Genomic DNA, 288,358 nt, shown 5'->3' with positions numbered 1-288,358 from the left:
TCACTAGGAGTGAGATATGAGAGGAGCTGCATGCATCCTGAAATTTAACTGCAGGAAAATTCAGGTTAGAAAAAATACTGCATAATTTTACAGCTGTGGATTTCTGGTGAATTTCTTTTTTTTTTTTTTTTTTTACCAAATAAATATGTGTGTTTATTTCTTCATAGTAGAAAAAACTTAAAATTGAATGTTCAAAGAAATGAAAATACATTTAAAAAACATGTGAAATAACTAGGAAATGTCAGTAGTTTAGAACATGGCATTCATTTCATAATCTCACTTTTTGTATTCAAACCCCCGTCTCCAGAGTCTCCTGCATTGGCAGGTGAATTCTTTACCACTGAGTCACCTGGGAAGCCACATCCCATGCTCATCCCATTCCAGCACTGAGCATCTCAGCCAGACTCTGTTCAAATCACTGTTAATGAAGGCATTCTTCTATCTTCAAGTCACCCCTCTCTCCTGTGACATATGTTGATATAGAGATTCATTGACTTTCTTTTGCTATTACCTACTAAAATGTTTGGATAATTGTCAACTGCTACAGGTCCCCCTTATACATGATTTGTTGCTACATGATAATAATAGCTGGGGCTTCCCAAGTGGTGCTAGTGGTAGAAAACGCACCAGCAATGCAGGAGACATAATGAGACGTGGGCTCAATCCCTGGCTAGGGAAGATCCCCTGGAGTAGGAAATGGCAACCCACTCCAGTATTCTTGCCTGGAGAATTCCATGGACAGAGGAGCCTGGCGGACTACAATCCACAGGGTCGCAAAGAGTCAGACACAACCAAAGCAACTTAGCACACATGCACATACAATAAAAATAGTTAATTTAGTTGAGCAATTATTACATTGCCAAGTACTGCTGCTAAGTCCTGAAGGCTTAAATTGTCCTGTGTTGTCTTCACAATGGCTGAGAGGTTTATATGATTATTAGATCCATTTTATAGATGAGTCTAGAGATGTTAAGACCCTTGCCTAAAGTTATAGAACTGGTAAACAGCAGAGCCAAGACCTGAATCTAAATTAGTCCATCCCCTGAGGTAGACACTGTTTCCTATGCTCATGTATGGAACTTACACAGTTAAGGCAGCATTTGAGATCATTTTTAGGTAGTATCATTTTTGGATTCAGTTAATTAGTACCAATATTATTCTTCCCATCTGTCAGTTTTCTGTTTATCTCTCAGCCTTTTAGCCAAATCCCAAAAGTGGTTTTAAATTCCCCTAGATAAACTTTGAGATCAGAAACAACTTAACCCTGTACAGATAGTTTCATTTTTAGAGAGTTGAAAGAAAAAGTATAAATAAAGAAACTGGAAAATTGGAGCATTAAAGTATTTGGGCAAATATGCCATCACAATAGTTAGTTTTTAAAAAATAAACTCATCATTTTGGTTTTATATGAACATTATCGACTTAAGTATGTTTTTGCCTTCGTTTAAATTATGCACATTAACATAAATACACAGAGCAAAGGGAAGTAAGTAATTTGCATTTTATAAATGCAATTAGCATTAATAGGATGTATGCACTCTGAAATTCGAGATGATATAGTTGCATTAATTCTCTTCCCCTGATAGATTTAAATGATTCCAGAATATATTCCTTTCTAATTAGATTGTTCTAACAAGGATAACTCAGTTTGATGAGCATTTAGAGTTCAATAGAATAGAACTTCTAGAATTTTAACAACATAATGAGGTATTTTTTGGTTTTCTGTATATCAAGCTTTAAAAAATATCCTTAGAATTATTCCTACAATATTTGTTTTCTTCTACTTAGAAATTTTGTCCTGAAAAAAGTGAATTTTTTAACACACCAAAGTGCAGCCTGTACCAAAGGAACAACTACGTAATTGTGTGATTTTTCAAATAGGTTTTATGTTCTTATGTAAGAAAAAATCCATTTAAAGAAAAAAAAAACCGTAATATCTAACTCAATGTGAACACTGAGCAGACTATAATAATACTTTAAAAAACGACAGTAAATCCTAGCAAATACTTTTAATCACCCAAAATATGTGTTGTATTTCTTAATGTGTTGTATTCATTTGTGTTCTATTATAGCTTATTTTATTTAATAGTTTTGAAGTTTACAGAGTGTTTTGATTTTAACACACTATGGTCTTTTAACTGATTGATTAAAGTCATTAATTGATTAATTGATTGATTAATTAATTGATTAATCCCCCCTCTAAGAAACACAGTAGCTATATCACCAAAGCTATTAAGTCTTTAGATATTAAGGTTTAAGACAGCACTCACTTATATTTATAGAATGTCATTTACAATGGAATTTATTTTATGTTTTGCTTGAAGAATGGAATTTTTTAATTCCATTGCCCAGAGAACCTCCATTTAGCCATCTCTGAGGTTATATCACCCACCCAACCCCCCAGCCTCACCCTTTTTTTTTTAAAGTTTTTTGGAATGGACACTCAAAAAACTTTGCCTGTAACCTAACATCAACCTTTTATTGTAGAAATAGTTTAATTCTGCAAATAATGACTTGCAGTCAGTTAACCTCAAAAATCAACCTCACTTTCACTGGAAAGTTTTCCAAGAAATAGGTATAGTGAGAAATATATTTGTTATACACATATGGTGTTTTCATATAAATTCTCAAAGAATTGTAGCCCTAAATCATGTGACGTTGGCTGTATTTCCTGCTTGCTTTCCTGCTTTATTGATTTTTCTTGTTTTTCTCTTTCTAGCCTATTTCTGAGTTAGGCTCCATAATGCTACACAAATCAGTAAAATATCCTTGGACTTTTCATGAAGACATACTATTTTGACTCGTCCTGGGTGGCTTCTTCTGAGGCCTCTCTCCATGGCTTGCAGGTGGCCATCTTCTGTTCCCTCCCTCTGCACATGGCTGGCTGGCTGTGCACACAGGCCCCTGGTGTCTGTGCGTTCTCACCTCAGACTGATTTAGGGACCGTCCATTCAACCTCATTTAACCTCACTTATGTCTTTGACTGTGTCTCCAAACAGTCACATTCTAAGCAGGGGAATTCAATATATGAATTTGGCAGGGAGATGGAGGGGAGTACACAGTTCAGTTCATAACATGACTAAGCTACTTTTCTGCCACATAATCTACCTTCCCTTACTCCAGTCGTCTTCCCGAAGGAGTGATTTTCATTACACATTTCTGCTTCTTGGTCCTTGGTCTGGCCTGTGAAATATAAGCAGAACTTTTTTTGTTGCTCTTGGAGTATGGTTGCTTTACGGCTCTTCCTAGGTGGCACAGTGGTAAAGAATCTGCCTGCCAGTGCCGGAGGCACAGGGGACACGGGTTCGATCCCTGGGTTGAGAAGATCCCCTGGAGAAGGAAATGGCAACCCACTCCAGTATTCTTGCCTGGGAAATCCCATGGACAGAGGAGCCTGGCAGGCTACAGTCTATGAAGTCACAAAGAGTCAGACATGACTGAGCGACTGAACTACACACACATAGTTGATTTACACTGCTGAGTCAGCTTCTGCTGTATAGCAAAGTGAGTCAGCCCTATGAATTCATAAACATATCCCCTCTTTTACTGATTCCTTCCCATTTAGGTCACCACAGAACACTGAGCAGAGTTCCCTGTGCTATCCAGTTGGTTCTCATTTGTTATCTATTTTATACATAGTAGTGTATATATAAGGAGAAGGCGATGGCTCCCCGCTCCAGTGCTCTTGCCTGGAAAATCCCATGGACGGAGGAGCCTGGTAGGCTGCAGTCCATGGGGTCTCAAAGAGTCTGACACGACTGAGCAAATTCACTTTTCGCTTGCATGCATTGGAGAAGGAAATGGCAACCCACTCCAGTGTTCTTGCCTGGAGAATCCCAGGGACGAGGGAGCCTGGTGGGCTGCCGTCTATGGGGTCGCACAGAGTCAGACACAACTGAAGCGACTCAGCAGCAGCAGCAGCAGTGTATATATCAGTATCAATCTCTCATTTCATCCCACCTCCCCTCTTCCCCCTTTGCTGTCCATATGCTTGTTCTCTATATCCATGTCTCTATTTCTGCCTTGCAAGATCATTTATATTAATTTTTTAGATTCCACATATATGCATTAATATATGATTATTTTTTCCTTCTGATGTACTTCACTTGGTATGACAGTCACTAGGTCCATCTATGTCTCTGCAAATGAACCAGTTTTGTTGTTCTTTATGGCTGAGTAATATTCCATTGTATATATGCACCATGTTTTCTTTATCTATTCCTATCAATGGACATGTAGGTAGCTGGAGATTTTAAATTACATATTCCATTTCCTCATTTGTTAAGTACAACTCAGGTTCTCTATTTATTTATAACCTAAGAGAAAAATTGGGTACCTGATCTCTCATTTTGTTTATGAGTAGTTTTGAAAATGAGAAATTAAATTATTTTATTGATTACTAAAGTGGGTATATGAAATTTTATGAATAATATATTTCTTCTTAAATCCAGGAACCATGTGCTTTCAACCTAATTCTAAAACCTTATTTTTCAAGACATGTAAAGAAAAAATTTTACAGCTTCTGCTTGTGATTTCTTAATTAAAAATTAATATAATTAAGAATAACAAATACCAGCATGCCCATCTTTGTTCCTTTAATCATATGCTTGAACCACTACAGAATATTCAAGGCTATTTGTATATTCAAGGCCCCTTTCAACTGTATTAGATGTACTTAATCTAAATTACAGTGTATATACTCAATAAAATATTATGTAGTCATTAAAAAGGTGCTTATAAGGCATTTATAATGACTGGAAAATTGATGCTGTGGTAGAGTAATGCATAGTATACAAAATAGTAACAAACTTGTCTGCACTGAAATTCTTAGGAATAGGAGAAAATTGAAAAAAAATCCAAGAAACATAATTTTTAGTTGCAGTGTCAATATATGATAGAATGAGTTTTTTCTCCTTTTTGACTTTCTTTTGGGTTCCAAAGTTTGTATCTTGAGCACATATTACTTTAAGCAATGCCTCGATAAATTAAAATAGTACCGATACAAAACATAGAATTTCAAATCATATAAAAATATCAAGGAAAAAATCATTTTAAATTACAAACACTCACAGATTATAAACCACCTTAAACATTTGTAGAGCATATGAAATATATTTCTATTTATATGTACTGAACAGGAGAAAAGAAAGAGGAAAATTAAAAAAAATGTGTTAATACCATATGCTCTTTTTAAATTAAAACCTGTTAACTTTTACTGTTAATTGTGGTTCACAAAAGAAAATCTGGAATAAAACTTAATACATTTCAAAATTTCAGATAAATGTTTTTAAGTAATATAAATTATTATTTCCCTAGGAAAAAAAATCCCCTGAATTTAAGAATAGAGGAACTGTGACTTCCCTGGTGGTCCAGTGGTTGAAACTGCATGCTGACAATGCAGGGCACACAAATTCAATCCCTAGTCTGGGAACTAAGATCCCATATGCTTCATGGTACAGCCAAAAAAATAAAATTTGTTTAGTTAATTTAAAACAGTATAAAATTATTTAAAAAAAGAATAAAGGAAACCATTATGATTTTTAACTACATGCTGTTTCTCTACTATAAAAGATGAGATGATTAACACTGTCATATGTTCTTTTTCCTTTCCTCTCCCACTATCCTATCAGATTATATTACACTATGTCTACTTTAGTGAGATTTTTAATATTTATGTTTGGTTTGTTGTTTGTAGCTGCTCAGTTGTATCTGACTCTTTACAATCCCACACACTGTAGCCTACCAGGCTCCTCTGTCCATGGGATTATCCTGGCAAGAATGCTGGAGTGGATTGCCATTTACTTCTCCAGGGGATCTTCCCAACCCTGGGATAGAACCCACATCTCCTGCTTGGCAGACAGATTCTCTACCACTGAGTCATCTGGAAAGCCCTAATGTTTGGTTGTTGTTCAGTCACTAAGTTGTGTCTGACTCTTTGGGACTCCATGGACTGTAGCATGCCAGGTTTCCCTGTCCCTCACCATCTGGAGTTTGCTCAAGTTCATATCCATTGAATCAGTGATGCTATCCAACCATCTCATCCTTTGCCACTCTCTTCCCCTTTTGCCTTCAATCTTTCCCAGCATCAGGGTCTTTCCAATGAGCTTCACCTTCAGTATCAGTTCTTCCAATGAGTATTCATGGTTGATTTCCCTTAGGATTGACTAGTTTTATCTCTGTGCAGTTCAAGGGATTCTCAAGAGTCTGTTGCAGAATCAGTTTGGGTTCAATTAAGTTCAGTTCAGGTGCTCAGTCGTGTCTGACTGTTTGCAACCCCATGGACTGCAGCACACCAGGCCTCCCTGTCCATCACCAATTCCCGGACCCTACTGAAACTCATGTCCATTAGTCGGTGATGCCATCCAACCATCTCATCCTCTATTGTCCCCTTCTCCTCCCGCCTTCAATCATTCCCAGCATCAAGGTCTTGTCAAAAGAGTCAGTTCTTCACACCAGGTGGCCAAAATATTGGAGTTTCAGCTTTAACATCAATCTTTCCAATGAATATTCAGGACTGATTTCCTTTAGGGTGGACTGGTTGGATCTCCTTGCAGTCCAAGGGACTCTCAAGAGTCTTCTCGAACACCACAGTTCAAAAGCATCAAATCTTTGGTGCTCAGCTTTCTTCACAGTCCAACTCTCACATCCATACATGACCACTGGAAAAACCATAGCCTTGACTAGACGGACCTTTGTTGGCAAAGTAATGTCTCTGCTTTTTGATATGCTGTCTAGGTTGGTCATAGCATTTCTTCCAAGGAGCAAGTGTCTTAATTTCATGGCCACAGTCACCACCTGCAGTGATTTTGGAGCCCCCCAAAATAAAGTCTGTCACTGTTTCCCCATCTGTTTGCCACTGATGCTACCAGATGCCATGATCTTAGTTTTCTGAATGTTGAGCTTTAAGCCAACTTTTTCACTCTCCTCTTTCACTTTCATCAAGAAACTCTTCAGTTCCTCTTCACTTTCTGCCATAAGGGTGGTGTCATCTGCATATCTGAGGTTATTGATATTTCTCCTGGTAATCTTGATTCCAGCTTGTGCTTCTTCCAGCCCAGTGTTTCTCATGATGTATTCTGCATAGAAGTTAAATAAGCAGGGTGACAATATACAGCCTTGATGTACTCCTTTCCCAATTTGGAAACATCCTGTTGTTCCATGTCCATTTCTAACTATTGCTTCCTGACCTGCATACAAATTTCTCAAGAGGCAGGTCAGGTGGTCTGGTATTCCCATCTCTTTCAGAATTTTCCACAGTTTGTGGTAATCCACACAGTCAAAGGCTTTGGCATAGTCAATAAAGCAGAAATAGATATATTTCTGGAACTCTCTTGCTTTTTCGATAATCCAACAGATGTTGGCAATTTGATCTCTGGTTCCTCTGCCTTTTCTAAAACCTGCTTGAACATCTGGAAGTTCACAGTTCACATACTGTTGAAGTCAGGCTTGGAGAATTTTGAGCATTATTTTACTAGTGTGTAAAGATGAGTGTGTGAGATGAGTGCAGTTGTGTAGTAGTTTAAGCATTCTTTGGCATTGTTTTTCTTTGGGATTGGAATGAAAACTGACCTTTACCAGTCCTGTGGCCACTGCTGAGTTTTTCAAATTTGCTGCCTATTGAGTGCAGCACTTTCACGGCATCATCTTTTAGGATTTGAAATAGCTCAACTATTGAGGTGATGGAATTCCATCACCTCCACTAGCTTTGTTCATAGTGATGCTTCCTAAGGCCCGCTTGACTTCACATTCCAGGATGTCTGGCTCTAGGTGAGTGATCATATCATCATGATTATCTGGGTCATGAAGATCGTTTTTGTACAGTTCTTCTGTGTATTCTTGCCACCTCCTCCTAATATCTTCTGCTTCTGCTATGTCCATACCATTCCTGTCTTTTATTGAGCTCATCTTTGCATGAAATGTTCCCTTGGTATCTCAAATTTTCTTGAAGAGATCTCTAGTCTTTCCCATTCTACCAGTTTGGGTACCCAACCCCAAATTTTCAAATTGTTCATTTGCTTTTGACTTAAGTGCATTCAGTGTTTTCCAGCAGCTCTTTGCCACACACTTTTCATTTCTGGATTCTATTGGCTGGGATTTTTAAATCTCATGTCGTTTTTTTTGTTGTTGATGTTGTTGTTTTATTTTAAGAGGGCTTGTATCTGATCTTAAGGGACCTGCAATCTTTATGTTCAAGGAAATCTGCCTCCTACATTCATACTTATTCTAGAGTCAGGCTTTCTTTCCTTAGTAGACTTTACTTTCTTTCTTTCTTGCAGTGAATGTTGCTATGAAAAAATCTAAGCCCAGTCTGATTTTCACTGCTTATAGTTGACATGTTTTTATTTCCTAAGATCCTGAAGAACTCTTTCATTATCAGAGACATTCAATTATTTAATAGGATATACATCAATGACAATATATGAATGATACCATTTAGAATTTATTTTGTTTATTTGATATGAATGATGCCATTTAGAATTTTAGAATCTGTTTTTTTCTTATTTCAGGAAAATAATGCTGTATTATATCTGATTACTTTTGCATTACATTTTTTAGAGTCAATGCATCAGGAACCCAATTTTTCTTTGTTTCCCTATTTTTGGCCATGTCTTATCTGTTCTTTGTCATAAGCTTTTGTTTTATTCAATTTATATTCTTTAAAGATTTTCTACTACATAAAACACTACCAGATAGGAAATGTCTCTATTGTTTGGTCCATCTTTTATACCATGGTCCTTTTTATTCCCCTTTTCTTTCTAATTCTTGATTCTGTAGGATGTTTACATAGTTACCATGTTATCTTACACATTTTATTCATGATTACATAAAGCAGGCCTGTGCAGACTTTTTGCTCTAATATATTAAACTATCTCTGACATTCTTTACATTAATTAGAGAATTATGTATCATCTTCTACGTATTATTATTTGAAAACTAGGTGGTATTTCATCCACTTTTTCATAGTACAATTATTTATCAGGCCTTTGGCTCATACTCTGTCAACAGTCGTCTTATCCCCTTCCAGTCTTCTCATCTGTCCTCCCCTCATTAATTTAAGGCCACCAATACAATGCTGCCACCTTCAGTCCCAGGCAAAATACAACTGGAAATTATAAATTGATGCTTTCCCTAAAGCTTCTCTTGTGGCTCAGCTGGTAAAGAATCCAAGTGCAATGCAAGAGACCTGGGTTCAATCCCTGGGTTGGGAAGATCACCTGGAGAAGGGAAAGGCTACCCACTCCAGTATTCTGGCCTGGAGAATTCCATGGACTGTATAGTCCATGGGGTAGCAAAAGGAAATGTATATTTCCTAGTGGAGTATAAATCTAAGTCAGGTACAAAAATAGTATTATTAGAGTTCACAATGGTTCCAATTCCTAACTATTTTTCTAGCCTTTGGAATTTAGTATGTACTTTGTATGGTCCTTGAAAAGTGGTTAATTCACTATTTTCTCACACTGATTCTTCTCTTGTTCTGACCTAGGCACTGGCCCACAGAGGGTAACACATGTGACTCCAGGTGACCTATGTATGCTCTCTTTTGTCCATGGATTCCCAAATGTTTATTTGTGTATTTTAGCAAACTGCTACTCCATGCCCTAGGAATATCAGGCATGTGGACAGAGACAACAGCCACTTATGATCTTGTGTTGATCTAATGTGCCTCCTTAGAATATAATCGTCTCCACTTTTCCAAATTCTTCTTATAATTTGCATCTGAAGTCAAATCCCCAATCTGTTCTAAGCCTATTTCCCCAGGAAACATAATATCACATTAAGCTCTTCTTATCAGAAATGAATATAGTCCAGTACTTAATTGTTCTCTAGTTGCTTCATTTGTGCTCATTTATATTTATGATTATTTTATAAAGCCACTGAAGTAAAGGCTTCTTTAGTTCCCCACATTTTCTGGAAAAAGAGAGAACACACAATAAATACTCAATAACCCCACACCTGTTATTTATGTGAGATACATCTCAGTCAAATGAGATCTAGCGCATCTACCTTTCTCATTCCCTGCTAGGAATGAGATAGATGAAATGTAATATTAACTGTGAGCACCTTGCTCCTCACAAAAATAATTAGGCAATATACTATATTATTCTTAGTACATACAAACCAGTTGCTTAATGTAGGCAGTTTTTACTCTGCAATAGAGTACAATCCTGAAAATGACTGTGTGAGCTGAAACCATACAAAATAATCTTAAAAATCTTTGGGAAAATGTATGATTATTTAAAGACCATTAAAATTTTCTTTCAAAATATCAAGAATTCTGTTAGTTATAAACATATGGGGAATTGAAAACTAGTAAAAGAAGTGTGTAGTTTATACAGTGTAGTATAACTTACTACATTAGAACATTGAGAAGTGTTTTACTTCTTTGCAAAAAAAAATTTATCAAGAAGAATTTGAATAATGCTTGCTCTCTTCTCACAGGTAGTTTATGGCTGGAATGAGCAACTTTTGTGAGGCTTAAAGAATCATAATGTTCCATCTAAGTTCAGGTCAGCTAAATTACTTACCTTTTATACTTTCAGTATCAGAAACTATCTCTCAGAGTACCCTGAAAGTGAAGATTTTTGAGAGCATCACTTCCTCTAGGACACTTCTATCCTTTTTGTCACAACTACATTCCTCATTTGTGTCTATAAGTTTACCTTCACCAGGTTCTTCTGGCTCAACATCTAGAGTCTTTCAAATGGCTGCAGTGTCAACATTCCCAGCTATTATAACTCCATTTCTGTCTGATGGGACTCTCACTTTCAGTGTTATCACTTTTGTTTTCTTTGCTGTGCATTCATCTTTACTGGCTAATTCCCTCTTTCAACTGTTGTTTTCATAAAATGTCACATAGGTTTTTTCCTGGGGAACAAGGAAGCACTGTAACTACACGCTTTGCTGTCTATGCAGAAATTGAGTAATAAATGCACAGTGATCCATTACACACAACTTTTTAGAAATGGAATGTGATTGGTAATTGACCATAATGTGCCTCTATTATTTATGTGGTGATTTGTGGACTGAAGAGCTGGCAGTTATTTTCATCCATTATACTATTATTTATAGTTAATAGGTAGAGTAACTGAAACTTGAACTGAGTTGCTAGGGGATTAGTGTCACTTAACTAAAATGTGGTAACTGAAAGTTGTGCATATCCAGACTATACAAAGTAAGATTGCCTATACTTGGTTTTAATATTTTTTTAGATTGATCATTTTATAATTTCTAAGAATAATCCTCTCTTCCTATTCTATAGCTATTGATGATTAATATATTATTAGTTTATTTTTATTGATTTTTAGGATTTTTTTTCTACATTCCTTATTTCAAAATTTGAAGTTCATAGCAGTGCAAATATACCTGCAGTTCATTAAGTATGCTTCTTACTCAATAACAGGAATGTATCCCAGTACTCTATATATTTTCCTAGGAATTTGGTCTTGCAATCTTTTGAAAATAATTGAAGCATGATTCACACAGTCATGAAACATGTAAACTTATCTGAAGAGTCAGGAATGTATATGCTGAAAACCTTCAGTTTTTCTTTGTTTTTATTTTTTAATATGTTTATTTATTTTAATTGAAGGCTAATTGTTTTACAATATTGTATTGGTTTTGCCATACAGTGACATGAATCTGCCATGGGTGTACAGGTGGTCCCCATCCTGAACTCCCCTCCCACCTCCCTCCCCATCCCATCCCTCTGGGTCATCCTAGTGCACCAGCCCCGAGCACCCTGTCTCATGCATCGAATCTGGACTGGTGATTCGTTTTACATATGATAATATACGTGTTTCAATTTCATTCTCCCAAATCATCCCACCCTCGCCCTCTCCCACAGAGTCTAAAAGACTGTTCGATATATCTGTGTCTCTTTTGCTATCTTTCATAAAGGGTTATTGTTACCATCTTTCTAAATTCCAATATATGCTTTAGTATATTGTACTGGTGTTTTTCTTTCTGGCTTACTTCACTCTGTATAATGGGCTCCAGTTTCATCCACCTCATTAGAACTGATTCAAATGAATTCTTTTTAATGGCCATGTAATATTCCATAGTGTATATGTACCACAGCTTTCTTATCCATTCATCTACTGATGGACATCTAGGTTGCTTCCATGTCCTGGCTATTATAAATAGTGCTGCGATGAACATTGGGGTACACGTGTCTCTTTCAATTCTGGTTTCCTCAGTGTGTATGCCCAGTAGTGGGATTGCTGGGTCATATGGCAGCTCTATTTCCAGTTTTTCAAGGAATCTCCACACTGTTCTCCATAGTGGCTGTACTAGATTGCGTTCCCACCAACAGTGTAAGAGGATTCCCTTTTCTCCACACCCTCTCCAGCATTTATTGCTTGTAGACTTTTGGATAGCAGCCATTCTGACTGGCATGAAATGGTACCTCATTGTGGTTTTGATGTGCATTTCTCTGATAATGAGTGATGTTGAGCACCTTTTCATGTGTTTGTTAGCCATCTGTAGTCTTCTTTGGAGAAATGTCTGTTTAGTTCTTTGGCCCACTTTTTGATTGGGTCTTTTATTTTTCTAGAATTGAGCTGCAGGAGTTGCTTGTATATTTTTGATATTTATTCTTTGTCAGTTGCTTCATTCGCTATTATTTTCTCCCATTCTGAAGGCTGTCTTTTCACATTGCTTATAGTTTCCTTTGTTGTGCAGAAGCTTTTAATTTTAATTAGATCCCATTTGTTTATTTTTGCTTTTATTTCCAATATTCTGGGAGGTGGGTCATAGAGGATCCTGCCATGATTTATGTCGGAGACTGTTTTGCCTATGTTCTCCTCTAGGAGTTTTATAGTTTCTGGTCTTACATTTAGATCTTTAATCCATTTTGAGTTTATTTTTGTGTATGGTGTTAAAGTGTTCTAGTCTCATTCTTTTACAAGTGGTTGACCAGTTTTCTCAGCACCACTTGTTAGAGAGATTGTCTTTTCTCCATTGTATATTCTTGCCTCCCTTGTCAAAGATAAGGTGTCCATAGATGCGTGAATTTATCCCTGGACTTTCTATTTTGTTCCATTGATCTATATTTCTGTCTTTGTGCCAGTACCATACTGTCTTGATGACTGTGGCTTTGTAGTAGAGTCTGAAGTCAGGCAGGTTGATTCCTCCAGTTCCACTCTTCTTTCTCAAGATTGCTTTGGCTATTTGAGGTTTTTTGTATTTCCACACAAATTGTGAAATTATTTGTTCTAGTTCTGTGAAGAATACCATTGGTAGCTTGACAGGGATTGCATTGAATCTATAGATTGCTTTGGGTAGTATACTCATTTTCACTATATTGATTCTTCTGATCCATGAACACGGTATATTTCTCCGTCTATTTGTGTCCTCTTTGATTTCTTTCACCAGTGTTTTATAGTTTTCTATATATATAGGTCTTTTGTTTCTTTAGGTAGATATATTCCTAAGTATCTTATTCTTTTCGTTGCAATGGTGAATGGAACTGTTTCCTTAATTTCTCTGTTTTCTCATTGTTAGTGTATAGGAATGCAAGGGATTTCTGTGTGTTGATTTTATATCCTGGAACTTTACTGTATTCATTGATTAGCTCTAGTAATTTTTCTGGTGGAGTCTTTAGGGTTTTCTATGTAGAGGATCATATCACTGCAAACAGTGAGAGTTTTACTTCTTCTTTTCCAATCTGGATTCCTTTTATTTCTTTTTCTGCTCTGATTTCTGTGGCCAAAACTTCCAAAACTATGTTGAATAGTAGTGGTAAGAGTGGGCACCCTTGCCTTGTTCCTGACTTTAGGGGAAATGCTTTCAATTTTTCACCATTGAGGATAATGTTTGCTGTGGGTTTGTCATATATAGCTTTTATTATGTTGAGGTATGTTCCTTCTATTCCTGCTTTCTGTAGGGTTTTTATCATAAATGGATGTTGAGTTTTGTCAAAGACTTTCTCTGCATCTATTGAAATAATCATACATTTTTTATTTTTCAATTTGTTAAAGTGGTGTATTACATTGATTGATTTGTGGATATTAAAGAATCCTTGCATCCCTGGGATAAAGCCCACTTGGTTATGTGTATGGTCTTTTCAATATGTTGTTGGATTCTATTTGCTAGAATTTTGTTAAGGATTTTTGCATCTATGTTCATCAGTGATATTGGCCTGTAGTTTTCTTTTTGTGTGTGTGGCATCTTTGTCATGAAAACCTTCAGTTTTTATGTGCTATCTATTATTAATTTCCTTTCTTCTCTGGCAGAGCAATAAAATTCTATTTTTTTTCTTCATTGTCTATTATGTTTGAGGAATAGTTTCCTGATTCAATCATTTGTTTAATTTTATTTTTGTATTTTAATCCTCTCAGCTAGTTTCATATTTTTCTTCTTTCAATGACCTAACCTAATTTCTACTACTTGGATTTTTTCTAGTTAACCTGGAAATATTAACTTTAAATATACTATGCTATTGTTTTCCAAAGCTTTTGAATATCTTCAGAACAAAATGATTTGCTGTGTTATTTATTCCTTTTAATATGTTAGTAGTCATACCAAAGTTTGAAAACCTTATTATTCTCTATTTCAATTAATTCTTTCTCTAGCATTCATTTTGATATAGTCACTGATACTGGCTAGAGTCTGTCCCAAATTTCTTTATTGATTGACCAAAGGAATAATTAACTTATTCCCTTATTTTACTCAAATATTTACTTTCTCTTGGTAGGTTCTCTTCTCTTTACTGAAATGCTAAACATTTAAAGAAAATATTAACACCCAATAAAACACAATTTCTTTTTAGTTTCTTAATATTTTAGCTCAGCACTTAAATTATAAGTGCCATGCCACCTAATTTGTTATTCTAATATTAGCACAAATTACTTCATAAGCTAAAACACTTATTTCCCTAAATAAATTCCATCTCCCTACTTTTGTATACAAAACATTTCTAAGCTACCCTATTTTTTTTCCTGAATTCTATCTTCCATGTTACATATTTCCAAACCTCACATATTTTTGGCAACGTTGCCTTAAAATTTCAAAGCACGCATTACCTAACTTATTATCTAATCTTCGTTTATTGTTCTTGTCACTAGACTAGTCAATATACTAATAAGATATTTTCTACTAAAAAGAAGATGGGCAGTATGCAGTTGTTGAGAACACATTCATCTAGTCTAGTTGTTGAGAACACACTACTATCTCTAGTCTAAGCAGTGTGGCCTCTAGACAATCAGGTTTTCTGAGCATCATCTTATTATCTATATAATGATGTGCACTTGGGAAGGGAAGATTTAAAGTAGACAACTTATATGTTTCTTTAACTTTGTGTGTGCTCAGTCATATCTAACTCTTTAAGACCCCATGGACTGTAGCCTGCAAGGCTCCCCTGTTCATGTAATTCACCAGGCAAGAATACTGGAGTGGATTGCCGTGCCCTTCTGCAGGGGATCTTTCTGACCTGGGGATAGAACCTGCATTTCTTGCATTTCTGGCATTGGCAGGCCAATTCTTTACCACTGCACCACTGAAAGTTAGTTTGACTCTATGTCCCATCCTAATTGAAGTTTCTTTTCCTCTCTCACTTAAAATTTTCCCCCAATATCAGTTCTGAATATATGCATTTATCTCTAAAATATTTCTATCATTATGGTAACTTCTTCAAGCTATGTAAGTATGCTCATTTTGAGGCTCCTCCCCTCCCATAGTTTCAATTATTATTTCTAAGACACCTAGCTATTTAAAAGGTATTATATCAGAATCTATTTTATCCCCCCCAAATCAGACATATAAGGTGGTTAAGAATAATTATACTATGATTAGCTGATTTTATTTATAAAGCATTATTGTTCTGTTGAAGCTGATGCAGTGAAAAGTGTGTTATCTTTTGTGTTGCTTTACTAAGACATTATATCAGTTCAGTTCAGTTCAGTTACTCAGTCATGTCGGATGCCATGATCTTAGTATTTCGCAAAATGGAAAGACATTCACCAAAAGAGTCTGATGCAGGAGATATTTTTCTCATAATTTCATTAGCTAGATCTGTATTTCACAACAGAATTAGTCTCTGGGGAGTCCAGTGCCTACCTAAGACAAGACCGGATTTCTAGTGGAGAGAATTACAGACCTCCTCCACAACCACTGAATTCTCTCTCTGCCTCACAAACTCTGCTAAATATGTTTGACTATCCTTAGCAAGTGACTCCCTAACCTTCCTGTGCTATATTCTGTCTAGCTGACTCACAGTCAGAGGCTGGAGATACTGAAGCTGAGCATCCTCTGAGAGTCTTAGACGTCTTTAGCCACTACTCAACAACCCTAGACATTAGCTAAAGAGAACAGAGCCAACAAACAAGGCTATGTTCTGAGTAGTTCGCATGTATGAGCCATTCTAAATTATTTTCTTTTTATATTTATATTTTTTATATTCTTTTTATATTTATTTTTAATATTCTTTAGTGCAGCTAGTTCTACCTGACTACATAGATTTTGCTCAAATAACTATGCTGCTTCAGACTTTCAGATTTTTGCACATGGTTCACACTTCCTGAAATGCCTTTACCCCTAAACTACTGTATTCCTTAATTTATTTGTGAAACATATATTGCATACTTACCACATGGAAGGCTATCACCATCTCACCATCTAGGAGCTCATCGGTCTATTGTTCATGTAGGAGCTGTGGGAACACCAAGGAGGGGCATGTGAATTCTGTTTGGGCAAAGTGATGACCTGAAGGACCATAAGATTTAGCAGTAACTTAAATGCCCACACTTTGAAATCTTCCCTGACTGACCACCCCTCATGTCAATAATATGAGTATGACAGTTAACATTATTAGCTTCTCAATATTAATATTCTTTCCATTTTATCATTTGAAGGCCCTATATGCAATAAAGTCTCCTTTACACAGTTGCAAAGAATTTAACAACTGAAGCAACTTAGTACACATGCACACAGTTTCAGAAGGCAGGATGAAGGCCAGTGGGAGGAAGATCACCAGCTTCCAACTTGTCTTCACCTTAAAGATGAAATATTCTAGTGTTAAGTGCTGCCCTCCAGCTGGGGGGCATGAAGACTTGAGATGGTAGAAGCCCTGTTTCTAGAAGCATTTAAACAGAAACTGGGTGGTCCTAAGAACATCATAAATAATGCATTGGGTAGGAAATTTGATGTCATAATTTGCAGATTACTTCAGGCATAAATTATATAAATTTTAAAATATATCACTTAATTATAATATTTATGAAGTTTTATCCTCATGGATACAGGTAAAATATTCAAAATGTACAAACATAAAAAAATAATGGAGTTGATTTTTTAGTGATAATGATTTCCTCTCCACACCAATTCCTATCTGTTGTTTTGTTGTTCAATTACTAAGTCATGTCCAACTCTGCAACCTAATGGACTACAGCCTGTCAAGCTCCCCTGTCCTTCACTATCTCTCAAAGTTTGCTCATGTTCATGTCTATTGAGTTGGTGATGCTATCTAACCATCTCCTCTGCCACCCCTTTCTCTTTTTGTCTTCAGTGTTTCCCAGCATTAGAGTCTTTTCCAGTGAGTCAGATCTTCAAATCAAGTGGCCAAAGTATTGGAACTTCAGCTTCAGTATCAGTGCTTCCAATGACTATTCAGGACTGATTTCCATTATGATTGACTGGTTTGATCTTCTTGCAGTCCAAGGGATTCTTAAGAGTATTCTCCAGCACGACAATTCAAAAGCATCAATTCTTGGGCACTCAGCCTTCTTTAGGGTCCAGCTGTCAGATGTGTACATGACAACTGGATAAACCATACTTTTGACTATCTGGACCTTTGTTGACAAAGTGGTATCTGTGCTTTTTAATATGCTGTCTAGGTTTGGACCTTCAGAAACTGGGCCTGGAGGTCAGCAAGGTGTTTTCCTTGTTGGTTCATTGTTGCTGCCCAATTGCTCTCCCTCCTCTTGCCTAACCTCTGCCCCGTCAGTCTCAAATCTCGTTACCACCAGTAATTTCCATCACTGCTTTTGTCTTGATGCTTAAATTCCTGATTCAGTGTCAGTCTCTCCAATGTCAAGCCAACCTCCTTCTCCCTTTTTCCCTTTCTCTTTCTCTCTTTTTCATATCTGAAAATTTTAAACATTTTTATTTTTTGATATATTTTTCTTTCCAAGCTGTACTTTCTACATAATAAAATGCAGGTTAATGTGTGCAATTAAGTGAGTTTTGTCAGAGCCATGATACATCCATGTTACTATCACCAAATCAGATATAGAACTTTTATATCATCCTACAAATTTCTCTGCGCCTTCATACAAACAAACTATGAGGCTTCTCTCACATTTTGTTTTCCCTTTTGAGCCTCTGCTTAACCCCTCTTCTTGGACTTAAAATACCATCTCTCTGTTACTTAATTAAATTTATGAAATCACTCTTAGGATGTAAATAAAATATGTACCACCGCCTCTGTGTGTCCTTGCCTGAAGGCAAATCATGGCCAATTGTTCTCTTCTTGGTGCACACGTGGCACTTTGCTTATACTTTGCTTCAGCAATTAGCAAACCTCGCCACCTTTATTATGCTCAGTAGGTCTTCAGTGATTGGAAAGCAGGAGAATGTCCTATTCATCTTGGAATCACTAGTGTCTTGAAAACAGTAGTTGCTTAATCTGGAATGGTGGGAGGTTTTCTTTTTGTCTTTTCAGGTTGGTCACAATTATTGGGAGCAGGGAGGAAGAAGCCAGATTGACTGTGGTAGTGATCCTCAACCTGACAAAATACTCCCTTAGTCATCTGAAGTGTTGATGAGTCTGCAAATCAATCTCTTCCTATTCCTCTCCTGTTCCTCCAGCAAATGGCAGCAATGACAGAGAAGGCTTGTTGAATGCTTACTATATATGTAACAGAATGCTGGTTGCTTTACTTGTTTCTAGTGCTTTTTTAAAAAACAATAAATAGAAGGGAGCCAAGATGGCGGAGGAGTAGGATGGGGAGACCACTTTCTCTCCTACAAATTCATCAAAAGAATATCTGAACGCAGAGCAAACTTCACAAAACAACTTCTGATCGCTAGCTGAGGTCATCAGGCGCCCAGAAAAGCAGCCCATTGTCTTCGCAAGGAGGTAGGACAAAATATAAAAGATAAAAAGTGAGACAAAAGAGCTAAGGACGGAGATCCGTCCGGGGAAGCGAGTCTTTAGAGGACGTTTCCAGACACGGGGAAACCCTCACACTGGCGGGCCTAGGGGAAGCGTTTGAATCTAGGAGGGCAACCTGACTGGGAGGGAAACAATAAATAAAACCCACAGATTACGTGCCCAAAAGCAACTCTCAGCAGAAAAGTGCCCCAGACACCCGCATCCGCCACCAGCAAGTGGGGGCGGCATGGAGAGGAGCGGGCCGCATTGCTTGGGGTAGGGTCCGGGCCTGAGTGTCCTGAGGACAATCGGAGGGAGCTTTTGTGAGTTGCCAACTTGAACTGTGGGAGAGCAGGGAAGAGAGAGAAAATTAACCGGCCGAACTCGCTGCCGGCCGTTCGCGGAACGGGGGAACTGAGAGAGTCCAGAGAGGGGCTCGTAGACTGCGGACCGGCCCGGACCCACTGGAGGCGGGAGCAGGTCGCGGCGAGTCGCGGCGAGACACAGCGCGCAGGCAGCCGACCGGCGCGGGCGGGGACTAGGGCTGGGGGCAGAGGGCAGAAGGCGCACGCACCCGACTGGCGCCGGCAGAAACCGAGATTGGGTCCGCGGAAGGTAGTGGGCGCGCCGCACCTGGAAAGAGTGCGCCTGTCAAGAGTCCTGGCTGCCTGGACCGCTCTGACGGGGAAGGCACAAGAGCGGACTCAGCCTTTTGTTCCGCGCTTTTGTGGAACACCCGAGGGCTGCAGCTGCGCACAGCGCGCGGCGTGCTCCATATAGAGTAGCCGGGATCCTGAGCAGTGAAGACCGAGAAAGCAGCGCCAGCCTCTCCCGGCAGCGCCAGCCCATCCCCGCAGCATCAGCCCCTCCCAGCAGCGCGGCGGAACTAGCTACCTGAATAAGAGTCCACCTCCGCCCGCCTGTGTCAGGGCTGAAATGAGGCTCTGAAGAAACCGGCAAACAGAAGCCGAATAAACAAAGGGAACCGCTTCAGGAGAGAGCGGTGCAACAGATTAAAATCCCTGTAGAAAACACCGATTACACCGGAAGAGGCCTGGAGATATCGAGAAGTGTAAGCTGGAACGAGGAGATATCTGAAACTGAGCCGAACCGACACTGACCGCAACAGCTCCAGAGAAATTCCTAGCTATATTTTTACTTTTTTTTTTTTTTAAATTAAAAAAAAAAAATTTTTTTTATTTTTTATTTTTTCTCTTTTATTTTCCTTTAAAATTCCCTATTACTCCCCCATCACTCCTTAACTTTCATTTTCATAGATTTTTACGATTTTTTTAATTAGGGAAAATTCTTTTTTTTTTTTTCTCCTTTTTCTCTTCTATTTTCTATTTTTCTTTTTTCTCTTATTTCTTTTAAAGTGCTCTAGTACTCCTCTACTACTCCTGAATTTTCATTTTCAATACACTACAACCTTACCAAAAAAAAAAAAAAGAAGCCCTATTTTTTAAACTGAACTTCATATATATTTAAAAAAATTTTTTTTGGTGTGTGTTTTGGTTTTTGTTTTTAATATAGTATTTTTAAGAGTCTAATCTCTACTCTAGATTTTTAATTTTTGTTTTTCAATATATGATATAAATTGTGAACATTTAAGAATCCAATATTCAGTTCCCATTTTTATTCAGGAGTGTGTTGATTATTCTCTCCCAATCTTGACTCTCTGTTTTCTACCTCAGAATACCTCTATTTCCTCCTTTTCCCTTTTCTTCCCAATCCAATTCTGTGAATCTTGGTGGGTGTCTGGGCTACGGAGAACACTCTGGGAACAGACAACTGCGTAGATCTGTCTCTCTCCTCTTGAGTCCCCCTTTTTCTCCTCCTGCTCAACACTATCTCCCTCCTCCCTCTCCTCTTCTTCATGTAACTCTGTGAACCTCTCTGGGTGTCCCTAACGGGGGAGAATCTTTTCGCCATTAACCTAGAAGTTTTATTATCAGTGCTGTGTAGTTGGAGAAGTCCTGAGACTATAGGAAGAATAAAACTGAAATCCAGAGGCAGGAGACTTAAGCCCAAAACCTGAGAACACCAGAAAACTCCTGACTACATGGAACTTTAAGTAATAAGTGACCGTCCAAAAGCCTCCATACCTACACTGAAACCAACCACCACCCAAGAGCCAATAAGTTTTAGAGCAAGACATACCAAGCAAATTCTCCAGCAACGCAGGAACATAGCCCTAAACGTCAACATACAGGCTGCCCAAGGTGACACCTAACACATAGACCCATCTCAAAACTCATTACTGAGCACTCCATTGCTCTCCAGAGAGAAGAAATCAAGTTCCACGCACCAGAACACCGATGCAAACTTTCCTAACCAGGAAACCTTGACAAGCCAGTCATCTAACCCCACCCACTGGGAAAAACCTCCACAATAAAAAGGAACCAGAGGCCTCCAGAATACAAAAAGCCCAGTCCAGACACAGCAATCTAAACAAGATGAAAAGGCAGAGAAATACCCAACAGGTAAAGGAACATGAAAAATGCCCACCAAGTCAAACAAAAGAGGAGGAGATAGGGAATCTACCTGAAAAAGAATTTAGAATAATGATAATAAAAATGATCCAAAATCTTGAAAACAAAATGGAGTTACAGATAAATAGCCTGGAGACAAAGATTGAAAAGATGCAAGAAATGTTTAATAAAGACCTAGAAGAAATAAAAAAGAGTCAATTAAAAATGAATAATGCAATGAATGAGATCAAAAACACTCTGGAGGGAACCAAGAGTAGAATAACGGAGGCAGGAGATAGGATAAGTGAGGTAGAAGATAAAATAGTGGAAATAAATGAAACAGAGAGGAAAAAAGAAAAAAGGATCAAAAGAAATGAGGACAACCTCAGGGACCTCTGAGACAATGTGAAACGCCCCAACATTCGAATCATAGGAATCCCAGAAGAAGAAGACAAAAAGAAAGGCCATGAGAAAATACTCGAGGAGATAATAGCGGAAAACTTCCCTAAAATGGGGAAGGAAATAGCCACCCAAGTCCAAGAAACCCAGAGAGTCCCAAACAGGATAAACCCAAGGCGAAACACCCCAAGACACATATTAATCAAATTAACAAAGATCAAACACAAAGAACAAATATTAAAAGCAGCAAGGGAGAAACAACAAATAACACACAAAGGGATTCCCATAAGGATAACAGCTGATCTATCAATAGAAACCCTCCAGGCCAGAAGGGAATGGCAAGACATACTGAAAGTAATGAAAGAGAATAACCTACAACCTAGATTACTGTACCCAGCAAGGATCTCATTCAGATATGAAGGAGAATTCAAAAGCTTTACAGACAAGCAAAAGCTGAGAGAATTCAGCACCACCAAACCAGCTCTTCAACAAATGCTAAAGGATCTTCTCTAGATAGGAAATGCAAAAAGGTTGTATAAACGTGAACCCAAAACAACAAAGTAAATGGCAACGGGACCACACCTATCAATAATTACCTTAAATGTAAATGGGTTGAATGCCCCAACCAAAAGACAAAGATTGGCTGAATGGATACAAAAGCAAGACCCCTATATATGCTGTCTACAAGAGACCCACCTCAAAGCAAGAGACACATACAGACTAAAAGTGAAGGGCTGGAAAAAAATATTCCACGCAAACGGAGACCAAAAGAAAGCAGGAGTCGCAATACTCATATCAGATAAAATAGACTTTCAAATAAAGGCTGTGAAAAGAGACAAAGAAGGACACTACATAATGATCAAAGGATTAATGCAAGAAGAAGATATAACAATTATAAATTTATATGCACCCAACATAGGAGCACCGCAATATGTACGGCAAACGCTAACAAGTATGAAAGAGGAAATTAATAGTAACACAATAATAGTGGGAGACTTTAATACCCCACTCACAACTATGGATAGATCAACTAAACAGAAAATTAACAAGGAAACACAAACTTTAAATGACACAATGGACCAGCTAGACCTAATTGATATCTATAGGACATTTCACCCCAAAACAATCAACTTCACCTTTTTCTCAAGTGCACACGGAACATTCTCCAGAATAGATCACATCCTGGGCCATAAATCTGGTCTTGGAAAATTCAAAAAAATTGAAATCATTCCAGTCATCTTTTCTGACCACAGTGCAGTAAGATTAGATCTCAATTACAGGAAAAAAATTGTTAAAAATTCACACATATGGAGACTAAATAACACTCTTCTGAATAACCAACAAATCATAGAAGAAATCAAAAAAGAAATCAAAATATGCATAGAAATGAATGAAAATGAAAACACAACAACCCAAAACCTATGGGATACTGTAAAAGCAGTGCTAAGGGGAAGGTTCATAGCATTACAGGCTTACATCAAGAAACAAGAAAAAAGCCAAATAAATAACCTAACTCTACACCTAAAGCAATTAGAGAAGGAAGAAATGAAGAACCCCAGGGTTAGCAGAAGGAAAGAAATCTTAAAAATTAGGGCAGAAATAAATGCAAAAGAAACTAAAGAGACCATAGCAAAAATCAACAAAGCTAAAAGCTGGTTTTTTGAAAAAAATAAACAAAATTGACAAACCATTAGCAAGACTCATTAAGAAACAAAGAGAGAAGAACCAAATTAACAAAATTAGAAATGAAAATGGAGAGATCACAACAGACAACACTGAAATACAAAGGATCATAAGAGACTACTACCAGCAGCTCTATGCCAATAAAATGGACAACTTGGATGAAATGGACAAATTCTTAGAAAAGTATAACCTTCCAAAACTGAACCAGGAAGAAATAGAAGATCTTAACAGACCCATCACAAGCAAGGAAATCGAAACTGTAATCAGAAATCTTCCAGCAAACAAAAGCCCAGGACCAGATGGCTTCACAGCTGAATTCTACCAAAAATTTAGAGAAGAGCTAACACCTATCTTACTCAAACTCTTCCAGAAAATTGCAGAGGAAGGTAAACTTTCAAACTCATTCTATGAGGCCACCATCACCCTAATTCCAAAACCAGACAAAGATGCCACAAAAAAAGAAAACTACAGGCCAATATCACTGATGAACATAGATGCAAAAATCCTTAACAAAATTCTAGCAGACAGAATCCAACAACATATTAAAAAAATCATACACCACGACCAAGTGGGCTTTATCCCAGGAATGCAAGGATTCTTCAATATCCGCAAATCAATCAATGTAATACACCACATTAACAAATTGAAAGATAAAAACCATATGATTATCTCAATAGATGCAGAGAAAGCCTTTGACAAAATTCAACACCCATTCATGATTAAAACTCTCCAGAAAGCAGGAATAGAACGAACATACCTCAACATAATAAAAGCTATATATGACAAACCCACAGCAAGTATCACCCTCAATGGTGAAAAATTGAAAGCATTTCCCCTGAAATCAGGAACAAGACAAGGATGCCCACTCTCACCAATGCTATTCAACATAGTGTTGGAAGTTTTGGCCACAGCAATCAGAGCAGAAAAAGAAGTAAAAGGAATCCAGATAGGAAAAGAAGAAGTGAAACTCTCACTGTTTGCAGATGACATGATCCTCTACATAGAAAACCCTAAAGACTCTTCCAGAAAATTACTAGAGCTAATCAATGAATATAGTAAAGTTGCAGGATATAAAATTAACACACAAAAATCCCTTGCATTCCTATATACTAACAATGAAAAAACAGAAAGAGAAATTAAGGAAACAATACCATTCACCATTGCAACAAAAAGAATAAAATACTTAGGAGTATATCTACCTAAAGAAACAAAAGACCTATACATAGAAAACTATAAAACACTGATGAAAGAAATCAAAGAGGACACAAACAGATGGAGAAACATACCATGCTTATGGATTGGAAGAATCAATATTGTCAAAATGGCTATTCTACCCAAAGCAATCTATAGATTCAATGCAATCCCTATCAAGCTACCAACGGTATTTTTCACAGAACCAGACCAAAGAATTTCACAATTTGTATGGAAATACAAAAAACCTCGAAAAGCCAAAGTCATCTTGAGAAAGAAGAATGGAACTGGAGGAATCAACCTGCCTGACTTCAGACTCTACTACAAAGCCACAGTCATCAAGACAGTATGGTACTGGCACAAAGAGAGAAATATAGATCAATGGAACAGAATAGAAAGCCCAGAGATAAATCCACGAACTTATGGACACCTTATCTTTGACAAAGGAGGCAAGGATATACAATGGAAAAAAGACAACCTCTTTAACAAGTGGTGCTGGGAAAGCTGGTCAACCACTTGTAAAAGAATGAAACTAGAACACTTTCTAACACCATACACAAAAATAAACTCAAAATGGATTAAAGATCTAAATGTAAGACCAGAAACTATAAAACTCCTAGAGGAGAACATAGGCAAAACACTCTCCGACATTAACCACAGCAAGATCCTCTATGACCCACCTCCCAGAATATTGGAAATAAAAGCAAAACTAAACAAATGGGACCTAATGAAACTTAAAAGCTTTTGCACTACAAAGGAAACTATAAGTAAGGTGAAAAGACAGCCCTCAGATTGGGAGAAAATAATAGCAAATGAAGCAACAGACAAAGGATTAATCTCAAAAATATACAAGCAACTCCTGCAGCTCAATTCCAGAAAAATAAATGACCCAATCAAAAAATGGGCCAAAGAACTAAACAGACATTTCTCCAAAGAAGACATACAGATGGCTAACAAACACATGAAAAGGTGCTCAACATCACTCATTATCAGAGAAATGCAAATCAAAACCACAATGAGGTACCATTACACGCCAGTCAGGATGGCTGCTATCCAAAAGTCTACAAGCAATAAATGCTGGAGAGGGTGTGGAGAAAAGGGAACCCTCTTACACTGTTGGTGGGAATGCAAACTAGTACAGCCGCTATGGAAAACAGTGTGGAGATTTCTTAAAAAACTGGAAATAGAACTGCCATATGATCCAGCAATCCCACTTCTGGGCATACACACTGAGGAAACCAGATCTGAAAGAGACACGTGCACCCCAATGTTCATCACAGCACTGTTTATAATAGCCAGGACATGGAAGCAACCTAGATGCCCATCAGCAGATGAATGGATAAGGAAGCTGTGGTACATATACACCATGGAATATTACTCAGCCATTAAAAAGAATTCATTTGAACCAGTTCTAATGAGATGGATGAAACTGGAGCCCATTATACAGAGTGAAGTAAGCCAGAAAGATAAAGAACATTACAGCATACTAACACATATATATGGAATTTAGAAAGATGGTAATGACAACCCTATATGCAAAACAGAAAAAGAGACACAGAAGTACAGAACAGACTTTTGAACTCTGTGGGAGAAGGTGAGGGTGGGATGTTTTGAAAGAACAGCATGTATATTATTTATGGTGAAACAGGTCACCAGCCCAGGTGGGATGCATGAGAGAAGTGCTCGAGCCTGGTGCACTGGGAAGACCCAGAGGAATCGGGTGGAGAGGGAGTTGGGAGGGGGGATTGGGATGGGGAATACGTGTAAATCTATTGCTGATTCATGTCAATGTATGACAAAACCCACTGAAAAAATTAATAAATTAAAAAAAAATTTTTTTAAAACTAATAAAAATTAAAAAAAAATAAAGTTGAGAGCTGAATTGTAAAAAAAAAAAAACAAAAAAAAAACAAAAAAAAAACAATAAATAAAAAGGGAATCACTTTTTTGTTGTTTTTTTAGTTTGGCCAAGCCTGTGGCCTGTGGGATCTTAGTTCCCTGACCAGGGACTGAACCTGCATCCCCTGCATTGGAAGGTGAGTGTTAACCACTAAACCACAAGAGTAGACCCTCCAGAGCTCTTTTGAAGTTTTTATTTCTGTCAAAGTCATTCTGGTACAAAGTCAAAAAGCAAATTGTATTTCAAAAAACATACTTATTAACAGGAGACTCTTACCCTACCTGTCCTCCCTTTCCTCCAGTATCGATTCCTAGAAGTACCTCTTATCACTTTTACTCAGTTCCTTCTTGTGTTTACCTCCATATTTCCAAACAATTATGTTCATAATTCCATTTCTTGATTTTTCAATTTTAGTTAGTAGTCATGTATTGGTTTCATGTATTATGAATATTTAACTTTTTCATGCCATCATTTCTTATATCTTATCAACATCCATCCTCTCAATGTAGTTACATCACAATTTCTAGTTAAACTGCAGTTTTGATGATCTTGACAGTGAAAACAAGGTTCACATTGAAGCCAAATAATAAACTATGATTGTGTCTTCCTTACACTATTTTTTGCTGGGATCTATATATTCATTATTTCTTCACTTGCTCTGTTTTATTTTTAATATATACATTGCTATTTTCCCCTAATTGCCTCAACTAATTTGACAAATACCTAAGCAGTATTTATTCTATAAGTCAAATATATCATATAATATATTGCTCCTTTAACCCTTCTCAGCACTGAGACCTCTTCCCAGAATTCCACTCTTCTGCTATTGGAACTGGATTGGAACCTCCAATAGAGCTCCTTCACTAGAGCAACCTTCACTAGAGCAACCTTCACTAGAGCTCCTTTATGGGATCACCGTTTCCTGGATCCTACTTTTTTTTTTTTAATCTGTCTCTTCTTTATCCTACATTTTGCAGACCACAGCTTTCAATACCTTCCCAAGATACAGTTTTTAGTTCTTATATTTTTAAAGGTATCTTCATTCTATTTTTCATCTGGTCAGTAATTTAGCTAGGTTTAGAAACCTCAGGATTTTGAATCTATTTCTCCATTGATTTCCAGTTTGTTAGAGACATTTGGTACCATTTTGAGATTGATTCTTGCACAAGAGCCATTTTTCTTTCTGGATACTTCTAGGGTCTTCCTTTCATGCCGTATTGTCTGTAGTTTCACTGTAATATGCCTTGACATGGGTTTTTTAAAATTTACTATGCTGTGGCCTCAGAGAGAGTTTTAAATCTTGGAATTCATATGCTGCACCTCATTTGACCGGATACACACGATTTGTCATTTTTGAGTGTATGAAAGACTTAAGAATTGTTGAGTGCATGATCTTATCACTGTAAAAATTACATAACTAAAATCATCTAAGACAGAAAAGAGGAATGGGAGTTTTTGTTTTTTTTTTTTTTTGCACAACTGCTTATCTTAACCAGCCTCTTATTTTCATTTTCAATTGGCTCATGTGCAAACATGTGGCCACATAGTTTCTATTTTCTCATCTAATTTAAGATTTTAAAAGAAACTTGAAGAGCTTAAGCTATTTCTCAACACTCTCATATTCTTTCTTGACCTCAGTTTCTACATCAGTATAATCTTCTACTGCAATAAAATTCTGTGGGATAAATATCAAAGATAAACACAACCCTTGAATTTATCAATATTAATCCAGTTGTTGTAGGCTGAATAATGGCCCTCTAAAGATGTCATATCCTAAACTCCAGAATCTGTGAATAGGTTAACTTACCTGGGAAAGACTTTGCTGACATAATTAAGTTCAGGATCTGAAGATGGGAGGATACTCTGAATGATCTTGATGGGTTCAACATTATCACAGGGTCCTTACAAGGGGAAGGCAGGAGGGCCAAGGGGCGATGGGGAGATGTGTTGGTGGAATCAGAGGTCTGAGAGAGAAGGAGATTTGAATATGCTGTGTTGCTGGCTTTGAAGATGAAGGACAACCTCTAGAAGCTGGAAAAGGAAACATTCTCCCCCTAGAGACTCTAGGAGGAACTAGTGTGTGTGTGCTCAACTGTGTCCAACTCCTTTGTGGACCAAGGACTGAAGCCCATTAGGCTCCTCTGTCCGTGGGATTCTCCAGGCAAGAAGACTATTGTGGGTTGCCGTGACCTCCTCCAGGGGATCTTCCCTGCTCAGGGATTGAACCTGCTTCCAGCACCAATAAGCAGGTTCTTTGTCACTAGTGCCACCTGGGAAACCTGGGAGGAACCAGCCATACTAGCAATTTTGTTTTAGCCCAGTGGACTCCAGACTTCCTGGAACTTTCACTTTCATCTCACAGTGAACTCAGGACTTCCTGGAACTATAAAATAATGACTTTGTATTGGTCTGAGCCACTAAAATTGTGATATTTTATTACAACAAAAATAGGAAATAATATGTCAGTTTACTAGCTCACTTTTCAAAATTATAATTAATCTGATTTTAACATATAATTATAGTACTTATTGACCGATTCTGTAACAATATCTTTTGGGAGATTGATACTGACCTTTCACTTTATAACCAAGAACCTCACATGCTTGGGTTATAGGGTCCACGAGGTATGGTTATAAAAAGAATTTCTGTAGAAGAGAGAACACAGTTCACTTCACCATTCACTGCTCTCTTCACGCTAGATTTCAGACAGACAAGCAATGTCTCCAGCAAAGGCGAATCTTTAATTCTACACAAAACTGATTAAACAGCATAGACATGGATTCAAATGCTGGTTCTGCTACTAGCCAGCTTTCTAAGTTTCCTTGATTGTAAAATAGTAGAGATCATTACAATTCCCAACTCACAGAAGTTTTGTGAAAATTAAATTAGTCCATATAAACTACTTAGCATAATGCCTGACACAAGGTAGGCATAAGCCCTCAACAAGGATAAATTATTGATAATAGTTATCATCATTAACACCAGTCTATTAAATTATTCAAAAGGATCCCTATTATGCCATATTGTTACTGCTCTTTCTTCAGGATTATGTCCCCTTTTGCCAAACCAAATTCCTCTATTAAAGATAAAATTTGAGCTACATTTTTTTTAATGTATTTTGATTGGAGGATAATTGCTTTAAAATGTTGTGTTGGTTTCTACCATACAACCATGTGAATCAATCATAAGTATACTTACATCCCTTCCCTCTGGGAAGGTCCCTTCCACCCCCCACCCCATCCCACCCTTCTAGGTTGTCACAGAGTACCAGGTCGTACTCCCCGTGTTATACGGCAGTTTCCCACTAGCTATCTGTTTTACATATGGCGGTGTATATGTTTCAATGCTACTCTCTCAGTTATTCCCACCCTCTCCTTCTCCCACTGTGTCCACACATCTGTTCTCTATGTCTGCATCTCTAGACCTGCCCCACAAATAGATTCATCAGTACCGTTTTTCTAGATTCCATGTATATGTGTTAATATACTTCATTACTGAAATTAATTTTTTCTTCTTTGTAATTCGTGTGTTTTCCATTTCAGAAGAGTTAGAGACTTCCTGAAGTTAGGTGTTAGTCACTCAGTCATGGCAGACTCTTTGCAACCCCATGGACTGTAGGCGGTCAATCTCCTCTGTCCATGGGATTTTCCAGGCAAGAATACTGGAGTGGGTAGCCATTCCCTTCTCCAGGAAATCTTCCTGACCCAGAGATCCAACCCAGGTCCCCTGAATTGCAGGTGGATTGTTTACTGTCTGAGCCACCAGAGAAGCCCCAGAGACTTCCTAAACAATACTATTTCAATGTGCATTAAACATTAAACAAAGTCTGAAAAATCTTATTGCCATAGGGTAAGAGTCAGGAGATCTGCTCACATGTAATGAAAATATAACAGACTGCCTTCCATCCACCTAGCCTACAAAGTACCCATCAGTTGGAATAAATCATCTCAGTTATCAACCATGAGAACTGGCTTGCCTTTGCAGTTGTTTCCTGATATGAATCATGCCCTTTGCCACAGCTACTTTTTTGTGATAAAATATTTTAGGAATATTTCTTCCAAAGAAGACATCCATGTCAGTAAGTGAAACTGCCCTGTCAGTTCAAAAGAAAGGAAGGAAGAGAGGAGGGAGGGAGGGGGTCAGGAAGGAAGGGAGGAACGACAGGGGGGATCAGAACGCTATTCTGATATTCTTGAGAGCCAGGGAATTGATCTGCTATCATGGCATTGTACCAAGTCTAGTTTTCTGACATATTTTTAGGTTTGCACTTAATGCATTATACCAAGGCTATTTCTTTATCCATCGATGTGAGCATTAATTGCTATTGCATAATTTTAGCAACATTATTATTCCTGATTGCATGTTCCATTGCCACACTAGTCATTCCTTCTCATTCTGGGGCTGCCTTTACCACAGAATTTCCCAGACTTGTCTGTCCTAAGGATTATCAACTAAAAATAGAGATACCCAGGCCTCTCCTATGGAGAATCTGATTTAGTTGGTCTGAAAGAGGGACCAGAAAAACATATTTTTAATTGATGAATCCTATGGCAAATTGAAAACACTGCTTTTTACTACTTTATATTTGTAAAGTTACAGTGTTTTGTTTTTCAGGGTTTTTTTGTTTTTGTTTTGTGCATTTTTTTCCCCTTTAAACTCTCAAAAGAAGCAAGGATTGAAAGTAAACACATGAAAAGATTTGATAGGCTTCCATGGTTGAGGGTGAAACATTCCTTTCTTGTACTTAATTGCAGATGTCCGTAACATCCTAAGGAACATATTCTTAACTAATCTGGTCACACAAACAATAGGACACAGTGAAGAAGTAAAAAACGATTTTAAAATAATCAATTTACCAACTTGTGGTCCTTGTCCACAATAAACTGGTATACTAGGGTTTGCAGTGGCTTCTAGTTGAGAGATACTGCACCAAAAATTGTAAAAATGCCTTGAGTGAAGAGTGGGTAAAAAAGAGACTAATTCCCACTTCACATCAGAACACATAATGTATTGTTTAAACTATAGAAGAACTTGGCATCTGCATTCATTACATGGACAGAAAGAATAATGTAAGCTTTAGCTTACTATTTAAAACATGGTTTCTCCTATTGCTAATTTTGACTCCCTGGCCTCAAGGTCCTTTTTAATTGGGAGGAGGAAGTGTTTATTGGTTGCTATTTTTGTTGTTTACCAAAATTCTCTTCATAGAGATTTGTATAGTTGAAAGTGGAATATTTGTTGAAAATCAGACAGATGGTGATCTGGAAAAAATGGGAAAATATCCATTTTCCTTGTAGCTTTTAGATTCTAGCTACTTTTTATAGTTATAGAAAATTAAGAGTTTGTGCCCTTTCTGAGTTTTATCAAATTTTTCAAAAGTTAACTAAAGTTCTTTTGAAGATTCAATTCAAAGGAATCTATAAGAACAAAGAACAAAGAAAATAAGATGTAAATGAGGATGATTTCTGTAACTTCCCATATTCTAATTCAAGAATTATTTCACAAGCACTAAGTACTAAGAATCTGATAGGTACTGGAGATTTCACTAATAAAAGTTTTTGAACTCTTGTAGTTAATACTGGGAGTGGGGAGCAGAGAGAGACACACACAGAATTATAATTAAGCGAAAAACATGCATAGGGAACAAAGGTGAGAAATTGCCTAACCAAGGGGTAAAGCCAGACAGAAAGGAGGAAGGTAAACAAATCTTAACAGAAGAGGAAGAGAGTGAGCCAGAGTAATAAAAGATGAGCTGAAGCTTACTCTGGGGATTCTTTATTCATGGGACAGGTTTGAGAATATTCCAGTAACTGAAGTGAAGGACCCTATGGAGAAGAAAAGGGATGGATGATTGACAAGATCTCAAAGAGGGAAGGAAGGCATAGGATCTAAAGAGCAGAAGGTCAGATTAGCTAAAACTGGAGATGGAAGTCTCTTCCTTAAAGAACTGACAAAATGGTTGAATGGGATTAACTGAGATTATAAATAAATGTATAGTCCAAAGGCGAAAGTTGAGGAAGTTTAGGAATCTAGACTTCTTTTAAGTGAAATAAGGAAAAAAGACACTAGTAAAGACAACAAAAGTCAGTTTATTGATCTTACTATGCTACTCACTTCGTTGAGAGCTTTAAATTTATTTTTATTGAAGTAGAGTTGATTAACAATGTTGGCCAATCTCTCCTGTAAAGCAGAGTGACTCAGTTATACACATAGCTATCCATATATATTGGAGAAGGCAATGGCATCCCACTCCACTACTCTTGCCTGGAAAATCCTATGGACAGAGGGGCCCGCTAGGCTGCAGTCCATGGGGTCACTAAGAGTCGGACACGACTGAGCAACTTCACTTTCACTTTTCACTTTCATGCATTGGAGAAGGAAATGGCAACCCACTCCAGTGTTCTTGCCTGGAGAATCCCAGGAATGGGGGAGCCTGGTGGGCTGCCATCTATGAGGTGACACAGAGTTGGACACATCTGAAGTGACTTAGCAGCAGCAGCATCCATATGTATACATTCTTTTTATATTCTTTTCCATTATGGTTTATCCCAGGATATTGAATATAGTTGCCTGCGCTATACAATAGGACATCATTGTCTATCTATTCTATATGTAATAGTTTGCATCTACTAACTTCAGACTCTCAGCGCATCCCTCCCCCAACCCCTCCTCTTAGGAACTACAGGTCTGTTATCTGTGTCTATGAGTTTGGTTCACAGATATGTTAATTTGTGCCATAGTTTAGATTCTACATATAAGTGATGTCATATGATATACTTTTCTTTGTCTGTTTTACATCACTTAATTTGAGAATCTCTAGGTCCATTCATGTTGCTGCATATGGCATTCAGTTCAGTTCAGAGGCTCAGTCATGTCTGACTGTTTGCCACCCCGTGGACTGCAGCACGCCAGGCTTCCCCGTCCATCACTAACTCATGTTGAGTTTTAACCCAGTTTTTCAGTCTCCATTTTCACTTTCATCAAGAGGCTCTTAGTTCCTCTTTGCTTTCTGACATAGGGTGGTATCATCTGCGAATCTGAGATTATTGATATTTCTCCCTGCAATCTTGATTCCAGCTTTGCTTCATCCAGTCTGGCATTTCACACAATATACTCTGTAAATAAGTTATCAGAGTATAAGTAACTTCTACTCTGCATATGGCATTATGTCATTCTTTTTATGGCTGAGTAGTATTCCATCATAAATATATACCACATCTTTAGCCATTCATCTGTCAATGGGCATTTTATGTTTTCTCCATGTCTTGGCTATTGTGAATAGTGCTTCTATGAACACAGGAGTGTATGTACCTTTTTGCATTATAGTTTTGTCCAAATATATGGCCAGGAGTGGAATTACTGGATCATATGGTAATTCTAGTTTTAGTTTTTTGAGGAACTTGTGCCAACTGACATTCTCACCATCAGTTCAGAGGGTTGTTTTTTTCTCCATACCTGCTCCAGTATTTGCTATTTGTAGATATTTTAATGATGGCCATTTTGATTGGTGTGAGATAGTATCTCATAGTTTTGGTTTGCATTGCTCTAATAATTAGGGTGTGAGAGTTGGACTGTGAAGAAAGCTGAGCGCCGAAAAATTGATGCTTTTGAACTGTGGCGTTGGAGAAGACTCTTGAGAGTCCCGTGAACTGCAAGGAGATCCAACCAGTCCATCCTAAAGGAGATCAGTCCTGGGTGTTCATTGGAAGGACTGATGTTGAAGCTGAAACTCCAATCCTTTGGCCACCTCGTGCGAAGAGTTGACTTATTGGAAAAGACCCTGATGCTGGGAGGGATTGGGGGCAGGAGGAGAAGGGGACGACAGAGGATGAGATGGCAGGATGGCATCCCTGACTCGATGGACATGAGTTTGAGTAAACTCCAGGAGGTGGTGATGGACAGGGAGGCCTGGCGTGCTGCGATTCATGGGGTCGCAAAGAGTCAGACATGACTGAGCAACTGAACTGAACTGAACTGAATAATTAGTGGGCTTCCCTTGTAGCTCAAGTGGTAAAAAACCTGCCTGCTATGCAGGAGACCCAAGTTCGATTCCTGGGTTGGGAGGATCCCCTGGAGAAAGAAATGGCAACCTGCTCCAGTATTCTTGCCTAGAGAATACCACGGACAGAGCAGCCTTGACTGGCTATAGTCCATTGGATCACAAGAGAGTCAGACAGAACTTAGTGACTAAACCACCAATAATTAGTGACTTGAACATCTTTTCATGTACCTATTGGCCATTTATATTTATACATCTTCTTTGGAGAAATGTCTATTTAGGTCTTCTGCCAATTTTTTTTGATTGAGTATTATTTTATTTTATTTTTTATTATTGAGATGTACGTGCTGTTTGTATGTTTTGGAAATTAAGACCTTGTCGGTCACATTGGTTGCAAACAGTTTCTCCCATTAGGTAAGTTGTATTTTCATTTTGTTTATTGTTTCCTTTGCTGTGCAAAAACTTGTCAGTTTGATTGGGTCCCATTTGTTTATTTTTGTTTTTATCGCTGTTGCCTTGGGAGACTGGCCTAAGAAAATGTTGATATGATTTATGTCAGAGAATGTTTTACCTATGATCTCTTTTAGTAGTTTTACGGTATCTTGTCTTATGTTAAGTCTCTAATCCATTTTGACTTTATTTGTGTGCACAGTGTGAGGGTGTGTTCTAACTAACTTCATTGATTTACATACAGCTGTCCAACATTCCCGGCACCAGCTGCTAAAGAGACTGTCTCTTTCCCATTTTATATTAAATAAATACAGAGTTTTAAATGTGTTGCCTTAATTAATTCCTCTCAACAGAGTTAGTCCTGTGACTGATTCAATTATAGTAAATAAGAATTTGAAAACTGAAGAAATTATTTAACTGCCCCGGCTTGCACAAGTTTTGATTGATGAAGTTGTAGTCCAAGAAAAGAGCATTGGCTCAGAATGAGAGGGACAGTTAGGGAAAGCCATGAAAGATGCACATAAACTGTCTTGAGAATGGGAGAAGCAGCTAAAAGAAAAAAGAGAAAAGAATAGCTGAGGAACGTTGGGGGCCCAGGGAAGGATGAAATCCTTAGGTCTGCTAAAAATCAAGTTTCTTTACCAATGAAAGAGAAGAGAGTGGACATCGGAGAACATTAGTAACAGTTTTGTTTTCTTTTTTTAATGTCTTTACTTGTCAATAAATAGGTAGTAACACTCAATGTTAGGTTCCTTTTTTTTTTCTGATGCTCTGTGAAATTTGAAATTGTGATATAACAGTGCAAAAACATCAGATTAAGTACTATCAGAACGAACTTGTAGTCCTAACTTTGGATTTGTAATTTTTAATATTTCTGGGCTTCAACTCGTCTTTAAAACGCAAACCATCTTGAAGTTACATTCCATCCCTTTAAATTAACTGACCTGATCGTTTAGAAGTGAAATGAATGTGACTATATGGAGGGACTATATTCTTCTGTATTAGTTGATCAAAATATGCATATGTATATATATATTATTTTCTATTTATGATGGGTTTCCCTGACAGCTCAGGTGGTAAAGAATCTGCCTGCAATGCAAGAGACCTGGGTTTGATCCTGGGGTAGGGAAGATCCCCTGGAGAAGGGAATGGCAACCCACTCCAGCATTCTTGCCTGGAGAATTCCATGGACAGAGGCTACAGTCCATGGTGTCACAAGGACACAACTGAGTGACTAACACTTTCACTTGTCTATTTACATAATGCTAAATAGGAGATTTGAGAAATCATTGATAGTTCAAGCATGTCAAATAGTAATAAAACTAATCTTTTTGTTTTGTGAGTGCTTTGGGGTAACAAGATCTGATTAATATTCTGTCTTCTTAAATATCTAGTTTCCAGTTTAATTCAATAGTCAGATTTAAATCAGGCCTCAAGGCAAAGAGAACCTCCATGTCTAAAGTTACCAAAGTAATTGGAATAGAGTCCTATTTAGTAACATCTCAACAGTGATGAACAGCTTCAGGAAACTTGTAGGGTAAATTTCTGCTTGGCTTAAGTTATTTACTGCTGCTGCTGCTGCTAAGTCACGTCAGTCGTGTCCAACTCTGTGTGACCCCATAGACGGCAGCCCACCAGGCTCCCGTCCCTGGGACTCTCCAAGCAAGAATATTAGAGCATTATAACTCAGGTTCGGTTTGCTTTACCATGGGAGAACAACTAAACTCCTTAAGCTTATAAATAAAAATAAGTTTAAAATAGAATACATATGTTTTTTCAAGTGCACATGGAACATTTGCCAGATAGAGTATATTCTGAACCATAAATCATAACTCAGTAGATTTCAAAGGAGTCCAGACATACCAAATATATTCTCTATAAAAACAGAATTGAAGTAGAAATGAATAACAGAAATATATCTGGAAAATCCCCAAATATTTGGAGACTAATAACATACTTCTAAAGAACATATAGTTCAAAAAAGAAATTAAAATGGAAGTTAGTATTTTGAGCTGAATGAAAATGACAATACAGCATATAAAACATGTGGTCAGCTGCTAACACAATACTTAGGGAGAAATTTTGGGCCCTGAACACGTACGATAGAAAAAGAAAAATATTACTTAAAATCAAAGCCTTCAGCTTCATACCTTAAAAATCTAAAATGAAAAGAATTAATCCCAAATAAGCAGTGAGGATATTATTAGAGATCAAAGCAGAAAGCAAAGTAATAGAAAAAAGAAAAAAAAATTGCAGAAACCAAATGCTGGTTCTCTGTGAAGATCAATAAAATCGATAAACTTCTCAAAGACTGATCAGGGAGAGAAAAGATACACATTACCAATACCAGAAAGAAGACTGGTAACATCATTACAGAAATTACAGGTATTAAAGTGATACCTGGAGAATATTATATCCAAATATACACCAATAATTTCAGCAACTAGTAAGAAATAACAACTTACTTGAAAGATAATTGCCAACATTCACTCATGAAGAACTAAATAACCTAATAATTCTATATCTTTTTTAAAGAAATGAATTTGTGATTTAAAATCATCCTACATAAGAAACTCCAGGCTTCAGTGGTTCTACTGGTGAATTTAATGAAACATTTGAAGAAGAGATGACACCAGTTTCACACTAACCAACTTAATAAAGAAAATACAAGATTGTTCATTCTTGTATCATATTTCAAAGTTGTAAAAATATTTCTCCAGTCATTATCTCTCATATTCTAATCTCTCCTGATATCTGCTTATAGTTGAATCTTTCCAATGTATCAACAGGAGCATACCTGAATCTGTAATGACGCTATGCTTCTTACCAAAAAAATCTTTGCACGTCTTAGATTAGTGCTGCTTGACAGGCAAGTTATTGATTTAGGAAGAGATACCATCCACACTGTAAGTTCTGGATTTATGAGGCCTGAAGGAAAGATTACAACAAAGCAAGGTAGTTACAAAAGCAGGGATTGATGGACTCACTTTAGCATGGGTAGATGGTATGATCATCTATGTAGATCATCTTTGGTCCCAGAGGGATTCATTCTTGCCTGTAATTCTTCACCATTATACAGTTGGGGGCTCCTGTCAGAGTTGAGAAAAGGGATGACATCTCACTACTCAATAGCTCTGCTATAATGAGACTTAGATCACCTACTCTGAAAGGTAAAATAGAGTTTATAGTCATCAGAAACGTGTGCATCTTCCACCAGGTTCATCATCACGAAGACCCCATCTTCCAGGGATTAGAATGACACAAGTGTCATTTCAGTATTAAAATGAACCAAAACAAACAAGCCAACAAGAACAAAACTGAGAGATCGCAGATAATTAAGACCCTAAAATGTGAAACAAATTGAGCTGTCAGGTCAAGATTTGGGGGAGACAATCCTTCAGGGATAGCTTGTTTGTCGTCCTCTTCTGAGCAAAAGGAATTGACAACTATGTTGTAGACTTTGGAAGACAAACATAGTGTCTCCCATCAGGATTGAGGGCATATTTGCTTCTTGACCAAAATAATAATTTCTCTCTTTGGGACAAAGTTTTTGCAGATTTGCTCTCAGCCCATTGATAGATTGTTGGTTTCTTAAGCTTTGGGTCTCTGGGCAGTGTGTACAGGATTCACCTGGGATGCTCTATGTTTTGCCCTTGTGAGTCTTGCAGGATAAGGAGAAACTATAGAAACAGTAAGGTCATGCTGCCCATCGTGCCATAATTGATAAAGTCCTTTGTCTCTAACCCAGGAGTCTTGTGTCTTTTGCCGGCATCAGTGAAATTGTGGTAGCTTGCAAGTATGGTAAGAAAAAAAAAATTTTTTTCTGGACCCCTCACAGTTCGTGACAATGGTCTATTATGCATTTCTATTGGCCCTGCAAAAGGCAGCAACCAGGGGCTCCTATGAAGAGTCCTTTCTTAGAAAGAAGATGCTAAGCAGTATGAGCAGACCATGAGAGAGGCTTCCAGGACTCAAGGAAATATATTACTTACTAGATTACTGGTTTATTATAAAAGGATGTAACTCAGGAAGAGCCAGACAGAAGCGATGAATAGGGCAGGGTATAGAGAAATGGTCCAGAGTTTCTGTGGCCTCTCCAGGTGCCATTCTCCAGCACCTTGTGTGTCTGCCCACGCAGAAATTTTCTGAACCCTGTCCTTTATGGAGGTGTCATTACATAGGCATGATTGATTAAAATCACTGACCACTGACAACTGACTCAACCTTCAGCTCGTCCTCCTCTCCCCTCCCCAGGGGTCAGGTGGTAGGGCAGAAAGTTCCAACTTCCTAATCACGTGATTGGTTCTCCTGGCCACCAGTCCCCTTCTGTAGGTATTTTCCGAAAATCACTTCACTAACATAAGACACATTTATTACTCTCAAACACTTAGGAAATTCCAAAGGTTTTAGGAGCTTTGCACCAAGAACTGTGGTGTGTGTGCTCAGTCGCTAAGTTGTGTCTGACTCTTTGTGACCCCATAGACTGTAGCCCCCCAGGCTCTTCTGTCCATGGGATTTCCCAGGCCAGAGTACTGGAGCGGGTTGCCAGTTCTTCCTCCAGGGGATCTTCCCAACCCAGGGATCAAACCCATGTCTCCTGAATTGGCAGATGGATTCCTTACCACTGCACCACCTGGGAAGCCCAAGAACTGTGGCTAAAGACCAAATGTATGTGAGAAATATATTTTGATCATTTGACCACCTTTTCCCTCTTCCTTGAGTGGATGTCAAGCTTCCATCATCAGTTCCTCTTCCATCATCAGTTCCTCTTCCATCATCAGTTCCTCTTCCATTCCAGGCGGGGGAGTTTTCTTGTCCCTACACAGTCAAACTGAGATTGTCATGGAGCAATGGAAATGAGCAAAAAGGTGTAACATACACTAAAATATGGTAAATCATATCAGGTTTCAGTGTAATGCCACCTTTTTCTTATTTTCTTTGTTATTGTTTTCAGTGATCACAGAGGAGTGTGTCCTATGAATCATTAACTTCCTGAGCTCACTAGGAAGGATGTGGGGCTCATGTCCTCATTGTTTTCTTATTTTGGGAGCATGTCTCATGCTTCTGCTGCATGGTTTTGCTGCTGAGCAAGCCTGCTTGGTTTTGTGGTTAAGCAAACCTGCTTTCTTGTGTCATCATTAACTTATAGGGTCTTCCGTAATTTTTTTTCCATGTACTATCCCCTAGTGGAATTAACTATTTAGTTACCTACTTTGTCCCTGTCAAAACTGGAAGGATGAAGGAGATGAAGAAAAAATAGAGGGATCAGGAGGAGGAGGAAGTAGAGGAGAAAATCGAAGTGTCAACACAGTAGAAGGGGAAAAAAATGTGATGGATCCTTTTGTGCACTAATTTGGCTGGCCTATGGTGCCCAGATAGTTGGTCAAACATTATTCTAGATGTTTCTATGAAGGTGTCTTTTGGATGAAATCAACATTTAAATAAATGAACTTGGAGTAAAGAAGATTATGCTACATAGTGTGGGGTGGAGGTATAAATTGAACAAAGACTGATCTCCCCTGAGAAAGAAGGAATTCAACCAGCAGACTACTTTGGACTCACATTTCAGCTCTTCCCTGCATGTCCAACTACCATACTCCTCCTACCCAAATGATTTTGGGTTCATTAAGCCTCCACAATCACATGAACCAGTTCCTTAAAATAAATCCTCCTTTCTCTATGTGTGTTTATGCATGCACACACACACATAAATCTCTATACATATGTATATTGTGTGTGTGTGTGTGTGTGTGTGTGTGTGTGTGTGTATCCTTGGTTCTGTTTCTCTGGAGAACTGTAACATATGACCTAAGAAGTTTCTGCTCAGAGAGGATCCCTAGTAATCCTAAATGTTTAAAAAATTGTGAACTACCATATTCATGGATCTAATGAAAATATTACTAGAAAAATTAACACAGCCACTCAAATATTAAATAGAAGTTAGAAACTCACAAATTAATATCATAATATATAAAAACTTATTATGAGAATTAGATCCAAATAAACAGAGTTGATAGAGTTGTTAGCGAGCTATTTAAGTATTACTTGCTGTCTTGTCCAACTCTTTGTGACCCCATGAACTGTAGCCCACCAGGCTCCTCTGTCCATGGGATTCTCTAGGCAAGAATACTGGAGTTGCCATTTCCTTCTACAGGGGTTCTTCCCAACCCAGGAATTGAACCTGGCTCTCCTGCATTGCAGGCAGACTCTTTACCATCTGAGCCATCAGGGAAGCTTAAATAAAGATAGATTAAGTGTAAGTAACTTGATAGCTACAAATATAGTATAGTTGTTGTAATTCATAAAAGGAATAGTATATAATAAACAATAACTTGATAGTACTGGATTAAAAAATCTCAGGAAAGAATCATTTAAAAATGGTTATTAATGGGGAGATGGGGAGCTGGTGGTAGGAAGTAAAATTTCCATTTTCTTTGTCTTTGATCGAGAGAATCAAAAGGTACTATTTAATTTGTTGGACATAAATTAAGAATTATAGTTGATTATTTATTATTATTTAAAGATATGGAGACATATCTAATCTGAAACCAGATTATATTCAAAGTTTACAGAAGGTGCTTTATGAAGCTGTAGATCAGGGCCAAAGGAAGAATATGGCTAATTTTATATTTTTATTTTATATTTATCCATTTTTGGCTGCACTGGGTCTTGGTGTCTGCACGTGGGCTTTCTCCAGTCGCGGTGAGCGGGGGTTACGCTCTAGCTGCGGTATGCGAACTTCTCATTGTGGTGACTTCTCTTGTTGTGCAGCACGGGCTCGAGGGCATGTGGCCTTCAGTAGTTATGACATGCAGGCTCTAAAACACAGGCTCAGTAGTTGTAGTCCAAGGGGCCAGTTTCCACAAGGCATGTGGAATCTTCTCAGAGCAGGGATCGAAACCTTGTTCCCTGCATTGGCAGGCGAACTCTTCACCACTGGGCCACCAGGGAAGTCCTAAATATAACTAATTTCAAATTCAAGAATTTTATTGAGAATTTAGGTGCTACAGTAGATTAAATGGTTGTCAACTTGACCTTAGCCAGAAGGCTGAGAAGCAATGCCAAGATGCTTTTAATACTTGTAGAAAGAAGGCAACTTGTAAATGACTGTTACGGGTAGAGTGTGCTGTATCCCTGGGTCTATGCAGATTCCCTTCCAGTCTAAACAGCAAATGAGCTCTGGGAACAGAGTGGGAAGCATGTGTAGGTGGCAGAAATCACAGAAGCAAAATGCAACTCTAGTTGACTATGGCTATCAGGCAGGCTCTCTTTTCAATCTACCTGTTACCTGAGCCCATTTTTTCTTCTTTTTGTTTCACCATTTCCTGGTGCCTCCGTTTATCTTTCTGTCCCCCTTCCTCCTCCTGCTTCTCTTCTGCTCTCAGCTTCCTTCGTCCACTCCTTTGTGGACAGCTGTGCTTCTCTTATAGCAGAGAGGAATATGTGATGCTTTCATTCGAGCAGCCTAGAACTCCCTGCATGTGCCATCACTTCTCAGGTACTCATTAACAAAGACAGTTGCTTTCTGTTGGCGTTTATAATCGACACTATCAAACCTAGCTAGATTTAATGAAATGTCATTTGAATGTTTTACTCTATGTGGTGTTACTTAAGGAAGTGTTATGCTCCTGTAATTATGTAGATATTTAGATCTGCCTTGTTTTGCATGTTATGAATGATTACAGAGTCATTAGGTATATGCTGACAAAATAGGTGTTTTCTTTCACAGTAACATTCACATCTGTAGTAGTCATTTACTTTTATATTTAGGGTATTTTTTTCATAAAAATGTCAAGAGTAAGTTGAGCAAGAAAGTAATTATCTTACAAGGACACAAAAAAGTGTTCGTTACAAAGCATGCAAAAGAAAACATATCCCTTGGATGCTGTAATATTTTTAATTATCTTAACTACAGAGGTCCAGAGTAGAAGATTATAAATCTAAAAGGCAGACTCATCTTGTAATCACACTGAAGGCAAAACTCCACTCTCCATAGCATAGACCTTCACACCTCTTGAACATTCAAGGGATCTGACTGCTGTGTTTTGTTTAGATTCTTGGTGTGGAATAGCCTCCTCTATTTGTTTTCTAAACTATTTTTACACTTATTTTTATTTGGTGTTAATAATAATATTTTAATAGCCACTTTATCTTATTTTATAAAGACACATCAAGGTAATCACATCATTCATGATTCCTTTGGAATCAGGCTCTAAAATCACCTAAATCTGGCTTCAGAATGGCTCAGCCACTTACCTAATGTGTTAACTTACACTCTCTTACACTCTTATACTCCCTCAGCCTCAAATTCCTTTTCGATATAATGAGTTTAATAAAAGCTACCTTGCATGGGTGTGGTTAAGATAGAAAGATAATATGTAAACATTCTAGCTCAACCATGGCATGTAATGAATATTCCATAAACGATATTGTTATTTAATTTTGGTTGAAAAATCAATAGACCACAGACGTTGGGTTTATTTCTATAACCAAATTTTTTTCCATTGATAATCTGTATGTCTATCTATATGCCAAGACCATATTCTTGATTATTGTGGCTTTGTAGAAACTTTTGGAGTCAGGAAGTATGAGTCTGCTGACTTTGTTCTTTTTCAAAATTGCTTTGGCTATTTAGGGTCCTTTGCATTTCCATATTAATTTTAGGATGAGTCCATCAATTTCTACTTTAATGTTTTTTAAAGAACAGTTCCTTTTTAAAATCCAGCTCAGCCAGCTGCCAATCCTCAGTGAGATAGTTAGACATACTTACATTTTTTTCCCCCCTAATTGGCTCCACTGAGGAATGAAAATAAGACCTCTGGATAACAAACTAACTTAAGGGAAAGTGACTGATAATCTAGCTGTGTGTTTTACTCAAACTATGCTCCCTTATTTCAGCATCTTCCTGACTCTAGCAAAAGTCCAAATCTTATGTTTTCCTTGGTTCATTTTTAATTGTAGAATTTGAAAATGAAATTGGAGGCTGTTCTGTTAACATCAGCATAGAGCAAAATGCCAATGAAGTTTTTGTTAATCGAGTGCTTTCAAATATGAAAATTCATGTAGTTTATTATACAAGAGATGTACTATTCAAAAAATTTTACTATACCCTTGGAACTTTCCCAGAATTTCCTATTTTGTGAAATTATCCAACCTAAAAACTTTAGAGGACTTTGGAGAAATGTATAAAAAGGTCAAGTTAGTATAGATTTTTATAGTTACCTATTGTTAATGACTTTCTTGGTTGAGTTAACTGAGTTTGACTCATCCTCATCTCTCTTCCCAGAAATGTTTCATAGATTTTTAAGTCAGAGAAAGAAAAACAAAATCGTATATTAATGCATATATGTAGAATCTAGAAAAATGGTACAGATGAACCTACTTGCAAAGCAGAAATACAGACACAGACATAGAGAACAAGTGTGTGGACACCAAGGAGGGTGGTGGGGGTGGGATGAATTGGGATTGACATAAACACTCTGTTATGTATAAAATAGATGACTAATGAGAACCTGCTCTATAGCGGGGAACTCTAATCAATGCTCTGTGGTGACAAAGAGGTGATATATATATATATATGTATAGCTGATTCACTTTGCTCTACAGAAGAAACGAACACACTATTGTCAAGCAACTAAATGCCAATAAGAAATGTTTCACTGATTTTAGAATTGATACATATTTCCTGTATTCTCTTAATTTATTCAGCATATAGGGGCCATTAAAACAATTAGAGAGGAATGCATTGCCAACCAATATACAGAATCCATGATCTATTCCAACTTTTCAAAGCAAGTGATTGAAATGTTTCTAATGTTCTCACCTGACGTTAATGACCTGACAATTTCATTTTGTTTAGTAGCTTCCTTTGTTGAAGACTTGCTTCTCACTTTGATTACTTCAGGGCATTATTCATTTACAGTGCGTTGCACTTAGGCTGTATGTATTTCTCTTAATAAGTACATTGCTTCTTGGTACTCTGGCCGGTGATCCCCACTTCCCTGCAAATGGTTCAAGTTTCTATTACCATGCAGATTACTTTTCTTAATTAAAGTGGGTAGGTTTATAAATTAGAGCTGAAAGCATTTGGCTCCTCCATGAAACTCTCTGTTCTGCCATTCATTATGTCAAGCGTTGGCTCCCACAGTCACATTATCATTAACCAGAGCACAAAAATGCTTCTGATTTAGACAAGCTATATTTAGACAATGAATTCTATGAAATATAAAAGGTCATTCACTCTTCCCTCACTGTTTGTTGAGGAATAACAAGGATGAGTAATAGACAATCAGACAAAATATAAAAATGTGGGTTATCCATTACAAAGAATATATTTCTAAATGAATCTGTGGTTTTAACAGTAACATATAATGCTAGAATGTTCATATCATTTACATTTAATTTTAGGGAGAGAGATAATTCTATGCTTCTTTTAATCTGGTTATTTGAATTGTATCAGAGCTGGGGGAAAATCTTAATAAATGTGATTGAACTTTAAAGATATGAAGGTCTTTAAAGATCATCTAGTTCCCAGTATCAATGCTTAGGTTCCCTTTTGTCTGTGACCTGTCATTAATCAATACTCCCACTTTCCTTGGGAATCTGAACATCCTTCTAAGCAAAGAATTCTAGGGACCCTCACCAGGAGCTCAGAACTTTCTAGTTCTCATATTTACTATAATCTCAAATTATACACATTATGGTTTTACCTTTATAGTGTGTAATATTGAGAAAAAAGTAGAAAAATACAGAGAAAAAAAGAGAAGTGGAAAAAATTTTATCGGGCCTTTTTAAAATCTTTCTTCATTCTCTTAATGGAGGTAAGATATATACATGATATAATATATTCACATACCTATTTATATGATAACATCTTATTTTAATATAATATTACTTTACAGATGGTGGCTCAGATGGTAAAGAATCTTCCTGCAATGCGGGAAACCTGAGTTCGATCCCTGGGTTGGAAAAATCCCCTGGAGAAGGGAATAGCAACCCATTGCAGTGTTCTTGCCTGGTGAATTCCATGGACAGAAGAGCCTGGACGGCTACAGTCCATGGGGTCGCAAAGAGTCTGACACAACTTGAGCGACTAAGCACAACAAAAATATATTAATATATAGATATAATACATACAATATATAGAGAGAGAGAATATTATTACATAGAAGAATTATTATTATTTTTTTAATTAATTTATTTATTTTTTCAGTGGGTTTTGTCATACATTGACATGAATCAGCAATAGATTTACACGTATTCCCCATCCCGATCCCCCCTCCCCCCTCCCTCTCCACCCGATTCCTCTGGGTCTTCCCAGTGCACCAGGTTCGAGCACTTGTCTCATGCATCCCACCTGGGCTGGTGACCTGTTTCACCATAGATAATTTACTAATTGAATTATCATCAAGCCACTTCCTATGAAAAGATACCCTCCGTTTCTATAATATTTTTGCCTTTTCTCTTTTTTTTTTCAGAATTATAAGGAAACATGAAATAAGCCGCATATGTATAGGAACAGTTACTACTCATGGCAGTAAAGTAGAATTTTGAGAGAAAAATAAAGGGTTAAAGGTTAAAGGTTAAAAATAAATCACTAAAGGTTTATTCAAGGGTTCTTTTAGTAGGTACTCAAAAAAGTATTTAAAGTTAGCAATGCTGGGAGAGAAAGAATGGGAGTTTGCAATTAGCAGAGGCAAAGTATTATATATAGGATGGGTAAACAACAAGCTCCTACTGTATACCACAGGGAGAGTGAAAGTGAAAGGGTTAGTCACCCAGTCCTGTCTGACTCTGCAACCCCGGGGACAGTAGCCCACCAGGCTCCTCTGTCCAAGGAATTCTCCAGGCAAGAATACTTGAGTGGGTTGCCACGCCCTCCTCCAGGGACTGTATAAAACAGGGAACTATATTCAATAGCCTGTGACATGGAACTTCCTTGCACGTCCAGTGATTAAGGTTCCATGCTTCCACTGCAGGGGGCACATATTGGATCCCTGGCCAGGGAACTAAGACCCTGTATGTTGCATGGTATAACCCCAAATAAATAAATAATAAAACTAATCCTGTGACAAACTATAATGGAAAAGAATATATATATATATATATATATGGGTTTCCCTGGTAGCTCAGATAGTAAAGAATCTGACTGCAATGTGGGAGACCCAGGTTCAATCCTTGCGTCGGGAAGATCCCCTGGAGAAGGGAGTGGCTACTCATTCCAGTATTCTTTCCTGGAGAATTCCATGGACAGAGGAGCCTGGCAGGCTATAGTTCATAACTGAGTCACTCTGCTGTACAGAAGAAATTAATGCAACATTATAATCAACTATACTTCAATAAAACTTAAAGAAAAAAAATAAAGTTAGCAATGCTAATAATCCCTCCTCTTTTCACAAAACTAATTTTTGCATCTGAACATGAAGAATTGATTCTATTATAAAAAATAAAAATAGAATCAATATAAATTATTTTGTTCTCTCTTCTCTATTGGAAAATGCTTATTGAACAATGCCCATGACACTACAAGACTATCCTAAAATTGAATCAATAAATGAAATCTTTGTATGCAAATAAGACACAAAGTAGTATTTGCTTATACAACAAAACACCATTACAACAATGTTGTGTCATCCTGTATTTTGGCTCATTGACTTGGCTTCCTACTCACTCTCATACACACATCTACTGACATAAGATTTATCACTCATTTTTTAATTAAACTGTTGAAGCATGATGGAGGAGTCATGATTGTGAGAATAATGATTGCATTTTATTCTCTTATTTGGCTAGTTTTAGGATACTTTTAAAGCTTTTTTGGAGATAGAACCCTAATTGAAACTTACCGAAGACTGTAAAGACATTAGTATTTTTGGTATTAATCCTAGAAGCATATTTTATATAATCAGCATTTTTCATAGTTCATTCTTTCAACTAGTTTATTACTCATAAATTATAGAAACTTGAAGCTACAATAGACTCAGTGGTCTTATAGATGTAGAAAGTTCTACATCTACCATCAAAGACAAGTGGACACTTGCTCTATTTTAAAATATTTTTATGCATAGAAATTCTCTGAGTTCGTTGACTAGCCTGTTCAATATGGAGTGATAGTGTTGTTATGTGGTTGTAGGCAGTATACCTCTCAATATATTTAGAAGGAAAAACTGTATGTACTAATGAATAAAAGAATTCAAAGATTCTATAACCCTGGTATACCTAATGATTCAGACAGATTCCGAGATTTTTATAATACAGTTTACCTTTTCAACCTGCTCTGCTTTCATCTCCTAATTTTTCTTTAATCACATGATATCTATGCTAATCTCATTTTAGGTGAATTCAAATTCAACAAACACTCCCTCTTTGAAAGGTATTATGGAAACACTGAGAGAGGGAAAAAAACAAACAAATGAAGCATGGTCTCTGTCAATAAAGATTTTTGATTTTGTAAGTAGATGGACATGTTTAAATATCCTTAACACCATGAAGACTGCAATTAATGCTACAGTAAAATTGGATTTTACTTCCAACTGTACCACTTAACAACATTATGACCTTGAGTAAAATATTAAACCTTTGAAAGCCTTCATTTCCTCATTTGTCAATGAGATTCATGCAAGCCACTTGATATAGTGCCTGGTATAGTTCTGAAAAAATAGGTACTTACAGCTACTTGTTCTTTAAATGATATCAATCTGTATTTCTATCAAATCAGAAGAGTCTTATAGAAGGCCATGAAACAGCCATTCCTCTGTATTGAATGAAACCTCTGCATTATATGATAACAAACACAATTTTTATTGCATGTACCTGGAAATATAGAGATACAGAAATCATAAAGTAGATTCACAGGTTTATCACTCATAATTTTGCTCATACATTCATATTTCTCTCTACCTATTTAATTCTAGCTTGCAACCAACCTGCTATTGCTTCTACTCACAGGAAATTTTCCACAAATGCTACCACGTATATTATATATATTTTTAATTACAGTAAGGTTTTACTGTGCTAGGCCTAGGGGATGTAGAAATGAATAAATGAAAATTCCAGTTCTTACAGTCTTGTGGGGAGAGAAAAAAAAGTAAAACAATATTTATAATAAAATGATGAAAGTGATTACCAAAGCAGGACCTGAAGCAAGGGCGATGTGCAAGTCCTTTGTTTGGGAAGTAATCATAGGAGATGAGTAAAGGGTAGTTAGAGGAAGGAAACAGGGAAGAGAGAAATTCTTTACAAAGAAAGCGTTCTCCAGTTGGCCCCAACTCTTGGAGACTGGCACACCATCCCATTGGACCTTCTGAGGTACTTTGTGAATGTGTATCAAAACTGATGTCCCCTTTTGGCAGTTGACTCTTCTTCCTCATTGGTCAGTGGACTGACCAAGGCTAATCTAGGACTTTAATTCAACTTTCAAATTGTGTGTGGTGTGACTAGCTGATCTTGCAGGTAAGCCATGCCACTGGGGCAGGAAATGAGAAATAAGTTCTGTATTCCCACCTCCCTAGCCTGGGATTCCTTCCACAATACCATGCCAAAATGTTTTTGGAATCCATGCCTTGTTTCCTATAGAAGATTATTGTACCAAAGCTTCAAAGAAATCTTTCACCAGGTTTTAAGTCAGCTCCAAGAGGCTTTACCCACACATTGCATCCCAAGTCATGGGTGTTCGTGCATGCTTCAGTCATGTCCGACTCTGCAACGCTATGGGCTGTAGCCCACCAGATTCCTCTGTCCAAGGGGATTCTCCAGGCAAGAATACTGGAATGGGTTGCCACACCCTCCTGCAGGGTATCTTCCCAACCCAGGGATCAAACCTGCACCTATGTCTCCCGCATTGGCAGACAGGTTCTTTACCACTAGTGCCACCTGGGAAGCCCCAAGTCATGGGTAAATGCTCTTAAATCAATAAACACTCTATCAAGACTTTTTTCCTAGTTGTCTTGAGCCAACATACACAAGCTCCACTCTTACATGTGTTCCACGAATTCCTGGCTACCTACTAACCCAATGGCGAACACTTTGGGTGTGCCAGCTGTTTCCTCCCGAAACGGGCTGTTTCCTATTCTAGTTTTGCTTAGATTTGATCCAGGCTGGAGGCAGTGAGGAAGAAAGCATCATCTGAGAAGCTCTGGCTTCAGACAGAGTTTTTGTAAAGTCCCCAGGTAAACAGAAACTGCTTTCCTTTAGCAAGAGAATGACATCTGTCAACGTCAAGGGTTCTTCTAACGGCTTAAGATCCTCAAGCTTCCACACACATGCCTTATTTCAGGGTTTACGTGTAGGTCGTTTACTTGGGAAATGATTTCAGGTAGCAGGAGAGAGAGGTAGTGGGAGTGAAAGGGAAAGAGTAAAAAACAATACAGAGATGTGTCCCCCGAAGAGACTGATGCTCAATCCTCAATCCTTATGAATTTTATGACTCAGAACTATGTTCCAGGATGATGAAATAGGGAAACCATTTTCTATTGATTCTCGTCTCCCAGTTGTCCAGGGTTACTCCGTAGTATTAAGCCCCCTGGATCTGCGGGTATCTCTACCATAGTATCAGGCAGATGCTGAGGCAGGAAGTGCGAAGTATGTGAGACAGTCTGAGTTGAGGCATTGCCCGATGCATCTGTGTAAAGCCTGGAGGAAGTAGTCACTGAATGTATGGCTGAAGTGGGGGAGAGTGTGAAGAATGGAGTGGCACGCACACGCATAGATGTCTGAGTGTCTTGTAATAAAGGTGTGGGTTTATATTGACCATTTCCCTCTACATGATATATATTTGGCAGTATCACTTGTATTATTACTTACTCCTTTTGTAACTTTCATGAGTGCTTCTATTGCCTTCTGAAATACCTGTAAACTCTTTGACAGCCAAAACTTATTTTACTTATTTTAAATTTTAAGATCACCCATCAATGTGCCATGTTTCCTAGAGTTGCATGCTAAATACTTATTGATTACATAGTAAATGTATTTCCAACTTCTCACATATTGTTCTTCCCAGATAATTGACTTTTAAAAGCTGTTTTTTTAAGTATACTTCTTAATAGAGGAGTAAACTAACCCATAAGCCTAACACTTCAATAAAAATACTTTTTTCTTTGCCTATGTTAACTGCTGTGATCATACCACATACTTAGTTTTATACTCTTGAAAGTAGAAACAATTAAACAGGAGTTGATTGGCATTTTAAAAAATATTAAGCCTATTTACTATAAATGATCCCTTTAAATAAATCTACAACCATTCAGCCTTAATAATAGTGAACAGTTTGGGATAATAGACTTAAATCTCAGTGACCATATCTAACAGAAAGAAATAAGTTGTGACTTAATTCTTAAGATGTACGTTTGAATTTGGAATATACTGTGGACTTATAACAAAAATAACGTCTTACATTCAGGTAAACTCAGTGGTGTTTGCTTAACCTGATATTAAAATATTTTTTTTCCTTAAATTAAGAATAGACTTTGTGGAAGTGATATCCAGTATTAGTATTGGGAGGAAGTTTATTTGAGATTTAAAGTCACAGAGGGGGTAATCTGTGTTTAAATAATTGTGAGCATGTATGACTCTCTCTTGAGCGTCCCTTGGCTTGTAAGGAGATCAAACCGTCAATCGTAAAGGAAATCAGTCCTGAGTATTCACTGGAAGGACTGATGCTGAAGCTGAAGCTCGAATACTTTGGCCCCCTGATGCAAAGAGCAGACTCATTAGAAAAGACCCTGATTCTGGGAAAGATTGAAGGCAGGAGGAGAAGGGGACAACAGAGGATGAGATGGTTGGATGGCATCACTGACTTGATGGACATGAGTTTGAGCAAACTCCAGGAGCTGGTGACAAACAGGGAAGCCAAGTTCGCTGCAGTCCTTGGGGTCGGAAAGAGTTGGACACGGCTGAGTGACTGAACTGAACTGATGACTTCTCTGTTTCTTTTAATTTTTTGTAAGTAGATATAGATATGAAATGATTAGAGAGCATCACCGACTCAATGGACGTGAGTTTGAGTAAACTCCAGGAGATAATGAAAGACAGGGAAGCTTGGCATGCTACAGTTCATGGGGTCGCAGAGTTGGACACGACTTAACAACTGAACAACAATAGCTATCGACAGGCCTAATGAAGGGCTTATTTTTGGATACCCAGGTCTACGGCTAACTCTAAAACTGATAGAATGTGTCTTTGGACTTAGTAGAGTATAGGTTCTTCTGTCTGAGCATGAAGAGAATTCAGAGAGAGGCAGAGTGACAGATAAGAAGAGAGTTTCTTACAATATGATGTTTGTGAGAGATCCAAGCAGGTAGACAAGGGTGGAATTCCACCCCCAAGAACTTAGTGGGTAACAGTTTTATAATCAGAGGAAAAGTGTGGGGGAGGAGAAGACCCCTTCTTCCTCATCCTAGCATAGATGTCAAACTTGCATCATCAGTTCTTCCTCCACATCAAGAGAAATTTTCTTGTCCTACATGGTCAAGCTGGGACTCGTGGCACAGTGGAAATGAACAAAAACGTGGTACCATATACTAAGGTATGGTAAATCATCTCAGGTTTTGGCGTAATGTCACCTTTTGTTGTATTTTTGGTTTTTGTGTGTGCAGTGGAGCATATCCTGGGAATCATAAATGTACTAAGCTCACTGGGCAGGACATGGGTCTCATGCCAACACTGTTTTATTGCTTGGGACATGTCTCATGTTTCTGTTGCATGGTTTTGCTGCTAAGCCAGCCTGCTTGGTTTTATGGTTAAGCAAACCTACTTTCTTAAGTGATCACTAATTTACAGAGTCTTCAGTACTTTTTTCTCTACTGATAATCCCCTAGTAGGATTAACTATTTAATCACCTATTCTCTCCCTTTCCTCTGTCCCTATCTTTCCATAGTGAAACTCTTTTCTCTATCATTCTCTCATGAATGTACAGTGAGGTTTTCCAGAAATTATAAATCACATCATATATGTGATACCATGACAGATTAAATGAAGAAACAATATGAGAATATAGTTGTCATTTATGAAGCCTGACAGTAAGATTGGCAAAGCTGTAATAAAAGAGTTATTCTTTTCACTACTATTTTTTAAAATAAAAATGTTATTTATGTTAAGCAATTCACTTACTATTATTTTTAAATGAATTAATTTTTTTCTCAGTTTTAATTTAGAATGTGGCAAACATTGATCAATACAGCCCACATAAACAAATGCTCTTTGAGCCTGCAGTAGTTTTCGAGAAGTTTACCCTTTATGGTATACTGAGTTCAAAATGTTTGGGAACTGCTGCTATGTATTAATAATTGTCCAAAGATGGGACTAGGCAAAGAATTCAGAAAAAGAGTTCAAGGTGAACTAGAAGATTTTAGGCGGAAATATGTACTTGCATTGAGTCTTAAATGATAAAGGGGGATTTGAGCTCTGTAGAATATAAAGGGCCTTAAAGTCAGAGAACCAAAGGCAGAGGTGCAAACTGTGGAATGGGTGGGGGTGGAGAAACTGGATGTGTTTCACCCGTAAGGGGAAAGCAAGAAGTAGCAAAATAATGAGAAAGTAACAAGAGAGAAAAAGAAAAGACAAGGGCTGGAACACAGGACATGGGGAATTTAAATTTAATCATATTGGCTTTAGGGAGCCAGTGAAGGTTTTCAAGAACATTGTTGTTCAGTTGCCAAGTCCTGTTCTACCCTTTGAGACCCCAAGGACTGCAGCATGCCAGGCCTCCCTGTCCCTCTCCATTTCTCGGAGTTTGCCCAAGTTCATGTCCATTGAATCGGTGATGCCATCCAATCATCTCATCCTCTGCTGCTGTCTCCTTTTGCCATCAGTCCTTCCCAGCATCAGAGACTTTTTCAAGCATGAGGGTGACATATATGTTATTTTGCTTGGGGGCAGGGGGCGGGATTCGTTTTCAAAGTGAGTTAGATTCTATGTGGAGGGAAACTAGTGGAAATGCTGTCTTAGGAGTCAATGTATAAGCTGGTGAGGACCAGCGGTGGCGCTTCAGGGTTTGAAGCCTGAGTCATGGGTGACAGTGAAGTAGCATCAAGGAAAACAGAGCACAGTGGAGGGATTAGAAGGAAAAGGAAACATTAACGACGACAAATCACCACTGAAGTTGTTGGATTTTTTGGGATCATAACTACTAAATGATGTTTGATATAATTTAAATATTGTGTATTTTTATCATTAGAATTTTTAACTGTGCAAATTCATGAAGCACATGAAACATTTAAAACTGATGAATTCATTTCAATCATGCCAGGTGACTAAAAGTTTGCTATAATTTGCACAGTGATATCAACTGTTGATCTGTGTTATTTCATAATCAAGAAAATACAGTGCTTGTTGATTTAAAATGGTTTGTTCACGCATTATGACCCCTCTTCTAGGTGAAGCTTGAATGTTCCCGAAGCTTTTTTTATTCTGTCAGAAAGGCAATGTATGCCATTACTAAGTTACCTCCATTCAGCAATGCCTTCAGTATCACTGGACAAAATAAAGCCTGACTTAAAATGACTTATGTCTCATTCTTTAAAAGTTCCATATGCATTCCCCTCATCCTACGCTATGTTTGTTGTTCAGTCAGTAAGTCCTGTGGGACCCTTTGAGACCCCCCTGGACTGTAGCCCTCCAGGTTTCTCTGTCCATGGGGTTTCCCAGGCAAGAATGATGGAGTGGGTTACTATTTCCTTCTCCAGGAGATCTTTCTGGATCAGTGACTGAGTCTCCTACATTGGCAGGTGGACTCTTTACCACTAAGCCACCAAGGAAGCCCCCATCCTACCCTATACTCATTTATATATAATTTTAATGAATAAAATGATTTTTAGTAATAGTCAATGTGGATTAAACCTTGTTAACTAATAAGCTGGGGTACTTACATTTTGAGTTTCTTGGTTAGCCCTGGTTTTAGTCAAAAAAATATCCTTGGGCATATTTCTTAATTACTAATTTAGTCCCTAGAATATATGATGAACTCTTGCAGGCAATCAACTGAATCTGCCATAATATTCTACCAATAAAACTCAATGACTGATTATAATTTAGTTAAATACTTGATTTTGTTAATATGAAGAAAATTAAACTTACCTCAGTGGTGTTTAAAAAAAAAAAACACTGCTCCTTCTTTCTTTCCTTGAAAATGATAAGGTTAAAATGAACATTTATTCAGTGAAATAAAATTATTGGCATGTGGCGATTAGCATACAAGGTATCTTGTTTGGTGAGTTTAGGAAATAAATTAGGAAGAAAGCCATGTATTAATATCTGAAGATTCAGTGTATAGTGTATTCATTACATTTTGAAGTTCAATTTAACCTTTTATATATAATTCAAAAGAGGAGATAATTGAAAAGAAGTAAAAATAAGTTAAATTGGCCACTTGTATCCTAACAAATTGCAGCATTTTTAAACCCTGAGAACTACAAATCAGAATAACCCTGTTACATATTCTGCAGCAAACTCTCTTCTGTCCAGGCTCAGGAGATTTGTTTGGCATAATAAGGAGAGTGAAATTATCTCTTCTGCTCACCTGGCTTCATAGTTTCCTTTCCAATGTTTTCTTGGCTCTGCGGAACAGTTCTTCAATTATTTCAGAATCTCTGAGATGCTCTCTATGCACTCCTGCGAACCTCTTGGATTCGCTTCTTCTTTAAACAAATTGCTACCGATTGCATGAATTAAAGAGCTTCAATCATTGGTCCATATCTCTATCTTCCTTTTATATAATTTCATTAAGATGAACTGCATTGTTTTAGTGAGTCTGGAATATTTTGGGAGCATTCTGCCAAAAAGCAGAAAGCTTTGAATTTGGACCTCAGGGCATCTGGTATACAAGAATTCAAGAAAATAACGCCCTTCCTGTTGGTCCCCACAGTGGACCCACTAGTGACTAACCAAAGCACAGTTCTTTGAAATGATATTTCTTGGCCCCATCTTAGGCTCCACTGGCTGCTCCAGATACATAAAACATGCTGAACAAATAAGTGAAACGCCATTTGAGATAACCATTCTACATTAATGGAGGATATTTCTAAAAACATCCCAAAGACAAACATTAGGTTCTAAAATATAATTATATAAGTGCTTCCCTGGTGGCTCAGTGGTAAAGAATCCTCCTGCCAATGGAGGAGACGCAGGAGACATGGGTTTGATCCCTGGGTTGGGAAGATCCCCTGGAGGAGGAGATGGCAACCCTCTCCATTGGCTGTAAAATCCCCTGGACAGAGGTGTCTGGTGGGCTATAGTCCAAAGGGTCACAAAGAGTTGGACATGTCTTAGCGTCTGAGCATATACACACATTGCTCTTTAATAACTGTAATTCCATTTGGTGAATCTTTAACTAGATTATTTCTTAATATTTGTGTTTTAAATAAAAATTATATTTAGTTTGATGGATATTCTAGGGCAGATATTTAACAATAAGGAAAAGACCATATGCAAAGGATTTTTATAAATGTTACTGAATTATATGAATACAAGGGAATGTTTTAATGCTATGGGAAGTAGCACTAGACTGAAGTTTAACAATACCTATAAAAATAATCTAATTCCTGTTGATTACATGGACACAGTACTTCAAATAAAATTTTCAGTTACTAAGATACACTTTAAAAATAATTGAGTGTAATTTATGATCACATAAAAATCATTTTTATTCTAGAATACTTCTAAGAAACACTCATCATAGAAAACTTGTTTTAAATGGCCAAGTGTTTGAAAAATACTAAAATTACTTAGATATACTATTTGAAGTGAATATGTTTAGGAAAATGAGAACAGGCTGCTAGGATTAAATATTAATGCCTAATGTTTCTAGTCATTGGTTTTCAAACTGTTTCCTGCTGTTCTGTGTTTTCTTTTTACACTTTCCTCAATGTCAGGGACCCCCCAAGCTCTGGGATCTAATGCTTGATGATTCAAGGTGGAACTGATGTAATAATAATAAAAATAAAGTGCACAATAAATGTAATGCACAGGAATCATCCTGAAACCATTCCCCACTCTCCGTCCATGGAAAAATGATCTTCCATGAATCGGTCCCTGGTATCAAAAAAGTTGGGCACCACTGTCTAACACAGAGGGGCATCTGTGTAACACTTCTGGGGAAAAAACTTTCTAGTCTCCAGTATTGCAACATGGACAGTATTAGGAATATGGGACTGAAGTCTTTGGTCACAGCCTTGTTCCCTGGTAATCTATTCTCCACCCAACAGCTAGAAAGATGCTTTTTCACATCACTGATCGACTCCTCCCTCCAATGGAGACATGCTGGATATCTACCATGTTTCTTAGGCAAGGGTGATGCCTGTCCGCGTCTGGTAGAGTAGAGACTAAATATCTGGATTCTGTTAAATATTTACTGAGCACCTATGACCACAGTGGGAGATAACATATAGAATTTATAATGTTTTCAGTAGCCTTCTAAATTCTTGGCATGCAGTCACTTCTTTCATCTCCATTGTACCATTCTTAGCCTCATTTTACAAATGAAGAAACTGCGGCACAGAGAGGTGGGATAATCTGCCTAAAGTCACACAGCCAGCTAAGAAGCATAGGAAGTCGTCTAGCTCCAGCACCCAGCACCCAAACACTCCACTGTAATTGGAGCTGGGAGTACAAAGATAAATTAAAGATAGTCAGAGTGTTTTCTATTCAGCAGAGGGCAACATATTTTCCATGTAATGGTAAAAGATAATCATAGAGCTAGCAAATATTTATTAAGAATTTATAAATTCTGAGCTTTGTAATAATTCACTTATATGCATTGTTTGGGCTTGTCCGGTGGCTCAGCAGAAAAGAATTTGCCTGCAGTGCAGGAGATGCAGGAGAGGTGGGTTTGATTCCTGGGCCTGAAAGAACTCCTGGAAGGGGAAATGGCAACACACATCAATATTCTGGCCTAGAGAATCCCATGGATAGAGGAGCCTGGTGGGCTACAGTCCATGGGATTGCAAAGAGTGGGACACGACTGAGCATGCATGCATGCATGCTCATGCATTGTTTAGCGTCATAAGAATCCTATACTTTTTCAATTAGAAAATTAAGATCATTTTGCTCAAGATGAGAAAGAACAAATTAGATCCTGATTCCAGGTAGCTTGGATTCCTCTGGCTTAAACAGGCCTTAGTTTTTCCTCTGCTGAATATTAAAAAACTTTTTAGAACACACCAACCTTGGACAAGGTCACTTTGTGACTGTGACTGAGCAAGACAAAAATGAGCCCCTTTCATAATCTTGTCAGAACACAGCCAAAAAAAAAGAACACAGTACAAACCACAAAAATGACCAAACATGCCCCATCTCAGCTAATATCAGTGACTGCCCCCTCTCTGATCAATTTTATCTCGAACTCCACTTTGTTCCTGTAACCTTCTAGACAAAATTTTCCAGACACAATCTTTTCCCTGTTATCTCCTCCTAATCCAGAGCAAAATCATATTTTTAAAAATCCTTCAAAAAAATTAAAAACAAACCTAAATGCTATAGCAATTTTTTTTCTAACACTGTCTTACTGAGATTCCCCCCAGTTCCTCATGGTAATCTATCTACTCTGTTTGCAATGAACCAAAAAACTCAACTTGGTTCCACTTCAGGTGTGTTCTTTACCTGGAGGTTATTATCAAATTTAGGTCCCACTGAGGCTGGGCTGAGACTCTCATCCAGGACAGGGCACTAGATTCAGTAATAAGATGTACATTGGGGTCACTTTGAAATCTCTTCCTGCTCAAGTGTTTAAGATGTCACCCTGGCCACATATGGGAAGCTAATTTCACTCTGAACTAAGCTGTGATTATTATTTCATTGTGATTCTTTGGTATTGGAATTTTTTTGTTTTGTTTTTTGACTTAGAAATAAGTTTTCTGGTGGGTCAGACAGTGAAGAACCTGCTTGCAAGGCAGGAGACAAGGCTTTGATCCCTGGGTCAAGCAGATCCCCTGGAGAAGGGAATGGGAGCCCACTCCAATATTCTTGCCTGGAAAATGCCATGGACAGAGAAACCTGGTGGCCTACAGTCCATGGGGTCGCAAAGAGTCGGATACAACTGAGTGACTAACACTTCTTTCATTCTCTTGGGACTTTTTGGTTATATGAGCAGGTTTATGTTGTTTCTTAGTGAATTGTTTTTTGGCCTTGTTGTATTCATTTTTATGGCCTGCTTGTTTATTCTATAAGAAGAAAAGTCTATAAGGAGGGGTTGGACCTGATAAGTCTATCTTTCACCCAGTGCTGGGGAAGGAGTTCAGAAAGTGTCATCAGACCTAGTGTTCTTTGAGTAAAAATGCTATAGATCCACATTTCAAAAACTTATAAGAAGTTTCCCCTCAGTCTTGTGAGAAATAATTTATTTAGTTTCATCTGTCCCAGGTTGTTTGGTTCCTAATCAGGGCAAGTTTCAGAGGTACTGCTGCTGCTGCTAAGTCACTTCAGTCGTGTCCGACTCTGTGCGACCCCATAGACAGCAGCCCACCAGGCTCCCCCGTCCCTGGGATTCTCCAGGCGAGAACACTGGAGTGTGTTGCCATTTCCTTCTCCAATGCATGAAAGTGAAAAGTGAAAGTGAAGTTACTCAGTCATGTCCAACTCTTCGAGAGCCCATGGACTGTAGCCTACCAGGCTCCCCCCGTCCATGGGATTTTCCAGGCAAGAGCACTGGAGTGGGGTGCCATTTCCTTCTCCTTCAAAGGTACAAGGTTTCACCAACACCAATGGTACTGACCACTGGAATTTTTATGGGGCCATCTCTTGATCTAAACCTGCAACTCTTTCAAGCCAGACTCCCATTTCCTTTATGTTTTCTAAATATAAGGTAAAATATCTATATATCTATATATATAATGTAGACATACCCTCTGCCTAGTGAAAATTACTAGAGGCAATGTGAAACTGTAATGACTGCTGGGAGAATTGTGACATTAGCAAGATGTTCATTTGATAGCTCCCTTAGAACAAAAGGGGAAGAAACACTCATGGGGAGATTGTCTTGTCTACAGCAAAGAGATTATTTTATTCAATGTAGAAGACTCCTTTTTCATTTCTTCAGGGTTAAGAAATCCCTGGCTTTAAAAATGAGTGGCTTGATAAAATTGTCAACCACTCTTTCTCTCTTTTGTATGTATACATGTCAAAATGGGTTTTCTTGCATCTAAACTTTGTCACCTCTCTTTGCAAGAAACAGCTTTTTATAATGATATTAATTTAATATTTGTTGGAAATTGGCCCCTGCTTACTTATTTTTCTGCTTCTGTTCCTCGTTCTCTTTTTCTTATGCTTGGAAATCTTAAAGAGAAACAGATTACAAAAATCATTTTGCTGGTACAAATGCACTCTGGGGATATCTAGTGTAGACAAACACTAAAAGTTGTTTTAAAATAATTATTGTGTTATATTTGCTTTAAAAATTGTAGAGTTTGAAAATGAACATTTACTTAACAGCCTCAGTACTATAATTATGAGATAAAAATATATTAGTTCTAATATATGAAATAGCTTTTGGCATCATTTAACTAATCTGTTAAATTAGTTTATCATATAAAAATATTAGCACAATAGATTTATATAAACCAGGTTTTAATTTCACAGATTAAATTCCCTGAAATGACTTATGGTTTAAGTATATTATTATTGTTTTCTTAAAAAATTAAACATATATAAAAACACATATGTATGTGTACAATATATGCTGATAATAGTGGGTATCTTTTTAAATGTTTAATTTTATGAAATTTTTACAATGTTGCAATAATGAGGATTTAATATATTGTCTAAGATTATAGTCCAACTTTTCTTAACAAACTTTAAGATCTTTGACTATTCAAGAGAGTAGTGGCTACTATAATAGCCACTATACCTATTGAAATTTAAATTATTTAAAAATAAATAAATAAATATTCAGTTCCTTAATTGCACTAACTACAAGTCAAGTGCTCAGTAGTTACATATGGCCGGTGGCTACCATACAGTACAAATATAGGACATTTCCATAATTAGAGTTCCATTGATAGCACTGCCTTAGACAGTGATTAAGTGATTATGATTAAGCTAATAAGAAAATAATCTTTGGGTGCTGGGTAGTTTTTAAGTAAGATAGATAAAGAAACGCTGATTACTGAAAATGTTCTGCACTCAATTCTGATGTGCGGCAGGATTTTCCACCACACCAAGGAATTTTCAAATGCCAGCCAGTGTCCTACAGTTGAACTAAAAAAAAAGTTCGGGCACTATTAACTGTGTAGATAGGAGATGGCCTCAGATCCCACAGGTGAAGTCCTCATCCCTGCATGACTACACACCTCCCTTCCTCGGTCCTTACCCCTCCGACCTATCCCTTCTCAGACTCCAGGCATAAGCCCAGGTTAACATCTGTGCTTCTAAGTGAGTGAAAGTCACTCAGTCATGTCTGACTCTTTGTGACCCCAAGGATTATACAGTCCATGGAATTCTCCAGGCCAGAATACTGGAGTGGGAAGCCTTTCCCTTCTCCAGGGGATCTTCCCAATCCAGGGATCAAACCCAGGTCTCCCACATTGCAGGCGGATTCCTGACCAGCTGAGCCACAAGGGAAGCCCAAGAGTACCGGAGTGGGTAGCCTATCCCTTCTCCAGGGGATCTTCCTGACCCAGGAATTGAACTGGGGTGTCCTGCATTGCAGGCAGATTCTTTACTAAGTGATGGTCCATATATTGTAAGTTCTAATGATCTGAATTCTATTGATTTGCTAGAGTGTCTCATAGAATCAGGGAACCATTTTACTTATTAGGCTAATAAACATTACTTAATACTTATTAAGCATTTTACTTATTAGGTTTATTAGAAAAGGGTGTAACTTGGGAACAGTCACATGGAGGAGACGCATAGGGATAGGGATGAGCTAAGACAAGCAGAGCTCTCATGTCATCTCCAAGTGCATCATTCTCCCCAGATCTCCACATGTTCACCAACCCAGAAGCTCGACAAACTCTGGCTTTTATTAGGTAGGCATGGTTGATTAAATTACTGTCATCCAGGATTGATTTAACCTCCAGTCCCTTTCTCCCCTCCCCCACCAGAGGTCAGATGGAGAGACTGAAAGTTTCAACAAACTTCAACAAAGTATCTTCAATCCCCTCATGGGTTCTCCTGGCAACTAGCCCCATTCTTAGGTACTTTCCAGATCTCACCTTATCAATGTTTTAATACAAAAGACACTTCTCTTACTCTCATCACTTAGGAAGTTCCAAGGGTTTTAAGAACCCTGTGCCATTTACAGGAGGAAGGCCTAATATATATTTCTTACAAATCACAATATCACAATCAGTAAACATAATTTTAATTTATCCTTACTTCTTAGAATAGCTGAGATAGGCCAAATATGCAAATATCTGTGAATTATATATATGCATGTGTACATGTATGCATAGAGTGGTTTTGCTGCTTTACCATAAAACTAGTGCCTTAAGAAATAAGTGATTTTGAAGAAAAGATACCTAAACACTTCTTACTTTTCCATCTTCTAGTTTTCTCTTGTGTCTGGACGAAAGAAAAGTAGCTGCTTTAGTTGAAGAGGTATTTAATATAAATGGTTGACTATTCTAGGCACTCTGACTATAGAGTTAGACAAATATGTATACAAAAATAATGCACGCAATATTCTGTTTATTAGGAAAGTTATCATAGTTTTTCTAGAACATTTATATGATGCATACATTGTTTTACTTAATATACTGAAAGGTTATATTTTAAAACTACAGTTAAAAGGTTGAATTTACAGATTTATGCATTTTATACCTTAAGTACATATATAGGTAGCAAGATATGTTAGCAAATCATTTACCATATACATATTTCTTCCAGAATAATGTACAGAAGAGTTAAATAACTTTGAACTCTTCTGTAAAATTACCTGTTATTTTATGCCTAGATTAACAGTTCATTTTCATCACACATTTTTTTTTCCTCTTCTCAAATCATATTTTAAAAGATTACTTATTTTGAAAGAACAGTTAAGATGCCAGTAATCATTATGGTTTATTTTAGTGTGTTTTAACAAGACTATAATTTTTTATCCTTAATTATGACATAATTAATATTAATGTTTATCTTATATTTTCTGACAACTATATCAAATGCTAAATATGTGTTTTTATATAAGCAACTTACAAATATCTATGGAAGCAAAAGGAGACATTGACTACTGTTGGCTAGGAATCAGGAATCACAAAGAGGTGACATCTGAGTTGTTCACTGAAAGATGGGCAAGATTTTGAAGGGCAAGGAATATAGACAAGGTTATTATTGCAAAAGGATGCAACAGTGACAGAGTCAGGAATGTCCAGAATTTAGTCTTCAAAAATGCTTTGATAACATCCTTCTAAATATGGAAGACCAGATATCCTTTTGTGCATTTTGAAGCAAATATCTAAACATTTTCATCCTAAGTTTAAATAGTTGCAAAGAAGTCATTTACCACAAGTTTTAAATACTGACATCTAAAAATTAAAAATCACAGCATTCTTTTAAATATTTTTAAAGTATAGAAATAATGGTCATCATTATCCATTAAAAATTAGCAAAAAGGAACTATTTAATAGTCGAATACTTTATATTACATTTTTATCATTCTGAACTTGTATTTTCAGCCTGTCGCCCCCAAGGGATTTTAAATATATGCTTCTCATAAAATTCTTTATTAAAAAGTAAATTTTTGTATTGAGATATAATACACATAAATACATCATAAGTTTCTGGCTCAATAGATTTTTATGAAGAGCATGTATTCATGTAATAACCAGCATTCAGATCAAGAAATAGATCGTAGAATATTTTTAGTGTTGCAGAGTTTTCTCTTGGGCCCTCTTTCGCTGTCCTGACTTCCAATCTGGGGTAATAAATATAATAACCAACAACGGCCAGATCATATATAAAAATAGAGGTTGGATCCATAACCTGCAGCAGCTTGCCCAGGAAACCAACACCTTATCTATCATAACCCAATAAAGCAGGTTGCTTTAAGTTGGACTCGACTGCTTAGCTCTAATAACTATTGTGTTATATATTTAACAGTTGCTAAATATCAGATCTTTCAATGTCATATGTTTTTTTGCCTTTTTATGCTGTTCATGGGGTTCTCATGGCAAGAATAATGAAGTGGCTTGCCATTCCCTTCTCCAGTGAACCCCATTTTGTCAGAATTCTCCACCATGACCTGTCCATCTTGGGTGGCCCTACATGGCATGGCTCATAGTTTCATTGAGTTAGACAAGGCTGTGGTCCATGTGATCAGTTTGATTAGTTTTCTGTGACTGTGGTTTTCATTATGTCTGCCCTCTGAGGGATAAGGATAAGAGGCTTATGGAAGCTTTATCACAGTAATCCAAATCTACGCCCCAACCAGTAATGAAGAAGCTCAAGTTGAATGATTCTATGAATCTACAAGACCTTCTAGAACTAACACCCAAAAAAGATGTCCTTTTCATTATAGAGGACTAGAACGCAAAAATAGGAAGACAAGAGATATCTGGAGTAATAGACAAATTTGGCCTCAGGGTACAAAATGAAGCAGGGCAAAGGCTAACAGAGTTTTGCCAAGAGAACACACTGGTCATAACAAACACCCTCTTCCAGCAACACAAGAGAAGACTCTACACATGGACATCAACAGATGGTGAATATGGAAATCAGATTGATTATATTCTTCGCAGCCAAATATGGGGAAACTCTATACAGTCAGCAAAAACAAAACTGGGAGCTGACTGTGGCTAAAATCACGAACTCCTTATTGTCAAATTCAGACTTAAATTGAAGAAAGTAAGGAAAACCATGAGACCATTCAGGTATGACCTAAATCAAATCCCTTACACTTTTACAGTGGAAGTGACAAATAGATTCAAGAGATTAGATCTGATAGACAGAGTGCCTGAAGAACTATGGACGGAGGTTCATGACATTGTACAGGAGGCAGTGATCAAGACCATCCCCAAGAAAAAGAAATGCAAAAAGGCAAAATGGTTGTCTGAGGAGGTCTTAAAAATAACTGAGAGAAGAAGAGAAGCAAAAGGCAAGGAAGAAAAGGAAAGCTATACCCATTTGAATGCAGAATTCCAAAGAAAATCATGGAGAAATAAGAAAGCCTTCCTCACAATACAAAGGACTAGAGGAAAACAATAGAATGGGGAAAACTAGAGATCTCTTCAAGAAAATTAGTGATACCAAGGGAACTTTTCATGCAAAGATGGGCACAGAAATGGTATGGACCTAACAGAGAAGAAAATATTAAGAAGAGTTGGCAACAATACACAGAAGAACTATACAAAAGAGATCTTAATGACCAAGATAACCACAATGGTGTGATCACTCACCAAAGTCAGACATCCTGGAATGCAAAGTCAAGTGGGCCTTAGGAAGCATCACAAGAAACAAAGCTAGTTGGAGGTGATGGAATTCCAGTTGAGCTATTTCAAATCCTAAAAGATGATGCTGTGAAAGTGCTGCACTCAATATGCCAGCAAATTTGGAAGACTCAACAGAGGCCACAGGACAGAAAAAGGTCAGTTTTCATTCCAATCCCAAAGAAAGTCAACACCAAAGAATGTTTGAACTACCGCACAATTCCACTCTCTCACATGCTAGCAAAGTAGTGCTCAAAATTCTCCAAGCCAGGCTTCAACAGTATATGAACCGTGAACTTCCAGATGTTCAAGCTGGATTTAGAACAGGCAGAGGAACCAGAAATCAAATTGCCAAAATCCGTTGTATCATCGAAAAAGCAAGAGAGTTCCAGGAAAACATCTACTCCTGCTTTACTGACTACACCAAAGTCTTTGACTGTGTGGATCACAACAGACTATGGAAAAGTCTTCAAGACATGGGAATACCAGACCACCTGACCTGCCTCCTGAGAAACCTGTATGCAGGTCAGGAAGCAACAATTAGAACTGGACATGAAATAATAGACTGGTTCAAAATTGGGAAAAGAGTATGTCAAGGCTGTATATTATCACCCTGCTTATTTAACCTATATGCAGAGTATATCATGAGAAATGCTGGGCTGGTTGAAGCACAAGCTAGAATCAAGATTACCTGAAGAAATATCAATAACGTCAGATAAGCAGATGACACCACCCTTATGGCAGAAAGCGAAGAGGAACCAAAGAGCCTCTTGATGGAAGTGAAAGAGGAGAGTGAAAAAGCTGGCTTAAAACTCAACGTTCAAAAAATGAAGATCATGGCATCTGGTCCCATCACTTCATGGCAGATAGGTGGAAAAACAATGGAAACAGAGACTTTATGTTCTGGGGCTCCGAAATCACTGCAGATGGTTGACTGCAGCCATGAAATTAAAAGACGCTTGCTTCTTGGAAGAAAAGCTATGACCAATCTAGACAGCATATTAAAAAGCAGAGACACTACTTTGCCAACAAAGGTCTGTCTAGTCAGAGCTATGGTTTTTTCCAGTAGTTATGTATGGATTTGAGAGTTGGATCATAAAGAAAGCTGAGTGCTCAAGAATTGATGCTTTTGAATTGTGGTGTTGGAGAAGACTCCTCAGAGTCCCTTGGACTGCAAGGAGATCCAACCAGTCAATCCCAAAGGAAATCAGTCCTGAATATTCATTGGAAGGACCGATGCTGAAGCTGAAACTGCAATACTTTGGCCACCTGATGCAAAGAACTGACTCATTGGAAAAGACCCTGATGCTGGGAAGGATTGAAGGCAGGAGGAGAAGGGGATGACAGAGGGTGAGGTGGTTGGATGGCATCACCGACTCGATGGACATGAGTTTAATCAAGCTTCAGGAGCTGGTGAGGACAAGGAAACCTGGTGTGCTGCATTCCATGGGGTCGCAAAGAGCTGGACATGACTGAGTAACTGAACTGAACTCTTAGATCTCTTTTTAAAATGTATATTTATTTATCTTCTGTCCAGGTTTTAGTGGCAGCATCCAGGATCTCAGTTGCAGCAGGTGGGATCGTGTTCCCTGACTAGGGATCAAACCCAAGGCCCAAGTCCTCTGCATTGGGAGCATAGAGTGTTAGTCTCCGGATCACCGGGGAAGTTAACACTTAATTGTTTCTTAATGGCCTTACCTTTGGCTCAGCTGGTAAAGAATTCACCTGCATTGAGGGAGACCTGAGTTAGATCCCGGGTTGGGAAGATCCCCTGGAGCAAGGAAAGGCTACCCACTCCAGTATTCTGACCTGGAGACTTCCTTGGCATTGCAGAGTCAGACGTGACCAAGGGACTTTCACTTTTCAAGAACAAACCATGACTTCTCTAACAATTGATCCCAAATGGCCAGTACTTGATTAATAACTGACAGTCTCCCTAATTTTTGTCCATACCTCCAACTTAAGACTAACTACAGAAAGCCAAATATGCATCCCTAGGCAGTCACATAAGGGGTTCTCCTTTCTAGATAGCTTCCCTCATGTTTACAGCCTCCAGTCATTGCACACCTGAAGCCTTCCTCTCTTTCCACTGCTGTTTCCTACTTTCCTGCCTGCCTTTGAGTCTGTGCACAAGCTCAAGTGATGTCAGCTGAGTCACTTGATGTTGCAAGCACTGAATAAACAGCCTTTGCTTATTCTCATTTGGTTGATCTTGATCTTTATTTCTACAAACCCTAATATATTACTTTTGTGTGTGGGTCTTTATGTTGTAAAAGTCATTCCATATATTAATATGCATAAATGTCATTAGTTTGTTTTTACTGTTATATGGTCTTACTATATCACAGATTATTTCTCTGTTTTACTGTTGATGGATATTTGTTCTTTTTGCATCTTGGGCCTTTTTTGAATAAAGCAGCTATCCAAATTTGTGCACATCACTCAGTGAATATATGCTCATGTTGAACTTTGGGATCTCGGTTAGGTGTATTTAGCTTTAGAGGCTGCTGCTGCTAAGTCACTTCAGTCATGTCCGACTCTGTGCGGCCCCATAGACGGCAGCCCAGCAGGCTCCCCCGTCCCTGGGATTCTCCAGGCAAGAACACTGGAGTGGATTGCCATTTCCTTCTCCAAGGCATGAAAGTGAAAAGTGAAGTCGCTCAGTCGCTCAGTCGCGTCCGACTCTTAGCGACCCCATGGACCACAGCCTACCAGGGAATTTCCAGGCAAGAGTACTGGAGTGGGGCGCCATTGCCTTCTCCGTTAGCTTTAACAGATACTGCTAAACAGTTCTTCAAGTGGTTGAATCCATTTACTCTCCCACAGGCAGTATAATCTGATAGAATTTTATCCTAATATACCTTTTTTATGCTTGGAAGTCTTTTCTTGAATTTTTTATGCTGGAAAGTCATTCTTCTCTGCAAAAAGAGTTGTATAAATTGAAATTTGATTTAAACAAACTTCTGCGACCATAAGGCTATATTAAAATTTATGTTTTGTACTGTTATCATTAGTTATTAGTAGTACCCAATTTATCAAAATAACATGTGTGATGAATTTGAGAAAACTAATAAACATGAAAAGCAAAATGTATCGAGAAAACATTACCTATAGAGATAATGCACTTAAAAATTAGTTTATGCACCTGTGGACAAATAATCATTGTTAGAAGATAATATTCAGCATCACTGTTCTTATTAAATTTTTTTTTCATGTTAAGTGCTAAGAAACTATGTTCACAGCAAGTAGGAAGAGATACTGTTATAGGATACTCTGATCACAGTATCATTCAATTGTTTGAGCTATTTTTGAGTAAAAACGTCCCAAGGAGATCAGAGGGTTGCCGTGAGCTTGAAGGACCGGATCCTTACTAATTGCTCAGAGATCTTCTCCATCACCGAAGAAGGTAATTTTATTATGTGTGTCTCTGGTTCCAGGTAGAGCGCTGGATAAACAGGATCCTTGAACATCCCCGGGAGCAGGTGCTGGTGTCAGCATCAGGTCCGCCTAGGGTTCCCGTCGGCGAGGCAGCGAAGAGGACCACGCCCTCCGCCGCCGCTCGGGTCTCCGGCGGATCGCGGGCGGCGTGCGCCGCGCAGCGCGGCCCGCCTGTGGCCCCGCTCCCTGGCCACGCCCACTTCCTGCCCCATCCCGGGTCTTTCCAGGTCTCCTCTCCCGGTGAACCGGATGCGCCGTCAGTTTTCTCCTCAGCGTCCTCCGCTGGTTCCCCGCACCCCGGCGAGGCCGTAGGCATCCACGGGGGCACGGGCAGGGGGCTCCCGGAGGCTGGCCTGGCAGGTATAGGGCGCCGGTAGGAGCTGGGCGCGCACGGTTACCGCGCGTGGAGGAGACACTGCCCTGCGGCGATGGGTGCCAGGGGCGCTCCTTCACGCCGGAGGCAGGCGGGGCGGCGGCCGCGGTATCTCCCCACCGGGAGCTTTCCCTTCCTCCTCCTCCTGCTGCTCCTGTGCATCCAGCTCGGCGGAGGACAGAAGAAAAAGGAGGTAGGACGAATCCCGTGGGCATTCCTGGGAGGGCCGGGGCGGGTCCCGGCGGCGGAGCCGCGTTGCTAGGCAGATGGGCCGCCGGGCGTGGGCGATGGCTGTTTTTGGGGGTGCTGGCGGAGTCGGCGGGCAGGCCTTTGCGCATGTCCTTTGAGCCCCACAGTTTCAAAAGTGGGGTTGCCATGTCCTTCCTCAGAAAACAGCGCTAAGCCCCTCGCTCTTAGGTCACGGCGCGCTTTTGACCCTTAGTTGAGGGCTAAGCTTCAGGGCCCCTGAGTCAGTAAAAAGGGGTGTGTTGGATGTGAAAATACCGTTGAGGAGTAATTGAAGCCTGCGTGGAAGGAACGGTTTGTTCCTTGTGTTCATTATCCTGCGCCCTTCGTTATCCGTTTAGGAGGCAACAGAGCATATTGAGGCTTGTTTAAAGTTATTCTGTATTTTATCAAACCCTTATAAATCTGTATATTTTTCCTTAGGTTAAATTCACGGTATAATTGTGCCAGTACCCTCACATTATATAGGTTGCACACATTTGTTTGTGAAATTCAGATCACCTGACCACAGTCTTAGCCCTCTAATAACTGATAAGGGGCTTCTCTGGTGGCTCAGTGGTAAAGAATTCGCCTGTCAGTGCAGGAGCCAGAGGAGGCTTGGTTCGATCCCTGGGTCGGGAAGATTCTCTGGCGAAGGAAACGGCAATTCACTCCAGAATCTTGCTTGGGAAATCCCATGGACGGAGGAGCTTGGTGGGCTTCCGTCGTGAGGTGGCGACAAGACTGAGGAACACATCACACATGCAAAACTTTGATGAGGGCGAGATTTGAAGTAACTGACCGTATTTAAAGTAATTGTCGAGTTATTTGTAAATTTCAGTTGTCCTTGGATAACTTTTACCTTGGATGCTCGATCTAAAAGGATTAGAAAAAAATTACTTGGAAATGTGAGTAAGGTTTGTAATTCTACGTCATTTTAGTGAGAGCATCTCCTCATATTAATTCAAAATGGTTTTTCCCTGTTAAGTGTTATTTACATACACCTGGCTCTAATTCAGGTTTCAAATGTTACCGGCACTTTCTTGATAACTGGGTTGAGAGCGGGGAAAAAACAACCTCACACACAAAGTAATTCTGGTTCTCTTTACTCTTTGCTTGAAACAACTTTGGGTTAAAATATTTTCTCCCCTTTAACTTTTTTAATTTTAACATGAAAATAGGCCTTAGCGAAATTCTTGGCGGAGTTCTGGTAAGATTTTTGGTGAAGAACCACTGTTAACTTAAGAGTGTATTTACAAATATAACGATTTTTTCCCCCTACCGCCTGGTGTTTATATACATTCCTAGATTCTTAGATATCATAGTTTTTTGTGAGAAAAGGAGACTTGAAAAGTAGTTTTTGTGGGAATTACCAGAGCAGAGGGCAATTAAAACAAGTGAGGAACTCCAGGAAAATTCTTATGGTTTGTCTCCTAGAAAGATTTCTGTGACTGTGGTTACTTTCAATTGAAAGGAAAAAAAAGCCCAAAAGAAGTCTGAAAAGTGTATATCTTCAAAACATCTTAGCATCTCTAAGTATGACTACTTTAACATGTGACAACATGCATTAATTTAGTATAAGTGGCTTCCCTGGTGGCTTAGTCAATAAAGAGTCTGCCTGCAATGTGGGAGACCTGGGTTCGATCCCTGGGTTGGGAAGATCCCCTGGAGAAGGAAACGGCACCCCACTCTGGTATTACAGGGAGAATTCCATGGACAGAGGAGCCTGGTGGGCAACAGTCCATGGGGTCACAAAAAGTCGGACACGACTGAGTGACTAACTCTAACTTTCATAAATTATGATAACATCTGTTTCCATTAAATTATTTTTATAAAAGGTATTTTAAAAATGCAGTATTTTGGAGAAACTTGTTAAGAATTAAAAAAGGATGCCTGCCAAAACTTTTTCTTTCTCTTAAATAGAAGAGTCTAATACTGCTACATGGTGATATTGTAGAATATACATATTTAAGGAAAAGAGCAAAATAACAAATAGCTGAAATTTTAATGCTTTAGCAAATGAGCATGCATATTTCTGAAACATAGTCTAGTTCTCTTTCTGATGCTCAGTTACAAAACGATGGTCCTAAACAGACATTTCTCCAAAGAAAACATACAGATGGCTAACAAATACATGAAAAGATGCTTAATATCGCTCATCAGAGAAGTACAAATCAAAACCACAATGAGATATCACCTCACACCGGTCAGAATGTCCACCATCAAAGTCTACAAAACAGTAAATGCTGGAGAGGGTGTGGAGAAAAGCAAACCCTTTTGCACTGTCAGTGGGAATGTAAATTGATACAGCCACTAGGGAAGACAGTGTGGAGATTTCTTAAAAAGCTAGGAATAAAACCACCATATGACCAAGCAGTCTCACTCCTAGGCATGCATATACCCTGAGGAAACCGAAATTGAAGAAGACACATGTACCCCAATGTTCATTGCAGCACTATTTACAAAGCTACAGCATGGAAGCAACCTAGATGTCCACTGACAGATGAATGGATAAAGAAGTTGTGGTACATATACACAGTGGACTATTACTCAACCATAAAAAGGAACAACTTTGAGTCAGTTCTAGTGAGGTGGATGAACCTAGAGCCTTTTATACAGAGTGAAGTAAGCCAGAAAGAGAAAGATAAATATTATATACTAACGCATATATATAGAATCTAGAAAGATGGTCCTGAAGAATTTATTTGCAGAGCAGCAATGGAGAAACAGACATAAAGAATGGACTTATGGACGCGGGGAGAGGGGAGGGAGAGGGTGAGATGTATGGAAAGAGTAACATGGAAACTTACATTACCATGTGTAAAATAGATAGCCAATGGGAATTTGCTCTATGTCTCAGGGAACTCAAATCAGGGGGTCTGTATCAACCTAGAGGGGTGGGATGGGGAGGGAGGTTCTAAAGGGAGGCGCTACATGTATGCCTATGACTGATTCATGTTGAGGTTTGACAGAAAACAGGATTCTGTAAAGCAATTATCCTTCAATTAAAAAATAAATTATGGTCTCTTCAAATACTGAGAGAAAAACATTCTTTATTGGAAATACTGGAAAGTGATTAGTCTCAAGTGTTTTATTTTTCTAGGGCTATTGCAGTGTTGTTTTGACCATATGTGGTTGGTTGGTTGATTTTTGCTTAGATTAGAACCTGATGCCCAGTATGAGATTTGACACCATTGAACCAGAAAAATATAACAGTCGAAACTTAATTTACTACAATAAATACTACTAACATAAGTGCCAGAATATCTGAGTTGGCATGGATGGTGTTTTCTTTTGTGCTGGGGAATCCAAATGGAAACCTACAGTTGAACCTAGAATCAGAAACTGGACCTGGGTGATTTTAAGGAAGTCACATTTATGACAGTAATAGTTACCATTATAGGTTTTTTAATAGAATGGTGTGGTTACAATTCATACCCTAATTATTTGACATTAAATCACTTAACTTCCTGAATTTTAGTTATGTTTCTTAAAAACATAAGACATAATACCTACATTTCAGGGTTGTTGGGATTAAATAAGACTATATTTAAAGTGTTCAGTACAATGCACATAACAAATGATCAGTGATTTGGGTGCTGTAATTATGTGTCCTGATTTAAATGAAAGAATGATATAGACATAATGAAATCCTAAAATATGTAAAATATGTAAAATTGTTTTGCTAAGTTAACTGACTTTGTAATAACTAAATTATGGTTTATGGAATAAATTGTTACTTATTTTATTTTGAGACACTGGGAATTCCAAACTCTTACATTGTTTGAGAACTTCCCAAAAGGAGGTTTTTATATCATGGAAAAATCGGTGATATTTATGGCTATGTGTGTGTCTGTCTATATTTGTATATATCTATTTCTTCATGACGACGTTTTCACTCACTAAATATAGTTAGCTTTTCTATATTCTTTATTTAAGAATATAGTCGAGAAATAAGTGAATAAGTAAAGAAAGTCAGCTAGAGATTTTTATAGTCCATTTCCTTAGTTACATTGAGTACAGTCTTGTTAATTGATTTTTAAATCCTCGTGTTAAGTGGTATGGATTTGCGGGAGACTTTAGTTTCTTAGTAGTATATCATTTGCATTCTGGTGCCTCATGGGTTGCCATTATTTTGACAGTTTCTCTGCTTCTTACACTGTTTAATCAGCTTCATTTAGAATTGTTTCAATCTGTAATGACTTCTAATCATATAAAAAGAACTCAAATTCTGTAATGATTTCCAGTGGTCTTAGTGACTTTGCCACCATCAAAAGTAGCTGCCGTCAGCTCTTCATATCAGTGGATGATGTATCTGCAGACACAAAGGGCCAGCTGTCCCCCCACCATTTCGTAGGATAAAGGGCTTGAGTAGTTTCAGATTTTGGTATCTGCTGGATCCTGAAACTGATTTCCATCAGATCAGTTCAGTTCAGTCGCTCAGTCGTGTTGTGTCTGACTCTTTGTGACTCCTTGGACTGCCGCACGCCAGGCTTCTCTGTCCATCACCAACTCCTGGAGTTTGCTCAAACTCATGTCCATCGAGTCGGTGATGCCATCCAACCATCTCATGCTCTGTCGTCCCATTCTCCTCCTGCCCTCTATCTTTCCCAGCATCAGGGTCTTTCCATCAGATACTGAAGGACAACTATAATATATATTATACTTTCTGCAAAGAAAATGATTAGCTAACAGGCTGGAACATGTAGGTAACAATGAACATGCAATATGATGCATTGAGTGACTCATGTTTTTTAAGAGAAGTAACATTATTAGTTGCCTCTGAGATAATTTCTGTAAGCACATTTTATACTAAGATGTATGTACCCAGTATCCGGTTACGTTTTAGTGGTACAGCCCTGAAATACTTTACTGTCTTGGTAAATGGTAAGGAAAGGATGAAACTTAAGCCATGGATTTCGATTTTACCTTTAAGCAGAGAACTTAGGTGGAAGAAATACCTTGTAAACATATGAGCACAACTTTAAGAAATGTATAGTAATTATACATTGATATCTGTCCACATGTACAGCGGTCATGGTGATGTCAGATTATCGTGTCATGTAGATTAGATTTTGTGTACGGTAGCTCCTTGAAGAGTAATTGGAAATGACAAGTCTTACTTAGAATGGCAAAAACTGCTTGTCACTAACTGTGAATGTTTAGCCTGCTGCAGTTTCATGGGTAATGGCAGAAGGCACAGGACTCCTGGGTCACAGCTGGACAGTTTATTACTGCAGTAGAATTGCCAGAATATCAGCGTTTGTGCCAGTGACACAGGCCAGCTGACACCAGGAATGTAAACTCTGGAGCAGAAGAGAACCTTGAGCTTGTGGAACCAGATCTTTCATAATGGGCAGTAAACTTACTTGGCTTCAGCTCTAGAGGAAGACACCATCTTTATGTTGATCTCTTGGCCAGATTTCTGCAGCTTCTCAAATTGAGCATATCTAAAAGGAAACTGTCCATCCTGCCCTCTGGATGCAAGTTTTCTCATTGCTGTTAACAGTGCTCTTTTATGGGGAACACATTTTAACCTAATTTTTAAGTAATCACTTGGCATATATATATCTTGGTAGCTCTTATGTTTTTCACACTGTACATAAAGGCTGACTTTACATAATTTCTTGCAGAGTTGTGCATAGATTTAAGGAGACCATTTTGCAAAATACTACACATAGAGATGTAAAACACAGAAATACTTAGTTTGAATAGTAAAACTTCAAAATAGTATTAAGAATAATAGAGAGTATCTTTTTTTTGTTGTTGTTGTAGTAATAGGTATCAATCTACCTACCTGCCTGGTTGTCTCCTTCGGTTTAATGTCAAAAGGAAAAAGGTCAGTGTCAACAGTGAGCTTACATTACAGCATGTTTCACAAATCTGTGATGAAAAGTCCTAACTTAGAAGCATAGCATCCTGAAGCCATTAATGAACTGAAAAAAAGTTAAGAAAGAAAGGAAGTATTTTCTAATGTATTTATTGTTACTGCATTTTGTTGTTGTTGTTACTTTTTTTTTGGTTACTACATTTTTGGTTGCTTATGTGAAGATACCTATTAATATTTTGACATTTGAAAGTGAAAAAGGAAGTTTTCTTTCCCCTGAATGCTACTATGAGAGCTCAGCTACCTTTGATGAAAAGGGGGACACCACACTATAGGTAAATTGTGGTGTTGATTTTATTTAATGAAACTGTCATCTGTTTATTTTAGATATGTATTTTTAGAGGTGGCTTAATATTGTTATGAACATGATTTGACTCAGCTTTTGGAAAAATTGTGTCCTCTCTGCCTAGAAAGCAAGCAAACCATTAGAAAGTTGGTTCATAGGATTTTTGTGGTAAAACTTAAGGTACAAAATTGATTACAAATTTTAAACTCTGCTTACTACTCATATTAAATATTAAATTGAATGAGAAGCCTTCCTGTAATTTAGTGAATTTAACAAACTTTGGAATTAGAATTAAGGCTTAAATTGTATCAGGAAATGAAAAAAATGTCAGTGTAGAAGATGTAATGCCAGGCATTTCGCTTAAATCGTTTATAATCTTCGCAATATCTTGGTGGTTGTGACAGTTTTGTTTGGCTTACCTTTGTCTTTGTTAACAGTATTCCTTGGTTTGATTTAAGTAATAGGAGAAATTGCAGCTATCCCAAGCCCCAAGCAGTCATTTTCATTTGTCGCACGATTATCCAGTACCTTTCTGATTATTGGTTTAGGAGTGGGCACATGATACAATTATGTAGGGTTTTTGGAAGTTTCCTCCTTCTTTATAAAGGACCCAAGATTGGGGTGGGGTTAATTCTCTCTTCCTGTCTTTGGATGTGTGTATCAGGATGTGATGGTTGAGTTGTTGAACTCATCTTGAACCACGAAAATACAAGCCTGAGGTCAAAACCAGTAAGTTCTTGATGGCAGAGTAGAAAAGAGGAAAGAACAGGGGTACTTGATGGCATGACTTAACTAGCCTTGGAATTGCTTCAACTGTGGACTCCTTATTGAGTTAACAAGTTTTCTTATTGTTTGTGCTAAGTCACAAACTTGTCTGACTCTTTGCGACCCTATGGGCTGTAGCCTGCCAGGCTCTTCTGTCCATGGGATTCTTCAGGCAAAAGTACTGAACTGGGTTGCCATGCCCTCCTCCAGGGGATCTTTCCTAGAGGGATTGAAGCAGCTTCTCTTGTGTCTCCTGACTTGACAGGTGGGTTCATTACCACTGGCGTGCCTGGGAAGCCCATCTTATTGTTTACATTTCAAATTGAATTTTCTGATTTTTTGTATTTGAAAGCGTTCTACTGAGGAAGGTCATCTTGCATTAAGAATTTTATACGTGACTGTACAACTTGTAAGTTTACAGCCTTACTCCAAAGAACTCTTTCTACACTATGTTTTAGTCACCTAACAATTACTTTGCTATATGAGTTAGTTACTAAATATTAGTGAAGGACCATTAGATATATATATAGCCATTGTCAATCTTTGAATATCAGTGGTCAATATTAGAAGTTTGTGTTTGTCTTTGAAGTGAATATTCATGTATTCCTTTTATTGAAATAATTTCATTTTTATTGTATGAAATTCTCTTTCCAAAAATTATGTCCAAAAGATGGTAAGAAAAAAACTGGGCATAAGTTTGTTATGTGCCTTTAAAGCTATTAGCCCAAGAAGAGTAGAAGAGAGTGAGTATACCTGAGCTATATTTGCTGTATGCTGCTTTCTGTGTGAATGTTTTAAAAAATTTCTTATCCTTTTTGCTTTTGCATATGTGATAGGTTGATATGTATCTTAAACATATGTGAAATAAAATTCAGGAAGATTTGTAATTTTATTTTAAAAAAGATCATATTTTAATAAACTGTAAGTTAACGTTTGAGTTAAGATTAAGCAGAAAAACAGGGACCTTTCTCAAAGACCTGGTTTTGTGCAGTATTGATTGGTTGTTTTGTTTTTTTTTTTTTTACAGTGGAATCTTTCAAAGGGAATAAAAGATTTTTCTCATACTCATGAAAGTGGAGTGGCTTTGCTGTGTCCTGCTCTTCTTTCCTGTACTTTTTTTTTTTTTCTTTTGGAGCCTTTACGGGGAGAAAGAGTGACCGAGTCAAGGTGTAATAGAATCATACTGGCCCTGTCGTTCAGCTTGGCTTCCTACTGAGAGCTGCCTGAGTCATGGTCTTTGATGCCCAGTGGACTCCACATCATCAAGAGGATAGTCACTGGATGTGTGTGTGAGGGTGTGGGGGGCGAGGAGTGTTTAAACACTGCGCTGTAGAATGATAAAGCAGGAAAGTCTGATTTCAGGTTAGATAACAGCTGGGACTAGAAAGAGTTTTCCTGCCACCAGGGTTGTGTTTCCCTATCCCTATGCTCAGTTATGCCTTCCTTGTTTCTGCCTCTCCCCTCTTTTTTATTTTGATTACACTATTATCTCCTGATTAGTTATTTCGTAACTGATCTTTAATGAACTTTAATGATACTTAGAGTTGACCCCTTTGAGATCATAATTTATAAACTTAGGCCATCATTTTCTTTAGCAAGTTGTTTAAATAAAGGAACTTAGGTTAAGGGGATCCTAAAGTCACAAAAGACAGAACTCTGTAACCTATATGAATTCAGAAAGTATGAAAGTTTATTCTTCTTTCTTTCCCAAGTGGTGCCTCCTACAATCTCTAACATGAAGTAAAGCATCTTCACACATCTGTTTGCCAGAGTCCGAAATCAGGTCACGTTTTACTCGGTTTCAGACCTTTACTCGTGATTTTTTTGCCACCTCTTCCTTCACGCCAGCTGAAGATGTTCCCTGGGACTTTTCTAACCAGTGCTGTCTCAGAAGAGTACTGTTTTAAATGCCAGTAAAATGGACTCAATGTTCTTTTCATGCTGTTGAGTGCTTTTCCTGAGTGAGACTTTTTCTAACTCTCCTGTTTTAGATCTCGCCACTGGTACATGCTTCTCTCTCGGGTTAACTCAAACAGGTTACTCCTTCCTCTCCATTTAGAATCAGGAATTCCTACATTGTGCTTTCCAGGTGGCTCAGTGGGTAAAGAATATGCCTGCAATGCAGGAGACATGGGCTTGATCTCTGGGGTGGAAAGATTCCCTGAAGGAAGGCATGGCAACCCATTACAATATTCTTGCCTGGAGAATCCCCTGGGCAGAGGAGCCTGGCGGGCTGCAGTCGTGGTGGGGTCGCATGGTGTCTCAGAGTCGGACACGACTGAAGAAAAAGAGCACCCTGTGCTCACGTGGATGGTCTGTGTGCTTCTGTTTGGCTCTTGGTTGAATTACTGCCTGTTGTCTGCCATTCCTTTCATTCTGCAAGCCCTTTGAGAAGAAGGGTTGTAGGTTTATTTTTAAATTTCTATCTTCCATATTCAGGCATAGTGCCTTGTACTTGGTAAATGCTTAGTAAGGTTACTTTGGTCAAATTACTTAATCTCTCTAAGCTTCCATTTCTTTATATGAAAAGTAGAGATAGTCTGTTAGTCCCTGCTATAGAGTTGTGACCTTTCATGAGATAATCCTCTAAAGTATTTAGCATAGTGCCTGGAAGGTAAGTGCTTAATGAATTGCTAGCTTTGGTGCTTATATTAGTGAATGCATTCCCAGGATGTTCTGTGGTTGGTTTTATGTTTCCAAAGTGAATTTTCATGAGTTGCATAAATTGATTTGGCATTTCAAAAGAAACTTTTAAAGACATTTGATGTGCATAATTTTTCATGAATATTTTCTTATGTGACAGATTCTGCTACTAAATTGGGTGTTGAGAATGTCATCATTACTTTCTTTAATGCAGTAACCATTTTATCATGGTTACTTTTCCTATTTGACTTGTTACAGCATTTGATAAGTGTCTCAGTGTAGCCCTGTATATGTGTGTCCGTGTACGCACTCAGTTGTGTACAACTCTTGGCAAACCCACGGGCTGTAGCCTGCCAGGCTCCTCTGTCCATGAAATTGTCTAGGCAAGAGTACTGAAATGGGTTGCCATTTCCTACTTCAGGGGGTCTTCCTGGCCCAGGGATCGAACTTGCATCTCCTGCATTGGCAGTTGGATTCTTTACCACTGTGCCACTTGGGAAGCCCTGTTTGGCTGTAACATTTAGCATGCTTTGTACGTCTTAGAACTTGGAGGTCTTATTTTCCTCTCCAGGTTTTCTTCTGTTGCATTGAATATACTTTCTGTCCCCTTTTCTTTCTCTTCTCCTCCTGGAATTCCTATAATGCAAGCATTGTTCCTTTGATTGTGTCCCCTAATTCCTGTAGGCTTTCTTCAATCTTTTGTTTCTCTGACTGGATGATTTCAGTTGTCCTGATTCTTTCTTTTCTGTGGTTGAGTCTGGTTTTGAAACTCTATTGAGTTCTCCTGATCAGGTATTGTATTTTTGTACTCTGGGATTTCTGTTTTTTTATTTCTATTATTTTTTTGTTGTTGATCTTCTCATTTTGTTGAAGCATTGTGTTCCTAATCTCATTTGTCTGCATGTTCTTGTAGGTCAATAAACTTCTTTAAGAAGTTTGTCTGACAGTTCTTAGGTCTGCACGTTTTTAGTAACCGTTATCAAAGCATTATGAGTCTCCTTTGGTGGTGTCATATTTACCTGAATTTTTATGATCCTTGGTTCCTTACGTTGGTATCTGCACACGTGAGTAAATGCTCTCCTTTTCCAGACTTTGAATGCTTGCTCTGACAGAGATAGTGCTCCACCAGTCAGCTCAGTTTGGGTTTCTGGATTCCACAGCTCTTACAGAGGTACTTTTATTTTTCAGTGGATGCTGAATTTTTGTTGTTGAGGGGCGGGAACAATAAAAATGAAGGTCGTCTCATGCTGACATGATGCTGACGTCACTCTTCTTTCCTTCTTTTTTGAAAGTTCTATCAGCCTTGACTTGTGCGACTTGACTTTACACATGGCTTTGTAGCAGAATGACAGATAGCAGAGATTATTTGAATGCCACTATCACCTCTGTTTTTTTGCTATTGATTTTAGTTGTCACCTTTCTTTGGCCTTTAGTTGAAAATCTGTGACACTGTGTATAACTTGGTTTGGTCATTTGCTTTCTCATTGTCTTTTCTTCTTCTTTTACTGTTTGGTAGTCTTATAGAGTGGAATGAAAATGTGAAAAGCCCGTAATAGGAATTCTAGCTACATTGTTTATCTTTGCAAATTATTTAGACCACAGTTTCCTTCTTTATAAATTAGACCTTGAAGTTGGTTTGAAGAGGAAATGAAATGTGAACTTTACAAAAGGTTAAGGGTTTAATAAAAGTTAGTTCTAGAAAATGAATTGTGGGTTCCAGTTTCTTTGATATAAACTCTGTGCTCTTGGGCAAGGCACTTAACCTTTTGAAACATCAGTTCAGTTGTAAAATGAGAACATTGAAAAAGATCAGGATGTCTGAATCTAGGTTAAATAGGAAAAGCTTCCCATTGGCCCTCTGAAATTATAAACATTTTTCATTTATATCATAAATGGATTTTTCTGGCATGAGCATCTGTCCTGTTTATTAGATTTTTAAAGAGTTAAAAGCTATTGGATTAAACATTTGCTTAGATCCTTTTTAGATGGTAAAATTATATGAAATATGGTATTAGAATGATTTATGGTAGTTTTGCTAAATATCAAAAGTAATTTTGTCTTAGAGGTTGAATCTTAGTAAAAGTTCTGCTCTGATTTGAATACAGTGTCCTCATCATAAAGAGCCTTTACTAATACTAGTTTTCATCAGTTTGAGGTGTATGATCCATAGAGGATAACTAAAACTGATGGTGGCAGAGCTATTTAAGTTCTTTTTATTTGACTGTCAAATAGCAATTAGATTTACACTTGCCTTATCTTTTCCCATTTCAAATATATCATCTGCAAAGCCACAAATTAAAATAATAAGCTATTTCTGTACACCGCTCTAGTTTTCAATATGGCATAGTTACTATTTCTGTAGTAATTCATGGTAGAAACCTTAAAGAAGTAGTCAGTTTTCTGAGTACCATCATTAGCACCAGTCTCTAGGGTTAGAGAGATATATTAGCAGAACAGAAAGAACATACTTCATTATCTAAAAAGGAATTGGTGAGGGAAACAGTGGTGTTTTCCTTTGTAAAGTTAGGTTAGCTCTGTAGCGTTTTTACATAGATTATAGCCCATTTTTTTTTGTTTTTGCATTTTCACAGGATTCCTTCATGTCATTGATCCCAGGGAGCCTTTCTGTATTATTTTACTCATATCTTACCAAAATACAAACTTCTTTATTGTGGGGAGTTCCTAATCTTACTTGTCTATAAGTAATCATAATCATAACAGAAGTCCTAAGTAGAGGAGTCTTTTAAATTTTGTGATTGTCCTTTTGGCTGTTGATTTCTTAAATAATGTAATTTTTTTTTTTCACATTATGTCCTTTTGGATTATTTTAAATAGATATAATTGAAGTAAGTGATAGAAAATAAGTTGATTTGAGTGTCGTCTCCCTAAAAGATGGCACACATTACTGAGTAAAGGGCCATGTCACTGACATTTCTCTAAAATGCGATCTATTGTTCCTTTTTTTCCAACAAACATCTGTTGATGAATACTGCATGTCAGATATCATGTGGTATTTTGGAGGTAAAGTAGCGAATAAGATAGCCACTGTCCTGACATTTTCTATTGCTCCTAGCCTAGAAGGAGATTCAGACAGGAAAACAGTAACTTATAATGTGGTGTGGGAAATGAATAACCTGGAAACTGATGGTGCCATGGTGTTAGGTTAGCACATGGGGTCAGCTGAAAACTGAAGGTACACATTTGTTGTTCAGTCACTAAGTCATGTCCAAGTCTTTGTGACCCCACGGGCTGCAGCACACCAGGCTCTTCTGTCCTCCACAATCTCCCCGAGTTTGTTCAGAGTCATATGCATTGAGTCGATAATGCTGTCCAGCCATCTCATCCTCTGTTGCTCCCTTCTCCTTTTGCCCTCATTCTGTCCCAGCATCACGGTCTTTTCCAGTGAGTTGGCACTTTGCATCAGGTGGCCAAAGTACTGAAGCTTCAGCTTCAGTCCTTCCAATGAATATTCAGGGTTGATTTCCTTTAGGATGGAAGGTAGACATAGGAAATGATTTAATGAAGGAAGGAGTGTTCTAAGAAGAAGAACTAGTACTGTGAAGGTCCAGAAGTATGAAAAAGCACAACAAATTCAGGGAGGTCAGAGTAGGTCCACATGGCTTGGCTTAGAATGCAGACGGTGGGTGGGGTTGACAGGGCTTGAGCTGGAATGGAAGCTGGAGTCAAATCCCAAGGGCCCCTGTGAGCCTTGACCTTGAAGTCAGTGGGAGGGATTGAAAGGTTTATCTTGGAGTTGAGGATGAGGCTCACATTTTAGAGTGTTGTTCTGGCCATGCTGTGGTAATCGGCATAGATGGGAATGTGAAACTCAAGGACCAGCAGCAATCTGCTCAAGAGGCTCTGGCAGGAGTGGGCATGAGAGGTGGTGATGACTCGTTACAGGTTGTGGCAGTGAGAATACAGAGTGGTCACTGGATTTCTGAGCTCTGGGAGCCTGACTTGGCAGCTGTTGGTGATCGATTGCGTGTGGGATGAAGAAACTGGAGGCAAGAATAAAGACTCCTTTTCTTGGTAAAACAGAAATTCTATTTACCGAAATGGGAAACAAGAGAAAGATGAGATTTTGGAAGGAAGATAATGTTCCCTTCTAAGACTGTGTGCAGTACACGGGCGAAATCTAAACTGAGGTGTTTGAGAGGTGGTAGAATGTATGAATACAGACCTTTGATCTGGGCTGAAGATGAAATGGCTTTGGAAATCATTAGCATCAGTGGGACTTGAATGTTTGGTGGTGGTTAAAGATCACCCTGCCAGAGCACGTGGAGTGAGAACAGAGCAAAGGCAGACCCTCAGGGACACCAGTGCGTCACTGTCCTCCAGAAGGCAGACGAGACCACGGCTGCGCCACCAGGGAGCTAGGAAGAAACCCAGCAGAGGGGGGGCACGGAAGAAGAATGTTCCAGCAAGAGAGGGGTCAGCGGAGACGAATGGTGACAGGCTAAACAAAAACTAGTAAGAGTCCTTTGGATTTAGCCAGAGCCGTTTAACTGCAGTGCCAGGACGGCAACTGGAAGGGAGAGTGAGTCGCTGAGTGGGTCAAGAGGAAGCGGAGACAGCCAGCACCTCTGATCAGGCACTTCCTCTGGGGAAGGATGGAGAGTTAAGTGGGTGGGAGCTGGAGAAGAGGCTGACGTGAAGAGAGAAGGTAACCCATGCAGAGCTAGGTGGTGAGAGGGTGGGAGTGGGGAGTGGGAGCTGGAGACCGTCGGGTGGGGTTAGCTTCACACAGCACTGTGGGTTTTCTTCCATGCCCGTGATGGGATTGCAGTTTCCCACTCCTGTGAACTCGGGCTTGCCCACGTGACTGACTTCGGCTCGTGAGATGTGAGCAGATGTGTCATGTGTCCGTGACATGCAGAGGCTCCAAGAGTCACCACATGCTCCATCATTGTCTTTTTCCTTCTGGCAGGGGACTGGGAATGTTTGATGCGGTGGATACTCTTATCATCTGGGTCTTCATGTGAAGAGGGTGAGCATAGTCTCCCTGCTAGCCCATAAGTTGGCGAAATCCACCTTGATTTTTTTAAATGCTGAGATTGGAGCAGGTGGTGCTCTGTAATACAAGCTGTTTAGATTGTTACAAGGAGTATTGACCTCTCTTACCTGTTGATGAGAGAAGGGGGTGAAAGAAGGGGTACAGTTGCAGGCACATTGGTTCCTTTGGTGTCCTAGACTGTTTCCTCTATGAAATGGAAGGTGAACTGAAAAGGAGGAATAAATTGTCTAGGACAGTGACTAGTCTTAAGTAGCTAGAATAGGCATCAGGTAATTTGCCTAGAATTACCCACTTTACACAGAATAGGAAAACAAAGAAGCACTGTTAAATCATAGGAAGGGTCAGATAGTTTGAGAAATCATGAGTTTTGTATAATCCTTAATTGATTTTCTTTCCCTCTAGCTGACCTAGAAGGGAAACTGCAGGGACAAGAAGTGTAGGCAGTTGGATTGCTTCAGGATTGGAGGTTTCAGGTGGGAGATGGAAGGAGTGGCAAGCGGAGTTAATAGACATGCTGTGGAGTGGGTAACTTGGAAGATAAAAGACTGTCCATGCTGAGAGGGCAAAGAAGCAAGGCCCCAGTGATAGTGGAGGGTTGGAATGTTGTAGGGGAAACCAGAGTGAGGGAACTGGGAGAGTTGTTTTTTGTCATTAGTGGGTTATATCAGTTTATCATTGCAGAGGTGAAATAGTACCAGATAAGACCCTGCTCTTAAGGGCTGGACTTGAGGTTAGTTATTAGAAGTGATGAGGATAAGGAACTGAAAGGCTAGGAGGTAAGATTGTTTATGTGGACTTTATTCAATACTCAGAGTAAAAGAAAGATGAAGGGTAGTGGCTAAGAGTTCTGTAGATGACAGTGACTGAACAAGACAGAGAACTTGAGGTTTTGAAGGTCTGATTCATACAAGAGCACGGGTTTTTATGTGAGCACACAGCTTCCCTGGTGGCTCAGACGGTAAGGAATCTGTCTGCAATAAGGGAGACCTGGGTTTGAGCCGTGGGTTGGGAAGATCTTCTCCCCACCTGGAGGAGGGCATGGCAACCCATTTCAGTATTCTTGTCTGGAGAATCCCTAAGGACAGAAGAGCCTAGCAGGCTACAGTCCATGGGGTCGCAAAGTTAAGGACAGTGAAAGGTTTCCATATTAGTAGCTCTAGAGGATCTAGCACTGGAGAAGAAAATGGCAACCCACTCCAGTGTTCTTGCTTCGAGAATCCCAGGGATGGGGGAGCCCGATGAGCTGCCGTCTGTGGGGTCACAGAGAGTCGGACACGCCTGAAGTGACTTAGCAGCGGCGGCAGGGGATCTAGCTAAGAGACTAGGGGAATACTCACTGTAGTTACAAAAAATGTAAGGAATCAGTTGTGATCTTGAAATTTTTATGTAAGCATTTTCTTTGATTAGGTGGCAGTATTGCAGTTTTTTTTTTTTTTTTTTTTTTTTTTTTTTTTTTATTGCAGTTTTAAAATGAGAAATTGTTAGGCAGTTAACAGTAACCTCCATTTCCTCCATATCATACTTCCAAGGTCTGAAACCAATTTCCTGATGTTACAGCATTTTTATGTATCAGGTAAATTTTTTCATGCCTGCAGTATTTCATGGATGTATGGAATATTGCTTCTGCTTAAATGATCTTGTAGAAATCTGGCAACATTTGATCTTTTACAAATTGCGGCCTTTTGTGTAACAGTATTGACTCTAGCTAAATTTCTTACAGACTGTTTCAGCTCTGGATCATTTTATGAGATATAAGCCAATATGAATTCATACTCATTCATAGGTCTCTGATTTAAAATGCATCAATAATAATTGATTTCTGGATATAGATGATCAAAACGATTCATAAAAAGAGGTAAGAATTGATTTTAAGTCAGCTTTCAGACCTAAGAAAGAAATGAAAAAACAGCTGCAATGATAACTAAGCAGGAGTCTTCAGAGATTTTGGAGATAAAAACCATCCCCAGCATTTTGTTTCAACCAGGGTATCCTTACAGAATTATCATGGGGAGTTGAGTAGTGTGATGGTATAGCAGCCACTGTTTTTTCGTGTTTCTTTTCTTCTGAGATGTTATCATTTGTTGTTTGTATATAATGTGTCTCATTCCATTACTGAAATAATCTTAGGAAGTGTGCTATAATAATAGAGCTGCTTTGCAGTGTATCTTTCCATCACACTTATCTCCTCCTCTTAAGATGAATAGTCCCTAGGAGCATTCAGAAATGGGTTATAAATACAAAGGTGGTTTGTGACTGTATTAGTTTTCTATTGATGCATAGCAGATGACCACAGATTTAGTGAGTAAAACTGACACCCTTTTTTTTTTTTTCTCCCATAGTTTGTACAGGTAAGAGATGTGGATTCTCTGCTGAGAGGCTGCCAGGCTGACATTCAGGTGTGGCCAGGCTGTTTTCTCATCAGGAGCTCTAGAGCCTCTTCTTAACTCACTCAAGTTGTTGGTCGATTTCAGTTCTTGAAGTTGTAGAACCTGATTGTGTATTTTCTTGCTGGCTGTGTTCTCTCCACTGTTGGAGGCCACCCTCTGGTTCTTAGCCATGTGGCTCTCTTCCATGGGCAGTTTAAAACATGGCCATTTGCTTTCTTCCAGGCCAGTAGGCTCGCCTCTCTGACTCTTCACTTTCTTCTACAGTGCTCATCTAATTTGGTCAGGACCACTCAGTATAATCTCCCTTGTGAGTCACTCAGAATTAACTGACTTTACATCAGCACATGCTTGCTGTATAAGGTAATGTAATTACAGAAGTGCTAGTCCATCACATTCACAAGTCTTGTCCACACTCATGGGGAGGGAATTATATAAGGTTATGGGTCTCTGGGGATTATTTTAGAATTCTGCCTACTAAACTAGGTGAGCTTGCACTTTTAGATTTTTCTGTACTTTTAAGTGGTGGCTTACAAAATCAGCATAGACAGTTATGATAGTCAGTGTGTAGGACAACATTATTTAATTAAAGATTTTTAGTAAGGCTATAAAGTTGAAGTGATAAAATTGAAGTATCAGTTCAGTCAGATGAGCAGGAGTGCAGGAAGATGCACATGCATGTGTGTGTATATACATGTATTTTTTTTTAAATTCTCTTGCTTTTTCTGTGATCCAACAGATGTTGGCAATTTGGTCTCTGGTTCCTCTGCCTTTTCTAAATCCAGCTTGTACATCTGGAAGTTCTCAGTTCACGTACTATGGAAGCCTAGCTTGAAGAATTTTGAACATAAGCATACTAGCATGTGAAATGAGTGCAGTTTTATATATAGTTTGTGTATCTGTCAATAGAAGCCTCTCCTAGTTGCCATTTCTAAATGAAGATCAGTAGTGAACACAAAACAAAATTTGAAATAAGAAAAATGGGATTAATAGATTTATATTTTTATTGAAGGTGTCTTGGCTAAGACAGTGATGTGGCCATTGGAAATCTGTAGCAAGGGTTCTAGTTATAATTTTCTCTCTCTTCTCTTCCCTTCCTGCTCAACCCCATTCATAGCTCTTTAAACTCTTGACTCTGTTCTTCTGATTAAGTCACTATGACTTTTTGGGTCACAAAATTTTGTTAGTTAAAAAAATACATAGTTAAGCTAGATGCAAGATGCTTTTCAGCTTCCACATTTTATCATTCCTCTTAATGAAAGAACTGAAAATACTTCAGGGCAGTTGGGGAACCTAACAAAAAAGTTAATATTTCTCAGTTAAAAATTTTTTTTTTAATTAAAAAAATATTCCCTTGCTTAGCATTTCTTTGGTTGGCCACCATTGATTACTCTCATACAGCCCATTTTTAAAATCTTCTTTCAAATATTAGCATAATGTCCTTTATGTTATTCATCCTCAAATCTCCCATAGAACTTAGTTGAGTATCTTCCTCAGATCAGGTGCTCACTTGAGCAGCTGTTTCAGTGGTAGCAAGCTCTGAGCAGTAGCAAGCATTTCTTAGGTACACAGGCCTCTTAACTGAAGTTAAATAGTAATTGGAAGAGGCTACTCATCCTTACGGCAGAGAGCAAAGAGGAACTAGAGAGCCTCTTGATGAAAGTGAAAGAGGAGAGTGAAAAATTTGGCTTAAAACTCAACATTCAAGAAACTAAGATCATGGCATCCAGTCCCATCACTACATGGTAAATAGATGGGGAAACATTGGAAACAGTGAGAGGCTTTATTTTTTTGGTGCTCCAAAATCACTGCAGATGGTGACTGCAGCCATGAAATTAAAAGATGCTTGCTCCTTGAAAGAAAAGCTGTGACCAACCTAGACAGCATATTAAAAAGCAGAGACATTACTTTGCCAACAATGGTCCGTCTAGTCAAGGCTATGGTTTTTCCAGTGGTCGTGTATGGATGTGAGAGTTGGATCATAAAGAAAGCTGAGCACTGAAGAATTGATGCTTTTGAACTGTGGTGTTGGAGAAGACTCTTGAGAGACCCTTGGACTGCAAGGAGATCCAACCAGTCAATCCTAAAGGAAATTAGTTCTGAATATTCATTGGAAGGACTGATGCTGAAGCTGAAACTCTAATCCTTTGGCCACCTGATGCAAAGAACTGACTCATTAGAAAAGACCCTGATGCTGGGAAAGATTGAAGGCAGGAGGAGAAGAGGAAGACAGAGGATGAGATGGTTGGATGGCATCACCAAATCTATGGACAGGAGTTTGAGCAAGCTCTGAGTGTTGGTGATGGACAGGGAGGCCTGGCGTGCTGTAGTCCATGGTGTCGCAAAGAGTTGGACAAGCCTGAGGGACTGAACTGAACTGGAAGAGGCTATCTTATGAATCTAGTTAAGGATTAACACTATTTTATAGATGTGTAATTATATAAAATTAAAACTGTAAGAATTTATTCATTTGATCATATGCTTAACATTTAGCTATTAAATTGAAATTCATCATCTGTTAGAATGAACAATGAATGAATAAGTTCTCATATTTTTTGGTGTGATTTTTCTCAATAAAATTATACAATAGCATAATCAGACATCTTCAGTTAGTGCTTGACATTTGGAGCATGATTCTGGAGGTCAGTTTCATAAAAATATTTTCAGGTTTACCACTTTTCTCAAGGGTGAGTCTCAGTTCTTTGATACTCATATCAATCTCTTTTGAAGTACCTAATGTCATCCTCCTAGTTGGTTTTCTCTTTTCATATGTTAATCATTATAATTCTGACAGATACTCGTTTGTTAGTGGTTTTGTATATAATTTGAGCTGTTCTGCATCAGTTTTAAAAATTAACTTAATGAAATCCCTTGACGTTTGTCAGATTGCAGTCAAGTGTAATAACGGCCAAAAAACAATGTGACCTGGTGTGTTGGGATCAATGCTTGGTTGAAATCGGGAAGGCTATCTGCATAGGGATTGCATTTATAAATGGCTGACTCACCAGTGTGTATACCTTAGTAGATTGCTTTTGCTTTATGATGCACCTTGGTATGTTTGTGTGCACATATTGAGTAGTTAGGTAGGAAGAAGCCCCTGTGGCATACTCAGGACAGAAAACTGCTGTGAAATTGCTGAAATGGAGGGTTTGGATTGTAGATGTGGTGCCTTTTACTTTTGTCCCCTGCCGACTGTCGCTTCTTTCCCTTCTCTTTGTTTTCATCTTAGTTCCCTCTTTAAGGACCACGGAGGTACATATGTCACCAGGCTACCGTAGTCATACCGCTAACTCATTTGTCATATTTGGCATGGTGTTGGGCAGGTGCCCTAGAGCCATTCAGTGAGATTTTCTAAGTGGAACTAGTAGGTTGTCTTGCTGATTGGTACATGAAGTTGGAAGGATGGGATTTTAGGTTTTCTGTCATTTCTGGCATGAAGAACTCTGATGTACAGAAGCTAAGCAGATAAACAAAGAGATTTTCACAGATTCAGTAAATAAAATGCTAACTCAGTGCCAGTCTTTGTTCTAGGTGCCACCAATACAGAAATAAACATAACACATTAAAATTGTCCCCCTTCTGTGGCTGGAGGGAGTACTGATGATACAGTCAAGTCCTTGGATGTAGCCTTGCCTGAAACTGGAGTTATCTCCATCCTTCTTTGTTATATGTGCTTACACAGCCCCTTTTTGCCCAAGCTAGGCTGAATTAGGCTTGTGTCACTTTTTTTAAAGTTTATTTTCTTTTGGTTGAGTTGTGCAGCATGCAGGATCTTAGATCAAACCCATGCACCCTGCATTGGAAGAGCCAAGTGTTAACCAGCTGACTGCCAAGGAAGTCCCTACCCTTATGTCAGTTTTAATAGAAGTCACTTTTGTAAATGTGAAAGCCATGTATAATTTCTGCTTTCATTAAGAAGATGACAGATTTTAAAATATATTAATAAATTCCAGTCTGTGAATTTTGGTAAAACTTTTGTCACATATTTTTACACTTTTCCCCCAGTTTTCAATAAATGAAGATTACCTTATCCTTTCTTTTTCTTCTGTTCTGTTCCAGACTTTAATGTCATGGTTTTCTGGTAAAGCTCTCTGACTGACTACTTTCTTTAGTCATTCAGAAAGATGTAACTATTTGTTCAGTAATTATTTTCAATAGACCTGTTTAATGGCAGTACAGGTTTTTTTGGTAAATCATTTTTAAAGAGTACTGTATGATTACTTGCATATTGGATGTACAGATATTGAGAACTAGAAATAAAACTTCAATTTGTTAATTTCTTTTATTGCTATTATATATGATGAAGAATATGTGAGATGGGAGTTTGCACCCTTAAAATTGCTGAAATACTTTTGTCCTAAATGCTATTGTATTTCACACAAGTACTGTATGATGGGTAAGCAACTTAATTCTTTTAGTAATTAATCCTTTTAGGTAAGAGTACCTTCTTTATATAGTTTTTCTTGGTACCTATTGGAAAATGTATGGGCAATTTATTTTTATTCAAAATATATGCTCTTTAAGACTAATTGAGGTGAGAATCAGAGGAAGTTTTACCGTAGGAATTTGAGATAAATTATAGCATAATGGTAATGAAATAACATTATACATATGCATAATGTTAACTTTACCTCCCTTAGAATGTCTCTGTTATTATCCTGACATATGGACCAGGGCAAAGATAGTCACTTGTGGCCAGAGGAACCAGGTACTTAGAAATTGGATGATCATATAATTTACTGTCCAAACCATAATGCCTGAGAGTGAAAAAAGGTGCAATTGATGATTTTGGTGAGATAGCAGAAGTAGACTGGGACTGTCCCTGGGCTAACTAGGATATATGGTCACTCTCTCGAACTAGGATAGAAGGGTTTTAAAATGGATACAGAGTTAGTGTTTACTACATTGTCATTGATTAGAATTATTTTATAGGAATTTTGGTCAAAAAGTTCTTTCTCTCTGTATTTAAGCACTATGTTTACACTCTTGTGTATGATTTCATTATCCATTTTGTGCTGCACACGAGTTTTTCATGTTGCGCTGGTTCCTTTAGTGCTGCTTATTTCTCTAATTTTTAAACTCAAATTTAAAATTTTACCCTACTGTTTGTCTTTTTCTTCAATTAAGCAATTCATTTTCATTAAAAATAGAGGTTTATTTGTATCCATTAATTTATAAATAATGAACATTAAATTGTATGTACAAAATACTGGTGGAAATTTTTTCTTGAAAAGGCCCATAGAGGTAAAAATATACCCACATTATCATTACTCATTTATTGTTTCAGTTCAGTTCAGTCGCTTAGTCGTGTCCGACTCTTTGCGACCCCATGAACCGCAGCATGCCAGGTCTCCCTGTCCATCACCAATTCCCGGAGTTCACCCAAACCCTTGTCCTTCTCATCCTCTATCATCCCCTTCTCCTCCTGCCCTCAATCCTTCCCACCATCAGGGTCTTTTCAAATGAGTCAGCTCTTCGCATCAGGTGGCCAAAGTATTGGAGTTTGAGCTTCAACATCAGTCCTTCTAATGAACACTCAGGACTGATCTCCTTTAGGATGGACTGGTTGGATCTCCTTGCAGTCCAAGGGAATCTCAAGAGTCTTCTCCAACACCACAGTTCAAAAGCATCAATTCTTCCACAGTCAGCTTTCTTTATAGTCCAACTCTCATATCCATACATGACTATTGGAAAAACCATAGCCTTGACTAGACGGACCTTTGTTGCCAAAGTAATGTCTCTGGTTTTTAATATTCTGTCTAGGTTGGTCATAACTTTCCTTCCAAGGAGTAAGCGTCTTTTAATTTCATGGCTGCAGTCACCATCTGCAGTGATTTTGGAATCCAGAAAAATAAAGTCAGCCACTGTTTGTACTTTTTCCCCATCTATTTGCCATGAAGTGATGCCATGATCTTAGTTTTCTGAATGTTGAGCTTTAAGTCAACTTTTTCACTCTCCTCTTTCACTTTCATCAACAGGCTCTTTAGTTCTTTTTCACTTTCTGCCATAAGGGTGGTGTCATCTGCATATCTGAGGTTATTGATATTTCTCCAGGCAATCTTGATTCCAGCTTGTGCTTCCTCCAGCCCAACGTTTCTCATGATGTACTCTGCATATAAGTTAAATAAGCAGGCTGACAATATACAGCCTTGACCCACTTCTTTTCCTATTTGGAACCAGTCTGTTGTTCCATGTCCAGTTCTGACTGTTGCTTCCTGACGTGCATACGGATTTCTCAAGAAGCAGGTCAAGTGGTCAGGTATTCCCATCTCTTTCAGAATGTTCCACAGTTTATTATGATCCACACAGTCAAAGGTTTTGGCATAGTTAATAAAGCAGAAATAAATGTTTTTCTGGAACTCTCTCGCTTTTTCGATAATCCAGTGGATGTTGGCAATTTGATCTCTGGTTCCTCTGCCTTTTCTAAAACCAGCTTGAACATCTGGAAGTTCACTGTTCACGTATTGCTGAAGCCTGTCTTGGAAAATTTTAAGCATTACTTTACTAGTGTGTGAGATGAGTGCAATTGTGTGGTAGTTTGAGCATTCTTTAGTATTTCCTTTCTTTGGGATTGGAATGAAAACTGACCTTTTCCAGTTCTGTGACTTGTCAATAACATTGTAAAGTTGGTAATTTTCTCAGTACAATGAAACTCTGATTTTGCATTATATATCTTCCCTGTAACTTATTTATTTCACGAAACATGGTAGCACATATTTTAGTCTTTTCCTGGTGTTAAAACAGTATTTCTCTCTCTCTCTCTCTCTCTCTCACACACACACACACACACACACACACACACACCTACCTCTGTCTGATGAGACAATGATGCTCAGTGGAAATTGGTTAAAAGATTGTACTCTTTGATTTGAAATCTGTCACCTATATTTAAAACATATGCAACTATCAATACGTCAATTCAAATACACTTTTTTTTTCTCCTTCCTTTATTAATCTAAAGAAAACTCAGACTTTTCATTGAGCAGCCACTACTAGTAGTTTTGAACTTGGAAGAAGAAATTTGAAAATTATTTTAAAAACATAGTTGTTTAAATTTATTTAAAACAGATGCTAATATTTACATTTTGTGTTTCCACATAAATTTAATAAACCAATAACTATGACTGACTGCCATTTATTAAATACATACTATGTGCCATGTCTAAGTGTTTTGTATATACATTACCTCATTTAAGCACAGTAACAATGCTGCACAACTTTATTTTCTAGGTGAACTTAAGAGAGTTGAGATGATTTGCCCCCAGTAATGCAGCTGGCACTTGTACCAATATTCAAATAAAGAATTGACTTCTAAGCTGTTTCTTTTAATTAACTATTACTCTATCTCTGCTTTTCATACAGAGGCAGAAGAATGAATGCATATCTCCAGGGATCTGTAGGTGCAGCATCAAGCCACCTAATTGTTCAGATTGTCTTTGAGATCTTGTGTGTTGTATTAAAACATTCTGCAGACTTTGCTTTCTATCACATTATCTATTAGTTTTTTTTTTTAACTTTAAAAATGTAATTGTTTCTTTCGTGTACTCTCAGTTGTTGAATATGAGTTACTTCAGGATGGCATATTATGTTTTTCTTGGCAAACGATCAAGTCACCACTGGGGTGCTTAGGGCTATTCTGTTCGAGAACCAAGAGAACCAGAGCTGTATTGCCTTTCCTAGAAGCCACATCCAAAGCTATTACAACTTCAGTCATACAGGCTTGTGTATGTCAAGCAGTTAAATGGTCTAGACAGCGGTGTAGTGGCGCCTGCTAGGTTGCCCCAGCTGCTTGCCACACTCCCATAGATTGTCCTGGGAGGAGACGGGGAGCCCAGATGGGTTCAGGTAGTTTATTACTCCAGACACAGCAGACACTGTGACCCTCAGGTGTGAGTGGGCTGGCCTGTCCCTTCCGTCCCGTGGGGTGATGCAGAGCCAGGCCCTGGTGGATGTTGTGTGCTCGGCTCAGTGGCGCTGTGCCATAGTCGAGGATCCCTGAGTTTACGAAGCTTCCCATCTTTTAATGGGGGATCTAGCAAACCTTCTGTCCTTTGCCCTGGAGAGATATATCTTTATCATTCTGCTTAGGAAGCAAATCTCTCCCCTGACCCAGAGGGAAACTCAGTGTCTAGCTTCCCAGACTTTTTGCTTAACAAACAAAAGATGTCGTTGAAAAGATGGTCTGGAGGAAGAGCTTTCACAGGACAGGACATGGAGAAATTGGAGATTTGTCTCCCAAGTACATTCCATCTCGCGGCTTCTTAGAAATCCTGAATATAATGGATTAAAAAAAAAAAATCAAAACACTTTTCTTCACAGTACCAGGTAGAGAGTTGAAGAAGCTGGCTAAATGAATTCTTTCTCTAGGTAATTTTAGCTATTTCTGTTGCCATTTAGGGGTGATATTTTGTTCCTGGAAGTTTTTCCAGCCTTAAAAAAAATTTTTTTTTGACTGATTGATCTGGCGTAGATGGACTTAGAAAGGAAAGTTCAGTGTTCTGTTGTGAAGAGAGCCTCACAGGCAGTCTTGCTCTTTGTCTACATATTCATTTTTTGTGCACTCACTTGATAGCCCTTGTGCACATTCCACTCTCACCATCAGGGTCTGCAGAGATTTAACCTCCTGTACTCCTCATTGTTGCCACCAAAAGTAACAATTATGATTATAAGTATAAATGAATTTTGTGAGCCTGGGAAAATTGTGATGATTAGAAAATTGTCAAGAGGCATTGCCCTTCCTCTAGTACTCAGCTTCTTTTTTCTATGTTTTGTTGTCATCCTGCTCTCATTTCTTCCCTTGGTAGTTATTGTTCATCAGGTTCTCTCTCTGGCTCAGGCGCATTCTTAAAATTGGTGGTTCTTTTCCACTTTGAGCAGGTAGGTTAAGGTGGGCCTGGATAATCAATATGATTTAGTAGAGCATTCAGCTGCCTCTTAACCGCTTGAGAGTGCTTTACATGGTAATAATTTTTCTGGTAACTCTGCCTCACAGAGTTTATTTTAGAGTTTTCATTCACAGTTTTATTTGGTTTTTCTTTCTTTTTTTTTTTTTTAAATAAGAGCTAGAGCTCACTTTTTTTTTTTTTTAACTTTAATTTTTTTCTTTAATTACTGCACAGCATGTGGGATCTTAGTTTCCTAACCAGGGACTGAAGCTGAGTGTTAACCACTAGACCTCCAGAGAAATCTCAAGATCTCATTTTGTAACTAACATTGTCTCATTCATCCTGAGAATTTGGGCAGGTTTATGCCATCGAAGTAGTCACTTTTGGGATACTGTAACCAAGTAGCGTAGACTAAGTGGATTTTAAACAACAGAAATTTGTCAGTTCTGGAGGCTGAAAGTCAGATCAAGGTGTGACTGGGTTTCAGAAAACTGACTTATTGTATTTTCCATGGCAGAAAGAGGGTAAGAGTGTTCTCTGAGGTCCCTTGTGTTAGGACACTAATCCAGTTCATGAATGCTCCACCCTGATGACCTATTTATTTCTCAAAGACTCCACCTCCTAATACTACCACATTGGGGATTATAAATTCAGCATGCGAATTTGTGTGTGTGTGTGTGTGTAGGGGGTACAAATATTCAGTCCTTTAAAACCACCTTAGAGAAATAGATCAGTCACATATTATTTTCAGCTAGATGTTATACTTCATGTCAAAATGGGTTTTCATCTAGGTGTAAATTACTTGGGAAACATTTAGAGGGATCAACCATTTGGAACATAATCATGATTGGTTTCATCAGACAGTCCCTGAGATTCAATGGTTTGACTTATAATTTTTTAACTCTACAATGGAAAGTGGTATGCCCTAAGTAGTAACTGGACTTCGAATTTTGAGATTTGATCCTGGTCTGATGTTATGCAGTAGGTCACTCTCTGATGCTGGGCAGTGCTGTGAACCTTGCTCTCAGGAAGCTGCCTCAGACCTCAGGGTAAACAACTGGTACTCTTAGAACCATTCTGTACTCAAACGTTATGCCCAACTAGAGGCTAGTGTAAGTGTTCTGAGCACATTTAAGGTTGATGAGGCTAAGCTATGATACTTGGTAGTTTGGGTGTATTAAATGCATTTTTGACTTGTGATATTTTAAATTTGGGTTTGTTTATTAAAACATAGTCTCGTCATAAGTTGAGAAAGATCTGTATTTCCTGTTAAAAGTGTTCTTTCTTGCTATGGAACTAACTGTCCTAATGTTATTACATTTTAAGATTATTTTGAGGTAGGAAAAAAGTACATTAGCTTTTTTCTCCCCCAACAGAATGTTTAGTTTTAATTTTTTAAAAATTATTGTTTAGAAAATTTTTATGTTTACTGTAAGCTTACTCATCAAAAGCAATGAGTGATTTTTAAAATATACTATGTTGTCTTTTAAAATGCAATTAATTGTATAGGACATATTGCATCAATTGGATAATTTTTGTGGTTTACATGTATTTCATATATAAACATATACTCTGTATTAGGAAATAGGAATTTTTATCATTTGTTTACTTTGCATTTGATACTTAACACTTTTCTTTATTTTTCCCATTTATTTGTATTAGTTGGAGGCTAATTACTTTACAATATTGTAGTGGTTTTTGCCATACATTGACATGAATCAGCCATGGATTTACATGTATTCCCCATCCTTATCCCCCCTCCCACCTCCCTCCCCACCCCTTCCCTCTGGGTCTTCCCAGTGCACCAGCCCCGAGCACTTGTCTCATGCATCCAACCTGGGCTGGTGATCTGTTTCACCCTTGATAATATACATGTTTTGATACTTAACACTTTGTTTTAAAAAGGACTCAGGAGAATTCCTTGGTGGTTCAGTGGTTAGGACTTTGTGCCACTTTCACTGCCAAGCGGCATGCGTTCCATCCCTGGTCGGGGAACTAAGAGCCCTTGTGCTCTGTGGAGAAGCCAGAAAAACAAGTAGAAAAAGAACCAAGATTTCCTCATAGGTGGCCAGTGGGGTATTAAAAAATACCTATTGAACTGGAATAATTTGATTTTATTTTGCAATGATTATTCAAACTTGTTTTTTTTAAATGCCAACCATTGTTTCATGGCAACTAATTGAAACATTAAGAAGTTAAATATCTAACATAATATGTATATATATTGCTTTATTAATTTAGGGAATAATATTTTTTATCTCAAAAATTCCTTTGAGATATCCTTCTTTTACAAATATATGATTTATATTTTTGGTGGAAATGGTACATATCTTAGACTTTTTAAAAGATACTTTTATACCCAAGGTAAAAATGAACTTTAAAATAAAAGTGAGTCAGAAATTTTTAACATATATTAAATTTTTAACATATATTAAAAATGTATATTGTAATGGATATAATTGACTTAACTCCAGGATTCACTGTGTAAGATGGCAAATTTGCTTTTAAAAATGTCTAAACCAAAATATACCTTGTAATGTGGTCCTCAGGAAATAACACCATTACCACCACTCAGGCTATTTGTGTCAGATATGCTTGGGACAGCCCTGGATTACTCCTTCTGCCATGGTGTAACTCCTGTAAGCATATCCTTTCATTCCCAAATGTGTTACTGTTTTGATGCTCAACTATGTGGGCACCTAGCCGTATGTACCTTTACAAGTTATTCACGGTGCCTTTAACTTTACTCTCCTTGTTGTTGCTCGTTAGTGCTAAGTCATGTCCGACTCTTTGAGACCCCATGGACTGTAGCTTTGCCAGGCAACTGAATAAAATTACCAGTTTCAGATTTTGAAATTTGAGCTTAGATTTTTTTTCCTGTTGAAATTTACAAATTATGATTATAGTTTGGTTCTTTATTTGAACTTAGCACAAAGTTACCATTTTAATGGTTCTAAAAAATGTGTTGTTTTTTTTTTTTTAATTAAAGCAACATAATTGAGTTATATATGCAGAACTCTTGCTTGCTTAGCTTTTGAAAACAGGTATAAGTTTATCTGTTGATGAACCAGCATCCTTTTGCTAGGTAGTTGAGAAACCACTGCTTTTTCTATCAGGGTGTGAAAACGGAGCTAAATAAATTATCCTTTTTCTTGAATAATGAGACTTAAACCATTTCCTATATATTCTTTTGTTGTTGTTCCAACACCTTTCTTTTTTGTTATTTGTGTACCCACATTGGTTGAGGATATCTTCATGCTCTAAGGAAGAGCATTTTGACCACTTTAAGTATCCACAACTCTATTGCAATTGAATAATGAAAGATTAAAGAGAGTAAGGGCTCCCTTGGTGGCTCAACAGTAAAGAATCTGCCTGCCAACCCCAACTCTAGAAGATGCAGGTTTGATCCCTGGAAAAGGAAATGACAACCCACTCCATCATTCTTGCCTGGGAAGTCCCATGGGCAGACAAGCCTGACAGGCTACAGTCCATGGGGTTTCAGAGAGTCGGATATGACTTAACGACTAAACAGCAACAGCAAGGAGAGTAAAGTTAAAGGCACCGTGAATAACTTGTAAAGTACACGTGGCTAGGTGCCCACATAGTTGAGCATCAAAACTGTAACACATTTGGGAATGAAAGGAGACGCTTACAGTAGTTGCCCCATGGCAGTAGGAGTAATCCAGGGCTGTCCCAAGCACATCTGACACAAACAGCCTGAGTGGTGTTAATGGTGTTATTTCCTCAGGGCCACATTATGTGCTGATTTTGGTTTAGACATTTTTGAAAGCAAATTTGCCATCTTAACACGGTGGATCCTGGAGTTAACAGTCAAACTACTATTTTGTGTGATGTTAATCATGGCAGGGCAGCTTGTTCCTGCTTAGATTTTTAGGGGTGGAAAACATATTTTGAACTGTCTAATGTTCATTTGATTATGTTTAATAGTTTGTTCCAACAACACAAGAGAAGACTCTACACATGGCTGTCACCAGATGGTCAAAACCGAAATCAGATTGATTCTATTCTTTGCAGCCAAAGATGGAGAAGCTCTATAGAGTCAGCAAAAACAAGACCGGGAGCTGACTGTGGCTCAGATCATGAACTCCTTATTGCCAGATTCAGACTTAAATTGAAGAAAGTGGGGAAAACCAGTAGACCATTCAGGTATGACCTAAATCAAATACCTTAACGATTATACAGTGGAAGTGAGAAATAGATTCAAGGGATTAGATCTGATAGACAGAGTGCCTGATGAACTATGGATGAAGGTTCGTGACACTGTACAGGAGGCAGGGATCAAGACCAACCCTAAGAAAAAGAAATGCAAAAAGGCAAATGGTTGTCTGAGGAGGCCTTAACAAATGGCTGAGAAAAGAAGAGAAGCTAAAGGCAAAGGAGAAAAGGAAAGATATACCCGTTTGAATGCAGAGTTCCAAAGAATAGCTAGGAGAGATAAGAAAGCCTTCCTCAGTGATCAGTGCAAAGAAATAGGGGAAAACAGTAGAACGGGAAAGACTAGAGATCTCTTCAGGAAAATTAGAGATACCAAGGGAACATTTCATGCAAAGATGGGTGTAATAAAGGACAGAAATGGTAGGGACCTAACAGAAGCAGAAGATACTAAGAAGAGGTGGCAAGAATATACAGAAGAACTATACCAAGAAGATTTTCACGACCCAGATAATCACGATGGTGTGATCACTCAGCTAGAGCCAGACATCCTGGAATGCGAAGTCAAGTGGGCCTTAGGAAGCATCACTACAAACAAAGCTAGTGGAGGTGATGGAATTCCAGTTGAGCTATTTCAAATCCTAAAAGATGATGCTGTGAAAGTGCTGCACTCAATATGCCAGCAAATTTGGAAAACTCAGCAGTGGCCACAGGATTGGAAAAGGTCAGTTTTCATTCCAGTCCCAAAGAAAGGCAATCCCAAAGAGTGCTCAAACTATTGCACAATTGCACTTATCTCACACGCTAGTAAAGTAATGCTCAAAATTCTCCAAGCCAGGCTTCAACAATACGTGAACCTGGTTTTAGAAAAGACAGAGGAACCAGAGATCAAATTGCCAACATCCACTGGATCTTCGAAAACACAAGAGAGTTCCAGAAAAAAATTTATCCCTGCTTTATTGACTGTTCCAAAGCCTTTGACTATGTGGATTACCACAAACTGTGGAAAATTCTGAAAGACATGGGAATACCAGACCGCCTGACCTGCTTCTTGAGAAATCTGTATGCACGTCAGGAAGCAACAGTTAGAATTGGACATGGAACAACAGACTGGTTGCAAATAGGAAAAGGAGTAGGTCAAGGCTGTATATTGTCACCCTGCTTATTTAACTTATATGCAGAGTACATCATGAGAAACGTTGGGCTGGAGGAAGCACAAGCTGGAATCAAGATTGCCAGGAGAAATATCAATAAGCTCAGATATGCAGATGATACCACCCTTAGGGCAGAAAGTGAAGAAGAACTAAAGAGCCTCTTGATGAAAGTGAAAGAGGAGAGTGAAAAAGTTGGCTTAAAGCTCAACATTCAGAAAACTAAGATCATGGCATCCGGTCTCATCACTTCATGGCAAATAGATGGGGAAACAGTGGAAACAGTGGCTGACTTTTTAATTTTGGGCTCCAAAAATCACTGCAGATGGTGACTGTAGCCATGAAATTAAAAGGCAGTTACTCCTTGGAAGGAAAGTTATGACCAACCTAGACAGAATATTAAAAACCAGAGACATTACTTTGGCAACAAAGGTCCGTCTAGTCAAGGCTATGGTTTTTCCAGTGGTCATGTATGGATATGAGAGTTGGACCATAAAGAAAGCTGAGCACTGAAGAATTGATGCTTTTTGAACTGTGGTGTTGGAGAAGACTCTTGAGAGTCCCTTGGACTGCAAGGAGATCCAACCAGTCCATCCTAAAGGAGATCAGTCCTGAGTGTTCATTGGAAGGACTGAAGTTGAAGCTGAAGCTCCAATACTTTGGCCATCTGATGTGAAGAACTGACTCATTGGAAAAGACCCTAACACTGGGAAAGATTGAAGGCAGGAGGAGAAGGGGACGACAGAGGATGAGATGGTTGGATGGCATCAGCAACTCAAAGGCCATGAGTTGGGGTGAACTCGGGGAGTTGGTGATGGACAGGGAGGCCTGACATGCTGTGGTTCGTGGGGTTTCAAACAGATAGGACTGAGCAACTGAACTGAATAGTTTGTTTCTTTATTTGATAAATTATCTTCATTCTCCTTTTAATTCTTCAAACTTCTTTTTTCTTTGGAGCATATTTTTAAAGCCTGTGTACATCTTTGTCTATTAAGCCCAATATGTGGACCCTCTCAGAGGTGTTTTTTTCCACCTGCTTTTGATTTTTCTATGCAAGGGTTACACTTTTCTGTTTCTGTACATATTTTCTGGTTGAAAACTGTATGTTTTAGGTATTTTAGCAGCTCTGGATTCTGACTATCCCTATGTCCCCCAGCTTATTCTGTTCTTTTATTTATTTATTTTGCTTTTTTGTTTGGCTTGCCTGGCTTAATTCTCCCTGCAGTGTTCAAATTCTGATTTTAATGCTTGGTTTTGTTCCTCCTTACTTTTACAGTTAAGCCTGGCTACCCAGGAATTGTCTGTGATTGATTAGAGGTTGTGATTAAGAGTCCAGACCCAGTAAATCTTCCATCATTTGCCAGTGTATTTGTGTGTGGTTTGAGGAGTGTTTTCAAAATTAAGAAAGTTTTCACGTCCTCTTTGCATTTAGCCAGGGGTTAGCAGCTGGCAGGCTATTTTTCTAATAGTTCTGACCATGTGCAGTATAGCATGCAAGCCTGCCTTCCTTGTCTTACTGTGCTTCCCAGATACTGCGTCTTTTATAAATTAAAGGTTTGCGGCAGTGCTCTGTCAGGCAGGTCTATTGGTGTGATTTTTTCCAGCAGCATTTGTTTGCTCTGTATTGCTGTGTCAAATTTTGGTTAATTTTTGCACTATTTCAAACCCTCTGCTAGCAGAAAGAGTATGACCTGCTGAAGGCTTAGGTGATGGTTAGCATTTTTAAAGTTTCATTTATTTATTCAATTTATTTTTGGCAGTGTTGAGTCTTCCTTGCCGCTCAGGCCTTTCTCTAGTTGTGGCAAACGAGGGCTACTTTCTCGTTGAGATGTCTGGGCTTCTCATTATCGGGGCTTCTCTTGTTGCTGAGCACGGGCTGTGAGGTGTGTGGCTTTCAGTAGTTGTGGCACATGTACCCAGGAGTTTTGGCTTCTTGACTGTGGAGCAGAGGCTTAATAGTTGTGGCACGCAGGCTTATTTGAAATCTTTCTGGAGCAGGGCTCGAACCCATGTCTCCTGCATTTGCAGGCAGGTTCTTCATCACTGAGCACCAGAGAAACCCAATGGTTAGCATTTTTAGCAGTAACGTGTTTTTAAATTAAGGTGTGTATATTGTTATTCTTAGATATAATCCTGTTGCATACTGAATAAACTATAGTGTAAACATCAATGTTATATGAACTGGGAAACCAAAAAACGTGTGGGGCTCATTTTATTGTGAAACTCACTTCATTGCAATGGTCTGGAACCAAATGCACACTATTTCTGAGTTCTACCTGTACATATGCAGCTTTCCAGATTGTTCAAAGGTGAGTATAAGCTTAGCAGGGCTTTTTGGAGGGGGGGGCTACTTTTCCTGAATCTCTCTGTTAAATGTATGTCCAGTGTATTGTTTTTCTCTAACTGCTTGCTGACATAATCTCTGTCTTTTTACATAATACTTCCAGCTGTGTTGTGGAGCTGCCTGTTTTCACGTAGCGCTTCTCTCTTCCTGATGGGGTCTCTGTCGTGCGGTCTAGGAGCTGGGCATGGAGGGATGCAGCCTGTTTCTCCCTGAGTAACAGCCCAACCCACGAGGGGGAGTTAGAAGGGGAGGATAGTCCCTGGCACCCTCAGTTTTTCCGTCCAGTGTAGAATCTTCACCTTGTGCCCCGTGATCAGGGCTGGGTAAGGGAAAAGGGCCTTTTCCTTTTTTATTCTTGGATTTGTCTGCCCAGAATAGAACGTCTGTAAACAGCTGGGGTGGGAATGGGGACATGTCTAGCTCAGGTACCATAAACTCTGCTGTTCCTACCAGGATTCAGTAGATAATGCTGAATAAACCTTATTCAGTTTCCAGAGACTAATCATGGTTTTTGATCATTTTTATGAGTTTCCTTTGTTTTCTTTTCTTTTCTTTTTTTTTTTTTTTCATGCTAAGGAAGAGAGTGTGCCAAGCTCTTTTCACAGCTGTTCTGGAAATCCTGATTCTAGAAAGCATCCCGAGATACTTTATGCATCTGACAGATGGTGAAATTAATTCATGGGAGTCTTAGTGGCCAAATGGGGCTTCCCTGGTGGCTCATTGATAAAAAAGAATCTGCCTTCCAGTGCAGGAGACACAGGTTCAATCCCTAGATCGGGAAGGTGCCCTGGAGAAGGAAATGGCAACCCACTCGAGTATTCTTGCCTGGGAAATGCCATGGACAGAGGGGCCTGGCGGGCTATAGTCCATGGGGTTGCAAAGGAATCAGACATGGACATGACTTAGTGACTAATAACAAGTGACTAAATAATGCCATCAGCTAATTGGTGATGCATCTGTCCTTGTTTCCCCCTTGATTTTAGGTTCTACTCATTCTGTAATTCCCATGGTTTTTAAACTATTGTTAACATAATATCAAAATTCAGTTTTCAGGTAGAGTGGGATATCCTGAAAGCAAGCTAGCCAGAGTATGGTTTATGGAGCTCTGAAATCGTTCTCTGCAGTGAACACCAGGGTTGATCTGAGAGCCTGATTGATGTGCCCTTCTCTCTCACTGTTCCATGTGTATCTGTATTTTCTCCCAGGTGAGAGAAGTCAGGTCTTTTGTTTAAAATATGTATATATGGCAGTTGTGCAGCCCACTAAAATGGCCCAACTGAAGCTTGTAGTACTTATTAAAATTATTTTGTTTATTAATAAGTGGCAGAGCAATATTAAAAAAATTAAACCTGGGAAAACTAACATCCATAACCAGTACCCTCTTACAGTTGTCCATTTTTAACATTTTCTTTCTTGAGTTTATAGCATACACAATTATGTGGAAGTTATGATTTTTACCTTTTCTTGTAATTAAATGTAATAATATTTGAAAGACATTCAAGGTTATTCTTTCTCAGGATTGATTTGACTCTGTAGTTTTCTGTGGCTCCACATGAATTGTGGAGTTGTTTTTTTTATTTCTATCAAGAAAATGCCTTTGGGATTTTGATAGGGATTTCACTGAACCCATACATTCCTTTGAGTAGTATGGACATTTTAGCAATATTGTCCTCCAGGCCAAGAACATGAGATATCTTTTTGTTCGTTTCTTCTTAATTTCTTTACTCAATGTGTTATAGTTTTTGTTATACAAGTTTTTCACCTCCTTAGATAAGTTTATTTGTAAGTATTTTGGTTTTTTTGATACTACTGTAAATAGTATTGGCTTACTAATTTCCTTTTCGTATGGGTTCTTGTTAGTGTATAGAAATGCTTATTGTTGATGAGAAAGCAAAATGGTGCAGACACTATGAAAAAACAGTACGGAGGTTCCTAAAGAAATTAAGAATATAACTGGCATATGATCCAGCAATCTCATTTTTGGGATTTTCAGATCAGTTGAAATCATAATTTTGTAAGAGATCCACACTCCCTGTTCATTGCCACTCAGATACCAATAGCTAGTGTGTAGAATCAGCCTAAATATTCTTTGACAAATGAATGGATAAAATGTGGTGCATATAGTCAGCCTAAAAAAAAGGAAGAATATATGACATTGTGGATGACCCTTAAGGAGATTATGCTAAGTTAAATTCTAGTCATCAGAAGACAAATACTCCATGAATTCCTCTTATATGAGATATCCAAAATAGTCAAATTCATAGACCCAAAGAGAGAAATGGTACTTGTCTGGCCCTTGGGGGGAGAGGGAAAATGGGGAGTTACATTAGGCCTGAAGTTTCATTTAAGCTTAATGAATAAGCTCTAGAGATCTGTTATATGTTGTGCCTGTGGTCAATAATAATAGAATTAAAATTTTGTTAAGAGGGTAGATCTTAAGTGTTAAAACTGTAATAACATTTTAAAAATTACCCCCAAAAGATTATTCTAAGCACCAGTCTCTGTAAAGCAATTATCCTTCAATTAAAAATAAAGAAATTACAAAAAAATAAACACCAGTCTCAAACAACTATGAATGAAACAAAGTAGTGCATTAAGGTACATCCTGGGCTGTGCTTCCTCACATCCTTAAAATGGGTTTTATGATTTCCTAGTCAGGAATCAGTAAGTAATTGACTTGGTGAATAGCAGTTATCATATCTGGTATGAGGAGAGTCATTGCTGATTTGGTTTCCCTTTTCCTGTGACCTGCTCTGAATTCCATTCCATCCTGGGAAGTTGAGCAATTTTTTTTTTTCCCCCTGAATATGATTTAGAATTTCTCTAGAATTTTCTCTTTTTCCTTTTTTAAAATCTTGGCTTATCTGTTTATTTATTGAAGTATAGTTGACTTATAATATTGTGTTATTTTTGGGTGTATAGCAAAGTGATTCAGTTACATACATATATCTATATATTTCATATTATTCCCCATTATAGGTTCTTCAAGATATTGACTATATTTCCCTGTGCTATACAGTAAATCCTTTTTGCTCATCTATTTTATGTACCATTGTTTGTTAATCTCATACTCCTAATTTATCCCTCCCCTATCACTGTCCCCTCTGGGAACCATAAGTTTGTTTTCTGTCTGAGTCTGTTTTGTATATAGATTCATTTGTATTATTCTTTGGGTTTCATTCTCTTGTGGCTCAGTTGGTAAAGAATCCGCCTGCAATGTGGGAGACCTGGGTTCGATCCCTGGGTTAGGAAGATCCGATGGAGAAGGGAAAGGCTACCCACTCCAGTATTCTGGCCTAGAGAATTCCATGGGTTGTATAGTTCATGGGTCACAAAGAGTCACAAAGAGTTGGACACAACTGAGCGACTTTCACTTTCCAAGTGATACATAGTATTTGTCTTTGACTTCACTTAGTGTGATATTCTCTAGGTTCATCCATGTTGTTGCAAATGACAATATTTCATCCTTTTTCTCTCTATTTCTCTTGATTCTAATGCGTTTGTGGTCCTATAGTACTTTATGATTTTTGGCGAGTTTCTAAACTTCAATTTTTAGTAATTTGGTATTTAAGAAAGTAGAAGTGTTTTTTTTTTTTTAATTCAATGTTAGAGTAACTGTTCCTTCATGTGATTATACACACATATGAGATATATTAATAGTTCTTTATCCCTATGAAGATAATAAACCATGGATGGGTTAATTTTACTTGTCAAATATTTAACATAGTACAGCTAGGTGACAGACACTTTTTAAAGCACTTAATATAAACATAGTCCTCTGATTTTCTACTACTTGTAGTCCAGTAAATATTTAATATTTAATCACAATAATTATAGGATTCGGTACTATTTTAGATTATTTTCTATGTTGTGTTGTTTTTTGTTTAAGTCATAGTCACTTTGTAGTAACATGAAGAACTAATAAAGACTCGCTTTAGATTTGAAAGCTAGAGCCAGGACAGAGAAGATTGATGATGATAGTAAAGAGTGAGAGCCATGTTACATGGGGGAATATTGAAAGTAATTTGGCAAGTCTAGCTTAGAAAGATAAAGGCTGATAGTTATTCCCTTTGAATTTTTTAAAGTGTATCTTCTGTGGGTAAGACTTGTTCTGTGTAGCTAGCTCTAGAGGGCAAACTAGGTCCAATGGATGGATAAAACAGGGGTAAAGTATATGCACTTAGTGTAAGGGAAATTTAGAAACATTGTCACTGTTTTAAAATGAAATTGACTGCCTGGTAAGATAGCAAGCTCCTTTTTACTAAAGGTGTTCTCCTGTGGTGATCAGCTGTCTGGATACTGTATATGCCATTATTGTGTGGGAGTTTTAATGAAATTACATCTACTCCAGTGCCAATACTGTTCTTAGTAAAGGAGAATGTTAATAGGTTTTAAAAAGCATTAAAAAAACTTTTAATTGATGTAAAAGATCTTAATGGCCCAAATAATCATGATGGTGTGATCACTCACCTAGAGCCGGACATCCTGGAGTGCAAAGTCAAGTGGTCCTTAGGAAGCATCACTTCAAACAAAGCTAGTAGAAGTGATAGAATTCCAGTTGAGCTATATCAAACCCTAGAAGATGATGCTGTTAAAGTGCTACACTCAGTATGCTGGTAAATTTGGAAGACTCAGCATTGGCTGCAGGACTGGAGAAGGTCAGTTTTCATTCCAGTCCCAAAGAAGGGCAATACCAAAGAATGCTCAAGTTACCGGACAGTTGCACTCACTTCACATGCTAGCAAAGTCATGTTCAAAATCCTTAAAGCTAGGCTTCACAGTATGTGAACTGTGAACTTCCAGATGTTCAAGCTGGATTTAGAAGAGGCAGAGGAGCCAGAGATCAAATTACCAATATCCAATGGATCATAGAAAAAGCAAGAGAATTCCAGAAAAACATCTACTTCATGAACTACACTAAAGCTTTTGACTGTGTGGATCACAACAGACTGTGAAAAATTCTTAAAGAGATGGGAATACCAGACTGCCTTATCTGCCTCCTGAGAAACCTGTATGCAGGTCAAGAAGCAACAGTTAGAACCAGACTTGGAACAATGGACTGGTTCCAAATTGGGAAAGGAGTACATCAAGGCTGTATATTGTCACCCTACTTCTTTAACTTACATGCAGAGAACATCCTGCGAAATGCTGGGCTGGATGAAGCACAAGCTGCAATCAGGATTCCCAGTAGAAATATCAATAACCTCAGATACTGAGATGACACCACCCTTATGGCAGAAAGCAAAGAGGAACTAAAGAGCCTCTTGATGAAAGTGAAAGAGGAGAGTGAAAGAGTTGGCTTAAAACTCAACATTCAAAAAATGAAGATCATGGCATATGGTCTCATCACTTCATGGCAGATAGATGAGGAAACAGTGGAAACAGTGAGAGACTTTATTTTCTTGGGCTCCAAAATCACTGCAGATGGTGACTGCAGCCATGAAATTAAAAGATGTGTGCTCCTTAGAAGAAAAGCTATGATACACCTAGACAGCAAATTAAAAAGCATAAACATCACTTTGCTGACAAAGGTCCGTATAGTCAATGCAGTGGTTTTTCCAGTAGTCATGCATGGATGTGAGGGTTGGGCCATAAAGAAGCCTGAGCACTGAAGAATTGATGCTTTTGAACTGGGGTGTTGGAGAAGGCTCCCGAGAGTCCCTTGGACTACAAGGAGGTTGAAACAGTCAATCCTAAAGGAAATCAGTCCTGAATATTCTTGGAAGGACTGATACTGAAGCTGAAACTCCAATACTTTGACCACCTGATATGAAGAACTGACTCATTGGAAGACCCTGATGCTGGGAAAGATTGAAGGCAGGAGGAGAAGGGGCCGACAGAGGATGAGATAGTTGTGTGGCATCGCCTACTCAATGGACGTGACTTTGAGGAAACTCTGGGAGATGGTAAAGGACAGGGAAGCCTGGTGTCCATGGGCTTGCAAAGAGTCCAACAGACTGAGCAACTGAACAGCAGCATACATATAGAAAAGTACACCTGTCATAAAAGAACAGTGGATGAGTCATCACAATTTATCATTTCCATGTAACTGTTGCAGGAAAGAGAATGTGGGGCAGGAGAGCATTGTCACATCTGAAGTCACTTCTGATTCCCTGGGACATCCTCCAAGTGTGAGTTCTTGGATTTGTGTGGGACAGAATTCAAGAGTAGCCACAGTAAAGCGAAAGATGGGTTATTCATGGAGGAGATGCACTCCGTACACAGATTGTGGGCTGTCTCAGAAGGCAGGAGAGGCCCAAGAGGTCAAATTGGAATTTTAAAAATTATCTTTATTGGACAGCTTTTTTTTCAAATTATTTTTTAACTGAAGGATAATGGCTTTACAGGGTTTTGTTTTTTTCTGTCAAACCTCAAAATGAATTAGCCATAGGTGTACATATACTTCCTCCCTTTTGAACCTCCCTCCTGTATCCCTCCCCATCCCACCTCTCGGTTGATATGGAGCCCCTGTTTGAGTTTCCTGAGACATACAGCAAATTCCCATTGGCTATTTATTTATTTATGGTAATGTAAGTTTCCATGTTACTCTCTGAATACATCTCACTCTCTCCTCCCCACTCCCCATGTCCTTAAGTCTGTTCCCTGTGTCTGTTTCTCCATTGCTGCCCTGTAAATAAATTCTTCAGTACGAGTTATCTAGATTCCGTATATATGCATTAGAATATGATATTTATCTTTCTCTTTCTGACTTACTTCACTCTGTATAATAGGCTCTAGGTTCATCCACCTCATTAGAACTGACTCAAATGTGTTCCTTTTTATGGCTGAATAATATTCCATTGTGTATATGTACTGCAACTTCATTATCCATTCATCTGTCCATGGGAATCTAGGTTGCTTCCATGTTCTAGCTATTGTAAATAGTGCTGCAATGAACAATGGGATACACGTGTCAAAATTTTTCAGTTTTGGGGTATATTCCTAGGAGTGGGATTTCTGGATCATATGATGATTTTATTCCTAGTTTTATAAAGAATCTCCATACTGTCTCCTGTAGTGGCTGTATCAATTTACATTCCCAGCAACAGTGCAAGAGGGTTCCCTTTTCTCCACACCCTCTCTAGCATTTACTGTTTGTAGACTTTTTGATGATGACCATTCTGACTGGTGTGAGGTGATATCTCATTGTAGTTTTGATTTCCATTTCTCTAATAATGAGCGATGTTGAGCATCTTTTCATGTGTTTGTTAGCCATCTGTATGTCGTCTTTGGAGAAATGTCTGTTTAGGTTTTTTCCCCACTTTTTGGTTCAGTTCAGTTCAGTTGCTCAGTTGTGTCCAACTCTTTGCGACCCCATGAACCACAGCACGCCAGCCCTCCCTATCCATCACCAACTCCCGGAGTCTACCCAAACCCAAGTTCATCGAGTCGGTGATGCCATCCAACCATCTCATCCTCTGTTGTCCCCTTCTCCTCCTGCCCTCACTCTTTCCCAGCATCAGGGTCTTTTCAAATGAGTCAGCTCTTTGCATCAGGGTTGTTCATTTTTCTGGTATTGAATTGTATGAGCTGCTTATATATTTTGGAAATTAATCCTTTGTCAGTTGTTCCATTTGCTACTCTTTTCTCCCATTCTGCGAGTTGTCTTCACCTTGCCTATAGTTTCCTTTGCTGTGCAAAAGCTTTTAAGTTTAATCAGGTTCCACTTGTTTACTTTTGTTCTTATTTTCATTACTCTAGGAGGTGGATCATAGAGGATTTTGCTTTGATTTATGTTATCAATTATTCTGCCTGTGTTTTCCTTTAGGAGTTTTATAGTTTCTGGTTTTACATTTAGGTCTTTAATCCATTTTGAGTTTACCCTTGTGTATGGTGTTAGGAAGTGTTCTAATTTCATTCTTTTACATGTAGCTGTCCAGTTTTCCCAGCACCATTTATTGAAGAGACTGTCTTTGCCCCATTGTTTATTTTTGCCTCATTTGTCAAAAAAAAGGTACCCATAGGTGCATGGGCTTATTTCTGGGCTTTCTGTCTTGTTCCAGTGGTCTCTGTTTCTGTTTTTATGCCAGTACCATACTGTCTTGATGACTATAGCTTTGTTGTATAATCTGAAGTCAGGAAGATTGATTCCGCCAGCTCCATTCTTCTTTCTCAAGACTGCTTTGGCTATTCAGGGTCTTTTGTGTTTCCATATGAATTGTGAAATTTTTTATTCTAGTTCTGTCAAAAACTCCATTAGTAGTTTGATAGGGATCGTATCAAATCTGTAGATTGTGTTTGGTAGTATAGTGATTTTCACAGTATTGATTCTTCCTACCTAGGAATATGGAATATCTCTCCATCTATTATGTCATCTTTAATTTCTTTCATCAGTGTCTTATAATTTTCTGTGTACAGTTCTTTTGTCTCCCTAGATAAGTTTATTCCTAGATATTTAATTCTTTTTGTTGCAATGGTGAATGGGATTGTTTCCTTAATTTCTCTTTCTGATTTTTTCAGTTAGCATATAGAAATGCAAGTGATTTCTGTGTATTGATTTTGTATCCTGCAACTTTGCTAAATTCACTGATTAGTAATTTTCTGATACTATCTTTAGGGATTTCTATGTACAGTGTCATGGCATCTGCAAACAGTGAAAGCTTTACTTTTTCTTTTCCAATTTGGATTCTTTTTATTTCTTGTTCTTCTCTAATTGCTGTAGCTAGGATTTCCAAAACTATGTTGAATAATAGTGGTGAAAGTGAACACCCTTGTCTTGTTCCAGATCTTAGGAGGAATGCTTTCAGTTTTTCACCATTGAGAATAATGGTGAAAGGCTTGTTTGCTGTAGGCTTGAGGTAGGTTCCTTCTGTGCCCATTTTTTGAAGAGCTTTAATCATAAATGGGTACTGAATTTTTTCAAAGACTTTTTCTGCATCTATTGAGATTATCATAAAGTTTTTATCTTTTAATTTGTTAATATGGTATATCACATTGATTGATTTGTGTGTATTAAAGAATCCTTGTATGTTTTAAAGAATCCTGGGGTAAACCCAACTTGATCATGATGTATGAGCTTTTTGATGTGTTGCTGAGTTCTGCTTGATGAAATTTTGTTGAGGATTTTTGCATCTATGTTCATCAGTGATATTGTCCTAAGTTTTCTTTTTTTGTCTTGTCTTTGTCTGGGTGATATATGGCCTTGTGGAATGACTTTGGAAGTGTTCCTTCCTCTGCAATTTTTTGAAAGAGTTTTAGAAGGATAGACTTTAGCTTTTCTCTAAATGTTTGGCAGAATTCTCCTGTGAAGCCATCTGGTCCTGGGCTTTTGTTTTTGGGGAGATTTTTTTTTTTTTTATCACAACTTCAGTTTCAGTGCTTGTTATTGGGCTGTTCATAATTTCTATTTCTTTCTGGTTCAGTCTTGGAGGGTTGAACGTTTCTAGGAATCTGTCCATTTCTTCCAGGTTATCTATTTTATTGCCATATAGTTGTTCGTAATAGTCTCTTACAATACTTTGTATTTCTGCATTGTCTATTGTAATCTGTCCTTTTTCATTTCTAAGTTTGTTGATTTGATTCTTCTCTCATTTTTCTTGATGAGTCTGACTAAATGTCAATTTTATCTTCTTAAAGAACCAGCTTTTTGTTTTATTAATCTTAACTATTGTTTCTTTTATTTCTTTTTCATTTATTTCTGCTCTGATCTTAATGATTTCTTTTCTTCTACTAATTTTGTGGGGTTTTTTTGTCTTGTTCTAGTTGTTTTAGGTGTAGAGTTAGGTTGTCTATTTGATGTTTTTCTAGTTTCTTGAGGTAGGATTGTATTACTATAAACTTCCCTCTTAGAACTGCTTTTGCTGCATCCCATAGGTTTTGAGTTGTCATGTTTTCATTGTCATTTTTTTCTAGAAATTTTTTGATTTCCCTTTTGATTTCTTGAGTAACATATTGGACAAATCTTTTAAAAATATGTTAAATGGATCGTGATCCATGTATATATACATTCCAAGCCAAGAAAAAACAAAAAAACAGCCCTCTTAGTTGAGAAGAGGCTCCTCTAAAATGAGAATACACATTAGGAGAATGATGGGAAATGGGAGGAAGGAAGGGGAATATCACCTTAATAAACGGATGCACTGAATCAAATCTTAAGCTCGATGATGTAACTAGACTGCCTCCTACTAACAGGGCAATATTTTGCATGAAAATGTTAAAAATAGCTCTTCATGGGAAGTGTATGACTAGTATGTTTGTGGGAATCAGACTTTGATGCTTAATTGCTGTTAAACTTGTTTAATATTTCTTTAGTGTATTCTTCATTGTGAACCTCATGAACATATTATAGTTAATTTGAGTAAATGGAGCACAAATGTATAGATGTCTCAGTGAATGGTTATAAAATTGTTAATCTCAGCAGAGCATTGTCTTAATGGCCTGCTGATCAAGGAGAATGAGAGTATGTTTATATTCTATTGTAAAAGTGGGGAAAGATTCCAGTTACTAGTGATGGGGACATAAAGACTAAGAAAAACATGATTAAGTGCTAGGTAGATTCACTTTATGACCTTGTAAGAATAAGTCGATATCCCTGCATGCTGATTGACTTAATTTAGTCTTGACTCTTAAGCAGGAGCTAGACCAGTTGAGGAAGGCCTTAGGCTGCAGGTTGTTACGGAGTCAGAGAGAGAGAGAGAGAGAGAGAGAGAGTGTGGTGGTAATGTCAGGTGAATGGAGAATCCTGGGTGGTGAGAACAGGATTCATGAAGGTACAATCTGAAAATATACCAAGTTCAGTGAATTTCAAATGGTGGGGCCTTTTGCACATACAGAATTCGAGGTCTGTAGGAATTAACATGAAGTGAGTCTGGACTGGTATGAATGGAAACCAAGGCTTTAAGGTCCTGAAATGCTATTCAAAGCAATTGAAATTTGTATTGTAGGTGATGAGACCTTTAAATGGGGAATATCCAGAGATGAGAGACACTGCATATCTGCCATGTGAAAGATAACACAGTAATGTAGAAGGGATTTGAGGTTGGAGATGTTTTAAATGTAAGATTCTTGGAATAAAGGCCAATCCAGGTTATGAAAATGTTAATTTGGAAGCGTTAATGAACGGCTGCTGGTATTACTGAAAAAGGACTGGTGAGAAGGAGATGGTCAAACCTTTCAGAAGGTGGAATGGCTACTAGGATATGAGGAATGAAGGAGAATCGTGATTACCAAACGGATTCTGTGTCTCTGGCCTAGGAAACTGGTGAATTCACTGGTGTTAGGAACACGAGGTTCAACTTTAGACACATGGCAGTTGAGGTCCTTGGCTATTTCATTTAAGGTTCAGGAGAGCAGAGTAGCTTAGGCTCCATAATAAGTGTTAAAGCCATGAATGTAGATAAAATCGCCCAGATGAATTCACGTATCAGTACAATAGAATGAAGACAGTGGAAACAGAATTCTGGGAGGGAGGGAAGGAAAAAAAACACAGTAGTGAAGAAGACTGAGAAGTAGTGGTGAGGGGAGGCAGGAGGAGAACCAGGAATGTGTGGTGTCTCAAACTAGGAGAAACATCCAAGGAGAGGATGACTGAGGTTCCAGATAGCGTGTTCAAATAAGGTAAAGCCAGAAGAGTGTCCATCAGATGTGCTAGTTCATCTTTAGTTTGTCGGGAACTTTGAGTAATAACTATGATTGAATGGTGTGGGTTAAGAAGTGAATAGTATTGTTGTCGTTATTTTAAATGGGAGAGGCTAGAACTTGTCTGTAGGAAGAACCTTGGAAGGAGCCAGTAAAACAAGATGAAGATGTGAGAGTGGCGTAGTAGGGGTCTTAGGGTGATCAGATCTTGAAACACAGGTGATTGTTCTGTGGCTGTAGGTATTTTGACTCTTGATTTTTTTTTTTTTTTTAATGTGGACTATTGTTAAGAGACTTTATTAAAGTTGTTACACCACTAAGTGTTAGTCACTCAGTTGTGTTTGATTCTTTGCAAGCCCATGGATTGATTGTAGCCCGCCAGGCTCCTCTGTCCCTGGAGTTCTCCATACAAGAATATTGGAGTGGATTGCCATTTCCTTCTCCAAGGGATCTTCCCAACCTGGATCTCCTGCATTGCAGGCAGATTCTTTACCATCTGAGCCACTAGGGAAACCCTGTTACCAGTATTCTATTTTATGGTTTTTGTTTGTTTGTTTCTTGCCATGAGGCATGTGGGATCTTAGTTCCCCAACCAGGCCTTCAACCTACAGCCCCTGCATTGGAAGGCAAAGTCTTAACCACTGTACCACTCTAAGCCCCGATCCTTCCTTTTTAAAGTGTGGTTCATCAGCAAGTCAGATGGTGCCTTAGATAAGAGAGGGAGTGGGTCTTGGAATTTGCTGAGCCCCAGAGGCCAGGCCAGCCCTCCAGGGTCTAGAAAATGTTGTGACTCACAGGGGGAAACAAACGTTATTGTAAAAGGTAAAGGAAACTCAGAGCTGTATTTTTGTGCACAAACTGATGATGATATCAGTTTTTGGTCTGGGATTATAAGCGGGAGCCCTCAAAACTGTAATTTGAAGTCTCACCCTTGGGGTGTACACACCTCCAGACCCTTTTCCCAATTGAGACTCCAGATTGCTGTTACTCAGGACTTTCCAGTGCTGTTCAAGTCTAGATGTAGATTTGGCCCAAATAGGTGATGTATACGCAGTTACTTCTCTCTGTTGTTTCTGATACTTTTAATGAGTGTATATTGAAATTAAGTTAAATAATTCTCTATTAAATGTTGAAATTGTTTAATAATAAAATGTGGAATTAGCAGCACCAGCTTCACCTGGGAGCTTAAACTGTAGCATCTGAGACTCACATTACCAACATTTTCAGAATCTTCATTTTAGCATAATCCCGAGCATCTTAAGGGCACGATTCTATGCCCCTTAAAGTTTGACAGGAGCTTGAGATGAATAGGATACAATTAGAATGTGGGCTGACTTTAGTAAATTTTTAGATCAATTTGAAATGCAGGATAAAGTTTAGGAAGGAAGAATATAGTATGGAGCAGAGTTAATCTAATGTAAGATTAAAATAGGTAATTAAAAATTATATTTTTATTTAATGTTACATTTATCATGAGATAGAAAATAAGCCTTCTGTCTCATTGAGATTTTTAAGTAGTATGCTCGGTCAATAAGCTTAATGTTATTACAATCTTTATTTTTTTTTGGTCCTTTTCAGATTCTGTGTATAATGCCAAACTTGCCCTAGATGACTTGGAAATTTTGTGTAAATTTGAATTAAAAAGTTTTAAAATTGAGAGTGAAGTTGGAAAGGAATAATCTTTACAGCTTAGAAACAGAAGAAAAATACAGATTTGAGTGTTTTATTTGCCTCTTGGTAGGTCACTTATAACCACCATCATTTTTTTATCATCTTACAAGTGAGCAAATAGCCTTAGAGAACTTATGTAATGTAGTTACTGTTCCACTGTTAGTTCATGTTTGAGCCAGGGAATGGTTTAGAATCTTAAGATTCTGGAACCTCTCATGGAAAAGATGGGAGAAAAAAACTACTTCCATGTAGAAGTAGATGAGTATAAAATCTCACCATCTCTAGTAAGGTATAGGAAAGAACGAATAAACTTAAGCCTTCTTTGAGGTAAACTTGCTCATGTTGTTGGGATAGATTTCACTTTGTAGTATATCTCTTAATTTCTGATTACCACTTAATGTGTGAATTAGACCCCACTCTGTTAATGTTCTGTTAAAAGCTTCTGACTTAATACTTAAAATCAGCACATTTTTGCCAATGATAAATAAGTTTGTTTACTCCTTTAGCATAAAAATCCATGCTTTGAGATTTTACGAACTCTTGGAGAGCATTTTCTGCATCCTGCTGGTTGTGGAAGCGTTTTCCCTGCAAGAAGTTGTCAAAATGCTTGAAGAAATGGTAGTCATTTGGCGAGAGGTCAGGTGAATATGCAGATGAGGCAAAACATCATAGCCCTCTCTTTCAACTTTTGAAGCATTGATTGTGAGATGTGTGGTTGGGTGTTGTTACAGGGAAGAATTGGGCTCTTTCTGTTAACCAGTGCTGGCTGCAAGCATTGCATCTCAATGATTTACTGAGCATACTTCTCAGATGTAATGATTTCACCAGGATTCAGAAAGCTGTGATGGCTCAGCAGATCACAAAACAGTGACTATGACCCTTTTTTTTGGTGCAAGTTTGACTTTGGGAAGTGCTTTGGAGCTTTTTCTTGGTTCAGCCACTGAACTGGTCATCACTGGCTGTCATATAAAATCCATTTTTCATCCCATGTCACAGTCGGATCAAGAAATGATCTGTTGTTATGTAGAATAAGACAAGACAACACTTCAAAATGGCATTTTTTTTTTTTTTTTAATTTTCAGTCAGCCCATCAAAAAATGACGGCCCCCAGTTACCTTTTCACCGTTCAGTTTGCTTCAAATGCCAAACGACCCATTTAATGGTCAACTCTGACTTCTTGGGCAGCTTGTCTTGTAGTTGTGAAAGATGAGCTTCAATGATCCCCTGTTGGTCATGGTGAACTTCTGATGGCCAGCCATTCATTTTCAATGCTCTTGTCTCCACTGCAAGACTTCTTGAACCACCACTGTGCTGTCCGTTGTCAGCAGTTCCTGGGCCAGATGCCTTGTTGATGTTGAGTTGCCTCCACTGCTTTAGGACCTGTTTTGAACTTGTGTAAGAAAATCACTCGAATTTGCTTTTTGTCCAACATAATTCCCATAGCCTAAAATACATACAAAATAACCAGCAAGTAATAATTCATTAGCAAAAAACAGAAAGCAAGAAAAATGCATTAAAATGGTGTATAACATAATGACATTTATTTAAGAATGTATTCCAATATCAAATGGCAAAGTTCAACAGTGCAAAACTGTAGTTACTTTTGCACAACCTAAATAGCAACCCACTCCAGTATTCTTGCCTGGCGAATCCCATGGACAGAGGAGCCTGGCAGGCTACAGTCCTTGGGGTCACAAGAGTCGGACAGGACTTAGCGATTATACTACTACTACTAATTCCTCACTTAGTATATGAACTATGTGAACTAGATAGGGTAGAAAATGAGAGCTACATACCTTCCAGGTGGTAATTTAATGTGGTTTTTTTTTTTTTTCCAACTTTACCTTCACCCCAGTAGTAGTTGTACTTTGTTAGTTTTCACAGTTGTTTCCTTTAGACTATTTTGTTTCTTTGCCCATTACGGTGATACTGACTTGGGAAACACCCCCACACTCATTCTTTGGGGGACTTCCACTGCTTGATGATATGTGACTGATCTCTATGTCTTTCGTTGGTCAATTAAGGGTGTGAAAACTTACATACCCTCACCATTTCCAAAATATTTATAAATTATTCTTTTGCTTTCTCCTCTGTGAAGGTAAATCTTATTGATTCATCAAATGAACAAGTTTGAGATTTCCCCCCTACATTATTAATGAAATGCTTGTCATGATACCAAATTAAAAAGAATAATAAATTTTGCCCTTTGAATTGATTGTACATGTGTTCTGAGAGAACTGAAATTACACATTTTTGATTTGACGTGAGAAGAATTTATTGTCTTATAGTGGCAATGATATAGATAGGACAGAATCTTGAATTTTGTTTTAGAAACCCGACCTTGAAAAATGGCTTTGCCATTGACTGGCAATGAGATTTTAGAAAGTTGCTTTTCATGGTGCTGGGGAAACTGGATAGCTGCACATGAGAGAATGAAATCAGAGAATTTTATCATACCATAGGAAAAAAACTCAGCATGGATTAAAAACCTAAATGTAAGATTGGAAATCCTAAAGCAGCTGAAAGAAAACATAGAACACTCTTTGACGTAAATCGTAGCAATAATTTTTTGGATTTCTCTCCTCAGGCAAAGCAAACAAAAGCAAAAGTAAACACATGAGACTTAATTTAAAGCATTGGTACAGCAAAGGAAACATCATCAACAAAATGAAATGATAACCCAATGAAATGAGAGAAAATATTTTCAAATGATATGTTCTATAAGGGGTTAATATTCAAAGTGTATAAGCAGCTCAATATCAAAAGATAATATCAAAAGACTCAGTTTTTAATATGCCTCAATATTTATGAGTTTGGAGTGCAAAGAAAGATCAAGTTTGGAGCTGCAAACATTTTGGGATTTATTAGCATATAGATATTAATGTCTTCATTATGTATTAATGTGCTTTTAAACAATGTTTATCACTTATTAAAATAGTGTAAGCTACATTTTCACCAGACCAGTAGCATGGTCAGAGCGTTCTTACATACTTCCATAGAGATATTTAAATGAGTCATTAATAGTTGTGTATACATTGTCATCTCAGGTTCTTTATTTTTAATATTATTTAATATAAAAAACCATTTGAATTATGATTTGCCACCCGTTGTTCCCAAAGATTAATAATACATTTATAATTCCAATAGTCAGATTTTTAATTTAATTTTTTTTTTTACTGTAGCTCTGCTCTCCATACCTTCCTAGCTTCTTGCAGTCTTTTCCTCAGTTTCCACCATTGTATTGAAATGACTCGTTGAATTTCATTGTTTTTCTCCTTTCCGTATCCAGGATCCTTTTCATCCTTTCATTCTTTATGCCCTGTGCACTACTGGTTATCATTATTCAGTCCCTCCTTTTTTCTTCTCTTCCTTGCCTTTTAATTACTGCTTTTTTTTTTTCCTTTATTTCTTCATGAACAAAATGTTAACCAATCCCGAAGACCTAGTGAAAGCATTAAATTACTCTGTGAAGTTGCCCTTGACTTTTATAGCCAATATTGATCTCCTTTTCATTCAGTATCACTAACTTTGGCATATACTAATAATGCTACGTTATGAGATGTTTTATACATGTATGTTTTTTTCTCCCTAACTTGTATAATTCCTGAGGCCAGAAACTGTATCTAAATTTTTAACTTTCAGAATTTGGCATAGTATAGTATTGTGGCCTTTGAAGGTACTCACTGAAGAACTTACGATTTTTAAGGTGACTTTTGAAAATATAATGATCATTGATTATATGTTCATATCTTTTCCTATAATGATCAGAATCCTGGTGTCCCAGCCTGAGAGAACCCTTTTTAGATTCCCCAAAATCAAGGCATTTATTTATTTTTAGTCCTTTCATGCACTGAGGTAAGAGAAAGTCAAGAAATCAAAGTCCTAATAGCTGTGCTGGTATCCAGGGTCACTCTGTTGTGATACATTATTCTCGGAAGATATGGATGTTAACATGCTGTTTTGGGGCTAATGGTAATTACTTCAGAATCAAAGTTGATGTGTGTTTATCTACTAACATGTTAAAAGTAAGTTTGAGGGATGAAGGGAAACAAAACTGAAGACATTTTGTTCTTAATAATGAGCTTCATTTTATTTAATAGAACATAGAATTTTCTTATTTGGGATGGGCACAGAGACTTTGGGATTTATTGTAAGATCTCTTTATAAGAAGGGATTCCCTGGTGACTCAGATGGTAAAGAGTCTGCCCGCAGTGCGGGAGACCTCAATTCTATCCCTGGGTTGGGAAGATCCCCTGGAGAAGAAAATGGCAACCCACTCTAGTATTCTTGCCTGGAAAATCCCATGGACGGAGGAGCCTGGCAGGCTACAGTCTATAGGGTCGCAAAGAGTTGGGCCACAACTGAGCAACTTCACTTTCTTTCTTTCTATGTAAGAAACATCTTGGATGATTATATATCAGTACTTTAGAGATTGTTTCCAAACAGAAATCTGCTGTCATCCTTGTCTTTATGCCTCTGTATCTAATGTGTCTTTTATTCTCTATTTTTAAGATTTTCTCTCTATTACTGGCCTTAAGCAATTTGTGCTGTGCTTTGGTGCAGTTTTCTTTGTCTTTTTGTGCTTGGGATTTATTGCACTATCTAGATCTGCATGATTTCATCAAATCATGGGAAATTTCAGCCATTTGTTTCTTCAAGAATTTTTTTATCCTTAAAACTATAATTATATAATTATTAGGCCACTTAAAGTTGCCCAGCATCTCACTGATTTTCTGTGAAATCTTTGTTTCCTTTTGTCTTTCATTTTAGATAGTTTTATTGTTTCATCTTTAAGTTCAGTAATCTTGTGCATGTCTAATTTGCCACTAATCCAACCCATTTTTTTTTATCTCGTTGTAACTACTTATATTATAGTTCTCATCTCTAGAAGTTCAATTTGTATTTTTAAAATATTTTCATATCTAACATTTTGAACATACTGAATACATTGTGAAATGCTTTTGTGCTTATTTTAACATCTGTGTCAGTTCTGGGTCAGTTTTGATTAATTTCTCTCCTTATTATAGAATATATTTCCCTGCTTTTCTGCATGCCTAATAATACTCGATTGGATTCTAGACATTTAAAATTTTATCTTCTTGGATATTGGTTACTTCTGTGTTCCTATCAGTATCATTGAGCTTTGTTCTGGGATGCAGCTATTTTGGATCCTTCTGGGTTTTTGTTGTAAGATTTATTAGGCATACTTGAATGGCATTCAGCTTAGGGGTAATTGTTTCTCACTTCTAAGGCTAGAGCCTCTGTGCACCCACCCAGTACGTGGTGCATTAGGACTTTTTCAGTCTGACTGGTGGGAATAGGCACTATTCTGAGGCCTGTGTGCGTGCTCCATACTGTTTTCATTTTTCTATCAGATGCAAGTTTTGATCCGCAGTTTGCTGAATACTTAAGGGGGGCCATCTGTGGGTCCCCAAGGTTTCTCTTTGGGAGTCAGATGAACCGTGCCTGTGTTCCTCCTCTGTGTCTCATGGATCTCTTTCACGGCAGGGCAGTAGAGTAGTCATAGGGCTTACCCTGTTTCCTTGCTGTCTTTTAAGTCTCACTGTCTTATTTCTTGTTGTCCAGTGTCTTAAACATTGTTTCTTTCATATATGTGTTTGCCTTTGTTTCAGGTAGGTGAGTCAGTATAGTCCTTGTTGACTTATCTTGGCCAGAGATGGAAGTATCTGTTGTTGCTTTTTGGAAAGCATTGTGAGGTTGATAAGAGAAATTTTTAAAAGCTAGTTTTAAGCTGAGTGCAATTCAGTGTTGTAGTCGTTTTAGCTTTGTATTTCCCAAAAGGTATCTGAAAAATAAGTAAAGGTCTTTTCTAGTATGTGTGTTGAAATAAAAGTAGACTTAATTCTTTTATCCTCATAAGTTTTACTTTACCTATCTTTCCTCTCAGAATTAAAATGATGCTGTTAATAAGTTCAAGGTGTGCTTTAAGGGGTTAGTGATTTTGGTGAATGACTCTAATTTGACCAGTTGAATATTGAAGGTTTCAGAGTATATTTTTAATATATTTCTCCAGGTCTTCAGAATTTAGGTTCTGTGTAAAATAGTTCTAGGACGATAGTATTCCCTAGACTTACTTTGACAGTTTTCTCATCTCTCACCTAAAGTGATATAACATTGATTTTCTCAGAATGAGTTTACAAAAGGCATTAAAAACCTAAGTATTTCTTTTCATTTAACAGTCACATGTTTTACTGAGGGCGTATGATCTGTGAATAATGAGATAGTTTCTGGAATGAATGCCTTTTTAAAAGTTGACTTTATTTGCATAATTGCTTACAGAAAGAACAATAATATACCTTGTTTTTAAGAGTGTTTTGCTAAAGAAGTATTGATACTTCCATATGTCTTACAATAGTAATTGTAGGCTAATTTTGGAGTATACTGTTTATAAATTGTAACCTTAACTTTATGCACTCTACTATGGTAATGTCTTCATATGTTAGTTATAGTTACATTTCCCCTGTAAATTTCATTGACTTATAAAGAGGTTTTGAAAGTGGGATATAGAATATGGGCATTGGGAGCATTTACATTACTTTACATGAGTAGATAGAGTTTTCTGATTGGGATTCAATATAGTTTTGTTATGCATAGCTCTTTTTCTTCCTTCCCTAAGTGTTTCATGAAATGAATATCTTCTAATTATACTTATCACTTCAAGTAATAGAAAGTATTTTTAAATTTAACATAGTGAATTGGCCTACAGGTTGTGAGGGAGACTATGTGGTAGGTGACAGCACTGATAGTTAAAAGCTTGCTCGATTAGCAGCAGTTGAAAGTTAATAATTAGTTGTGGAAGGTTAGGAGAAACTGGATCAATTCAGCAGAAGTAAGAACTGTTGCCTGAGAATTACCACCAGAAGTAGATAAGAAGAAGTAAGAGGAAAAAGTCCAAAATGTAACAAAAAGTGACATATTGAGTTGAGGTAGCATCTTGTTCAAGGTCAGAATTAGGACAGTGGGAAGAGGGGCTAATTTAATAAGAGAGATTTGCTGCAGATTGTAATGGTGTTGATTTAAGCCTCTCTCATCTAGCCCGGGAGTTGTTTGTGTTGATATTGAGGGCTCAGTGGCCCTTGGAACCTAAAAGATCTGAACCAATATCATTTGTTTTTTCTGAGTATAATCTGGATAATTCTTTTTTTTTTTTTTTTTAAGATAAACTTTGTACTGTTCTTAGGCCAGTTAGGTGCTGGATTCATGAAACTTTAGTTACTAGTTTCGGTTTGTCTGTATGTTTGGTAATTTATTGAGTAAATTTATGTTTTTCTTTTTTCTTTCTTTGTCTTCAAATTATTCTCTTAGCACAATGAATTTTGAGTTAAATAAAATTCTTAGCTAATTATTTCTTTAAAGGATCAAGCTTTATAAAATTTTGACAACCTATCATGTAAAAAATTAATTTAAGAAGCCTAGCACATAGGAATATATATAATAAACTAAATATACATTTAAATTAGACTGATACCAGGTAGAAAAACCTCATGAATGTGTTTTTGGGAAGTGATGACCAGATATCTGTCATTGGAATTAAGGACACACACTGAAAGCATATGTGTAAGTCCTAACTTACTGCTCTCCAGCTATTTCTTTCATACTTTATCATTTGTCAGAAATAAGTATGACCTAGATTTTTAAACTAATTGACATTCTAATTTGATAATATGGGGGGGGACCTTTTGTTGGTACTGAGCATTGTTTTTTGGTAATAGTATATACTTTTAGTAATGCTTATTGATCAGCATTTATGTATTATTATGGACATGCACACATACAAGTGTGTGCGTGAAACACTGTGGTCGTTAGGAGGTGCTCTTCACTTCAGGTTGGTTTTACTAGGTTTAAGATATGTAATTGCTATGAGAATCTAGCTGTTTACGAACTTCAGGAGTTTCTGGTTGAATAACTGTGATTGAAAAAAGGATTTGGAGAGTATAATATAGATTGTAATTTTATATAATTCTTGTTATAATCTAGGGCCTCATCCCCTCCCCCAACACTCCACTCGGAGGTTTACTGGGAGTTTTTCTTTTGGCTTTTCTTGCTTTTATGTACTTAGGTTCATGATAATATCCCTTTTTATTGAAATTTTGATTTGAGTTAGATGACCTTTAAGTTTATTACAACATAGAGATAGAGGATATTTTGTTATAAATATTGCTGTATTTTATAGTTAATCAAAACTATCATGTTATGCTTTCCATTGCACATTGGACCATAAGTAAAAGTACTGCAGTAAGTTATTCCATCTTCTTTTATTTCTATATTTTAAAATAAGTTTGCAGCAGGGTTTATAAAGTCATTTAATTTAGAATTAAATAGTCTTCTTTTAGTCAGTATAGAAATGTAATTCAAAATTTTACTATTGATTTGATACTTAATCTATGCTGTATGATTTAGGACATTTTCTTATTATATGAAGAAATTAATATTTTCTGATTTTTTAGTATGACTTTTGTCTTAAAAGATGTATGGTTTTTGTGTCATAGGACAAGATTTCACATTTCTATATAGGATATGTATATTTTGCAAAAGTTTTTATTTTAAAAATTCTTTTGTAAGCATTTGAAGTACAAAATTCTAACCAGTTGTCTCAGTATGTTTGCTATTAGAAAACTACAGTTAGCTCATGGAAGAACATTTAACTGGCAGAGTGGGAGGGGAATACTGACATTTGCAATGAAAATAAAAGATGATATTGCACTCATAATAGTATTTAAGAAAAATATTGAATGATTGAATTAGGCGAAATCCTTGTATTTAAGGATAAGCTACAAGTTTGAGAAGAATTTAGGTAACCTTAGAGAACATAAAAAGAACAAACCTAGGTCTCCTGCATTGTAGGCAGGCACTTTACCGTCTGAGCCATCAGGGAAGTCCAATGTTAATTTGGAGAAGGAGAATTAGAGATAGCTAATGATTCTTATAGTTTATTTTGTATATAACTTTGTTTTCCTTAATTAACTTTTTTCATTTTTCTTCCTCTTAAGTTCGTTAGATATATAGAAGTTCTTATTTTGTTTGTTTTGTCTTAATGGGTTGCACAGGTTGAAGGGGCAGTTAGGTGAGAGGTATAAAAGCATACGTGAATACTTAAAATGACTCAGCAGCCATGAGAAACAAGGTATGGTGTATTGTTTTGCCATTTAAGAACTGAAATCACTTTCTTCAACCCTTTTAATGAATAGTTTCAGCTACTTGCTGTATAGATTCTAGGATGTTTTTTGAGTTTGTTAGCATTGTTGATTTTGCTAATAAAGGAATTGTACTCCTGGTAGATAGGATAAATGAAATATCAATATGAAATTGTTTCATAATAACAGAAATGACTAATCTGAATTTCTTAATAATTATCCATATTGAGAGTTTATGTGTACAGACACTGTATTAAATATCTTATGTGTTAGTGGGAATATCTTTTTCCTCATTTCAGCAGGGAAACCACAGGTTCACTGAAATCAAGGGAAGTACTTCCTACAAGTCCCTAACACTGCAGAATTCTGAATTACAAGTTAACTTTGTAAAATATTGTCGGTGGACTTGTTCTCATGGTATCCATGGGTAGCAGGTGTATAGTGGGTTCATAAACTGAAATAGATTATTTCAGAGAATGATTATTTTAATAAGCTGTATCTGTATTTTTCATTAATTATAAAGAAGCTATCTACTTTATATTTGTAAGCATATAAAACGCATTACCCCCTAAGAACAACACACGAACATTTCCCCAAACTCTTCTGTGAGCCGTGTACTCTCATAGTAGGGATGGAAGATCTTAAGTGCTAAGCCTTGTAGATTGAAGCCCTGTGGGGAGAGAGGCAAGCCCCCTGAGCCAGAAAGACCATAGTGCTGATCCTCCACCTAGTGGTGAGGCCCGGTAACACAGCGTGTAGAGCAAGGCAGAGATCCCATTCTGTGGAGAATTTTTTTTTTTTTTTTAATAAGCCCCAGGCCACACAACTCATCAGAGCTAGAATTTGTGTTGCTTCTGTAACAATTTGATTAAATTCAGTACTTTCTCTTTAAACATATTGTTGTTTAGTCGCCGAGTCGTGACTGACTCCTTGACCCCATGGACTGCAGCACGCTGGGCCTCCCTGTCCCTTACCATCTCCCAAAATTTGCCCAAGTTCAAGTTCAGCGCATCGGTGATGTCATCCACCATCTAATTATCCACTTTATAGAACCTGTGGCACTATATCCACTGCATACACACACACACACACACTATATATATATCCACTATAAAACCTATATAAAACCTGTAGCAGTGGGAGGGCATTGCTTTAATGTTAGCTTCAACCTAAATCTGAGGAGATTTTTCTGAAGGAAATAGGGAGGTGGTATTTTAAAGATAGTGGTGATCGTTTTCATGGAGTAGATGCTTCTGATGAAGAGATTGCCTGAACTTCGGAAGGGTGTCCTTTGAGACCCTGGGAATGACTTTTCTAGATTTGAAGATAAAAACATATTCATATTTCTGGTTCCAGGTCATATAAGTATGAATTTCTTTTAGGATTCATTTATGTTGTTCTCAATTGTGATGTACATTACACTAACTGAAACATTTGATTTTAATACATATATGAGCATAATGTTGGAGTTCTTACAGTTTACTGCACAGATGGATGTATGCTTTGGGCCATATAGCTCAGGTGGTGAAGAATCTGCCTGCAATGCAGGAGACCCTGGTTTGACTCTTGGGTCGGGAAGATCCCTTAGAGAAGGGAAAGGCTACCCACTCCAGTATTTTGGCCTGGAGGATTCCATGGACTGTATAGTTGGTGGGGTCGCAAAGAGTTGGACACAACTGAATGACTTTAATGCTTTGGGTCACTTTTTCTCTCTGAAAAATTTGTTTTTTTCAACACACTCTGTGACTACCTATAGCCTAGTAGGAATTGTTACAAATTCACTGCATTCTGTAGCTTGTTTCATACCAATGTTTATGAATATGTTTGCTTTGTTTGCAGATACTGTAAGAATTTATTCAGATGCTACTGTTATTTTTATTGTGATTTTTTAGTTTCCAGAATTAACTAAAATGCAGTATCAGTATTGGATTATATAGAACTACATTTACTAGTAAATAATTTTTTATTGCCTGCTGTTTACACATAACTACTTACTTTCTGTGGAGTCTATATAGAGTATATGATAAAATTTGATGTCTCTGGCAAAAAGTCTCCATTAAATGTACTTTAATACAGATATGATGAAAAATATTTAATATGTTTTATTTCCCTACAGTTTTTCAAATGATTGCATTTTTTACAGCTTCACATTTTACACTCACTTGTTAAAAGTATTGTTGAGCAGTTTCTAATGGTGGAATGAGGAGGTGATGCAGTGTCTGTGATATGCAGCGTGGAGTTTGTGGTCAGTCAGCACAAGTAACCATCTCTGTGTCTTGAGCAGATTGCCTCATCTTTGCAACAGTATGTGCGCATGCACACACACACACATATACATACATTTACACACACATATACATACATTTACACACACACACACAGACACACACACACAGTCTGTTAACTATAGTACCCAGAATGTAGCATGCATTCAATATCTGTTAGTATAGTGCCTAGAATATAGCATGCATTCAATCTCTGTTAGCTGTTTCTTTGTTGTTTTATACAAAGAAAAAAGACAGTGAAAGTGATCTGTAGAAAAATAAGAGTATTACCCCATACCATAAATAAAAATAACAAAAGTAAAGATTTAATGTTATCAGTTTAGGAGAATATTTTATGATGTCAAAGGAGAGAGAAGGTCTTTTTAAATAAGTTACAAAGTAGTGCAGATTATGATGGAAAAGATTGATTTTGACCACATTAAGGAACAGAAGGGTATGACAAAAGACATCATAAATAAAATTTTATGCCAAGTCCTAGATGATAGAAGATAGTTGTCACTCATGCAAATGATTAATAGTAATAACTATTACTAGTTAATTAACTTACTAGTTAATTACTAGTAAGGAACTGCTACAATTTGATAAGAAATGACAACTCAATTGAAAAATAGGTAAGTGATCTGAACAGGCAGTTCATAGAGGAAACCTGAGTGGTTAGTAAACATATTAAAATGCATGTGATACCATTGATCATCAGGGATATGGAAATTACAAGAAGATTGAGATGCTGTTGGTTCATTGGACTGAAAAATTTTTTTAAATATGCCAGTTTTAGTGTTGATAAAGATGTAGGAAAATAGGAACTCATACACTGTTGATGAGAATCTAAATTAGCATAATTAGTTTGGATATACCATTTGGCAATATCTTATAATTGGTTACTAACTTTTTTATGTGCTGTGGGCAGATTTAACAGTCTGGCAAAGCCTATGCACTTCTTTGCAGAATAATTTTTAAATGAATAATGTATGTAGAAGTACAAAGGATGATAACCTCATTGCAATATTGTTATCAAAATATAAATGTGATGCAATAAAGTTGTTTCTTTTTGAAGTCATAACAAGACTATAATGACAGGTCTGATAACTGTTGTGAGTTCTAACTATTGAGGAGTATTTCAGTATCTAGAGCCATGTGAGACAAATAGAATGGAAGAGAAGACCCCTGATTTTTATTGGTCACAGAGTCACAGATATTATTTATTCTCTGGTGTTTGTTATTTCCATTTATAATTGAAATGTTAATTTTAGTTAGAGATTTGTGAAAATGAAGATATATTTTTATCCCTTTTCAAGTTCACGGTCTCCCTTAATTCTAATTATGGAAGCAGCGAAGATCCAGTTTAAAAAGTCTTATGGAGAGAGTCTCAAAACTGTAAACGGTGCTTATTGTTCATAAGAATTTTAAAAATGCTTATAATTCTTATAAACACTCTACAGCAATGGAAATAAATGGATTATACCTATATATGTCAATATGCATAAATTTCTAAAACAAAACTTTCGCTTAAAAGTTTCAGTATGAAGTTAGAAGAGAACATTATGCCAATTAAAAAAACAAAACTATATTTTATATTGCTGATGATTTTATGTACCTGTTTTGGTGTGTGTCTCTATAGATATAAAGATAGATATAAAAGAAATAATACTTTTAACTAAATGGGAGAGAGGAGAATAAGATGTAATAAAAGTGTTCAGACACAGCTGTAATGTTGAAAACATTGAAATAGAAAAGAAGTGGTATAGAGATAGGTTAGTTGAAAGGGTACTAACTTCTTTCATTTGCTTCAGGTATGCATGGGTTACTCCTGTACATAATTGTATAGTTGGTATTTTGTGACTAACTCAAACATCTGTCTGCTTTTTGCTTTTCCATTGCATTGAACAGAAGGTTTGTTTGGGTTTATGGAAAAACCCAAATGAACCTTTTGGCCAACCTTGTACTTAGACTGTAAAAGTAAGCCTTTAAATAGCAATTGATGTTTATGGTAGCAGAATGAAAACTCAATTAACGTGGTTAGGACTGTTCCTCTGCAGTAACTTAATAGCCCTAAATTTGTCAATTTCTGGCATGTTTATCACCGGAAAAGTTCAAAATTGTATCTTACTAGACTCAGGAAAATGGTTTTATTTGTTGGGTTTATATTGGTTTCTTGTATCTCTTCTTTCTAATGGTTCACTAAATTAGATCTGAAATATCTGGGATTGCTTTCTTCAGTTTCTTAGTAAAGAGATACATAAAATCTTGGTTATTGAAGAAGAACTTTTCCTTACTCCAGGTCGTTTTCACTGAAATGATCTAAGTTGTTTATCAGTAAAAATGAATGTAGTGGTAACTGTTCAAGTTGGAATATATTGAAGTGTCTTCATTTTCTCAGATACCTGTCTGACCAGAAAGTAAAGATTAGATTGAAGTGAAATGAACAAAGCTTCAAAGAGAGCAGAGTCAGTCCACAGATAGGAAGGTTATATAGAAACATCAAAGACCCATAGTGTATCTGAGACAGTCCCTGGCTGTATTACATGTTTCTTCTTAGGAAAATCAGAATGTCTTGCCTTTTAACTATTCTTTTTTGGGTATCTCTTTCATTGTGTATTTTCAGTTGGCAGTAACCATTGTTTATAAAGTAACACAGGTGAGTATTTCAAATAACACAGAAATTTATAAAGTAGAATACATATACCCCTATAATCTTCTCCTCTAGAAATAAACCACTTGTCAGTTTGCTGTGTATCTTTTAAGATATTCAGCATGTACAGTGTGGCAGCAGTAAAGAATCTGCCTGCAATGTAGGAGACCTGGGTTTGATCCCTGGGTGGGGAGAATTCCCTGGAGAAGGGAGTGGCAGCCTGCTCCAGTATTCTTGCTTGAAGAATCCCATGGACAGAGGAGCCTGGTGGGCTACAGATCATGGGGTTGCAAAGAGTCAGACACAACTGAGTGACTAACGCCTCACTTTACTTCACAGTGTATAAAATAAGTTAGTGAGTAGGCACACGCTTATTTTTAAAATGTGAAATGGTTCTGTACATAGTGTTGTGATAAGTAAATCCAAAAGGATTATTTAAAGGTAAGTTGTGACTGTCCTTTTAGGTAAGTTTGTCTCATCTTGTTAATGACTGTGATAGTGTTTCATTTCATACTATTTTATGATCTTACTAATCTCCTTTTTATGGACACACATCTTATCTCCAAACACAACATGCGTATGTGAAATGGAAAAAAATGTTTCGTAACATTTTTACCAAACGAATAGTACCGCTAAACATATGGGACCTTATATAGACACTCCTAAGTTTTAATGATCAACTTTCATCTTGGGCTGCTGTCTCTTATCATAATAGCAAATGTTTTTGAAAGAGTAATTCTCCTGACCAAGGACTATGTTACTTATGAGAGAGCTACTTTATTCTGTTTCTGCATTTCCAGTAAGTTGTTCCATTGGCTATATGAGTATTCATCTAGGAGTCAAGTACCAGGCTGGTCACTGGGGAAATAATGAGACACAGTACTAGGCTTCATTTTAATAATTTAATGGTAGAAACTGGCAAGTAACTGATTGTTGTTCAGTTGTTAAGTTGTGTCCAACTCTTTGCTACCCCATGAACAGTAGTATGCCAGGCTTCTCTGTCTTCCATTATCTACTGGAGTTTGCTCAAATTCATGTCCATTGAGTTGGTGATGCTATTTAACCATCTCATCCTCTGCTGCCTCCTACTCCTTTTGCCTTCAATCTTTCCCAGCATCTCAGGGTGTTTTCCAATGAGTCGGCTCTTTGCATTAAGTGGCCAAAGAATTGGAGCTTCAGCTTTGGCATCATTCCTTCCAGTGAATATTTAGGGTTGATTTCCTTTAGCATTGACTGGTTTGATTTCCTTGCACTTCAAGGGACTCTCAAGAGTCTTCTTCAGCACTATAATTCGAAAAAAATCAATTCTTGGGTCCTCAGCCTTCTTTATGGTCCAGCTGTACATCTGTACAGACTACTGGAAAAATCATAGCTTTGACTGTATGGACTTTTGTTGGCAAAGTGATGTAGCTGGTAACAGGCAACTATCTAAGAAACTAGCATTAAGGTTATAAAATGACATTTGTAAGATAATACCCTATCACAAAAGGCCAAGTAGAAATGTTCACAGATGAGAGGAAAAAAAAAAAAATCCACTAAATTTAATCACCTAGAAACAACTGTCATTAATGTTAGGTGAATTTCATTTTCCTACAATATTTTATTTTGACTGTTTCAAAATGTACATAGAAGTTGAGAGAATTTTACAGTGAATACTCAGAAACACCACCACCTTCTTTGAATACAATCAGCATTATACTGTACTTGCTTTATTATGTGTCTCTTCTGTCATCACTGTTCACCTTTTTAAAGTAAGTTGCAGACATAAGTATTCTTCTTTCCTTCAACATGCACAGGTTACCTACTGCTTTAAATAATACTGTGTTTTACTTAAAAGTCTAATTTAACTATATACTGTAGAAAATGTAAAAAATTTTGTACACTCACATTCCCTCCTCTGTCTCCAAATGCTTGATAAATTACTTTTTCTAATTTTGGAACATAATGTAAGTGTTACAAGTCTTGAGCAACCATATAACCTTATCCAGACAAGGATACTTGTGGGAGAGAAAGGAGGTCATATTAGTGATTATGCAGGGACAGTGAATATAGTTTGGGTCCTCTGAGGCAAACAAAGATGATCAGACTATCTGTTGCTGGAGTTATTAGTCTCAATTTTATACTTAAATGTATTTGTATTTAATAAACACTATAGTCAACATTTAGTCTTTTACTGTAGCTTCTTTATTTATCAAGATCTTGATTTTGATTCACCTCTTGATTTTATCCATAGCTTCTCTTTTCCTGAGATCTTTATTTTCATTTTATGACCCTTGGATTTTATCCTTAAGTAGTTTCCCCACTTTCTTGACTGGGTCTAATTTGTACTGAATTCATTAATAATTTTTTGCTTGGTTTGTTACCCGACATTATTTTTGTGCTTTTAATAAACAATATACTTCAATATATTACTCTTGTTTTATTATCCCTATAATATAGGGATAAATGGAACAATAGTAGAGGCATCTCTTATCCAGAAGTGGGGGCACAGTGTAAGGTTAGAATATTGTCTCTAATATTATTCAGTGTTATCTACATGAAGTCCCAGGTAGGAAGTTTCTTTTGAGGTTTTAATGCCCCCAATTTTGAAATCTCTGTCAGTAATACAGATTTCAGATTTCAGTTAGTAGGTAGCTGTGATAATTTTTTTAATTTAATTTTTATTTCTTTTAACACCAAAAACGTTTTGTATTGGAGTGTAGCTGATTAACAGTGTTGTGACAGTTTCGGGTGAATGGTGAAGGGACTCAGTCATACATATATGTGTATGCATTATCCCTCAAACCCTCCTCCCATCCAGGCTGGCACATAACATTGAGCAGAGTTCCATGTGTCATACAGTAGGTTTTTAGTGGTTATCCATTTTAAATATAGCAGTGTGAACATGACCTTCCCAGTGTCCTTAACTATCCCTTCCCCTCTGACAACCATGGGTTGGTTATCTAAGTCTGCGAGTCTCTGTGTTTTGTAAGCTCATTTGTATCATTTGTTTTTAGATTCCACATATAAGAGAAGTCATGTGATACTTCTTCTCTGTCTGACTTAACTTCTCTCAATATGACACTCGTAGATCCATCCATGTTGTTTCAAATGGCCTTATTGGCCTTATTTCATTCTTCGTAATGGCTGAGTAATATAACATTGTGTATGTGTGTGTATATATATATATATATATGCGTGCACGCACACACACACACACCCACCCACCCACCCACCCACCCACCCCACATCTTCTTTATCCATTCCTCTGGCGATAGGCATTTAGGTTGTTCCCATGTCTTGGCTGTTATAAACAGTGCTGCGGTAAATATTGGGGTGTATGTATATTTTGGGGCCATGTTTTTCCTCTGGATATATGCTCAGGAATGGGATTGCAGGGTCTTATGGTAGCTCTATTTTTAGTTTTCTAAGGAACCTCCATACTGTTCTCCATAGTGGGTGTACCAATTTACATTCCCACCAACAGTGCAAGAGGGTTCGTTATCCCCCCACCCTCTCCAGCATTTGTTGTTTATCCACATTCTGACCAGTGTGAGGTGATATCTCATTGTAGTTTTGATTGACTTGCATTTCTCAATTAACTAGTGATGTTGAAGATCTTTTAAGGTGCCTATTGGCTATCTGTATGTTCTCTTTAGAGAAATGTCTGTTCAGGTCTTCTGCCCATGTATTTGAGTGGGTTGGTGGTTTTGATGCTATTAAGTGTCATAAGCTGTTTGTAAATTTTGGAGGCTAGTCCCTTATCAGGACATCATTTGCAAATATTTTCTCCTAATCTGTGAGCTGTCTTTTTGTTTTGTTTATTGTTTCCTTTGCTGTGCAAAAGCTTTTGAGTTTAAGTAGGTCCCATTTGTTTATTTTTGGCTTTATTTACATTATTCTGGGAGAGAATTAAAAAAGATGTTGCTGTGATTTATGTCAGAGAGTGTTCTGCCTATATTTTCCTAAGAGTTTTATAGCATCCAGTTTAACGTTTAGGTCTTTATCCACTTTGAGCTTATTTTTGTGTATGGTGTTAAGAAATGATCTAATTTCATCTTTTTACATGTGGCTGTCCAATTTTCCCAGCACCATTTGTTGAAGACACTGTCTTTCCAACATTGTGTAGTTTTGCCTCCTTTGTCATAGATTGATTGACTATAGATGTCTGGGCTTATTTCCAGGGTTTCTATCCTATTCCATTGACCTTTATTTCTGTTTTTTTTTTTTTTTTTTTGGTGCCAGTACCATACTGTTTTGATGACTGTAGCTTTGTAGTATAGTCTGAAGTCAGGGAGCCTGATTCCTCCAGCTCTGTTTTTCTTTCTCAAGATTGCTTTGGCTATTGGGGTCTTTTGTGCCTCCATACAAATTTTGAGAATTTTTTGTTCTAGTTCTGTGAAGATTGCCATTGGTAATTTGATAGGGATTGCACTGAATCTTTATATTGCTTTGGGTAGTATAGTCATTTTAACAATATTGATTCTTCCACAAACATGGTATATCCTTGGATAAACATGGTACATCCATCTGTTTATGTCTCCTTCAATTTCTTTCATCAACATCTTACAGTTTTTGAAGTGTAGGTCTTTTGTCTCCTTAGGTAGGTTTATCCCTAAGTATTTTATTCTTTTTGATGCAATGTTAAATGGAATTTTGTCTTAATTTCTCTTTCTGGTCATTCATTGTTAGTGTATAGAAATGCAACAGACTTCTGTGTATTAATTTTGTAACCTGAAACTTTCTCATATTCATTGATGAGCTCTAGTAGTTTTCTGGTGCATCTAGAATCTTCACTGTGTAGTATCATGTCATCTGGAAACAGTGACAGTTTAACTTCCTTCTTTTCTGGTTTGGATTCCCTGTACTTCCTTTTGTTCTCTGATTGCTGTAGCTAGGACTTCCAAAACTATGTTGAGTAAAAGTGGTGAGAGTGGACATCCTTGACTTGTTCTTGATCTTAGAGGAAATGCTTGCAGCTTTTCACCATTGAGTATGATGCCAGCTGTAGGTTTGTCATATATGACCTTTATTATGTTGAGGTACGTACCCTCTTGGAGAAGGAAATGGCAACCCACTCCAGTGTTCTTGCCTGGAGAATCCCAGGGACAGGGGAGCCTGGTGGCTGCCGTCTACAGAGTTGGGCACGACTGAAGTGACTTAGCATGCATGCATGCATTGGAGACGGAAATGGCAACTCACTCCAGTATTTGGTGGGTTGCTGTCGATGGGGTCACACAGAGTCAGACACGACTGAATCAACTTAGCAGCAGCAGCAGCAGCATGTACCCTCTTAGGCCCACTTTCTGGAGAGTTTTTATCATAAATAGGTTGCTGCATTTTGTCAAAAGCCTTCTTGGCATCTACTGAGATGATCATATGGTTTTTATTCTTCAATTTGTTGATAGAGTGTATCACATTGATTGATTGGTGGATATTGAAAGATCCTTGCATCCCAGGGGTAAATCCCACTTAATCATGGTGTATGACCTTTTTAATGTATTGTTGGACATGGATTGCTAGTATTTTGTTGAGTATTTTTGCATCTATGTTCATTAGTGATATTGACCTGTAATTTTCTTTTTTTGTGGACTCTCTGTCTGGTTTTGGTATCAGGGTGATGTTGGCCTCATAAAATGAGTTTGGAAGTTTTCCTTCCTTTGCAGTTTTTTGGAACAGTTTCAGAAGGAGAGGTGTTAACTCTTCTCTATATGATCAATAAAATTTGCCAGTGAAGCGTTAGGTCCTGAACTTTGGTTTGTTGGGAGTTTTTTAACCACGATTTCAATTTCAGTACTTGTAATCGATCTGTTTATAGTTTCTATTTTTGGTTCAGTCTAGATAGACTCTACCTTTCTAAGAAATTTTACATTTCTTCCAGGTTGTCCATTTTATTGACATACAATTGTTCATAGTAGTCTGTTAGGATTCTTGGTATTTCTGTTGAGTCGGTTGTAACTTCTTTTTCACTTCTAATTTTACTGATTTGAGTCCTCTCTCTTTCTTCTTGATGAGTAAGGTTTATCAATCTTGTTTATATTTTCACAGAGTCGACTTTTAGTTTCATTGATCTTTGCTATTGTTTTCTTTGTCTCTATTTCATTTATTTCTACTCTGATCTTTATGATTTCCTTCCTTCTACTAACTAGGTTTTGTTTGTTCTTTCTCTAGTTGTTTTAAGTGTAAAGTTAGATTGTTTATTTGAGATTTTTCTTGTTTATTGATGTTAGATTGTGTTGCTACAAACTTCCCTCTTAGAACTGCTTTTACTGCATCCCATAACTTTTGGGCCTTTTTTCTTTTCATTTGTCTCTAGGTAATTTTTAATTTCTTCTTTGATTTCTTCAGTGATCCAGTGGTTATTTATTAACATATTGTTTAGCTGCCACATGTTTGTGTTTCTAGAGTTTTTTCTTGTAGTTTATTTCTAATCTTGTTGTTTCTGACAGTGTGATCAGAAAAGATGCTTGATATGATTTCAATTTTCTTAAACTTATCAAGGCTCACCTTGTGGCCCAGCATGTGATCAATCCTGGAGAATGTTCCATGCACACTTGAGAAAAAGGTGCAGTCTGCTGCATTTGGATGGAGTGCTCCATAAATATTAGTTAAATCCAACTCATCTAAAGTGTCATTTAAGGCCTGTGTTTCCTCATTGATTTTTCTGTCTGGATGATGTGTCCATTGATGAAAGTAGGGTATTAAAATCCCCACTGTTATTGCATTACTGTCAATTTCTGCCTTTATGTTTGTTAGTTTTTACCTTATATATTGAGGTACTCTTATGTTGGGTATGTATATATTTATAATTGTTATATCATCTTTTATTGAACTCTTGATCATTATGTAGTGTCCTTCTTTGTCTCTTACAACAGTCTTTGTTTTAAAGTCTATTTTGTCTGATATGAGTATTGCTACTCCAGCTTTCTTCTGATTTCCATTTGTGTGAAATACCTTCTCCCATCCCCTTACTTTCAGTCTGAAGTGTCCATAGGTATGAAGTGGGTCTCTTGTAGACAACATATATCAGTCTTGTTTCTGTGTCAACCCAGCCAGTCTGTGTCTTTTGGTTGATAATTTAATCCATTTATAATTATTGATATGTATGATTCTGTCACCACTTTGTTAATTGTTTTGAGTTTATTTTTTTGTAGACCTTTTCTTTCTCTTGTGTTTTGTGTCTAGAGAAGTTCCTTTAGCATTTGCTATAAAGTTGGTTTAGTGGTGCTGAAGTCTCTTTACTTTTGCTTGCCTGGAAAGCTTTTGATTTCTCCATCAAATCTGAATGAGAGTCTTGCTAGGTAGAGTATTCTTGTTCGTAGGTTCTTCTCTTTTATCACTTGGAATATATCATGCTATTCCCTTCTGGCTTGTAGAGCTTCTGTTGAGAAATCGGCTATTAACCTTATGGATTGTCCCTTACTGTTATTTGTCTTTGTTCTCTTGTTGCTTTTAATAATTTATCTTTGTGTTTAATTTTTGTCAGTTCAATTACAATGTATCTCGGTGTGTTCCTCCTTAGGTTTATCCTGCCTGGCACTTTTCTGTGCTTCCTGGACATGGTTGACTATTTTCTTTCCCATGTTGGGAAAGTTTTCAGCTATTACCTCTTGAGATATGTTCTCAAGTCCTTTCTCTCTCTCTTCTCCTTCTGGGATCCCTATAATGCAAATATTGGTGCATTTAATGTTGTCCTAGAGGTCTGTTAGTATATCTTCATTTCTTTTCATTCTTTTTCTATGTTCTGTTTTGCAGCATTATTTTCCACCATTCTGTCTTCCAGGTCACTTATCTGTTCTGCCTCAATTACTGTGCTATTGATTCCTTCTAGTATATTGTTCATCTCTGTTCTTTAGTTCTTCAGGTCCTTGATAAACATTTCTTGCATGTTCTCAATCTTTACCTCCATTTATCCCCCAAGATCCTGAATTATCTTCACTATCATTCTGAATTCTTTTTCTGGGAGGTTGCCTATGTCACTTTAGTTGTTTTTCTGGGGCCAGTCCCTACCATCAGGAAGCTTCTACAAGCCTCTTATCCATCAGAGGGCAGACAGAATGAAAACCACAATCATAGAAAATTAACCAAACTGATTACATGGATCACAGCCTTGTCTAACTCAATGAAACTATGAGCCATGCCATGTAGGACCACTCAATACGGACATGTCATGGTGGAGAGTTCTGACAAAATGTTGTCCCGTGGATAAGGGAATGGCAAACCACGTTAGTACTCTTGCCTTGAGAACCTCATGAACAATATGAAAAAACAAAGAGATATGACACTGAACGATGAACTCCACAGGTTGGTAAATGCCCAGTATGCTACTGGAGGAGAGTGGAGAAATGGCTCCAGAAAGAATGAAGAGGCTGAGCCAAAGTGAACACAGTACCCAGTTGTGGGTGTGACTGGTGATGGAAGTAAAGTCTGATGCTATAAAAAACAGTATTGCATAGGAACCTTGAATGTTAGGTCCATGAATCAAGATAAACTGGAAGTGGTCAAAATGTTGATGTTCATTTTAGGAACTGTGATCTAAATTGACAGTTTAGAAATCAGTGAACTGTGGACCAGAATGGGCGAATTCAATTCAGATGACCATTACATATACTACTGTGGGCAAGAATCCCTTAGAAGAAATGGAGTAGCCCTCATAGTCAACAAAAGAGTCTGAAATACAGTACCTGGGTGCAATCTCAATACCGACAGAATGATCTCTGCTTGTTTCCAAAGCAAACCATTCAGTATCACAGTAATCCAAGTCTATGTCCAAACCACTAATGCTAAAGAAGCTGAAGTTGAATGGTCCTGTGAACACCTACACTACTTTCTTGAACTAACACCAAAAAGGATGTCCTTTTCATCATAGGGGACTGAAATGGAAAAGTAGGAAGTCAAGAGATACTTGGAGTAACAGGCAAGTTTGGCCTTGGAGTACAAAATGAAGGAGGGCAAAGGCTAACAGAGTTTTGCCAACAGAATACTCTGGTCATAGAAAACACCCTCTTCCAGCAACACAAGAGACGACTCTACACATGGACATCACCAGATGATCAATACCAAAATCAGATTGATTATATTCTTTGCTGCCAAAGATAGGGAAGCTCTATAAGTCAGCAAAGAAAAGACCAGGAGCTGATGGTGGCTCAGATCATGAACTCCTTCTTGCAAAATTCACTTAAATTGAAGAAAATAGGGAAAACCAATAGACCATTCAGGTATGACATAAATCCCTTATGATTATACAGTGGAAGTGAAAAGTAGATTCAAGGGATTAAATCTGATAGATCAAGAGCCTGAAGAACTATGGATGGAGGTTCATAACATTGTACAGGAGGCAGTGATCAAAACCATCACCAAGAAGAAGAAATGCAAAAAGGCAAAATGGTTGTCTGAGGAGGCCTTACAAATAGCTGAGAAAAGAGAAGCAAAAGGCAGAGGACAAAAGGAAAGATATATCCAACTGAATGCAGGGTTCCAAAGAATAGCAAGGAGAGATAAGAAAGCCTTCCTAAGTGATCAATGCAAAATATATAGGGAAAAATAGAATGGGAAAGACTAGAGATCTCTTCAGGAAAATTAGAGATACCAAGGGAACATTTCATGCAAAGATGGCACAATAAAGGACAGAATGGTATGGACCTAACAGAAGCAGAAGATGTTAAAAAGAGGTGGCAAAAATACACAGAACTATACAAAAAAGATCTTCATGGCCCAGATAACCATGATGGTGTGATCACTCACCTAGAGCCAGACATCCTGGAGTGTGAAGTCAAGCAGGCCTTAGGAAACATCACTACCAGCAAAGCTAGTGGAAGTGAAAAAATTCCAGCTGAGCTATTTCAAATCCTAAAAGATGATGCTTTGAAAGTGCTGCACTCAGTATGCCAGCAAGTTTGGAAAAGTCAGCAGTGGCTACAGGACTGGAAAAGCTCAGTTTTCATTCCAGTCTCAAACAGAGGCAATGCCAAAGAATGTTCACACTACTGCACAACTGCACTCATCTCACATGCTAGCAAAGTAGTGCTCAAAATTCTCCCTGCCAGGCTTGAATAGTAAGTGAACTGAGAATTTCTAGATGTTGAAGTTGGATTTAGAAAAGGAACCAGAGATCAAATTGTCAACATATGTTGGATCATCGAAAAAGCAACACAATTCCATAAAAACATCTACTTCTACTTCTGACTACATCAAACTTTTTGACTGTATGGGTCACAACAAACAGTGGGAAATTCTGAAAGAGATGGGAATACCAGACCACCTGACCTGCCTCCTGAGAAACCTATATGCAGGTCAAGAAGAAACAGAATCAGACGTGGAACAACACACTGGTTCCAAATAGGGAAAGGAGTATGTCAAAGTTGTATATTGTCATCTTGCTTATTTAACTTACATACAGAGTACATGATGTATAATCGTGGGCTGGATGAAGCACAAGCTAAAATCAAGGTGGCAGGGAGAAATATAAATAACCTCAGATATGCAGATGACACCACCCTTATGGCAGAAAGCAGACGAACTAAAGAGCCTCTTGATGAAAGTGAAGGAGAAGAGTGAAAACACTGGCTTAAAACTCAACTTCAAAAAGCTAACATCATGGTGTCCGGTCCCATCACTTCATGGCAGATATATGGGGAAACAATGGAAACAGTGATATACTTCATTTTCTTGGGCTCCAAAATCACTGCAGATGGTGACTGCAGCCGTGAAATTGAATGATGCTTGCTCCTTGGAAGAAAAGCTATGACCTACCTAGACAGCATATTAAAAATCAGAGATGTTACTTTGTTGACAGTGGTCCGTCTAGTCAAAGCTATGGTTTCTCCAGTAGTCATGTATGGATGGGAGAGTTGGACCATAAAGAAAGCTGAGTGCTGAAGAATTGATGCTTTTGAACTGTGGTGTTGGAGAAGACTCCTGCGAGTCCCTTGGACTGCAAGGAGTCCAACCAGTCCATCCTAAAGGAAATCAGTCCTGGGTGTTCATTGGAAGGACTGATGCTTGAAGCTGAAACTCCAATACTTTGGCCACCTCGTGAGAAGAGTTGACTCATTGGAAAAGACCCTGATGCCGGGAAACATTGAAGGTAGGAGGGGAGAAGGGGACGACGGAGGATGAGGTGGTTGGATGGCATCGTCAATTCGATGGACAGAGCTTGAGCAAGCCCCACAGGTTGTTGATGTACAGCAAAGCCTGGCTTGCTGTAGTCCATGGGGTTGCAAAGAGTCAGACAGGACTGAACAACTGATCTGATACTGTTACTGAACTGTCTTGTTCTTTCATCTGGGACATAATTCTGTTTCTCTTCATTTTGGGTATCTTTCTGTGATTGTGGTATTAATTCTGGAGGCTGGATTGTAGTTCTTATTCCTTCTGACTGCCTTCTGGGGGTTGAAGATAAGAGGCTTGTGGAAGCTTCCTGATGGGAACTCCTTCTCTGTTAGTTGTTTGGCCTGAGGCAGCCCAGTCCTGAAGTCTATAGGCTTCTATAATAGGGCTGTTGGTGACATTCAAGAGGACGTAAGTCAGGATGCATCTCCCAGGATGGCTGGTGCTAGCACCCCTGACTCTGCGGCAGACCACTGCCAACCCGCACTTTTGTAGGAGACCCTCACTCACTCACAGGTAGCTCTGGCTCAGTCTCCTGTGGGGTCACTGCTCCTTTCCCCTGGGTCCTGGTGTGCACAAGATTTTGTTTGTGCTCTCCAAGATTCTCTGTTTCTTCCCATCCTATGGAAGCTCTGTAATCAATCCCGCTCGCCTTCAAAATCAGATTCCGTGGGATTCCCAGTCCCTTGGCCGGATCTTGGGGTCTAGAACCTTCACAACAGTGTGAAAACTTCTTTGTTATTATTCTCCAGTTTGTGAGTTGCTCACTTGGTGGGTATCAGATTGGATTTTATTATAATTGTGCCCCTACTACTGTTTGGTTGTGGCTTGTCCTTTGTCCTTGAATGTGGGGTATCTTTTTTTGGGGGGGGGTTCCACTGACTTCCTGTCAATGGTTGTTCAACGGCTAGTTTGTGATAATTCTTGATAATGTACCTTTTATATGAAATAACCAAACCAGGTCGTCTGTTCTATCCAACAACTTGCTGCTGCTATTTGGAAGTAATTTGGTAGACCATATTTTTTGTAGGTTAGTGAAAAAGATATTGGAAAGCTTTAAAGCACATTGAAAATTTTGCTTTCCTCTCAGCTCACTTTCTTTGGATTCTGATAAGTTTTTCTTGCTATTAATAATTTTATTATCACAGATTTTACTGATTAGCTTGTGTGACTCAAGAATAATCCTGCTGAAAAATTCATCTAAGTTTGCAATTTATGAATAAAGTTTTTATTTTTTCATATTCTTTCAGTAAAGGCTTTCTTCAGTTGTAGCACATAGTATGTTGCTATTAATAGTGAAGAGTTATATACAACCACTTTAGAGCAGTGCAGATAACTTTATGATATAATGTATTATTATAGTAGGATATCTGGTATACTCAGTAGTACTGCTAATGCTGATCCTGCCTGGATCCTTCTCTAAAGGAGTAAGGTCAGATGGTCGTTTATAGTCTCTTCTTTGCTCATACATTTCTGATCTTTGTATCTGGTACCAATTTTAAAAGGGGATATTTATTTATACAAGAATAGATGTCCAACAGAAGAATATGGAGTTCAAAAAAGAAGGTGTCAGAAACGAAGGCAATGGTGTAATTGATATCGGGATGCTCATCTTGCCCATGTCATGATTGTTCCTTATTAAAATGACTTCATATTTTGATCCTTCAAGTGAAAACATCATACTCCCTATTTTAATGATGCTGGCTCCTGACAGGAGAGTATTGTACTTAATCACTTTTACAGTGAAAAACAGTCACAAAGACAACCCACATGAATTTAAGGAAACCTCCAAAAACCCAAAAAGGCTGTTTTTACTTTGCAGTAAGAAATAAAGCAGAATAACTTCCAGTGCTAAAAAAGACAGTTTTCCACGACTTTGTGATTTATCTGTAGATAGTAGGCATTTAGTTGTACTGTGAACTTTACCTTCTTTCTACTTAATGTTATAGAATTTTTTCGCTAGAGACCACATATGTAATTATTCTAGTCCCTAGTATTTTATTGTTTAAATATGCTCTTTATTTCCTGCCTTTTAAATTTTTTTAATGTTAATCACAATACTGTATTCAGATTTTTCCTTTGGGATTATTTTTAGAGGATGTTAAAGTAGATATGATCAACAAATTGTTATCAGTGTGATGTATTTTGTAGCAGTGGTTTTGTGTAGGGCCTTAACTTTTGCAGGATGAGGCATATTTCTGGGATACCTGAGTTTATATAATTCCATACATTCACAAATCTAGTGTTGTTACTATTAATACTACTAATATCAATTAAAAAATATTTCAAAACACCTAGTGATAGTTTTCTGCTGTTTTCTCTGATAAAATTAAGGTGTAATGAACAGCATTTAACATTAAGTATCTTAAAATTTATTACTGCCTTGGGATAGTTAATTTTCTCATGGGACAAAATATTTTTATATTTTTAATGTAAATTTTACCACAGTAATTAAGTTCTTATGATTTTGTCAATTATCAGTTCAATTCAGTTGCCCCGTCATGTACGACTCTTTGTGACCCCATGGACTGCAGCACACCAGGCTTCCCCATCCCATCTCCTGCGCCCAGAGCTTGCTCATCAGACTCATGTCCATCGAGTCAGTGATGCCATGCAACTGTCTCATCCTCTGTCGTCCCCTTCTCCTCCTGCCTTCAATCTTTTCCAGCATCAGGGTATTTATTTTCCAGTGAGTCAATTAATCTCATCAGGTGGCCAAAGTTATTGAATTTTAGTTTCAGAATCAGTCCTTCCTGTGAATATTCAGGACTGATTTCCTTTAGGATTGACTGATTTGATTTCCTTGCAGTCCAAGGACTCTCAAGAGCCTTCTCCAGCAACACAGTTCAAAAGCATCAATTCTTCAGCGCTCAGCTTTCTTTATGGTCGAACTCTCACATCCATACACGACTACTGGAAAAACCATAGCCTTGACTAGATGGACCTTTTTCAGCAAAGTAATGTCTCTGCTTTTTAATATGCTGTCTAGGTTGGTCGTAGCTTTTCTTCCAAGGAGCAAGTGTCTTTTAATTTCATGGCTGCAGTCACCATCTGCAGTGATTTTGGAGCCCAAGAAAATAACATCTGTCGCTGTTACCATTGTTTTCCCATCTATCTGCCATGAAGTGATGGGACCAGATGTCATGATGTTAGTTTTTTGAATGTTGAGTTCTAAGTCAGTGTTTTCACTCTCCTGCTTCACTTTCATCAAGAGGCTCTTTAGTTCCTCTTTGCTTTCTGCCATAAGGCTGGTATCATCTGCATATCTAAGGTTATTGATATTTCTCCCGGCAATCTTAATTCCAGCTTGTGCTTCATCTAGCCCTGCATTTTGCATTGGTATGTTGAAAAGCAGAGCCATTACTTTGTCAACAAAGGTCTGTCTAGTCAAGGCTATGGTTTTTCCAGTGGTCATGTATGGATGTGAGAGTTGGACTGTAAAGAAAACTGAGCTCCAAAAAATTGATGCTTTTGAACTGTGGTGTTGGAGAAGACTCTTGAGAGTCCCTTGGATTGCAAGGAGACCCAACCAGTCCATCCTAAAGGAGATCAGTCCTGGGTGTTCATTGGTGGGACTGATGTTGAAGCTGAAGCTCCAATATTTTGGCCACCTGATGCGAAGAGCTGACTCGTTTGAAAACACTGTGATGCTGGGAAGGATTGAGGGCAGGAGGAGAAGGGGACGATGGAGGATGAGATGGTTGGATGGCATCACCAACTCAATGGACATGGGTATGGGTGAACTCTGGGAGTTGGTGATGGACAGAGAGGCCTGGCGTGCTGTGGTTCATGGGGTTGCAACGAGTCAGACATGACTGAGCATATTCATATGCATATGCAAACTGAACTTTGCATATAAGTTAAATAAATAGGGTGACAGTATACAACCTTGATGTACTTCTTTCCCAATCTGGAACCAGTTTGTTGTTCCGTGTCCTGTTCTAAATGTTGCTTCTTGATCTGCATACAGATTTCTTAAGAGGCAGGTATTGTGGTCTGGGATTCCCATCTCTTGAATTTTTCAGTTTGTTGTGATCCACACAGTCAAAGGTTTGGGGTAGTCAGTGAAGGAAAAGTAGACATTTTTGTGGAATTCTCTTGCTTTTTCTATGATCCAGCGGATTTTTTTTTTTTTTTTTTTTTTTTTTTAAATTTCTGGTTCCTCTGCCTTTTCTAAATTCAGTTGGAACATCTGGGTGTTTATGGTTCACATACTGTTGAAGCCTGGCTTGGATAATTTTGAGCATTACTTTGCTTGCATGTGAGATGAGTCCAGTTCTGCAGTAGTTTCAACATTCTTTGACATTGCCTTTCTTTGGGATTGTAATGAAAACTGATCTTTTCCAGTCCTGTGACCACTGCTGACTTTTCCAAAGTTGCTGGCATATTGAGTGCAGTACTGTCACAGCATCATCTTTTAGGATTTGAAATAGCTTGACTAGAATTCCATCACCTCCACTAGCTTTGTCAATTATATATACTGTAAATATGAAAGTCAGCAGGCAAGTTGCTTCTTTTATAGTGCTCTTTCTTCTTTTGAAGTAGCGAGCAAATAGAGCAAAGAGTCTATGATTAAACTGAATTTTAGAAACCCTTGTTTTAAAAATTGCATTTGAATAGGCATAAATTTATATGAGTTAATAAATTAGTTAATATATGATCAGTTCCTAGATTACAGCTTAAAAATTTTACAGATTATCCACTCAGTAGATGAACAGTGTGTATAGAGCAAGCATCAGGACCAGTCAGAAGCTTGCCATGCTCAGGAGGCTTCGAGTGATACAGAACCATGGAATAGTGGGTCTTTTCCCAGGCAGGTTTTCTGGGAAGAGTTCAGGTCAAAGCCATTGCTTAAAAGACTTTTTTGCTTAAATTATTACTTAAAATATTTTTACTGATTCTCTAAGAAAAGTTTACTTAACTCAGTGTTAATTCACTTGAACCATTGTTTGAAGTTTTCTCCGTTGTAAAAAATAAAAAGGCAGGAACATTTGAACAAATGTTTTCCTAAATTATTTCTACATTTCTCATTCAGATCTGAATTTAATTAGATAAGTATTTTTGACACGTCGGACATAACAACTTATGTAACATGACTCTCTCCCCCATATAAGCTTGTAGCTGCTGTGGTATTGGCCATAGGTAGCCAATTCCCTTTTCTGTATTAACCCAGGTTCTCTTTAGGCTCTACGCTGAGATGCAGTTGTTCTGGGGTTCTCCAGTATTTCTTTCTTTAATTCTAAAGCATTTGATATCAAATACATAAGAGAACTCTCAGTATTGATAGCTTATGGTAAATCGTGTTGGATTCTTGATCTTCGAAGAAGATGATTTAGCTTCGGGACCAGGGACCAGGCTTGATCACTCAGGAGCTTTTGTGTAGCAGAGTTTTACTAAAAGTATGAAGAGGGTCAGAGAAAGCTTCTGACACAGACATAAGAAGGGGGACAGAGAGTGTCTCCCTTGCTAGTGTTAGCAATGGAGTTATAAACTTTTTAAATTAGTTATTACAGTAAATCAAAAAGATGTCTCAAAGGTGTAAAAATTTTACCAGACCCACTCCCACAATTTACATTTTAAGGTAACAGGATTAGAACTTAGAAAGTTTAGTTGCTCAGTCATGTTCGACTTTAGCAACCCTATAGACTATAGCCTGCCAGGCTCCTCTGTCCATGGGATTCTCCAGGCAAGAACACTGGAGAGGGTTGCCATTTCCTTCTCCAGGGGATCTTCCCAACCCAGGGATCGAACCCAGGTCTCCTGCATTGCAGTCACACTCTTTACTGACTGAGCTACAGGGGAAGCCCACCCCCATAATATATGTTTTAAGATAACAGGATTAGTCAGAAGATTTTTAGGAAGGAGAAACTGTCCTCAAGCAGGATACATTGTTGTTATATAATCCTTACTACAGAGTTTAAACAGTTGTATGTTGTGTAATCATCAGTTGCAGGCTTAAAGAAAAAAAATTTCTGAGACTAAGACTAAGGAATGTAGGAGAAAAAAAGAGAGTTTGTCCTTTCCTCCTCCTTGAGAATTCCAGACCCTTCTCTCGTCCTTGATGACCCCAGACCCCTTTCTACTCCTTGGGGACCCTGGACTTATCAACCTGTGTAGGAATTGACTCTCTCAGTGTGATTTACTTAATGTAATTTTGAATCTCTTACTTTTTCACCTTTTGAAGTAATGATGGTTGAGGGTTTCCTACAGTGTGTAGGTTATATTTCCTGCAGAGATAACATGATTGCCAAGTTCTTAAGTAACTCCTTTTTTGAATCTTTGCACTTTTTATGGCATGTGTACTGTGTCCTTTTTCTATTTTTGATTAAAACTGTCTGTTCTCTTGATTGTTTAGCTCATTGTGGTTTTCTGAGGGCCCTTAAGACTGTTGGTGATCTTTAGTGACTAGATGTAATGTACACGGGGTGGTATAAAGTGTTAAAGTTTGGCTTCTGGGAACATCCATTGCTGATTATATTTTATTCAAATCTGAGAGGAATGTTGTAATATTAAGAAAATTGAATAAAAGAGTTTGGGGATCAATTAAGTGTAGGAGTTGAAACTGATTTTCTCCCAAATGCTAAAATATGCATCCAGCTGCTTCTGTTTGCTTTATCATTTGGCTTTGATTGAACCTTTTGGATATTCAAGTTGTGAAAAGGAAAACTCTCTTTTCTTGTTAGAAAAGAGGAAATATGTAAATATTTTATATTCTAAAAAAAGAAACAACATAGAAGGACAGAGAGGTGGTGAAGTTTCTTTGTGTCACCAAGAGATACCTTCAACATGTACTTCTTATTCTCATTCCAAATTTATGTCCTGTGAATTGTTGTAAGCAGGTTATATCGTGGCTACTTGGAAGACAGTGGGTGCCTAAATGAATGCCATGTGGATGGAAATACTGTGTAGGTGACTGGGGCAAAGACATGTGAACAGCCATCTTTCTGGCAGATGTATATTTTTTTAAGACATGAGACCACATACATATCTTTAGTTTGGTGCATCTGGTCATCATTAAAATTTACCTAGGGACAATATGGTAAAAAAAAAAAGTATGGGTGTAAGAGTATTAAATTACTGAGATTTTATTTTTCCTGCTTGAGCTTCACTTTGGAACAATAAATTTCATTGAGCGGTGTTTAATGAAAGATGAATTGGTTAAAAAAAAACATGAATTGAGGAAAAGTTAAATAATGTCATATGTTGGGGACTGGCATATATAAATTATGCCAGTTAGTTTATTGATAGTGAATTGGCATGAAATTCAGTTTTCATAAAAACATTAAGTGAAAATAGAGAGTTGGGCACCTATTGTTAGAATGACTGAGTGTCTTAACTTTGTTAGGATGTGGGACCTGCCAGCCCATGCTTCTTACAGGGTAACAGGTAAGGACAGGGTTTTTTCCTTGAAGAGTCTTAAGTTTTAGGAATCTTTCTCCATTTGGAAATGGTAGGTGTATGGCATCTATGTCTACTTAAGATAACAGCAGCAGCAGATAAAACCCAACTGGTCACACATTCTTTACTGATAGAATCAGTCTGGATTTCAAAAGTTTGCATTGTACTGACTTTAAATTAGCCACTGCCAATCACTTAGTGCTCATGGAAATAAGATCTTTTGTGCCATCCTTTCCTGACTTGGCACTGAGCCATTTATTTAACAGCAAAGCCACAACCCGAGTATATAAAAAAAGTGTATTTTTTAATGCTAGAGCTTATTTGCCATAAAGCCTTGAGAGGAGACTCTGTCGTACTTTTTCGTTCTCTGTAAATTGAGCATAGTGCTTGTCATGTGATTGGTAATCCACAGTGCATGTTTATAAGCTTTAGCACGGTGTCTGTTATGTTGTAAGTACTCAGAAAACATTTGGTAACTGTGCTGTGCTGTACGCGCTCAGTCGTGACTTTGCCACCCCGTGGACTGCAGCCCGCCAGGCTCCTCTGTCCTTGGAATTTCCAGCCAAGAATACCGGAGTGGGTTGCCATTTCCTCTTCAGGGGATCTTACCAGCCCAGGGATCAAACCCATGTCTCTTGCATCTGCTACATTGACAGGTGGATTCTTTACCAATGTGCCTCTTGAAGATAGTAATAAGATAAAAAAAATTCCCATGGTAGGTATTCCTTCAGCAACCTAATCAATGTTGCTGATAGAAATTAACCCGAGGAGAAGGGGACAAAATTTGAGTGCCAGTACTTTGCAGGATGCTGTCCTAGGAGTTTTCCATACAGTAACTCGTAATTTTATCGATATCATTGTGAGGTTATTTTATAGATGAAGAAACTGAGATTCAGAGAAACAATTTGGTCAAGTTACATTGCATGTAAACATAGAATCATCATTTAAACTTGAGCCATCAAATTCTTTTTCTGTTTTTAAAATGAACATATGGTGCCCTCTCAATTTTGAAAGGTTGTGCTATTGTCCATGTTAGGGATGTTTTTATTCTCCTTTCATCACACAGAATTCCCTTGGGCCTGATTTTGCTTTAGGTTTCATCCTCCAGTGAAAATATGGAGTTAAGATTCATGAGCATCAGAGACCCAAAGGGACACACAATCAGAGAAGGTGGTGAAGTCTTCAGAGTAGTCCTGGATAAGAGAAACTGTATCATGAAGAAAAGGAACTAACAAAGAGAGTGCAAGCGTCCCTAGAAAGGGGAATGCTTCAAAGGAACAGATGTACATAACCTTCTCCTTCAGTAAGGTCATAGTCCTGTCACAGAGAAATGAAACGGTAGATTAATTTCTGTGATCTTTCTCAGATTTTAAAAGCTTGAATTCACATTAATCAGATTTCTTTTCCTTACTGAATATTTCTGCTCTGTCACCTTGCAACGTTTTCCTCTGGGAATTAGCTTAGCCTTCTTTATAACACATGTTCTTGAAAGTTTCAGTCAACCATAATGCCCAAAAAGCCTACCTTTCTAAACCATTTCTTTTTCTGTGCAAAGTTTACTAGATGAAGATGTGAAGAGGCCTCTCTTTCTTTGGGTAGTAGTGTTATCCCCTCTTCATTTCGTAGGCTCTCCTACTTAGCAATTTTATTTTGAATTCAGTATGTGCTTTTTGAATATTAGGCTTCTGGTTGCATGGACTTTTCTGTAATCTCTAAAACCTTTAAGATTCTGCCGTGTGTGTAAAGGTTTTTTAAAAGTCGTTTTGGAGGGTGGCTGATTTACGATGTTGTGGTAGTTTCTGCTGGACAGCAGAGTGAGTCAGCCGTATTAATGTGCATCCATATACCCACTCTTTCGTCGGTTATGTTCCCACGTAGGTCATTACAGAGTGTTGGGTGGAGTTCCCTGTCCTGTACGGGAGGTCTCATTAGTTATCTCTCTTACATACAGTAGGGCGTATATGTCAATCCTAGTCTCGAAATTTATCCTCCTGTTTTCCCCTGTGGTACATTATAAGTTTGTTCTCTATACCTGTGCCTCTGTTTCTATTCTGTGAGTTCATTTGTATCGTTTTTTTTTTTTTTTTTTTTTTTAAGATTCCACATGCAAGTGATATCTTATGATTGTTGTCTTTCTTTGTCTGACTTACTCAATATGACATGTATGTCACTGCAAATGGCATTATTTCGTTTATTGTATGTATGTATCACATTGGGCTTACTTGGTAGCTCAGCTGGTGAAGAATCTGCCTGCAGAGCAGGAGACCCCGGTTTGCTTTCCTGGGGTGGGAAGTTCCCCTGGAGAAGGGATAGGCCACCCACTCCAGTATTCTTGGGTTTCCCTGGTGGCTCAGTCAGTGAAGAATCTGCCTGCAGTGCGGGAGACCTGGGTTCGATCCCTGGTTTGGAGAGGGCATGGAAACCCACTGCAGTATTCTTGCCTGGAGAATTCCCATGGACAGAGGAGCCTGGTGGGCTACAGTCCGCGGGGTTGCAAAGAGTCAGACACGACTGAGAGACTAAGCGCATGCACACACACACACTCACACATCACATCCTCTTTATCCTGTCCTTTGTCCACAGACATTGAGATTGTTTCCATGTGTTGGCTATTATAAATAGTGCTGCAGTGAACATTGGGCTTACATGTATCTTTTTTTTTTTTTTTAATTTTTTGAGTCTCTCTCTGAATTTGTTTTGCTTCTGTTTTTACGTTTTGGTTTTTTGACAACAAAGCCTGTGGGATCTTAGGTCCCTAACCAGGAATGAAGTCTGTGCCCCCCAGGCACTGAAAGGTGGAGTCTTCACCATTGGACCCCCAGGGAAGTCCCTACATGTGTCTTTTGGAATTTTGGTTTTCTTTGGATATGTGCCCAGAAATGGGATTGCTGGATCATGTGGTAGCTCTGCTCTTACTTTTTTAAGGAATTTACCTACTGTTCATACTGACTGCGCCGGTTTATATTCCCTCCAACATTCCTTTTTCTCCACACCCTCTCCAGCATTTATTGTTTGTAGATTTTTTTGACGCTGGCTGTTCTGACGGGTGTGAGTCGGTATCTCAGTGTAGTTTCGGGTTTCTCGAGTGAGTGCTGACACTGAGCGTCTTGTCATGCATCTCGGCCATCTGTGTGCCCTCTGTGGAGAAATGTCTGTGTAGGTCTTCCACCCATTTTTTGATGGGGTCTTTTTTTTATATATATTATTGAGCTACATGAGCTGTTTCTATATGTACAGAAGTTTAGAGTATGTACTTTGGAATTAGACTTGGAATCCCAATTCTCCCGTTTTCTAGCTGTATAATCTTGTAGAGGTTACTTAAGTCTCAGTGCCTCAGTTTCCTTGTCTCTAAACTTGAAACAACAGGGATAACCCCCATAGGACTGTTACGAGGATTGATGAGTTTATTACCTAACGAAAGCATTTTGCACAGTGCCTATCCCATAGTAAGCACCCAATAAGTGCTCGCTGTGTTAATACTACAGATTTTTAAGGTGCGTATCTTCTGTGTTTTACAGTCTTTCTTTTTTTTGTTTCCAGACTTAATTTGTTAATGTAGTTGAATGTCTTCACATGATCAAAATTGTTTCTCCACGTACAGGAATTATTGACTTATCTTTTTTTATTTACTTATCTTTTAAAAATTGGAATGTTTCCTTAAAAAAAAAAAAACCAAACTAATCACTTGCTATCACCTACCATGCTGATGTGTTTCATCTCAAACAGTAATAGATCAGCATTGCCTTTTCCTCTAATAATGGGGGATTTGAGCCTTGTCATGAATAAAACTGAGCACTCACTAGAGGTGTTGGTTGTTGGTTTAAGGTAACTGGTGTATTTTTCAGAGTTGTTGCAAGTAAAACCTTTCCGGGTAGAGCAGTGGCGAGAGCTACAGTTCTGTAGACTTCAGTTTCTCCTTTGTGGAGTAAGTTTATTATCTGCTGCTGTGATTGCCGTGTGAGTTTAATAAGTTAGCATATGTGATGTCCACAGTATGGTGCTTAGCATATATGAAGCACTTAATATTCTGAGACAGTAATTAGAGAAAGATAGATTTTATTTAAAAAAAAATCTCATTTTTTGTCACCTAATATTTAATCTGAATATATAAAGTTCTCCTGTAGTAGCCAGAATTAAAACTGTGGTTCTCACTTGTGTGTTGTTTTAATGTATTTCAGAAGAGGTGGGAAATTTGACACGAGAGGAATTATAGAGTATATATAGGATGATAGTGATCACCCTTCATTATTTAACAATAGTAAAAACAATACTTCTAATATTACCTTATGTTTTATAGTACTTTATAATTTACAAAGGTTTTTTGTATATCATCTCTCAATAAATCATCATGGTAATTATTGGAATGCTGTGTGTGTGCTAAGTCACTTCAGTCATGTCTGTTTCTTTGTGACCCTATGGACTGTAGCCTACCAGGCTCCTCTGTCCATGGGACTCTCCAGGCAAGAATACTGGAGTTGATTTTCATGTCCTCCTCCAGGGGATCTGCCCCACCTAGGGATCAAACCTGGGTCTCTTGGGTCTTCTGCGTTGGCAGGCAGGTTCTTTACCATTGGCACCACCTGGGAAGCTCATTTGTTGGAAGGTCAGATGTTAACAGATGACTCCCTAGGTTCTGAGAGGAGAAGTATCTTGTCCAAGTTTTCCTTTTGAGGGACCAGAACATAGCCCTTTTTCTTTGCATACAGTACTCTTGGACTGTGGCTTGGTGGGCTCAGGTGTGACTCTTGATAATCATGTTGTTGTTGAGTCACTAAGTTGTGCCTACTTCTTTGCAGCCCCATGGACTGTAGCCCACCAGGTTCCTCTCTCCATGGGATTTCCCAGGCAAGATATTAGAGTGGGTTGCCATTTCCTACTCTAGGGAATCTTCCCAGACCAGATATTGAATCCATGTCTCCTGCATTGACAGGCAGATCCTTTACAGCTGACCCACCTGGGAAGTCCGCTAGCTATCGTTGTTGTTGGTCAATTGCCAAGTCATGTCTGACTCTTTGCAACCCTGTGGACTGCAGCCCGCCAGGCCTCTCTGTCCCTCTTCATTTCTCGGAGTTTGCCCAAGTTCATGTCCATTGAATTGGTGATACCATCCAACCATCTCATCCCCGGTCGCCCTCTTCTGCTACCTTCAGTCTTTGCCAGGATCACAGTTTTCCAGTGAGTTGACTCTTCACATCAGGTGGCCAAAGTTCTGGAGCTTCAGCCTCAGCATCAGTCTTTCCAATTCAGAGTTGATTTCTTGTAGGATTGACTGGTTTGCTCTCCTTGCAGTCCAAGGGACTCTCAAGGGTCCTCTCCAGCACTGCAGTTGAAAAGCATCAATTCTCTGGTGCTCAGCCTTCTTTATGGTCCAACTCTCACATCCATGCATGACTACTGGAAAGACCATAGCCTTGACTATACAGGCTTTTGTCAGCATAGTGATGTCTTTGCTTTTTAATACTCTGTCTAGGTTTGTCATAGCTTTCCTTCCAGGAAGCAATCATCTTCTAATTTCATGGCTACAGTCACTGACCGCAGTGATGGGACATTCCATGGTTATCATGCATCTCATCGATTAAAATTATATCTCTCCTTAAGTCCTTCAGTTCAGTTCAGTTGCTCAGTTGTGTCCGACTCTTTGTGACCCCATGAACCGCAGCACACCAGGCCTCCCTGTCCATCACCAACTCCCGGAGTTTACTCAAACCCATGTCCATTGAGTCGGTGATGCCATCCCACCATCTCATCCTCTGTTGTCCCCTTCTCCTCCTGTACTCAATCTTTCCCAGCATCAGGGTCTTTTCAAATGAGTCAGCTGTTCACTTCAGGTGGCCAAAGTATTGGAGTTTCAGCTTCAAAATCAGTCCTACCAATGAATACCCAGGACTGATCTCTAAGTCCTTAGTCTTTCTAAGGCATAAAATGGCATAATTGAAGTCTTTCTTCCCCGCCCATTCATGCTTTCTTGGTTTTCCAAGGCTAACAGATTTCTTGTAGGTATACAGCCCCATAGTTTTTTACTTCTCAGACTTTTTCAGGTAAAATGGGCAATGTAAATATTAAGAGTATACTATACAGAGGCTATACCATACAAAGCCTTTGACTGTGTGGATCACAATAAACTGTGGAAAATTCTGAAAGAGAAGGGAATACCAGACCGCTGACCTGCCTCTTGAGAAACCTATGTGCAGGTCAGGAAGCAACAGTTAGAACTGGACTTGGAACAACAGACTGGTTCCAAATAGGAAAAGGAGTACGTCAAGGCTGTATATTGTCACCCTGCATATTTAACTTATATGCAGAGTAGTACATCATGAGAAACGCTGGGTTGGAAGAAGCACAAGCTGGAATCAAGATTGCCGGGAGAAATATCAATAAGCTCAGATATGCAGATGACACCACCCTTATGGCAGAAAGCGAAGAGGAACTAAAAAGCCTCTTGATGAAAGTGAAAGAGGAGAGTGAAAAAGTTGGCTTAAAGCTCAACATTCAGAAAACTAAGATCATGGCATCCAGTCCCATCATTTCATGGCAAATAGATGGGGAAACAGTGTAAGACTTTATTTTTTGGGGCTCCAAAGTCACTGTAGATGGTGATTGCAGCCATGAAATTAAAAGGTGCTTACTCCTTGGAAGGAAAGTTATGACCAACCTAGACAGCATATTAAAAAGCAGACATTACTTTGCCAACAAAGGTCCGTCTAGTCAAGGCTCTGGTGTTTCCAGTAGTCATGCATGGATGTGAGAGTTGGATTGTGAAGAAAGCTGAGCACCGAAGAATTGATGCTTTTGAACTGTGGTGTTGGAGAAATCTCTTGAGAGTCCCTTGGACTGTAAGGAGATCCAACCAGTCCATCCTAAAGGAGATCAGTCCTGGGTGTTCATTGGAAGGACTGATGCTGAAGCTGAAATTCCAATACTTTGGCCACCTCGTGAGAAGAGTTGACTCATTGGAAAAGACCTTGATGCTGGGAGGGATTGGGGGCAGGAGGAGAAGGGGACGACAGAGGATGAGATGGCTGAATGGCATCACCGACTCAATGGACATGAGTGAGTAAACTCTGGGTAGTTGGTGATGGACAGGGAGGCCTGGCGTGCTGTGGTTCATGGGGTCGCAAAGAGTGGGACACGACTGAGTGACTGAACTGAACTGATACAGAGGCTAGAGAGTTACTTCACTCTCACCCACATCCTGGATGAGAACCCTCCTGGTTCCCCAGCTCATGGAACTGCCTCGCCTCACCATGCCTCCCACTACTGCAGTCCTGCTGCACTTAGCCGCTGTCGTGACTTCTGGCACAGTAGGGTTTTCCCCGTTTTGACCTCACCACAAATATTAACAGATCATGCAGCAGTGCTGTTTTGTACATTGTCTTTCTCTCAGGCTTATCTTCATGAGCTCCCTCCATACTGCTGCATGTTAAAGCTTAGCGGGGATTTAATTCTAATTGGGTTGAGGCATCTCCTTCATTCCACCCTTCGTAGTGAGGGAGGCAGAGTACGGGCAGCGTTTCTTCTGTGGTATTCGGCTAGACTAGAGCAGTTACTTCTTGGCTTACTGGGTTGTCCCTCGTTGTCCTTTGGGTAAAGAAAGCAGGCTTCTCTTGGGGCTTTTTGTGTGTGTTTGTGTCCATTGGTGATGTTGGGTTGCCGTCGCCTCTAGTTACCAGTTTGGGAGACGGATGAGGCTGAAACAAAACCCAGGGCACTTACTGCTTTGGCACTCTTCATTTTGGGATCCCCTGCCATCCTTCCTCTTCTTTCTACTTTTCAGAGCCTTCTTAGGGTTGTGTTTTTATACGGTGACCAGAGTTTTTAGCTGTGTTTAGTGAAGGATTAGGGAAAAGCACCCTGGCGTCCCAGGGTGGTAGAGAACCCACCTGCCAGTGCAGGAGCCATAAGAGATGTAGGCCTGATCTCTGGGTCGGGAAGGTCCCCTGGAGAAGGAAATGGGAACCCACTCCAGTATTCCTGCCTGGAGAATCCCACGGACAGAGGAGACTGGCAGGCTATAGTCCGTAGGGTTGCACAGAGTCAGACATGACTGAAACAACTTAGCACTCACTAGGGAAAAGCACATCTATTTTGTTTTTCTGGAAGTGAAAGTCTGTTTTATTTTGATGCCTTTTTAATAAACTTTTATAGTCATTAGAAAAAATAAATGAAATATTTTATGCATACATGGTCAGCTAACTATGTATTCACCAAAGCAAATAAATGTTTGGTAAAATACAACCTCATGTAATTTTTTTTAATATAAAGTACAAACCGAAGGATTTGAACTCTGTGTAAATTTAAACCCTTATGTTTCTGCAGAATCTTTTAGCCGAGAAAGTAGAACAGCTGATGGAATGGAGTTCCAGGCGCTCAGTCTTCCGAATGAATGGTGACAAATTCCGAAAATTTATAAAGGCACCACCTCGAAACTATTCAATGATTGTTATGTTCACTGCTCTTCAACCCCAGCGCCAGTGTTCTGTGTGCAGGTAATGTATGTATTTAAAAAATTAACTTATTGTATTATTATGTACTTATTACAGTTAAGATAAACGCGTATACTAGAATTAAGCATTGGTTTGGGCTTCTCTGCCAGTCTGGTAGTTAACGTTCCCTGCTTCCAATGCAGGGGGCGCCATGGGTTTGATCCCTGGTTGAAGAATTAAGATTCCACATGCTGCACGGGCCATTAAAAAAAAAAAAAAAAGAATTAAACATTTGTTCAATGTTGTAGTCAGCTGTAATTAAGTGCATTTAAATGTAAGCTCAAACTTAGTGGTTTCTGGGAGGTGATTTTGATTGGCTAATATTTTTATATTGTGTAGACCAATCCACAAGTAACCATAAAACAGATTTTTGGCTTTATGTCCTGTGTAGCTATGTGTATTATGGAATTCGGTTTGAAAATTGCCTTGTAGGTCACCAGCTTATATCTCAGGGGCAGTGAAGTAGCCCGATTAAATACACTCAACTTAAATTGTTTAATAGAAAGATTTTAATGGACTTAAGTCCATTTACGTTTTAGTACCTCTAGTGTTGAGAATTTTGTTCCTGTGATGTAGAAGTAAACAATTTGAAATGAATGAAATATTTTTCAGTGGGAACATACCAAAGAAAGTTTTGGAGGAGTATAAATACAACAGTGCTTATTTTACATAGATCTTTTAATTTTGAGATAGTTGTAGTCTTACATGAAATTTTAAGACACGATACAGAGAAATCCTATATACCGTTTACTCAGTGACCTCTGCTAACATCTTTTGAAGCAATAGCACAGTTTCACAAGCAGGATGTTGGTATTGATACAGTCAAGATGCAGAGCAGTTCTTCACAATAAGTCTCCCTTCTGGTGCCCTTTATTGCCACACGCACCCCATCTCCCAACCTTCTGAATTTATTCTCCATTTCTATAATTTCATCATTTCAAGACTGTTATGTAAATGGAATCATACAACACATGACCTTTTGGATTTGGCTTTTTGTTTTTTTACTTTTAACTCCTTCAAAATCTGTCCAAGTTGTTGCATTTATCAGCACTTCATTGTTTTTGTTACTGAGTAATATCCTATGGTGGGCTTCCCTGGTGGCTCAGTGGTAAAGAATTTGTCTGCCAGTGCAGGAGACATGGGTTTGATCCCTGGGTTAGGGAGATCCCCTGGAGAAGCAAATGGCAACCCACTCGAGTATTCTTGCCTGGGAAATCCTGTGGACAGAGGAGCCTGGTGGGCTGCAGTGCATGGGGTCTCAAGAGTCGGACACGACTTACTGACTGAACAACAACAATATCCTGTGGTGTGGATGTACTGCAGTTTGTTTAACCATCCATCTGCTAAAAGAATCCTGGGTTGTTTCCAGTTTTTGGCTGTTAGAAATACAGCTGTTATGAACACTCTTGTACAGGTTTGTGTGCACTGAAGTTTTCATTTCTCTGAGATAAATTGCCAGAGTGTGTGATGGCATGTAACTACCATGCAACTCAGCCAAAATGTTTTCCAACGTGGCTGTATCATTTTACATTCTTACCAGCAGTGTGTGAAGGGCCTAGTTTTTCCATATCCTTACCAGCATCAGTGTTGTCATTGTTTTATTTTAGCCATTCCATGGGTATGTAGTTTTATTTTGTGGTTTTATTTTGCATCTCACTGATGTAATGGTGCTGAACATCTTCTCATTTACTTTTTTGTCACTGTGTCTCACCTCTTTACCAAAGTGTCTGTTCATGTCTTCTGTGCTGCGCTTAGTTGCTCAGTCATCTCCGACTGTTTGTGATCCCGTGGGCTGTAGTCCTCCAGGCTCCTCTGTCCATGGGGATTCTCCAGGCAAGATGTGGTCCTTAAATATTTCTTCCTAGTCTATGGCTTGTCTTTTCATCCTCATAACAAGATCTTTTGCAGATTTCAATTTAGTGAGTCCAATTTTTCAGTTTATCTTTTACAGATCTTACTTGTCTTGTCAAATCGAACTCTTTGCCTAGCTCTCAATCACCAATTTTATTTTTTTTCCCTCATGTGTTTTTCAAAAAGTTTTAAAAGTTTTATGTTTTACATTTTCATCTGATCTCCGGGAGAAAGCATTCAGTCTTTCATCACTTGTTATGTTATTAGCTGTTAGATTTTTACTAATATTCTTTATAATTGAGAGTGTTCTTTACTAGTTTATTGAAAGCTTTTGTCATGAATGGGTATTGAATTTTGCCTAATTTGGGGAAGTTAATTGGTAGGATTTTTCTTCTTTAGGTTGTTCATATGGTAGATTACATGGGCTTCCCTAGTGGCTCAGATGGTAAAAAAATCTGCCTGTAATGCAGGATATCTGGATTTGATCCCTGGGTTGGGAAGATGCCCTGTAGAAGGGAATGCCTACTCATTTCAGTATTCTTGCTTGGAGAATTACATGGACAGAGGAGCCTAGCTGGCTACACTCCATGGGGTTGCAAAGAGTCGTACACGACTGAGTGACTAACACTATGGTAGATTACATTGGTTGATTTTCAGCTGTTGAATCAACTTTGCATCTTGGAATATATCCCGCTTGATTGTTATATTCTTTTTTAGTATTGCTGAATTGAATTTGCTGATATTTTGTTGAAGACTTTTATATTTTAAGTTCATGTCAGATGTTAGTTTATATTTTTCATTACTCATACTGTCTTTGTCTAGTTTTGGTCTGATGGTAATACTTTGTAAAATACATTGGGAAATGTTCCCTCATTTATTTTCTAGAAGTAATTTGAGAAATTAGTTTTAGAAATTGTGTTAATTCTTTAAATGTTTGATCAAATTCTCCAGTAGAATTGTCTTGACCTGGAGTTCTTAAATTACATATTCCATTTCCTCAGTTGTTAAGGATAATTCAGTTTTTCTGTTTCTTCTTGGATGAATGTTTTTCAAGAACAAACACTTTTTATGTGGTGACTCCACATGCAGACTGTTCACATTGTGTATTTATATGTAGGCTTTATTTAGATTTCTAAACCATTTTGAACTTTAGTGGAAAACAAAATCATTAGTAACATGAGCCAGTGGAAAAAAACTAATCAGTTTCTGTCAGACTAGCTTGCAGAAAGGGAATTTCAGTGTTCTGAAATTTTTATGAAAGATTTCATCAGAATCTAGTAATGAGTGTATGTTGAGAAAGGTCAAGGTAGGTTAAAAAGACGATGAGCAAACTATTTTGAAAAACAGCATTTCAGACAATTCTGAGTCCCCTTCCTACCAATTTGAAGACCAGTACTTAAGTGGACATTAACATTTGTCAGCATTGGGCCAGCACTTAAGAACAGGTATGTTTATGTTCATCTACGGGATGCTGAATAGCCCTTGTGAAGCAAAAATACATCTTAATTGGCATTTGGTATAACAGTTCAAATTCCACAAAAATTCAGACTATCCTCTGGCATCCTGCAATACCATATATAATTTAGGGAAATCATTTCTTTGCTTCTAAAAACTGAATATATTGATTTTCTGTATTCATTATTATGAAGAGATCTATTATTATATTTTTGCGACTGTAATCTAGAAAGGGCTTACCAGTTGACTCAGTGGGAAAGAATCCACCTGCAATTCAGGAGATGGGGGTTCGATCCCTGGGTCACTAGGATCCCCTGGGGAAAGAAGTGGCAACCCACTCCAGTATTCTTGCCTGGAGAATTCCATGGACAGAGGAGCCTGGCTGGCTACAGTCCATGGGGTCATAGAGTTGGACATGACTTAATGACTAAATAACAACAATCTAGAAAGATTTTATTATCCAAGTATTTATTTCACAGTTACATATAATTGTATGTTATTTGATAACATAAACCACAACATAATGTAAATGGTATATCCTGTAGATAATAGTTGACTTAATGCATTATGTTGTTAAATTGTTAAATATGGACCCCCAATTTTTTAATGATGTTTAGCTCAAAATAATTATTACAGCCTGTTTTGTAATAAACTTTTAAATTTTAGAGTAGTTTTAGATTTATGAGAGAAAAAAGATTGAAGTTATTAGAAAAAGTCATTTCAGAGGTTAGAAAGAGGGTGAAGTTGTTAGAGAAGAAAGAACAGGTGAAGCTTTAGAGGCAAATAAAAAGTATAGAGTAGATATGTGGTTCCCATGCCCAGATATTTTGATTTGTTTTTTGGCGGGGAGGACATTTAAAAATGCTCTAGGTAATCTTAGTGTGCAGCTAGGATAGAGAAAGGGAAGATGAGAAGCAGTTTAATGATTTGTAGCTTTTAAAAATTTAATTTCATTGAGGACAAATGGGAGTAGGAAGCTTAACTAATTGGAATGACCATATGGCATTGACAAGGATCCTTGATGAAACTAGAATACTCAAATTTTTAGTGAAGAATCTCTGGGATAAAATGATTTTCTTCCCCAGTACTCAGCAATTTAGGAGCAAGAGCATCCTCTGTAGGGACAAAGCTGTTTGCTTTATTCTATGAAGTGGACTAGGCAAATATTCTGACAGTGCTAACGAGAGTATATTTGAAATGTATAAATGTGAGTTAGAAGTTGGGTAGGGGGTCAGAGAAGCCATGGGACAGTTGATAAACTAGGTGTGATACAATTAAGCTAGATTTCCTTTCTTTCTTTTCTTTAATTTGGTGCTTAGTTACTTTACATGTTGCATTAGTTTCTACTGTACAGCACAGTGAATCAGCTATACATACATACATACATACATACATACATACATACATACATATATTCCCTCTTTGTCACCACAGAGCATGCATACTTTGCTATCTCATTAGTTATCTATTTTATAGATTTTCATATGAGGTTTTGTGTGAAAGGGGGATGGAGTTGAAAATTAGGAAGTTGTAAAGGGTTGATTTAATAAATAAGTAAATTGCTGACATATAGTGTAGATGATTGTTGATGTAATAGAGAAGCTTTATGAGTGATAAGGCTGGGGTCATTTGTACACTATAAACATGCATGTTGGAATAACTCAGGATTTTAATGGAACTGGAGGGGAAAAACAGTAAGTGAGCTGAAAGAGGGATGCCTTGGAATATGTTGGATGAGGATGTTAGATTTATAGAATACTGAAAATTTAAAAGGAGAATTTGTTAAATAATTCTGGTCAAAAAGTGGTTTGAGATCTACTGTCATTGAGCCAAGAGAGTACCAGCTGTGGCCTATACGGACAGAGTGCATCAGAGACAGCTCAAGGGGACAACTAAGATGAAAAGATAAAGAAGGGTTTCAAGGAAAAAATTTCAAGAACAAGTATTCAGATTATATTTTGTGTTATAAATTAAGCCTCAAAGGGAGTTGTAGATTCATTGAGCAAGGCACTCCATCAAGAGCAATCTTTTTTTTTTTTTTAATTAAAAAAAAAATACATGAATTCTTCTGGGTACTTCTGTGTGTCAGTGTAATTTGGAACCATCTTGTAATACTGCTGTATTTTTTTTTATAATCTATAGGATCATTGAAATGTTAATAACTATAATTTTAAAGGATTAGTGCTTTTCCTTTGTGAGACTTCTGTGCTTTTTTTGTTTTCTTTAAGAAAAAGTGAAATTTTCTTCTAGAACTAACACACTGAGATTCTCCAGTTGCTTTTCTTTGCTGAAAGGCTGGTGAATGAGCTATTGGCTTCCTTGTAAGCCCTCTTAGCAAATCACTCAGCTCTTCTTTCACACAGTCAGTTTATTCACAAATCTCAGAATTCAATTCTCACCTTCCTCAGTGGGAACATCAACCTCCTTTGCCAAATAAAGTTGTTAATTAAGACTACTACTCAATACAGTTCTCACCTCCTGTAAGTGTTAACTCCAAACTTCCTTCATCAGATTGTACTGTGAGGAATATTCTCCATAATTGCTAAATCTTTTAGATGTATTCTACTACACAGTTACTCATCTTTCCAAGAATTCACTAAAAATTCTAAGAACAAAATATCTTCTTCCAAGGTTATTACTATGGTTCAGTAGAGGTAAGGAAAAACATTCTGGTGATGGAAGATCAAAAAAGTACATATGGAATCAATCTGGGTACACATAACATCAAAGGCTGGTAATACTGGAAATTAATATATTGTTGAATGTCAAATAAAAGATAATATAATTAGTAATTGCAAAGATATTTTAAAGATGAGGGAGAATAAATTATTGCATTGAAAGATATTAACTGGTTAATGTCTTTCCTTCTCTAAATAAAATTATTTACTATGTATAAATTATTTGGGCAGTCCTAGGTTAAGTTGTCTATATATGTAATATCTCATGGCATTCTCACTACTCTACATGGTAAGAGTTAAAAAAAAAAATCATTTCTTTAGATGAGCTTATCTAGGCTGAGAGGTTATACAATTTTCCCAAAGTCATAGAGCTAATACCTGTCAGGGTTGGGATTTGTGACTCCTGAGCTAGTAAATTTAATGCTTTCCTTAAGTGTACATATTCATCATTGCTTTTATCCTGTGAACTGTAATTTGCATTTGGCTTTTGCATTCCCAACTAAGATTATTAGTCTTTTAGGGCAGGGATCCATCAGCCAGCATTTCTTAAGCTCATTAGATCACGAAAAGCTTTCATTCAGGTTAGCATTTCAAAGAAGGACTGGTGAGTTGAAGCCAGCTAGCCCACATCATGTGGAAGAGCTCATCAGTGTTTCGTTTCACTACAGTGAAGTCACATTTATAGGAAATTCTAATCTAAGGGCGGCGCGTAAGGTGAGGGTTGTGTTTATCGACAGATAAGATCACCTTCTGCATCACTTAGTGCACTTGTAAGTGCTTTCTAAGTGGCTCTGGGTCTGCCACCCTTGTTGTTTCTTCTAGTCCTTAGATAATACTTCTCTATGACCTTAATTCTTAGGTTTTTCAAATATTCCTGGCTACCTGGACAAAGTATTTCACGTTGTCAAAGACTATCAAACTCTCATGCTATTCATACATTCTTTGCCTGGCTTCTCTAATACGTGAGGACTTTCTGAGACTTGATTGAATCCATAAGCAGTTTAATATAAATGACGTTCTAGGGTTATTGTTGAGGTCTGTCTAGTTTATTTATTTTTTAATGTCTAAGGTAACTTCAGTGTACTAGATGTCTTCCTAGATGGCTCTTCCCCAGGTTGGCTAATTCCGACTATTTTACAATGAATAGATGAATGTTTTCATAAACTTTCATTATCTGTGTGACACTGTAGCACTCTCTGAGTTCTGTTTTCTGTATTATTTGTATATAAAGCCCCGTTTTAGTCATCCATAATTTGAAAGCTATAGAGAGTTGAAACAATAGTATTAATACAAAGACACCAGTCTACCCTTTACTAAGATTCATAATTTTAATATTTTGTCACATTTGATTTTGCTCATTGACTTAAAGGAAGACACACAGGAGTTGTAATGAATTATGTTTTATACCCTGGGAGAGAGCCACTCAATCCTGAGAAGCTGCTCTGAAAAGATAGGGTAGGAGCCAGTGAATGTATGTTTTAGCTAGGAAATGCATGCAGTGAGGCACACATTTTGGTAAAAGATTACTGTTCATCCCAAAGAACAGATATCTCAAGTTAATGATTTAGTGCTTTTCTGCTTCTGGGAAGATGCAAGAATATGGTCATTGAAATTTTTCCTGAATTTCAATGGTCTAATTACCTATGGGCTTGTTTATCCAAAGCACAGGGCTCCTGGGCATTTTTCATCCTGAATTTCTCTGGGTGGTAGTGTCAATGGGTGACTGCAGTGGTTACAACTTAACCCTTGTAGAACAGGGTGATGAGAGATATTCTTTGTGTTTCTCTGTTCAGTCTTTTAAGTATAAGTAAAAAATCAGTCAGTCAGTCAGTTCAGTCGCTCAGTCATGTCTGACTCTTTGTGACCCCATGGACTGTAGCACGCCAGGCTTCCCTGTCCATCACCAACTCCCAGAGCCTACTCAAACTCATGTCCATCGCTTCGATGTTGCCATCCAGCCATCTCATCCTCTGTCGTCCCCTTCTCCTCCTGCCTTCAATCTTTCCCAGCATTAGGGTCTTTTCAAATGAGTCAGTTCTCCGCATGAGGTGGCCAAAGTATTGGAGTTTCAGCTTCAACATCAGTCCTTCCAATGAATATTCAGGACTGATTTCCTTTAGGATGGACTGGTTGGATCTCCTTGCAGTCCAAGGGACTCTCGTCTTCTCCAACACCACAATTCAAAAGCATCAATTCTTCGGCACTGAGCTGTCATAGTCCAACTCTCACATCCATACATGACCACTGGAAAAACCATAACTTTGACTCGATGGACCTTTGATGGCAAAGTAATGTCTCTGCTTTTTAATATGCTGTCTCGGTTGGCCAGCTTTTCTTCTACAGAGCAAGCGTCTTTTAGTTTCATGGTTGCAGTCACCATCTGCAGTGATTTTGGAACCCCCCAAAATAAAGTCTGTCACTGTTTCCATTGTTTCCCCATCTATTTGCTATGAAGTCATGGGACCAGATGCCGTGATCTTAGTTTTCTTCACTTTCATCAGGAGGCTCTTTAGTTCTTCTTCACTTTCTACCATAAGCGTGGTGTCATCTGCATGTCTGAGATTATTGATATTTCTCCTGGCACTCTTGATTCAAGCTTGTGCTTCATCCAGCCCTGCATTTTGCATTGATGTACTCTGCACATAAGTTAAATAATCAGGGTGACAATATACAGCCTTGACATTCTCCTTTCCCAATTTGGAATCAGTCTGTTGTTCCATGTCCAGTTCTAACTGTTGCTTCTTGACCTGCATACAGATTTCTCAGGAGGCAGGTCAGGTCGTCTGGTATTCCTGTCTCTTTAAGAATTTTCCGCAGTTTGTTGTGATACACACAGTCAGAGTCTTTGGCATAGTCAATAAAGCAAAAGTAGATGGTTTTCTGGAACTCACTTGCTTATTCGGTGATCCAGCGGGTGTTGACAGTTTGATCTCTGGTTCCTCTGCCATTTCTAAATCCAGCTTGAACATCTGGAAGTTCACGGTTCACATGCTGTTGAAGCCTGGTTTGGAGAATTTTGAGCATTACTTTGCTAGCGTGTGAGATGAGTGCAATTGTGTGGTACTTTATACATTCTTTGGCATTGCCTTTCTCTGGGATTGGAGTGAATACTGACCTTTTCCAGTCCTGTGACCACTGCTGAGTTTTCCAGATTTGCTGGCATATTGAATGCAGCACATTGGGCTGCATATTGCTGGCATATTGGGCTTCCCTGATAGCTGAGTTGGTAAATAATCTGCCTGCAATGCAGGAGACCCTGGTTCAATTCCTGGGATGGGAAGATCCGCTGGAGAAGGGAAAGGCTGTCCACTCCAGTATTCTGGCCTGAAGAATTCCATGGGGTCACAAAGAGTCGGACAGGACTGAGCGACTTTCACCTTCTTTCACTTTCACTTTGAAAGCATTTTCACAGCATCATCTGATTTAAAGTAGCTCAACTGGAATTCTATCACCTCCACTAACTTTGTAGTGATGCTTCCTAAGGCCCACTTGACTTCATATTTCAGGGTGTCTGGCTCTAGGTGAGTGTTCTCACCATCGTGGTTATCTGGGTCATGAAGGTTTTTTTTGTATAGTTCTGTGTATTCTTGCCACCTCTTAATATCTTCTGCTTCTGTTAGGTCCATACCATTTCTGTCCTTTATTGTGCTCATCTTTGCATGAAATGTTCCCTTGGTATCTCTTAATTTTCTTGAAGAGATCTCTTGTCTCTCCCATTCTGTTGTTTTCCTCTATTTCTTTGCATTGCTCTGAGGAAGGCTTTCTTATCTCTCCTTACTGTTCTTTGGAATTCTGCATTCAAATGGGCATATCTTTTTTTTCTCCTTTGCCTTTTGCTTCCCTTCTTTTCTCAGCAATTTGTAAGGGCTCCTCAGACAACCATTTTGCTTCTTTCCGTTTCTTTTTCTTGGGGATGGTCTTGATTACCTCCTGCTGTACAGTGTCAGGAACCTCTGTCGGAGTTCTTCAGGCTCTCTTCCCCTCCGCCTCTGGGTGGGGAGGGGCCTGTGTGCAGTGGTAGCTCTCCCTTGGTGTCTGCTCCGTCCTTTGTTCTGTGAGTGGGCCAGGCTGAGCATTAGGTTGTTATGTTAGAGCCTTTGGCTGGAAAGTTCTCTTTTCCACGGTTAGGGTTGTATTCCCCCACATACCCCGCTGTGGGAGGGTTTCCTGCTGTGTAGAAACTTCTCATTCACTACTCCCTCCCTAGGATAGGTTTCTGTCCCTAACTCTTTTGTCTCTCTTTTTGTCTTTTATATTTTGTCCTACCTCCTTTAGAAGAGAATGGGCTGCCTTTCTGGGTGCTTGGTGTCCTCTGCTAGTGTTCAGAAGTTGTTTTGTGGAAGTTGCTCAGAATTCAAATGATTTTTGATGAATTTGTGGGGGAGAAAGTGGTCTCCCCGTCCTATTCCTCCACCATCTTGAAGCAGATGAGTCACATACCAGCAAATATAGACATCATGAAATATCACCACTAAATATTTAAGTTTGTATATTTTAATATAACATTCTTACATAATCAGAATAACATCATTTTTAAATGAGTTGACATTAGTTCAGTGATACAGTCTGCTTTTTTTTTTTAAGGAATGCAGACAACTTGCCTTGTATATTGTTTCATGATCTGGATTTGCTTGATTGTTTCCTCATGATTAAATTCATTGACCAACTTTCACACGAGTACTATAGCAATTATCTGTGTACTTCTTACTGCATTGTATCAGGAGGCATATACTGTTGACTTCAATTCAGTCGCTCAGTCGTGTCCGACTCTTTGCAACCCCATGGACTGCAGCACGCCAGGCCCCCTGTCCATCACTGACTCCCGGAGCTTGCTCAGACTCATGTCAGTTGAGTTGGTGATGCCATCCAGCCATCTCATCCCCTGTCATCCCTTCTCTTCCCACCTTCAATCTTTCCTAGCATCAAAAGTATTGGAGTTTCAGCTTCAGCATCAGTCCCTCCAATGAACACCCAGGACTGATCTCCTTTAGGATGGACTGGTTGGATCTCCTTGCAGTCCAAGGGACTCTCGAGAGTCTTCTCCAACACCACAGTTCAAAGCATCACTTCTTCAGTGCTCAGCTGTCTTTATAGTCGAACTCTCACATCCATACATGACTACTGGAAAAACGATAGCTTTCACTAAATATAATGTTAGTTCTTTCAGATAGCGAAGGTGAAATCGATTACTTGATTGTGGTGGGGATCCCTGCATCTTTCTGTTGTACAAGTATATCCTGCCCTGGTAATAAGTGTTAGTGGGAGGTGAATAGGTTAAGAGGGGGGAATACTTTGAAATTATGTGACTGTCCTATTTCTTGGTACTTTTACTCAGTGATTATAACATCCATTGATCATCTCTGCCTGAATATGGTATTTCATTGATGATTGTGAAGGGGTGATTTTGAACATTCTTTCTTGCATCTACGTTAATTAGTTAGTATTCGTCTATAAAGGAGAGCTCTTCCTTCTTCCATTTTCCCCTTGGGAGTATCTCTACTCAAAGATTCTTGTTTATTCATTAACCCATTACTGTGATTATTCTTTTTTACTCTTCAAGTTGCCCTAAATTTCCAGTGGAAACCAACTCCCATGTCATTGAATGCCATGTCTTTGCTTTCTGGCTCAGTAAAATATTCTAAGCCTACTTTATACTTATTCGTGGAACTGAAAGAAGCATTTCTTTTTTTGAGGAGTCCTTCCTCCTTTGTAGGAAACAATGTTTGGAAAGCAACACCTGGGTAAGTTACACTGTTTACTGTTGAGATAATATGATTGTTTTCAGACCTTTTAATAAGAGCTGAGATGTATGTACATATGTATGTGTCATATAAATTAATAAAGACATATAACTTAGGACTTTAATTGGATATCTCCTCTTCCAAGCTAACACCGTAGGGTTTTTCCTCTTATTTTCCTCATTCTGAGTTTTATCTGCTTTCTCCAAATTGAAACCCTGGATCCCACCAATATTATGTATTTGGTCATTTGGTCTCTCTTTGCATATTTATAAAATAGTTGCAGAGTTTCAACACCAGTATGATCTCTGAAAACAAATTATGGAGAGGACTTAATCTCTGTGCATTCCTTTCTTCTTTTACCTACATTATGTCAGTTTTCTTAGCATACAACCTTTACACTTTCTTGTATGTTCGTGTTACCATTTTTCTTGAGAACAAAAATTCTACTGACTCATAAACTGAGTTGTATGTGCATGTTATATACAGTTTAGTATCTCTTATGTTCATATACATTTTTGCTGTAAGATATATGTTGGAATCATATATTCATGTTAGAATAGTTTTCTAAGGAAAAAAATAGATGCATAAAAAACATAGCGTAATGGACACAACATCTTTATCACAGAAGTAGTGAACTGTACAGAGCCAGTTACAAAATGGTAGTGAATCTTCAGCCCTTCAGAGGCGTTGGGTCTATTTAATATAGTTCCATATATTAAGTAGTATCCTGAATATGTGTGGCACAACCAGAGAGCAGTCACTGTTGAAATCTTTGTGCAACATGTTGTTTACCAGCTTTTTTCTCTTTAGGATACCAGAACCGTAAGTAGTAGGTGGTTCTGCTCATACCAGCTCTCTCTATATATATGTTATCATCCGTAGAGATTAATTGGGGCTTCCCTGATAGCTCAGTTAGTAAAGAATCTGCCTGCAATGCAGGAGACCCTGGTTTGATTCCTGGGTCGGGAAGATCTGCTGAAGAAGGGATAGGCTACCGACTCCAGTATTCTTGGGCTTCTCTTGTGGCTCAGCAGGTAAAGAATCCGCCTGCAATGCGGGAGACTGGGCTTTATCCCTGGGTTGAGGAGATCCCCTGGAGAAGGAAAAGGCTACCCTCTCCAGTATTAATTAATGGGAGGTTTTAGGAAGACATACTCTGATGTATCTATGCAACATATAAGTAGTTGTTGTTCAGTCACTTAAGTCGTGTCCAACTGTTTTTGACCCCATGGACTGCAGTACACAGGCTTCCCTGTCCTTCACTGTCTTCTGGAGTTTGCTCAAACTCATGTCCATTGAGTTGGTGATGCTCTCTAACCATCTCATCCTCTGCCACCTCTTCTCCTTTTGTCTTCAATCTTTATAATTCATCATAAACATATAACTGTAAAAAGCATACATTGGGATTTTGATACAAATCTGTTACTTTATAGGAAGTTTGATTATCCTTAAAAAGAGAAACCATGTTTCTTTAAAAATCCCTTGAAGGGATAAAAAGATAAAATGTACATTCATCATGGGAGCTGTGTTAAGTACATACAACTATAGATGAACTAATAATACTTGATGATAATATAAAATGTTATAGCATTTGGATTAAGTGATTTTTTTTCTTGTTTTCTTAATAAAAGATTGGAAAGGTTTAATAGAAGAGCTTTACCAGACCTGTGCCCTGCAGTTGCTGTTTAAGCCTGTCTGGATGCTTGGCCACAGCTCGACTGCCCTCTTCAGGCTGCATGTGAATGGATTAGAAACGTTTATAGTGTACCCTCCATTCATGAAGTTGCATCTCTAATGTTCCTATGAAATATTAAAGAAGAAAATACTGTTTAGCTAACAGTGTTGGAAATGTCCTTATTTAAGTGCTTGGAGCATTTGCGGTTTTCAGCTTCTGTTTCAGGAAACAGTGAAGTTGGTAGGGTTCTAAGAAGTACTGTTGATGCCTTTGCTCATCAGTCTAAGCTGACACAAACCTTTGCAAGAAGCCAGTGACTTCTTTGTTATTAGGCTTACGCATGAAGAAGTTGGAAAATGGAGGGATAAGAGATAATGGAGTTAAGTTTAGAGAACAGGGTTTATGTTATTGGACATATGTTAATATTTGCACATTCCTTCTACCAAGTCTTTTATATTCTAAATAGATATCATCAACATTGAAATATGTACTTCTTAGGCTTATTGAATTACTTTTTGTGACAGACAGATCTGGTTTCTAGTCTTATTGCTACTAAATTATATTCAACAGAAGAAAGCCCCATTTACTTTGTCAGTATTAAATTTTCACTAAGTATTGTATTTGTGTTGAAAAAAATGTAATTTTCTCAGCTCCCCTGGAATTCTTTATTCCAGCCAGATGGATTCCTAACTAGAAGCAAAATGTGTAGAAAATTTTGCTGGTTGCTTTGGCGTGGTAGATGCTAAAGGAGAATGTGTAAGAAATAGGTCATATCTTCATTTATATACTATTTTAATAGCCTCGTAGATTTTCTTAACTAGACCATTATAGTAACATTCTAAGTGGTTTACAAATATTTATTTTCTATTTCTCTAATATATTATGCCCTCTGATGCCAATTACAGCTTTTTTAATCAGTATTTTACATAATCTACTTCTTTTAAAACACTCAGTAGCTGTTCACTATTTACAGAATAAAGTTAAGATCTTATTTATCTTTCTATTGGAAGAGAGGTCTCAGTTTCTTCTTTCCTATTTTCTGACATGAAACTTATATTCTATTATTTAACTACATAATACACATTTCAGACTGGGTAGTCTTTGTTTATACTCTTCTCTTACCTTAATATCCTCTCCCTGTCCTCATTTTAGCCCTTCCATTCTTTCCTGAATATTTTGACATTCACACTTTTGTCCAGCTGCTCTATCTCACTGTGATTTCTTTCTTTATATGCTGTGTAGCACCTGCAGTTTTTTCAGTATATGTGTCTTATTTATATGTTAGTGTGTGTCTATTCTATTCTCTAACAAGCATCTTAGAGGTGGAGACTGATGTATACTTTTTAATCATTTGCAGGACACAGGAAAACACTGAATACATATCATTGATGATTAAGATGTACATTCTGTATTGCATGTGGAATTGATATTAGGAACATGATATTAGGAGATGTTTTAGTCATTATAATCTTTCAAGTCAAGACCATTATTCCTTTGAATAGCATATATTTGTGATGGCATATAGGTGTAAGTTATTTCTTTTTTTCATTCTAAAGTACAGTGAAGCAGATGGACCTCAAAAGGGGACATTGATCTGTGACATAAATCTGACTAAGCAGGCTTTTAGTCAGACTCTCCAGAATTCACAATCTCTAATTTAGAGTTACTTAGGGTGTGTGGGGTTGTGTGTGTATTGTAAATATACACAGACTCTTTAGGAAATTATATTATTCATCATCAAACCTTAAATGCCTATTCTGGACTAGGTGTTAGCCACCAAATAATCAATGCATAAACATAATATGAATAAACAGAACAATATGTACATAAAATAAATAGTGTTGCATGGTAACTGAGAAACTGTAGAGATTTGAAGTGGCTTCTGAAGGGGGGTCATTTTGGAGCAAGCTTTTTGAAAGAAGATAGGACATTTTAAGCAAAGGATTTAATACTTTAAAGCTTAAAGAATGAATGTGGGGTGTTATACAACAGAGAGACCCTTTGAGTGTGTGGTATGTTCATATGGACATAGATGGCAGATGTAAATTGTGGCCAGGGGATGGGAAATGTTGTGTTCTATTCTGCCTAAGGTCTTCGTTTATAGGCAGTTATCTTGGGCTTTGGAACAGAGGATAGAATCTACAGTTGATTATTGGAAATTAAACTGAGAACATGGACAGTGTGGAAAACAGAGTTTGAAGGCAAAATGAATCCATCTTCTTTGGCTTCTCAATACCACTTACCACATCTTCTTTTATTTTTTTCAGAGTATTTCTAATTATCTGACATTTTGTGTATACTTGGATGAGGCATCTTTTTCTCATGGAATGTATTCTTCTTGAGGTCAGGACCCTTCCATTTATTTTTCAGTCCTTCATTACCTGACACATTGTTGGCACTAAAATATATTTGTGGAGTGAATGAATGTATACCTAATAGAATCTAACAGGTCTGCAGTAGGTTATAACATGATGAGCGAAAAGTTCAAGATTATCCTAATCATATCATTCCATAAGACATTATACACAGATGTTGAGTACGAAAATTTGATTGTTCTCTTCCTCTTTTTCAAAATGAAACATTTTCATTATTAGAGTATCATCACTGTAAGAATGCCAGTTTTTGAAAATTTTCCATTTCCCTGTTTTGTTTGAAAATTTAAAATGTGTTTTTGTGTAAAATGTTCCTTTGTATAAAAATAACCTGTTTTATTAATTGTGATGCCATCCTTTTAATAATATTTTTTTTTTTAATGGGAGCACTGTTTTCTTAAGATTTATCAGTCTGCAGAAATGTTCAGGCCCACTTAATCATCAGTGCCAATTCACCGTATGATGTATATTTTCTTTGAAAATAACTGGGAATTTGTTGTTGTTTAGTTGCTCTGTCATGTCTGACTCTTTGCAGCCCCATGGACTGCATGCAGCTCACCAGACTCCTCTGTCCGTGGGATTCTCTAGGCCAGAATACTGGAGTGAATTGCCATTTCCTTCTCCAGGGGATCTTCCCGACCCAGGGATCGAACCCTCATCTTCTGCATTGGTAGGGGGCTTCTTTACTGCTTAGTCTCCAGGGAAGCCCCCGATATTAGATCCCATGTGACAAAAATCATATCAGATTGTAGAGCTCATGTTGGTCCTAACTGTTTTCATTTAGGATTGGAAGAGGAGCTGTGAGGCAGTGTTTAAACAGAGAGCATGTTCTCATTTATATCACAGCTTCGGTTCATCAGCATCTTAAATTCTTTCTTTCTCTAGGCTCTCATGCCTGCTACTCCTGCTCCCTGAGATGTTCTTTCTTGAGCTCTTTGCAGCGACGGATTTTTCCCTTCCTTGGAATTTGAGCATTAATGTCCCTTCATCTGAGAACGCTTTTATGACTGTGTCATCTAAGTAGATCTTCCATTGTTTTCTGTAATACAATTCTGTGTAATTTTTCTCTCAGTGTATATTTTAGCTTTGAATGGTTTTCTCTCATTTGGTTGGTGGTTTACTATATGTCTCCTCAGTAAAACATCAGCTCCATGAAAGCAGACCTTGGAACCTTGGAGATTAGCTCACTTTTTGCTGTTAGGTGCTCATGTTAAATGTTATTTAAGCACCAAAGCTTTACAAGCTTCTATTTCATTGAACAGATTCAAAATATATATAATAAGCTTTCTGCCTACTGAGCATAATGCAGTTTCAGGCTGATGTTTACAATGGTAGGTTTTTTGCGCTGTTTTACCATAAAATGTGCCCTTAAGGTCTTTATGCTAAATGATCTCAAATGGGTCTTTATGCTGAATGACCGAAGATCAAAGCTTTGTTTTTAGCTCTCTTAAATAGATATATTTTAATCATAGCAATATTCCTGCTCCTTTTTAATAAAAAAGGGCCTAGACTATCTCTTCTAGCCCTTGCATTCACCTGTTTGCACAGTTAGCCATTGGCAATCTGTTATTCCTTTGTGGTTTTTTTTTTTAAATCTCCAAAGGTTACTTTTGTATATTTCATACAGTACACCTAATCTTTACATTTCTGGCTCTAACAAGTGAGGATTTAACTCATCTCACTTCTTATCATTTTTATATATTATTATTTATTTTATTATTTATAACAGTAAATAGCATCCTTCTATTACTTATTCATAACTATAAGTGATATCTCTTGATTCTGTAAGTTGAAGGTTAGCAAGTACAATCTCGCCTCCCCTCTTACCCACCAAATCCTGTTACCTCTATTTGTATATTGTCATCATTGGTAGCACTGTCGTCGTTGATAGACCATCGTTATGTCTGTCTGTAGGCTGACTTATTGTTTCCACATAAATAACAACAGTTGCAAAATAGTAGGTTTTTAGTATGGTTCCTTTTCTACAGTGTAGTGCTGTTGCTTATAACTTTACTTTTATATAAAAGAAAATGTTCAAAATAATTAATTTTTCCCATCACCTGTTAATCTAGATAATGATACATTTAAATTTTCTTCTTACTTAGACCTTGCCTTTTATATTCATTTTGTTGTCACCACTCTCCTATTGTGGGACCAAATATGTCTCCCTACAGTCTTTGATATCTTCCAACATTTTCTAATTATAATGGTTGCTTCGAATCTATTCTCTTTATCTTGAGGTCCAATTAAATTCCTGTTCAGATTTGTATTTCACAGCTTTGTAGTTGGATCACAGCTTTCTTATACATCTGCTTTTCCTCCTGCACCATATCCTGCCTAGTCATCCCTTTTTTTTTCTTACAGTTCCTCGATTATATTCTCAGGTTTTCTCATTTTTTTCCATTCCTAGTACCTTTCTACTAATTATATCTTTTAAACATGTTTATTTCAAAGTTCATTAGTTGTTTGGCTTGATGTACAATTTTAGATGGAAAATAACATGCCCTCAAAACTCTGAAGGCATGTTCTGAAGGCGCCGAGTGCTGCCAATAACCATTCCAGTCCGCATCTCACTGTTGGCCCTTGTTAAATACTTTTTTCCTCTGAAAGTTTTTAGGACCTTCTTTTTATCCATAGCATTGTAAAGTATCACAACATGTTCGTCTTTTCTTATTCCACTTATTCAGAACCTGGGAAGTAATTTAATTTGAATACTTAGTCCATTTAATTGTATTATGTTTCCAGAAATACTTCCTTTGTCTCTTCTCTTTCTGGAGCTCTTTCTGTTTGAAAGTTGGATTTATTGGATTAAATATCTAGGCCCCTTTCTCCTTCCTCCCCCCAACATAGTCTACCTATGTCCTTTTTGTTCTGTGAATTTTATTTAACTCTGTCTGTATTTAATTTGAGAAATCATATTTCCTCTTTAGGGTGCTCTCTCACTTTATCTGTTCCTTTTTATATGGCATTGTTATTTTTTTATGACTACTGTTGGGAAAAGCAGCCAACCATGGCCTCTGATCATCCTGCCTGTTCTTGCTGGGCATGCCAAGAAGGCAAAGGATTGTGTGTGCAGTGACAAGCCTTGAGGAGTGGCGTTATGTCTCCCCAAAGCACAGAGTTCATCGTCATGTACTAGAACAATAGTGAGTCCCCCAACTTGGTAGTGCAGTCCTGTAACCCAGTCAGCTGCGTGTGTGGGCATCCAGGAAGGGCCTCTTGTGTCATCCCGTGAACTTGGGGGCACAGGGAACTGGTGCATACAAACATGAAGAATAAAGTCCTTTAGATCTCTGACCCCAAGTCTTGTGGCTTCTGCCAGCACCCCCGAGACAGTAACAGGCTGGCTTGTTAGCAAGATGAAACCTCCAACCTAGCAGCTTTGCGCTTCTCATCCAGTATTTTCCTAGGTTCTTCTGCACTGCCGTCTTCTTGGAGATTGTAATTTTGTCCATCAAAACTTTTCCACTAGCCTTACATTTTCCACATATTCCTTGAAATCTCTTATCTGCTGCTGACTCCTCTCCAAGTTTTTTTGTGATTGTAGGATTAGATCTTTTTCTGTCTATACTTCTTTGGGAGAGGGACTCACCATATCTCTTGTGAAGAGTCAACTACATGGAAGAAGCTCCCTCTCCTTTTTTTAAGTTTTAGTAATCACTGTTGCTTCATTTTCCATGACTGTGCCTACATCCTTTTGCAACCAGCCTTTCCTTACTTCTCTTCCATGCCTACATCAAAAAAACAGAGCTTCCGTATCTCTTGTATCAACAAAATGTCCAATAGAAATGAATTCAAAATAAGAGTAAGTATGCTTTTAGAGGAGGGCTTGTTTGTGGCATTTGGTTTAGCTACTCAAATCTTTGCTTACTTCTAGGTGCAAGCGTAAATGCATTTTTAGATAGATGGAATACATTAAAGGTGGAGTATAACTGATAGTTACAGTTTTAAAACATATCCATGATTTTTATTTCTCTGTTAAAGTGAATTGCCATTTTGACAATATTGATTCTTCCAATCCATGAACACGGTATGTTTCTCCATCTGTTTGTGTCCTCTTTGATTTCTTTCATCAGTGTTTTATAGTTTTCTATGTATAGGTCTTTTGTTTCTTTAGGTAGATATACTCCTAAGTATTTTATTCTTTTTGTTGCAATGGTGAATGGTATTGTTTCCTTAATTTCTCTTTCTGTTTTTTCATTGTTAGTATATAGGAATGCAAGGGATTTCTGTGTGTTAATTTTATATCCTGCAACTTTACTATATTCATTGATTAGCTCTAGTAATTTTCTGGTAGAGTCTTTAGGGTTTTCTATGTAGAGGATCATGTCATCTGCAAACAGTGAGAGTTTCACTTCTTCTTTTCCTATCTGGATTCCTTTTACTTCTTTTTCTGCTCTGATTGCTGTGGCCAAAACTTCCAACACTATGTTGAATAGTAGTGGTGAGAGTGGGCACCCTTGTCTTGTTCCTGATTTCAGGGGAAATGCTTTCAATTTTTCACCATTGAGGGTGATGCTTGCTGTGGGTTTGTCATATATAGCTTTTATTATGTTGAGGTATGTTCCTTCTATTCCTGCTTTTTGGAGAGTTTTAATCATAAATGAGTGTTGAATTTTGTCAAAGGCTTTCTCTGCATCTATTGAGATAATCATATGGTTTTTATCTACAAAGGAAACTATAAGTAAGGTGAAAAGACAGCCCTCAGATTGGGAGAAAATAATAGCAAATGAAGAAACAGACAAAGCATTAATCTCAAAAATATACAAGCAACTCCTGCAGCTCAATTCCAGAAAAATAAATGACCCAATCAAAAAATGGGCCAAGGAACTGAACAGACATTTCTCCAAAGAAGACATACAGATGGCTAACAAACACATGAAAAGATGCTCAACATCACTCATTATTAGAGAAATGCAAATCAAAACCACAATGAGGTACCATTACTCACCAGTCAGGATGGCTGCTATCCAAAAGTCTAGAAGCAATAAATGCTGGAGAGGGTGTGGAGAAAAGGGAACCCTCTTACACTGTTGGTGGGAATGCAAACTAGTACAGCCACTATGGAAAACAGTGTGGAGATTTCTTAAAAAACTGGAAATAGAACTGCCATATGACCCAGCAATCCCACTTCTGGGCATACACACTGAGGAAATCAGATCTGAAAGAGACACGTGCACCCCAATGTTCATCGCAGCACTGTTTATAATGGCCAGGACATGGAAGCAACCTAGATGCCCATCAGCAGATGAATGGATAAGGAAGCTGTGGTACATATACACCATGGAATATTACTCAGCTGTTAAAAAGAATTCACTTGAATCAGTCCTAATGAGATGGATGAAACTGGAGCCCATTATACAGAGTGAAGTAAGCCAGAAAGATAAAGAACATTACAGCATACTAACACATATATATGGAATTTAGAAAGATGGTAACGATAACCCTATATGCAAAACAGAAAAAGAGACACAGAAATACAGAACAGACTTTTGAACTCTGTGGGAGAATGTGAGGGTGGGATATTTCAAAAGAACAGCATGTATACTATCTATGGTGAAACAGATCACCAGCCCAGGTGGGATGCATGAGACAAGTGCTCGGGCCTGGTGCACTGGGAAGACCCAGAGGAATCGGGTGGAGAGGGAGGTGGGAGGGGGGATCAGGATGGGGAATACATGTAAATCTATGGCTGATTCATATCAATGTATGACAAAAAAATAAAATAAAATTAAAAAAAAAAATAAAGTGAATTGCAAAATTCTTAAAAATTGTTCTGTGCTTCTTACTAAAAATCATCAGAAGATTTAAGTTATATATATAGGAAGTGACACAAAATGATTTTATCCCCTAGAATAAGAGTTGTCGTGCTTCTTATACAAAGGGCCAGGATGAGCTTTTTGCCCTCACACGTTCTACTCGAACTCCTCAACTCTGCCCTTATGTAGCTTAATAGCAGCTGCAGCAATAAGTAAATGAATCAGTGTGACTGTGTTGCAGGAAACCTTTATTCATGAAATGATAAAAATTTGAATTTTAGATAATCTTTGTGTGTCATGGAATATTTTTTTTTTCAACATCCATTTAAAATATAAAATCTACTCTTAGCTTGCATTCCTTACTAAAGCCAGGGTAACTCTTGCCCCAGAATCCCTGTTTTATTAATAGCTTTGTTAATCTTTGAATACTGATAATGTTTCCACTCTGTCCCATTATCCTTATCAGACTAGCTAATGAAGAATATCAAATACTGGCTAACTCCTGGCGCTATTCATCTGCCTTTTGTAACAAACTCTTCTTCAGTAAAGTGGACTATGATGAGGGAACAGACATTTTTCAACAGGTAAGAGAAATATATTTTGTTTTAATAGCATATTTATTGGAGTTGGTTATGGTTGATACATCTTTGTGTGCCAGATAAAAACACAGTTGAGTGACTCCAATGAGTAGTTATTAAATTCTGTAATATGATAAAGTAATTACAGTTAATATTATCTTTATCAGTACAGTTTTTTCCATTAGTGAATAAACACATTTTAGCTTTTCCATCATAGAGGAAATATGTTTTTTCTTTTTCCATCATACAGTGGCAGTTTACATACATTATTTTGATATTTAATTGTATGTGCTTTGGGTGGTATTTTGCATAAATTTGTGAAATTTTATATAAGACTCAAGGTAAGTTTTACATGGGGCTCCCCTGGTAGCTCAATGGTAAAGAATCTGCCAGCATTGCAGGAGACAAAGGTTCAGTCCCTAGGTCAGGAAGATCCACTGGAGGATGAATGGCAACTCACTCCACCATTTTTGCCTGGAGAATCCCATGGACAGAGGGGCCTGGTGGGCTACAATCCACAGGGTTGCAAAAGAGTTGGGTACGGCTTAGCAACTAAATATCAACAACAAAGTTTTACTTAACCTTTAAGCTGTTTTAGGGGGATAAAGGGCCTTTAAGGGGGGCGAGTGTGAGTGAAAGTCACTGTCATGTCTGACTCTTTGCGACCCAATGGACCATACAGTCCATGGAATTCTCCAGGCCAGAATACTGGCATGGGTAGCCATTCCCTCCTCCAGGGCATCTTCCCAACCCAGGGATCAAACCCAGGTCTCCTGCATTGAAGGCGGATTCTTTACTAGCTGAGCCATAAGGGAAGCCCTTTAAGGGGGGTAATTAAGGTTAAACGATGTCATAAGGATGAAGCTAGAAATCAGCAAAGAAGAATGAATTATCAGTCTGAAAGCAAGCAAAAATATTCACTATATGGTCCACTTAAAATTAGCTTGAGTCTAAATGCTTTCCCATGACCTGGTAAAGAACTGGGTCAGACAGTATGAGAAAAATAAGAGACAAGGATACCCAAACTAATCCATGCTGGGTACTGCTAGGAGTTGTACTTTTGAAAGGCATGATCAAGTACTGGTAAACACAAAAAATTAATCACTGCAGGTTAACAGCAGGGATCAGGGAGCCAGACAGTTGAGCTCAAATTTTATGTACATATTTTATCATCTCCATATACTAACTTTGTACTCTTGGACAAGGGACGTAACCTCTCTATACCTTAATGTCTTCATGTATGAAACAGATAAAAATGATATATTTCTCTTTGGATTGTTGTGAAGCTAAATGAAAGAAAACACATGAACTGCTTAGAAGTGTCCCTGGAATATAAGGACTCAATGTCAGCAGTGATGATGATATAATCTTGACAAATTTCAATAGGACTGGTATCCTTATAAGAAGTTGGACATGCGTCCTTTGGATTAGCATCTCATCCTTGGGACATCATTTAAGGGAGGTATATAAGGTTAAATGATGTCATGTAGAAATTTGACAGCCCTGGGCTTGTTAGGGACTTGTTCAGAAAGTAAATTGTATGTGACTCCTGTGTAATGACTGAGGCTAAGTGTCTGACAACAGACCAGCAAGTCAGTGATGTGTTAGAGGGAGATCTGCACTAGCAGTCATGTTGGCTGTAATTGTCTCGTGTGCATCTATCAGGAAAACACACACGAACAAAGTGTGGAGTGGGAGAAAGGAATTGGTGACTGTGTTTTGTTCACTGGTACTGCTATATCTTTACCTTGAACCTTGATCTAATGTTTGTTGTTACTTGAACTTATTTCTTTATTCTCATTGTTGGGGAATGTTGAACTATATATTAGAAGCCAGGGCCAAAAAGCTCCTTGCCTTTCGATTCAAGCATTTTTCATAATTCTTGGGCAGCAAGAATTTAGTGTCTATCCATGCTTTGCAGTTTACTCCCCAATGCAAATTAATCTCATGTTTGTTTTTAGATTATTGTTAATAAACACCATTTGTACTAGGTATACTAAGGTAGTGTGCATTCAGTATACTTTTCAGATGAAGCTTGCCTTTAGAAAATAATTAATGAGATGTAACCATTTTGAGACAGTTGAAATAACAGAGGAGTTGAAAACATTTTAAAAATTGATAGGCAAGTCAATATACTTGAAATTAATTACATAATATATTTACATCTTTCATCAAATGCCAGCCTTTTTCTTTAACAACTGCTTAAGGGAAAATCACCTGTATACTCCCAAATTACAGTATTTCTGTTTTGCACTTTGAATCATTTCATTCTTTAGTTGTAGAATTCTAGAAAATAAAGAAGGAAATGACCAATGAAATAGATGATGCAGCTGAGAGTATGAATGATATATGTGAAGGCTCAGCAAACTTGGCCTAATTCATAAGTTCTTTTCTATTCAGCAGTATATCAAGATGAATAAAAACAGTAGTTAAGCTCTGGAAAGCCACTTGGATTTTTATAGTAATGCTGTCTTTCCAAAATTCATGCAGGAAAAAAAGCCGGGATATTAGATTTAGTCTTTTTATCTCATGTTTTACAGCTCAACATTAACTCCGCTCCTACGTTCATGCATTTTCCTCCAAAAGGCAGACCCAAGAGAGCTGATACGTTTGACCTTCAAAGAATTGGATTTGCCGCTGAACAACTAGCGAAGTGGATTGCTGACAGAACGGATGTTCATGTACGTTTTTATTCCCCACCGTTTTAATAATAGGCTAATTAGCTTGGTTTGGTATAACATTATAATAAGGCCACAGGATTTTTTTCAATTTCTCCTGCTTTAGGAAAACTGCATCTGATAGCTGTAAGCTGAACTTTGAGTTAGGTGAATTTAAATGGCTTTTGGAATAATGGTTCTTAAAATACCAATGAACCATTAAAGAATACATGTTAGGCACAAAGTAATTTCAGAGGCTAAAAAATGTACTGAATATTGCTCAGTGGTCTTAGTAATCAAAGACACTCTAATTAAAAATCCAGGTGTATAATTTTTATCTATCTTTTGGGCAAATAACAGTGGGATAAGACTCACTTTTCATGAGCCATATGAGAAAATGACATATGCTGTTCTCAGGACTATAAATTCTAACAGTATAATTCTTTCCTTCCTTCTCCCCCAACCATTAACTATGGAAAAAAAATTACACATTTTAATAGAAGAAAATCACTCAGAAATCAGATATCTAAAAATGAGAAATGAATTAAATGTGCACCGTCTGGACAAACAGTGGTTTACAACAATACTTGATATAGAAAGAAGCTCAAAGGATAACCAGTGAAAAAGTAGGATAGAAAAACAGAATTTATAGTAGATTTAGAAAAGCAAAATATTACTGAGATGTGTAAAATGTTGATGGTAGTTAATGTCTGTGTGGAGGGCTATGGCTATTTTGTCCCTTAATGTCACTAGAATTTTCTACAGTGAGCAATTATAACCAGCTATTTTAAAATTACATTTCCCTTAGATATAGTACAGAGATATTAATTTGGTGTAAGCATATTTCTCATTTGAGACAGATGTCTTTCATACTACTGTCATTGTACATAAAATAATATAGGTATTAATGATATTTTGGTGACTACTTCTTATCTTTTTTGGTGAAAATATTTAGGCAGATATTCAGCTCTATAATATATCATTTATTTGGTACAAAATATTAAATGTAACATTGGAAAGTACTATTAGTTCTTCATAAGAAATACTCAATTTTAATCAGAAATGATTCTAACCTGTTTATCACACTTACATGTTGTTGACAGATCCACATTTGTAAAAAAAAAAAAAAAAACAAAAACATATTTCAAAATAATTTCAAACTTTAAGTAGTTCCACAAATGAAAATAGTCCAGTCTCAATGTATACCATACATCAGGATTCACATACCATTAACTTTTTATGGCTTTTGCTTTGGCATTCTTACTCTCTTACCCATCCCTCACCCTGTCTCTACACACACACTTACATACCCACACACGTATTTTTCTGAATCATTTTAAGGTGAATTGTCTTTCCTAAGAAATATAGGACCATACAGTTATCACGTTAACAGACTCGCATTAATACACTACTTCTGTTTGAACTTCTGTACATATTCTAGTTTTGTCAGTTGGCCTACCCTCTCCTTCCTAAATAGTAAGCTCCCTATGTGGAGACATTTAGGATCACACAGGTATCCTACTCCTCATCAAAATTTTGTCAGTATTTAGCATCCATTGATGACTCTTACCTGATCCAGATTTCACCATGATGGTTGCAAAGATGATGTTCCAGTTCTAGCACTTTGTCCATATTTCAGATTGATCCTTGGCATTTTACTGTAAGCAGGAGTCCTCCTTTGTATTTCATTCATCCATTGGTACACAATCTTATATTTTTTTTTCCCTCCAGAGATTGTTAGTACTACGCTTAAATATTTTGGTACCAAAATTGTTCTCGGTATGACTAGTGGGAGCCCCTTCATGCTGGTTTCTCTGTCGTTGTAAAGTATCTCACCTTATAAAGTGAGTTGGGGAAATAGGAATCCTCATACACCATTTATAGGAGTGGAAAATAGTGCAGCCACTTTGACAGTTCTTCAAGCCATTAAGCATAGAGTTTCTGTGTGACCCAGCAGTTCTACTCCTTGGTATACATATCTAAGAGAAAAGAAAACATATACTACACAAGAAATTGTGCAAAATGTTTACAGCAGCATTATTCATAAGAGCCATGAGGTGCAAACAATCCAAATATCCAACTGATTAATTGGCTAATGGATAAGCAAAGTGTGATATCTACACAAGGAAATACTCAGCCATGAAAAGGAATGAAGCAGCGGCACATTTTACAACAAGGATGAGCCTTGAGAAGGTCATACTGAGTGAAAGAAGCCAGTTACAAAAGACTAGATGTTACATGAAATTGCAGAATAAATGTGTGGAGACAGAAAGTAGATTTGACTAGTGGTTGCTTAAGACTGGAGGGTGAGAGGAATAAGGGAGTGGACGCCAAACGAGAATGGGATTTCCTTTTAAAGTGATTCAAATGTTCTGATACTGACTGTAGTGATGGCTGCACCTATCTGAATATGCTTAAAAAAAAATCACTGGAATGTACACTTTCAGTGGGTGGATTGTATGGTATATGGATTAAAGCTCAATAAAGTTGTTTAAAAGAAAATGTTTAAAAAAATTCCAGTTTGAAATAATACAAGTAGTAGTCCCCCCATCTCACCTCTCCTTTTTACCAGATGATCCCATGTTCGGGATCATCATCATCGTCTGGTTCATCATCGTGAACCAGAACAGCTCTGGGTTGAATGGAAGTAGGTTTTGCATATATTTAACTGTATTCACCTAAACGCACCAGAAGAGCACGTTTTGTTACACAGCCATGATGTTTTAAGGCATATGTTTTTGACTCATAAAGAACACAAGGAATGTTAGGCCTGGTATGAAAGGTAAGGTGGTACCTTTCTGAATTACATGTATTAAAGATCAGAAGGACGAGAATATCAGAGGAAAAAAATTAATATTTTTAAAACATTTTTATTGTTGCAGATTCGTGTCTTCAGGCCACCCAACTACTCTGGCACCATTGCTTTGGCCTTGTTGGTGTCACTTGTGGGCGGTTTGCTCTATTTAAGAAGGAACAACTTGGAGTTCATCTATAACAAGACTGGTTGGGCCATGGTGTCTCTGGTATGTTAACACATTCTTACTAATTACACTGAAAATACTTACAGACTCTTAGAGTCTGAAGCACTTCGAAATGTACTCACTCAGCTATTTTTTTTCCAGCAACTCTTTTCTTTTGTCTTTACTATGTGCCTGATATTTATTAGGTACCGGAGATATAAAGGTAAGACATAGACCCCACCTGATCGTAATTCATCATAGGGATACTAATCAAGAGATAAATCGTGTAATAATCTGCATGCTGTGATGGAAGTAAGCACACAGGATTAGAGGATTACATGCTACATAGAAAGGACACCTAATCTTGAGTAACGAAAAGTCATGACAGGCTTCCTAGAGTGTGTGACATCACTTATGTTTTTTAGGTTAACAGTATCTTAAAATCTCTAGTAAGTATCTTAGTAATGATGCCTACAGTCATGATGCTCTTCGTCATTTTACTTGTGGTCTTGGTCAAAGCATAAGAATGGAGAAGGGAATAAAAAAGTGTAAAGAAAGAGATGTTACTATTTACTTAATTTATGATTTGCCTATATGACTGTCTACCTGAAAATTTTATCACAATTTACAGAGAAAAATAAAATAATACTCGAGTTGAACAGTGTTGTGAATTCAAGGTCAGTCTCCAGTAATCATTAGGATTTTTACACAGTAAACAATTTAGATGATTAAAAATAAAATCTCTTTCCCAAAAGGAAGAAGAAAAATAATGGTACTTAAATGATACTTAAAAGTAACAAAAGATGTATAAAACATTTATAAACAATATAAAAAATGAAGCTATTTAATATATATGTATACATATATATATATTTACAACTAAGTGTCAGTTTGTTGGTTTTACCTTTGTGTAGTAGCCCATCATCCTTCCATTTTTCAGCAAACAGTGGTGTTTACGACTGCTGCTGCTGCTAAGTCACTTCAGTCGTGTCCGACGCTGTGCAACCCCATAGACGGCAGCCCACCAGGCTCCCCCGTCCCTGGGATTCTCAAGGCAAGAACGCTGGAGTGGGTTGCCATTTCCTTCTCCAATGCATGAAAGTGAAAAGTGAAAGTGTAGTTGCTCAGTCGTGTCTGACTCTTCATGACGCCATGGACTGCAGCCTACCAGGCTCCTCTGTCCATGGGATTTTCCAGGTGAGAGTATTGGAGTGGGCTGCCATTGCCTTCTCCAGTTTATGACTGAGTTAGATACAATAGGACAGACTGATAAGTGAGCATCCCAGGCAACTCACCTTAAAGCGCCCATCATGTGCAATAATAGCTAGTGTCTTGAAATTCAAGCATATCCTCTATGGCTTTGTGTTAGACAGAGAAATAAGATTTTGAAGTTTGGATTTTTTTAGCATAAGGAAGATTTTTCAAGGAAAGTTTCTTAGTATTTTCTCGCTTTTTGATAACCGAGTTGGAGATTTATTAGTTATACTCCAGTTACTGTAACTGGACCCAGTGGGTGACCTCAGTCATTATGTGTGAAAGTGTTTTGGACGTTGCTCTGTCTGATTTTCAGGTTGCTTCATTCAGTGAGGCCACCCACTGTCTTGGTGAAAAAAAATATACCCCTTCTTTCAGTGTTGGAAAGTTAAAATTCCTTTAGTATTTCCAGCATTATTATACCAAATTTTGTCACTGTTTCAGTCTACTGAAAAACTAGGTCTAGTTAGGATGTAACCCTGTGTCTGAAGTAGACCCAGATGATAAGCCTGCCTACACTGTTCTCCCTCCTCAGGAAGAGGTGGCTTCCCTCGTGGCTCAGTCAGTAGAGAGTCTGCCGCGACGCGGGAGACCCAGGTTTGATCTCTGGTTGGGAAGATCTCCTGGAGAAGGAAATGGCAACCCACTCCAGTGTTCTTGCCTGCAGAATTCCATGGATGAGCCTGGTGGGCTACAGTCCATGGGGTCACAAGAGAGTTGGACACGGCTAAGTGATTAACTTTCACTCCTCAGGAAGAGACGTGGAGTTATTACTGTATGTAATAATGGACATTACGACACCTCTTCCTTCTTCGGGGGTTATGTTTCTTATGCTTATTCTTTATAATAACTATGAAAAGGCATTTCTATGATCCTCATTTTACAGACAAGGAAACAGATTCAGTAAGCTCAATTTGCAGACCCTCACGCCTGGGATAGGATTCTGTGTACCTCTAACTTCAGACTTTGTGCTGTGCTGAGTTGCTAAGTCACGTCTGACTCTTTGCGACCCCACGGACTGTACCGTGCCAGGCTCGTCTGTCCATGAGCCTGGACATGAACATTCTTGCCTCGATCTCCAGTCAGGAGTACTGGAGTAGGTTGCCATGCCCTCCTCCAGGGAATCTCCCTGGCCCAGGAATCTAACCAGGTCTCCTGCATTGCAGGTGGATTCCTTACCAGTTGAGCTGCCAAGGAAGCCCTTTCACAGTGTTGGGTTCTCTAAATCTGGCACGTGCGTCATTGATGGATGTTTAATCCAGTGGATGCAGGGAGCCATTACAACTCTAAATAAATGTCTAAGAACACTTATATGGCAAATAAATGTTAGTACTTAAATGATCAATTCTCTCACACCCTCTGCTACATCATAAAGATTTTTTTTTTCCTTTGAATCCTTGAAAGCTAATGAGCTTGGCATAACAGAAGATGTTCTAACATTCATAGACACATTCTTGAGAAGGAAATCTTGGCAGGTATATCTACTCCCCAATGGCAGCCTTTCAGAAGCCATGAAGGCTGCAGAAAACAGACATGTTTTCAAACAATATGCTTGAAAACTCTGAATATAAAATGTCTAATTCAACAGACTTGTGGTTTTTTTTTTTTCCTCATCTGCTGATGGCTTATGAAGCTTAAACAGTGAGGTCAGAAATAATTTAAATCTCCTTTACCATTTTCTGTCACCATTACCACCACCAAACTTGATTCTTTGTTTATAAAGAAAAACTATTTTACATGAAAAAACTGGATTTGCCCAATTTGAGTCCTTTTTAATCCAATTTTTGGGATATCCTTACAAAGTTAAGAGACCATCCAAAATGCTGAACCATTTACTCAGATTGCTAGACATTTGTTTATTTAAAACAACCAATATCTTGTTCTTCTTTGGAAATGATATATTTTGAAATAATTTTTGGCAAAATGCTGTTATCCAATTTGCAGAAATGCTGGAATCCTTGGCTTGCACAGTAAAATGAAGCTCTTAAAATAAAAATAGTAATGAACTCTGTACAACAGCAGAGCATTTTTGTAATGTAAAAACTGTATGCACAAGGAAAATAGAAAAACAGTTTGGTAGAGAAATTCTATGCACATGCTCATGTCTTAGTAAAGAACTAGTATGCATACAAGTAGCAGTTGTGTCTTACCTTTGCACATGTGCCAGAATACCTCTGAGTCCTTAGTTCTGAGCAGACTGTATTCTAGGGCTGGTAGTTTTTTTTTTCTTTTTCATTATTATTTCATGTTATTGTATGTGACTCATGGGATTAAGAATCAAGTGTATGCTGGGGAGGGAAATTCTATTCATAGTGCTTTAAGGTGTAGGATAAAGACAAAGCTTGCAATTTCCTGGCATAGAGGAAGTAATATATGCAAATGTTGAAACATACATAGATATTATAGCTTCCTGGTTTTGCGCTTAAAAAAAAAATAGGTGAAGGAATAGTCATAAGTTGTTCTTGGTCTCATGCTTCCTAGGGGGGGAAATGCTAGTTAATGTATGTAATAGGTACTGTTGGTTCTTTACGGAGCTAAAGCAAGCATTGGTTCTGGTTTGGTTTCACTCTGCTTTCCAGACTTCCTCCACCCCCTTAAGATGGAAGATGATGAAAAAGCCTACAGAGTACCTGTTTCATGATGAGTTTAAAGTAGAATGGTTGTGTAAAATGTTATGTTTTGTGGCCCTTAATGCTGAGCTTTGTGGCAGGCTGCTGCTGTAAAGCGCTTCAGTCGTGGCCGACTCTGTGCAAACCCATAGACGGCAGCCCACCAGGCTCCCCCGTCCCTGGGATTTTCCAGGCAAGAGTACTGGAGTGGGTTGCCATTGCATTCTCCTATGGCAGGCTAATGCTCCTTATAGATGACTGTCATTTCAAACCAGGAATATGAATGTGATGAATAGTTGCATCCATTTCAAACACAAAGAAAAACCTCCTAAAAATCCACAATTAAAATCATGAAAGATAAAACATCATTTAAAAAGATCTAATAACTCAAGCCTTATTATCACAGTAAATCTCAGTAGGATAGAAGCTGTTCTCTGCCTTTTAACACCAGTGCTCTGCATTGTAGGATGATTCATATGCCATATTTCTTCTGTCTCGAACACATTATATCAGTTTAATTATGTTCTGTGAAAAATGTAAGCTCAATATTAATATATTTATTATTATACAGTTCACAATTTATGAAAGTTTCTTTGGCATCTACACATTATGGTTTATCAGTAGAAATGTGTTTTTTGTGACCATTCTGAACTACAGGGCAGCTCTGACTTCAAACAGTGGAATAAGCTCCTTTTTCTTTCAGATTTTTCTTGAATAAAATTATGCATTAATACTTTGTAATATCATACAGATATTATCTCTGTGGCATATTTACAAGTGAGAAGCAAATAATTGCTGTTAATATTTGTTTCCAGTGAAGTAACTTCTAACAAACAGCTTTTCCCATCAGGTGGTTGAATCATTTGACCATTTGAAGATAGGTATGTCTGTTTATGGACTTCACTGGTGGCTCAGGCAGTAAAGCGTCTGCCTACAATGCAGGAGACCCTGGTTCAATCCCTAGGTCAGGAAGATCTCCTGGAGAAGGAAATGACAACCCACTCCAGTATTCTTGCCTGTAAAATCCCATGGACAGAGGAGTGGTAGGCTACAGTCCATGGGGTCACAAAGAGTCAGACATGGCTCACCAACTTCACTCACTCATGTCTGTTTATAGGTAATTTTTGTATATAGCCAAATGTATAATTTTGTTCATGTTGGGAGTACGACAGCAATATAATGAAATGAGTTAATATCTTAATAGGGTATACTTTTCTTAATACATTTAGTATTTAATTTTCTTTAATGAGGAGAGGTAATGGCCTATATAAACTCAGACATTTAAAAGTTACTCAGATGGACTTACCATGTTTTTTTTGCATTTGAATGTGCTTGTCTGAGTTTTTTGCTTATTATAAAGTTACAAATAAGCCTCAGTGTGAATATCCAGTACATGGAGTAATCCCCCAGCTTCTGTTCTCCATTCATCATAAAATTTTTCAATAGAGGAAACATACCTCAACATAATAAAGGCCTTATATGATAAACCCACAGCTAACATGGTATTCAGTGGTACAAAGCTGAAAGCTTTTCCTCAAAGATCAGGAAGAAGGCAAGGATGTCCACTTTTAGCACTTTTGACATATTCACTGTCCGAGTGAGAACGTTATGCAAGAAGGAGGACATCCAAATCTGAAAGTAAGACGTAAAACTGTCACTTGTTCAGATAACATAATACTGTATATGATAGTGAAAGTGTTAGTCACTCATTGTTGTCCGACTTTTTGCAACCTTTTGGAACCCACCAGGCTGCTCTGCCTAGAATTCTCCAGGGAAGAATACTGGAGTGGGCTGCCATTTCCTCCTCTAGGGGTGAAAGTGTTGCTCAATTGTGTCTGACTCTTAGGCCTAGAATTAATAAATGAATTCAGTAAAGTTGCAGGATAAAAAAAAATCAGTATACAGAACAATGTGGCACTTCCATATACTAATATCAAACTATGAAAACCAATTTCATTCACAAGTCATCAAAAAGAATGAAATAACTTAGGAATAAGTTTAACCAAGGAGTTTAAAGACCTGTACGCAAGTAACTACTAAGACACTGATGAAAGAAATTGAAAAGAACACAAGCAAAGGGAAAGTTATACCTTGCACATAGACTGGGAGCATTGGTATTGTTAAAATGTTTACTGCCAAATATTATACTGCCCAAAGCAGCCTACAGATTCAGCGCAGTCACTATCAAAATTCCAAAGGCACTTTTCACAGAAATAGAAGAAACAATCCTAAAGTCTGTATGGATCCACAGAAGATGCTGAATAGACAAAGCAGTCTTAAAAGCAAAGTTGGAGGCATCACGTGCCCTGATTTCAAACTTTATTACAAAACTGTATTAATCAAAATACAAAGGTGCTGAACTTACAGACAGACATACAGATCAATGGAGCTGAAGAGACAGCACAAAAATACACACACATATGTGGTCAGTTAATTTATGACAAAGGAGCCAAGAATAGGCATTGGGGAAAGGACAGTCTCATCAATAAATGGTGTTGGGAAAACTGGACAGCCACATGCAGAGGAATAAAACCAGACCCCTACCTTAGCCACACACAAAAAGTAACCCAAAATGGAGAAAAGATTTGAATGCAAGACCTGAAACTGCAAAACTCCCAGAAGAAAACATAGGTGGTAAGCTCTTTGACATTGTTCTTGGTGATAATTTTTTGTATTTGACATAAAATGCCAACACAAAACAAGCAAAAATAAGTGGGTCTACATCAAACCAAGAAGCTTCTGCAGAGCAAAGGAAACCACTGACAAAATGAAAAGATCATCTGAATGGGAGAAAATATCTGCAAACCATGTGTCTGTTAAGGGATTGACACCCAGAATAAGGCATTGGCACGCTGTGGTCCATGGGGTTGCAAAGAGCTGGATACGACCGGGCGACTGAACAACAACCCAGAATAGATAAAAACTCACACAGCCCAATAGCAAAAACAACAAATAAATGAATATGAAAAACAGGCAGAGAGAAATGGGTCAATGATTTGAACAGACACTTCATAAAAGAAGATATAGAAATGGTCCCAAGTAACATTTAAAGATGCTTACATCTTTAGTCATTTGGGACATGTAAATTAAAACCAAAGTAGTTACCAATAGAATCCCATTAAATATGCTCAAATTTCAAAGAAAGGCAACATTAGGGTTAGGACATATATGCAGGAAAATGAGTCTTCATATATTACTGGTGGAAATGTTAAATGGTATCTTTCTTCAGTTTCAGTTCTGGTTACTTATCAAAAAGAAATGAAAATGTGTGTACATACAAAGGCTTGTCCTTGCATATTCATAGGAGTTTTATTCACAAATATACCTCTTTGAAAGAAACAATATAGTGTCCATAAACAGGTGAATGAATAAACAAACTGTGAAATATAATTACAAAAAAAAAAAAGAGAAACCAGGCAGAGGGTCAGAAGAGACATTGTTCTAAAGAGAGATACAGGTGGTCGTTAAGTTACTAAAGCCTGGTATACACATAATCTATGATGCAGCATTTACAAGAAAATTTTCTTACCCATTCAGAGGTCTATGGAGGTAAATAATTAGGAAAAGGCGCCAGTGGACTCTTTTTTAATAGTATTCTACTAGATCTCAGTGTTAGTTATAATGGTGTGTTCATGTTAAAATTCATTAAGCTGTACCCTTTAAATCATGTCCTTTATTGCATGAATATTTTAGTAAGTAAGATACAAGAGTAAACTTGTAGTTTAATTATAAAAATTTAAATTTCCAAATTAGAGTGGTGGAGTGCTGGACATTTCAATTATTAAAGTAAAAAAATAAGAAATACCATTTATACTTTAGAGAAAGAATTTTAGTAAATCTAGGCCATTTTGCACTATCAAAGTTTATTTAGTATTTTGTTATGTTGTGAGAAGTGCCCATAGCTCTGTGTGTAATTATGAATACTGTAAATACATCTGTCACTACTTCAGATGATTAAGCAAGTAGATCATGTTTAAGCCTGCTTTTGTTCTATTGAACCATTTCTTAGAATCTTGAATAAATCATGTATTAAGATGAATTTTTAAAAGCTTCCATAACAAACCATACATAATACAGCTCCTGCTATTTAATTTTAACTTCTCATTTTAAAATTTGAGCATTTTCTCATGTGTATGTAACATTTGTAATACTGTAGTTTATACCTTTCCTTATTAATGCATTAAATCACCAAACCTAGTGTGGATCTAATAACTACCACAGTTTTGAAGTAGTTGAGTATAAACATGTTTTGAGATATCCACTGTAACTGTTGTAATATGAAAATGTTAAAGAGTATGAAACAGGTGCTATTGAAACTATTGTGATCTGTCAACTGCATACTTACAAGACAGTGAAAATGAAGATTTGTTTTTATCTTGTTTAAGTACCCAGATCTCTTTCTACCACCCCACTCTATGCATGGCCCCTTGGAGTCTGTTCTGTTACTTGAACCGTTTCTACTCTTTTCTGAGACTAACACGTGCACTTGTGTACTCGGTCTCATTCCTGCTCTGCGATTCAGTGACAGTGCACCGACAATCTGCCCTCTTCCTTTGTCATCCTTATTTTCTCTTTTATTACCGAACCTTTCTCACTAGCAAGGCACACAGCTCCTTATTCATCCTAAAGGGATATACTGCTGTTTTCCCTTCCAGAAATTGTCCTATTTACCTGATCCCTTTTATAGCAAAACTCTTTGAAACGATTGTCTACATCGTTTCCTTCTTTTCTCATAAGGCTTTTGTCTCACTCACTGTTCCATTGAAATTCTAGTCTAGGGCACAAATCCAAGAAGGCAATGGCAACCCACTCCAATGCTCTCGCCTGGAAAATCCCATGGACGGAGGAGCCTGGTAGGCTGCAGTCCATGGGGTCGCTAAGAGTCGGACATGACTGAGCGACTTCACTTTTCACTTCCATGCATTGGAGAAGGAAATGGCAACCCACTCCAGTGTTCTTGCTTGGAGAACCCCAGAGCCGGGGGAGCCTGGTGGGCTGCCATCTGTGGGGTCGCACAGAGTCGGACATGACTGAAGCGACTTAGCAGCAGCAGGGCACAAATATTTTCCAGGGAAATAAATTCAGAGATTAGTTCTGGGTTTAGTTCACATCACTGGTCTTGCTTGAGTATCTACACAACTTACCTCTTCGTCCACAACCACTTTCTTGTGTTCCAGGGGCCACACTTCTCTCACTGCTACTTCTTAATCATCTTTGCTCACTCATTTTTCATCTCCTTCACTTCCTACTTTGGAGGGTCTTCAGATCTTGGTCATCCTCTTCTATCTGTATTTACTTAGTTGGTGTCCAGCTTTAAAGACTGTCTATTGTGTGAATGTTAAGTCGCTTCAGTTTTGTCTGACTCTTTGTGACCCTGTGGACTCTAGCCCACCAGACTCTCTGTCCGTGGGATTCTCCAGCCAGGCAAGAATAATAGAGTGGGTTGCTGTGTCCTCTTCAGGAAATCCTGTCTGTTATTGAGTCCTAAATTTTATCTTGGGGCCAGATCTTCCCTGTAAACTCCAGACTGATAAATCCAACTTGCTCATCCTACATCACTACCTGGAAGTCTACCAGGTGTCTCAAAACAGACTCCTAATCTCCGTCCCCAAACCTAATTCTCCCACACCTTTGATTTCTCAAGTTAATGGCAACTTTAGTTTTTCAGTTGTTCAAGTCAAAAATCTCAGTCTTTCCTCACCACTTCTTTCCTCCTATACCCCACATCTAGTATCAGAAAATCCTTTTGGTTCTTCCTTCAAAACACATCTAGATTCCAACAACTTCTCACCATACTTACCACCTTTAAGGTCTAATTATTTCACAGTCCTCTTCTTGCAATAGCATTTGAACTGTATCCCAGCCTCCACCTTTACACACCATATGGTTAATTTTCCAGATTCCAACCCAGGGGCTCTGCAATCTGGCCTTGCACTACTAACCAACCTTATCCGTTTCTCTTCTCCTCAGCAACTGTCCTTCAGTCCTCTTGGCTTCTTTACTGTTTATTAATACGCCAGATATTCTCCTTCAACACAGGCTGGCTCACTGGCTCTTCCCTCTTTTCCCGAGTATTTTCTTGGCTTGCCAACATCTTCAGATGTCTGCTGAAAACTCCAGTCTTGGAGAGGCCCCTGCTGACCACTCCTAAGTACTGCAGCCCTTTCATGACTTCTTTTCTCCTTCCTTGCTGTTCTTCATTTATCATCGTCTCTAATTATTTGGGGATTGTTCCCCTAGTAGCTTAAATGGTAAAGACTCTGCCTGCAATGCAGGAGACTCGGGTTTAGTCCGTTGGTCAGGGAAAACTCCCCCAGAGAAGGAAATGGCTACCCACTCCAGTATTCTTGCCTAGAGAATCCCATCAACAGAGGAGCCTGGCAGGCTACAGTCCATGGGGTCGCAAAGAGTGACTGAGCGACTAACACTTTCATCATATAATTTAATTACTTAATTTTTTAAACTATTTTCTCCCTGTAGAATGCAAGCTCCATGAGGATAGTGTCTCCCTTGTATTTTTGTTCTTTGTTTTATTCTCAGCTTCTTAAACATACCTAGGAATCACACCCCGGTCTTCTGCATTGCAGGCAGATTCTTTACCATTTGAGCCACCTGGGATGCCCTCTTGAATATATAGTCGGTTCTTGGTATGTAAACGTTGAATGAGTGAAGGAGGAATGCCTACTTATTTTTTATGACTCAGGGCACATGTCACTTACTGAGGATCTTCACCTAAGGGCCGGGATTATTTTTACCTTATTCATTGCTATATTCCTACTGTCCAGTAAATAATTGTCAAATGAATAAATTAGGCTGGAAAGGCTTCATAGAAAACCATATGTAGACCCCACATAGAAAGAGGTTGGCTCCGTAGGAGTCTAAGGCAGGTGTGGCATTAACAAGATGGAGATGTAGCCACTACCTGCAACATGGATGGACCTGGTCATTATCGTACTAATCGAAGACAGAAATATATGGTATCACTTACATGCAGGATCTTAAAAAAAAATGACACAAATGAACTTATTTTGGAAACAGATGTTGAAAAAAACAGTTACTAGGGAGAAGGGCTTGTGGGGAGGGATAGATTAGCAATTGAGAATTGACATGTACACACTGCTATATTTAAAATAAATTACCAACAAAGACCTATTGTTAAAAAAAATTTTAAAAACTCAACTCCAAATCTGTGTAACTTTGTTCCTTTTTACCCTCACAAGCTTCTTCCTTATTCTTTATCTCATTGGGTGGCACTACTGACTGTACATTGTTCCTCAGATCAGCAACCCAGAGGTTAATTTTGACTATTTTCTATCACATCAGTCAATCAATGAAGTCTGTTGATTCCATCTCTTAAATATTTCTGTTTATCTAAATCTCTCAATTCTGTCATTACTATGGAATTGTTCCATTGGTACCCCTGTTCTCCATGGTATCCATGGAGATACCAAGGGAACATTTCATGTAGAGATGGGCATGATAAAGGACAGAAATGGCAAGGACCTAACAGAAGCAGAAGACATTAAGAATATGTGGCAGGAATACACAAAAGAGCTATGCAAAAGAAATCTTAATGACCTGGATAACCACGATGGTGTGGTCACAAGCCTAGAGCCAGACATCCTGGGGTGTGAAGTCAAGTGGGTCTTCGGAAGAATCACTATGAACAAAGCTAGTGGAGGTGATAGAATTACAGATGAGCTATTTCAGATCCTAAATGATGATGCTCTTAAATTGCTGCACTCAATATGCTGGCAAATTTGGAAAACTCAGTAGCGGCCACCGGACTGGAAAAGGTCAGTTTTCATTCCAATGCCAAAGAATGCTCAAACTACCGCACAATTGCACTCATCTCACATGCTAGCAAATTAATGCTCAAAATCCTTCATGCTAGGCTTCAGCAGTATGTGAACTGAGAACTTCCAGATGTACAAGCTGGATTTAGAAAAGGCAGAGGAACCAGAGATCATATTGCTAGCATTCGTTTGATCATAGAGAAAGCAAGGGAATTCCAGAAAAATATCTACTTCTGCTTCATTGACTACACTAAAGCTTTTGTGTGGATCACAACAAACTGTGGAAAATTCTTAAAGAGATGGGAATACCAGACCATCTGACCTGTCTCCTGAGAAGCCTGTATACAGGATGAGAAGCAATAGTTAGAACTGGACGTGGAACAATGGACTGGTTCCAGATTGGGAAAGGAGTACGTCAAGGCTGTATATTGTCACCTTGCATATTTAACTTATATGCACAATACGTCACGCAAAATGCCAGTCCGGATGACTTAAGCTGGAATCAAGATGGCAGGAGAAATATCAATAACGTCAGATATACAGATGATATCGTTGTAATGGCAGAAAGCAAAGAGGACCTAAAGAGCCTCTTGATGAAGGTGAAAGAGGAGACTGAAAAAAGCTGCCTTAAAATTCAACATACATAAAACAAAGATCCTGGTGTCTGGTCCCATCACTTCATGACAAATAGATGAATGAAAAGTGGACAGACTTTGGATGAAAAAGACAGTGACAGATTTTATTTTTTGTGCTTTAAAATCACTGTGAATGGTGACTGCAGCCATGAAATTAAAAGAAGCTTGCTTCTTGGAAGAAAAGCCCCAACAAACCTAGACAGTATACTAAAAAGCAGAGACACCACTTAACCAACAGAGGTCCGTATAAACAAAGCTATGGTTTTCCCAGTAGTCATGTATGGATATGAGAGTTGAACCATAAGGAAAGCTGAGTGCCAAAGAATTGATGCTTCTGAATTGTGGTGCTGGAAAAACTCTCGAGTCTCTTTGCCAGCAAGGAGATTAAACCAGTCAATCCTAGGAAATCAACCCTGAGTATTGATTGGAAGGACTGATGCCGAAGCCGAAGGTCCAATACTTTGGCCACCTAATGGGAAGAACTGACTCATTGGAAAAGACCTTGATGCTGGGAAAGATTGAGGGCAAGAAGAGAAGGGAATGAGAGAGGATGACATGACAATGGACTTGAATTTGAGCAAACTCTGGGAGATAGTGAAAGACAGGGAAGCCTAGTGTGTTACAATTCATGGTGTCGCTAAGAATTGGACAGGAATTAGCGACTGAACAAGGAACAACAATCAGCATGGAATTGGCCACTGTATAGTCTCACAAACAGTTTTGTGTCTCGGCCTCCAAACTGATTTCTGTGCCTCAAGTTACTCTTTTCCCCAGTCTGTTCTCCACAGTGTAGCTAGTACCATCCTTCTAAAATACAGACTTGATCATGCATTTTTCCACCACAGTTAGAAATAGGAATATCAGTTGAAGCAGTAAAAGAGAAGGAATATAGATGGGTAAAAGTAAAACCAGAAATACATACAGTTTTAGTGCTGATTTAGTGACTACGAGGGTTTGATCCTTAAAAATTCAGAACTCTAATCTTAAGAGTGTCTACTGAAAACAAAAATGTCATTTGCTTATAGTATAAATGTGTTTATTCACTAGGTACATCTTTCCCTGGATTTTAACATATACTCGGCCTTTCACACTACTATATTATAATCTACAGGATATTCGACTTTCATGTATTCTTTAAATCACTGACATGATCCTCTGTAAACAAGAGATATAATTTATTTTTCTCATATAAAAATTTCCCACTTTTATATGATGTTTTAGATGGTACATCATTCTCTATGTCACTCTGGGTGTAGTATTCTAGTGCATCTTCTAAGTTTAAAGTGCAAGTATTCTGTAAAATCTTGACTTTCAGAAAATATCTCAATCCAGGCAAAGTCTGGAGGTCACATCTGGCTTTTAAGAAGTTTGTGTTAAGTTCAGAATTATTACCAAGAAAATAGGGAAAGGATTCATATTAATCTCTATAATCTTGCTATATCATTTTCATTTTCTTCTGAAATGCAGTGGTTGCCAGGATTTAGGAAACAGAATCTGGATTTCTTCCCTGGGTTTAAAACCTCTCCGTATTTTTCCCATCCTGCTGTTTCCCCTTTTGTGTCCTCTTGTCTCCTTTACAAATTGTGCAGATCTGACATGTTTAGATCCTTAGTCACATTGCTTAGTCTGACCTTGAATCTTTGTTGATACATCTCTGCTACCTGCCAGAGGCAGGCAGCTCAAAAAGAATGAGCTGGGCAAGTTCTAAGACATTCAGAAGTGTTTTAACCTGAAGACACACTTTAGTCTAAAGATGCCCAAGTTTGTAAATTTAAGCATAGATGATTTAAACAAAACATGCTTACATTTGAGTTATAGAGATTGACTGTGACTTGCGGTTTATATTCTCCTCTACCCTCTCCATAATGCCTCAGATTTTTAAGATTAGTTTTCCAAATACAGCCTTTCTTGCTAGATCTAGCAGTAATGTGGTTTCTGTGAATTATTCCTGGCTCTATCCAAAAGCATCATGTTTCATCTATGCTTTTAACTATGCTTTACCTCTAGTTAGGACGTACGAGATCATCAGTCACCATGCTAGATGCTTTATATATGTTATCCAATTTAGTCATTAATATATGTCTTAAGCATAGTTGGTATCACCATTTTATAGATACCAAATCTGACATCAGAAGAATAAGTTACTTACCAAAGGCCCCATAATTAGTAAATGAAAATGCTTTTAACAGATGAGCTGATACATGGTATTTGAAAGTAGTTTCATGACCATTTTTAAAAGAATGCAGTGCTCCCCCATTTCCTAGTTTGCATGGTATAACACTGTACCCTGTCTTTTCAGTGTATAGTCTTTGCTATGACTTCTGGCCAGATGTGGAATCACATCCGTGGACCACCATATGCTCATAAAAACCCACACAATGGACAAGTGGTAAGTGCATGTTCTAAGCATCAATGTTATGAACTTGAATCCTGTTTACACGTCAGTCAGAAATTTAATATTTAGTAAGAGTTAATTTGTTAATCTAAATATATGTTCCCTTTTTTCTCATGTTCCTCCACTATGTACATACACACATGCACATATATATATATATGTGCATATGTATTTTAGGGTGAGGACTGCTTTAGCATGGATTAAAAAAAAATTCAGTGTACCTACCATACCAAATATACACACATAAATTATTTTTTCAACTTTGTAGACTGCTATGGCAATAATATGTAATGCCCGAAGAGAAATAAAAACAGTTTTAATGAGCATCCTACCATTGGTAAATTTAATTTATTCAGAAGAGATTAAATGGTAAATTTAATTTAGTTCATAAGATCATTAAAAACTCTAGAAAACATTGTATTAGAATGCCAGGAACAGTCTGCCACAAAATTGAAAGTGCAATTGGAGTGCAGTTCTGTCAGTAGCAGAGTTGACTTTAGTAACTGCTACTGTCTTATTGCTTTCCCTTTCCACCGAAAATGGTCAGTGGCACATACTGTCATAGATTGACTTTACAAAATACTGTCTCTGAGGCTTAGTGTTAGAGGTTACTGAAGATTATTATCTGTTTTAAAATGTGCCTCTTTTCTCTAGCTTTTTCTTTATACAGATTTTTGAGGGAAGAATATGTTACCCCTTATGTACTCATCACCAAACTTAATTGCCACTTCATAACCCATCATGTTCCATCTATTCTCCTGCCCAGTACTCTTCACCTGCTGTTGGATACTTTTGAAATAATTTACCAATATCATTTCATTTACACATAAATATTTCAATAGGTATTTATAAAAAATAAGATTATCTTTAAAAATATAACAATAGTAGCACACAATGACATATAAAATGGTAATAAATTCTTAATTTCTGAAATTTGGTTCTGAATGGAATACTGTTATCCTGTGGCAAATAATGTTATGATTTCTCTATGAAGGTATAATGTAAGCTTGTGAGGTTTTTTCTTCACTGCTTACAGTACTTCACATATCTTTAATATTAAAGAAAGCTGCTAACAAGTTATTTGTTTCTTCTTCCTAAATTGATTGTGACTTTCTTTGAACTTCTTTGTGGAACTGTAATTTAGGGATATAATTCATTTTATTTATTGTATTACGCTCCCTGGTGACTCAATTAGATTTTAAGGACTGGTTGCAAATAAGTAGAGTTGCAGCCACTGATACTACATATTATAGTAACCAGTTTGGTCTCTTATTGTTGTCACCATTTTCAGATATATTCTATAAGTGTCTAGGATATAGAGTCAAAGTTAGACTCTAAACCAGACATGCTTTTTGTTACATGTACTATGTTTTTCAAAATCTGTCACTACTTAGAGAAGTTACTTGAGTATCTCAACTATTGAGAATTAGATTTTACAGAAAAAATAATGGAAGTAATCATCAAGCAATAAATTGTCCCCTTTTCTTCAAGTCTTCCTGACTGTCCTATTTGAGAGTATGGTGGTTTTCTCACCACCCCCTCTCAATTATCCATACTCACTATCACCCTTTCCTCTTTAAATTTTTTCTCCTTTATCACTTAAAACATGCTATATAATTTATTTATTTTGTGTTACATTTGTTTGTCTTTTGCCAGGACCCCAGTAGGACATAAGCACTTCAGAAAATGATTTTTTTTAATATCTGTTTTAGTCCCTGACATATTCCTATTTCATAGAGAAGGGCCTGACACAAAGATTTGATAACTATGGTGTCACTGATACTTAAAAGTATGAATTTAGGAAATCTTATATTTTTATTCCTGTCTTTTAACATTCTTCTAAAATAATATTCCTTATGTAAAAATAATTAAGCACTGCTTTTTGTTATTGTTTATTATTTGCTAATGTATATGAAAAATAACCTCCTTATGAAAGTTTTAGCTTGTGTAGGGGAAGAAAATACAATTTTCCCTTCACTGTTCTGAGTCCCTCTTTGGTTGAGGTCCCTGTAATAAAAGAGAATAACAAGAGAAAACCAAATCTATTACCATGTATACCTCATGTATACATGGGAGATACTCAGGAAGAAAGAACACTCAGAAGTGGCTTAGATCTCAGGCTTAGTACCAGTTTGGTTAAAGACAGAAAGAAAAGTGCTGAGGGAAAGTCAGTTATGTGGAGGTGACCAGGAAAAAGAAAGTTAAGTTTACCATGCAGATAGAATTTAGCAGGTACCTTCGCAGTTGATAAGGAGCTATAGTTGTCTCCAGGGATTAACCTTTGTCCTTCCTGGTAGAGAAAGGGGAAGGGACTCCTTTGTAAATTTAGGGCCTGCTTTTAGGGAGATGGGAGAAGGCTTTTCTTGTATCTGCTTAATCTCATCTCAAAATAAATTCTTAGGCCAAAGTGGCATATTAGAGTGTCATATTCTGTCATCTTCTTTCTCACTGTCATCTTCTTACCGTTTCAACCTTTACTTTGATAAGTCATGAAACTCTAATCCCTTCACATGTAGTTTATTGGAGTGAGCTCCAAAAAAGTTTGCACCAACAGTGACAACAACGTGGATGCCTTCTATTGCTAACTGAGTATATGCTGGGCACCAGACTTCACAAATGAGTACTTTAGGCCACTAGATGAACATTGCTAAAGCACATTGATTATAGTTAAAATAACAATAAATGTGGACCTAAGTTAACTCCAGTCAAGTGGGAAATCCTAAGTAGCTCTCCATTAATACTCCCATTGTAGTCTTCATTTGCATCCTGAGACTCTACTGCTTTGCAAAGAAACTCCATATTAGTGTATTTGTACTGTCCGTTGCCCCCTGTATATGTGCTGCTTTCGCTTCTTCCATTCCTGCCTGAAATTTCTATCAAAATATGCCCATCGTCAAACACCACCTAATTTGCCATCCCTCTGAAATGCATCATATAATTACATTAGAAATTCTTTTTCCTTTACCTACTTATAAACATGTAGTTATCCCATTTATGTATCTCTGCATTCCTTTATCATAATAATCCTTAAATATTTTATGTATCTTACATTAGTCAAATTCTAACCATTGAGTTTCTTTTAAGCTGTTTTTCATCTTTACACTAACATACAACTGGTCCTTATTAAATGTTTTCTTTTTTTTTTTTTTATTAGTTGGAAGCTAATTACTTCACAACATTTCAGTGGGTTTTGTCATACATTGACATGAATCAGCCATGGAGTTACATGTATTCCCCATCCCGATCCCCCCTCCCACCTCCCTCTCCACCCGATTCCTCTGGGTCTTCCCAGTGCACCAGGCCCGAGCACTTGTCTCATGCATCCCACCTGGGCTGGTGATCTGTTTCACTATAGATTGTACACATGCTGTTCATTTGAAACATCCCACCCTCGCCTTCTCCCACAGAGTTCAAAAGTCTGTTCTGTACTTCTGGGTCTCTTTTTCTGTTTTGCATATAGGGTTATCATTACCATCTTTCTAAATTCCATATATATGTGTTAGTATGCTGTAATGTTCTTTATCTTTCTGGCTTACTTCACTATGTATAATGGGCTCCAGTTTCATCCATCTCGTTAGAACTGGTTCAAATGAATTCTTTTTAACAGCTGAGTAATATTCCATGGTGTATATGTACCACAGCTTCCTTATCCATTCATCTGCTGATGGGCATCTAGGTTGCTTCCATGTCCTGGCTATTATAAACAGTGCTGTGATGAACACTGAGGTGCACGTGTCTCTTTCAGATCTGGTTTCCTCAGTGTGTATGCCCAGGAGTGGGATTGCTGGATCATGTGGCAGTTCTATTTCCAGTTTTTTAAGAAATCTCCACACTGTTTTCCATAGCGGCTGTACTAGTTTGCATTCCCCCAACAGTGTAAGAGGGTTCCCTTTTCTCCACACCCTCTCCAGCATTTATTGCTTGTAGACTTTTGGATAGCAGCCATCCTGACTGGCGTGTAATGGTACCTCATTGTGGTTTTGATTTGCATTTCTCTGATAATGAGTGATGTTGAGCATCTTTTCAGACACTAGGAGATGTTTTCTTAAATTGGATTATCTTAATTCTTTCAATTTATTTTTTCTCACTAGTCAGAAGAGTAATAGGATCAACATGTCCCTGTTAATTTAGCATAAACCAGTTAGTAACCTTAACATGACAGGAACATTTAAGGTTCAGATTAGATCAGAAAGAAATTTTCTCTATTGATTTAGAAAATTTTTTATCCTGTTCCACATTGTTGTATTACTGTTTTTTAGGTAGAGAATGGCATGGCCAGTAAGAAAAGGTCCTGTGATGGCCAGAGGAACACATTAATAAAACAGAATTTTCTATATTTTTAAAAGAAAAAACTTTACCTTCGTACATTAATGAAAAATACATACATTGAAAGTGCATACAACTTTTAATGTGCATATTTTAGCTTTTCAGGACCTTATCTTTTCAGCACCTTATCAAAAGTTAGAGAAATGAGACTTATACCTATAACCAAGATATTCAAAAAGATGAATTTTGTCCCAAACTCTTCACCCTCTTCTGTTTTACAAAAGTATAATTTTTTCTTATATTTGAATAATGTATTAGGATTGAAGGGAAAAAATCATGAAAGTCTTGGAAATATAGGAGGCTTCTTGGTTCAAAATCAATTGCTTGAATGTGCTCTTGGCCAGAGATGTGGATCCAGTTTTAGACTGTTGGTGAGATGTTAATTACTAAGCAGTGTAGACAAAGGCAGGTTAAAGGGGCAGGTTAAAGTTGTCCCTTGGAATATAGCTCTCTTCTTGTTTTAAATTGTAATATATTTTAGAAAAACATCTCTTCCTGCTTTCTTGTATGCATAATGTCAACCTATACTGAAACAGAAAATTGTGGTTTAAGTTTTGTTTTAATGAATTGATCTGCATAATAATGTGTTTTCCTATTACTGAACAAAATAGAAGATTAACTTTGCTTTATAACATCAAGTGGTTACTGGCAAAGAATTATACTTTAAACAATGCTTGTTCATTAGAATAATAATAGTGAATAGTTTTTTTTTTTAAATAATAGATGTGTTTAAATTTCAAGATACAACTTGAAAATTAGCACTATCCTTCTTTGTAATTTCTTCATATTTTAACCTATATTTCTGAAAAGAAATTACCATGTAGTATTTGTGTTTTTGAGAATAGCTATAATTAGGCTATTTATCTCTTTCAGTGGTATGGAATAAAATGACAGAATGAGTATCTTATGAATATTTATATAGGAATTTTGTAATTTGGCATTAATTCTTGATGACTAGTGCACATTTAGTGGAGTAAGGTATATGAAACAGTATTTTTATTGTGTTTTTCATACTTTTAACATAATTGAATAACCATCTATATTTTAAAGATTTATTTTTAGGTAGGTACTACACATAAATAACAACTAATTGAATTCTAATTTTAGTTCATTTTTCCTGAATTAGTTTTAAAAATGTTTTGCTTCAACTATTGGATTTGTCTTAGATGGTTTGAGCAACTGTAGTAAAATGGCTTATAAAGAATTATTTCATTGTTAAAGTGAATTAACTTTATTAATATTTTTAAATTATATTCAGAATTTCTCTCTGGTTTTTAGAAATAGTTGGGGGATTTTTTCCCCCTTTTTCTGAAGTTGGTTTCTAAATAGAATTCTGAATGATGGTGAGTGCTTTCATGCTGGACTTTTTAAATTTGCTGTTTTTCCTGTACCATGGGAGTTTTTAATGGGTTTTGGCTTTGTTACATCTAGTTTCATACCTTTTAGGCATAATGCTGTGAGGTCAGAGAGCAGAGATTTTACGAATGAGGAAAAATAATAGTCTAAGTAGTAAAAGCCAAAATTAGAATGGTGGATCTCATAATGTCATTGAGAGACATTCAGAGACTTATGTTGATAATAATTACACTAAATTTTTAAAATACATATTTATAAAGTTTAGACAGAACTATTATTAATAGTAACGGGTTAGTATTTGGTTCTTGATGCTAAAATCTGTTTTAAATTTTTGACAGAAATTCCAGGAAATCTTAGGGCTCTGAGCAGTCTATCCATTCAAGTTGGTACCTATTTTCTGCATGGAGATTGACTAATTAAATAAGGGTAAAATGTCATGAAAGCTCCATAACCTTGACAAACATAATCCTTTTAGATAAAATGACTAACGCCTAATAAGACCCTAGGGGTTTAAAGATACTGTTTTTCTCTATTATCTGATTCCTCTCATTATTCTTTGAAATATGAATCTTTGACTTTTTCTTTCAACTTTTGCTTTTGAAGTTTCTGATCTTAAAATTATTAATAAGTTCTCATTTTGAAAATCTAAAGTATTATTAAAAAAATAGGTATCAATAAATGCTACCCTTTTGTAGTTTTCATGTCAGAGAGAAAGTATATATTTAAGCAAACTGTCTCCTTATAGGTAATAGATTAAAGAGAATGCTGTTGAAACAAGCTGCAAAGTTACGAGAAATAGGAGATGCGGAACATTCAATGCCAGGCTGGTCATTCATACTATAAGCAGAGAGATTGAAAGGCCGCTGAGAACTGAATGGCCTTTTCTTGCATCAATAAAATACCATATATATAAACCTATGAACATACACACAGGTTAACAGAGAATGGGTCTGTGTACATTCCTGAGACCACCTTACCTGTCTCTTGTGAAACCTGTATGAAGGTCAAGAAGCAACAGTTAGATCCCGATATGGAACAGTGGACTGGTTCAAAACTGTGAAAGGAGTACATCAAGGTTGTATACTGTCACCCTGCTTATTTAACTTCTATGCAGAGTACATCATGCGAAATGCCCTTCTAGATGAAGCACAAGCTGGAATCAAGATTGCCAGGAGCAATATCAGGAACCTCAGATATGCAGATGACACCACCCTTATGGCAGAAAGCGAAGAGAAATTAAGTAGTCTCTTGATGAAGGTTAAAGAGGAGAATGAAAAATCAGGCTTAAAACTCAGCATTCAAAAACAAAGATCTGGTCCCATCACTTCATCACACATAGATAGGGAAACAGTGGAAACAGGGACAGACTTTATTTACTTGGGCTCCAAAATCACTGTCGACAGTGACTGCAGCCATGAAATTAAAAGATGCCTGCTCCTTGGAAGAAACGCTATGACAAACCTAGGCAGTATATTAAAAAGTAGAGACATTACTTTGCCCACAAAGTTTGATATAGTCAAGGCTATGGTTTTTCCAGTAGTCATGTATGGATGTGAGAGCTGGACAATAAAAAAGGCTGAACGCCAAAGAATTGATGCTTTCGAACTGTGGTGCTGGAGAAAACTCTTGAGAGTCTCTTGGACGGAAAGGAGATCAAACCAGTCAATCCTAAAGGAAATCAACCTTGAATATTCACTGGAAGGACTGATGCTAAAGCTGAAACTCCAATACTTCGGCCACCTGATGCGAAGAGCCACCTCTTTGGAAAAGACTGTGATGCTGGGAAAGATTGAAGGTGGAAGGAGAAGGGCACAACAGCGGATAAGGTGGTTGGATAGCATCACCAATTCAGTGGACATGGGTCTGAGCAAACTGGGAGATTGTGAAGGACAGGGAACCCTGGCAGGCTGCAGTTTGTGGGGTCTCAAAGAGTCAGACACGATTGAGCAACTGAACAACAACGTTCCTGAGATGATACCATAAAGATAACAGTGAAACAGAAGTAGAGAGTTTCAGGGTTAAGATGATGGCCTGATATACATCTGCCTTCCTTCTTGTTAAATACTCAGAGTCATCAAAATGCAAAGCTAGCAACAGAATTACAAAGTAAAGCTAACTAAGCCCAAATCCCAAAGCACAGGAGATTGTTAACTATTATTATTCATATAACATTAACATCCGAATTTATTGAAATGGACATTGGCATATAGTTTCTTTGTGTTTATGAACTTCCTCAGAGTTTTCTTTTAAGTTTCCATCAATATGCTTACATCTATTTTATTTCACATGTCCTATGTCTCATCTTACCAGAGGTCTCCTGTTCTTCCCCATGCTCTCAGGATTGTATACAGCTATTAGTGGGATGAGTGATGATGAGTGATAGTTGCTCAGTGGTGTCTGACTCTTTGCAACCCCATGGACTGTAGCCCACCAGGCTCCTCTCTCCACTGGATTCTCCAGGCAAGAATACTGGAGTGGGTTGCCACTTCCTTCTCCAGGAGATTTTCCCAACCCAGGGATCAAACACGGGTCTTCCGCATTGCAGGCAGATTCTTTACCATGCTGGGAAAGACAAGCTAAATGATAACAAATTCCATTGTTGGTCCCAAACGTGAAAAGCAATGGTTCTTTCTGTAAAACAGCATTAAGTAATGTTTCAGAAGCATTAGCTTCATGCCCATTGTTACTTCTTCCACTTCCACAAAGTTATAAAGTTTTTTTTTTTTTTTTAATAACTTTGGAACCCTGTAACGTTAGATGAATGTCACTAGGACTTCAACTTTTCCTCATTTGTAAAATGTCAAGGTATTAAATGGTTTCTGTTCCGACACCACATTAAACTCTGCTGCCCTTACAGCTGTCTGGTGAGATAGTCGGGGGATGTTTGGGCTGTGAACTATGCCTCATACCACAGGGGATGGATTCCCACCCCCACCCCCTGCCTGGGCACCCTTGGTGGTTTCTGGGTTCCTTTTGGTTGTCCCGAGGTGGTGGCACGCGCTCTCTGCGGGCACCTAGCGTTCGAGGCCGGGCATGGCACGCAGCCTCCCGCAGTGCAGCGCCTAGGCTCACAAGGAGGAAGCGCCTGGCCCAAAGGTCAGCGTTGACGAGAAGCCCGGTTTCAGAGCTGTGAGAACCTTAAATATAATTTTGTTTCCTTATTTTGCATCCCAGAATACCATCCCATGTAGCATTTATACCTACAAGATGACTTTCTTTAAACAATTATTTTTTTAGAAATTGAAGTAACCCGTGAGTGCATGGGATCACACTGACCTATGGTTTAATGTTTGGGATGGCTATGTATATTGAATGCTGTCACTAAATATGATTTATATGTCAGTGTTTAGGCTACAGTTGTTTCCTTTCATCTGTCTTAGTAAACAAACATGGTTTAACCTCGACCATTTTGTATATGCTTAGAGAGAGGTGCTTACATAAGAGAGTAAAATGACTCTCAGGCCCACAGACGCTTTTGTGTCTGTGTCCTGAAGTGCACAGCGAAGAGAAACGGAAGGGAAGGAAGGAGGGTTGGTTTCTTCCCAAGTTCTGCCTCTTACCAGCTGTGTCCTTGGGGGGCGTTACCTGGTGCCTCTTTTCTTATATAAAAGGAGTCTAATACTGCTTTTCTTACCTTGTATTTGTGAGGTAAAATATGACAGTAGATGTATAAGCACTTCTAAAAGTTGAAAACACGCCGGTCTTAGTTTGGGTTCCTCCCAAAACAGACCCCAAGACGACAATTGAGTTGAAAGTAGTTCACAGGGAGGTGAAGGAAACGGGCTGGGGGGGGCAGTGAGTTCAGGAGGGGAGGGCAGCCAAGCGAGATGCTTTATCCCACAGGTGAGCGTCGTGGGCCCTGAAGCCCCATGCTGCTTGGGGGTCTTTGGGGGCCAGTGCAGAACGCACCCAGTGATTCTCCTGCCAAGTGGCGAGGGGACAAGCTCTACACCGGCTCTCAACTGGCACTCGTTCAGTGCTGTTTCCTGGAGAAGGCATTACTTGCCCGCACTGGTGGACCTCAGGTATTGAAGCCCCCCAGACACAGAGACGCAGGCGCTGCTGGGGGAAGTCAGGCTGGGTTGCCAGGTGATGCCCTTGTAGATGGCTTGCACCACCACCTCCAATAATGTGCTCAGTTTATTCTTTGTTAGTAGATTCCAAAGCAGAGGAGAAAATCATGAAGAGGCCTAGTTTTCAACTGGTGTTTTTAAGATACCATTCTTTGGAAAAAAAAAAAAAGTGACAAATAATAAAAATGTCTCACCAATTATGGATAATTTTTAAAGTCAACGTAGTGTTTGTGTTGTAGACAGTCCTCTAGGGAAAAGTGTGAAAATACATACATACTTAAAATATCTATCAGAAATGGTTTTAGCCTGCTACTTGTTCCCTTATAGAAGATTGGTTACTGATGCTGTTAAGGGGGCCTGTGTTTTGCATTGTATCGTCCGAAGGGGACTGCATTGCAGTCCTCTCGGCAGTCTATCTGCACTGCTCATTTGCCCTGGGATCAGCAGTATATATACTCCTTGGGAAACACAGGGCAGAGTGGTGCAGAGTTCATGGCCATCAACAGAATCAACATATAGTGGGACTGTGTCAGCTCTGAACTTCTGATTTAGCCTTAATAGTCCCGTTTTCTGACTGAACTGAGATAATTGGATCAGACAAGCTTAAAAGACCGAGGCATATGTTGTTGGGTCTTCATTTAGCTATCAGCTTAGCAGATATGTATTTGTAAGGCTGGTGACCGTCCCCATTTTCATATATTAATTGTAAAATAAAACATGTCTGGAGGATCTAAAAATGTTATCAGAGTTTCACTGCATTGAACTGATGTGTAAATGAATACAAAGAATGGAAAGAAAATTAATAGTGCAGGCAGTGTGATACTATGCTGATTTGCCAGTTTGTTTTGCTTGTCATTATTAAGCTGCTATATAATGGCCAAGTCAAGTACTAATGGTCTACTTAACAGCATGAAAGTCATCACAAAAACAGTCATTACTGTGTAGCTAAAGGGAATCTATATAACTGTATGGTTACATGGAACATTAAGACATTTGCTGTTAGGAAAAAACAACAACAATAATCTCAAATGACACGCATTCAGTAAAATAAAGCTTGTGCCTAGATGATGACTCCCACCATAAACAAATGTACTGGCCTCTTACTTTTAGGATTTGGCTTTTAGCTGCTGCCTGAGGAATGCTATGGATTTACCATTTATACTCCCAAAATTTCACTGTATTAGACTTCAGTTATGAATGTAACCAAGAGCTGTATTCTACATGCACATGCAAAAGCATTTTGTTGCAAAAATGCATGCCATTATTAATGCTAATGTAGCACTTTATCACTACTGTAGCGCTTTTTCTGTCTCAGGTAGTCTTAGTAGTCTCATACTTTCTCCAGTGCTGCACACACACGCTCATGCCTTAGAAATTCTGCGTATGCCACCTCTTTGAGGAACATGTGTTTAATCCTAAGTTGAAAACTATACAGGCTTATTTAAACTAACACAGTTAAATTTGATATAGGACATTCAGTAGTGTTATTGCCATCTCTATACCACCAGCAAAGAGAATGTCAACATGACAAACTTTAAACAAAAATATCAGAAAGATAATATAAAGGTATGCAGAAAACTTACAGTAGATTTTGGAATTGCAATTCTGCCTTTTCATGTATTTACCCCTTTATTTTTCCATCCAGTAAATGTTTGTTGAGGGCCCAGTAAGTGGCAGGTACTGTATTTGTCTTAGAAGTACAGCTACATCATAGGACTGATAGACCAGTGGAGAGATGCAGCGTGAACCTAGTTTACTCAATGTCTCAGTCAATGAAGCTTTGCATTGTATTAGAAACTGAATTGTTTTAAACTGTTGCATCAGTTCCCTGGTTGCTGTGACCTTGCATCTTTTTTCTTGACAAGCTTTGCCTTTTTATTTCTTTTGATTTTTAAAATTTGTTGTGTCTAGTTGGCCATTGGTAAAGGCCCTTGCCTTTGTCTCTAGTATCTGTTGCTTCTTCTCTCTGCTGTCTCTACACCTGGCTTTGACTTTCATCATGACTCATCATCAGGTATGCATTCCTGATACTAAACTCACTGATCTACACCAACTTCTGAAGCCAATCCAAACTGTTCCTTTACTTTCTTTTAACGGTTGCTGCTAACAGTCCTGACAGTTATTAAGAAGGGCCTTGTGAGTGAGTTGTGGAGAAGGAAATGGCAACCCACTCCAGCATTCTTGCTTGGAGACTCCCATGGAGAGAGGAGCCTGGAGGGCCACAGACCATGGGGTCGCAAGAGTTGGATGTGGCTTAGCGACTAAAGCACCACCACCACCATGTGATTTGTACCCTCACCATCTGTCAGAACATTTCACACATGATATATGTTAAATAAAAATAAATCCGAATAGATAAATCTTTCTTTGCAAATAGAAACTCAAGTTTATTTTCAGTCTTTCAAAAATATTAACTGTGTCTGGAAAAAAAGTAGTTTCCCCCCTAAGGTTTGTTTGTACTTTGTAATTAAAACCTTTAAAGCACATACCCAAGGGGATTATAGAACTACAAAATGAGAGTGCTTTATGATGTCAGACTTCATCTAACACTGAGAATCCAGAATAAATGTGATTTCAGAGAAAAGAGTAAAAAAGCAAAGGCAAGGAGAATTGACTCACACACAAAGAAAGGGAAGGTTATTTGCTGACTGGTTGGTATTATTTAAATTGTTTCCAGTTTGGGTAAATTATTTAGTATATTGTAAAGAATAATGTACTAAATAAATAGACCCCTGTGGTCATTAAAACCAAAGAAATTATTCTCATGCTATCAATAAAATTGAATTAAATTAAATGATCTTAAACATTGGAAGGATTGATGCTGAAACTGAAACTCCAGTACTTTGGCCACCTCATGCAAAGAGTTGACTCTTTGGAAAAGACCCTGAGGCTGGGAGGGGTTGGGGGCAGGAGGAGAAGGGGATGACAGAGGATGAGATGGCTAGATGGCATCACCAACTCGATGGGCATGGGTTTGGGTAGACTCTGGGAGTTGGTGATGGACAGGGAGGCCTGCTGTGCTGTGATTCATGGGGTCGCAAAGAGTCGGACACGACTGAGCGACTGGACTGAACTGAACTGAAACATAATTCATCATAAGCATATATATTCTAATTTGGAAAAAAGCATTTAGAGTTGTATCTCTCTAACCTCAAAATAAGACCATGTAAATTTCAGTAAGTCAGAATAAAATGTCTTATTCATTGTGTATTCTCCAGTATCATGTTTTGATTCTTTAAAATGCTAATCAATGATTTAAAAACAATTCCTTTTATAAGCTTTCATGAAATTTAGTTCCAAAATTATTTCAGTATTCATATTCACATCACCTTTCCATATAAAGATTAGGAGTCATGAGAAAATTTGTGTAAAATTTAAGTATTAGGTTACATTAAAAGAAATTTTAGTGTTTCTATATATTTAAGTAATGTTTCTTCCCCATAAAATCTTAAACACTACATCAGATGTGTCACATATACTTACCAAAACAGAGAATCAAAATATACTTTGTCCCTTTTATATTAAAAAAATGTCATAGTGTGATTTGGTCACATATGCTAAAATTTGTGAATGATTAAAAACCCTAAGAGAAGGAAACAATAGGTCTGCATTGGGGAAATGTCCCATTATTTTGGAGACATCATGCTAAATATTTTGGAGGGACAATAAAATCATTGTCTGTCTCTGTGTGTGTCCCACTTCCTGCATTCTCTCTTACTCATTGCTTCCCTCCCCCTAAATATTATTATTAAACTTTTGGTGTCATTTTAGCTAAATAGTAAAATAGCCCAGAAGATGTATTAGAATAGGACTCACATAGGAAAAGCAGTCTATTTTGTTAAATTCTTGTTAACAATGAGATAGTGCATTTTCTTTTACTGTGAATATTATCATTGTGGAATGGCATTCCTCCTTTTCTATATTTGTAAAACCCATGTTGTTTTTTTGAATGAAATCATTTCTTTTTATCTTGGATGAATATAGAGTTTTCCAATTCCAAATGGCCATGGTATTTATTTGTCATATTCATTATTTTCAATCTTAAATATTTTTTGCATAATCATGTCCACTCATAGAATGAAATTACCTTGGACACAGAATTGGAATGTTACTTATCTTTGTAATTCTTTTTTTTATAAAATTTATACAGACTTGAATGAATGAATAGAATGAGCCAAAGAACATTCACACAAAACCTGATGGATTCTGTGCATTTTATTCTGTATTTGGGCTGATAAGGCTGTCTGTGTTCTAGCTATTTATAACATGTCAAAGTTTTTATTTTTTTGGCCTGTTCTTAGGTTAATATGAGAAAATAATGCGTTAATTTTGTTCTACTCACTCACTAAGAGACCACTGACTGCATATAGTATACAAATGATTATTTATGAAATTATTTCTAGCTATGTAATTATATCTAATAGTCTATTGGTAATTTACTTATATGGGTTGTAATTGTTTATTCCTTACCTTCCTAAAATTTAATCTTTTTGAAAAATTTGAACTTGTCTGACTTGGATTTATTGTGTATTAAAATACAAAGTATACAGTGAAATATTACTCAGCCATAATGAAGAAAATTGAGTCAGTTGTACAGAGGTACGTGAACCTAGAGTCTATCATAGTGAAGTGAGTCAGAAAGAGAAAAACAAACATCATATATTAACACATACACATGAAACCTAGAAGAATGGCATTGATGAGCCTGTTTGCAGGGCAGAGTACACAGATGTAGAGAATGGACTGGGGACACAGCGGGGAACGGGAAGGTAGGACACGCTGAGAGAGCAGCCTTGACACATACGCGCTACCGCGTGTAGAACAGACAGAGGAAACACAGGAGCTCGGCTTGCTGCTCTGTGATCACCTGCAGGTGTGGGGCGGACACTCCAGGGGGAAGGGACACATGTATACTGACAGCTGATGCATGGTGTTGTACGGCAGAAACCAACACCACACTAAAAGCGCTTATCCTCCAATTAAACGGAAAAAGAACAAAAGGACTCTCACAAAAAAGTATACACCATGAAATGTTTTAAAGCCATTTTTAAATATTGCTTGCCTCTACTATAACTTCTGATCTTTTATCTCTGAGTGTAACTTTTAAAATACTGTAATTTTTAATACTCTAAAGCCTCATGCCTAAAATGAAATCTATAATAGATGTACTAGCAGAGTTGCTATGTTAATAATGCAAAGGTGCTTTAATTCTCTCCTGAAGAAACTTACTGTGAAAAGCAACATTTTATTTCTGCCAAGAAACAGAATTATTGTGTCCTACATCAAATCTTGAAAGAATCTTTGAAAAGCTCTGAAAGTTAGGTAACATTATAGTTTTCTTTCATTCAAAGATAAAATAGTATTTTTTTTAACATAAAGGGAACATTATGAAATAAGCAGTCACTAACTATATTATGTCTGAAATTTGATTTGCAATCTATAAACTTATTAAATCTTTAATAACAATTTCAGGTTTAAAATGTAAACTGTAAATCATCAGGAATGCTTTTCCCATTATATGAAATTATAACACACCACTGTGCTCTTTTCTTGAGGTACATACCTGTCAGGTTCAATTTAATTGGATATGCAAACTAATAGCTAAGATTTCATCTCATTTCCTCAAAATTATATGGTACATGTTTTTTAAAATTTTAATAATACCTAAAATGTGTAAGATAGCATATAGAATGCAATATCATTTTATTGTTCTTCAGAAGTCCTGCAACTGGTAACTTCATACAAACTATCTCAAGCCTCATATGAAAATGAAAAAGAAATGTCTCCATTATTATATATGTGATGTCAATTTAGTTGCTCAGTTGTGTCCAAATCTTTAAGACCCCATGGACTGTGGCATTTCAGGCTTCCTTGTCCATCACCAACACTCAGAGCCTACTTAAACTCATGTCCATCACATCAGTGATGCCATCCAACCATCTTATCCTCTGTCATCCCCTTCTCCTCCCGCCTTCAATCTTTTCCAGCATCAGGGTCTTTTCCGATGAATCAGTTCTTCACATCAGGTGGCCAAAGTATTGGAGTTTCAGCTTTAACATCAGTCCTTCCAATGAATGTCAGGGCTGATTTTCTTTAGGATTGACTGGTTGGACCTCCTTGCAGTCAAAGGGACTCTCAAGAGTCTTCTCCAACACCACAGTCCAAAAGCATCAATTCTTCTGTGCTCGGCTTTCTTTATAGTCCAACTCTCACATCCATACAAGACTACTGGAAAAACCATAGCTTTGACTAGACAGGCCACTGTTGGCAAAGTAATGTCTCTGCTTTTTAATATGCTATTTTGGTTGGTTGTAGCTTTTCTTCCAAGGAGCAAGCGTCTTTTACTTTCATGATTGCAGTCACCATCTGCAGTGATTTTGGAGCCCCTCAAAATAAAGTCTCTCACTGTTTCCATTGTTTCCCCATCTATTTGCCATGAAGTGATGGGACCAGATGCCATAATCTTAGTTTTCTGAATGTTAAACTTTAAGCCAGCTTTTTCACTCTTCTCTCTTACTTTCATTAAGAGGCTCTTTAATATTTCTTCGCTTTCTGCCATAAGGGTGGTGTCATCGGCATATCTGAGATTATTGATATTTCTCACTGCAATCTTGATTCCAGCTTGTGCTTTATCCAGCCCAGTGTTTCGCATGATGTACTCTGCATAGAAGTTAGATAAGCAGGGTGACAGTATACGGCCTTGATGTACTCCTTTCCTGATTTGGAACCAGTTTGTTGTTCCATCTCCGGTTCTAACTGTTGCTTCTTGACCTGCATATAGATTTCTCAGGAGGCAGCTCAGGTGGTCTGATACTCCCATCTCTTTAAGAATTTTCCACAGTTTGTTGTGGTTCACACAGTCAAAGGCTTTGGTGTAGTCAATAAAGCAAAAGTAGATGTTTTTCTAGAACTCTCTTGCTTTTTCGATGATCCAGTGATAATGTATGGCACCTAAATTGTTTGAAACTATTACATTTCAAAATAACATTTGCTATTAAGTTGTTATAGTATTTAACACTATTTTCATGTTTAAGATATTTTTTCAGCAACTTTCCATTTTTATATAAAAATGAAGTGGTTTTCAAATATTTTATTGTGATAGCCTTCACGACATTCCTAGACTGCTTATATTTAAGTTTTGATGACCAGAAACCATTATTTTTCTTTAGTTTGTTTATTGGTTAATATATTGAGTTCTGAAAGCATGGATCATTTTCAATATATTTTATAATAATACATTGTAAATATAAATAATTATTTAACTATACTTTCTCAGTGAGTTATAATCTGTACTTCATTACTCATTATTAAGTCATTACTAAAGACATTCTCATTTTAGAGAAAGTTTTTTGTCTTTTTTTCCCAAACACTTCTTATATTTGCTGTGGTTCTGGAAAATTTCAAACTTTAATAGCTCTCTTTATCTTTCTCTTCTGGTTTTTTGTTGGTTTTTTTTTTCTATTTCATTAATGCTAATAATATTCTAGACAACCTGGATTTGTTTAAGTCTCCAACTATCAAAATCTAGCATTAATAGGAGTAGTAGTATGATCCAAGATAATTAATGACTTAAAAGTGCTAATGGCAATGTAGCAAAACCTGGGACCCCAGTCCCTCATGTGCCCCCATAAAAATCAATGATTGGACAGCTACCCACAAATAAAAATTGCTGTGGAAGACCTAAAATGTCCACTTTGTAAGTTTTAGCAACACAGTAGAACAAAAAACCTGCAAAAATCTCATTAGAAGGAAAACAACTTCATTTTGTCTGCATCAGTCCATCCCCCATGCTGGCACTGTTCAGCACCAGGAAGCAACTTCCCAGCTAGAAAGAATTCCTCTAACCTAAAAAGGACAAGCAAACAGCTTCTTCATCCTTTTGAGGCCCTGTGCAATGGTCTGCTTCAACTTTACCCCACCCATAACAACAAAGCTGAGATTTACAAAGCCAACAAAATCAAGGAGGAAAAGCAGAGGCTATTAGCAGCACATTTGCAGTGTGTTTCACAGAGACCTGCTCTGAAGACAAACTCAGCAGATTTTGCCACTGCCAAAGCCAGTAGCCAGCACAGCCACCAGGGACCCTTGAACATTCTGCCATCCTCCACTCTAGGGGTGTTTCTGTTTGCTGACACCAGCCACCTGAGTCCCTCCCCAGCCCTGCTGCAGCCCTGAAACTGCACCGGCAGTCATTACGGTCCTCTGCATCTGCACAAGGGTAAGACGTCGGCCGTCCTGAGGCCCTCCCCAGCTTCCCAGGAACCTGGGAGCCATGTGGGCAGTTAGTTCAGGGCTCTGCCATGCAAGTGCATGCCTAGATTCCCTGCTAATTACCCCTACCACCAGGTCCAGCAACCTGAGTAGAAGCAGCACTAGGTCTGGTCCCCACCACAAACACAGACACGTGTGCACACATATACCTGGTGCTCTGGACCGCTAGACCCAGGCTAACAGCAGATGCAATTACGCTCCACCCATGATACCTTTTTCCGCATCAAAGTTAGTTCATGAAGTCTGGAATGGTGACCGCGTCTTAAAAATACTTAGACATCTATGCAAGTCTCCAGGGATCATAGAGAATCACGGAAACATGACTCCACCAAGGAATACAGTAAACCTCCAGTAATTGGTCCCAAAGAAGTAGGGATCCAGGAACTGCCAACAAAGAATTCAAAGCAGTTGCTGTAAAGATGCTCAGAGCTGTAAGAGAACACAGGTAGATGATTTTACAATACTGGGAAAACGATAACAGAATAAGTTCAACAGTGAGATAGGAAACATTCAGTAAAACCAAACAGAAATGTCGGAGCTGAAGAATTCCATAGAGAGCTTCAAAAGTAAACTTGACCAGATAGAAAAGTCAGTGAACTGGAAGACAGATCAATTTAAATCATCAGAGGAATAAAACGAATGAAAAGAAATAAAGAATTTATGGGACTGACAGAACCTTATCAAGGGAGATGATGTATGCATGAGTGGAATCCCAGAAGGAGAAGAAAGGGATAGAAAGCTTGGTTACAGAAATAATAGGGAATTCCCTGGCAGTCCAATGGTTAGGATTCTATACTTTCACTGCCAAAGGTCCAGGTTCAATCCCTGATTGGGCAACTAATATCCCACAAGCCACATGGCATGGCCAAAAGAAAAAAGAAATAATGGCTTGGAACTTCCCAAGTATGGAGCGATTTGGACATTCCAAGTTCTACAGTTATAGGTAAACCCAAAATTTCAGTTAAAAAGATCTTCTCTAAGATGCATTGTAACAAAATTACTGAAATCAAAGAACCAGAATTGTATAAGTAGTAAGAGAAAATTTTTCTTATACGTGGTAATCCCCAGAAGACTATCAGAGATTTGTCAGCAAAGACCTTGCGGTCCGAGAGAGAAAAGGGTGTTATATTCAATGTGCAGAAGAAAGAAACCACCAACCAATAATACTTTACCCACCAAAGTCATCCTTCATAAATGAAGGCAAGATGAAGACTTCTTTTAACAACTAAGGGAATTCATCATCACCAGACCTATCTTAAAGAAATACTGAGAGGAGTTCTTCAAACTTTGCCAAAACAGCATTAATTAGTAACAAGAAAGCATTTGAAAATGTAGAACACACTGAAAAAATCAACATATAGTCAGATTCAGAATACTCTGAATATTGTAATATGATGATGTGTTAAATACTTTAGTATAAAGGTTAAAGGGCAAAAGTATTAAAATAGCTGTAGCTTCAACAATTTGTTAAGGTATGGACAATATAAAAGATGCAAATGGCAACATCAAAAACAAAAGGAGGAGTAAAATATTAGAGTTTTTGTCTGTGATCAAAGTAAAATTGCCATTATTGTAAAATGCACCTTTATATATTTTTATACAAGCTTCATGGTAAATAAACAAAAAGAAAAAATCTACAGTAGATTTACAAAAGCTAAAGAGAAGGAAGTCAAAACTTAAAACAATGGAAAATCATCAATTCACAAAGGAAGGCAATTCTCAAAAGAAAAGAGGAAACAACAAAACAGCCATAAAACAACGGATAAGATGGCCTTAGTGAGTTCTTACCTATCAGTGAGTACTTTTAATATCGCTGTATTGAGCTCTCTAAAAGCTTATTGTGGTTGAATGGATAAAGTTAAACACCAACAATATGCGGCCTACAAAAGATGCACTTCAGCTTTAAGGGCAGAGGCTAAACAAAAAACAAAGGGGTGGGAAAAGATACAACATGAAATTAGAAAGCAAAGAAAACAGGGGTAGTTATAGCTGTATCAGACAAAATAGACTGGAAGCCAAAAGCAGTATGAAGAGAAAAGGATCATTTTATAATGATAAAGGGGATCATTAAGTTTACTGTTATTTCAAACAATGTATTCATAAACACATCTAAAGAAAGAAGCAGGCAAAAATACAATAATAGTAGGGGACTTGAGTGCCCCACTTTCACCAGTGGATAGATCATGCAGACAGAAAATCAGTAGGGGAACATTGGCCTGAGCCTAATGCATTTAGGCAAAAGGATCTAACAGTTTCATATATTATAGAACATTCCACCCAAAAGCAGTAGAATACACGGTCTTCTCAAGCACACATAAAACTTTCTCCAAGAGAGACTATATAAGTCATGAAACTAATCTCTGCAATTTAAGGATCTTTTCTGACTACAGTGCTATGAAACTGTTAATCAATAACAGGACTTAACCTGGAAAAGTCACAAATACAGGTTTCCTTCACTATCTGAAAGTAGGGCATTCCTATGAAAACTTCTGTAGGCCTGATTAGTGCAAAGAAAGGGCAGAAGCAATTACTTTTTTTGCCTTCATAAAAGCAAAAATCCTCTTAAGAGTTCTCTCATGGAGTGAAACTTTATACTAGCAGCATGTGCGTCCTGTAAAAGTGAAGTGGCATAGAGAGAACTTTGGAAAAGTAAGGGATTCTTGTATATGGAAATTAAATAATGCATTGCTGAACAACCAGTGAGTCAAAGAAGAAATCAGAAAGGAAATCAAGAACTATCATGAAACAGAAGAAGAGGGAAACACAACATATGAAAACCTGTGGGCTGATACACAAGCGCTTCTAAGCAGGAAGTTTATAGTGATAAACTCCCATATTAATTGAAAAGAAAAATTCCCAGCAAATTAACTTTTCACCTTAAGGAAGTAGAAAAAGAACACACTAAGGTCAAACTCAGCAGAAGAGGGGAAATAACAAAGAGCAAAAATAAATACAATAGAAAATGGACAAACAAAAAATCAACAAAAATAAATGATCATTTTGGAAACCATAAACAAAATAAATAATACCTTAGCTGGACTAACTCAGAAAAAATAGACTCAAAATTAGAAAGAGAAAACTTTAAAACTGAAACACAGCTATACAAAGGGTCATAAGATGCTACCATGACCAAAAATAAATCTATAAACTAGAAGAAACTGATAAATTCTTAGAACCATACAGTTAACTGAGCCGAATCATGAAGATAAAGGAAATCTGAATTGACTCAGTAACAAGTGAGGAGATATAGTCACTAACCAAAAGCCTTCCAACACAGAAAAAGCCCTGGACCAGATGGTTTCACTTGTGAATTCTACCAAACAATTCAACAAGTATTAAGTTAATAAATACCAGTCCTTCTCAAACCCCTACAAAAAACTGAAGAGGAGGGAATCCTCTCCAACTTACTATACAATGCCAGAATTATCCTGACACCAAAGCCATATAAGGACACTATAGAAAATTATAGATCAATATTGCTAGTGAACATAGATGCATTATTTCTTGACAAAATGTTAGCAAACTAAATTCAACAGCACATTAAAGGATCATGTACCATGATCAAGTGCGATTTCTCTCTGAGGTGCAAAAGTGGTTAAACGTATATAAATCGGTAACCATATTACACCATATTAATAGAATGAAAGATAAAAACCATATTATCATCCGCATAAGTGAAGGCAACAAATTTGACAAATTACAACATTGTTTCATGAAAAAAAAGCTCAGCAGATTGGGTGTAGGAGGAACATACTTCAACACAATGAAAGCCACCTATGACCACCAGCCAATACGGTACTCAGCAGTGTGATATTAAAAAGTTTCTCTACAACGAGGAATAAGACAAAGGTGCCTGCTCTTATCATTCCCATTCAACATAGTGTTGGAAGGCCTGGCTAGAGCAGTCAGGCAAGAAAGGGAAATAAAAGGCATCCAAATCAGAAAGGAAGAAGTAAAATTCTTTGTAAATGTTATGATCTAATGTATAGGAAATACTAATGACTCCACCAAAAAACCATTAGAACTAATCAACCAATTCAGCGTAACTGTAGGATGCAGAATTAACATGCAAAAATCAGTGGCATTTCTATACACTGACAAAATATCTGAGAAAGAAAATAATCCTATTTACAGAAATATTTTTAAAATTGCAAATTTAACCAAGGAAGTGAAAGATCTACACACTGTACAGTAAAAACTGAAGACATTGGTGAAAAAAAAACCGAAGAGAGCATAATTAGTGGAAAGACATTCCATGGTCACAGGCCAGAAGAATTAATACTGTCGTAATGTCCATGCCATCCAAAGCCATCTATAGATTCAGTGCAATCACTTTCAAAATTCCAGTAGTATTTTTAACAAAATAGAAAAATCCTGAAATGCATATGGAACTACAAAGGACCCTGAATAGCCAGAGCGACTCTGAGAAAGGAGAACAAAACGGGTGACATCACACTTCTGATCAAACTGTGTCACAGAGCTATAGCAATTTTATGCCAGTATGGTACTGGGATGAAAACAGACACATTGATCCACAGAATAGAATTTGAGAGTCTATTAATAAACTCCTGCATATCCAATCAAATAATATATGGCAGGGGACCCAAGAATACTCAAAGGGTAAAGGATATTCTCTTCAATAAATGGTGTTGGAAAAACTAGGTAAGCACAAGCAGAAAAATGAAACTGGACCCCTTTGTTGAGATCACTCACAAAAGTTCAAGTGAATTAAAGACTTAAAACCTAAGGCCCCAAACCATAAAACTCCTAGAATAAACTCTGGGAGAAAGATCCTTGACAGTGATCTTTACATTGATTTTCTGGATGTGATAGCAAAGTCACAAGAAACAAAAGCAAAATAAGTGGGGCTAACTACATCAAACTAAAAGATCTCTGCACAGCAAAAGAAGTCATCAACAAAATGGAAAGGCAACCTATAGTATGGGGAAAATATTTGCAAATTATATATCCAGTAAGAGATTAACATCCAAAACACATAAAGTATTCATACAACTCAAGAGCAAAAATATAAACCTGATGAAAAAATGAGCGGAGGAACTGAGAAGACATTTTCCAAAGAAGGTATATACATGATCTAAAGGTACACAAAAACATGTTCAGGATCACTGATCGTCAGAGGAATGCAAATGAAAGCCACCGTGAGATAGCCCCTCACCCCTGTCAGAATAGCTGTCATCACAAATAAGAGGTACATGTTGTTGGGTAGGTATGTAGAGAAAAAGGATCCTTGTGACTGTCAGTGGGGTGTAAATTGATACAGCCACTATGGAAAATAGTATGGGGTACTCAAAAAATCAAAAATAGAACTGCCATATGATCTAACAACTTCACTTCTAGGTAAGTATCTGCAAAAGCCTAGATAGGGAAACAACCTACACGTTTGTCAGTGGATGAATGGATAAATAAAGTGTGCAGTATAGATACAGATCTCATGTTTTATATATATATATATATATGCATATATATATTTATATGTGTGTGTATATATATATATACACACACACACATATGCATAAAGGAACAGTATTCAGCCATGAGAACATCCTGCCATTTCTGAAAACTTGAATTAACCTTGAGGTTACAATGCTTAGTGCAGTAAGCCAGACAGATAAAGATATATACAGTATGGTATAACTTATATGTGGAATCTAAAAAAGCCAGATATAGAGAAAAAGAGTAGAGTGGTGGTTATCAGGGGTTGAAGGTGGGAGAAATAGGGAGATACTGGCCAAAGGTTATGAATTTCCAGTTATAAAATACATATCTTAAATGTCTACCTTAAGAAAAATATAGCATCTTATATCCTGGTATAATTTATAGCACAGTTGACAATGCTGTATCATATAATTAAATGTTGCTAGACAGTAGATATTAAATGTTCTCACCACAGAATAGAAATGGTAATTACGTGATGGGATGGTGGTATTATCTAATGCTATGGTGTTAATTGAGGCAAGAATATTGGCATGGTTTGCTATTCCCTTCTCCAGTGGACCACATTTTGTCATGTGGTTTTCTGAGGATGGTTTACACATTGTTGAGAAGAGAAACAAAAGGCAAAGTAAAAGGGAAAGATATTCCCAACTAAATACAAAGCTTCAGAGAATAGCAAGGAGAGATAAGAAAGCCTTCTTAAGTGAACAATGTAGAGAAATACAGGAAGACAATAGAATGGAAAAGACTAGAGATTCTTCAAGAAAATTGGACACATCAAGGGAACATTTCATGCAAAGATGGGCACAGTAAAGGACAGAAATGGCCAGGACCTAACCAAGGCAGAAGAGATTAAGAAGATATGGTAGGAATATATAGAACTATACAAAAAAGGTCTTAATGACATGGATAACCATGGTCATGTGGTCACACCTAGAGCAAGACACTCTGGAAGGTAATGTCTAGTGGGCCTTAGGAAGCACTACCACAAAGCTTGTGGAGGTGATGGAATTCCAGCTGAGCTGTTTCAAATCCTAAAAGATGATGCTGTGAAAGTGCTACACTCAGTTCAGTTGCTCAGTCATGTCCGACTCCTTGCGACCCCATAGACTGCAGCACTCCAGGCATCCCTGTCCATCACCAACTCCCAGAGTTTATTCAGACTCATGTCCATTGAGTCGGTGATGCTAACCAACCATCTCATCCTCTGTCGTCCCCTTTTCCTCCTGCCTTTAATTTTTACCAGCATCAGGGTCTTTTCAAATAAGTGTTCTTTGCATCAGGTAGCCAAAGTATTGGAGTTTCAGCTTCAACATCAGTCCTTCTAATGAATATTCAAGACTGATTTCCTTTAGTATTGACTGATTGGATCTCCTTGCAGTCCGAGGGACTCTCAAGAGTCTTCTCCAACACCACAGTTCAAAGCATTGAATCTTCTCTGCTCGACTTTCTTTATAGTCCAACTCTCACATCCATACATGACTACTGGAAAAACCATCGCTTTGACTAGACAGACTGCTGTTGGCAAAGTAATGTCTCTGCTTTTTAATATGCTGTTTAGGTTGGTCATAACTTTTCTTCCAAGGAGCAAGTGTCTTTTAATTTCATGGCTGCAGTCACCATCTGCAGTGATTTTGGAGCCCCCCAAAATAAAGTCTGTCACTGTTTCCACTGTTTGCCCATCTATTTGCTATGAAGTGATGCCATAATCTTAAGTTTTCTGAATGTTGAGTTTTAAGCCAACTTTTTCACTCTCCTCTTTCACTTTCATCAAGAGGCTCTTTAGTTCTTCTTTGCTTTCTGCCATAAGGGTCGTGTCATCTGCATATCTGAGGTTATTGATATTTCTCCCGGCAACTTGATTCCAGCTTGTGCTTCTCCAGTCCAGCATTTCGCATGATGTACTCTGCATATAAGTTAAATAAGCAGGGTGCACTCAATATACCAGCAACTTTGGAAACTCAACAGTGGCCACAGTACTGGAAAAAATCAGTTTTCATTCCAGTCCCAAAGAAGGGCATGCCAAAGAATGTTCAACCTGTTGCACAGTTGCGCTCATTTCACATGATAGCAAGATCGTGCTCATAGTTTGTCAAGTTAGGCTTCAACAGTATGTGAACCGTGAACTTCTAGATGTATAAGCTAGATTTAGAAAAGGCAGAGGAACCAGAGATCAAATTGCCAACATCTCTTGGGTCACAGAAAAAGGAAGGAAATTCTAAGAAAACATCTCCTGTTTTATTGACTACGCTAAAGCCTTTGACTATGTGGATCACAACAAGCTGGAAAATTCTTCAAGAGATGGGATTTACAGACCACCTTACCTGCCTCCTGGGAAACCAGTATGCAGGTCAAGAGGCAACAATTAAAAATGGATATGGAACAATGGACTGGTTCTAAATTGGGAAAGGAGTACGTCAAGGCTGTATATTGTCACCCTCCTTATTTAACTTCTATGCAGAGTACATCATGTGAAATGCTCGGCTCCAAGATTTATAAGCTGGAATCAAGACTGCTGCGAGAAATATCAACAACCTCAGATATGCAGATGATACCACCTTAATGACAGAAAGCAACGTGGAACTAAAGAGCCTCTTGATGAAGGTGAAAGAGGAGGGTGAAAAAACTGGCTTAAAACTCATCATTCAAAAAAATGAAGATCAGGGCATCCTGTAACATCACTTCATGGCAGTCAGTCTGTTCAGTTGCGTTTGACTCTTTGTGACCCCGTGGACTGCAGCATGCCAGGCCTCCCTGTTCATCACCAACTCCTGGAGTTTACTCAAACTTATTTCCATTGAGTCGCTGATGCCATCCAACCATCCCATCCCCTCTTGGCCCCTTCTCCTCCTGCCTTCAATCTTTCCCAGCATCAGGGTCTTTTCCAGTGAGTCAGTTCTTCACATCAGGTGGCCAGAGTATTGGAGTTTCAGCTTCAGCATCAGTGTTTCCAGTGAATTCAGGACTGATTTCCTTTAGGATGGACTGGTTGGATCTCCTTGCAGTCCAAGGGACACTCAAGAGTCTTCTCCAAAACCACAGTTCAAAAGCATCAATTCTTTGGTGCTCGGCTTTCTTTATAGTGCAACTCTCATATCCATACATGACCACTGGAAAAAACCATAGCTTTGACTAGACGGACCTTTGTTGGCAAAGTAATGTCTCTGCTTTTTAATATGCTGTCTAGGTTGGTCGTAACTTTCCTTCCAAGGAGTAAGCGTCTTTTAATTTCATGGCTGCAGTCACCACCTGCAGTGATTTTGGAGCCCCCCAAAATAAAGTCTGTCACTGTTTCCCCATCTATTTGCCATGAAGTGATGGGATCAGATGTCATGATCTTAAGTTTTCTGAATGTTGAGTTTTAAGCCAGTTTTTTTTTTTTTTCACATTTTTAGACTCCCTTATCTGTTATAGAAACTGAATACCTTGTCCTTTACATGTATCTGAGACCCCAGAGATGGACAAGATTGTGGAAACAGCAGTAAGCCTTGGTGATGATATTATAACTATTCAAATCCACTCATATCCAGATAAACTCAGAGTCTAGGAAACCACTGACACTGATGCAGGAAATAATGAGGTTATCATTTCTGTTATCAGAAAGTGAAATTATCATCTCTATGATACCATGGGAATATTTACATTTCAAGTCATTTCAGTTCAATTCAAGAACTAACTGCTGTGTGCTTTTCACTCTGTGTTGCTCCAGCATTATAACAATATTCTGGGCTTAAATTCTGAATGTTCTTGAGTTTCTCAATTCAGGTAAGGATACAGGTCAGCATAGCTTTCATTTCATACACAGTGTGACAAGAGCTGTAATCCTGATAAAAAGCAAAGTAATGTGTGCACACAGAGTAAGAAGGAATGAAAGACTCTTTCCCTCCAGCTGGGTATCTTAGGAAAAATAAAATTTTATCAGGCAAAAGACAACTGGAAAATATATTCAAGTTAGGGAAGACAGAGTGAACAAAAGCCATATGCCTCATTCAGAGAACAGGAAGTAATTTGATGTGTGATTAGTGTCTGTGAATGTTGAAAACTGAGGCTATAAAGATAACTTGGTGCTCAATTATGAAAGACCTCAAAAACCTTGTGATAATTTTTTCTTAACCACAAGAGCAGTAGGAAATCGTGGGATGATATGAAAACAGAGTGGTGTGGTGTGACATGAGAGAACGTGTAAACAGTTTTGTATTGTGAGGTGGCTCTTTCCTGGTTTCTGTTTGTTCTTTTTTGACTAGAGAGAGCAGGCTTTTGTTGGAGATTTTTTCTGTCTGTGCTATTGTTTCTGGCCTTCCTACTTATCTAGTATCTTCCAGTTTAGGACATAAGTACAAAGAGCTCCTAAGATGTATTGTTGTTTGGTTCCTGAGGTCCCTGGCCTATAAGGGGTTCTTCTCTCCACCTTCAGAGCCTTCTTATGTTTGGGGCAATAGTGAGCATGAGAAATGAGGAGAACGACACCTATTCCACCTTGTCCAGATCCACAAGGTGGTTTTTGTTTGTTTTTTGTTTTATAACATGTATGTATTTTTATTTTTGGTTATGCTGGGTCTTCGCTGCTACACATGGGTTTTCTCTAGCTGCGGAGAGCAGGGGCTACTCCCTACTTGCAATGCACATGCTTCTCATTTCAGTGGCTTCTCTTATTATGGACCATGGGCTTAGTAGTTGTGGCTCATAGGCTTAGTTGCTCCACATCATGTGGAATCTACCTTGGCCAGGGGTAGAATCCGTGTCCCCTGCATTGGTAGCAGATCCTTAGCCACTGTGCTACTGGGGAAGTCCCAGAACCGCAAGTTTTAAAATTGACTTTCACAAGTTTTTTATGGAAGTAAAATGTATAGTCTAATGTACAAATCTTAACATCCAACTTGAGCTTTGATGCATGTATGTGTATGAGTGTGTGTGTGTATATATATACACATACATACACCCAGATATCCCTGAAGGAGGGTGTGGCAACCCATTTCATCATTCTTGCCTGGAGAATCCCTTGGACTGGAGCCTGCCAGGCTCCATGGTGTCACAAAGAGTTGGACATGACTGAGTATGCATGCATCACATATACACACACACACACATATGATAATATGTATATTATATACCTATAACAATGATGATATACACTATTGGTATCCCCTCCCCATGGATTTCTTCTGGCCCTCTTCCATTTGCACCCCCTCCCTCATAAGACATCACTGTTCTGATTTCCATTGCCATAGATTAATTTGCCTGTGCTTGAAAACTTAAGAAAAAAATTGCATAGTATATATCTGGATATTTTTACTTAACAGTGTTTTTGAGATTTAAGATGATTTGTGAGTATGTGTATTTATAGATATATACACACAAATATATTGTTTTACTATTGAAAATTTTAAGCCATAGAACAATACATTAGAAGTCATGTTTTAAGAAGGGAGTTGGTTTTACAGTAGGAATAGTAGGTATTTGGGGGTGAGGGGTGGTTGGTACATGGAGATGTGGAACTCCCCACATTATCACCAGTCATTAATAAAGCAAAACTAAATGTATTCGATCTTCCTGCAGTAAGAAAGCCTTAGCAATGTCTTGGAAGTAGGAAGCAGAAGTAGGGTATTTACAAGGGTCTAGGGATCTGAACTCAAATAGTTTAAGTTGGCCGTTTCAAAGCAGATGGCTGATCTGAATTGCCCGCAATTTTCGTAAAATAGGTTTACTGAACACCTAGAGGTGAAAATCTTCAAGTAAGCTGTTCATCCAGGTGTGCAGACTATTGTTTCTGATAAACTGATCTGTAACAACTACTTGAAGCACAGTGAGGTGGTTTTTTGGTTTATAGTCTTATCTTTGCCAGGCAGAGTTTTCTTTGAACTAACTACTAAGTCATGTTGACATAGACGGTCTCAGTTCTCAGAGATAAGTTAATAGGTTGTTGTTGAATTTCAAGTTATTAAGGCTGCAGCCAAGGTAACAGTGATGTGATGAGAATGGAAGAACCATTAGATAAGGAACCAGTACGGCATATTTGGAGTAAAAAAAAAAAGAGAAAGATTCTGTTTTCAGGGTCTGATGGGGCTTTTTTTTTTTTTTTTTTTTAATAGACTTTTTATTGTGGCATTTAATTTTCAGACTTTTCTTATTGATCTTACAGATGGAAGGGATTCTAAAGTTATCAAGGCCAGAATTCTGAGTAAGGAGCCCTTTTATAACATTCATATTAAATCATAATTTTTGAGCCTCCACAATTTAGATGAGAGGGAACTTGCTTTCTCATGAGCAGCCAATTTTAGCTTCATTTGTTGGGGAGGTATTTCTTATATTGGGTTGAAGACTGTTTCTGTGACATACCTAATATCAGTACTCTCCTCCTAAGCACTGAAATCTCGCAGCGTCTTCTAAGTTTTGTGTATCAGCTGAACAAATGTGAGGTGGGGTATCATTCTGGACTCTTTTCTAGGCAACATGTTTCCATTTCTGTCACTGTTACCACAGGGCAGACATGTAAGTCCTCACTGTCCTAAGTACTGTTCTCTGCTTTCCTTTCTGTCAGTGCCACTCTCACTAACTGCTGTGTTCAAGCTTGAATATTATTCTTTAGATATGTCTGAACAGGGAGGAGAAGTACTGATTTCTGGGTACCAGACTTACATATTTAAACAGCAACAACAGAAACAGAACAAACTTTCTTGGAACTTTCTAATAATTTCATCAGACAGTTACACTCAGCTCATTTGGTTTCAGTGTTACTAGGCATGGTTAAAAATGATAGGTAATGGGGTTCCAGAGAGGTGAGTTGAAACTACCTGTTTATGTGCGCAGTACTTGCACTGTCCCTAGTTACTAATTGAAAAGAGAGTATCTACTCTTTGCTTCATATCTGTATCATCAAATAGTGGATGGACATTTTTGTAGTGAGTTGATGTAAGTAAAAACCATGCCTTTGCAAGTTTCAAGAGAAGAATCTAGAATTTCTGAAGGAATACCCCCTAAAAGAATTAGTGGTTAGAGACAGAATAAAAAGCATTGCCAGTAGAAGCTTGAATGAACAGTAGTGTTTGGATTTCTTACATATTTAAATAAATCTCTGTCCTTTTGGTGATTAACTCTTAGGCACAGAGAGATGCATACAACGCATTTGTCTCTGCTAGTCCTTTGCAGACAGCTCTGCAAAGGTGGCGGCACTGATGCTCTTGTTATTTTTGCTCAGTTCAGACCTTAGAGGAAAGAGCAGCTGAGATTCTTGCTTGTCAGTTCCCCAGATGATGGCAAAATCTCATCCTCCTTGCTTGGCTTGCTGTTATTAGGGAAGGAAGTGTCTTTCCAAATTCTTTTTGAATTCAAGGACTTTATAGAAGAAATAGCAGGGGACACTAGCATAGCTGTAAACTTTAAAGAGTTATGTGACTTGAGCTATGTGACTTAATTACTGAATATAATGCAATATAATATAATAGAGATAAAATTCACAGGTGACTTGTACTAAACGTTTAGAGAAGAGTTAACACCTATCCTTCTGAACCTCTTCCCGAAAAGCTCCAAAACTCATTCTACAAGGCTACCCTCACCCTGATACCCAAACCAGACAAAGATACAACAAAAAAAGTAAATTATAGGCCAGTATCAACACAGATGCAAAATTCCTCAACAAAATACTAGCAAACTGAATCCAACAATACATGAAAAGGATCATATACCACGATCAACTTGAATTTATCCCAGGGATGCAAGGATTTTTCAGTATCTGCAAATTAACGTGTGATATGCCACATTAACAAATTGAAGAATAAAAATCATGATTATCTCAGTAGATATAGAAGAAGCTTTTTACAAAATTCAACACCCATTTATGATAAAAATCCTCCAGAAAGTGGGCATAGAGGGGACCCATCTCAACATAATAAAGGCCATTTATGACAAACCCACAACTAACATCATTCTGAATAGTGAAAGCTGAAAGCATTTCCTCTAAGATCAGGAAAAAGACAAGGATGTCCACTCTTGCCACTTTTATTCAGCATAGTTTTGAAAGTTCTAGCCATAGCAGTCAGAGAAGAAAAGAAAAGGCATCCAAAAGGAAATAAAAGGCATTCAAAATGGAAAAGAAGAAGTAAAACTGTCACTGTTTGCAAATGACATGATACTATATGTTGAAAATCCTAAAGACACTACCAGGAAATTACTAGAGCTCATCAATGAATTTGGGCAGACAGTATGGTATTGGCACAAAAACAGAAATGTAGATCAATGGAGCAGGATAAGAAGTCCAGAAATAAACTCACACATCTATGGTCAATAAATCAGTGACAGAGAGGCAGGACTATATAATGGAGAAGAGGCAGTCCCTTCAATAAACAGTGCTGGAAAGACTGGACAGCTACATGTAAACGAATTAAATCAGAGTATTCTTTACCACCATATACAAAAATAAACTCTGTATGGATTAAAGACCTAAATATAAGACCAGATACTCTGTTTTCCCTAGAGGAAAACATAGCAGAACAGTCTTTGACATAAACTGCAGCAGTATCTTTTCAACCCATCTCTTAGAGAAATGGAAATAAAAACAAACAACTGGAACTTAAACTCAGTATCTTTTACATAGCAAAGGAAACCATAAACAAAATGAAAAGACAACTCCCAGAACGGGAGGAAATACTTGGGAACAGTTTGACCGACAAGGGATTAATCTCCAGAATTTATTAAAAGCTCATGTAACTCAATGTGCCTAATCAAAATGGGCAAAATATCTAAATAGACATTTCTCCCAAGAAGACAAATAGATGGCCAAGAGTCACATGAAAAGAGGCTCAACACTGCTAATTATTAGAGCCATGTAAATGAACTACAATGTGGTATCACCTCACACCAGTCAGAATAGCCCTCATTTAAAAAAAGAAAAAGTCAGTAACAATAAATGCTGGAGAGGATGTGGAGAAAAGGGAACCCTCCTACACTGGTGGTGAGAATGTAAACCGGTGCAGCTACTATGGAGAACAGTATGGAGTTTCCTTAAAAAACTAAAAATAGAGTTACCACATAATCCTACAATCCCACTCCTGGGCACATACCCAAAGAAAACCATGGTTCAAAGGGACACATGCACCCCAGTGTTCATTGCAGTGCTGTTTACAGTAGCCAAGACATGGAAGTAACATAAATGTCCATTGGCAGATGAATGGATAAAGACACACACACACACACACACACTGGAATATTACTCAGCCATTAAAAACAATGAAATAATGCCATTTGCAGTACCATAGTGGACTTGGAGATTATTATACTGAGTGAAATAAGTCAGAGAAAGACATGATAGCACTTATGTGCAGAATCTAAAAAAATGACACAAATGAACTTATTTACAAAATAGAAGCAGACATCAGAAAAAACGATTATCAAAGGTGAAAGGTGAGGGGGAGGGATAAATCAGGAGTTTGGGATTGATGTATACATTTTTCTATGTTTGAAATTGATAATCAACAAGGAATACTGTGTAGCACATGGAATTTTGCTTAAAATTCTGTAATAACCTGAATGGGAAAAGAATTTGTAAAAGGATAGATACATGTATATATAAAACTTGCTGTATACAACTGAAGCTAACACAACATTGCTAATCAATTATACTCTAATATAAAATAAAAAATGTAAAGGGTACCGTACCATATACCACATATTTATGGTATCTCTTGATGTATTATTTTATATCTGCCTCTTATTTTCATCTTAGAACCTAGTTCTATGTATTTTTTTTTAAATCCAAAGGTCAGTTAAAAAAGGAAAGGAAAAGAAAAAAATGTTATTTCCCATGAATAGCATTCTATTTTGAGGTGCAATTTCCCCAGGAAATGGAACAAAAAACCCATTATATATAATCTAGCAAAGATATTTAACTCGGTACAAAAATACTGGTTCTTAAGTAAGCTTATTAAGATGGTTTTCTTCAAACTTTATTCATTATGTTGTACTCACCAGTCAAACAGATACAGAGTCATGATGTAAATACTTAAAAAGCATTTGAAATGTCAGTAGAAGAAGGTTCCATTCTGAAATTATGTTTGCAGGAGTGGAGAAATGATAACACTATTATCAATGTTTTTGTGGTGTACACAGTTTTACATTGCTTATATAAAAATGTGGTTTGTAATATAAAATATGTTAATACAATGGCAAATGTTTCATAACAGGAACATAAAATCACAATTACTCCTTCTATATGGATGACGTATACATCACATTGAACTCTTGATTGTGCAGAGATCTGCTCATGAACATATTATTAACACCCTTCCACTGTACAACAATTTCAACACTTCACAAAACTAAAGTACTTCTGGAGAAGCATATATTAAACTGTCAACTTTATTTTATTCTTTATTCCATTATTTTGAGCTTTTAAATTTGGGAAATTAAGCTGCAGGTGAAGTCAAAAAATTGATTCAGCCATCCAGAGCAACATTAAACAGTGATAACTAGAAGAATGCTAATCCTGATCGTTGACTCGTATGAATTATAAATCCTCATCCATTAGTGTCATTTTGGAAGTGGTGTTGAATTTAATATTTGATAAGTCATATTTCAGTTGGTCAAAAGAGAATAGGAAGCACTCCAGATGCAAAGTGACCATACATACACTAAGATGAGAAGGCAGTAATGAAAATGATGTGTTTTATAGCCTGACCAGAAAAAAGAGAGCAGCGAAATATTCAACCATGTTGCATTTGGAAATACTATACATAAAACTCGAGGATATGTAAAAACAGTGTAATCTATTTTGGGAGATCAGGTAGGCAGATTTATTTACCACTGAAAAAAAGAAAGTTTTCTTTTAGTTGTATTATCTTGACAGCAACATATACAGTTCTATTATTAGGGATATCAAAGCCAACCTTGAAGCTTTTACCCAAATCCAAGTATAACACAATGAGAACACACTACTAGAAAGTTATATTTTGTGTATTTTTGACTATTTCATATATATCTTAGTTCTTCTTTAGCATACTGAACCTCTTACATGTATCTTACACCTTCTTCAGTTTTTCCCCAAAGTCTTACGTTTTGTTTTCTTCATCAGGATTTAGCTACAGGCAAACTCACGTGTACTGAACCTCTTACATGTATCTTACACCTTCTTCACTTTTTCCCCAAAGTCTTACGTTTTGTTTTCTTCATCAGGATTTAGCTGCAGGCAAACTCACGTGAACCATCTAAGTATACCATAATTAGCATAGGAAAAACTTGAGTCATGTGAAAAACGAGATGACGATGATGATCACAATGACAAACTACCTCTGAGGTGCTAGGAACTTGACATGTTGGTCTCCTTCAGTGTCTGCAGTACCTTTATGTGAAGTTGTTTCTCTATCATCCTCTAATTACAAGTGGTAGCTGTGACTCAGCTTAAGCAGCTCGATCGAGTAGAGTAGCAATAGAACCCAGATCTGTGTAGCCTTGATTGACCATCACTGTGATACGTAGCATGGTGACTTACCTTCATCTTGTCACGGTTCATTAAATTTGTGGCTTCTGGATTCACCTTCCTGAAGTGCCTTACAATCGTGTCTCCTTTCTGTTCAAACGTCCTCTGTGACTTCCTTATTCCTGTAAAATTAAAATTAGGCATACTTATTTCTGCCTCCTATCCAGGACTCCTACAGGCAGTGACAGCCTGCCGTTCTGGCCGGCTCTGACTCCTTTCTCACCGGCAGCGCCATCTGCAGTGCACGCCGTCCTCACCATAGCGCTCCCGCCTGCACTCTCAGGAGTGCTTCCTCTTTCTTCTCTCATCTGTCGAAATTACACTGAAGTTCTATGTAGTTTTGATGCTGTCTTCCGAGAGGCCTTGTTTGCTTCCATAGCCTTCCTATTTTACAGTGTTTTGTTTGCTGCCACTTAATACACTGAATTTTTTGCTTGCTTTGTTTTTTAGGTACTATGGAATTATTTAAAGTAGATTATATACTTCTTGAAGGCAGAAACTATGATTTTCTCATTTTTGTGGTATCCAGTGTAGGGCCTGCTACATCCTAATCCTATGTAAGTAAAAAGTAAGGATGGAAATGAGCTCTGATCCCGAGTCTATAGTCAGTAATCCATCTGCTTTCTGAACAACTGGAGTAGAAGGGTTTCAAATCAGCAGATTTGTTGAATATTCAGAGATGCCTGTGGCAGGAGAAAGCATTGCTGAGAGGGTGAAAAAATTACTTTTGAACCTCTCAGCTATTGTTTTTCCATTTATGTCCTAGAGTGGCTGTATACACCCCCAGGGTACTTGTTAAAATGCAGATTCCAGAAACTAGTATCCAGAAATGTACCTTAGTAGCACAATCCCCAGTTTATTTACTTATATATCTGAGTTTTTTTTAATAGAAACATTACATAAATTTAAGAAAGTGCATAAATCGTGTGTGGCTTAGTTCATTTTTTAAATTATTTTTTAGTTGAAGGATAATTGCTTTAATGAATTTTGTTGTTTCCTGTCAGACCTCAGTATGAATCAGCCATAGGTATACGTATATCCCCTCCCATATGAACCTCCCTCCCATCTCCCTCCCCATCTCACCACTCTAGATTGATACAGAGACCCTGTTTGAGTTTCCTGAACCATACAGCAAATTCCTGTTGGCTGTCTACTTTACACATGGTAATTTAAGTTTCCATGTTACTCTTTGCATACATCTCACCCTCTCCTCCTCAAAACAGACCTAGAGAATAGGCTTAGTTCATTTTAATGGGGAGAACACTCCTGTATAACCAGCACCAGATCAAGAAACAGAATGTAGCCTGCATTCCAGCAGCCCCTCCACACTCCCCGTATTCACTAGTTAATCTGCCCCTCAGGGTTTCCTGTGTTTTGTATACAGGAAGTTTAAGGACTTCTGCCTCAGTGCTGGCCTGCTCCTATACTGCAGTGTAATAAGCATTACTCCCCAAACTACATCACCCTTTTCTTTTTCCTCCCTTTGTTTTCTTGTCATCTGCCCTCCATACCAGCTTTCTCCTTCATAATAAAAATTCATAACATTTTTTAAAAGTTTCTACCCAGTGTTGAACTCCTTAAGCCCTAAAATCACATTTTGGGGTTCTCCCCCTTCTCTTGTACGGTTCCAGAATTAGTCTACTAGGCATAGAAGATTCTGCTTATTTTCCCCCCGCAAACATTACTTGGAAGATTGAAAGGATAAAAATTGCAAAGCATATGTGCTATGATTGTTTCTAAACCAAAAGCTTATCTTGTGGTAGCTCAGCTGGTAAAGAATCCACCTGCAATGCAGGAGACCCTGGTTTGAGTCCCGGGTTAGGAAGTTCCCTTGGAGAAAAGTGATAGGTTACCCACTCCAGTATTTTTGGGCTTCCCTGGTTGCTCAGACAGTAAAGAATCTGCTAGCAATGTGGGAGACCCAGGTTCGATTCCTGTGTTGGGAAGATCCCCTCCCAGGGTTTCTTGCCTAGAGAATCCCCATGGACAGGGGAGCCTGGCGGACTACAGTCCATGGGGTTGCAAAGAGTTGGATGCGACTGAGCGACTAAGCACACATATTTTAAAGAAAAAGAAAGGTATGTGTATATTTTTAATTGCTTTAAGCATTAATTAAGGGCTCAGTATATATGGGATTCATATATATAAACTACATAAAATAGTTAAGCAACAAGTATTTACTGTATAGTGCAAGGAATTATACCTAATATCTTGTAGTAACCTGTAATCAAATATAATCTGTAAAAACCCTAAATCAGTATGATGTACACTTGAAACTAACACAATATTGTAAATCACCTCTCCTTCAATTAAAAAAGGACTCAGTTTTAGAGTTTGTGATAGTTTGACATTAGATAAGTATATTGTACTGTGCAGGCCTGGTTTACTAGGCAAATTAAAGCTGTAAACAGTTTTGACTGAGTTTCGTTTAGTTTGTTCAAGAAAATATCTTTAGGTGCACAGTATTACCTTGATTGTTATATCCATAAAGATGATGCTAATTGCCAGTATATTTTATCTTTTACTGAAAAAGTTTTCCACTTTCAAAATTTTACTTGACAATTAGTTATTCTATTTGAGAATTTGTTTTTAAAATTATACTTTCCTTCTCCCCCCAGTTGGTACAGTCAGGTTGTTACTAAATTTTTAGGAACTAAAAGTAAATCATAAATAAGAAAGTACAAATATATATTGCTGTGATTTGTTAAAGAAAACATTGCAATAGCCACAATATGATATATTAATTCTAATTAAGTAGGATAAATTAAAATTGTGCAGCCATTTTTAAAAATATTTTCAAGAGGAAAAAAATCCCATTAAGTTGATTTGTAGCACTTATATAAATGATGCTGCTAGGACTGAATATATTTTGTGTCATTTATACTCTTTTTGAAAAATACTTATTTTTTACTATATCGAAGACAATCATGTAGTAACTTCCTTGAAAAATAAGATTAGAGGGATAAAAGACTTTTAAAGGTTATCTAATTCACTCTGTCTTCAGACATGAGATATATATATATATATATTTTTTTTAACTCCTTTCTTCAGAATGCCCATGTTGTCTATTTGTTTAGCACATTAGCTTCATATTTTAATTTTTTTCTCTTTAAATTCTGTAACCTACTTGTTCATTTCACTTAAACTGCTCACTTGGGAACTACCTGAAACCTCATCAAAATTTGTAATATTTCCAAATCCAAGCTCTCAAACTTGCAATTAATATCATTGAATTCAATTTCTTCTATTCTCTTACTCCTTCTTATTCTGCTGTTCCATCTTTGTCCATTTTCTTTGCTCTCTCATATTTTCTGTTCTCTCACCCACTTCCAAGGGACTTAACTGGTCCCCAGGAACACTAAGATCAACCTTTTTTCAGAATCTCCATCCTCTTTCAACCGTAGCCTCCTTGTCAATACCTTTTCCTGTTAAGGTCTACTATCTACTTGGTTGCCACTTGTAAGATATTTTGGAAAATCATAAATAAAGTTTGATTTAATGTATTCCACATGGTTTGTTGCTAAAGTTTCTCAGTAGCACACCTCTCTCCTGGTCTTTGCAGTCATAGCATGACCTAATTCCCTATGTGAGGGTTGTCTGTGGCCACGATCTCAGTTCATTTCTAATCACTCTGAGTGTCCTTCCATCTGGCTTCTGTACCCATCCCTCATCTGAAAATCACACTAGTTCACCAGGGATTTTCATGTTGTTAAATACCAGGTGGACATTTTTCAGTCATATAAAAAATCTGATTTGTATATAGCATTTGCAAGCAGTTCCTTAAAAAAAAAACATAGAACTACCATATGATCCAGCAGTCCCATTCTTGGGCATATATACAGAAGAAAACCATGATTTGAAAATATACATACACCGCAGTGTTCATTGCAGCACTATTTACAATAGCCAAGACGTGGAACCAACTGAAATGTCCATCGACAGAGAATGGATAAAGAAGATGTGGTATATAAATACAGTTGAATATTACTCAGCTATAAGAAAATAATGAAATTATGCCATTTATAGTAACATGATTGGACCTAGAGATGGATGGAGTTAAAGATGATCATAGTAAGTAGAGTAAGTCAGAGAAAGATGAATATCATGTGATACCACTCGTGTGGAATCTAATTTTTAAAAATTATAAATGAACATATTTATGAAACAGACTCACAGACATAGAAAACAAACGCATGGTTACCAAAAGGGAAACTTGGAGGGATGGGGATGAATCAGGAGCTTGGGATGAACATACACACACTACTATATATAAAATAGATACTCAGTAAGGGCCTACTGTATAGCACAGGGAACTCTACTCATTATTCTGTGATGACCTATATGAGAAAATAATTTTAAAAAAGGATGTGTATGTGTCTATATATATGTGTGTATAATTGAATCACTTTGCTATATACCTGAAACTAACATTGTAGATCAACGATATTCTGATAAATTTAAAATTAAAAAAAAATAATGTCAAAGATACTCTGATGGAAAAATAAACAATCAGTAAAATGTCATTTCAAATTTCTCCCTGTAGTGTTAGCTTTTACAAAAAAAGTGCTACCTGATAATAATGAAGAATTCATGGAAGAATTTTATTATAGATATGATGGAAAGACTCATTTGTTTCTGTTTATTTTTCCAGACAATATTTCTTTGAAAATATACCTCTTTAGAACTGACATAAAATTTGCATACAGGAAATTGCAAAGTCTTAAAAAGTCTGTAGTCTAAAGTCTAAACTAAAGTCTGTAGTTTGAGTTTTGACTGGGCTTAACTATCTCAATACAAAATCTGTGAGTGCCTGGTTCCCCCCATTGTGTATTTTTGATAAGAACAAATCTGAGTAATTTATCATGAGTTAGACAGTTTTTAAAAAAGAGAAAAAGTACAGTTAAAAGAAGCTTTTAGACTTTAAATCAATCCTGTATACTTACAGTGTCACAAACTCTCAATATGTGAGGCTAAATTCACATTTTGATATTTGCAGTCTCTCAGGTAAGATTTTTTAAATTGACAAAGAAAAAGCACATTTTAAAAATGGAATTATATACAAAAAACAATTTATGTGTAAAAAATTAAGTACATATAAATACTCCCTTGCAAAATACTACTACACAAGAACATTTGTAATACATTATTAATGATGGAGGGCTTCCCTGATAGCTCAGTTGGTAAAGAGTCTGCCTGCAATGCAGGAGACCCTGGTTTGATTCCTAGGTTGGGAAGATCTGCTCGAGAAGGGATAGGCTACCCACTCCAGTATTCTTGGGCTTCCCTTGTGGTTCAGCTAGTAAAGAATCCACCTGCAATGTGTGAGACCTTGGTTCGATCCCTGGATTGGGAATACACTTTTGAAATCTCTGGAGAAATATGATTTTTAAAATTATGTGCTTATAGTACATACTAATAACAACCAAATATCAATGTTTACTTGTTAAAATTTTTATTGGCAAAAATTGCATACTAAAAAAATTATAATTTAATGAGCTCACTCTAAATTTGAAAAGAGTAAACTGTGATTTTATTAATTTTAAATAACATTCACTCTACACAGTTGTTTAAAACATCACTTTTTCTCTAAGATATATATATTTCCTGAGCTTAACTGTTCTTTATGCTATTTTGAGGAATTTAACTTCATTTGTTAGCTTCATCTAAGATGCTAAAAATACAGTTATTAATAAATGCCCTAGATTTTTTAAAAATTAATAAATTACACTAAATATACAGAGTTTTGCAATCATTTCACATTTTACTTTAGGGTTTAACAATATTTTGTATTTAAATTATTTTAAAATATATTGGAGCAAGTATTTGAGCCTGTTCTCTTTTTTAAAAAATTGAAATATTCTGTATTCTACAAGTAATATATCCTTTTTCCTGAGACAGTATTATTCATGTGAGTTTTGAGTCTAGAATCCTAACATTATAAATCCATATGTGACTAAGATACAGATGAAATGTTATAGATAGTATTATAATAGTTTAAGGGTATTAACTATTCATTACCCTGAGGCAAAGTTATCTAGCAAAGTTAAGAGTTGGCACTAAATCATGCTAAATTTTGGTTACCCAGTAAGAATAAAGATTGCTCCTTGATATGGATCAGAAAGAAAAAAATGGAACAGCCTTAAGAAAACCCATACAGGGGTGAAAATGAGGATAGGATGTTTGGGGACCATAATTTTTTTTGAGATATAATTTTTAATGGAAATAGTGTTAGAAAAAGTGTACTTACTGTGGCATCCCAATCAAGTCTACCTTCAAACCCCTCCCCATCCTCTGTTAATTTCCTTGTCACTGCCCACCTGTTTAAAGTCGAGTATTCCTAATATATCTCAACACAATCTCTACTGAAATACCCTGTTTATAGTTAACCATCTTTGGAGCCTTTTCCTTTCATTTCACCCTACAGTAATTTCATCTTTTATATTTCTCTAGAACTCAATGAACACATAGCTAAATTATAGAGTCCTTACTAAATACCATATAATTTAGTAGCTAATTAACTTCTGATCTGTTCACTCCACTAGCAGTTCTCAGTAAGAAAGATACAATTATTATCCCGATTTACAAAGAGGCAACTCAAGCACAGACTCAAATGTTGGTTTACTAATTCTAGAATATTAAGCACACTGCCCTTATTTTGTCTGTATGGTTAGAGATCTCCGTGTGCATGTTCCCATGTTTCTTTTTCAGCAAAAAAAAAAACACGTTTTTTGCATGTACTTGTTTTCTCATATTATGGAATATAGCATCTCTCACTTTAAGCACTGACTAGATAGTTGGCTTGATTGATTAATTGATTGATTCAAAAGTGTTTGACTTTACTGCCAAGAGCTGTGGCCTCTAAGCAGTTTTAAATTCTCAGAGGTTTGTGAGCAGTAGACTGATGAAAGTGGAGATTTTGTAAGATTTAGCTAGAAATGAGAGATTAGAGACTAAATATTAGAGTGCCCATAATCCAAGCATGATATGATAAACATTCATACACAATCAGTTGTGTCAAAGTAATAGAAAAAAGGCAAATATAGGAATAGGAAGTGTTCACTGGCATTATGATTGATGCAGGCAGAAACGGTAAAGTTGAAACTTGGATCGTTAGAAGAATGGTTGCATTTATTGACAGAAGCACAGAAGTCTGGCCAAGATAAATAATTTTGCGCAGAGAATAGTGACATGTTTGGAAAAAAAATTGGTTTTAGAGTGTTAGGACATTCAAGTGGGATATTAAAGTAGATATACCCAATCAGTGGTTACTCCATAAGATGTAACACTATAGACCTGGCTAAGCAGGAGTCTTTCATACCAAGAGCTGTTGAATTGAAGAGTATGAATCATCTAAAAGAGAAAGTGTGAGGAGAGAAAGGAACGTCAAGGACAAATGATGTAACTTCTCTCTTCGATATTTCAGTTACAGAGCCCTTGCTAATTAAAGTACGTTACCATTTTTAGTGACCGCTTTATTTTAATAAGCCAAAATATATAAATGAGTGTGTAGATTTTGTTTTAAATTGATGTCTCAATTTAATGTTCCATATATTAGTATTAATTGTATGTTATTTATATATACGTATAATGTATTTTATTTTTATTTATATTCATTGGGCTTTTCTCCCCCTCTGCTTCCCTGTCCCCAAGACACACACGTGTGTGCTCAAACACTAGGCTATAAACCCCATGTGTGTGTGTTAATCACTTAGTCATGTCTGACTCTTTGTGACCCCATGGACTGTAGCCCACCAGGCTCCTCTGTCCATGGGATTCTCCAGGCAAAAATACTGGAGTGGGTTGCCATTTCCTTCTCCAGTAAACCCCACGAGGCCAGGGATTTTTGCTCTGTTCACTCTTATCTCAAGTGCCTAGAAATGTGCCTATCACGTATTAGACATTCAATAAATAACAGTTGAATAAATAGAAATAATGATAGCCAACATTTAATGAAGGCTCACTTCATGTCACACTTTTCTGAATGCTGTTATTTAATTATTACAACATCCTTGATTTGCTGATGCAGAAACTGAGGTAGGTCAGTTAACACACACACAGTAGCCTGGTTTGTAACCAGAGTTTCCAGGCGTCAGTGTGGTGCTTCTGTTGAAGATGATTGCTGTGTTTGGTTCTGTGAAGTTTTTACGGGAGAACCAGAAACTGTGTATTAGCCTCTAGATACAAAATACTAATTATATAGCTGGATTCACATTGTTAGTATACTGATTAAGTATAAAGATAAATGCTACTGATTCGAAGCTTTCAAAGTAGTAAGCTTAAAGAAACAGAAAATCACACCCAAGAATTTGATGTCTCATTTGGCAGATTAGCAGGCTCAACCAGACCCATCCATCATGAGTTAAACCCATTCTCAAGGCCTGCAGATCCAGGGTACTGTCAACAGTGTTATATGGGTCTAATATCTGAGTCCTTATCAGCGTCATTTTCATTTCTGAGACAGGTTTCATTTATCATCCCATTGTGCTATATTTCACATCAAATGTCAAGATAAAGTCTCTAATGTCAAAGATTTAGAGGCAGTGATTTTCCAGACTTGTTCATCAGAATGCAGTGATCCTGGACATCCTGAGAAAATGGATGACACTGGACTTTGAAAGCAGTTGGCATTAGGTGAACTTTAGAGAGAATATCACTCTAAGACAATATGCGAGAAGTTTCAAGGATATGAACTAAAGGCATCTGAAGAAACGGAACTAGAAAAACCCGTTTTTTTCTAGTAGGTAGTTCCTACTTGATGCAGCGGGATCCAGACCGAGCAGCGTTTCACTCAGGTCGCAGTCAGCGAGGAAGAGACGGAAAAATGCCAGGTACAGACAGTGATCAGAGAAGTATCAGTAGACACACTGCAAGACTCAGCATTAAGGAATAATTGCTGAGCATCTCAGGGTGCTTTCATCCACATGAATATGGAAGAGGGAATATCCATTTTCACAGATAATCCAAAAAAGAAAAATACAAGAGACTGTTTCAAAAGAGTGGTCCTTTTTTTGCTTATGTTTTGTTTACATTCATTTTATAGACCTCTCTTGATAATAACATCCTTTTTATCACCCAATAGACCCATAAGTATTAACAACAACAAAAAATGATCTGTACTAGGAAAATGAATTAAAGAGAGGTTAAATGGCTTTCCTTATTTGCAAAGTTAAAGTAGGGCAGAAAAACTATCTTCCTAGTGCATTTCTTCCTCCAGTTACAGATGCAAAATATTTAGTGATATGAAATGTGTGATTTTACTTTCTAACACAGAATAATGTGACTTTTAAGCTTCATGCTATATTAGTTGTATTTTGTTGTGGTGGTTCTTGTACTTTAGATTACATTTATAACAACATGAGAATAGTAATGTTCCTTGATGGTGATTTTTTTCTGAAAGATAAAAAGGAAAAAAGCCCATATATACTTTACTTTTCATATCTCTCTAATATGACAGAACTCCCAAAACATTTGCATTGTAGATTTACATATTCAGTGTATCTCATATCAAAAGCTATTCAGTTGGATTTTAAAAATGAAGAATCTAACAAGTAACTTTTCATTTTTTTTTTTTTTTTTAATTTTTTTATTAGTTGGAGGCTAATTACTTCACAACATTTCAGTGGGTTTTGTCATACATTGATATGAATCAGCCATAGATTTACACTTATTCCCCATCCCGATCCCCCCTCCCACCTCCCTCTCCACCCGAGAGGGTAACTTTTCATTTTGAACTTACTACTTTAGTAACCAAAAAAATTCCATGAGAGTAATTCTACTAAGCATTCCAGGTTTTCTTTCATTGATGAATAGAAGAATTTATAAGTCTAGAAATGGACAGTCAAGAAAATATTAATTACTAAAATGTACTTAGAAGCTGAGTCATAGGACCTTTTAAGTCAACCTCTGCTGTACGCTTGAAAGAAACAGGCGTACTATGCTGTGATATATTTAACCTCTCAACATTTTGAAAGCACAGTGAATATGAGAAGCTCTCTCATCAGTCATAGTATCAGTTTTGTTCAAAACCCAGAAGGTGTTTCTACAAGCACAGTTTGTCCCCAGTAGCTGGCCCACTAGTGTCTGGGCTTTAGGCTGGTTTTCTAGTCTCCTCAGAAGTTTCCAGGCCTGCCTGCACTGTTCTCACTGCCTGACCTTCCAGGGAGGAGCACGTATGATGAACTGTTTCAGCATATTCTGCTTAGAATTTCCTTAGAATTGATTGGAGCTTTTTGTTTTGGTTGTTCTGTGTTGTTACTTGTTCTCTCCCGTACCTCCCCTGTTTACAATACCTGAACTACCGATCTTATTGTCACTGTGAATTCAGGCAAAGCTCATAAGGAGAGGTGTGTCTCCACTGTACTAGCGGGGCTGACGCTTTTTGTAAAGAGTTTGAATAAGACCAATCATACCTACCTAGCCTGGGGAAATCTACCACAGTGGCATTCTTTGCCATCTGGATGTAGGTAATCCCTATTTATATCTCTTATCTCAGGCAAGTCCAGAAGGACTTGGCCGAGCTATTGTCTGATCTATATCACGGCTGCTGTTTAGTGTCACAGCCTTGTAAGGACCAGTGCTTCCTCAGAGAAGTTTATCTAGTTTGATGTAGAAGAAGAAGACCTCAAAGAAAGGACTGGGAATATGTAACTGTGCCTCAAAGAAAGGACTAGGGATATGTAACTATCAAGAAATAGAGAAATCTTTTATTGGACTGTCAGAGTGCTAAGTACCTCGGGATTTCCACTTGTTTTGCACCAACAGTGGTGATCCAGACACTCCCATTTGCCAACAGAAGCCTGCCCACCTGCTGCCTGCTCTCACACTGTTTTTACTAAAGACTTAAGTAATTGGTTCCAAAGATCATAGTATCATACAGTAGGAAGGTCATAGAATGCCTCTGAATACTTCCATTATACTTAACACTAAATAAGAGAGTATATTTTGTCTTAACAGTTCAAAAAAATCTCTTCCTAGATGTTCGTCTTCTCACAAAGAAACTGAGAAAGAAAGAATAAAGATTACTTCCTTTTAGTATTCTGGGTGCCTAAGCACACAAAGGAGACTCAGGACTATGGTGTCGTTACTGCATTCCTAGGAACTTGTATATTTTAAAGTAGCATCTTCTTTATTTAGAGTTATGTGGTTAAAAAAAAAAAAATAGACTGACTATCATATATGAAAAATGGCTCCCTCACTGTATGTAGGCTTTGATCAGGAAAGCAGTTGCTCTTCTACTGGCAGATCTTAAATAGCCAAGATTAAAGACACAAGTTTATTTAAGAGCAATGAGGAAACTCATTTGACTTCTTGAAGTCCTGCCAAAGGAAATACAAAATTTTTCTCCTACATTCTGACTCATGTTGATAATAAATCATCATGTTTTCTTTTTTTTGCTGTTACAGTACTTCTGTTGCAGAGTGAGAATCATATGCTAGACAGTTGAGAGATTATCACTTAAATATTTTCTTAAATTTCATGTGTCTGCTGTCCTTGTACTGGAGGATAGTAAACAAGGTACAGAAAAAAGCTGAAAGGATTCACACGGGTAGTTTTTTTCTGACGTATACACGAAGGGAAAGAAAATGAACAGAAATAAAGTTTACATTTCGTATTGGTGAGTCCAGCTGCATGAAAAGATTGGACGGAAAGAATTCACGTGATAGTAAAAGATAATCACAATAGTGTTTGCTCTAGCTATTGACAAGCTCTTGGTTCATTATTTTAAAATGAAAGAAGGGACCAAAAGTGCTTTTGTGGATTTGATGTTAAGCTGAAAGTGGCATTTGGATAACACCAGACAATATACAATCTTAGTTTTTATTTGCCATTTTCTTGGTGTCATAAAATGTTATTTTTTAGTCAGTCATGTCCGACTCTTTTGCAGCCCCATGGCCTATAGCCCACCAGGCTCCTCTGTCCATGGGATTTCCCAGGCAAGAATACTGGAGTGGGTTGCCATTTTCTTCTCCAGGGGATCTTCCCAACCCAGGGATCAAGTCCTTGTCTCCTGGATTGGCAGGCAGATTCTTTACCACGGAGCCACCAGGTGTCATAAATGCTTCTTTTTAAAATAAGTTACAATTTTTCAGTTATCAAAATTCAAACTCACATCTCTCTGGGATTGGTGTGAGCACACGTTTTTTGGGTTTTTTTTTTCCCCTTGTAAGGAACTTATGCCAAAGCAAATGAAGACCAGTATATATTTTATCAGTGAGTAGGGGAAAGTAACACTTTGGGCTTCCCTGGTGGCTCAGATGGTAAAGAATCTACCTGCAGAGCAGGAAACCTGGGTTCGATCTCTGCCTTGAGACAATTCCCTGGAGAAGGGAATGGCTACCCACTCCAGTATTTTTGCCTGGAGAATTCCATGGACAGAGCCTGGGGTTGCGAAGAGTTGGGTATGACTGAACAACTAACACTTTTCAGGGAAAAATAACTAGTTTGAATCCTATTATTAATGTCTTCACAAGAGTGACTTCCTGCCTTTGTATATTACCTGATTTTGTACTGTGCTTATGTTAGTATCTTTAGTTTTGCTCCAAAGTCCATTTAACTAAAAGTCAGCTTCTGTCGCTGAGTAGGGAAGATCCACTGAAGAAGGTCATGGTAACCCACTCCAGTATTCTTACCTGGAGAATTCCATGGACAGAGGAACATGGTGGACTACAGTCCATGGGATCACAAAGAGTCAGACACAACTGAAGTGACTTAGCACGTATGCACACATTTTACGAAAGTTAATCAAACACATTGGTTTTTCCTATCTTGCTTCTGCCCCAAGGCTTATAAAGTTAATATTGGTTTGTTAGAAACTTAAATAAGAAGTTTTAAAAGAAAGTTTCACTGACAGGAGAACCCAGATTTTATGCCTAGTCCTAAGTATTTTACATGCATTACCTATTAATAATTCATTTCTCACATTTTGTTTTTTCATTATACAGTTGAACAATTTGAAGTTTAGAGTAATTTTCAAGGTCACCCTTGAGGCAGATCCAGGATAAAGATACCAATTCAGACATTTTAATTGAAACATAACAACAGTGTTGGTCTATACTGGTCATTAATATTTTCAGAACATTATGTTTATAAAAGGACTCCTTAATGATCACTCACTACCAACACAGTTCTAAAATAATATTGAAAAAGCAGACCAATATGACTGATACCATCTTCCCAAGAAGTCAGGAACGATGTGGATGGACCTAAAGACTATCATACACAGTGAAGTAAGAAAAAGAACAGATACCGTATATTAATGCATATATGTGGAATCCAAAAAAAATTGGTGAAGTCGATCTTATTTCCTAAGCAGAAATAGAGACATAGATATAGAGAACAAATATATGGAGATGAAGAGGAGAAAGGGGGTGGATGAAGTGGTAGATTGGGATTGACACATATATACTGTTAATCTTCTGGAGAAGGAAATGGTGACCGGCTCCAGTATTCTTGCCTGGGAAATCCCGCGGACAGAGGAGCCCAGCCCATGGGATTGCAAAGAGTTGGTCATGACTGAGTACACACGCACGCCTGTATACCTACAGCCGATCCACTTTACAGTGGATACTAACACATTGTAAAGCAATTATACTCGGATAAAAATAAAAATTCTACATTATAAAAAGGGAAGAGTTACATGGAACGAGGTTTCTTTCCTCCTTGACATTTACTGTATTTAGCTTAATTTCCATTTTCTTTTCTGATACTCTTGTGTAAGAGAACTATTATATTTAAGTTACTAATTTTTATTGTCAAGTATGTTACTAAAATTAAGCATATTATTCAGATATATTATTTATATCATTATGCTATGCAAACTTCAAATAAGATATAGTAATGCCTTTTCTGATAACTTTTAAGACCCTTTCTTTTTGGTTCATATGCTCTATGAAGTAAGTGTTAAATTGACTGGACAAGAAAAAATGTTTATATTAATGGTTTGTCAAAATAGATCTCCATGGGAAAAAAGATATATATCCTATATCAAAAAGCATGCAGATTTTCTCCATTGCACTTGTAAGTGAAGTGAAGTGAAGTGAAGTCGCTCAATCCTGTCCTACTCTTTGCGACCCCATGGACTGTAGCCTACAAGGCTCCTCTGTCCATGGAATTTTCCGGGCAAGAATACTGGAGTGGGTTGCCATTTCCAAGTTAAATAAATATTTAGGATTAAATTTCCATGAGTTGCTGACATTTCCTTGGTCAGAGTTAATAAAAATCACAGGTGGAAAGAATATAAATGAACATCATGCTTGCTAAAGCTGTAAAGGAATTACTCAGTGTCCCTTCTTCCAAAGTATTTTCAAAGCACATGCATCAGTTAAATACATATATTAAAGACTAGCTTAAAATGGTGAGCTTAGCTAGATTTTAACTGTGTTAAGCACTGCTTTAGGTAACCCTGTAAATGAAACATACCCTCCAAGGTCAGCACTTAAGACCTCTAGAGTACTTGCTTGTTCTTTTATTTGTGTGTTTGCTTTTCTGACTTGTATATGCGCCAGTAATGTCTCTTGCACTTTGGTAGACAAAATGTGTTCTCACAGTTTGAATGTGTAAGCATTTTTTTGGTTTTGTTCGTTTCATTTTGTTTGCTGTTTTGTTACACTTGATATCCCCATTGCCTAAATCAGTGCATAGTGTCTGCACTGTGGTTCTAATCCAGGCAAACTTCCTTGCAGTTGTCACATACATCTGGGCATCTTATTTTGTGTTGTTATAGTCAGATATTTCAGTCAGTCACATAAATGTTGATTTTTAATTACCTTAATGGTCAACATTTAACTGTGATCACCAGTAAAAACTTTTATAAAACTTTACACTAGGTTTTCTTCCTGTCTTTTGGTAAGTTATTATATGATGGAAAAGGCATGGACCTTGGAGGTCAAACCCAAGTTGCTCTCCAAATTTCACCAGTTACTAGTTGTGTGATCTTAATTTAGTTAATTTCTCTAAATCTCATTTTCCTCGTTTGGAAGATAGAATGATAATATCTATTTTATATAGTTATTAAGAAGATACGATGGGATAATGTATATGAAGCATCCTGTCAAACGTCCAGCAAATAACTAAGTGTCAGTAGTATAGTGAATATGAGATCAGGATCTGAAATCACACAGACCTAATTTCAAATCTCGGATTTTACACACAGCAGATGTGAAAACCTAAGCAGATTTTCACCTCTGTTTAGTCTCAGTTACCTTATTGATTAAGCGGCTGTAATAAAAATACCTTTGTTATGACTGTTAGAATTAATGAGATATTGCATGTAGAACTTGTGTTAAACACAAAATGAGTGCTTAATAAATGGTAGTTGTTATTAGTACTTGGTATCGTTGTATTTGGTATTATCTATGCTGCTATAGTTATTAGAATAATAAAACCTTCATTTCTGTGATATGAAAGTCTTAGTTTCTAGTCAGACTTAAGGTAATATCAAACACATTGCTTATAGTATTTGTATTGCTACACTGTTGTCAATATAGTAATATTTAATAAAATAGAAAATATGTGATAGTATTCCTCAGAAGCTATAATGTAAATAAACCACACATGGCTATTTTTTAGTTGGTTTGCTTGAAGCTGTTGTTTAAAAATTTATCCAAATACACCTTTGAATGAGGCAGCTGCACTATGAATGATTGAGAAATTAGAGATGGAAACAAAGGTAGCTTAGACTGAAGTACCAAGAGCAGTCTCTACGTGAAAATACCAAGACAGAATTGATAACAATACACACAAGACTCTGCATGCTTCAAAAAGATCATAGGACTCAGTTAATCCAGTTCCTAGTTTTATGGAAGAGGGGATATTGAATATCTGAGAGATTGGGTGACATGCCCAGGGTTAAGGACAAGAAGGAATAATGTCCTGACTTCTAGTTAAATACTCTTTCCATTAAAGCCAAACTACTGTGGGAATCAGGTTTTCAGAAGCGAAATAATCCTGCATGGAGATTTTTGTCAAATTTCTATAATTGATTGGTATCAACTAATACAGTTCTTACCAGGTATAGGAAGCTATGTCTTTCTCAATAGGATGAAACAATTTTAATAATTATGTTTTGAAAAAATCAGTTTAAAATAAATGAGTTTATAAAGCTATCTCCTTAATTTAAAAACTTTGATAGTGTAGAAAAGAGTCATATTAACTGTTGATTGGTCATTTTTCATTTAAAGGATGTAGAGTCATTAATCTTAGTTCCTCTAATCTGTGCCTTACACTATATTAAGTACATTTTACGGAGGCTCTGGAAGAATCATTACAGTTTGTGTATGTTTTTATGGTAAACCTTTTAACAAATTATACTAAGTTTACTTCTGATAGTAGGTTGCTTTCTACAGTTGACAGTGACATCAGCCACCAGCGCTTCATCTTCTACTTCTAGTTAACTAATAATTATTTTATTCAAAAGGAACTAATTATTTTGTTCCAAAACCATAAATAGGAGCTTAATTCATAGCTTTATCCATTGTTAATCTTCAAGGTATAGAATTATACAAAGAAAAAGCTGCCAAAACCCTGCTTTTCCCCAGATTGTAATTTTTGCTTCTCTGTCTTGTTTTATAGAGCTACATTCATGGGAGCAGCCAGGTCCAATTCGTGGCAGAGTCACACATTATTCTGGTACTAAGTATCCTTTAAAATACTGATGGGTTGATAAGAACAAAGCAGAGCTGCATGCTATCAAACTGATTTTTTTCCTAACAAATAATCAAGACTTTTGAGACATTAAATTTGACACTTTACCATGTGACTAATTTTCCAATTCCTATGCTATTTTCTCTTACCATGTAATTTTTAAAATTCTAAATCATTAATAGGTTATAATTTTCTCTTTTTTTTAACTTACTATTGAATTTTGAAGTATAGCTTTTGATTATCTCTGGATAGAGTTTTTTGTGATGTCTGTATGGTTTTCCCCTTTAGAATCTTAATGGGGAAGGAAAAAAAGTGTTATATAAAAAGCAGGATAAAGAAATTATCTTAGTTCCCTTAAATGTTATAGTAAGTGAGAGAGGAAGATTTAGGATAAATTAGACATCTTTTTGGAACATGGAAGACTAAATGTTATGAATCAGATAATATAGTACAATTTGTGGTTTAGAGGTAGAAGGGTAAAGACAGCAGAATAGCAAAGAGGTACGATACATTTTTCAAAAAACAAATTACATATTACTAGAATGAAGTAAGGTTAATTTTGGGGTAAACAGCTGTACTTTGGGGGAACACTGACATTTGTGTGAGTCCTGTGGAAACATTTGTATGTTAAGTTTATAATGTTGAATGTACTGAGTCATTGTCAGGATCTAAAGTGTACCTTATAGTGTCATTTATAAAATTTGATTACTCTGCTGGTTACCAAGATTCATCTTCAGATAAAGCAGTCTAGACCCTGTTTTCTAGTATCTGATATAACCATAACTATTTAAACCTTTAAGCATTCTTAGAACTCTCCTAGAGCAAAACCTCATTTTATAACTAGGAAAACTAAAACCCACAAAATTGAATTGCCTTGCCTTAGTTTGGAGAAAGAACTGTATTTTTTCCTAGACATGCATACCTATGGTACAGGTTAACTTACAGACTAGGCATAGTAAGAGAAGATCCGAACTGTCAGCATCACTACTCTTGTGCTTTGGGGCCACTATTAAGTAAACAGTGACCCCATGACAGCTGATCTGGTAACAGGATGGCTGCTGAGTGACGACGGAACAAGTAGTGAACACAGTGTGGGCACTCTGGACAGAGGGACATCCGGATGGAACAGGGCAGAAAGATGTGAGATTTCATCATGCTGCTAGAATGGCATTTGAATCTTACTTTAAAACTTACGAATTATTTCTGAACTTTTCCATTTAATGTTTTTGGACTGTGGGTAACTGAAACCATAGAAAGTGAACCTGCAGGAAAGGGGAAATATGTATTGCAGGTAACTTTTTGGTTCTGTAGTTTTTCCTTTTTCTTTTCTATCTGTTTTCAACCCATGATGTAGCATTTTAGCAATATACTTCTTTCAAAGCAGCTATTAAAACATCAGAAATACCTAGCAAAAGGAATGAAAAGGTGTGTTGAGACCATCATTCCATTGTATGGCAGGAATTCCCCAAGGTTTCATTTCATGGCTCATTGACCTCAAGCCGAGATTTAGGACTCAAAGAAATTTTACAAACAGTATGAAGTCTTCCATGTAGATTTTTAACACTAAAATGTATTATCTTTCTGCTGCTAGTAACTATTTGTTGCTTTATCGCTGCTGTTCTTTTTATTTGCCTGTATCTATGAAAAGAGAAAATGTCTTAGAATGGTGGGCTCATTAAAATCATCAATGAAAGTTTAGAAGAAGCCATTATATAATAATTTCTGATTTTACTTTTACTTGGCAGAATTTACTAATTTTTTAAAACTTACTTTATAATTTTTTTGTTTTGTAATTTGCGTGTATGTTTTTATGTGGTGGTTTAGTGGCTGAGTCATGTCCGACTCTTGCAACCCCATGGACTATAGCCCTCCAGGCTCCTCTGTCCATGGGATTCTCTAGGCAAGAATACTGGAGTGGGTTGAAAAAAATGCAAATTCCAGGTGGTAACTTCTTGTTTATCTTTGGAGAATATTTCTACCTTTTGGTTTTCTCTTCCTAATTTAGTAAGCCAGATCATTGGATGCAGTTGCTACAAACAAAATTTTACTTTAAAAAAATCTAAGAGCAAACAGATGGAGTCATTTGATGTCATAGGTTATAGAATGACATTTAGTAAAAATAAGATTTTTCTCCCTGTTAGTAGTATTTTATTTCAGTACCCTATTTAGGAGGAAAAAAAAATTCCTAAGTAGTCTTTGAGAGAAAGCTATTTTTAAAAATAATAAAAAATGTTATGACATTTTAATAAGGAATATATGAACTAAAGCTAATGTATAATTCTCTTTATTTTTCCAAGTAAAATATTTTTAAAATTTTTCATTCAGTTATGTTTTAACACCTGTTGTAAATATAAGATATTTGCTGTCTGCAACAAGGTAGGCTGATAGGAAAATAATTTTAATTAGTATGAGGCATCAAGAGGCAACTTGACACATGGAAAAGTTGAATTGACTTTTTAGCCAGGTTTTTATACAGTAAAAAAGGAGTTCTCCCCAGGTGGAGAATAAGTGAGTGAGAATATTCCAGTGGAAGGTGTATGAAAGAGTATTCACAGACTGTGCAGGGCAGACTGATGAAAGGTTAGTTGGCTGGATAGTAAATATCTTTCCATACCTTGCTAAGAAATTTGAATCAGATCTAAATTCATGAGGACATGTTCTGTGTGCTAGTGGAAACCAGACACACGAGTTCTCGGATTGGCTTTACTGTCAAGTATACAAATTCTGACCTGTCCCTTAATTCTGCACATCCTCTAAATTCTGGGATGTCAAGATGACATGAGATAAATATCAATTAGAAGTAAAGGTTCTGATATAAAAGGCAAAGGTTATACTAGCAGTAACAACTGTTTCTAAATATTTAAAAATACATGTGTTCTCATAAAGATCATATTTGCTTTTCCTATGAGAAAAACATTTGTTTTCCATCTATTATGAGAGTATAGTTTTACTCTGACTTATTTTCAATCTATAATAGACAGCAAATGTTTCTTTTAATGTGTTATATATCCAAGGAGAAACATACTACAGAAAAAAAATTAATGATGGATACAAGTTGAAGATATTTTAGATAAAGTCTTCTATAATGGGCTGACTTTTTCCCAACATTTGTTCACATTTATCTTTAAACTGACAATCCTGGGTCTCTTCTTAGGAGCCACAATAAACCTAACATCATTTGTGATTGAGAATGGATTATAATGTAATGCAAATGTATGTGCTACCAGTTCACTAGGATATTCATTTTCTGTGGATTTTGTTATTTACACAAACAGCAGCTCCTGTTTTATGTAGGATCATGTCAATATTTTGACTTAATTTTAACAGTAAGAAAATGATTGACAGGATAAACAGGGGACTGGAGAGTGTGTAGTAGCTGAAGTGTATAATGTTATGATATTAATCAGTACAGATGTGCAAAGTTATACATGAAGTGGAAAAAAGGTGTGTGTCTGTGTGTTTGTGTCTATGCAGGCATAGTCATTAATCTCAGGACAATAGAAAGTCTCAGGAACATAACATTTAGCTGGTATATATTTATATCTCTTAATCTCTACATGTTGAGATTCTTTAATAAGGCTTAGTCAAATGGTTACACCCATCAGTTTAATGACAGAAAAGCATCTGTTATTCCAGAATTTGACACAGAATCTCTCAGAGATTTGTAGGTGCTTTCATTAATCAGTCAGCCTTCCACCCAATAAAGGAAGACCTACACATTAACTCTGACAGATGTTAGAGTCAAAGCTTCTTCCTGTGTTTATAAATCAGTACATAATCTAAAAATGTTTACATTACAAATGTGATTTTTTTTTGCCCAAATGATAAGTATTTTGCAGGCTCTCTTTTACCAAAAATTATTTTCATTGACAGAATAGAACTAGACCTAAATAATTCTCAATACTCAAAGTTTTTAAGCTCAAAAGTATTTTTAGATAAAAAAAGAGGGTTGGCCAGTTTAAGGCCATTTAGTGTAATTCACATATCTCAGTTACAGTCATCAAGTTTAAAGTAGGTTCACAGCTCTTTCCTTGTTAATGACTAGAAAACTGACTTTTGCAGGAAGCATTCTAAGTAAAAAACTCACACTTCGTTCCTGACCCTGCTGCTCTCTAATAAAATATTTAACATTCAGCTTGTACATAACACCTATATCTAGTAATCTCTTTGCTTTAAAGTTCCTACTTTGAGATCATGTGCACAAGGATTTTTGCGTTTCTTTATTTTCACATAAGAGCAAAGCTAACTTCCTCGCAGACATAACAGTTTAGAGTATCTCTGGCACTGTCTCAGATCCTCTATAGCAGGGGTTGGCAAACTAGGACCAGCAAGGTTCAATTCTAGCCTGACTGTCTTTTTATAAATAAGTTTCATTGGAACACAGCCACACCTATTCATTTGTGTATTGTCTGTGATTACTTTGCACTACAGTAGCAGAATTGAGTAGTAACAATACACCACACAGCGTGCATAGCCCCAAATGTTTACATTCTGGGCCTTCACAGAAAAAGTTTGCAAACTACTAGTATGTAGAGTATAAATAATAGAAAACAAAACCCCACAACCTTATTACCCCAAGATAGTTGCTTTTAACTTTTTATTATCTTTCTTTCCCTGAATTTCTCTTAATATTTGTAAAGAGATGCAATTATATCATTATGTGCATTTTCACTTGATATAAAATTTTATGCTTAGCATAAAGATATACATTGTTAAACAGATTTAACTATTTTGTTCCTTTGCTGTTCCCTCATCATTTTTTCTAACCCTGTTATCATCCTGCTTCAATTCTTCTATGTTCTTTTGGTTTGCACCTTTTACTCACTAGCTTTGTGGCTTTGCACAGGTTACTTGGATCTCTCTGATGGCTTCAGTTTCCTTATGTGTAAACTGAGGATTACAATCATGCATATCAAAGCCTAGTTGGTACTGGGTAAGATAGTGAACAAAATAAAGTCCCTACCCTTTGGGCAAAACATTGTAGTGACAAGAGAGAGACAGTAAATAAATAAAAAAAGATACAAGTTCTAAATTTCTTGTAAAAAATAACGTTAATAGAGAAAAATAAAGCAGGATAAGAGGTACAGTGTTCAAAGGAGGCTTCTCCACTGTCATCTGATCAGAAACCCAAGGGAAGTGAGGGAGTGAGTTACATGGACATTGAGAGGAATAGCATTCAGATAGAGAAATAGCAAGTGCAAAGATCCTGAGGCAGAGGGTTCTTGTTGAAAAAATACCAAGGACATGAGTAAGAGCCAACAAGGGCAGAGCAGTATAGGAAGTGGGTCAGGGTACAAATGAGGTGCCACCTGGAGGTCATTTTGAGGTTTTTAGATTATTAACTTTCCATCTCACTCTGAGTAAAGAGTTCTCTGAGGAAAAGAATGGCATTACCTGCCTTATGTTAAAGACGTTAGAAAGTCCATTCTGCCCAAAGCAATCTACAGATTTAGGGCCATTCTTTTCAAACTACTAGTGCCATTTTTCACAAAACTAGAATAATTAAAATTTGCATGGAACTGCAAAAGACCCTATTTAGCCAAAGCAGTCATGAGAAAGAAGAACAAAGCTGTAGGTATCATACACCCTGATTTCAAACTATATTAAAAAGCTATGTGGCTTCCTTGGTGGTCCAGTGGTTAAGAATTTCCCTTGCAGGGCAGGGGGGGACACCAGCTCAGTCCCTGGTCTGGGAAGATGCCACACGGCGACTGAGCCCGTGTGCCACAGCTACTGAGCCTGCAGTGTGCAGACCGTGAGCCGCAGACGGGGAGCCCGCGTGCCGTAGCCGCTGAAGCCTGCACGGCCAGAGCGCACGCTCCACGCTCCGCAGCAGGGGAGGCCCACGCTCCGCAGCTGGAGTAGCCCCCCTCTCCACAACCAGAGAAGGGCCCACACGGCGACAAAGACCCAGCGCAGCCCAAGATAAATAGATGCTAAGGGTGGTTTAAGAAAAAAAAACACTATGGTAATAAAGACAGTATAGAGTCAGCACAAAAATGGACACACAGATCAACAGAATAGACTGAAGAGCCCAAATAATAAACCCATGCTCTTGTGGTCGATGAAGCTACAAAAAATAAAGAATATGTGGTGGGAAAAATACAGCCCCTTCAATAAATGGTATTGGGAAAACTAGACAGCTACGTGCAGAAGAATGAAACTGGACCACTTCCTCACACCATATACAAAATAAACTCAAAATGAGTTAAAGACTTAAAGGTAAGACCCGAAACCATAAAATTCCTCAGAGAAGACATAGGCAGGATGCTCTTCGACATGGGTCTTGGCAATAACTTTTTGGCTCTGTCTCCTTAGGCAAGGCAAACAAAAGCAAATATAAACAAGTGAGACTACATCAAACTAAGAAGCTTTTTATACATTGGAAAAAAGCCATCAACAAAATGAAAAGGTAGCTTACTGAATGGGAGAAGATATTTGCAGGTTATATATCCAATAAGCAGTTAATATCCAAATGCATAACTCATACAACTCAATATCAAGAAACAAAACAGTTTAGAAATAGAGGACTTGAGTGGACTAAACTCTTTTCTAAGGAAGACATAATTCCAACAGTCATGTGGAAAGATGATCTAAATCACTAATCATCAAGGAACTGCAAATAAAATCCAAGAAAGATACCACCTTACACCTGTCAGAATGGCTGTCATCAAGAAGACAGCAAATAAACCTTGATGAGGATTGGAGGAATCTAATTTGGTACAGCCACTATGGAAAAAAGTATGAAAGTTTCTAAAAATAAATAAATAAAAAATAGAACCAGCATATGATTCAGTAATTTTCTGAATATTTACTGGAAGAAAATGAAAACTAATTCAGCAGGATATATACACCTCTCTGTTCAGCATTATTTACAGTAGCCAAAATATGGACACAACCACAATGTCCATCAGTGGATGAACGGTTGAAGAAGACACGATGTACAGACACACATAAACACTCAGCCATTAAAAGAAAACTCCTGACATTTGCAACAACATGGATGAATCTAAAAGGTATCATGCTAAGTGAAATAAGTTAGAGAAAGACAGGTACTTTATGATCTCACTTGTATGTGGAATCTAAAAAACAAATGAACAAACAACAAACCGGAAACAGATTCATAGATACAGAAAACGGGGTGGTTGCAAAGGGCAGCTGGTTGAGGGCTTGAGCCAAATAGGAGATGAGGAGGTTCAAACTTACAGTTTTAAAGTAGTCGTGGGGATGTAATATACAACATAAGGAATACGGTTGATAATACTTAATAACTTTGTATGGGGCATATGGTTACTAGACTTCTGGTGCTTATTAGTTCCTAATGTATTTAAATGTTCACACACTTAATATTGTATACCTAAAACTAACAGAGTATTTCTAAGACTTAGGGGTAGGAATTAGTTTCATAAGTAAGCAACAGTAACCAAAGCTCATGAAGGAAAAGAATATCAATTTTGACCATACTGAAATGACAACCTTCTGCATAAGTAAACAATTTAAAAGTAGAAGAATCTGTATGTAACACTTCAAAACATTCATATCCAGAAAAAACTGAAGCATCTTCTAAGTTAATAAGAAAATATACTTATGGGAAAATGGGCAAAAAAAAAAAAGCACAATACAAAAAATTAAGCAAAAAGAGGAATTAACATATCAAAAGATAAACCCTGACTCACTAGTGAGACAGATCCCTACTCAACAATTTGATAAAATCAATAGTTCAGCAAAACTGTGTTAGTGCAGTGTAAAAAAATGGTAATTCTTAACACCACTTGTTTTACAGAATATGATCATATCTAGTAAAATTGAAACTACACATATCAGCCTCTCAGAAACTCTACCTCTAGGTGTAGACCCTAGAAAAAACATTTCACATGTATATATAAGAAGATATTCTTTGTAGGAGTATTTGTAATAGCAAACACTTGGAAAGAAATGCCTATGAGTAAGATAAGCAATAACAATCGGTATACTCTGATGAAAATCTTACAGCTTTGTAATAACACTGTTTGAATTTGTGTGAAGTATAAAAGCAATCAAATGAGAAACACATTGGTCACGTAGTTTTCAAATCTACAGAGGGACAAAGTGACAAAGCAATTTTTGACAAAGTGAAAGTCGCTCAGTCATGTCTTACCCTTTGCAAACCCATGGACTATACAGTCCATGGAATTCTTAGGCCAAAATACTGGAGTGGGTAACCTTTCCCTTCTCCAGGGGAACTTTCCATTCCAGGGATCGAACCCAAGTCTCCCACATTGCAAGTGGATTCTTTACCAGCTGAGCCACAAGGGAAGCCCAAGAAGACTGGAGTGGGTAGCCTTATCCCTTCTCCAGCGGATCTTCCTGACGTAGGAATAGAACTGGGGTCTCCTGCATTACAGGCAGATTCTTTACCAACTGCGCTATCAGGGAAGCCCTACAGAGGAACAGTAGTGAAAAAATATATATCCATATATATATGTGTGTGTTACGAAGATATTAACAGGGATGTGTTACGAAGATATTAACAGGGATATGTTACACTTGAGTGACCGTAGTTAATATCCAATAAAATGTAATTTGCTTAATAACTTCTCCCTAAGTGAATATTTATGTCTCTGTGTGCTAATAACACTTATATACAATGTACACATGGGTATTTACGTATCCAGTTTTATCCTGAGAATGTTTTAATATACAGTGTTCATGTAGCTAAAATTTTAAAGCATTTAGTTTCTAAACTTTATTTTCCCCAGAAATAAAAAATAGTGCTATTTCCCCCGACATTGTATTTTGGAAGGAATTTTGGAAGCTACTCAGTAGATGGCATCATAAAATAAATATTTGTTTTGTTTGTAATATCTATATAAAATACTTTTAAAATGTGATTTATATTTTGAATATTTATAGAAAATGTTTTTGAGATAAATTAATCCAGAAGTCTGTGTGAGTTGTCAGTAGCTCAAGTCTATACACTTAAGTGGATAGATTAGAATTATACATGAATATAAAAGGATGTTGCCAGAAAAAAATGGGAGCGGAATCCTAACTGAATTCGGTTTTAAGGATCTGCATCAGTCCCATCAGTCTGCTCCAAAGAACTAAGTTAAGCAGTAAATTTCCTGTGTCTCAGCAGTTTCAGTGAAACAACCTTTTAATTTTTCTATCAGTTTATTACTGGTAACATCCCCATCACTACACAGTTGAAACACAAAGAACTTGTAATTGTCTGAATTTCAGAAGTTTTCAAACTGTTATCATGAATTTCCTAAAAGCTTAGTGGTATGTATATATGTGTCGGGTGGGCCCCCCTGGTGGCCCAGTGGTGAAGAACCCACCTGCCAACGCAGGAGAGGCCTGGGTTGGGAAGATGCCCTGGAGAAGGAAATGGCAACCCACTCCAGTACTCTTGCCTGGTGGACTACAGTTCCTAGGGTTGCAAAGAGGCACATATGACTTTGAAACTAAACAACAACAGAACCATTTTTGTCAGCCAAGGGGATGGTATTTGGTAACTTTCTCTCTTGTACGTATTAGTCATCCACCAAGGCTGGTTGGTTGGTTCCATGCTGAGTATATTCCCAGTTTTCTGTGATTGCCCAGTGAAATGTCATTCTGAGTGTAACTAGTGTATGTATATCTTTATGTATAAGGTGAAATATCATTATTGGTTTTGAGAGTATATAATTCATATGCACTATGAAAGTCCTGGAATTTAAGAGCATTTAGAATTAGACCTTAAAAATCTCACAAAGGAAAGTTTGAGGTTATATAGTCTAAAAATCAAGGCATATTTATTTAAATACATGATAAGCTATAATTTTATATCAGGAGAGTAAGTTGCATTCACCTCTGTGTGCGTGTGTAATTCCATCATTCTGGTACAGAACACATGGTGTCCAGGTCCAGAACAATTAATAGATTTTATTTGCATCTATTTCTAATGTTTCCTTGACAACTACTATAGATGCGGCTATCACCATGGGGATGGTTCTTCTAAATGAAGCGGCAACATCCAAGGGAGATGTTGGAAAAAGACGGAGTAAGTCTCTGTGTTGGTATCGTTGTAAGTTTGTTTTAGTCAGGCTTCATTTAAATCAAATGGGAAACAGATAAAAGTCCTTTGTAAACGAACTTCTGAAGAAAGGTTCTGGTTTGAAGACAGCTGCGGTGTTTCTTACTTTTTTCTCTTTCTTGGATGTGTGGTGTGTGCGCAAACATTTAAAAGTACATTTCTTCCAAAATGGGATTGGCGATTTTCTGTGGAATTGGGTATTTAAAAAAAGCTGTTATTCACCCTTGTTGGGGTGGTTTGATGTATCTCTGCTGAAGTTATGGTCTCTCTGGTCATGTCCACCGTACAGGAAGAGGGGGAAAGTTCTAGGGACAGAGTCTTCAGAGGTTTTATAGGCTAATGATATGTCCCCTATGCCACAGAGTCATCTATGCATTCAAGGACTGATTCAGACAGAGAAGTTTGTGCATAAGTGTACCCTGAAGTATTATAATGCCTTCCAACTACCTCCAAAACCTCTTTTGAGCTACATTTTGAAAGGGGGCATCTTGTGGTACCATCTTTTTCAGGGTTTTTGCCTTTTCCAGTGATATTCCAAGAAGAACAAGTCTACCAAGTTTCAGCTTTGTGTCTTAACAAGGTGACTGTTTTATCCTTTGACATAACTGTTCCCCTCAGGGAGTTCCAATAAGATTACACATTTTTATGAAGTGTTTATGGCAGGAAGAGGGAAAAATCTTCTGCCCTCAGGAGCACAGGTCAGAGAAGGTCAGACAGCCTTAAATTCAGCATTTCTTGCCACAGATCTTTCCATAATTGATACTAAGTCCCTATGTGAGTTTATGATTATGCCTTCACAAACCTATAATTAAGATTTTTATCAATATGCTTTGCATTTCTGAACCCTATTAAAATCCAGAATGTATATATGAGGAACATAGACATCTGGAGAAGACTCTTAATTTATTAAAAAGTTTAAAATAAAAATCCAGACTTACTTTCTTTATGGGAATTTTAGCTATGGTGACATGAATCTAAGTCAGTCATAGTGATTTCTAAATACAATACTTAGGGATCTTTAGTGTTGAAACATTTTGGATGTAATAAATCTTTTACCCTTGTTTCCCCGATGGCATTTACATACTGTTATAAAGAAACCACAGAAGCAATGAATGCATTACTTTGTTTAGTTAATCATTGTTCAGAATATCATTTTATGATTTATCATTTGCATCAAGATGTGATGTTCTTGGGACCAACAAGTAGTATTTATATAAGGACAAATTCTTACATGTTCATATATTTATCATACATCCTATCACATTAAAGTAGTAAGATAGTGTGTAATATACATATAACATCACTTCAGCCCCCACCCACTGCACTTTATTTGTGTGTGTGTGAGAGAGTGTGTACAAGCGAGTGCGTGGGGGAGAGAGAAGGAGTGGGGAATGGGAGATATATTTTGAAATTAGCCCTTCTGATTCCAGTGTGATTTTTATTTTGGATATAATGCAAGTGCTGTGATTACTGTTGCCCAGGTCAGAATGTGTCTGTGCCCTCATAGCACTTTGTCCTCACAAGTGTGTTATCTGGGACTGGCTGTGGTAAATGGTTTGTTGGGTCACCACTGACTCCTCCCCAAGTCCTCTTCCTTCCCTATGTGCCTGTACCTCAGTTCCGTTACTTTGCTCTACCACACAGAATCAAGGAAATAGCCTCTGTTTCACTTGATCACATTTTGAGACACATTTGCCACGGTGCATATCAAGTGTTCAGTTCAGTTCAGTCGCTCAGTCCTGTCCAACTCTTTGTGACCCCATGGACTGCAGCATGCCAGGCCTCCCTGTCCATCACCAACTCCTGGAGTTTACTCAGACTCATGTCCATCGAATCAGTGTTGCCATCCAACCATCTAATCCTCTGTCGTCCCCTTCTCCTCCTGCCTTCAATCCCTCCCAGCATCAAGGTCTTTTCCAACGAGTTGATTCTTTGCATCAGGTGGCCAAAGTATTGGAGTTTCAGCTTCAGCAGCAGTCCTTCCAATGAATATTCAGGACTGATTTCCTTTAGGATGGACTGGTTGGATCTCCTTGCAGTCCAAGGGATTCTCAAGAATCTTCTCCAACAGCACAGTTCAAAAGCATCAACTGTTCGGCACTCAGCTTTTCTTTACAGTCGAACTCTCACATCTATACATGACTACTGGAAAAACCATAGCCTTGAGTAGATGGACTTTTGCTGGCAAAGTAATGTCTCTGCTTCTTAATATGTTGTCTAGATTGGTCATAGCTTTTCTTCCAAGGAACAAGCATCTTTCAATTTCATGGCTGTAGTCACCATCATGGTTATCTGGGTCATGATCTTTTTGGTATAGTTGTTCTGTGTATTCTTGCCACTTGTTCTTAATATTTTCTGCTTCTGTTAGGTCCATACCATTTCTGTCCTTTATTTTGCCCATCTCTGCATGACATGTTCTGTTGGTATCTCATATTTTCTTGAAGAGATCTCTGGACTTTCCCATTCTATTGTTTTCCTCTATTTTTTCCACTGATCACTGAGGAAGGCTTTCTTACCTCTTCTTGCTATTCTTTGGAACACTGCATTCAGATGGGTATAGCTTTCCTTTTTTCCTTTGTCTTTAGCCTCTCTTCTTCTCTCAGCTATTTCTAAGGCCTCCTCAGACAACCATTTTGCCTTTTTGCATTTCTTTTTCTTGGGGGTGGTCTTGATCCCTGGCCTCCTGTACAATGTCACGAACCTCCGTCCATAGTTCTTCAGGAACTCTATCAGATCTAATCTCTTGACTCTATTTCTCACTTCCACTGTATAATCGTAAGGGATTTGATTTAGGTCATACCTGAATGGCCTAGTGGTTTTCCCTACTTTCTTCAATTTAAGTCTGAATTTGGCAATAAGGAGTTCATGATCGGAGCTACAGTCTGCTCCTGGTCTTGTTTTTGCTGACTGTACAGAGCTTCTCCATCTTTGGCTGCAAACTATATAATCAATCTGGTATTGACCATCTGGTGATGTCTATGTGTAGAGTCTCCTCTTGTGTTGTTGGAAGAGGATGTTTGCTATGACCAGTGCATTCCCTTGGCAAAATTCTGTTAGCATTTGACCCGCTTCGTTTTGTACTCCAAGGCCAAATTTGCCTGTTACCCCAGCTATCTCTTGACTTCCTAATTTTGCATTCTAGTCCCCTATAATGCAAAGGACATCTTCTTTGGGTGTTAGCTCTAGAAGGTCTTGTAGGTCTTCACAGAACTGTTCAGCTTCAGCTTCTTCAGCATTACTGGTCAGGGCATAGACTTGGATTACTGTGTTATTGAATGGTTTGCCTTGGAAACAAACAGAGATCATCCTGTCGTGTCATTTTTGAGATTGCATCCAAGTACGGCATTTCAGACTCTTTCGTTGACTCTGTGGGCTACTCCATTTCTTCTAAGGGATTCTTGTCCACAGCAGTAGATACAATGGTCATCTGAGTTAAATTCACCCATTCCAGTCCATTTTAGTTCATTGATTCCTAAAATGTTCAGGTTCACTCTTGCCATCTCCTGTTTGACCACTTCCAATTTGCCTTGAATCATGGACCTAATATTCCAGATTCCTATGCAATATTGCTCTTTACAACATCAGACTTGACTTTCATCACCAATCACATCCGCAACTGGGTGTAGTTTTTGCTTTGTCTCCATCTCTTCATTCTTTCTGGAGTTATTTCTCCACTGATCTCCAGTAGCATATTGGGTACTTACCGACCTGGGGAGTTCCTCTTTTAGTTTCCTATCTTTTTGCCTTTTCATACTGTAAACAGCAAAGAGAGTGATAAAGTGTTTTACTCAGCTCCTGGAAAAAGACTGAGGAAAGGAAGAAGTGTGTGGTCATGCCAAATGTAGGCAGATGTAAAGCAAAGCATCATGTCACTCATTCTAGGTGCACTAAGATTATTGTAAGCAAAGTTGCTAAGTCAGGTGGCTGGTGTCTGTCTATTTGGGCATTCTATAGTTTCGGGGGGGAGGAAGATGGTTTTCATTTTTGCAGTGTTCAGCAGCTTTTATTTTTTTTTTTTTTTGCTTTATTTTCTGCCAAAATTCATTTGAAATTCACCTGCATGTGTTTTATATATGATATGAAATGTAACAGAGGCTGCAACTGAATGCTATTAAGTACTTAGGATTTTTCACAATTTGTTCTCAAAACTGAGAGAGTGATATTCCTACAGAGTTGAAGGAAAACTGACTAACCGGCTTCTGGATCATGTTTTGACAGTGTCCTAAAGTCTCCACTGATTTCCAGGATTGTAATTAAAGCTGGTCTAATTTATATGCTAGAATAATTTAAAAACTATAGTTCATCACTATAGAAGCATATAGAATTATTTAATCTCCCTTGTTTTCTTCTGTCTTGGCGTGTTTAGTCTCTTTTATCTTCCCCTTTCTTTTATAACTAACCATATTAGATAGTCTAGTGTTTTTAAAGAATTCCCTGAAACTAATGAAAGGATACAAGTATCATGCATATGTTTTATTCTTAAGAAATATGAAGTATTTCTTATTAAAAGAACTTATTTAGAGAGCAGATTTAGGTGAATTTCCATTTCTCTAAATATATATTTTCTTTTATTCTAAACATACCTGCATTTAATTGACTCAGATTTTTAAGCATTTATTTTACTAGTAGCAAATTTAATTAAAAATCTAGTAAATGTATTTGCATATATTTCATAATATATATTATATTTGATTAGTCATCCACTTTAGAGTAAAATCTTCCTAACCGTAACAGAAAGGAAAAGAAATGTCCCTGTTGTCAACTGTGAGGGATACAGTGATGCTGGAAACCTAAATCACAGCCTGGCATATCCTGCTCTAACACACACCACTTGTTCCTTTCTAAAACGAACAGTAATACCTTGACACTATCGCCAGCTATTTAGGGTTGGTTTTCCCTCTTGACTTTCAGAGTCTGTATTTTCTCACATCTCAAGCCTGTGTTACTGGCTTTTGGTATGCTGGAATGAACTAGCACTTGTAAGTAACAGGCATTTACTGAAGCAATAATCTAGCCAATCATATAAAATTACATTTCTTTGTAACTATTGCATGGCATCTGAAAATAAAAGTTACATTGCACATTCCAATACTGTAGATGTCTCTGCTAATATAGCCAGTGCTTCACAGTGCAGGGGCTGATAATCTCGTTTGTGGTTTATCACATTTTCTTGTGTTTTGTTTTGGTCCTTCTGGGGGCATTTTAGTACTTGTAGGAATTCGATGAGAGAAGAATACCACCCAAAAACTTAGATCAGTCACTTCTTTTTTTGTTTTGTTTTCATATTCCAAGTAGTAAATTGTCATTGAGAAGAATGTGGAAAATAATGATTATCTGGTTTGTGGTACCTGTATGTGCCATGAGCTGTTACATGTAAGTATGTGTAATTAACTGAATGTTTTTTAAAAACATAAACATTTGGGTTGTGTGTGTCTAGACTGATGGAGGTTTCTGTTTCTTTCTAGTTATTTGTCTCGTGGGATTAGGCCTGGTGGTCTTCTTCTTCAGCTTTTTACTTTCAATATTTCGTTCCAAGTACCACGGCTACCCTTACAGGTAATATCATTATACTAATGTGAATGTTTTCATTTTAAGCTAATAGAATAAACCGAATTTCATGTTTTTATGTTTCTAACATGTATTTAAGGATTAATATAAAGTAGCTACCTTATTTGCCAAGTAATCTTAAACTCTGTTAAGTTTTTGAGCACCTACTATGTGTTCAGCACAGATTATATGAAGGAGATATATATATATATAAGGCATGGTACCTGCCCTCCTTCGTATATGATAGTTTCATTTTAGATATATGTTGCATGCATATGTATGTATGTGTGTGTCTGTCTGTGTGTATATTACATATATATACACACAGACAGACACACACATAACAAAATGACTTTTCAACTTTGTGGAATTTATCAAAAGTTCTTCTTGTTTTGGTTTGCCTATTCATGATTTTTACTTCATTTACAAATTTTTTCTCATATAATCTAGTGTTCAGTGTCCAGTAAACTCCATCATATTTTGAATTCTTCAAAGTTTTTGCTTTTTCAAATAAGGAATGGCAACATGAATGGAAAATTAAATGATAAAAGAATCTCTGGTCACTACAAACTGTCATAAAGGAACATCTCCTAAGATTTTCATCAATATAGTTTCATAATTGGGGATGGGAAGATGTTGAAAATTCATCCTGAAATGTTTTTATAACCAAATTATTATTCTTACTAAAGCAAAATACAACTGATGTGCCGGATTATAGTTATCCAGGTCATGAAGTAGGCACAGGTTCATTTTTTGACTATTCCTCCCTCAGCTTGTCTCAAAGGAATGAGTATTCCACCTTCTCTAGGGAGTCTTCTCAAAGCTTAACTCATCCTCCTCCCCAGTGAAGAAGTAAAGGTCCCTTTTTTCTGAGATTTTGAGAACTTTCTGTTGAGATAGTAGAGCTCATGATATATGACAGAAAATAAAATCTCATAATTTACATCTCTCTTGCGGGTGAGTGATAATCGCTCTGTAGTGTCCGACTCTTTGTGACCCCATGGACTGTAGCCTGCCAGGCTCCTGTGACCATGGAATTCTCCAGAATACTGGAGTGGGTTGCCATTGTGAACTGAGCAATTACTTCAAGAGAATGTTTCTACATAAGTGATGGCAGCCATGTGTAGCTTTATCTGGGGCACAGAACTATTCCCATGACAGAGATCTGATTATGGGCGTATTGTGAAGAGTAAAACACTTCAACCCCGCCTCTGTATCTTTTCATATGGGCAGAGGCACATTTCCAAGACTTCTCACATCCATTAAAAGTAAACATATTCAAGGAGTAGAAGAAATTTGAATATCAGATGTGAGTTGTGGGACCATCTGCCTTTAATCTGGTCTGCAGTATAAGAGAATTTTTTAAAAACATGAGGTCTGAGGGCAAGACGTGTAATAAGAAAGGCCAAGTAAAGTCTCCATCTTCTTGGTTTTTATTCTTGACATTGTCTGGCTATCTCATTTTGGTTTTGAAAATGTGAAATCAGAAGAATCAAATCCAAGATGAAGTAGGCCCAAGAAAGATGAAGTTTCTATTCTTCTTCTCCCCCACCCTAAGATTGAGGATCATGGTTCTGTATGATTAGAGTCTCAGTTTGACTTGCATGTATTCCGTTAACAAAATCTGTAGAATATTTCTATTTCTCAAGTTTTTATTTACTTAAAAAACACTTGAATTCATTTCAACCTACAGCATTTATGGTGTCAATGAAAGGTATCTATAAATTATAAAAAGGAAAGTGTAGTAAGTTATGTTATTCTTAAAACCTATTTAGTTGACAGTCAGAAAATGGAGGAAGGTAAAGAGCAAGTTCCAACTCTCCTTACACATCAGAGTACCTTCTCCAACAAGAATCAGTTGGGTTCAGTTCAGTCACGTCTGACTCTGCGATTCCATGGACTACAGCACGCCAGGCCTCCTTGTCCATCACCAACTCCCAGAGTTAACTCAGACTCATGTCCATTGAGTCAGTGATGCCATCCAACCATCTCATCCTCTGTCATCCCCTTCTCCTTCTGCCTTTAATTTTTCCCAACAAGAGGGTCTTTTCAGATGAGTCAGTTCTTTGCATCAGGTAGCCAAAGTATTGTAGTTTCAGCTTCAGCATCAGTCCTTCCAATGAATATTCAGGACTGATTTCCTTTAGGATGGACTGGTTGGATCTCCTTGCAGTCCAAGGGACTCTCAAGAATCTTCAACACCACAGTTCAAAAGCATCAATTCATCGCTCAGCTTTCTTTATAGTCTAACTCTCACATCCATACATGACTACTGGAAAAACCATAGCTTTGACTAGATGGACATTTGTTGGCAAAATAATGTCTCTGCTTTTTAATATGCTGTCTAGGTTGGTCATAACTTTTATTCCAAGGAGCAAGCATCTTTTAATATCATGGCTGCAGTCACCATCTGCAGTGATTTTGGAGCCCAAGAAGATAAAGCCTGTCACTGTTTGCATTGTTTCCCCATCTATTTGCCATGAAGTGATGGGACCAGATGCCATGATCTTAGTTTTATGAATGTTGAGTTTTAAACCAACTTTTTTATCAAGAGTCTTTTTAGTTCTTTTTCACTTTTTGCCATAAGGGTGGTGTCATCTGCATATCTGAGGTTATTGATATTTCTCCCAGCAATCTTGACTGCAGCTTGTGCTTCATGCAGCCTGGCATTTCACATGATGTACTCTGCATATAGGTTAAATAAGCAGGGTGACAATGTACAGCCTTGACATACTCCTTTCCCGATTTGGAACCAGTCTGTTGTTCCATGTCCTGTTCTAATTGTTGCTTCTTGACCTGCATACAGATTTCTCAGGAAGAAGGTCAGGGCGATCTGATATTCCCATTTCTTTAAGAATTTTCCATAGTTTGTTGTGATCCACACAGTCAAAGGCTTTGGCATAGTCAATGAAGCAGAAGTAGATGTTTTTCTGGTATTCTCTTGCTTTTTTGATGATCCAACCGATATTGGCAATTTGATCTCTGGTTCCTCTGCCTTGTCTAAATCCAGCTTAAACATCTGGGAGTTCACAGTGCATGTATTGTTGAAGCCTGGCTTGGAGAATTTTGAGCATTACTTTGCTAACGTGTAAGATGAATGCAGCTGTGTGGTAGTTGGAGCATTCTTTGGCATTGGAATGAAAACTGACCTTTTCCAGTCCTGTGGCCTCTGCTGAGTTTTCCAAATTTGCTGGCATATTGAGTGAAACACTTTTATAGCATCATCTTTTAGGATTTGAAATAGCTCAACTGGAATTCCATCACCTCCACTAGCTTTGTTCATAGTGATGCTTCCTAAGGCCCACTTGATTTCACATTCCAGGATGTCTGGCACTAGGTCAGTGATCACACCATCATGATTATCTGAGTTGTGAAGATCTTTTTTGTGCAGTTCTTCTGTGTATTCTTGCCACCTCTTCTTAATATCTTTTGCTTCTGTCAGGTCCATATCATTTCTGTCCTTTATTGTGCCCATCTTTGCATGAAAAGCTCCCTTGGAATCTCTAATTTTCTTGAAGACAGTGTCTGATCAGTAATGCTGAAGAAGCTGAAGTTGAATGGTTCTACGAAGACCTACAAGACCTTCTAGAGCTAACACCGCAAAATGAAGTCCTTTTCATTATAGGGGACTGGAATGCTAAAGTAGGAAGTCAAGAAATACCTGGAGTAACAGGCAAATTTGGGCTTGAGTACAGAATGGAGCAGGGCAAAGGCTAATAGAGTTTTGCCAAGAGAACGCACTGGTCATAGCAAACATCCTCTTCCAACAACACAAGAGGAGACTCTACACATAGACATCACCAGATGATCAATACCAAAATCAGATTGATTCTATTCTTTGCAGCCAAAGTTGGAGAAGCTCTGTACAGTCAGCAAAAACAAGACCAGGAGCTGACTGTAGCTCCGATCATGAACTCCTTATTGCCAAATTCAGACTTAAATTGAAGAAAGTAGGGAAAACCACTAGGCCATTCAGGTACGACCTAAATCAAATCCCTTATGACTATACAGTGGAAGTGAGAAATAGAGTCAAGAGATTAGATCTGATAGAGTTCCTGAAGAACTATGGACGGAGGTTCGTGACATTGTACAGGAGGCAGGGATCAAGACCATCTCCAAGAAAGAGAAGTACTAAAAGGCAAAATGGTTGTCTGAGGAGGCCTTACAAATAGCTTTGAAAAGAACAGAAGCAAAAGGCTAAGGAGAAAAGGATATACCCACTGGAATACAGAGTTACAAAGAATAGCAAAAAGAGATAAGAAAGCCTTCCTCAGTGATCAGTGCAAAGAAATAGAGGAAAACAGTACAATGGGAAAGACTATAGATCCCTTCAAGAAAATTTAGGATACCAAGGGAACATTTTATGCAAAGATGGGCACAATCTAACAAGAATAGCATTTCCTATTTAGATATTCCTGGTCACAATACTTCTCTGATAGAACAAGTAAAGAAAAGTTTTACTAGTTCCAAGAATTAATGCTACATTTCACAGCACTGTATTTTGTCATGATATGAAGAGTTTAAGTTTGTACTTTTCCCAAGAAGTAGCTGTCATTTAGTATTGATTGTATAAAACTCTAATCCTCTGGTCTTTACAAGAGTGGACATGTAAATTACCTGAGAAGCCTTTTAAAATACATATTCTAGGCCCCACCTTAGCTTTTCATAGTGAGCATTTCTGAACCAGAGTATATGCTGGTTTTATTTCTCATGAGTGCGACATCCACCATTCTTATTGGGTCACAATTGCACCCCCTTGTCAGGGGCCCATCAGGCTAAATGAGGAGGGGGCTTGCCGGCAGCTGACCTCACGGAACTGGAAGTAAGATGAAATGTCCTGTAAGAAGTCAGATGGAAATCACGCCCCAGGGTGGTTTATGAATATGAAATTTGAGATAGTTCAGATGAAAACCCCTAAAAGTGCTGCCAAGAAACAGCATCAGAACAGAACCCAGCATTAAAAAAAAAAAAAGAAAAAAAAGCGGCAGCAGCCAGGAAGACAGGTGCACTGAGAGCGGGCCGTGGCATTCCAGAGACGGGAAGGCAGGGGCCCGGCCGAGGCCCAGCTCTCGCGAGCTCTGTGATTTGCTGGGCTGTTGCAGGACTCAGTCATCCAGCCCTCCCGTGACCCTACTTAAATCGTTCTTTTTTTTTTTTTTCTTAATTTTTTTATTAGTTGGAGGCTAATTACTTCACAACATTTCAGTGGGTTTTGTCATACATTGATATGAATCAGCCATAGATTTACACTTATTCCCCATCCCGATCCCCCCTCCCACCTCCCTCTCCACCCGATTCCTCTGGGTCTTCCCAGTGTACCAGGCCCGAGCACTTGTCTCATGCATCCCACCTGGGCTGGTGATCTGTTTCACCATAGATAGTATACATGCTGTTCTTTTGAAATATCCCACCCTCACATTCTCCCACAGAGTTCAAAAGTCTGTTCTGTATTTCTGTGTCTCTTTTTCTGTTTTGCATATAGGGTTATCGTTACCATCTTTCTAAATTCCATATATATGTGTTAGTATGCTGTAATGTTCTTTATCTTTCTGGCTTACTTCACTCTGTATAAGGGGCTCCAGTTTCATCCATCTCATTAGGACTGGTTCAAATGAATTCTTTTTGACGGCTGAGTAATATTCCATGGTGTATATGTACCACAGCTTCCTTATCCATTCGTCTGCTGATGGGCATCTAGGTTGCTTCCATGTCCTGGCTATTATAAACAGTGCTGCGATGAACATTGGGGTGCACGTGTCTCTTTCAGATCTGGTTTCCTCAGTGTGTATGCCCAGAAGTGGGATTGCTGGGTCATATGGCAGTTCTATTTCCAGTTTTTTAAGGAATCTCCACACTGTTTTCCATAGTGGCTGTACTAGTTTGCATTCCCACCAACAGTGTAAGAGGGTTCCCTTTTCTCCACACCCTCTCCAGCATTTATTGCTTGTAGACTTTTGGATAGCAGCCATCCTGACTGGTGTGTAATGGTACCTCATTGTGGTTTTGATTTGCATTTCTCTGATAATGAGTGATGTTGAGCATCTTTTCATGTGTTTGTTAGCCATCTGTATGTCTTCTTTGGAGAAATGTCTGTTTAGTTCTTTGGCCCATTTTTTGATTGGGTCATTTATTTTTCTGGAATTGAGCTGCAGGAGTTGCTTGTATATTTTTGAGATTAATCCTTTGTCTGTTTCTTCATTTGCTATTATTTTCTCCCAATCTGACGGCTGTCTTTTCACCTTACTTATAGTTTCCTTTGTAGTGCAAAAGCTTTTAAGTTTCATTAGATCCCATTTGTTTAGTTTTGCTTTTATTTCCAATATTCTGGGAGGTGGGTCATAGAGGATCTTGCTGTGATTTATGTCGGAGAGTGTTTTGCCTATGTTCTCCTCTAGGAGTTTTATAGTTTCTGGTCTTACATTTAGATCTTTAATCCATTTTGAGTTTATTTTTGTGTATGGTGTTAGAAAGTGTTCTAGTTTCATTCTTTTGCAAGTGGTTGACCAGTTTTCCCAGCACCACTTGTTAAAGAGGTTGTCTTTTTTCCATTGTATATCCTTGCCTCCTTTGTCAAAGATAAGGTGTCCATAGGTTCGTGGATTTATCTCTGGGCTTTCTATTCTGTTCCATTGGTCTATATTTCTGTCTTTGTGCCAGTACCACACTGTCTTGATGACTGTGGCTTTGTAGTAGAGTCTGAAGTCAGGCAGGTTGATTCCTCCAGTTCCATTCTTCTTTCTCAAGATTACTTTGGCTATTCGAGGTTTTTTGTATTTCCATACAAATTGTGAAATTATTTGTTCTAGTTCTGTGAAAAATACCGTTGGTAGCTTGATAGGGATTGCATTGAATCTATAGATTGCTTTGGGTAGAATAGCCATTTTGACAATATTGATTCTTCCAATCCATGAACACGGTATATTTCTCCATCTGTTTGTGTCCTCTTTGATTTCTTTCATCAGTGTTTTATAGTTTTCTATGTATAGGTCTTTTGTTTCTTTAGGTAGATATACTCCTAAGTATTTTATTCTTTTTGTTGCAATGGTGAATGGTATTGTTTCCTTAATTTCTCTTTCTGTTTTTTCATTGTTAGTATATAGGAATGCAAGGGATTTCTGTGTGTTAATTTTATATCCTGCAACTTTACTATATTCATTGATTAGTTCTAGTAATTTTCTGGTAGAGTCTTTAGGGTTTTCTATGTAGAGGATCATGTCATCTGCAAACAGTGAGAGTTTCACTTCTTCTTTTCCTATCTGGATTCCTTTTACTTCTTTTTCTGCTCTGATTGCTGTGGCCAAAACTTCCAACACTATGTTGAACAGTAGTGGTGAGAGTGGGCACCCTTGTCTTGTTCCTGATTTCAGGGGAAATGCTTTCAATTTTTCACCATTGAGGGTGATGCTTGCTGTGGGTTTGTCATATATAGCTTTTATTATGTTGAGGTATGTTCCTTCTATTCCTGCTTTTTGGAGAGTGTTAATCATAAATGAGTGTTGAATTTTGTCAAAGGCTTTCTCTGCATCTATTGAGATAATCATATGGTTTTTATCTTTCAATTTGTTAATGTGGTGTATTACATTGATTGATTTGCGGATATTGAAGAATCCTTGCATTCCTGGGATAAAGCCCACTTGGTCGTGGTGTATGATTTTTTTAATATGTTGTTGGATTCTGTTTGCTAGAATTTTGTTAAGGATTTTTGCATCTATGTTCATCAGTGATATTGGCCTGTAGTTTTCTTTTTTTGTGGCATCTTTGTCAGGTTTTGGAATTAGGGTGATGGTGGCCTCATAGAATGAGTTTGGAAGTTTACCTTCTTCTGCAATTTTCTGGAAGAGTTTGAGTAAGGTAGGTGTTAGCTCTTCTCTAAATTTTTGGTAGAATTCAGCTGTGAAGCCATCTGGTCCTGGGCTTTTGTTTGCTGGAAGATTTTTGATTACAGTTTCGATTTCCTTGCCTGTGATGGGTCTGTTAAGATCTTCTATTTCTTCCTGGTTCAGTTTTGGAAAGTTATACTTTTCTAAGAATTTTTCCATTTCATCCAAGTTGTCCATTTTATTGTTAAATCGTTCTTTTAGTTTCTCTGTCTCTTCTCGTATCAATTTAAAGCTTCCTAGTATTCCTCTTCGGAGAAGGCAAAACAACCCACTCCAGTACTCTTGCCTGGAAAATCCCATGGATGGAGGAGCCTGGTGGGCTGCCGCCTATGGGGTAACACAGAGTCGGACACGACTGAAGTGACTCGGCAGCAGCAGCAGTATTCCTCTTCAGGCTCTTAAGAACTTCTGCTTGTTTCTGCATTGTGTCTTTTAATGGATACAGTGATGCATCATTCATCAAGCTTCCATAAATCCATCCAGCCCTCCTAGACCATCCCTCTCCAGTCATTCATCTTCTTGCTTTGTAAAGTTGGTAGGACAGGTTATATATGTTCCTTTCATCACATTTACAGCAACCCTTTAGCTAACCAAATATGGCAGATGGGAGCATTGTGAACAAAAAACATGTGCTTTACAGTAGAACGTTTTTATTCTCTTGTTAATCTAACCCATGGATATATGCCAGAGTTACCCTAGTAATGTTATATTCTGCTTTGGGATTTGTTCTCAATTCATTGCATCATTTTCCTTCAGAATAAAGTTTTTCTCAGAAATTTTATCAGTTTTCTTAGGGATGATTATGATAATAAATATATTGTTCATATCAAGAGTTCAAGCTGGATTTAGAAAAGGCAGAGGAACCAGAGATCAAATTGCCAGCATATCCTGGATCATAGAAAAAGCAAGAGCGTTCCGGGAAAAACATCTACTTCTGCTTCATTGACTGTACCAAAGCCTTTGATTGTGTGGATCACAGCAAACTGTGGAAAATTCTTCAAGAGTTGGGTATACCAGACCACCTTACCTGCCTCCTGAGGACCTGTATGCAGGTCAAGAAGCAACAGTTAAAACTGGACATAGAACAACAGATTGGTTCCAAACTGGGAAAGGAGTATGTCAAGGCTGTATATTGTCTCCTTGCTTATTTAACTTATATGCAGAGTACATCATACCAAATGCCAGGCTGGATGAAGCACAAGCTGGAATCAAGATTGCCGGGAGAAACATCAATAACCTCAGATATGCAGATGACAGCACCAAAGCTGGCTTAAAACTCAACATTCAAAGGCTAAGATCATGGCATCCGGTCCCATCACTCCATGGCAAATAGATGGGGTAACAATGGAAACAGTGACAGGCTTTATTTTCCTGGACTCCAAAATCAGTGCAGATGGTGACTGCAGCCATGAAAATAAAAGACGCGGCTTCCTTGGAAGAAAAGCTATGACAAACCTAGACAGTGTATTAAAAAGCAGAGATATTACTTTGCCATCAAAGGTCCATCTAGTCAAAGCTATGGTTTTTCCCATAGTCATGTATGGATGTGAGAGTTGGACCATAAAGAAAGCTGATCACCGAAGAATTGATGCTTTCGAATCATGGTGTTGGAGAAGACTCTCAAGAGTCCTTTGGACTGCAAGGAGATCAAACCAGCCTAAAGAAAATCAATCCTGAATATTTATTGGAAGGACTGATGCTACAGCTCCAATACTTCTGCCACCTAGTGTAAAGAGCCAACTTATTAGAAAAGACCCTGATGCTGGGAAGATTGAAGGCAGGAGAAGGGGATGACAGAGGACAAGATCATTGGCATTACCAACTCAATGGACATGAGTTTGAGCAAGCTCCAGTAGATGGTGAAGGACAGGGAAGCCTGGTGTGCTGCAGTCCATGGGGTCGCAAAGAGTCAGACAGGACTGAGCATCTGAACAGTAGTAACAACAAATCAAGAGCAATTGTTGCCCAAAGGACTAGAAGGAGAATATACACCAGAGAGTTGGAATAATCCTGAGCTAAATTCTAGAAACCAGGCAGCATAGTGGGGAAGAAAGTATCGATCCAGCTAGTTCACTGGAGAAAAAGCAAACATAATGCAGAAGCCAGAGTGAGAGAAGGAATAAATGAAAGAAGGGAAGAGAGAAGTCATTCTGGGAATAGCTGAAAAGTGAAAGTCGTTCAGTCATGTCCAACTCTTTGCAACCCCATGGACTGTACAGTCCATAGAATTCTCCAGTCCAAAATACTAGAGTGGGTAGCCTTTTCCTTCTCCAGGAGTTAAAAGATGAGATGTTAGTACAAAAGAAAAAAGAAACCTTTTCCTTCTGAGCTACTCTGTGGGAGAGACTCGGTCAGTGATGAACATAGTACCATATTCTGGAGGGACACTTTGCAATCCCAGCAGCATGTTTCTGTGGCACCAGCATAATATGATTTGATTAAAAAAAAAAAAAAACTTTGTTCCTATTGGAAAATGATAGTTCATAGGGAAGGAGAAAATAAGATTCTGGACACCATCATTATAACAAGAGAAAGGCTATTCCATATGCCAGAAGATATGCCCTGCCCTCGTATTACTGAAAAGACCACATGGATGTCCATATTCAAAGGAAGTTAGTGCTTATTATAATGAATCATAAACTCTGGTGACCAAGAGCTAAGTCAACCTCTAATCATTTGTACCAATATACACTAAAGTAGGCTTGTAGAAAAAAAAAAAAAAACAAACTTTCTTAACCAAGACCATTTCCTTGAGATGAGCTGCCAGGACAAAAAACAGTTTTCTTCTAAAAGAATGGAAAAACCTCCCTCTTCTACGTACTCTGATGATGGATAAGATGAGAGATATCCTTTACTGAAAATGCACATTTGAACATAACACCATCTGCTAAATGAAAAATACCTTTAGCCAGGGCTTTAGCTTCAATGCCACAGCTCACTCTTGGGTGTAATACCCCGGCCTTTGGTGGCATTTGATGTCTGTGTTTTAAGTTTGTGATTTGTAACTTTTATACCAAGAAATGCCACTGATGTCTATAAACTAATTTTTCATTTCCTCACAATTTTTAATTGATCGACAGCCTTTAATTTCTTCTGTACAGAATGGTCTTTCTGCTTTTCCATTTTATAGAACCTTAAACATTCATGTGTTTCTTATTTTCTCAGTACTTCACACTGCTGTTTTTTTGTTGTTGATCTGTGTACTTACTGAAAGGGATAAAAGTCTGTTACATGTTTACCCTATTTCCTTAAATATTCCCCACATTTTGGTCTTAAGGGGTTTTTTTTTCCCCTACAGTATCAGCATCTTTCATGCCATCACTAAATTCTCCCAGATCATCTTTTAAGTTTCAGTAAGCAAACTTCTGTCATTTAAATTCTTAATCTACCTGTTACTCACTTGGTTACTTTGGGAAGGTTAAATAACTTTTCTAAACCTTGGTTTTCTCATTTCTAAGTGGGAAATGTTTACATACTTTGACATCATGGAAAGGTTACATGATGTAAGCCACTTAGCACATTGCCTGGTACTTAGTATGTGGCACACAGTATTACTTTCTCAAAAACTACTTTCTGCTGATTATTATCATTAGTTCTGATGTAAAGATTTTACACATTTATATGTAATTTCTCCTGAGCAGGATTTTTTTTTTTCTGGCTAAAGATTAAGCAAGTGTTGTTTTTCATTTGCATGATTCAGTTCAAATTCAGATTTTCTCTGAACCTTCTGAGGAACTTAATTGGGCTCTTGAATCCTTTGAAATTAGTGAAATAACAAAGGTATTAAAGAATCTGATCTAATCACCATCTGACCCATAGTTCAGAAAAATAAATTGTATTCTAGTGGTAGCAAGAATTTATTTTGTATATTAAATAAAGAGTAGCTTTAGGGCTTGTTCTATTTTCCTAGAGCAAAATGCTAGTGTTCATACATGAATGTCTCCTCTTATGGGTAATTACTTTCCCACTGGTTGCCCCGACACACTTTGATTCAAAAGTTTTCTTCAAAAGAATTTCTATAAAACTATTTGACAGATCAAGTCTCTGAGTAGGAAAATAGCGTAGAACATTCTCTACTAATTCTCTCACTTTGCTACCTGTTTATGATTCTTTAGTTGTCTTAGAGAGATGGTGTGGTATAATGGAAAAATATTTAGAATCCAAGACATGAGTTCAAATTCGCTGTGTCATTTTGTACGTCAGTTAAGAACTCTGGCCCAGCAGGCATATATACAGGTTTGAATCTTACATTGTCTCTTCACTAACTTGGGGACTTGGAGTTACTTAATTTCTCAGTCTCATTTTTCCCTCACCTGTAAAAATATGTTTTTACGGAGTTGGATAACAACTTTGTTAAGCTTATTTCTTCATTTGTAAACTTGGCATAATAATGAATATGTATCTGACAATTTTGAGGGGATAAATTACATCATCAATTTATAGTTCATGAAATGTTGCAGGTTCTCAGAAGAAATTACTTCACCTACCTCTTGCCTGTCCTTAGCCATTTCAGCGCTTGGTTATTCAATAGCATTTTACCACATTACCTTTTTCATTAAGTATCCATATGTAACTTTTGTGTGTTGAAGTTCTTTTCTTTCTAGAGTGTTGTAAGGTACTTTACAGAAGGTTGTGGTTATGCCTTTTTAATATCTCCAAAGTGTTGTGCACATAGCAGGTGCTCATCATGTACTTATTAATTGAATATGTTTACTCAGAAGCATTTTTTATTTATTCCTTACCTAAATGCAACAGGAACCATTAAGATAGTAACAGTGGACAAAGGAGCATTGGTTTGCCACACTGCGCAACTCCAGAAGGTGGAATTCGCATCACGTGACACCCCCATGGAGTTGTCGGGTCGTTCCACCGCACTGAAGGGGTGCAGTGTGTGCAAACAGTGGTCCAGAAACCTGGGCTCTAAGGATACTTACTGCAACCTCAGATGACCCCGAGCTGGCCGGCATCAAAAAATATATACTAATTAAGCTTACAATGGACATAGAAAAACTATTAACAAGATACCTGTAGTTCATGATGTCTTTGGTTCCTTTGAGTTACTTTGAGAAATAATGAGTTTAAAAAAAAAAAAAATTTGATCGACATTCTGTAAGGGAAAGTACAGAATAATAGCTAGACATGAAAGACATTCCTGATGAATTTTGAGTCAAGTATACTAACGAACCAGCACAGCAAGGCAAAAAAAAATCCCAGGACATGGAGTATGTAACAATATCCCATTCATTTCTATATCTTACTTAGATGTAGATCTTTCATCTTTAGGGAAAATAGAAAATACGGTCTTAAGCTATACAAATAGAAAACAGAAACGGTGTGGTGATCAACCCCCACCTTATGTGTCACTGATAAGAGTTTCACTGGGATTGCTTTTCTGATGCTGAGTTCCAGCTTTGAAGAATATCGTGAAGGACCAAAGACTTAGATATGAGTCGGTGACGATCTGGAGAGTGTCTACGTAAAGAATACAGTGCTAAGTCTGTGTAATACTATTGTACGAGTGGAAATCGAATCTCAAGGACCATTTTTTCCATATTGTTGTATTTCACTGTGGTGTATTGGAAAGTGATCTGGACTTTGAGTGAGAAGATGAGATTTGGACCATGGCACTTTAAAACTGTAACCTCAGGCAAGTCTTTTCATCTTCTCTGAGCCTCAGTTTTCCTCATCTTTCAGATACCAACCATAGTCTTTATCTCATAAGTAAGACATGTTGTGGCAGACTATTGTTTTACAAATGCAAGATAACTTTGAACTGTGAGATCTCATATTCCAGTCTCATGCTGTTGTACTTCGCTGCTGCAGGAACAAGTCCTTGGATAAAATTTCCAGTAATAAGACTTTGGTCCACAGAATTAACCACTGACAAGCACAGTATTTTTTTTTTAAACAATAATATTCATATGCATGCATATGCCCTCCACTTCAAACAAAATGTGACTGCATTTGGTTATTTCTGTTTTATTACTTTAGGGAAGAAAACAGAACTATACAGCTAACAGAAATATACTGAATTCTGCCAAGGAAAAATGTAGTCAGATGCTTTTTCCCACTAACAGTATAAGTCTTAATTTTCAGAATAATAAAATACAAGTCTTCTAAACACAGACTAATTTTTTAATCAGTGTTTGGTAATTCAAAACTAGATATTAAGAACCTCTATATAAATCCAATGTGATTTTAATAGAAAACTCAGAATCTAGGCTTTTTTATTTTGCAGCACATATTCCCATCCCTCAGACCTCAGAAGACATGGTCTGAGCAGAGACACACAGCAGAGGAAGCTCTGGAGGCTTATTTCCATGGTATAAATACAATTTTCTTACTCCGGCAGAAACTCCACCATTCAGCAACCCCCTGAACGCAGGGAACAAGGAGGAAGCTCCTGTGATCCCTAAGTTCTGTTTTTATCTGACCACCAACCTCATCCCACATACAAGCTCTGTTGGTCTTTTCCCCCAGACCCAGCATCCATGTTTCTGACCACATAGAGTTATGAACGATAATGTTACCAGCCTCTTCCAAAATGTCCCCCTCTGTGTAGGCTACAGAGATGTGGCCTTAGCAGTCATAAGACTTGACAGCTCTCACCCTGTGAAGCTACAGATACAGAAAGCTTACCGCTTGCAAAGATCTGTTTCCCAACTGCTAATAAAATCCTGAATTTCTTTAGACCTTTATTTTAGATCATGTACTTCCGACTTGAAGACTTTTCGGGGTTCGGTAAGTTTCTGTCACAAAGAAGAGAGCCCCCAGGGCTTCTGGCCAAAGAGGCCTGGCTGGCAGCCATCATGTACTTCTCCCTGGCATCCCCTTAGAACGCTTGTGAAGATAAAGGTTAGAAAATCCCGAGAACAGTGAATCATTAAGTTCTAACTCCGAGGGCTGGGGAATAGGCGTGAGCTCGCTAGTGGCCTCTCCTTGTTCTGAGTAAAGAACCAAGGCTTTTCCTCCCTTCTACACTTTTTGACTCCAGGATGACATCAGTAGCTGCCTCTTATCCATGTAAGCAATTTCTGTGTGACAGAGTGCCAGGACATACCCAGAAGTCTCTGACTTCTTCCCCAGTTTGAGAACAGGAAGTGAGAACGTTAGAAAAGAAAATTCTGCCCAGCTGAAGATCTCAGTAGAGAATTTAAGCTGATCTCAATTGGACAGAATTCATTCATTCAAGAGCACTTTATCCATTCTGAAGTTTTAAAACACTGGGGAACAGGTGAATTAATTACTCTAAGAGAAGTCTAAACAAAATACCAACCACTGTTTGGTGCCTCCTTCATAGTTCACAGGAGGAGAAAAGGAACGTGTTTTACATGTAATATGGTCTCCAGCGGCCACCCCGTAATCAAACCCAGATGCCTCTTCCCATGTGGCAACCCACGTAACCCTCCTAGGATTCTGGTTAACCATCTCCTCTTGAATATCTCATGCCCTGGATTTTGTAACATGATACTCCTGGACCGTCCTTTTTCCTTTGAGATGACTTCTCAGTCCCAACAGACATGCCAAATTCTGACCTAAGACCTAGAACCAGACCTCAGACCACATTGTCACCTCAGCCTCAGCTCCAAAGCCAAGCTCATCCTGCTCCAAACCTGTGTCTCTTCTGCCCATGTTCCCCAACACACTTTTATTGTTATAATCATACAACATATAAAAGTTGAACCTTTTTAATCTTTCCAGAACCAAAAAGTTAGCAAGCATAAAATCATAAAGGGTCATATTCTTGCTTTTATGATAGTAGTATTTTTATAAAAGGTGATCTTTAGTATGCCATAGCTTGAAATGTTCAGACTATTTTTATTTTTTAAGAAAACCCTGTAAATTGTCAAATATTTTTTAAATTATGTTTTGCAGCTTTCATTACAGTTTTAAATATTTTATGGTGAAGTTTCCTTTTTTAACTGTCAGCTTTATCTTCAGGGCAACCTTATAACTGAGGACAGAGAAAGCCAAAGTGTTCATCTACACGTGATACATATAAACACCTGCTTTGCCACCACTGTTGTTAAAGATTGGGTGGATTGAACAGCAGCAGTATCGTAATGCTGTGAGGAATGTTACTGCTGATCTTCATGGCAATGTCACCCTTGCAGTACTTAAGTCATAACTTGTTATCTCAAAAAACAGAAGCAATGTCTTATTGCCTCTAGATATCAGCCCTTGATTTTTATCTTGTAACTTAGTAATTCCTCAGAAAAAGATAGGGTAATGAAAAGTTTAGGCTGTGTTGCCTAATTGCTTTATTATATATTATAAACTAATAGAGATAATATGTATTTAAATATATAAGTTTAAATATTTTATATAATGCTTTATAGTTACTATTTATATAGTATATGCAGTATATTACATTTATATTCACTATATAGTATATATATGTTATATATGTATTTTTTTTACTATTTACATAGTATCACAGGATTAAAATAAACATTAGTACTGGAAAGAACTTTGGAGATCATCCAAAACAAGCATTCTTCTCACTAATGAGGAAACCGAGGTTCAGAAAGACGAAGTAACATATGCCTAGGATATTATAATTTAAGTGTTCAAGTATTAAAGTTATTAGTTTGAACAATTTCCCAACTACATGGTTTTTCAACTATAGTAACCATTAATATTTTTAATATTAATGTTTTAATATTTAGTTAACAATTGGTTCATCTCTGGTTGTCCTAAAGTTATGTTGTCAAGACTATAAAAAGCAAACTTGCTACACGTTAGCAGAAAGGTACAAATAGCCAACAAAAGTTTAATGATGTTATTCAAATTGACTTATGATATTACAAACTTACATTTCTTTTCATAGATAAAGTGTTGCCTAGGGAAATCAAGAAAGGCAAAAATAGTTACTTTTCACTTTTTTTCTATATGTATAAACATCTATTTGTATTGTTTCATCAGAATCTGATGATACTTTTATTATGATTTATAATAAATTATTTTTGACTGTTCAATATAGTGAAATTATAAAATTCTTAAAAGTCTTTAGTTATTTTAAATAAATGCATATTGATTAAATAATCAGAAAAAATATTTTGTCTAAAATATTGAAATGACCCAATCCAAGTATATGTTTCAGTTCATTCCCTTTCTTCCCCTGTGTTGTCAGTTTAAATATCAATTTAACTAGTAGTCTTACTAACACTGAGAATGGCTCACAGAAGTTAACCAAACTTAACCAACACAAATTCAAGTTCTTATCAGCATCTGCTTCCACCTCTGACCTAGTCTCACCTGATCCCATTACAGGATCTAGTTCACAGAAATTGCCCTGATGTAAACTTACAATGAAGTGAATTAATGTAATTGTGTATGACATTACATTTTTATTTTATATTTACCTGTACTAAGTTAATGTAGAATAAAAACACACTGTGTTTTATTTTCAGCACAGAATTTTCTTTCTTTTTCAGCTTTTTAATTAAGTGAAGCTGAATGGGATTTGCATAAAGTGACTGTTGACCATGAAGACAGTGTCCCAGACATACTAGTTCCAATTCTCGAGTCCATTTCCTTGCTGATTGTGATAATCCAGCTGTTTCTTGTACAATTTTTTTTTTAATGTGAGTTTTCCTAGTAAACTTAATTTATAGAGATGGATGGTTAAATTTAACATGGAAAGAACAAAGGCAACAGTGAAGAGTTTTTCCAGCAAATTATAGTCTGTGTATGCTATAGATCGAAATAAACAACAATGTAATTATGAATTCATGCTTTTAAGCTGTTCACTCATTAGTAAAGAAAACTATAATGTTAGTAAAGGAGAAACTATGAAATGTATCCTCAACAATTCTTGGGATTGTACAGAGATAGGTGTATGCATGAAAATATGTCATGTATTGAAAACTTATACTTTCCTCAGTCTCAGTATAAAGGATGTGTATGGTTACAAATAGCGTTTTGTTCTTATTAATCATAACTGGATGAAGGAGGTGGGGCAGGGAGCTGGACAAATAGTACACGGATGCCTACCTTGGGAAACGGAGGTCCTTGCGGGGATAGAAATCTAAAGCAGACATGACTAAACCAGCATGCCTCAGGGAACAGGCAGTGGGAGCAGTACAGCAGAGCTAGGAATGAATTCTTCCCCAACTCAGAAGTGTGACCCAAGAATCCAGACTTAGAACCACAAAACTAACTCTGGGGACATCATCCCCTTGTGTCATGTGGAAGAGGCCTGTCATCCAGACTCATTCCCAGACCTGAACAGAGGCTGTGTGCGTGTGTGCTAAGTCGCTTCAGTCGTGTCCGACTGTGTGACCCCATGGACTGCAGCCCAGCAGGCTCCTTTGTCCCTGGGATTCTCCAAGCAAGAATACTGGAGCAGACTGCCATTTCCTCTTCCAGGAGATTCCTCCCAACCCCGGGATTGAATCCACATCTTTTACATCACCTGCACTGGTAGGCGGTTTCTTTACCACCACGGCCACCTGGTAAGCCCTGATAGAGAGCAGTTATCCTAATATGAGTGAGGGACTCAATGAAACGTTCTTGAAAATCAGATATAGGAGAGTAACCATTATTATGTTTGTATATTGTATTTTAGCTTATAAAGCACCTTCCCACTTGTTAGGGTATTTTTTTCTTGACAGCAACTCTGTAAATTAGGCATTTAGACAGGAAGTGTATATTTTATCTGACTTATTTAAATTTCCACTTATTTGTGGAAGCTGAAAGCCACAAAGAAACTGGACTTTCAGATTCTCAAACCTGAATTTCCACTTTCTGTGGTGCAATCTAAAGAAGGATTTAGAAGCATAGTTAATTTTAGTCAGCTCAATAAACTTTTTTAGGCTTTGTTATCTAATTTTCCGTAAGATCTGAGTAACAGACCATGGAAATCTTTGTTAGTTGGGAGTTCCAGCTATGTAGTCTCAAACCAGGACTTGAGTGCATGTCCAGTGAACTACACGTTTTGTACCTATAAAATTCAGTAAAGAATGGGAAACATAAAAACCTACAAGGATATATGAAGTTAAATCCCAGGGCAGTGTGTGTGCTAGCAAGAAGAAACACGATGATATTCAGCAAAAATCATAATTAAATTCTCAACTATGTTAACCTTAACACATGCTCCCAAAATCTATATTAAAAATCACATTTACTCTCCCAGTTCCTGTACACAGAATGATCAATTCAGTATTGGAATGGCATTTATGGGAAAGCAGTAAGTGATCATGATAATTTGTTTAATGTCTACACCTAGGTAGCATTTGACCTGTAAATCTCAATCCATTAGAGTACTCTTCTGTTTTCTAAAGTTTATTCAGGACAAGCATCAAAATTGGGAGTTTGAGGCCAAATTTTACATTGAGTAAAACTTCTTTATTTTACACACTTACTTTTGCTTGTTCCCTTAAAGCTCAAAATTCTTATTAACTGCACACATCTAATATCTTTATAAAGCCTAATAATGTTTCATTATGACCAAAGTCAGCTAGTTCTCAGACACTGTGACTGAGGTAGAGAACTTCCCTATCCCAGATGAGTAAAAAATTTCTAGCCTATATTCTGTAATTTTCTCCAAATATTAAATATATGCCACCTATGACTTTTTTCCCCCCAAGTTTCAGTTTGAAAAGTTGTTGCTCCTCTATAGACAATTATTGCATTAGGGAAAGGAAAGAAATCTGCCTCAAAATAAGCTATTTCTGGAAAGTGCTACAGACAAAACTACAGGAAGTAGCTCAAATGTAGTTTGTTTTCAGAATGTAGCATGTGGAAAACTACATACAAAACATAAGATATCTTCACTTTTGTCAAATAATTTAAATTGAAAAATGAATCTGTATGTGGTGTATTATATCCTTCAAAGTCACTTCAGCTAGATTCACTGCATGGAAGTCTCCCTTAAAACCAGATTTTATGTTTAACCATCTCCAGTTAGAATAAAAGGAATTAACTTGCCTACTCAGTTGGAGAGAAAAATCTTAATATAAAATTCCATCTAAAGGAGTAAAATTCCATTTAAATCTTAATATGAAAATTTCGTCTATTAATATAATAACATCTGATGAATAAAGTGCTCCCTTTTCCTCAGCACATTGTTCCTTACACTAGATATTCACATGAGTAAGCCCAATAGTGTTGTATGTTTACTGTAATTTTCCTTTTTCTGTCATGTGAAGGAATATCCTTGTCAATTATAATTCAGAAAACATGGTCATTTGGGGAGATGAGATCTTATAACCAAAGAGCTTGCAAAGTATTCCCATTCTTGCTATTAGGAAAATCTCCCACAAGGGTACACGAAGAGAGTGGTTACTCTATACCAAGATCAAAGACACTGAACACTGCTTCAAGAAGGACTGGTTTATGGGACAAACACATGAGCTCTGGCCTCTAGGGTCAAAACATGTGAGTGGCTTAGAGACTTAATATTCCTCAGAGTCCACAGAATTCATTAACTTTAAATAAAACATTAAAACAAGATGTTTTTCCTAGTCCAGCAGGAAGCTGCTGCTGCTGCTGCTGCTAAGTTGCTTCAGCCGTGTCCAACTCTTCAAGACCCCGTGGACTGCAGCCTACCAGGCTCCTTCGTCCATGGGATTTTCCAGGCAAGAGTACTGGAGTGGGTTGCCATTGCCTTCTCCACCAGCAGGAAGCTAAACTGACTTAATTTCTAATAGTAGAAAATGAGTGAGCATAGTAGCTAGTTATAATCAAAGAATACAAGTATGTACACAACTCTATCCGTAAATTTCCTTATATGATTCATAAGCACATCTGTCATTTGCCATGGAACATTTTCCATGTACCTTCTTTATCTACTTATTTTTCTGAAATATATGCACATGTTTATGACATAACTAGAGTGTAAGTACACAAAGTTTTAATAAAGGGTCACATATTCAGACTAATAGGAAAGCCATATTACATTCACCCAAATGTTGGTGCATCTACTTCCATTAAAAATTTGCATATATGTCAACAAAAGTGGCATCATGAGGAACTGTAGGGACCTATCCCCTCCAAAGAAACACTAGAAAAACTGACAAAAACTGGCAGATGTTAATTTTGTTGAAAGTCTGTAAAATAGTTTGTCTTATATAGGAGCCAAGTAAATGCTTTAAAAAACAAACAAAAAAATTAAACCTGAAACCCAGGAGGATAGTTTGATGGCATTTCATCTTTCTTTTCCTCAACCTTCTGCCCCAGTCAGCCTCAGAAAAATGGCAGCCTGTGTTCCTGGCGTGGTTCTGAGGAAGCAGAACGGACCTTGTTCCCAAGGCACAGTGTTTTCATTTTTCTGGAGGCTCCTAGGAGAACTGAGGCAAGGGGCTTGCCTTTGTTTCACCTAACTCAGCAGTCACTCAGGGTAGCAAAAAGGCTACACACAAAGGGTGCTTCTCTAAAAACTCTGAAGGTAAATGAACATACTGCTGCTGCCTAGGCAAAAGATAGTAGCTGCGACAAAAAACAGACAGAGTTGAAAGCCTGGCCGGAAAACTGGGGCGTGA

The 288,358-nt window shown here is 37.6% G+C and overlaps 1 protein-coding gene across 3 annotated transcripts; it reads left to right on the top strand.

The window, feature by feature from the left end:
• Nucleotides 1–69,170: 69,170 nt before the first annotated feature.
• On the top strand, nt 69,171–284,793 carry TUSC3 (tumor suppressor candidate 3). Of its 3 annotated transcripts, XM_043893511.1 has the most exons (11): nt 69,173–69,534; nt 157,221–157,390; nt 179,385–179,502; nt 182,037–182,177; nt 185,036–185,176; nt 199,707–199,796; nt 251,319–251,382; nt 261,340–261,414; nt 266,913–267,003; nt 280,459–280,521; nt 284,312–284,793. In XM_043893511.1, exons 1-10 carry the CDS (start codon nt 69,397–69,399, stop codon nt 280,475–280,477), a joined length of 1,047 nt encoding a protein of 348 aa, XP_043749446.1. In that variant the 5' UTR covers nt 69,173–69,396; the 3' UTR covers nt 280,478–280,521; nt 284,312–284,793. The 3 variants fall into 3 exon arrangements, with proteins under 3 accessions (XP_043749448.1, XP_043749446.1, XP_043749447.1); XM_043893513.1 differs by lacking the exon at nt 199,707–199,796 and having other exon boundaries at nt 69,171–69,534; XM_043893512.1 differs by lacking the exon at nt 280,459–280,521 and having other exon boundaries at nt 69,174–69,534.
• Nucleotides 284,794–288,358: the final 3,565 nt, after the last annotated feature.

Source organism: Cervus elaphus, chromosome 32 (genome assembly GCF_910594005.1).
Source record: "Cervus elaphus chromosome 32, mCerEla1.1, whole genome shotgun sequence".
In the NCBI taxonomy this organism is placed as follows: domain Eukaryota; kingdom Metazoa; phylum Chordata; class Mammalia; order Artiodactyla; family Cervidae; genus Cervus; species Cervus elaphus.
Note: the sequence above shows the minus strand (reverse complement) of the source record. Positions and strands in the feature narration are given on the sequence as shown.

What these genes read in the sequence shown, in the direction of transcription:
- TUSC3 (XM_043893511.1), top strand. Translation starts at nt 69,397, where the DNA reads ATGGGTGCCAGGGGCGCTCCTTCACGCCGGAGGCAGGCGGGGCGGCGG. An exon ending in GAGGACAGAAGAAAAAGGAG is followed by an intron (nt 69,535 to 157,220) that starts GTAGGACGAATC and finishes ATGTTTCTGCAG; the next exon opens with AATCTTTTAGCCGAGAAAGT. An exon ending in AGATGTTGGAAAAAGACGGA is followed by an intron (nt 261,415 to 266,912) that starts GTAAGTCTCTGT and finishes GTTTCTTTCTAG; the next exon opens with TTATTTGTCTCGTGGGATTA.